The sequence below is a fragment of the Eumetopias jubatus genome, unplaced genomic scaffold, assembly GCF_037043125.1.
Source record: "Eumetopias jubatus isolate StellerSeaLion01/CBP00866 unplaced genomic scaffold, mEumJub1_p1.0 scaffold_1, whole genome shotgun sequence".
NCBI lineage: Eukaryota > Metazoa > Chordata > Mammalia > Carnivora > Otariidae > Eumetopias > Eumetopias jubatus.
Window position 1 is genome coordinate 1586049 of NW_028274807.1, and position 249588 is coordinate 1835636.

At 53.5% G+C, this 249588-nt stretch overlaps 2 protein-coding genes and 1 pseudogene across 6 annotated transcripts; 2 read left to right on the forward strand and 1 right to left on the reverse strand.

Moving 5' to 3' along the window:
• Positions 1–38473: 38473 nt before the first annotated feature.
• POFUT2 (protein O-fucosyltransferase 2) lies at positions 38474–48175 on the forward strand. Of its 3 annotated transcripts, XM_028126520.2 has the most exons (10): positions 38474–38637; positions 39343–39593; positions 41595–41739; positions 42265–42375; positions 43773–43839; positions 44806–44931; positions 45647–45827; positions 46074–46197; positions 46474–46517; positions 46947–48175. In XM_028126520.2, the coding sequence occupies exons 1-10, from the start codon at positions 38504–38506 to the stop codon at positions 47579–47581; spliced, it is 1818 nt and encodes a 605-aa protein (XP_027982321.1). In that variant the 5' UTR covers positions 38474–38503; the 3' UTR covers positions 47582–48175. The 3 variants fall into 3 exon arrangements, with proteins under 3 accessions (XP_027982321.1, XP_027982322.1, XP_027982324.1); XM_028126521.2 differs by lacking the exon at positions 46474–46517 and having other exon boundaries at positions 46947–47192; XM_028126523.2 differs by lacking the exons at positions 38474–38637; positions 39343–39593; positions 41595–41739; positions 42265–42375 and adding exons at positions 42384–42762; positions 42966–43321.
• A 32243-nt stretch (positions 48176–80418) lies between these two features.
• Positions 80419–226635, reverse strand: ADARB1 (adenosine deaminase RNA specific B1). 3 transcript variants are annotated; one of them, XM_028126524.2, is made up of 12 exons: positions 226560–226635; positions 195916–196079; positions 169426–169578; positions 132911–132985; positions 128591–129525; positions 124875–124989; positions 122549–122717; positions 121775–121923; positions 120594–120762; positions 109546–109727; positions 81508–81686; positions 80419–80671 (listed from the first exon to the last, which is right to left on the reverse strand). In XM_028126524.2, exons 3-12 carry the CDS (start codon positions 169508–169510, stop codon positions 80492–80494), a joined length of 2238 nt encoding a protein of 745 aa, XP_027982325.1. In that variant the 5' UTR covers positions 169511–169578; positions 195916–196079; positions 226560–226635; the 3' UTR covers positions 80419–80491. The 3 variants fall into 3 exon arrangements, with proteins under 3 accessions (XP_027982325.1, XP_027982326.1, XP_027982329.1); XM_028126528.2 differs by having other exon boundaries at positions 80552–80671; positions 81552–81686; XM_028126525.2 differs by lacking the exon at positions 195916–196079.
• On the forward strand, positions 95101–96165 carry LOC114226436 (L-lactate dehydrogenase A chain pseudogene; annotated as a pseudogene).
• Positions 226636–249588: the final 22953 nt, after the last annotated feature.

Genomic DNA, 249588 nt, shown 5'->3' on the forward strand with positions numbered 1-249588 from the left:
GTCCCCTGTTATCAGGAGCCCGTGAGAAGCCACGAGTCCAGCTCCAGGCTCAGGGCCCTTGCCCACCCTCCATCTCCTAACAGGGCAAGAGATGGACACACACACACGCAAACACAGAGAGACACACAAACACAGGTGCATGCATGCTGCAGGCACACACATCTACACCTGCCTGGCGGCAAATTTTAAGGGGAAAGACGCCAAATATCTCAGTCATCAAAACAAGCCATATTTTAACACAATATATTAAAAAGCAAAATTAGGGGCTCCTGGGTGGCTCAGTCGGTTAAGTATGATTCTTGATCATGGCTCAGGTCATGATCTCACTGTTGTGAGTTCGAGCCCCACATTGGGTTCCACACTGGGTGTGGTGCCTACTTACAAAAATAACAAAAATTTAAATTAATGCAAAAAATCAAAATTAAAAAAAGACATTCTTCTTTTTAAATTTTTTATTTAAATTCAATTTAGTTAACATATACCACATTATTAGTTTCAGAGGCAGTCAGTGACCCATCAGTTGCATAGAACACACATGCCCACCTTCATGCCCATCACCCAGTTACCCCACCCCCCACCCACCTCCCATCCAACTGCCTTCAGTTTGTTTCCTAGAGGTAAGAGTCTGTTAGGGTTTGTCTCCCTCTCTGACTGTGTCTTGTTTTATTTTTTCCTTTCTCCCCCTATGATCCTCTGCCTTGTTTCTTAAATTCCCCACATCAGTGAAATCATATAATTGGCTTTCTCTGATTGACTTATTTCACTCAGCATAACACCCTCCAGTTCCATCCACGTCGTTGCAAATGGCAAGATCTCATTCCTTTTGATGGCTGCATAATATTCCATTGTGTATATATACCACTGCTTCTTTATCCATTCGTCTGTCGATGGGCATCTTGGCTCTTTCCGCAGTTTGGCTACTGTGGACATTGCTGCTATAAACGTTGGGGTGCACGTACCCCTTCGGATCCCTACATTTGTATCTTTGGGGTAAATACCCAGTAGTGCAATTGCTGGATCGAATGGTAGCTCTAATTTCAACTGTTTGAGGAACCTCCATACTGTTTTCCAGAGGGGTTGCACCAGCTTGCATTCCCACCAACAGTGTAGGAGGGTTCCCCTTTCTCCACATCCCTGCCAACATCTGTCGTTCCCTGACTTGTTAATTCTAGCCATTCTGACGGGTGTGAGGTGGTATCTCATGGAGGTTTTGATTTGGATTTCCCTGATGCCGAGCGATGTGGAGCACTTTTTCATGTGTCTGTTGGCCATTTGGATGTCTTCTTTGGAAAAATGTCTGCTCATGTCTTCTGCCCATTTCTTGATTGATTATTTGTTCTTTGGGTGTTGAGTTTGATAAGTTCTTTATAGATTTTGGGTACTAGCCCTTTATCTGTTATGTCATTTGCAAATATCTTCTCCCATTCTGTCGGTTGTCTTTTGGTTTTGTGGACTGTTTCTTTTGCTGTGCAGAAGATTTTTATCTTGATGAAATCTCAATAGTTCATTTTTGCCCTTGCTTCCTGTGCCTTTGGCGATATTTCTAGGAGGAAGTTGCTGCGGCTGAGGTCGAAGAGGTTGCTGCCTGTGTTCTCCTTTAGGATTTTGATGGACTCCTGTCTCACGTTTAGGTCTTTCATCCATTTTGAGTCTATTTTTGTGTGTGGTGTAAGGAGATGGCCCAGCTTCATCCTTCTGCCTGTGGCTGTCCAGTTTTCCCAACACCATTTGTTGAAGAGACTACCTTCTTTCTAAAAGAAAAGTTGTTTTCTCCAAGTCTTGCCCGCTGTGGCCCACCCCCTCTGCTCCTGTGCCTCTGTCGTGACCGGACACTCAGGGAAGAGCGAGGTCAGAGGCACGTCCTCAGGCTGCACCTTCAACCAGGCGTCCACAGTAACAGCAGCCATGGGCCCAGCCATAACCAGCCCCTCCCGAGCCCCCCACCCCCTGCCCTTGCTTTCCTTTGTGGTTACGCTGTCATGTTGAGCCATCTGCCCCCTGGACACGGAGCCACCGAAAGGGGCCTGGGTCTCTGTCCTGCCTCAGGGGAGCACTTCCTTTCAGTTAGTAGTGCCCCTGTGTGTGGAAGAGAACCGAGGGGCACGGGTGTGTTCAGCGTCCACCCAGCTGGTCCCTTTGGGCACAGGGATGGTGCCGGAGAGAAGGTGGGCCCGTCCTCTGGAGCTTGGGCCTGGAAGGAGCCCCAAGGCATGTGGACATCTGGACATGTGCCTTCTACTGATCGGAGGAGGGGGGACCCTGAACGAACTGGGGGAGCCCGGGCACTGGGAACCTGGTCTCGGGGGCAGCCTCCCTGAGTGCTCCTGCAGCCCTCCCCTCCTCAGTGGGCTCCATGAGACGGCCGAGGGGACGCGACGGTCTGTGGACGGAAGCCTTGTACCACAGTGAAGGGTCTGCTCTGCAAGGAAGGCTGGGCTTCCCCATGAGGTCCCTGTTATGGGCCCCACGTCCCCCAGCCCTACTGCCCCTCAGTCCCAGGCCTCCCCCGACCCCCACCCTCGGTGCTCCCAGGACCCTGGGACAGAAGGCTTCCCAACTGCCCTCTGGCCAGTGTGGGGTCGTGGAGGGCCCCTGCAGCCAGTGTGGGGGGGTCTCTGAGGGCTCCTGCGGCCAGTGTGGGGTCTCCAAGGGCCCCTGTGGCCAGTGTGGGGTGGCAGAGGGCTCTGGCCGGACTGGGACCCATCACAGCCTCAGCACCCAGCCTGGCCTGGCTACCCAGGGCCAACGAAGGCTCTTAAAGAAGTGTGGGCTGGAAACAGTGGGGGCAGGGCAGCTAGCCAGGCCCAGCCACGGTGGAGTTAAGGGAACCAGAAGGTGCAGAGTGTCTCCTCAGGGGCCCTCAGTCCACAATGCATGTGCCTTTTCAGTCCTGGGCCATTTGTATCTGGGGCCGGAGGATGGATCACAGCAGAGCCCTCCAGCCCCACTGAGGAAGCTTCGCTCCCACCTGGACAAGGAAAAAGCTGGACACACTGCAAAGTTAAAGCTTTTTGAGCCCATCGAAGTGCCTGAAGTTTGGAGTCAGGCCCCGAGGGAGGACCTGAGCAGGGGCTGTGGGATGCCACCCCTGGTGGTAGGAAGCATCAGCTAGAGACTGTCAGTCGACAGCCAAGGCCTGGGCGGGGTACGCTGAGGAAGGCATGCTCACCCCGGGGCACATGCCCACAGGGAAGATGGGGAGGGTCCTGGAGAGCTTTCCCTGCGGTGCTGGCCGGGGAGGGACACCCAGACCACCTCCCACAGCCTCCAAGGAGCCCACTGAGGCAGGGGAGGGCCGCGGGGGGCAGGAGTGCTGGGGGAGGCTGCACCCACGGCCAGGTTCCCAGTGCCCAAGGCTGGGGCCCTGGGACATCAGAGAATGTCCGCTGACCCCCTGGCTGTAGCCGTGAGAGGCGGACGCCCTCCTGGGAGGGGCCCCACAGATCAGCAGAGCAAATGCAGGTGTGGCCGGAGGAATTTGGAGCTGGGTCCCGACGGGATGCCCAGGACAGCGGCACTTGCAAGCCTGAGACCCATGTGCCTCCAAAACTGGCTCCTCCGCTAGGCCTGGGGGCACGTGGGGGGGTGTGGGGGCGCGTGGGGGGCGTGGGGGGACTTGGGGGCGTGGGGGGACGTGGGGGCGCGTGGGGGGACTTGGGGGCGTGGGGGGACGTGGGGGGCGTGGGGGGACTTGGGGGCGTGGGGGGACTTGGGGGCATGGGGGGACTTGGGGGGCGTGGGGGGACATGGGGGGCGTGGGGGGGCGTGGGGGTGGGGGGACGTGGGGGCGCGTGGGGGGGCGTGGGGGTGGGGGAACGTGGGGGCACGTGGGGGCACGTGGGGGGGATGTGGGGCTCACGTGGGGGGCACGTGGGGGTGTGGGGGACGTGGGGGCATGTGGGGGCATGTGGGGGGCACATGGGGGGATGTGGGGGGACATGGGGACACATGGAGACACGTGGGGGTGGGGGGCATGTGGGGGGCACGGTGGGGGCCACGTTGGGGGGGAAGTGGGTGGGGCAGCCCCTCGGGCAGACCGTTCTGCGGTTTCTTATAAAACCAGACACACAACTACCGTACAGCTCCAGGATTGCACCCCCGGGATTTGTGCCAGAGAGGTGAAGACCAGGGTCCACACAAAACAACCTGGGCTAGGACCCTAGAGCCACTTTATTTGGAATAGCAGTGAGCTGGAAACCACCCAGAGCCATTCCACAGCGAGGGGCCGAAGTAGCCTCGGCCGCCCACAGCGCGGATGCCACTTGGTGGTAAGGTGTGGGAGCCGGCGATCCCAACTACAGTCACATCCGGGAAAAGTCGAATCACAGGGAGGAAGACGGACCAGGGGTTACAGGGTCGGTGGGGAGCGCGTTGGGGTGCACGGAGCGGGATCCTGGGTGTGGTGGTCATGCAAACCTGTGCGTGTGCCAACTTTCGCAGAACGCCTGGAGAAAAACTGACCATTCATCGATCAAGCAGACACGGCGTCTCGAAGACCACGGGGAGCATCTTTTTCCAGGGACTTTGGGGAAGGAATCCGCAAATGAGCAGAAAGCACAAATTCTCCTTCCTTACAGAAGCACTGGGTGCAGGGTTGGTGGGAGCAACGGGCTGGTTGCACAGCCTGAAAATGTCTCTCCCAAATATTTATTAATCACTTTTTTGGTTTTAACGTGTAACATACGTTTCTTGAGACTCCTCTGGGCAGCTGGGGCCCGAGGCCTGCGCGTGCGTGTGGCTGACCAGGTCGCTGGCTTCTGATGGAGAATGTGGGGGGATGGGGCAGACTCACTGTCGGGGGCGGTCAGCGTCCCGGCACACGGCTGGAGTGACACCTGAGCCCCAGCTGCAGGTGACGCGAGGGCACCCCGCTGGGCACTGTGCTCGCCAGAGTCCGCGAGGGACGCAGGAAGCTCCACAGTGGACAGTTCTGCAGACGCCTGACCAGAGCCCCTCAAACATGTGGAGCTGAGAGGCGAGGAAGGACAGGGATCCCGGGGGGCCGGAGACAGGTGCCCTGCGGGATCCGGGCACAGCAGGGCCTCAGGGGAAGGAATCCTCATGGAGGCAACGGCTCTCCAGCACTGAGGGCCCCGTGGTCATGAGGGAGCCGCTGAGGGGCACACAGGACCCCCCCCAACTTTGCCGCCCACCTGGAAGGCTCACGTTATTTTGGAACCAAAAGAGTCACAGAATCTTTCCAACAACACACGTTTAGGAAAATGATCTCTGTTGGTGGGGAGTTAGCTTGTTCTTGCTAAATTGGGACAGTAACTTTGAAGTGAAACCCGCAGACTGAGGCAATTTACAACAGATCCAAGAGGACTTCATATTTCAAAGAGCCGCAAGCCATAATTTGGCCAATTGTACCTGAAAATATTTCCTACTCCCTGGCATTTCGTAACAATGAAATGATTATTCTTCACTGCTGAAAAAGCCCTGGGTCTTAAAACAATTTTTTTCTCTAATATCAGGAATGTCCTTCCAGGAGCAAAATGCCTCACTGGGTCTTCCACGTTGCCACAGAATCTTTATATCAAAGGGGTCTTTGTATTTTGGCAAGACATGGTTTTCTTCACTTCCCGTTCCCCGAAGATGCACCATCTCCCCCAGATTTGACCCTTCTTGACCCTGCCCCCCCACCGGCAGTCTGCACTGCCCGCCCTGTCTGCGTGCCCAGCGCCCACCTGGAAGGGAGCCTCGCTGAGCTGGCGGCTCAGAGACGCGTGGGGCCCTCGGGCTCGGCGCCGACGCGGAGAGAACCTGCCACGGCCATGCCGGGCTTCCGGGCCTGTGCACGGGGTCAGGGACGACGGCGGAACTGGGGTTCAGCTCATGCCATGAGCCCACATGCCCCAGGGCTTTCAGAAACTGTTCCTCCTTTAATTACACCTCCGTTAAAGGACCAGAACATCGAGCATTATTCCCTTCATTTCACAGATGAAGAAACCCAGACTTGGGGCCGGGGATTTCCTGCGTGTTTGGGACCCCAGGACCTCATGAACTCACCCCCTTCCCGTGGGCCGAGGGTTTCCCTGTGCCCTTCCGCAGCCTGGGCCCCATAAAGCCCCAGGCTCAGAGGGCAGCTCGGCCTAGACGCTCCACGGGACCTGCATAAAACAAATGCCCCATCTTTCCCTGGACCCTCTTCCCCGAGGCTCCTGGATTCCCAGAGCCAGAGGCCCCAGGCGTGCCAGACACCCCCCTCCTTCCCTTGCATTAACTTTGCCTGTAGCTCAGGCTCCAAGCCCCTCCGTCCACCACTTGGTCCAAACCCCACTTGCCCGGGCGTTGGCAGCAACCCCACCTGAACCCAGTACCCTCTTACCCCCCATTAGGCCTCCACCAGCATCCGAGTGCCCAGGGCCTCCCAGGGCTCCCTGCCCTGCTGAGGACACACCCCGGGGCCTCTGGCCTCTCCTCCAGGCTTTCACAGACCCCCTTCCTCCCACAGTCCCTCCTTCCTGCCTCAGGACATTTGCACGTGCGGTCCCTCCCACACCCGTTCTTCCCCTGGACCTCCGCCCCCAGGTCTTACCTGGACATCCTCTCCCGCTGACCCATCACCTGCTCACGCACTGCGTCCGCCTCCCACAATGCCCTGCCCTGCCTCGACCTGCAGGAAGTAACTGTCTGGGTCCCTCCCTGGGCTGCATCCGGCCCAGTGCATGTTCCGCGGGGGCAGCTCCGTGCTTCTCCCCATACACTCCATCCTCAGCATTTAGCACAGCGCCTGCCACAGTGGGTGCTTCACATATTGGGTGAAAATGGTGCAGCAGAGCTTGACTCTAAACCCACGATCTTCCGTTGCACCTGGAGGGAAAGATTCATTTGCCCCAGGCAGTCAGGAGGCTTCCCGGGATCGCTGACCCACGACCTGGGGTTTGAAGGCTGAGTTTATCTCCATCGCCGGCAAGGGTGAGGAGCTGCTCTGGGGTGGACACTTGCAGAATGTACCTGCTGCCAACTAGCCAGGGGAGGGTGGAGGGCCGGGAGGAGAGGGGGCAGGCTGTGTCAGAGGGGCCGGCAGTGACTGGGTCCTGGCCCCGGGGGGGGGGGGGTGGCTGTCCAGCAGCAGGGGGCGTCTTCAGAGATGGTCTTGGGGGAAGGGGTTCTGAATAATACCAGTGGGGGGGCTGGGGAAGGGGGTTGGGTCAGGGGGTCCTGGGGCCCTGAACGTGGCCGCTGGAGCATCTCTGGGACCCAAAGAGCAGGGCCCGCCTGCTAAGGCTTTAGCATCGTGTTCATTGCAAAGCACAGTGCGTGTCTGTCTTGAAGAAAAATGAGAAAATGCTGAGATCTAGGAAGGAAAAGTGACCGGTAAAGAAATCAGAACGCTGGTCCTTCCACCAGGGTGCGGCGGCCGATGCCAGCCGTCCCGCGAGGGTTCGGGGCCCTGCACGTCCTGGCGCGCCTCAGCCGTGGGCGGGGGCAGGGGTCAGAAGGGCACGGCCGCGCGGCTGGGCTCTGGGCAAGGGGAGAGGTGGGCAGACGCTTGGGCAGTCACTTTGGGAGGGGCCCCGTCTGCCTGCATCATGGCCCGGAGAGTCCCGTCCCGTCCCCCAGACATCCCGCAGGTCCCCAGCTGAAGGAGGGGTCTTCCGGGGCCTGGGCTGGAGAACAAAGCCCCTGTGTGCTGTGTTCTGGGGCCGAGGTCCCCGCGGAGGACAGAGCCCCTTTCAACACCAGCCCCGCTCTTTCCACCGTTCAAGGCCAACGTGGCCCCCTGGCTCCTGGGGGCAGGCCGGCTTGGTTGACGCAAGCGAATGATTCAGAAATAGCCCACAAGGACAGCCACGGCCACTGGGCATCTTTGGAGCATGGCTTTATCTAATTTTAGCTCTGCCTTGAGGCAATCGCCAGAGCAGGCCTCTCAGGCGGGCTTCTCGGAGACCCCAGAGGGCGAGGGCTGCGCCAGCTCTGTGGCAAGGTGTCTCGGGGCAGGAATGCTCTGGAGGGCTTGGGCTACAGGGCCTGCAGGACCAAGGGAGGCAGCAGTCCAGACCAAGCCTGTGGGAGGGCACCGTGGGACCATAGTCCAGGGGGGACCACAGCCTACAGAGACCACAGCCCACAGGGACCACAGCCCATGGGGGGGACCACAGCCCATGGGGGGGACCACCACAGTTCATGGGGCCCAGAGTTCATGGGGGACTACAGCCCACATAGCCTGTGGGAACCACAGCCAGTTGGGATCACTGTACCCACACCCCAGCCTCCCTCGTCCCTCCACCCATACCCCAGCAATCCATCGGTAAATCATGATGCTGGATCTCCCAGTCCTTCCGAATATGACACCCTAGTCCATGCCCCCAGCACCTTTCTCCTGAGCCATGCCTTGACCCTTCCAGTCCCTCCCTTGTTCCTGTTCCACTAAGTAAGTAGATACTCAAGCCCTCAGAAGGTGCCCCTCCCCATTCAGAAGAAATCCGCCAAGCCATTGTCTTCTGACTCCCGGAGACCCGAAACTCAGGGAACCTAGCCCTGGGATCTGAGCTTTTCTTGTCCAGTGCCAGGCCGACTCCCAAACGCGGATGTTAGTGCCCTTGGCTACCTGTGATTGTCTGAACCCCGCCGGCAGACCCCCTGGTTATGCCGTCTTTGGCGAGGGGCTGCCCAGGGGCAGACGGTGCCAACCCGGGAGCCACATCACCCTGGAGACTGGCCAGGTAGAGTGGGTGAGAGAAATGCAGCCCAACACCACAACCCAACCCTATAGCCATGGGAAAGAACGTGTGGAATGTTCCAACCAAAGCAGGTGAGAAGGCACCGCGGACCCCAGAGACCCCGGCCAACACTGGGAATGTGCGTGGGCAGCCTGTGACCCTGGGTCCCTGCCATGGCCCTGCCGGGACCCCTTCAGCAGCTTGGGGAGGGGATCCTCTAACTGAGACCCCCTCGCTGCAGGTGGGGGTGGGGTCTCCCTGATGCTCGGGGCTTCTCACACTGTGTTCCCCATCAGCGGTCGTCCCAGAGAGATCGAACAGGTGCACGGCCAGCTTCTCACCCAGGGTGGCCTCTATATGGCTCCCACTGAAATTCTTGCTGAGCACCTACTGTATGCCTGGCTCCAGGACGGCAGGGAGGGATCCTGCCATGGGGAGCGGCAGGCTGAGGGGCTCCTTGGGGGGCAGGGCTGTGGTTGAGTCTGCTCACATTACAAAGCAGTGGTTAAAAGGGCATCGCCAATGGTAAGATTTCATTCTTTCTGATGACTAAGTAACATTCCATTGTGTCTATATACCACATCTTCTTTATCCATTCATCTGTCGATGGACATCTGGGCTCTTTCCACAGTTTGGCTATTGTGGACATTGCTGCTATGAACATCGGGGTGCACGTAACCCTTCAGATCCCAAATTGGTATCTTTGGGGTAAATACCCAGTAGTGCAATTGCTGGGTCGTAGGGTAGCTCTATTTTCAACTGTTTGAGGAACCTCCATACTGTTTTCCAGAGTGGTTGCACCAGCTTGCATTCGCACCAACAGTGTAGGAGGGTTCCCCTTTCTCCACATCCCCGCCAACATCTGTCGTTTCCTGACTTGTTAATTTTAGCCATTCTGACGGGTGTGAGGTGGTATCTCATGGAGGTTTTGATTTGGATTTCCCTGATGCCGGGTGATGTTGAGCACTTTTTCATGTGTCTGTTGGCCATCTGTATTATCATATGATTTCACTCATATGTGGAATTTAAGAAACAAAACAGAGGAGCACAGAGGAAGGGAGGGAAAAATAAAACAAGATGAAACCAGAGAGGGAGACAAACCATGAGAGACTCTTAATCACAGGAAACAAACTGAGGGTTGCTGGAGGGGAGGGGGCTGGTGGGAGGGGGTAACTGGATGACGGGCATTAAGGGGGGCACGTGACGTAATGAGCACTGGGTGTTCAATAAGACTGATGAATCACTGACCTCTACCTCTGAAACTAATAATACACTGTATGTTAATTACTTGAATTTAAATAAAATTTTTTTAAGAAGAGCATCTCAAAAGAACAGTATGGATTAAGCTGAGGGGCTTGGACCACATGGATGCAGAGGGGAGCCGAGTCTCTGGTTACCTTCCCTCGCCATCTGGGCTAAGGTGGGAGGGACAGGGTCCAGGCACTGAGCCTGCATGAAGGAAGCCTGGTTCTTGTTGGAGCACAAAGCTTTCAGGACAATTTGCATCTTAGAGAGGCCTGGAGAGCGAGTCACAGTGCCGCAGGGGAGGGTGGGCACCCAGAACCCCCAAACGCGGCCCCAAGCAGTCAGTACCCCATCCCCGACGGTGGCATTCAGCCCAGGTGAGGTTCGTGTTCACGGGCACCTCCAGGGTGGAGCCACGAGGCACGTCTTCCTGGTGTGATATTTGCACGAGGGGCAAGAGATGCTTGGAGAGGGTGCATCCTCACAAGCTCCTGGTGGTGCCAAGGACGCTGGGCCAGGGACCACCGCAGGAGCCCAGGGACTCCGCCCGAAGTTGCAAGGATGCAGGCTTTCCTCGCTTACCTCCCGTGGTGTCCTGGGCCTGCCCCATGCAGCGGGCAAGGGAACTGGCGTGGCGGTCAAGTCCTGTGCCTGGGCAGTGAGCAGCCTGCCTGCCCCTCGGCCACGGCAGAACCCCACTGGACTCCACCACCTGCGACACGGGCCAGCCTCCGCGCTGGGCTCCGAAGACAGCCAGCTGGCTCAAGCGCTCACTGCTTCATTTGCTCATCTGACACCAAGTGCCGTCCGTGCTGAGTGCCGGGGGTCCAACCACAAGCCCTCTCAGGAGAAGTCAGTGAAAATCTGGTCCTGGTCTCACATTTCCAGCATCTACTCGTTCTCCCGATTCCCTCTGAAGGGAGAGCAGAAAACACAGGTGGCCCCGTGCAGGTGTGTCTTGGGGGACACATCGGGAGAGGGCCAGGTCCATGCAGTGGCTGGACAGCTGGGCGAGGAGGAAACAGGCCCGTTATAGCCTCAGGAAACATCTTGCTGGGCATTGTCTCCCCAGTGGATGACTTGCTATAAAGTCATATTTTTGAACTATTAAAATACATGCATTTTTGGGCCCAACCCAGGTGTTCCGGTAAGGGTGTCTAAAAATAAGCCAGAATCCCTGGCTCCCATGGCTGAGTCCCGAAACACCAGTGACTCAGCCCGGACCAGGAGCTTCATCATATAAGGATGTGGAGAGCCAGCTCTGCCCCCCACTTCTCTCCCAGGAACCCCAAGGCCAAGAAGTGGGTGAAATTCGTTGAAATCTTGGGAGAGCATCACTGGAGACGGGGAAACTGGACCCCAGGGAGAAGTGGGCTCAGGGCAGGGGCCTCTGCACCCTGGGTGTGGCGGCCGGCTGGGGTGGCGGGGTGGACCCCGGGGTCAGACGGCAGCGCGCTGCTGGAGGGAGCCTTATAAGGAGCTCCCGGGCCCTGGCACGCACTCCCAGAATAGCCTCCCCTCTTGGCCCTGGGACGGGCCGGCGCCAGGGTCCCGAGGAGAGCGCCAGGGCAGCCAGGGCAGAGCTGGGCAGGCCCACACTCAGGCCAGCTTCCTTCCTCCCGCCAGCCAGGCCCCGGTGGCTGCAGGAGGGGAGGGGTGGGAGGGGACAGCACTGCCTCCCACCGCCCACCGCCCACCGCCCACCGCCAGACTGCGGCTTCCCCAGCTCTCTCTGCCCCTCAGCCTCTCCGGCAGCCTGGGAAGGCCTGTTTGCTCTCAACGCGGATTTCAAGGTGCAAAGTGAAACACCGAGAATGAGAAGCCGATTGTATTGACACACGGGAAGGAAGTACTCTCATGGGTCGCGGGCATGCGGTGCTGCTCGGCGGAGGCATTAAGTAGCAACGCCCCTGTGCCTGGGCCAGGTCAGCGTTTGGCGCCCTCTGACCTGGGCCTGACTCTGCAGTGAGTCGCCCAGGGAAGGCGGCCCGGTGCCTGGGCTCCGCGGGGTGTCTGCCCCCCAACGCCGTCCAGATGGCCATGCAGGCCGGGGGGCAGCAACATGACCTAGAGGCCAGGAGGGACCCCAAATTCTGGAGCCACGCCCAGGAGACCGTCAGGTGCACACAGACCCTGAAAGGGTCCCAGGGCCTGTGTAGTGCCAAAGATGCAGGGAGAGGGCTGGGGGGGCAGGGGTGAGGCCTGAGGGGGGAGGGATGCGGAAGGAGTGGCAGGGGTGAGGCCTGAGGGGGCGGGGCTGAGGGCCTGAGGGGGGAGCAGAGGTGAGGATGGGAGGGGGCCTGAAAACCAGCCGCCCTGGCCCCGCCTACCCTCCTTTGAAACCCCTCTGGCTGACCCAGGCCTTGACCCAGAAGGGAGCCTTGCCAGCCCCGCTGGTCCTCCTCATTGGTCCTCCCCACTGGTCCTCCCTGCTGGTCCTCCCTGCTGGTCCTCCCTGCTGGTCCTCCTCACCGGTCCTCCCCACTGGTCCTCCCCACTGGTCCTCCCTGCTGGTCCTCCCCGCCGGTCCTCCTCATCGGTCCTCCTCACCGGTCCTCCCCGCTGGTCCTCCTCATCGGTCCTCCCCACCGGTCCTCCCCACTGGTCCTCCCCGCTGGTCCTCGCTGGTCCTCCCCACTAGTCCTCCTCACCGATCCTCCCCACTGATCCTCCCCAGTGGTCCTCCTCACTGGTCCTCCTCATCGGTCCTCCCCACTGGTCCTCCCCACCGGTCCTCCTCACCGGTCCTCCCCGCTGGTCCTCCTCACCGGTCCTCCTCACTGGTCCTCCTCCTCACTGGTCCTCCCCGCTGGTCCTCCTCGCTGGTCCTCCCCGCTGGTCCTCCCCGCTGGTCCTCCCCGCTGGTCCTCCCCACCGGTCCTCCTCACCGGTCCTCCCCACTGGTCCTCCTCACTGGTCCTCCTCACTGGTCCTCCCCGCTGGTCCTCCTCACTGGTCCTCCCCGCTGGTCCTCCCCACTGGTCCTCCTCACCGGTCCTCCCCGCTGGTCCTCCTCATCGGTCCTCCTCACCGGTCCTCCCCGCTGGTCCTCCCCGCTGGTCCTCCTCACCGGTCCTCCCCGCTGGTCCTCCTCACCGGTCCTCCCCGCTGGTCCTCCCCACTGGTCCTCCCCGCTAGTCCTCCCCACTGGTCCTCCTCACTGGTCCTCCTCATCGGTCCTCCTCACCGGTCCTCCCCGCTGGTCCTCCCCGCTGGTCCTCCTCACCGGTCCTCCCCGCTGGTCCTCCCCGCTGGTCCTCCTCACCGGTCCTCCCCGCTGGTCCTCCCCGCTGGTCCTCCTCACCGGTCCTCCCCGCTGGTCCTCCCCACCGGGCCTCCACCCTTCGGTAGGGGCGTGTGCTGGCTGTGCGCAGGGAAGGCCGCTTGGGACCAGGGTGGGGTTCAGGGAGGAGGTGCAGGGGCTGCCCCCAGGGTGAAGCCCCTTCGAGCCCCCGAGCCGGCCAGAGCACAGCTGTGACTGCCCCCCTCCCACGGACGTGCCAGAAGCAGGAGGCAGTCACCCAGACTGGGGTGCCCTGGGGCCCACGGGATGCAGTCACTCTGTGCGGGGATCCTGGTGTGAGGCTAGACCACGTGAGCAAAGGCAGGTGCTGGGGGGCCCCGGGTGCCCAAGTACAAGAGCTGCGTCCCCGAGAGACCTGGGCAGCCAGGACAGGCCCCCAGCCCCACCCAGCAACCGTGGCGGGTGACGAGAGAGCTCCCCCGGATCAAGGGGTCCACCCTGGCCTTGGGAAGATGTCTGGGGGCGTGGGAGGTGTCCCCTGGGCTGGGGGAGCAGCTGCCGCCACCTCAAAGTTGAGAAATATTCAACTGTATGCAAGGGCCTTGGAGCTCGTAATGGTGGGAAGAGGCACTGTGGCCCCCCAGGGGGCTGTCCACGGGGCTTTACCAACATGTTCCCAGCCTGATGGGGTGGGGCTGAACCTACAAAACCAGCCCAGTGACAGCACCCGAGTGGGCTGGCATCCTCTGGGGGGCCGTAGGGACCCCCGTGCCCACCCCTGCCGCCTCTGGGACTGGCCCCTGCAGTGGCCCCCTCTCCAGCTGGGGGACCCAGGAGGCCCGCGGTAGATGGTCTGGCCTGGGGACACAGCCAGCCACCGCGGGTCCTGCTGGGAAGAGGAGAGTCCCACCGAGAGCCCAGAAGTGGGATCCAGGCTGAGCCACCCTCCTGGACCCACAGAAACGCCCACCCGTGCAGCAGGGCGAGCTCCCAGACAGGAACGGCGGCTGTGGGTCTCTGTGGCCCGACCTCCCTCTTCCACGATTGTTTCCCACTCCCTTCTCCCCAAAATTAGGTTCTTGGGGTCCAAGGACGCGTCCCCCTGCCGAGCCACAAGCATTTCCACTCCCAGCCGCGTGCCGCGCACGTGACCTGCTAGAGAAGACAGTGCTCGGGGGGCGGGGATTTAAGGCACCAAACCTCAGACGGCTGTCCCCTGGAGCAAGCCGGGGCGTCCTGTGGGCACCGGGGGTGGACTGCAGCCTCCTGGCCCCAGGCCTGCCGAGTCGGCACTGGCCCCGGGTTCCAGCATGCCGCGGTGGACTCTGGGGGGTCCACGGACATGCCTGCATGCGTGCCTGCATTTTCCCAGGACTGCCTGTTCAGACGCGAGCCGGAACCCAGCGGGTGCGGCAACCCTGCAGTAGCAGCACCCCCCGCCCCGCCCCGGCCTGGCTCCAGGCAGCTTGAGGGCCACGGCCGACTCCTCCCAGGCCTCGGGGCCTGCTCCATTTGCACCCCAGAGCTAAGCATATGCTTTTACGTTCAAAATCACAAGGACCAGGGGCGCCTGGGTGGCTCATCGGTTGAGCGTCTGCCCCTTGGTTTCGGCTCGGGTGATGGTCTCAGGGTGGTGGGGTCGGGCTCTGCGCTCAGTGCAGAGTCTGCTTGGGATTCTCTCTCCCTCTGCCCCTCCCACTTGGCTCTCCCTCTGTCTCTCTCTCTAAAATAAATAAATAAAAATCTTTGAAAGTAATAATAAAAATAAAATCATGAGGAGCGGGGCGGGCTGAGAGCTTGCAGAGGCTGTATGCCGTGAAGCCTAGAAGACCCCACTCCGGGCAGCAGAGAAACGAGGGGAGGCCTGGAGGTCTGCGGTGGCTGGTGACCCACGGACTCCGTGGGGTCACATTTCCACTCTGCGGGAAGTTCCCCAGGCTGAGGCAGGCGGGGGTCCTTACTGCTGACTGTCCTTCCGTCTGTCACCTGTCGTTTGACCAGGGATGAGGTCTGTTATCATCAAAAGTTTAACTCTTCCTGCTTCCGATTTTTCTCCCTGCTCCTCTGTGTCCGTGTGGCCGTGTCCCGGCTGTTCAGCGTCCAAACCAAGCCTTCCATCTTCCCTCCTGCTGGGCTCACGCTTTTGTTCTTCTGTTTGTGGGTGAAGGCAGGAGTGGGTCTGACCCCACGTGCGTTCCCCCCACCCCTCCCTCCTCCCTCCGCATCTCAGATGCCCCCCGACGCTGAGAACAGTCCCCACCGCGCCTCACCTCTGCTCCCTGATGTATTTCTCTATTCCTGCAGCCAGAAAACCTTGTTTTATTTACTCAGGTTTTCTTATGTGTCCACGTGCCTATTAAGGCAACTTTTCCTTCTCAGTTTTGTTTAGACGGGGGCAGATGGAGGGAGAGAGAGAATCTCCGGCAGACTCCCCAATAAGCGCTGAGCCTGAGGTAGGGCTCAATCTCACGACCCTGAGACCATGACCTGAGCCGAAATCAAGAGTCAGACCCTTAACTGACTGAGCCCTCGACGTCCCCTTAGTTATGTTTTTAATAGATTATTGTTTAGAGCAGTGCTAGGTTCACAGCAGAGCTGAGGGGAAGTACAGAGGTTCCCCCCCCACAACCTCCCCTGGGTCCCTCTGCCCCAGAGTGGTGTGTGTGTTACGCTGGGTAAGGCTGCACTCACACGTCATTACCACCCAGATGGCGATGCCGTATGTTCGTGGCTTTGCACAAACGTATGGCAGCATGGATCCACCATTCCAGGGTCATACGGCTTGTTTTCACGGCCCTAAAACCGTGGTCTACTCGTTCATCCCCCCGCCCCTGCAACCACGGACCCGTCACCGCCACCACGGTTGTGCCTTCGCCAGAGAGCCCTGTGGCTGGAATCGCGCAGGACGCAGCCTTCTCAGACCGGCTTCTGTCACTCAGTGATCCGCGCTCACGGTCCCTCCGTGTCTTCTCATGGCGTGATGGCTCGTTTCCTCTTAGCGCTGAATACTCCCCCATTGGCTGGTTGGGCGGTTCCCGTATCCACCCACCCGCTGCAGAGCAGCTCTGCAGGAAGGGTCCCAAGGGTTGGCAGTGACGCATAAAGCTGTCTCGAACATCGTGTGCAGGGTTTTGTGTGGACGTGTGTTCTCACCTCCTCTGGGGAAACATCAGGGAGCGTGATTGCTGGGTCGTATGGGAGGAGCACGGTTCGTTTTGTGAGAGACCACCAGACTGCCTTGCAGGGTGGCTGCCCCATCTGCTTCCCCAGCAGCCGTGAACGAGCGCGCCGGTCGCTCCACGTCCTCCCCAGCGCTCGCCGGTGTCCGTGTTCTGGATGGTGGCCATTCTCGTAGGTGCGCAGCCGAGTTCATCTCCCCGAGAACCTACGACGTGGAGCAGCTTTACTTATTGGCCAACTGTGTGTCTCTCTGTTCAGGTCTTTTGTCCATTTTTAAAAGATTGTTTGTGTTTTAGTGTTGAGTTTTGAGGGTTCTTTATATAATCATTGATAACTGTCCTTTATCAGATGTGTCTTTTGCAAATGTTTCCTCCCAGTCTGTGGCTTGTCCTCTCACTCTCCAGACATGGTCTTTCACAGAACAGAGGTTTTACATTTTAACAAAGTCCAGCTTATCAGTTCTTTTTTCTTGGATTGTACCTTTGGTGCTGTATCTAAAAAGTCATGCTCCTATCCAGGCTCCCCTAGGATTTCTCCTGTGGTGTCTTCTAGAAGTTTTATAGTTTTGCATTCAACGTTTAGTCTGTGATCCATTGTGAGTTAATTGTGAAGAGTGTAAGGTCTGCGTTGGATTCACTTTTTGTGTGTGGACGTTCCGTTGTTCCAGCCCTACTTGTTGAAGAGACGATCTTTGCTCCGTGGATCACCTTGCTCCTTTGACAAGGATCTGTCAACGGTGTTTGTGTGGCTCTATTTCTCTTCCATTGATCCATTTGTCTGTTCCTTCTCCAATACCACACTGTCTTGATCACTGTTGCTTTATAGTGACTCCTGAAGTTGGATAGTGTCGGTCCTCCAACTTTGTTATTCTCCCTCAATATTATATTGGCGTTCTTAATGATTTTTGAAAAGTGTTTTTGTTTCTTCTTATTTACTTACTATTTCTAATAGTCAGGTTCCATCAAAAATCTTTGGGAATTTGGTTAAGATTGCTTTTTAAAGATTTTATTTATTTATTTAAAGAGAGAGAGCGCGAGCACGAGCAAGGGGAGCTGCAGAGGCAGAGGGAGAAGCAGACTCCCCGCTGTGCAGGGAGCCCGATGCGGGACTCGATGCCAGGACTCTGGGATCATGACCTGAGCTGAAGGCAGACGCTTAACGACTGAGCCACCCGGGCGCCCCTAAGATTGCCCTTTACATCTGTATCTGCATGGGGAGAACTAATTCTTTGAAGTTCTGAGTCTCTGCTCCTGCCTCGCCGGCCCCATCAAAGGAAAGCACGTGGAGGGGTTAATGCAGAACCATCTCTAGGGGGCCTCACATGGCCAGTGTTCTGAGTGGACAGGGTGAGGCCCGCAGGGTGGTTGGGGACCCCCCAGTTGCAGATTGGTTGGGAATGGCAGGGTGCGTGTTGGGGGACGACGTGCTCTGTTCCTGCGTGCAGCTGGGGTATGGGGGGAGCTGGTGGCAGGGCCTCTGATGCAGTCCAGACCCCGAGGCCAGGGTCTACGTACCCACTGGAGCATGTGCAGATGGGAGTGTGAGCTGGGGCTAGGACGGTGTGCAAGCCCTCCCCACCGCTCTCTGGCAACCCCAAGGCTCTGGGTGGCTTGTGCTGGTGAGCATCCCAACCCACCCTCCGTTTTGTAGCTTCACCTCTGTGTCTGCCACAAACCAGGGTTTCTATGGCCGGCCAAGCAGTTGATAGACATCTATTTATTTTGGCAGAAAGGATTTTTCAGGAAATGAGAAGTGGACAGAATTGTTTAGTCTTCTGTCCTTCTGCTGGCTCTGGGAAAGGCAGGGTGCCCAGCCGTGAATGAGGGGCAAGTGGACTGCTGGGGAGGTGCCTGGGAATGCTCGCCCCGTGCACGATTCAGCCCCTCTCCTCTGGAGCACTCACCTAGCTCCACGTCAGCGGGCTGCGCCCAGGAAGGCAGAGGTCTGGCCAACGACAGTGACCCTGGGCATCCTGGCCGAGCGCACGCCAGCCCCCATCCGCCCAGCTGTCCCCGGCACCCCTGTGGTTTTGTCCTCACTCAGCCTGGAACGGCCTTCCCACTCACCTCCACCTCCTGTGAACATGCTGATGTGTGTTTGTGTGTGCAGGGGTCTACATGCAAGTGCACATGCGTGCATCAGCATGTGTCCACGTGTGTTCACACATGTGCAGGTGTGTGCAGGTGTCTACATGCAGGTGCATGTGTGTACGTTATCATGGTCCATGCATGTATTCACACAGGTGCAGGCATCTACGTGCAAATACACATGTGTTCATCGGCACGTGTCCAGGTGTGTGCACAGATGTGCATGTGTGTTCCTGGAGTACCTCCATTACCCAACACAGTGCTTGACTTGGGCGCACAGCCCCACATCCAGCTGGGACAGCCCCCGCCGTCCCTGCCCACGGCTGGTGTCACTGCAGGCATAGGCCTTTCTGGAAGTCCGGGAGTCCTGAGCACTCAGAGGGCAGGACAGCCTGGTGCATGGGAGGTGGCTGGGTTCCCCAGAGTGGCTGTTTGACCTCAGCCAGTTTAATGACCCTCTTGGGACCTGTTTTCTCTCCTGTTCGAGGCCAAGTGGGTACAGGGCAGGGTGCTGGTCAGGGCAGGGATTCAGACAGCTACCCTGAGTTTACAATGAGGCGGGGTCCAGGGCTGGCCCCCCAGACCTAGAAGGCCCAACCACAGAAGTCAGGTGGGTGTCACAGGGTCAGTGTTGGGGCCTGGACTGAGCTCCCGATTCTGGGATCTCCTCCAGCACTGGCCTAAGCAAAGCAGACACTGGGGGCCTGGCTCCTCACGCATAGTCGTTTTGTTTTAATTTCCTGGTCAGTGCAGGGAGAACTGAAAGTCCAGGAAAACCAGGTATTTTGGGAAAGGAGCTCATGCTGTGGCTGAGACAAAGGGAGCGACTCCCCGGGGCCTGGAGGCCAGGAGCGTCCAGGGAGGCTGCCCCTGCCTCTCCCAGCCTCCTGCACCTGTGGCCAGTGGCCACGGCCCTCTCCCTGTGCCTGCCCTCCACTCTTCCCTCTTATGAGAACGCTTGCGATGGGGTGGGGCCCACCAGGGACCCCTGGACCATCCCCTCGTTCAAGAGCCTAACTCATCCAGATCTGCACACATACTTTTTCCTTAAAAGGTCACAGTCCCAGGTCCCGGGGATTGAACATGGATGGGAGCTGCATTTCTCGGCCCCCCACAGGCAGAGGACAAGAAGGAACTCCCCCGAACACCCTGCTGCCGGCAGGTCACGGCCCCCGCAGCAGACGGAAGGGAGGGCAGTCAGGAGGGGAGGGCGCTGGGCGAGTGGGTGGGGGCTGCTGGGGGGCCATCGCTCAAGGACCTCAGGAGGGAGCAGGACCCGACCCGGGCCGTCCCTGCCCTCCAGCCTAGTCTCTGTTACCTCGCCAAGCCAGGCGGTGGCCAGAGTTCTCAGCAGGTGACCGCAGGGCCGCGAGGTCCTAGAACCACGCCCCTGCAGAGCCCCCGGGCCCTCGCACATCCTGTGAGGCCCCACCCTACACTTTGGATGCTGCAAAGCTCAATTTTGCAATTCTCCTGCAATGTTTACAAGAGCCTCTTTCCGTTTCCTGGGGCACGCTGTAAACATGCAGGCCTGGCTCTCGGTGGGCTGCGTAACTGTGGTTTTGGTGGACAGTTCCAACAATGTGCTCCAGGCCCCACGGTTATCCGGGACGGCGTCAGAATCCGCACCGGGGGAAGATTGGCAGTTCATGGAACTCCTCTCCGCCTCGTCCTGGCAGCTGGGAGACATTCCATCCTGCTGGCCTGATAGCATCTCGGATCCCAGTCCTGAGAACAGGGACGGACTCCAGCCCCTCTGCACCCCAGCACGGAGCAGGATCGTGGGGAAGTCAGTGTTGGGAGGGAGGGACTGGGTGACATCACGCCTCCTGATTGCACTGAGATTGCAGCTCTGCTGGGGCAGGTTGGGCCGTGTGTGTGTGTGTGTGTGTGTGTGTGCGCGCGCACGCGTGCGCAAATATCCTTAGGGATTGTGTACCCCTCACCACTCCATACAGAATACTCCATCTTTGTGTGTATCCGTGCATATGTTCCTGCCATGTGTTCATGCACATCTGTGCAAATGTGTTATTGTGTGCCAGCATGTGCGCATGTATGTGCACACGTGTGCTGCCGTGTGTCTGTGCACGTGTGTGCATGCTTTGTGTACTTGTTACCCAGCTCCATCTCTCCTCTCTGATCCCCACCCCAGACCAGGTCGTTCGTTCTGAACTGGAAGGTGATGAAAACAAGGCCGAGCTATGGCCTGTGCGCAGGTCAGCAGGGGCATCAGGACTGCCTGCTCCTGAACCGTCTGCAGGGAGGCTGGGGGGAGGGCTGGGGAGGGCCCCCTTGGTCCAGACGCCTCCTCCGGAATGAATGGCAAATGTCAAATGCAGCCCCAAGGGAAATAGTTCCCACACCTAATCATGTCCCGAGAGAGGTCGGGAGTGGGGCCCGGGAGCACGTGACGGGCAAGAACAAGGCCCCTTTGTGCGCCGGGGCAGCTGTGGCTACACCGCACGGCTCAATGGACCGGCTGTCTGGCCGCCGGGCCAGCCCCGGGGACAAGAGCTCCCCTGCTTGTCACAGCAGCGCCTGGGGCCTCCCATCACACAGGGGAGCAGGGGACGCTGGTGGTGGCAAAGGCCACTTGCAGCCTGGGATCCCTGTGGGCATCCTGATGGCCTCATGGAGCTGGGCCTGCAGCCACTCCCTGCAGCCCCCAGAGTGGGGTAGCTCCCCAGCCTCCCTCCCCTGTTGCTGGCCTGAGAGCCGACCAGGGGACGGCCCAGGACAAGCAGGACACACCAGGGGTACGTGAGCACCCCACCTTTGAGGGCTCTCGTCCTTGGGTCCCCAGGACCTCCTTATTCTCAGAGAGAGGAGCGCCGTCCCTTCTTCCCACACAGCAGGGAGGGGTCCAGGGGGTGTCAGCGCGCTGGGAGGGGGGTGGGGCGGCTCTGGCTGGGGGCAGGAAGACAGCCTGAGGGGAGGGGGCCGGCCGACAGGGCAACGGGCAACGGGGCATCCGCGCAGAGGAGACGAGGCCCGCGGGAGGGGGTGCTGCTGAGCAAATACAAATGAATGGAGGCTACAGAGCTCAGCCTGAGGGGCTGGGGGCAGGCAAGGAGGGGGCTTAACAGCAGGTGCACGTGGAAACGATACAGAAATGGGCCTGGGGAGCTCCCACCGGACAGGTTCGAGCATTAGAATGAAGTCAGTAAGGACAAGATGATAGTCCACTGCATGAAAAGGGGAGCAACGAGTCGCCATTGACGTAAATATATTAATTCATAAATGGGGGAAAGCTCTTCCTTACGGTAGAATTCCAGCCAGTAAAGGGTGGAATTAGAAAATCACTATTTGAGGGGCGCCTGGGTGGCTCCGTCGGTTGAGCGTCCGAGTCTTGGTTTTGGCTCGGGTCCTGATCTCAGGGTCGTGGGATCGAGCCCCACAAGGGGCTCCCCGCTCAGCGGGGGTCTGCCTTTCTCTCCCTCTGTCCCTCCCCCCACTCAAGTGTTTTCTCTCTCTCCGAAAGAAATAAATAAAATCTTTTACAAAAAGAAACTGTTGTGGAATAAAGATAATAGTTTTAGAAAGGCAGCTCCTTGTGCCGCTGGTTTCCGTGCTCACCCTCCAGCCGCGGCTGTCCGGACGTTCTCACACCTGCCTGTCTTCACACAGCGCAGAGCCACAGGGTCCCGAGGGAGGCTGAGACCCCGCTCCGGGCCTCCGCAGACAGGGGCAGGAGCGGGGGAGCTGTTCCCCTGGCACAGGAGGGAGAGCTGGGGGCCTCTGAGCTGGCAGCACCTGCCACGCTGCCCTTGCACAGGGGGGAGCTGACCGAGTCTGTCCCAACCATGACGCCCCCCTGCTCCCTCCCACTGATGAAGCCGGCCGTGAACACCCACCTGGGGGCCTGGTGCTGGTCGTCCAGGACTGACACCGCGCCCTGCGGCTGGAGGCCCTCCCACCTACCCGAAGGGCCAGGTTCTGGCTCCCGGGACCACTCCACAGAGGCCAAGCAGGTTACATGTGTCACGGTCCATAGTGCACACGAGACCAGACGGCAGAGGGGACTCAGGGCCACCCCCCCCAAGCCCCTGATAGACCCAACAGCTCCTGGGCTGGACTGGGGGTTGGCCTTGGAGTCCCAGAAGGAGCCCCTAACCCACCAGTAACTGGGCTTCCCGTTCCCTAGTGGTCAGACCCCCCGAGGGTTTCTTAAAAACCCACATTCCCAGGCCCTGACCCACAAATTTGGCATGGGGTTGGGGGCAGGAGGCCATGTGGACTCCCACTGGGGGGGTGGAGGCCGTGTGGTTGCTGTCTCCTCCTCTCCGCACGGGACATTCTGGGTGCTCATCTGTTGCGTCCACCTGCGCTAGGCCCAGTCCGCCTGCCCACCACCTGCACCACGGCCACCACGCCGAGCAGAGCCCAACCGGCCAGTGCCCCACCGTCCCCGGGCCTCCCACTCAGGACCCCAGCCCCGGAGGCTGGTTTCTCCCGGCCGAGCCCCTCGCAGGACTCCCCACCACCCATCGGCCCCAAGCCGCCCTGCTCCTGAGTCTGCACCTCCTGCAGCCCGTCCCGGCGGCCGCTCGTGCCAGCCTCCGGGGTCAGGAATAATGCCTGATGGCACCCTCCCCCTTCCCTGCCCTGCTGCCCGGTCGGCCGGGGGCCCCACGTCTCTCCCAGGACCCCAGGCTGTCACCGCCGCTCCGGAGCAGAGATGCCGGCTCACCGTTCACGAACATATGGTACAAGGGATTCCCGTCTCTGCCAATAACCGAATCAATTCCACATGGAGTCCAAAGTGTGGCATTTTTCAGTCAGATCGCAGTGGTAATTGTGACGGGGTGTGCGATTGGGTGTGTGGGCCGTGGCCCCGGGGACACAGTCAGGAGCCACCAAGCTGCACCTGCGTGGTCTCCTTGGAGGAGTCTTCCCAGCAGAGGCCGAGAACAGGCTGCTGGGCAACCCCCCCGACCCCCAGTCCCTCTGCCCCTTGGGAAAGGCATGGCTAGGGGCAAGGGCTCCGTGGGCGGGCTCCCTGGAGATGACCCGGGGTTGAGATTCATGCCCCAGCCCTCGAGGATGGCTAACACCCAAGCCGAGTCCATGACTCGGGCTCCCGGTGGGACAGTGCCGTCTGACAGGTGACCCCTCGGTCGGTGTCCTGAGCACCTGGCCTGAGTCTCTCCAGGGGAATCTAGGAGCCGGTGCAATGGGTGCCCACCAGCGAGTGCAGGTTTGTGTTCTAGACGGGATGTGCACTCCCCGGGGACAGATGTCCCGAAACAAGCATCTTGAATTAACCACAGGACTAACAGTGACCGGAAAGTTCCACATCCTGGCCCTCGTTTTCAAACTGCAACATGAGAAAAATGGTCCTCTTGGAGCAACGCTCAAGGAGCAGTGAAGTACAAAAATAAAGATGCTTTTTAACGACACCCATGGGTCCCATGTACCTGACACATGACGGAAATAAACTATCAGTGAACCCTCTTTGAGGCGGAAAACTGTCTCTAAGCTTAAGGCCAAAAAGGAAACCAAAAAGTCATACGGCTGACTTTGTACAAATAAAGTGTCACTATATCAAAAATAACGATAAATGGAATTTATAGGCAAATCTGTTCAAATTCTCACACTGGATTTTAATTATAACATACCGGCCATGAATCCAATCAACATCACTAGAAGCTTAAGGGCCTCGTTTTTAATTTTTAAAAAGTGGGAAACTGTGGAAACGTAATTGCAAGATACAGAAAAGCAAGAGCTCTTACAGATCACCGAGAGAGAAAGGCCCTCCCTAGAAAGACGGGGGCTCGGGGAGATGTGGCCCGCCCACGTGACAGGACCGGACGTGCGAGGAGCCATCGCTGGGTACGTTCACCACAGGGACATAGAGCACTAGGTGCAGACATGGCCACACACGGGCACACGCACACACGTGTGCACACGGGCACACACCTGCACACACGTGCAGTGCACACATGTACGCACACATAAACACATGCACGTGCACACCTACATGGACGCAGATGCACACAAGCCTGGAGAGATGTACCCAAACTGCCACTGCCATCTCTGGGGTGTGGATTGTCTGTGGTTTTGATTTTCCATGTGCTGCTTATTGGAGTTTTCTAAAATGAATACGTATTCTGTGATCAAAATACCCAAATAATATTTTTCAAAAAAGAAAAAGAAAGAAAAGAAAGCAAACGATCACGTAACAGGGCACTCTCAACCTCTCAAATGTTTGTTGAAAACACAATCTTGGTCAATTTTGGTGCTCTCCCCAAGAAAGTTCAAAACTTAAAACATCCTGTGCAGGATTTTCAATCTCTGGCCACCGTGCCCTGGCCGACCTTCCTCCCTGACCTCAGACGGGGCGCTCTGGGGGAGGCCGTGGGGTGGAGGGACCGGGCAGAAGTGGTGCAGCCCCCCCCAAAGCCAAGGAGAGGCTGGGATGGACAGGACCTGAAACGCATCCATCCTGTTGAGGAGAAGCAAGGCTGCGGCTGGCTCGTGGCTCGGGAGCCCCCTGCGTCCACCGAGCTGCCATGAGCTGGTGACGGGCAAGACCCAGAAAAGTTAAGTTTTTAACTGGAAGTGTGCATAAGCAACGCCCACGTGTACTCACACACATAATTTGTAAAGCTGCATGGATCTGCCCACGTCCATGCTCTTCCCTAAGCCATCCGCCCCCCATCCTCGCTGGGGTACAGAGCAGTGCGGCCGGGGCGCCGTGGAGAGGCGGGAGCCCCGCGGCCCCAGGAGCACGGAGGGGGTGCAGCTAGAAAGGTCTGGAGCTCAGTTTGGACCTGATCCTGCAGGTGAGGCTGAGCACGGAGACTGCGTCTGCTCTGGTTGGGTTTGGGGCGACGTGGGAGGGGATTGCCCGCATGGAATCCGCATGGGGCTGTGGCTGATGTGGGCCCATTCCACCGTCCACGCCGCATGCTGTGGACGTCTGCTCAGCGCCACGGACCCCTCAGGCTCTGCATGACCCGTGAGTGACACTGACAGCCTTTCAAGGCTGTCCAGGGGCAGCAGGGGAACGGCCCCTTCCACGGGAGTCTGGAGCCCCGATCACGCTTCTCTGCGTGAGGCAGCCACCCACTGCACACGCGGGTGTCATGGGCCCTCCCCTGCCCCTGTGGGGTAGCAGGGAACAGCGTAGAACAATGACTCCCTGGTTGCCGTCCCAGCCATGCCTAATAAACTGTCCTTTGCCTCCGACCCAGCCGTCCGGTGTCTTCCACCAGCCCCCAGAAGGTGGGGCAGGTCAACGGTCAGCAGCGGGGTGGGGGGTGATGCCGCATGGTCACAGTTCCGGACGCAGAGGTCCCTGGACACCCACGCAGAAGGTTCCAGTGGAGCACGGGGACACTCGGGGACCAACGTGTCTGGGAGGGTGAGTGAAACCATCCAGCCAAGCTGGGCCAGCAGCAAGGGAACCCCCCTCCCTTCCACAGACAGACACTGACATTGACCACGGCGTGTGCGTCCGCCACGGGGGAGGCAGCAGCTAGAACAGGTGCACCGTCTGCAGAGCTCCCCGCGCACGGGAGAGTCCACGGGCCTGCTGTGCAGGGTCAGGAGGAGGAGGTCGTGAGGACCGGCCGGGAGTGACTGGGCGCTGGGAACCAGGCCCCCCGAGGAGAGAGATGGCCCCCGGATTTGGGGGTCCCCCAATGTTCTCAACACACCACATTCGGGTGAGCTCAATGGCGGCTTCCCGCTAGAAAGCAGGGTCCCCAGCCTCCTCGTCGAGGTGGGCCCGGAAGTCCTCTCTGGCCGCAAGGGAAGGTCCTGGGCCACATGGGCCACAGTGGTGTCCAGGCATCAGAAGCACCATCACGGAGGGCAGACGGTGACCCCGCCGGGCCGGGAAGGCTGTGGGAGGCCTGCTGGGGGGCCTGGCGGAGGGGGAGCTGGGGCCACGTCCCACAAGCCCCACCCCTGCCTGAAAGGCCACCAGGACTGTTCACACACGGTAACCGACTTCACAGATCCTCAGATTCCATCACCCAGACGGTAATTTGGCGATAGATTTATTTATTCAGGCTTTACTTCAACAAATATTTCCTAGCACCTTTGGCTAAGTGGAGCCAGATCGCCGGATTGGCTTTACCACTTGGATGACCTAACATCTCTGCCTGCCTCAGTTTCCCGCCCGCAGCGTGCAGGACGAGGCTCGGACGGACGATGAAATGGGTGAGTACACGTCAGTTTCTCAGACCTGCGCCACCGGAGGTTGTTAGAGCTTCAGAGGGAAACCAGGGCGAGAGCCCAGCACTTGTCATGGCCCCTGGTGGGCCCCATGGCAGGACAGGTGCCCAGGAGCCCCTTCGACGTGGCTGCACACAATTTTTGGCTGAATGTTCAGTGGCCGAGGGTCAAGGTCAACACTTAGCAAAACCAAATATGACATCTGTGCTGGTCAGCTTGGGCGGCCGTAACAGGAAGCCCGGACCCGGTGTCTCAAACAGCGGCACTGTTCCTCACGGCCCTGAAGGCTGGACGGCCCACACGGCGGAGCCGGCAGGGGTCACCGATGCCCTCTCCTCCCCAAGGGGCCCCTCTGTGCCCGTCTGTGTCCTGATCTCCCCTTCCCACATGGACGCTGTCGGGCTGGGCAAGGCTCACACCAATGATCTCATCTGATTTAATCACCTCTTTAAAGACCATACTTCCAAAAACAGCCACGTTCTTCGGTGCGGGGGTCAGGGTTTCAACATGTGCCCTCCGCACACAGACCTAGGGAAAACCTGGGATCCTCCGACACCCTGCCTGGAGGGCTGTCGTTCGACATTGCTTCGCCTGCGCAGGCCCGCTCCCAAGCCCCACCACCCCGGGTCTTGCCGCACGGTGCTGCCCTGGTGGGGCTGGGTGGCTCTGGGGTGACGTGTTGCTTCAGACGGGCGCTGCCCCCTTGCCCCTTGCTGCTCCCCAGCTGCCACAGCCTTCCTGGGACCCAACAACGGGCAGATATTTGCAGGGGCTCCGGGATGCCAGAAACACGGAGGAAGGGAGCACTCGAGATTCGGCCTTCCCAGGCTGGACGCCAACGTGGGACCTCTGTGTGCCCCTAAATGCCAGAGTCTGTGGGGGCGCCCCATGACTTCATGCCCACTCCCCGAGAACACCACGAGGGAGGCACCACTGCCTCCTCCCACTTCGGGGATGAGAAGCCCTGGGGCCCCGAGAAGTTGGGTGACACGGGCCCCCACCATGGCAACGGGCAGAGTCACAGTCACACCCGGACGTGTGGCTCTGGACTGAGCCCATCGCTCCACGCCCTGTTGCCCACGGTGCCACCAGCTGTTTGCAGGTCAGGCCGTGGCAGGCTGGGCCCGGCCCTCTCCGTGCGCCCGTTCATGGGAGCTTGTGGAGCTGGCCTGCGGCTGGGCACAGAGTGCTGGGCAGACAGCCGCCGGCCTCCCCCACGTCCGCTGGCCAGGCCCAGGGACATGAGCTCTTTGGGGGATGCTTCGGGATTACAGGAATGTCAGGAAAAGCCATCTAGCCTCTGGACTCTGCGCAGCAGATGCTGATGGATTCCCCACTCGCCTCTGGACGGCAGAGGATACATCTGGCTCTGGCCAGGCAGGCCCCGCTCCGTCTGCTCATCTCTGATTAGGGTGATAACTGTTTCCCTCGAGACGGGCCGGAGGGGCCTGTCCACGCTCCAGGGTGTGAGGCCAGCATTCGGGGACAGTCCCCATAGTCCCATCACGGCGCCTGGCTGAGGCTCAGCCACTTCTCTGCGTGGGAGGGTGGATGCTCTGGCACAGATTTGGAATCAAAGCACCTGGAAACACTTTCTCAGTCCGTCCTGCCGTGTGCACGGCTGGTGTGAGGCTGGACTTTAAAACTTCCGCACAGCCAAGTAAATACTGAGTTGGCTGCTAGGCTTCATTAGCATTCCTGGAGAAATCCCAAATCCCCACCTTTGCCCCCACTCCCTCCGGGGTCAGCCGCATCCCCTCCCCCGTCCCCGAGCACGTGCCTCCTCTCCTTGGCCCCAGACGGCACAGGTACACCCAGTGGCCGGAACGGGAGCCGGGCGCTGCTAGGCCGTGACTTCTTTGGCGGGTCTGAGCTGCCCAGCCACGCAGGGTCACAGCTCTGGGGCCGCTGAGAGGAGCCTGGCTCCTCGGGCCAAGCGAGCACCGCGGCCCCTGGGTGCTTGGCTGACCCTGTGACTCGGAGTGTCGGGGCCAGCCCCGGGCAGCGCTCACACCACGTCCTGACGGCACTAACGGCCACTCGGGGCCAGCAGGTCCCAGAGAAGAGTAGACAGAGCCTGTCCCTGGAGCTGGGGCAGCGCGTCCCCAAGGCCCACAGGCGGACAGGGAGCAGGGCGCAGTCCCACCAACCCCATCCGCAGCCCCAGGCTGGGGCCTGCCGGCTAGGTCCAACCTCCTGGCATCGGGGAAGGAGAACTCTTCCTGGAAAAGGGGTACAACTTGCCGAAAGCTGCGCAGAGAGGCGGGTCAGGACGGGACCTCACCTCTGGCTCTCGGTCCCCGTGGGAGCCGAGCCTCCCAGGACCCAGGGAAAGCCGTACGTTAGGTCAGCGTTTGCCCCGAAGATGCAGACGCTGCGGTCTGGGAGGCTGGGCGTGGGGGCCCCGGGCGGCCGGCGAGTGCAGTGGGCCCAGGACCAGGGCTGAGCAAGGGTCTCATCCTGCAGGCGGGTCCCAGGTGGCTGTGAGCTGTGCACTGGGCCGGGGAAGGGGCCCCGTGTGAGGGACCCCGCCCCCAAGTCAAACAGAACCTAACACGTTTGGGGTGGATGACCTCACAGGAGATGGAGGTGGCCACTGACTGTCCAGGGCAGGCGCGGTGGGGTTGGGAGCGGGCTGGAGAGCAGGAGGGACAGCCAGGGCCGGGTGGGGGGCGGAGGGGAGGGGGCAAAGCGCCTTCTTGCTATTCACCAGCCTCAGGATGAGAAGCGACTGGAGTGTGCGCGAGCGAGTGTGCGCGAGCGAGTGTGCGCGAGCGAGTGTGCGCGAGCTAGCGGGGCCAACAGCAGAGAGGGGGCAGCAAATGAGGGACCCAAGCAGGGGGCACTGGGGTGTCTGGGACGGGGCGGGGGGCTCAGTGGCCCCAGGCGGGCCCTCGCTCTCCTCGCCAGCTGTCCTGAGATTCTCTAGGGCCATCAGCTGCAAGATGGGGGTGGGGGGCATTCAGGGCCAGAGGCTCCCTGGGGAGGGGGTGAGGAGGTGAGGACAGTAGCCGGGGCGGGAGGTGGGGGGGGGGGAACCGGGCCTGACAGAGAGGGAAGGGCCAGCAAGAGGGGCTGACGGCAGAGTCTCAAGGGGCCCCTCTGGGGAAACGGGGGCAGGTTAGATGCTGGGGGTGGGGGCGAATTCCAGGCCAGAGAAGGTTCCCAGGGTGCTGACCATCCCCCAGCGCCTGTGAGCTTTCAGAGGGGGTTTTTCTGAGGTTCTCATGCTCCATCTCCCAATTCCGTGAGATGTAGATAGGAAGTTGTGGTTTGCAGACACTGTCCTGCTAGATGGTGGACATTCCAGCCCTGCAGGCTTCATGGGATTATTCTCAAATGGCTCCAGGGATTTGGATGGGCTGGCCAGCTGTGGGAACTCTCTCCCAGATCCAGTCTGTCCTCATTCTGAGGGGCTGTGAGGCCCAGGAAGGTCAGTGGGTGGCAACGGAGTTAGTAAAAAGCCTGGATCCAGGCCTCTGAGGAGTCTGGGGTCCACACTTTGACCTCCGGAAACTTCTTATAGTCAGAAAACATGCACCTTTCTCTGCAGCCTGGAGCATGAGGCCCTGGACTGGGGTGGGTACTCGAGATGGAGACAGAGGGAGGAAGGGGACAGACAGACAGAGAACCTGAGGATGAGAGCATGGGGGGACCCCAGATCTCATTTGTCGCCCCCACACTGGCTGTTTGCCTCTGAAATCCAGAAGCAGTCTTGGGGTTGCAGCCCAGGGAGCCCCCAACATGTGGAGGCGGGTGCCCACCTCCAAGGGGTCTGAAGAGGCTCCGAAGAGCCACCACAGCTGCCCAGCTGGGCACTCAGCAAGCCTCCACACACCTTGGCTTGACTTGCTGCGTATTCGATATTCCACACTTGACACAAACTCCATTACTTGTGAAATCACCCCAGCAACCCATCCATGTCCTCAGGTGCTATTTGGGGCTCTGACTCTAAGCCCCTCTGGAAATATTTGCCCAGACATGACTATGGGGTGTAGAAAGTTCCCACTGAGAAGCACTCAGATTACGGCCCCACCTCCCTCCGCGGTGCCCACAGCTCCTTTGGGAAGCATTGGTATCCTTCAGCAGGAAGCGGCCCACAGGGCAGGGCTGCACACCGCATCCGCCTCAGGCACTCTGCCCGTGGACCGCAGGCCCCACTTCCATCCCCGGAGACCTTGTTCACCACCCACCGAACAAGATGTTCCCAGATTTTGAGCTGGTGTTAGGATGTAACTTTGTTATGTGCCTCTGGTGACAAGCACCTTCCCCAGCTCACTCCCAGCAACTAACGAAACTCAGAGAAGGGGACGTTTCATGGAACTGTAGATGGATTATTCTCGAAAATGCATCTGTGTCCTCACCCTGCGGTGGTCAGTAACTGTGCCGATGGTCTTCTGTGCCGTCCGACACAGTCTCGATCGGCTGTGTGACAACCAAGCTCTGAGCGAATCCCTGGGATACCGGCAACGTGATTAAGGTCCCACAGAGCGCCGTGCCTGCAGCTCCGCCCCCGCCCCCCCTGCATTCCTGCTCGGCCAGAGGAGGGGCAGAGGGCCACACCAGGGGCACAGACTGTCCCCCAGAACAAAGGGAGGAGCAAAGAGAAGGAGAGGATCTTTAAAGTCACGAAACGATCATGTTCCAGTTCGTAGCAATACATTTTAAAAGCTAGATTACATGGATGATTTCCTCGGGAAATAAATTTTCCAAGTATAAAGCGACTCAGGTAGAAATAGGAGATCTAATTAGTCCAATGGCCCGGGAGCAGGAAAAAAATAGCCAAAGGTTTATCCTTAAAGAGGCCCCACGTGCAGGCAGTTTTGTGGTAAATCCACGAACTTTAAGGAATAACCTGCACTTAGAAACGTGGGCTCGGGAGTCCAGCTGCTGAGTTCAAATCCTGTCTTCCCTTCTCACCGACAGGGTGTGACCTCGGGCGGGTGACTCACACGCTCGGTGCCTGGGCTTCCTCATCTGTCCAATGAACATGAAAACAGTACCTAATTCACAGGGTTGGTTTGTAGGTTTAGACTTGACTCACATGAAATAGATACAACTGTTTGCTTAGAAAGAACTGGACACACTTGAATTGTTACCAAGAGTCACTTGCTCAGAAGCACAGGAAGACAAGAGCATCACAATTCCGTCCATATAGTTAGTCAAAAACCAGTGGTGGGATCACACACACACACACACACACACACACACACACACACTGATAGGGACATCTTATTTATATTAGGGACACATGATTTATAATAGGTGCACAACGCCCTAAATAAAAGCACCAACAAACAGAATCCAATACACCAGGGGCAAGTTCATCTCAGGAATGCAACATGAGTCAACATCACAAAATCCGTTAGTACGATGCATTACATTAAGAGATTAAAGAGGCAAATCCTTCATCATCTCAAAAATGGTCAGTTCCCGCAAAAACCATGTGGTAGAAGTGAATATCCATTACTGAATTTCGAGCACATGCAACCATGAGATCTTTAGGGAGCAAAGAATAGTGGGAAAAGTCCCCAACCCTAACACTCGTTGAACTAATACTAGAGTTGGGGTCAGCAAACTTGCATGAAAGATCACATAGCAAATCTTCGAGGATTTCACCACCAGTGTCGTGGCCTGAACGCAGCCATTACACTCTACGTAAATGACAGGAGTGGCTGCGTGCCGGCAGAACTTTATTAAGGAAAAGAGGCCATGTGGGCTGGATCTGACCCCCGAGCCAAAGCTGGCAGACCCTGCACTGGAACCATTCACATTAAAGTCAGAAACAAGAGAAAGGGGCGCCTGGGCGGCTTGGTCCATTGAGCGCCTGACTCTCGATTTCGGCTCAGGCCCTGATCTCAGGGTCATGGAAGCGAGCCTCACGTCCGGCTCCGTGCTCAGAGCGCGGTCTGCTTGCCCTTCTTCCTCTGCCTCCCCTCACTCGTGCTCTTGCTCTCTCTCTCTTCTTATCTCTGAAACAAATGAATAAGTAAATAAATAAAATCTTAAAAAAGAAAAGAAACAAAAGGAAGATGCCTGATTTTTTATCTGACTCCTAACAAATGTAATAATATAAGGAAATATATGATTTGCAAATACTAAACACAGAGATAAACTACAATTAATTGCATACTGATAGGACTATTTGACTAGGAAAATCCAAACTGGAAAATCAATGGCAAACCACTAGAATTACAAGTGGCCAATTTTAAGGTCAATCTATAAAAATAATAATATTCATTAAAACAATATATAATCATAACATTTATGAGGAAAAGCGTGCCATTTGTGACAGCAGTAAAACCCAGGAATAAACCAAGGATGAACAGATCTGACATAAAAGGAAACTAGAAAACTTCCCCAAAGTTCTAAGTAAGTTGAGAGACCCACTCCTGAGCAGGGCTCCGTGTCACGTCAATGGCAATGTTCCCGATTGTGCCTGTGCACTCAGTGCAATCCCTGTAAGACTCCCAACAGGACAGGTCTGTTACCACTGCTCTGAACGTCATATGAAAGAGAAAATGTGCAGGACCAGCTGACAGGTGCATTTAAAAGGATGCAGAAGGGCCTTGCGGTAAAGCCATCCTAATGAATGAACTGTGGCCTGGGCAGAAATGGGCAAAAGGAGGTCTGCGGGTCAGGACCCAAAGGCCAGAGACAGAACCATACACTTGCGGGAACTTAACAGATGACGACGGGAGCATCTCATGGCAGTGGAGACAGGAGCCCTTGCTCAGGGATGATGCTGCGTCCTTCAGCTGTGCCTCCGGCAAGGACGACGTCACAGCCCACCAGCCTCCGTGCACTCGCTGGCTCTGCCTTCCACGGAGCCAGGCGATGCGTGGGTCGCTCCCACCTTGGTGGTGTGTTTCTTACCACTTGGCTGAGCAACAGGAGCCTGGACCTTCCAAAAGGGGCAGAGAGGAGGCCGGGGAGCGGAGACACCCCCTGACTGAGGAGGAAAGCTCACAGGAGGGGACACACTAGAGGGTATGGCGTGCTCACTGGGGCGCAGAGGGGACAGCATCAGCCACACCCCCTGGGCTGAGGGGTCCAGCGAGGGCAGGAGCGGGCACAGCAGCGGGGACGAGCCCGAGTCCATGGCCCCCTGGGGGCTGGGGGTGCTGACGGAGCCCGGGATAAAGGACACCCCACCCCGTCCCAGGTTCTCCTGCGCTGGATCCAATCGCAGCCCCCACGTCCACTCTCTGCAGGTCTGGAACTCGCTGGAAGAATTCACAGCCATGGCCAGATCCAGAGCTCCAGACCAAGAAGGCAGGGGTCACGCAGACTTGTCACCCCGGAGCTCCATGGGTGGGGTCCCCCTGCAGCCGGCACGAATTCCTGCTCTGCACTGCATTCCGAGGAGGAGCCTCCAGACCCCCACCATCTGTGTGTGTTTCCGTTGACGCTATCATCTGAGAAGGGCCAAGATGAGTCCTTGAAACAGGCCTTCCAAACATAAATAAGCAGCCTGTTTCAGTAAAACAAATTACGCACTTTTTGACATTTGCCAGTGTTTTGATTCCAGAAAGGCTGTGGGCCATTCCCACAGTCCTGGCCCCCCACCCGTGGCCCTGCCCCCTGCCTCCCGCCCCGGCTCACACTCACGCATCTTCCCACAGCCTCCGGGGACCCGGCTCGCAGAGGAGGGCAGATGCTTGCCAGGCTCACCCCCAGCAGAAAACCCACCCCTGAAGGCACAGACAAGGAGCCACAAATTAGGGACCCAGAGCACTTTTAAAGGACATTCTGAGTCACCTGCCCTGGGGCAGGCCAAGTTTTGTTTTCCTGAACTGTGGACCCCACTGGCCTCGTGGGAGCTAACATTTTACTGTAAGTCTAGCTTCCCCTCAATCCTCGGAGAGGAGCAAGGCCCTTACACCCCACGCACAGGTCAGCCTGGGACCCCCCACACTGGGGAGCTTTCAGGCCCCAGGGTCCAGCATCCCCACGCGCGCCCCCACCCTAGGGCTTCCACACCCCACACGACCTAGTTGTGAGGAGATCGGTGGTTTCCCCCACATGAGGCTGTAGGGATGTGTCCTGGACAGCAGGACCAGAGTCAGGGACCCTGTGCACCCCTAGGGGAAAGGCTGTGGTGCTGCCGCAGGGAAGGTGGCCCGCATGGTCATAGGGACCACAAAGCGCTGTCACTGTGGACCCCTGGGACTCCCCAGCCTGGCCCTTCTGTAGGTCCTGGTCAGCCACCACCCGAGATGGTGGGTCCCACTGTGGGCAGGGCACATGGGGAAGCTGGACCCGCGTGCTGACCGCAGGAATCAGCATGCCTTCGTGTCTTGGTCACTTGGTGGCCTGGGTCCCAAGAGCACTTGGGCCGTCCCTTGAGGGCAGACAGCCCCCAGATGCTCCTGTTAAAAAGTCCATGTGGCTGATGGCCTAAGCGGAAGTCCCCTGCTTCTCACTCGAGGTGACCCACTTAGCAGTCAGCTCCCCTGTGCATTTCTGGGGACAAAAGCAGGACGTTGTGGCCAGGGCATGTGACGAGCAAGGCGGCAGAGCTCTGCACTAGTCCAGAAGCTTCTTGCACACGGATCCTGGTAATTCACTCCGCACGCTGAAAAGCAGGGCGCCCAGAGTGTGAGAACTGCGTGAACTGGGGTGTCTGTGCCCCCCAGGAGAACCACTCCTCAGCGTGCTTCTCGCCCCGTCCACACCCACACCCACTTCCACCAACGTCTCCCCAGCCCGTGTGCCACCAACATCTCCAGGTGAAGGGTTCGGAGGGGTCTCAGCTGGTGTCCCCCTGCCTGCCCGCCCCAGGTTGTTTCTGCTGATCCAAGGTGGGTCCAGGTGGCCCTAAAGCTGCCCCTTCCCCCCACTCCTTCCCTGGCTCGGGCAGGGCCTCCCCCTGGAATCCCAGCTTCCAGAAGAATCTCTAGGTTCTTCTTCAGAGACTCCTGGCCTCCGCGTCTGAGACCTGTGGGAGAGATGAGACCCCGGGACTTGCACACCACACCTGCTGGACCCCAGGCCAAAGGGCTTCCTTCTCCTTCTCCCCCCTCAGGGGTGGCTCCTGGGGCTCATCCTTGGGGGGGAGCTGGAGGGGCCTTGGGTGGGAGTAGCTCTCGGCTCTTGGGGCAGGAGAGATACGGCCTGGCCATGTGTGCTCCAGGTTTGCCCTTCCCCAGCCCCTTCCCTCTGCCCCCGGCTTCCATCCCTGCTGTCAAAGGCCTCTCTTGCCCTCTTGTGGCAAAGCCCCTCCAGTGGACTCTGTTGGGGTGGGGGACGGTGTGAGTGGTTCTGACCTCACACTGAGGCAGGAAACCTTAAGTATGATTCCCGTTGTGCGAGGGAAGAAGGAATCTGGTTATTTATTTATTTATTTTTTGCAAAGATTTCTTTTTTCTCTGAATGAAAGACTCAAACCTCTCCTGGGCCATTCCTGGTTGCAGGGGTTAATCAGCAAAGGCAGGAGGGGAGAGGGGAGGGGAGGAAGGAGGGGAGGAAAAGGGAGGGGAGACAGGGAGGGGAGGGGAGAGGAAAGGAGGGAGGGGGAAGGGGGGTGGGCCTGCCGGGTGTCCCGGTGACCAATTAAGACCAGGAGCCTGTGGCGGTTAATTTTATGTGTCAGCTTGCTGGGGCTAAGGGTGCCCGCAGAGCTAGTAAAACATCCATTTCTGGGTGTGTCTGTGAGGAAGCTTGTAGAAGACGTTAGCATTCGAACTGGTAGACAGAATAAAGAAGATCACCCTCCCCAAGGTGGTTGGGCCTCACCCAACACACTGAGGGCCCAGATAGAACAAAACGGAGGAAGAAGAGTGAATCCTCTCCCCCTTCCTGAGCTGGGACATCCGTCTTGTCCTGCACTCAGACAACGGAGCTCTGGTTCTCGGGCCTTTGGACTTGGCCTGACTACCACCACCCGCTTTCCTGGGCCTCCAGCTTGCAGACAGGGGTCCTGGGGCCTCAGGCCTCCACATCCCACTGAGCCAAACCCTGTAATCCACCTCCTCATAGATACCAATAGGTGTTCTATTGTTCAGTTTCCCTGGAGAACCCTGATCCTGATTCGAGCAAATCTGTTATAATATAGGGCATTCTGAAACAACCGGGGCCCCATGCATGTGGACAGTGTACTTGATGATGTTATAGCATAATTAGTCCATTTTTAGGTGAATTAATGATATTGTGGCTGTGTGAGAAAATGTGCTATTTCTCAGAGATACATATGGAAATATTTCAAATACAACAAGTTGATGTCATTGTCAAAGTCATTTACTCCAATATAGTACAGACAACACAAGAACAGGAGGGGTGCGGTAGGCGTGTGGTAGGAGGTGATGCGGTAGGCGTGATAAGAGGTGATGCGGTAGGCGTGGTAGGAGGTGATGCGGTAGGCGTGGTAGGAGGGGGTGCGGTAGGCGTGTGGTAGGAGGTGATGCGGTAGGCGTGGTAGGAGGGGGTGCGGTAGGCGTGGTAAGAGGTGGTGCGGTAGGCGTGGTAGGAGGTGCCAGTGTTGAATCTGGGGGTGGCAGATGGCCCCACTTCACGCTTTCTGTTTCTGGGACTGAAAACTCATGACACACACTCTTAGGAATATGTTTCGGGATGGCTTTACTAGGAGACATGAAAGAGCAAGAATCCGAGCCCAGGCCCAAGGGCTGAAGGGTAGGTCCAGAGGACACAGGGTCCGTGCTGCGGGCCCCTCCTGGAGCAGAGCAGGACCTGGAGGTGACGGCGTGCGCTCTGCATGCCGAGGGAGAGCCGGCAAACACACCGGGTCTAGACACCTCCAGCTCCAAGTGGCTTGAACAATAAAGACACTAACTGCATGCGAGGAGAAGCGTGCAGACCGGCGGTCCCAGAACAGGAGCCGTGGCGTGGACGTCTCCAGCACTCCGTCTTCCCTCACTGCCCGCCTCGGGGTCCCTTCGCTGCTGGGCACAGGCTGCGGCCCGCCCTCCCCCTGGGCAGGCGAGGGTGCACTTCAAGCCAGGAACTGGTGACTCCACTCACCCAAACGGTCCCCCTAGGGCAGGAGCCCCCAGGAGTCAAGCACCTCTAACAGAGTGCCACGAGCGAGGAGCTCCTGGGGCGGTGCTGGGGAAGGAAGGGGTGGCAGCGAGGGGCAGGGAAGCAAGGCCCCTCCCACTGGACTGAGCTTCCTGAGGGGACCCCTGTCGCCTCCGCCGCAGAGCCTGACACGGGGAGGGAGGTGCAGACCTGGGCTGCACAGGGGTTGGGCACAGGACCTGCTCACCCCCGGACCCGAAGTCCCAGCTCCTCAAATTCAGCTTCCACCCCATCCCCTCCAATGTCCTGTGCCCCTCGGGCACAGGGGACGCCCTCGCACTGCGGTCTTCCACAGTGACACCCCCCCCCCCGTAGGAGACACCTTGTCTTCTCGGAAACTGCTCTGCCGGTCACCGGGCCTGGCGGGTCCACCCGGCGCGGCCCCAGCCCCCAGCCCCCAGGCCAGCCCCGCCCCCGGCCCGCCCCGCGCAGTCCACGGGCCCCGCCCCCAGGCCAGCCCCGCCCCCGGCCCGCCCCGCGCAGTCCACGGGCCCCGCCCAGTCCACGGGCCCCGCCCCCAGGCCGGCCCCGCCCCGCCCCGCGCAGCCCACAGGCCCCGCCCCCAAGTCCGGCCCCGCCCCGGCCCTCTGGCTCCGCCCCCAGACCAGTCCCGCCCCCAGGCCAGCCCCGCCCCCAGGCCCGGCACCTGCCCGGCCTCCACCCCGCGCGGCTCACAAGAGAGGGGACGTCCGCGCTCCGGACGCGCCTGCCAGCGCCTTCGGCCGGGTGGACGCCCGGCCTCGCAATGACGCAAGACGCATGGCTGGCGTTGCCGTGGCTTCAGGAGACGCGCCCCGGGGGGCGGGCGGGCGCTTCCGGGGCGGAGCGCGGTCGCCGGAAGTGCGTGGCCGCCCGGGGCCATGGCGGCGCTCGGCGTCTTCTTCCTGGTGCTGCTCCCAGCGGCGTGCTGGCCGCCGGCCTCGGCCTGGGGCGAGGAGTTCTGGCCCGGCCAGTCGGCGGCCGACATCCTGTCGGGGGCGGCGTCCCGCAGACGGTAAAGGGGCGTCCGCGCCTTGGGCGGGGCTCCCGCGGGGCGCACCCGGGGTCGGGCGCGGGAGCGCGGCAGTCTGGCCCGGGGACGTGCCCGCGCTCCCGCCGGCGCTCCGGCCTGCGCCGCGAGCCGGGCTCGGCCTGGGCGGCTGCGGCCGGCGCCCCCGGAGGGGCTGGCTGTGGGGTCCGCCTGGAGGGGCAGGCCCGGGGCCCTGTTAGGCGACGCTCGGAGAGGGTCCTGGGAAGGCCCAGCCTAGTGTGTCCGCACGGGGTCCTTCGGGCCGCGTGCGGCTGGGGCACGTCCGCTAGACGAGCCCCGGGCGGGAATCGGGCGTCTGCCGTGCGGCCGTCCCGAGGGTCTGGCGCAGAGCGACCCCGCGCCGAGCGCCGGCGGGGCGGGCCGGCGCCCGGGGGTGGGGGCCGTCCGAGCTGTGGTAGCACAGCGCGTGGGATGCGGAAGCGGGCGTGAAAAGAGGAGTTCCAGAAGCTACAAACATTGCCATTCTTCTGTTTTTGTTTAGAAAAGCTTACTTATTTTTCATTTAAAAATGTTCAGAGCAATACCACGTAATGGCTTCTTACTGGTATTTTAAGTGAGTTTTTACAGAGAACTACCAACCCCTGGAAAGCCCAGGGTCTGCACCATAAGCATCGGCGGCGCCTCCGCGCTGAAGAACCGCTCTCCTGCCCCCCCCCCGCCCCCCGCCAGGTATCTCCTGTATGACGTCAACCCCCCCGAGGGCTTCAACCTCCGCAGGGATGTCTACATCCGCGTCGCCTCCCTCCTGAAGACGCTGCTTAAGACGGAGGAGTGGGTGCTGGTGCTGCCGCCGTGGGGCCGCCTCTATCACTGGCAGAGCCCTGACATTCACCAGGTCCGGATCCCCTGGGCCGACTTTTTTGACCTTCCGAGTCTCAACAGAAACATCCCGGTCGTTGAGTACGAGCAGTTCATTGCAGGTGAGGCAGTGGTGGCGGCTGTCTGTGTCAGCCCCGTCGTGCTGGCACTTGATCGGTGTGGGGGCCCCGCTTCTGTTTCCCACTTCCAGCTCCCAGTGAACTGAGTTGTGTGAGCCGTGGGCCCCCTTGCCTCTGAAATCTGGGGCAGCTGGTGAGAGCCAGCGCAGGGTGCTCGCAGCTGTGGTGGGAAGGCTGCTGGTGCAGAGGCCGGGCCTGCTCCCGGCAGGATGTGCTCTTGTGCAGAGAAGGCCTCCTGTCTCCGAGGGAGGGCACCCTGCCCGCTTGGTGCCGACCTCACGATGCCTCACTCAGTGCTGGCCAAGACTCGTCATAGTGCACCCCGTCCCACTCAGTCCTGCTCTATTTAATTTTTTTAAAGAGAGAAGTTGAAGATTTTCTTAGAACAAGGGTGTTCAGAGTTTAGCATTGCTTTCTTTAGAAGACATAAGCTTAAAAGGCAGGGACACACTTTTGCCGCCCCATCAGCCTGGAAGAGGGAGGCGCCGACGCGATGCTGAGCTCCGGCCGCGTGAGGATCCGCAGAGCTCAGGACTGCAGCTGCCACGTCTTCGTTTTTCATGTTCTGCTCTCGCTGCGCCTTAGTCCCTGTCACTTTGGGACGTTTCTGTGGCGGGGCAGGCCTGTAAACGCTGCGGGGAGGGCACGATATAGGTATCTCCTGGTGTCTTCGTTCATGGGAAGAAGCAAACTCTGAGACCTGTAAAAAACAGTCTTGGAATGCATCCTTCTGTGACCCAGGACAAGGGGTGTCGCTGGGTGCTTAGTCTGATTTAGTCTGGGAATCAGCCTCAGCCTTGGTCTGAACCACGGGTCCTGGAGCCTCCCAGAGAAACTGCCCCTCACCTCCGTGCAGCTTTCCTGACAGACAGACACAGGACGGGACTGAGCCTCAGCCATGTGAGGGGTGCTCAGTGGGGGCACTGGGTGTGCTGGGTGGGGGGCTGCTCCTCTCCTGCTCTTGAAGCCTCGAGCCTGTAGCCACCAGCAGGGCCAGTGGGGGCAGGAAGATGGGGCATCCTGGGTGACATGCTGCGGGGCAGGCGGGGCAGGCAGACCCGCTTTGCCTCCACCTGCCCAGCCATCCTCGACTTTGCTCAGCTGTCTCCCCCTGCAGAGGGGGAGAGGGAAGGGTGCCTGTCCTGGGACGGGCTTCCAGGACGTGTGCAGCAGGGCGCCAGGCATCTCACCGTCCCTGTCAGAAGGCCTCTGGAGCTCTGGGACCAGGCCCCACCAGCAGTGCAGCCCCTGAGCGGGGCGGGGGGCGGGGAATGTGGAAAAGACACCAGACTTGCACTTGATGCGGCTCTCTTGTGACTGGACTCTCTTGGAACGCGTCTTTGTTAAGCACTGTGGATGTGGCCGGCAGGTTCTAGGTGGGGTGGGTGCAGTGGGTAGGACGGACACAGACTTCTGGTCTCCTGGAGCTCCTGTGGGGAGCAGGGAGGCAGAAACCAAGTGACAGAAGTACCCAGAAGGGGAGGGGTGGCACGGAGAAAATGAGAGTGAGAAGGGCTATGGGCTGTTGGGGGTGGGAGGCTGTGGCCAGGCAAGTGTCTGGGGAGGTGCGGTTTGGATGGCCTCACAGGGGTCAGGGGTGAGCCCTGAAGGGAGCAGTCCCTGCGAGGCTGGTCCATGCAGGGAAGGGGGCATGTGCTTGTGGGGCAGCGGGGAAGACAGCGTGTGTGGGGCCTGTGACTGTCGTGAGGACTGGGGGGCCCAGGGCAGGGCAGCTGCTGGAAGAGGGGAGTGGGGAGCCCCTGGGAGCGGCAGGGCCCGGACGAGCTCCAGCCCCCCCAGGCAGTCTCTCTCTGCCGTTCAGGGCCTCGTGCCCTGATGCCACTTGTTCTGTCCTGTGTCTGCTCCCGTGAGCTCTCTGCAGTCCCGCAGGGAGGAGGGTGGCATTAAACGAAGTAATGATTTCTCTGTGCCTGTGCATCAGCTTCTGAGTCTTGTCACACGGTCGTTCTTGGCCTCTTCCAGAATCGGGCGGGCCCTTCATCGACCAGGTTTATGTCCTGCAGAGTTATGCGGAGGGGTGGAAAGAGGGGGCCTGGGAGGAGAAGGTCGACGAGCGGCCGTGCCTCGACCCGCTGCTGTACTCCCCAGACAAGCACGAGTACTACAGGTGCGGCCGCGGCGGGAGGCCTGGGGGGGGGGGGGGGCAGCGGGAGCGCGGGCCACACGGACACGGCTACGGTGCGTTTGCACGTGGCGGTCTGGTCGCCCAGACTAGTTGCCGTCGGAAGACCTCCCCGTGGAGGGGCTGTCCCCTCAGCCGCCCCCGTGGACAAAGCACCAGAATAAGTGGGTTCGGGGAGCTCGTTGGAGGGCCACGGCCGTTTTCGGGGCCGTTTTACTGTCCGCGCTCTAGCGCGGAGGCTCGTTTCTCTCCTGTCCTCCGCACTGCCCGGCTCTGCCCTCACTACTGCCCGGAGTCCCCAGAGCAGCTCCAGGGTCCCACCAAATCAGATGAGATCGTGGTTTCTTTCCGAGTTCTCACGAGAACCCACTACCCGGCATCACGAGCAGTAGGTTTTCCCTGAGAGAAGTAGCTGCCTTGTCAAACGAAGCCATACGCCTGTGCGTCTGGGTTTACTTGTTGCGTGTGTGAAACAGGCTTAACGGAGGCGCTGGGGCTCTTGTTTTCCAGAGGATGGTTTTGGGGTTATGAAGAAACGAGAGCTTTAAACGTCTCCTGTTTGTCCGTTCAAGGATCAGCTTCCATCATGGCACCTGTACTGCTGAGAAACACGTCGGCGAGGTGAGTGCCCAGCAGGTCCGCTCGGTGACCGGCCAGTGAAGGAGCATGTGCGCGCGTGCGCGCTGGCCTGGCATCGGAACCCTCCTTGCTGGGGCCTATGTGGGGGGCACAGGAGAGGTAGACCTCGTCCCCACCCCACACCTGCGCCACAGTGAGGCGGGACTGGGAGAGAGCAGGAGGCCACGTGTCTGGGGAGAGCCCGGGTTTAGGGCGGCTGTCCCCATGCTCGGGGGTCTGGGCAGCGAGTGCAGCTTCACGCGGAGCTGCTCAGCCACCGCCGGGCAGGAACTCGTCGGCCCTGCTCTCTCATCCCGCTGCTGGTGGGCGGAGGAGTCTGGTTCACACCTGGATAGCCCCGGGGCCCCGTCCGAGGTGATGGCGCTGCAGGTGTGTGCGGTCCTGGGGGCAGGAGGGCAGTGAGGGCACAGGCCAGACTGGAAGGGAGCGCCAGCCTGATCTTCTTAGGTCACCTGCTGGGGTGATGGCCCAGGTGGGGCTGAAGCAGGGTGAGGGCAGGCCCGGGAGGGTATGGAGGTGGCCCACCACAACCCCCAGCCCGTCCCGGGTCCCACCTGCGCTCACCTCTGCAGGTAGCCCTCGTGCTCCGCCTCCTCGAAGCTGGACCTCGGAGTGGCCAGAGGGGCAGCTGTGACCTCCTGCCTGAGCCCTCCCCTCCCTGGCACCGCGTCCCACTCAGGACATGGGGACGGGGACAGAGTAGGAGGCCGTGCGCCTCCCCCAGACTGGTGCCCCTGTACCCTCCTGGCCTGAATGGACATGGCCCCTGCTGGGCTGTCCTCTCTGCATGCTCTGATGCTTCGGGCTGCTTGATCGCCCCGGGAGGGGGCTTGTCTTGGCCCTCACTTTGCAGGGAAGGAGTTCTGTGCTCTCTGAAGGAGGTGCGAGCTTGAGCCTTGAGAAACGCAGACATGCTAAGTTCGTTCAGGTGATTGTTTGCAAATGGGATCGAGGTGTCCCTTCTGGTGTGGTTTTGCCCTTGAGCTGTGAGTCCACAAAGTCACAGATCTTCCAGAACTGGACCATGTCTGTGCTCTGGGAGCTCCATCTGGGGCTTTCTCCGTATGCTGCTGGGGCCATCTTACTCGTTTGCTTCATTTTGTCTATTTTCCTAATTGCATCAGTAGTCGTGGGGGACTTGGTGACTCCAGCTCAGTGGCTGGGACAGGAGAGACCGCCCCACCGATGCTGAGAGTCCCTTAGGAACTGTCAGCCCCCCCTCGGGAGTGTGTGCGGAGACTGGCAGCCGCCTCCCCGAGGGGCCCCGGCACCGGGCCCACGTGCACCCGGGCGGCTCTCAGCTTCATTCGCAATGTGCCCTGGAGCAGGCCGATAGAAGCACTTCACGATTAAATGCTTTCTGTCTTGTTTGGAAACAGGTCGGTGATGTTGGACAGAGCCGAGAACCTCCTGCACGACCACTATGGGGGGAAGGAGTACTGGAACGTGAGTGCCCCTCCCCCGAGGTCCCTGCGGCGCTGCTCGGGGCGCATCTGTGAACGTCTGTTAGGCGGCGCTTGCTGACCGCCAGCGTGGGGGGAGTGCAGCGGGGTGGGGGGAGCTGGGGGGGTGGCGGGAACCACAGCTCTGCACTTCGGGGCAGCCCCAGGGCAGCAGCGCGGGCCCCACGTGGTTGGCATGTTTGCGTGTCAGGCGATAGGTTTGTTATTTATGGGAGCTGATTATTGAAAGAAAAAGAGTTTTTTACTTTCAAAAACATGCAGTTTGTATCTTGTGAGCTCCAGCCCCATGCTGCTGGTTAGCGGTACGTTAGCCAGCTTGTCTGCGTCCCAGGGGCGAGCGCACATCTGGCGCTGTGGGTCAAGCAGGAGCCTGAGGAATGGGCCTCACGCCCCCTCTGCAGCCGTCACTGCTTTGGGGGGTCTGCCCTGTCCGAAGGCTGTGGAGCTCCCGTGGGCAGAGCTGAGGCACCTGTCGGGAGGACCCGGGAGAGACCGCTGCTCCCTGGACACCTGACCCGGGTGTCTCCTGAGTGGGTCATTCCCGAAGCACAGAGGGGCCTTGTCATCACCGCCCACGTGGCTCTCCGCCTCTCGCCGGCACCATGCCCCCCCCCGCCAGCTGGGAGGACGGTGACTCCCTCCTGCTAGCCACGGGCTCTTGGGCAGAGCCGGGTTCCTCCAGCAAGGGGCCGCCCCAGCATCGCAAGCTCCACGTGTGGGGACGGTGCTCCTAGATCGCTGCGCACCGTCTGGCCTCGTGCGGGTCGAGGGCCCCTCACTACCAGACTCTCAGGAGCCCACCCTCATCTGACCTCCGAGAGTGCCGGGTCGCGACCTCGGCGTCCCCGTCGGAGTGTCGGGCTGCTCTGGGGAGGCGGGCGGGGCTCCGGGCCACCTGCTTGGGGGGCGGGGCGGGGCGCTCAGCAACGCGGCTTTCTGCACCCCGCAGACCCGGCGGAGCATGGTGTTCGCCAAGCACCTGCGGGCCGTGGGAGACGAGTTCAGAAGCAAGTACCTGAACTCCACGGACGAGGCCGACAGGATCCCCTTCGAGGAGGACTGGACCAAGATGAAGGTAGCGCCCCCCACTTGTTCTCAGGGACGCGCATGCACCCCCCTCAGATGCAGTCGCCAAGCCCGTCCCGGGGCAGCTGCGGACGCCCATCAGGAGAGTCCCCCTGTCCCCCCGCAAGCTCAGGGCGACAGCTCGGGTCCGTTTCCTCCTCGGCGAGCCGGGAGACCGTGGCGGGTTCCAGCGGCAGCCGCCAGTCTGAGAGTAAAAGGGCGGCAGACCTGGACTCTCTTGTTGGCGCTGTCTGCCCTGTGGCACGGGAGCTGCAGAGAGCTTCTTCTAAAGGGTTTGGTTTTCATATAACTTAATTTTCAACTAAGAATACGCTGCTTTCCCCGTGGGCATTGTTTCTCGGGCTTTCCGGTACAATGGGGCGGCACAGCGATCCCCCGGGCGCTTGTCTGCTGGGCACCTTCCAGCAGAGCTGCGACATCCCAGCCCCGGGCTTTTAGGGCATTTGGAGAGTGTTTTCTGGGAAAATGCAGTTAATGGGTGGTTTTTTTTAATGTAACGTGCATGTTTTTTCCAGGGTTATATTAACTTGAATTCACTCAGATAAAGGGTCTGTGTGATTAGCAAGTTCACGGTCTTAGAAAGACATCCGGCCCCAGAGTCCCAAAGAGTCCCCGAGACAGGCCCGTGGGTGGGGCACTGCCATGTGGGGGCCCATGTCCCCCGGTGTCCCGAGTGCCAGTGGCTCCCGGTCCTCCTTTGCCAGGTCACGCTGGGCTCCTCGCTGGGGGGCCCGTACCTCGCAGTTCACCTGAGGAGAAAGGATTTCATCTGGGGCCACAGAGAGGACGTGCCCAGTCTGGATGGGGCCGTGAGGAAGATCCGCAGCCTCATGAAGACCCACCAGCTGGACACGGTGTTCGTGGCCACGGACGCCGTCAGGACGGGTACGCGGCTCCGGCTCTGCCTCCATCTGCCGACCCGTCCCCCGACCCCTGTCACGTCCTGGGCGGGCCCAGGTGCACCTGCGAGCCCGCGGTGTGGCCGGGAGGCAGCACCGGATCCTGTGTCCGTGCCCCTGACCTTAGCCGTTGAGCCCGCAGAGCCGGCGCGCGGCTGAGCGCGCGTGTCCCGTGGACGGTGCTGGCTGCACGTACGCAGCCCCCGGTCACCGGCTCTCCTTCGCTTTGCAGAGCATGCGGAGCTGAGGAAGCTGTTGCCTGAGATGGTGAGGTTCGAGCCCACGTGGGAGGAGCTGGAGCTCTACAGGGACGGCGGCGTGGCCATCATCGACCAGTGGATCTGCGCGCACGCCAGGTGCCTCTGCCGGCCGGCCGTGCACACCCCGCACCACTGCCCGCCGTCGGCTCTGCCGTTTTCTGTCTGCCTCCGTGGCGGTTGGTCCGCGTTGGCTAGGCTGACACGGAGCGCCGTTTCAACAGTCCGCTCCTCGCCTGTAGGCATATACTCCCCGGTACCGCCGTCAGACTTGGTCCGGGCTCCCCTTTCCCTCCCCGTGTCGGGGGAGGGACCCCACCCAGGGTCTCGCTCCCCTGGGCCTGGCGACAGCCTCCATCTCGCATTTCCCCGCAGAACATGCCCAGGGTCTCCTGAAAGCTGGTCAGCGCGAGCTCTGTGTGCGTCATTGTCTCGGGAGGCACACCCACCCCAGAGGAGAGCAGGGGAACCAGGGCTGGGAGGAGGCCAGCACGCTTCAAGTGGGGTGGAAGCTAAGAGGAGAGTTGCCGGTTTCCCCACCTCTGCAGGATCCCCAGAACCACTGGGCCCGTGCGTGCAGGCTGTAGGGTGGCGGCCCTCTCCTCTGAGCATGTGGGGTGGGGGTGATCTCTCTGCCCTGGGACCTCAGCCTGGCTCTCAGCAACCGCCCCCCCCGAGCCCTAAACAGCTGGAGTCCGGCAGTGTTCTCGAGTCACTGCCGTGCAGGACCTGCGGCCACTACCTCCCCTCCCCCCACCTGGCTGCAGGGGTGCGGGGCGAGAGGTCAGGCAGGGGTCGGGTGCTGGGCTCCTTCCAGCGGCTCTTGTGACGTCTGGTTTGCTTGTTAGGTTCTTCATCGGTACCTCGGTCTCTACGTTTTCTTTCCGGATCCACGAGGAGAGAGAGATCCTTGGGCTCGACCCCCGGACGACGTACAACCGCTTCTGCGGGGACCGGGAGGTGGCGTGTGAGCAGCCCACACACTGGAGGGTCGCCTACTGAGCTGGCTGGCCCCTTGTGGGCCCCGCGCCCTGGACACTCTACACACACGGGCTCGTGGTCTTCCTCTGGGCACACGTGTGGCCTCGGGGTCGCGCCTGCCCTGCTGGTGGGCAGGGCCGCCCCACCCTCACTCTTTAGGGTCACAGTCACAGCCCACGGCCACGTGAGCCACGGCATGTGTCCGTTCTCAGTGTTTCCCCCACCGTCGGCTGCCTGGGACTCTGGCTATGTGTCACGTGGGGTCAGCCTGGGCCTCCACTGCTGGCAAGGTCGGTGTGACATGAGGTGCGGGGCTCGTTTCACTGGCTGGGTCTGGAGGGTGCCCGGCAGCGAGGGCCATGCCCGTGGACCTGCTGCGGTTTCAGCCTGTTGGTACTGCTCCTTCTGCCCTTTGACCTGCGTGAGGCCCCCAACAAGTTGGCAGGAAGGCAGACTGCCGCCGCCTTGCAGACCTGGGGCTGAGGCTCGTGGGGGCCAGTGAAGTGCTCTCTCTCCTCCCCGGCTCAGATGCCAGAAGGTTCCCCAGCAGGTTTTCAGGGTTTGCCGGGTTCGCACGGAGAGGAGCCCGTGTGGCCAGCTGAGGTGCTGTGGGCTGGCCGCCGGTGAGCGCCGTGGCGCTTCTGGGCCCCGAGGCAGGTGGGGGCGGGACCCCTTGGAGGGACTGAGCGGAGAAGGGGGCGGACAGCCTGGTTGCGCCTGCCTCGCAGTGGGCTGGGGGCCGAGGGGGCGAGGAGCACGGTCACCCCAGCCTCTGAAGGGTTTGGAGTGCGCTGCCAATCTCGGGGCTCGTGTCACTGCCCGGAAACCCCTTCTGGGCCTCGGGCATGGCCATCACCCATCCCCTCTAACCGGGAGCCCCAACTTCCCACAGACACCCCAGGGTGAGCCGCCGAGGCCGCGGCCCAAAGCCCGGGGGCTGCTTCTGTGTCTTCTTCCTGAGCTTTGAAAACCCACCCCAAACACGCGCTAGGGTCCCGTGGCGTCACTTACGGCTGTGCAGGGGAAACAATGAAGTATTTATTCTTTGCCCATTTGTACCTTCAAATACTATTAATAAAATACATTTTCTAGAAAACTGGAATCCTAGAAACTTTTTCACACCCTTGAATTTTTTTCCACTTGAAAACTACGAACAGTCCAGACTGTGACCTTCATTTTCTGTTTCGAGGAAAACAATTGTTTCGTTCTACTTGGTGTGCCGTCTCCCTCAGGCCGTGGTGGCAGAGACGGGGAGAGCGCCATCTCCCGTCCACCCGCTGCTCGGCTTTGCTGGGAAGAGCTGGGCACTTGGAGAGCTGTGGGTCAGGCACCGGGAGCCCAGTCGTCCTGGGTCCGTTCTCGGGAAGGAGCAGCCCGCCTGCCCCGTCCGTGTTAGCGGGCAGCACGGGGGTGGGGGGCGGGGGCGGGGGCTGCAGGCAGGGGCGGCCGGCCTGGCGAAGCTGCTGTAACCGCAGCCCAGCCCGGCACCGGGAGGACAGTTGCGGGGAGGGGCGGAGGGTGTCTCCTGGGCCCCCGAGGCGGGTGGGGGCGGGACCCCCTGGAGGCACTGAGCAGAGAAGGGGGGCGGACAGCCTGCAGGCCGGGGTCCGGGTGAGACTGGGTTGGGGGCCGTCAGGGAGGGTGGGACCCCAGGGGGACGCGGCCGCTGCAGCACTTCATGGGGGGCTGGGGGGGCAGGCGGGGCACCGGGCGGACTCTTCAGGTGGAAAGCCTGGCGCCTCAGTGGGTCCTGAGATGGTGAGGTTCGAGCCCACGTGGGAGCAGCCCCTGACAGGGCAGCTCGGCACCACGGGAGGGCCCCCGGGGGGCTGCTCCACGGGGCAGCGGCCGGTGCGTGGCGCGGACTGCCGTTCGCAGACTCGTGTGCCGTTGTGCGTTGGTGCCGCTCAGACATGAGAGTGGGGGATGCCGGCAGACGTGACCCTCGCGATGATCGGTCCTCCCGCCCCGAAGCCCCGATGGGCCTCCAGAGGCCTGCGTTTCCGCAGACAACCTTCCTTCCAGCAGAAGGTGAGTGAAAACCATTCTTTTGTTGAATAATGGTTATTCATTTTCCTTTGCTTCCTGCGGGCTGTGGGCTCCTGTCAGGCGGGAGTAATCGATTACGGGCCCTGGCTGTTTGTGCGGCGTCTGGTGGGGGGTGCCACCCGCACGCAGGTCTTCCGAGGACAACGGGGGGGGCAGTGGTGAGGTCCAGGGGAGGGCAAAGCTTACCGTCCCGGCCTCGAGCAGAGCCTCGAGCGGAAGGACCAGAAGGGCTCGGGTTGGAGGCCCCCTGACCACTGGCACGTGGTGAGCACGTGGAAAGCACCTGCTGACTCAGTTCGGGCTGCATGGCCAGCTCCCGGGTGCCCCCCCCCTTCTGTCCCACGTGCCTGGCGGCCGGGGCACTGGCTGCTGGGACCAGGTGCCCTTTGTGGTGCGCTGGGCAGGACGGGGCTCAGGCCTCGGAATGGAGCTCTGCTTCCAGCCCGGCGGGATCCCCGCTGGCTCGGGAGGCGTGGGGCTGCCCTCTCTGAATCTCAGCCCCAGTTCTTTCCTCCAACAAGGGAGCCCCAGGGACACCAGCAGGCCCCCACTCCTACACACCTCCCAGCTTTCTTTGTGTGTTTGCACAAGACCGTCCCCTCTGAGCAGGACTCAGCAGGAGAAAACGTGTGCTCGCGGATGGTTTCCTGCAGCACATCCAACTCACGGGCAGGGCCCTGGGCGCTGGGGGGTCGCCGAGGGCCCGAGGGGTGGTGGGCGGGGAGACCACCACCTCCCTGCCTGCGCTGCTGGGTCCTGGGTGCCTCAGGTGGGGCAGGGCACTTGAGGAGGCTGCCGCTGGGCCTGGGGGTCTGGGCTGACGTCGCCTCCAACCCCAGCCTGGAGATCCAGCAGCTTCCACGCACCACGGAGCCACAAACAGCCGTGCCAGATGGGCTGGGGACGTGCGGTCCACTCTGAGGCCAAGGGCTGGGCAGTGAGCAAGAGCAGGGGGTCCAGGTCCCCTGGCGACCCCAGGCAGGCCCCCCACCCTGGCCACAGACCCTGTGGGCCAGAGAACCTGACTCCTGGCGGCCTCAGGCCTGACTCCACGTGCCCAGCTGCCTGACTGGGCACCCAGCTGACCTGCCACACTGGACCTGGGGCCTTCCACACTTCGCCCCTTGGCGAACTTGGCAGGTGCCCCTTTTATCATCCCTCTATATCCCCCAGCGAGCCAGGCTGTCCATGGAAAGTGGCAGAACAGTGTGGGCCATGGAGTATGTCTCCACACTTTCACCTTCTCCCCCATTTACAGATGGGGAAACTGAGGCCATTCAGGGCAAAACGATGGCCAAAGCCACTGTGGGAGCGGAAGCCTGAACCAGATCAAGGTCTCTGTGACCCCTCCTCCGTGTGGGTCCTGCCTCAGGGGCCAGGGAGGGGGTGACAGAGCGCCTGGGTGGGGTACTTCGTGGGTCCCCCCCAGCCAACTCTCCTGAGGGGACCTTGCCCCCCGCCCTCTGCCCCCCAGGCCGGGGCTCGGGCGATCGACCTGGGGAAACCCTGCACCCACAGGGGCGTTCGGCCCTGGGCCCTGAGCCGGGGACATGGCGCCTCGCCAAGCCGGGCCTCCCTCAGACCCCAGGGCCCGCCAGCCTCCTGCACCACTGACCTCCGTGGGCAGGAGTCACCGTCCGTGCGCCCCTCATCCAGCTGCCTGGCGCACTTGCTCTTTCCCCCTCTCGGCTCGGCGGGTGGAGACCGTCTCACCTTGGCTGCAGGGTTGCCGGCCCCAGCTGAAATCTCATTAGTGCAGGACAAACTCAGTCATCAGAAGCTCCCTGGTGGGCAAAGCTCGTGGGTGTGCCCTGCAAAGTCCCTGCCATGGAGCGTTCCCGTCACAGGGTTTTCTGCCGCGGCTCCCAGCAGTGAAGCCATGCAGCCCCCAGAAGGTCTACATGGTCTGAGCTGGACGCTGGCCGGGACAGCATCCGGCGACCTGAGTGCGGACAGAGCCCTGCGCCCCAGCCGCCGGCTCAGCAAGACCACAGAGCAGAGTGTCACCGGGCCCCACGGCCGGGCGCCCACCGCACCTCGCTGCCCAGCTCCTTCTGCTGGGGACATCATTCCCTCAGATACCTTATTTGGTGGACCCCATTCCAAGCCTGAGCCCCAGGGAGGAACAGAGTGTGCCCTTGGCAGACGCAGCTCCGTGACACATGCACGTCCAAGGGCAGGTCACGCCACGGGCCGCCACTGCAGGGCATGCAGACATGGCCACAAAGTGTGTTTTCAGCTTGCCAGTTTCCAGACCACTGTGGACTCACACGCAGTCACAAGAAATAATAGTGCTCCCTTCAGTCGTGTTGCCACTGGTGAGCCCTGCTCAGCCTGAGCACCCGCGGTGATGGGGCCACAGACCTGCCACCTGCACCAGTGTGTGTGTGTGTGTGTGTGTGTGTGTCTGCACGTGTGTGTGCACGTGGGGGGGGTGAGCCCGTGCACGTGTGGGCACGTGTGTGCATGCCTGTGTGCACGTGTGCCCGTGCATGTCTTCACAAGTGTGCGCGTGTGTGTGAGTCTCCACAGTCAAGACGGCCCCCTCCCATGACCCCTGTGCCGCCACCACCCACAGCTGGTGGCCACCCCTCTGTCCCTGTGGCTGCACTTTTGTCATCTCGAGAGTGTAACGTAAGTGAATTGTGCAGTCCGTAGGCTTTGGAGGTTGGCTTTGCTTCCTCAGCAATCTTGACTTCTTCGTGTTAGGGGTGTTATCATAACTTAATCAGGGGAGAAGTGACGGAACGTTCCCGCTCACGCAGCTTCTGCGGGGACCAGTGTCTCTGGGTGGTGTGCGTGTTGATTCACACCGGGGCTACTGCATAAAACCAGCTTGTATTTCTATGCAGACAAGGTGCACCGTGTTGAGCCCGAGATGCCCTCTGGGCTGCAGGGCGACCCCTCATTCACCCTCTTCTGCACCCTGCAACAGCATCCCGTCTGGGCTCCCCAGCCCACACCCGTGACCCCGAGCCCCGGAGTGGGCCGTGGGCGGGGCTGGGCCTGGGATGACCTCTAGGAGCAGGCGTTCTGACGGAGCGGACCCCCAAGAACGCCGTTAAACAGAATCGAGAGCCTGGGGTCTTCTGTGCTGAAGGGAGGAAAAGGGGTGTGAGAGCCACCCTGTAACAGATTAACGGATGGTCAGGGAGGGGCGCTCAGGCGGGCAGGACCACTAAGACCTGAAGGGCTGCGAGCAAAACGAACTCAGAGGCACCTGCACCGGGAGGTCTGAATGCCAGGGGACAGCTGGGCCCCTGCCGGTGGAAGAGCACCAGAGGAGGGGGGGCCAGTGCAAAGGCCCTGAGGTACGCCCAAGTCTGACTTGTTTGAGAAACAGAAAGCGGGTCCCAGCCCCCAGTATGGTGGTGCCAGGGCGTGGCACGGGGCAGGAAGGCAGAACCCCGCAGTCATGGAGCCCCTGAGGCCAGCAGCAAGGGGCCTGGGGTAGGAAGCTCTGTGCTCTGGTTTCCGGCTTTGGAGAGCGTTCCGGCTGCAGCAGGAAGGGGCTGGGAAGGAGCCCCCGCAGTTGGCTGGCTAGGAGCACGGAGAGCGGCAGAACCTGGGGCCCGTTGGTCCCTGGTTGGATGATGGGCGAAGTCCAGAGCCAGGAAGTACGATGGGGACGTGATCAGAGCTGGACGGCCGCCCCGAGATGCCTTGGCCGGGCGTCCCTCCTCCTGGGGGGCCCTGGAGGCTGTACCTTGCAAATGAGGAGAGGTGTCCCCGGAGCAAAGCCCTTCCCCGGAGGACAGCGCCTTCTCCAGCTACTTCTGATAAACACAGCAACTGTTCGTGCTTCACCTTTCCCATTTCATCCCGAAGCCAGAGGCGGACAGTGAATGCGGGTACGGGAATGCGCAAGGACTCATGTCCCCCACCCTCCCCCTGCACTGGAGCTGCTGCTGGGACCAGAGAGAGCATCCAGAGAAGGTCACGGAGAGGACGTGCAAACCACGTCCACACACGCCGGGCTCCTCTCCGTGAGCCCCCAGAGGGTCACGTGGTCCTTCACAACCGGAAGGTTTGCATCAACCCCCCTGGGCGTCCGTGGACGTGGTTTGCACTGACCCCTGGAGGGTCACGGGGAGGAGCCGGGCGTGCGTGGACGTGGGCCCTGGAGGCACGAGGCGTGACCTGTGCGCTCTGTGAACATCCGCCGCTCTGCTGGGCCAGCCACACCTCCCTGCCCACTCTCTGTGGGCCCTGGTTCCAGAGGCGGTGCCATGGCCCAAGGACGCTCGCTGCCCTGCGGCGGGTGCTGGAAAAGCCCTGGACAGTCCGTGGTCCTTCACAACCAGAAGGGAAGGTAAATGATAAGATAAAGGTGTTATTTCAAGACAGATTTTCGGAAATCTTCTCTTGTTGCTTGTGCACATCTTTCTGGCCATGGGCCCCCTGGTGTCAACACTGCTGATGTTTGTGGTGATTTCGGGAAAGTAGGCACCTCCTCCATGCTGGACACAGGGCTCAGGAGAGGAAACTCCCGACCAAGGGTCCAAGGTCTGACCCCCGGAGGCCTCCCGGAAGAGATGGGTGTAAGTGTCGGAAGGGGTCTGAGCTGCTCCCTGGAGGACCAGCCCTCTGCTGCAGGTGAGTCCTGGCCTGGAAGAGCCCCCAGCGGTGGTGGGACAGCTGTTGGTCCTGGGCTGTGGCAGCTGTCCCTGACCCTCTCCAGCGGGGCTCCTTCTTGGGGTCGTGTATCCATCCGGACAGCAGAGACCCCGCCAAGCTGCTCCACAGTCAACAAGCACGACTGCACACTCAGAAGGCCAGGAGGGGCCGCCTTCGGGCACAGCTGGATCCAGGGGCACCCAAGGGCCCAGCCCCAGGTGTGGGAGCCCCTCCCAGGCCAGGCAGGAGTGGGGGCAGGGGGCGCCAGCGCCCTCTACCTGAGCACAGCCACTCTGCCCCTCAGGACTCGGCGCCCACTCACATGGTAATCGGGGAAACCCTTGTCCGCACCCCCCATGCACATTCGGGCACTAAACAGCCTGGGGAGACTTCAGGGCAGAAGTCACGTCTTACGCCCCATTTCCTTCCTCCTAAGGCCACCTCCTTCTCATTTTATCCTTTTACACCTGTGTCTCAGCACCTGAGCCTCCAACAGAAGAAGCGAGCTGGCCTCCCCCGCCTGACTCATCGGCTCTGCTCTGGGTGTCTGGGGGGGGGACACGCCCCCCCCAGCAGACGGCACTGGCCCAAGCCCTTTGGGAGGCCGCCGCGTGCCTCTCCCCAGGGCCCCCCCTCCCCACGGCCGTTTGCTGCAGCCACCCACTGCTGCCCCAGGGGCAAGCCATCCTGCGCTGGGACGGGGCCAGCTGTGGGGCTCCCGCCACGCACTGGGTCTTGCCCTGGGGTGTGAGATACCCCGGCCGAGGCACATATCCGATTTTGCCACGGGAGTTTACACCCCCGCCATCTGAGGAGTGGGTCTGCCTCCCAGGGTGCAGGGAGGGAAGCCAGGCTGAGAAGCCAGTCAGAAGATGCAAGCGCATCTCAGTAGGGGGACAGGTGACAATGACTTCCTGAGCGCCCAGCCTCAGGGTAGCCTCTGTTGGGGTGACAGCAGGCCCTCCCTGACCTTCCCGAGTGCAAGAAAGCAAAAGGAGAGACACAGGGGAGCCACACACCTGAGCCCTTCCCCAGGGCACCCTGAGCCCTTCCCCAGGAGCCCTTGAGCCCTTCCCCCAGGCACACCTGAGCCCTTCCCCCAGGCGCACCTGAGCCCTTCCCCCAGGCACACCTGAGCCCTCCCCCAGGAGCCCTCCCCCAGGAGCCCTCCCCCAGGAGCCCTCCCCCAGGCGCACCTGAGCCCTTCCCCCAGGCACACCTGAGCCCTCCCCCAGGCACACCTGAGCCCTCCCCCAGGCACACCTGAGCCCTCCCCCAGAAGCCCTCCCCCAGGAGCCCTCCCCCAGGAGCCCTCCCCCAGGCGCACCTGAGCCCTCCCCCAGGCGCACCTGAGCCCTTCCCCCAGGCACACCTGAGCCCTCCCCCAGGCACACTTGAGCCCTCCCCCAGGCACACCTGAGCCCTCCCCCAGGCACACCTGAGCCCTCCCCCAGGAGCCCTCCCCCAGGCACACCTGAGCCCTCCCCCAGGAGCCCTCCCCCAGGCACACCTGAGCCCTCCCCCAGGAGCCCTCCCCCAGGCACACCTGAGCTCTTGCCTGAGGCTCCTAGGCCAGTGTGGCAGAGGAAGAAACCCTGGATCCTCAGACGACAGGGTGCCCACGGCAGAGCCCCTCCTCTAGTGGCCTGGGCCAGGCTGAGTCCATCACAGAGTGGGGGTCAGTGGCCACCTTTCTGTGGCCCACAAGACACCCTTGAAACCCGAATTGCCCGCCTGCTCCTTCGGCCACCCAGCACTGCAGAGACGGCCCTATGTCGTCCACCCTGTCGTCCTGCCCAGGGCTCTTGCCAGGACAGCCCAGTGGACTTGGAAACCCAGGCCCCAGCCCCAGGTGTCCGGGAACTCTAAGACAGCAGGCCGAGGAGCCAGGCAGGGGCCAGGAAAGTGGCCTGGCTCCTGCTGTCCTGCCCGGGTGCGTCCCTGCCAGGCCCCCCCAGGCCCCACCCCTTGCCCTGACCAGCCCCCGATGCTGGTTACCTCTGCTCTCTGGCTGAGCCCCGGCATCTGCCCAGCGGGGGGCACACTGAGGAGGGGGCCCATGCACTGCTTGACCCTGGCCCACCCTCTGACACCCTCACACCTCTGCAGACCTTGTCAGGGGCTTTGAGCTCACCAGGTGCCCAGCCCCATCCCCACCTCCTCTCTGGGCACCCGTGGGGTGACATCACCACAGGCCCCTCTCTCCCCAGGAGTTCCTGCACGCCCACCTGCTGCTCCCTTGGGCGGCCAGAGCCCCCCAGGTTCCCTTGTTCTCAGGGACCCGCCCTGCACCCCTGCAGAGACCCCCCCCCCCAGCCTACTTCTCTTCCTCTAGCCTGCCTCCCTTCACCCTTTGCCCAAATTCCCTCTGCCTGCGCCGTGTTTGTTCTCATAAGCTGCTGCAAATCCTTCCCAGTGAGGCAGAAGACCAACAAGCTTCCCGGTCTTGACCTTCCCTTCCACCTTGTGTTTGCGCCGGGTCCTGAGTTTCGTGCTGGGGCTCTGCTTGGTCGTCCCGCTGCTGGGATGGGGACTCCCCGCCTCTCGGCCCCCAGCCCCGGGCCATGGGGACAGTTCTCGCCTGACCCACTCTCCTGTTTGGGACCCGGGGCTGTGCACACCCCGGTTGCAGGCAGCCCCTCCACGGCCCACGCGGGATGGAAGACTTCGAGCCAGTCCAGCCCCGTCCTTCCAGGGCTGACCGCTGGCCAGCCTTGGACTTCTGTCTCTGCAGTTGCTGGCCGTTCAGACATGTGCCCTCCACCCGGCCATCCATCTGTCCGGCCATCCATCTGTCCGGCCCTCGGTCCTGCGGGTCTGACTTGTTCCGCATTTCACGTCAGAGAATCCAGCGGCAGGGAGCGTGCTCCGGCCACAGAGCAAAGCCCATTATGCACCGAGGGTCTTCCCAGGCTCCCACGAGGCCACAGCTGCCACGCCTCCTGTCCCCACCCTGGCCAGCGAGCGGGGAACCCTTGCCTCTGGCATCTGCTCGGCCCCCTGGGCACGGCGGTGCTCCCTCCTCCAGCGGAGCTGCTGCCCGACGGCCGTCTCCCCACCAAGTCCTAGGGGTGAGCACCAGCCTCAGGGGGCGCTGCAAGGGGTGGGAGCGAGAGCCCCACATGCCATCATCTTCATCGTCTTCAGACTCTTGACCCCTGACCTCTGACCTCGGGCTGACCACCCCATCATGGGCACCTCTGCCCGGCGCTCCTCCTCTCTCTAAAGCCGTCCCAGGCCTTGCGTCTGGGCCCGAGCCCATCCACCCTGGTGGCACGGTGGCCGGGGAGCCCCCAGGACCGGAACCCAGTAGGACAAGTGGCTTCCCTCAGCCCGGGATTCCATGCCGCCTTGTGCTGGGGACCACGCCTGCCCCGTGGCCGGAGCCGGGGTCTCCCAGCTCAGTCCGGTCCTCACCCTGGGGCGTCCCGGCTCCGCCTCGACTTTGACACGGGCCATTCAGCACCCACTGCCCCCAGATGGTGGAGCAGAAGCAGGGCCCTGAGCAGCTGAGTGGGTGTCAGGGGGCCCCCGGGAGACCGCAAACTCAGACTCCAAAATTGCAAAGGGATTCAGCTGTTTTCCTGGCGAGGCCCCAGGAAGGGTGGAGGAGGTGAGAGACCTCTGGGGGTCCAAGCAGCACTGAGGTGCCCCTGGGGAGGGTCTGGCCCCAGCCCGGGGACCCCGGGGCCCCAGCCTTGGCCCAGGGCCACCATTCAGAGGCTGGAAATGCCATTGGGCGGGTTGTCCCATTCTGGTGCGAAATGGGGCCACAGGGGTCCTCCAGACCCAAGGGGCTGCAGGGCCTCCTACAGACCCAGCTCCCCAGAGGGGAAGGAGATTCCAGTGTGTCCAAGCCCTGTCCCCTGGGCTGGGCCAAGGCCACTTTCCAGCGTTGGAACTCCGGATCTGCCCCTGCACCAGCAGCCCTCACTAGGCCCTGCCAGGACCCTGGGGTGCAGCTCAGGCTCTAGGATGGGGGGGCCTAGCTGTCTGCTCTGGGGATGCCCAAGGGTGAGTGGTCCCGGTGCCCCCACGCAGCTGCGCTCATGGAGGGCTGGCGGGGAGTAGCAAAGCAGCACAGCACCCAGTGAGCAGGGAGCCCCCCACCCGTAGGGACTGGACCAACCCGCCCACAAGGAGGCAAGTGACAGGAGGCAGCCCTGGCGGTGGGCAAGGTAGGCCTGAGAGGGGTCAAGCCAAGAGCCCAAGGTCACCAGAGGGCCCCAGAGACACTGGCCGAGGGTCTCGAGTACATTCTACTGCCTCCCCAGCGCTCCCTCTGGTTCCGACCACGGGGCTCCTTTGGGGCTGGGGAAGGACCCTCCCCACCTCCTCCAGCTGCCCAGGGCTGTGGCCCCTCACCTCAGTCTCTGTCTCCGCGGCCACACCGCCTGTCCCCTATGCCGCCTGACCTCACCCGCACCCACCACCGCCTCCCTCTTATAAGGGCCCCATGGAGGCATTAGGGCCCACTGGAGAAGCTACCTCTACACCCCTAACTTCCGTCTGCAAAGACCCTTTTCCTTATAAGGTCACATTCTCAGGTTCCAGGGATTGGGACCTGACATTTCAGGGCCATTTTTAACCTGCCGCAAACTCCAGGTCAAGACTGTCGGTCGGGTGAAGAGCAACCAGTAAGGCACCCGAGCTGTCTCCCAGGGAGGGCGCACTGTCCACGCAGGGACCGGACTGCCCAGGGCAGAGGGGACATTGCGGTGCCAGAGGGTGGCCAGTGCCCCCGGGGCCGGAGTGTCACCAGGCTGCAGCCAGGGGCCATTTCACCAACAACCGCCAGGGACACGGCAGCCCTACCGGGGCACACCTCTCCCTGCAGGAACTAATGGAGAGGGAGCCGTGTCCGCAAGGAGGCTGGAAGGTGGGCGCCTCTCTGCCACTGGCAGCCACACGCTGGGCCACAGATGGGCTCCAGGGACCCTCCGAGGGCTGGCGTCCTGGGTCCAGGAGGGAGGCGGCTGTGTGGCGGGCGGCGGCCTGGGTCCCACCCGGCCTCCCCGGGGCCGCCCGCTCTCGGCCCCACACACGGGCTTCTGAAGCCTCGGGTTTGACGGCAAGGCCTCCGAATCTTACAAAGTCCAGTTTCCAGAACAGAAAGTCAGAATCGCAGATGCTGACCCGGACACCTGAGGGCCCAGGCGGCCGGCCGGCCCCTCGGGGCTGCGACTCCCCAGGCCCGCGACCCCCACCCCTCCGGCCTGGGGCAGCCTTCGTTAGGTGAGGGAAGAATCCCTACATTTCCTTTTGTTGAATTCAATTCAAATCCAATCTAAAATTTACATTCAAGTAAAATTTACCAGCAGGTATCATCTAAGAAAAAAGCAAGACAGGGCGTACCCACGCCTGTTCTCACGCGCTGCGGCGGGTTGAGTCATGCTCCCCAAATTCCTGTGCCTCCTCCTGGGACCGCAGAATGTGACTTTATGTGTAAAAATGTCCTTACAGGTGGGCCTAAATTATGGACCATCCCGGAGCCCCACCTCCAGCCCGGGTGTCCCCACAGGGAGGAGAGCCCAGGAGCCACGGGGCGGGGCCAGGCCACAGACAGGCAGAGCCCACAGAGACGCGGCCGCAGCCAAGGGCCGCCGGAGCCGCCAGAAGCGGGAAGAGGAAGGAGCCCGCGGAGGGGGGCCCAGCATCTCCCAGACTTGTCACAAGCCCAGAGGGTGGCCGCAGACCAGCCCCTCCGCTTTCGGGCCGTTTGCCCCCTGCCCCACCTGCTGCTTTTAAACCAGGCCCCATTGTTGGGGTCCTTACTGATGAGTCTGTCCTGAGCCTGGCTTGTTCCCCTTTGGCCCCATACAGTGCCTGGGGTGGCCGGACACCGCGGCAGGGACACTCCCGAAGCGTGATTCTAGCACTCACTGGCCCTCTGGGCAGGACACCATCCCCAGGCGGGGTCCCCTGTCCCAGGAGGTGGGCCGTGGGCCCAGGCCTTGGTCCCGCAGAGACGGGCCAGGCCTTTGACCAGCGCGCCACCCACAGCTTCTGAGGCCCAGCTCCCTGGCCAGGCCCAACGCAGTCTCCCCACTTGGGCAGCCCCTCCTCCCTCCTTCCCGCATACTCACCAGCCCCTCCCAAGCCCCTGGGAACGAAGGCAGGAAACATCCAGGCTTCCGAGGGGCTTGCAACCTTGGCTTTCACGTCTGAGAAGGGATCGGTTGCTCTGGGCCACAGATCAATAACCCGTGCACCTGAACAATCGGCCTCACTTGGTTTGATTCTAGAGCGCTCCAGAAATCTCCCGACCCGTGCCCGAGCCACAGTGTCTCCACGTCAGGCACGGTTCAGCTGCTGCCATCAGCTAATGATTAGAAGGGGTGCACAGCACCGAAGGGGCGGGCAGCCAAGAGCAGTGAGTTGGGTCCCGATGTCTCCAGGCTGAGATACTAGAGGGACGTGCACACACCTGGGAGCAGACAATGGAAAGAAAAGCCTGACTTGTCAGCGCAGTAAGATCCCAGGCGACCTTGTTTTCCTTTCCTTTTTATTTCTGATAATGTGCGTGCCCCCCCATCTCTCTCTCGCCGTCTCTCCCTCCTGTCTCCCTCGGTCTCTGTGTCTCTCTGTCCCTCCCCTGCCCTCTCTCCCCTGCTCACTCAGGAGCCGCCCCCCACCCACCACACCCAGTTCACCCCGGAGAGGCACCCAGGGTGGGGCCTGCCCGCACAGCGTCCTGCCGCGGACCAGAATCCCGCCAACACCTACTGAGAGATCCTGAAATCAGATCCAGCTCAGAGGGACCCCCAAGAAGACACAACCCCGGCCCAGCGGACACCCCGCTCCCAACCCACAGACTCTGGGATGACAAAGGTTGGCGTGGCTGCTAAGTTTTGGGGTAATTTGCTGTGTAGCAGCTGATAACTAACACACGTGCTCTCATTGCGAGACAAGAACACAGAGGATATTTGAACAGAAGCATGGACATCACAGGTGACCGCCCCGGTCACTCCAGGGTTCAGACCCTCAGGCACGTGGCCCGGGCAGCTGGCTTCCAACCTCTTCTTCGGCCCTGGCCTGGGGCTTCGGTGGCCTTGGCTCTACTCCCGGAGCTGATCGTGTGACGTGGGGCCTACATCCTGAACCGAACGGCCATCTCCCGGCCCTCCCAGAAAACACGAGGCCAGTGAAGAGTCAAGCTCACTGGAGATGAACATCCTTCTAGTTGTGGTGACGGGAGGTTGCCCATTTTGCAGGGCAGTGTCCTCTGCCCCAAGGCCCAGAACGTTCTTGGCAGCCCTCCCAACATGGGCAGCCGCAAGTCCCCAGAAGCGCCCGCCGGCCCCTCGTGGCCACGCAAACAGAGCCAGCGGCCTGCCTGCCTGTGGGTCCTGTGTCCCCAGCAGTAGCCAGACCCCGGCTCCTGGAGCCTGATGGGTGACCGGGACCCCCCACAGGGAGCAGAACTTGCAGGAGGAGGTGGGGGGGTGGGTAGGGAGGAGGCCGGGGGAGGCGTCTGCGTCCGGAGCCCAGGTTGGGCCGCAGGGAGGGCGGCTGGAGCCGGGATGTGGGGGCTCACTACCCCGGTGCTAGCAGGGAGTCAGGCGCGACACATCGTCCTCTGGGCTCCTGGAGCCGTCTGTCTCCATGGCCACATCCCGGGGCCCTCGCCGCCACATTAGCCAACTAATGAGGGCTGGACGCCCCACGAAACAGCCTGTCACAGACTCAGTCTCTTGTTTCTATTAAAAGGCCTTTTCAGGACAAACTAGGGCAGCTCCATGTCCCCTGGGCCACTTTCCTCCCGGCTGCCCGCGCTGTGGACGAGCCCGTGGGGTGCCACGATATCATCAGTGTGTGTCCCTCAACAAGCAGGACCAAGGCCCTCCGCCTCCCCCGCCCGTGCCCCCCGCCTGCGAACATTCCTGCGCACAAGCCGGCCTGCAGGGCGGGGGCCCTCCTCACGGCTGCTTCAGCCCTGCCCCAGCCGGCCGGCCCCTCGCCACTGCCCCCGACCCGCTGGGGGCCAGCCCTGGGCTACGAGGGCCCCTCCTTTGCCCTCGCAGGCCCTCAGCCTCCTGGGGGGGGGGGGGCGGAGGTCGAGGACGAAGACGCAAGGCTCCGGGTGGCCGCGTGACAGTGACATGAGACTAAGGGTCTCGGAGAGAGCAGCTCTGTGAACAGGTGATGCTCTGCTGCTGGGATGAGCATGTGAAGGACAGCCTGGGCGAGCGGGGGAGCCTCACGGCCGGCTGGCGGGGGCACCGGAAGCCGGAGAGAAGAGGGAGGGCCAGAAGGAAAGGCCTGGCCACTCTGTGGCATGCCGTGGCTCCCGCCAGGCCGGGCTGGAGAGGGTTTTCATGCAATGCTTGGGGGATCTGGAGGGTCGGGCCGGGGGTGTTTCCAGCCACAGGGTGGGGGCAAGATGCAGGAGGGACCCTCCCAGCAGTGAGCTTCTCGAGCCTGAAAATGCCCAACAAACAGCTTTGGAAACTGTTTTGTTGGGTACACGGCTGAGCTGAGGGGACGATAAGAGGACCCCCCCAAAGGTCAGAGGCCATGAGAAGTGTGGACCCTGAACCCTGCTGAGCAGGATCCCGGGCTTGCGCGAAGCCCAGACAAGTGGCAGGGAGGCACGTGTGGGATCTCTGCAGGGCAGGACAACAGAACAGAAATCCTGTATTAAGCCAGGAGCCCCAGAAGGAGTGAGCCGGGTGCCCCCCTGGTCACGGGACAGCAGTGCGGACGGTGGCTGTGTGAGCTCCAGCTCCGGGTGGAGGAGCAAAGAAGAGGAAGTCTCCCCGATCATTTCTAACCACAAGCCAGCCTCACCCAGGCTTAGAACCTGAAGTGCCCACGCGTGTGCACTCACATGCACACACACGCAAAGGCTTTCCGGGTGGGCTGCCCGGGGTCCTGGCAGAGGCAAACACACCCCCACACCTCCAAGGTTCCCGCGTCCACGAACACGATTTCGCAGCACAAGCTCACCAGACGCCGAAGGAAGCATCCCACCACATGCCAGGGTCAGGGAGACCGCGGGGCCCCACCGGACGCCGTGGGGGAACCACCCGACGGTGGATGAGGGGCTGTGATGACGTGTTTACGGGAGTAAAAGAGAGCACAGACTCCACACGCAACGGGGCGGGAGGGCTCGTGCCACGCGGGTGCTGCATGACGGCTTCCCAGACCCCCGTGGGCGAACCCTGAGCCCCAGAGAAGCCCGACAGGTAAAGCCAGAGCTGGAGAGCGCTGTGCCCACGAGCCCTGGGAGCCGAGGTGACACGGGACAGGGCAAGAGCCTTCAGTGTCCACAGCACCCGCAGAGGACCGTCAGCCTGCGTTTGTGTTCCCAGCAAAACTGTCTTTCAAGAACCAGAGCAAATACAGATTATTTCCAGACAAAGAAACACCATAAAGGGACCTCCCCGAAGGAGCTTCTGAACATTATAGAGAAACCAAAGATGGGAAATAGTCCCAGAGGAAAGCTGAAGATGCGCAGAGGGGACTGGAAGCAAGGAGACCGTGGCCATGAGCGCAGCCAAGAGAGGGGCCTCTGCGAGCCTCCAGCCGCGGTGGCGCCCACTCCGCGGGCTTGGAGTGCATGACAGAGCCCACAGCATGGGGAGGGGGACGGGGTGGGGGCGAGAATCAAGGGAGAGCGGGTCGCCGCGGACTTCGCGGGTAAAGAGCCGATTACAGGTGCTGGACCCCGGGCAGAGGGAGAGAAAGGGCAATGCTTCCCCCCCGTAGTTTTCAGGGAGAAAGTTGACCTCGAAAAAGAATCACACTGAAAGACAGCAAGAAAGGAGAAAAGGGGGAGAACAAATTAGAAAGCACAATACAGAAAAGACGCCCCTCTCCTCGGTGGCCGGGGTCTCAGCTGCAGGCGGCTGACTCGGGAAGCAGGGGTGCAGGGTCGGTGCCCAAGTGCAGGGGTGAGCTCCGCCCTGCGAGGGAGCCCCTTGCGCCCGTGGAAAAGGACTCCGGACCCCTGTCCGACAGGGGGGCGTGGGCTCATTCCCGGCGGGCTGAGGGGTCACACCGTCGGGGTGGCAGATGGCAGGAGCACCGCCCGCAGGGACCCGCCGGCCTGGAACTGCCGCCGTGTGGCTCTGGAAGCCCAGCTTCCACACCTGAAATAAAGCAGGCCCCTGGCGCGTGCTGTGTCCCGAGGATCCAGCGTGAGAGCTCATGTAAGGGCTTCGTCGGGCGGCCGGAACCTCAAACACAATTCCAACACGTGTCGCGAACCTTCCGAAATTAAGCTTTTTTTAATGAATCACCTGTGGCTAAAAGGCATTACGGTAACTAGCGAATGACGTACCCCACGCATATTTGTTTCTTGTAGACAGTCTGTGAGTTGTCTGCACAGCGGGGTGCATTTACTTTACAGATTCTGGACGGCCTGAAACTGCTGATTCTTTCGGAACCTACTGGCACACAACTGTCTGCAAATAGTCCTTGATCGTGTATTATTAGACCATTATACTGTCATCCTGCAAAAGCACTAACTACATGTGCAAGGCCTGACCAGCCATCCTGCTGGTGGGGATCCTGCTTCAGAACATGCCTCACGTGACCTGAAACCTCCCTGAAGATGTTCACTGCAGCATCATCTCGATGAAAAGATCATTCTGACAAATGTGATATGACAGGGACACAGACGAGCAACACTGAAAAGTACAGCAAAATTACGAGGCATTTGGACCGCATTGGATTTGAAGGGAAGGGAGACCATCTGAATAGCAGAAGTGCCGTCTGTAAGACTCAGGGTAAAGTGAGCCGCACGTCAGTTTGGGTCTGCGTGGGTTCTGGTCACTAGCTGATTTTTGAGCTTGTCTGGTGTTCCTGGTGACACTGCCATTGCGACTGGAGGCCACCCCATCCGTGGCAGGGCGCTCTTCTCAGCACTGAGCGGCCGGTGGGTCCCCTCCCCCATAACTGAAAAGCCACCTTCAGCTGGAAGGACGTGGACTCCCGTGGCCACGACCGTGAGCCCCCACAGCCCCCCGGGGCTCATCCACCAAAGACCTGTGCAGGCACAGGGGTCTCTTGAGGCCCCAGCTGCCGCAGCCGTGGCCGCCCGGTCCCCCTGCTGAGCAGAGGAGCACTCAGGACGACCCATGGCAGCGGGGGCCCTACCGAGGCAGGAAGGCGGAAACACCGCCACCCACAGCGCCACACGATTAACTCCGGCACCGGGGAGAAATACGCCGTCCTGCCCGCGCCATTACCCCCATTAGGACACGGCTGCGCATCCAAAGTCCCTGAAATAACAGATTCCTGTTGGAAGAAGATTCGCCGCCGTTAACTCGCTCGGCACTACCTTGCCTGCTGGTTGATTGCCCATAAGCCTCTGCTCATCAGCAGCCAGGACACCGGGGGCCCAGCTCACCCCTGACCTGCCGCCCGCTAAATGCCCCTGCCTGGGGGTCAGCGGCGGACGGGGGGGGGAGGGGGCTTGCTTGCTCCAGTTTCTGCTCCTCCTCTCATCCCCCTTGCCCGTCTTATCCTCGCCTGAAGGTCATGCGGGGCCAGCGAGGGGCACAGTCTGGCCGTGCTGCCCAAACTCATGTCCACAGGAGGCTTGTTCCACGGTTAAGTGTGAGTCAGAGCCACGGCCTCGAGCACAGCATGTGGGTGCCACAGGGTCCTCTCCTCCCACGGAACCCTGACCGATGTGCTACAGCATTTGTGACCCCATCCTGAGGAGGTTCCTGCAGGACTTGGAAGGTTCGTGGGACTTCCTTACAGGCAGGGAAGGAGGTGGACACGGGCTTTGGAGTTTTGCCCTGGAAGGACTGGGGTGTCAGAGAGGGTCTGAAAACCAGTGGACACCGATAATGCCGGCCTGTGGACCGGTGCTAACCTGTCACCAAGACCAGCTTCCCACTGTTTCCCCAAATTGAACTAAGCCATCAGATCACAGGCTGGAGGCTGGAGGCCCCCACCCATAGGGTCGGAGCACATCAGCCCCCCTCCCCCATGAACTGCACCCAGAGCATTGAGTGACTTTACCCTGGGCTGACCAGGGCCAGGGCAGGGGTGATGGGCTGAAGATTTCACGAGCTGTGGGGGCAAGGCGGTTGGAAACATGATCGGTTCACCCTGCTTCTGAAAATCCACACCCTGTTATGGACACCTTGGCCCGGCCGGTGTGGTCTGGAAGCACGCATCTCCGGCTGTGTGGGCCCACCTGCCACCCAGCCTGGAAGGTGCAGAGCTCCTCCCCTACCTCAGCCACCCTGGAGCATCCAGAAGACCAGCACCTGACGCCGCCCCGTCCCACCCCAGCTGGCCCTGAGTGAGCCCCACGGAGGACGCGGTGGCCAGGCCAGATGTGCAGAGGCTGGGAGGCAGGGACCGCTAATTTCCTGCGGGACAACTCTGGCCAATGGGAGGGGGGCACCAGGAGGGACCCAGGCAGACTCACTGTCTCCCCCCCAGGGCCCCCAGGGCCATCACCTCCATGAAGCCTGTCCCAAGAAGCCCCACTTGCCAAGGAAATGGAGCTGCTGAGTGGGGCCGTCACGGCTCTGGCTGAAGCACAGACTGGCTGGGCCAGGCTCCATTTGCTGCGAGCACATCCCTCCCCCCGCCCCTGCTCCTCACTCTCACTGCCCTGAATTTATGCCTCCCCATTAAAGCATCCTTGCATCCATCTGTGTTTTAGGGAATCCCAGCTAAGACAGATCCATACCAAAGGGACACAGAGAGGGAAGAACAGCCGTGGGGACTCCTGTTTCTTTGTACGGCAGGTCAGACGCCCTGAAGGACCCTTCTGGAGAAGATGATTAGTTGGCCAAATTAAAATAAAACTTTCATGAAAACAAAGAAATTGCAAGATGCCAAACAGGGAAGTCAGGAAGCCCAGGAGACAAGCCGGGTCAAACCCACTTCCACATCTGGGGTTTCCCCAATGCCTGGCAGACCTGGGGCAGTGCTGACAAGCACACGGGCTGGGCGAGAGGCTCTCCCGAGGTGGGTACACGGACAGGGACCCTTTGTGAAGCCAGGACTTCATGGGGCGAATAAAAGCATGCCTGCAGAAACACACAGATGCACCAACAATGCTTCCATCTCAGCCCCGACACCAAGGAAGGACAGAACTCCCCTGAGCACTCAGAGACTCCAGTCAGACCTCAGTGGGGTGGGAGGTCTAAACTCACGTGGACTCCGTGTCCACGTTTCAAGCTGATTATTTACAAACACAGTCCCAGTGGGGGCATCTCCCAGGTGCCAGAAGCAAACACAAATCTTCTGGGGGGACAATTAAGTCAAGGACTCAAAGGATTTCAACCAAATATACTCCCGAATCAAATAAGAAGTTGATAATCAAAAGTCGTAAGAACAAAGGAAACAAATCACCATACCATTCAACGTCTAAACAACAGATTAGATGCAGCTGAAGAGAGGAATGGTGAACTGGAAAACAGACCCAACGGAGTTACAGCAGAGCTCTGTCCAGAGGATTTTTTGAAGAAAATGATGGAATGGAGGAGAGGCAGTATTTCAAGAGATAATAGCTGAGGAGTTTTCAGATAGTTTACAGATACCTGAAAGATTCAGTAAGCTCAATAAATCCAAAGGAGAATGAATTAAAAAAAAACGTATCTAAATATGTAATATGAAAATTCAGAAACCGAGGAAAAAGAGAAGGTATTTAAGAACAGGCAAAAATGTAGATTTTTTGCAAATGAACGATAATTAGATTGTTGACTTCTCATCAGTGTCAGCAGAAGCCAGAAAATGGTATAATAATGTCTTCAGTGTACCAAGAGAAAGTATTCTACCCCTTGGCAGAATTGTAGAAATTCAGAATTGTAGGAACTACCTTCCTATAATGAGGGTAGGTTTTTTCCCAACAAAAAGGAAATGTGAGTTTACTATCAAAAATACTATTCACAGTGAAAGTATACTTTCTGCATTGTCCAATATTGTGGCCCTTAGTTGCACACGGCTCTTTAAATTTAAATTTACATTTAAATTTAAATTTAAATTTAAATTTAAATTAAATAAAAGTTCAGCTCATCCCCCGGGTGTGTGGTTTCAGTGGCACGCGAGGGTGGCGGTGTTGCTGGGCTTCTCCACAGAAGAAAGGGGAGAGGGGTGCAGCCACGCCATGTGGCCCACCAGGGCCTGTTGTTCTGTCCCCGAGGTGCCTCGGACGGTCTCCAGTCGGGGGTGTGCAGGACAGCCTGCTGGAGCTGCAAGCTGCAAGCCCTCCAGGGCCGGCCCTGGCTCAGCACCCGCATTCTTACAGTTTCTCCATCGGAGCTCCTCCCACGGTACAGGTTGGTCCTGGTGCCCGTCCCCCGCCGGCACCCTCTCTTCCAGATCCCAGGCTCCTGGCTGCCCCACGACCGCAGCATCCTGAGGGGCCTGGGGAGAGTTGGCTGGGACTTCAGGGCAGGGGGTCTCCAGCTTGTCTCTGTCCACTGTTGCTGGTCGGGTCCTTACTCATGTTACATGTGTGTTTGAAAGTCAGAGGCTCTGCTTCAGCTGCCCTGTCGTCTCCTCAACGTCGCTAAGATGCACATTTGCCGTGGCTCCCTCCCAGCTTCTGGAGAAACCTCGGGCCCGTGGCAGCGCCCCCGGCCCCATGCCCCACTGTCCGCGCCTGGATTTGTGACTCCAGACTGCATCTTCCACATCCCTGGGCTCGTCGGTCTTGCTCCAGTGCTCTTGGAAACTCAGGAGGTCTTGATGCCTAAGTCTCCAAGGCTTTATGTTTCTGAAACTGTGTTTAGGTATTTGTCCACTTTTTTTCTTATTCTGTCCTTCCATTTTTAAAAAACACTGTCTCATCCCCTTGCTGCTTTATTTATTTATTGTTTTTTTTAAAGGTTTTATTTATTTATCTGAGAGAGAGAGAGAATGAGAGACAGAGAGCATGAGAAGGAGGTGGGGCAGAGGGAGAAGCAGACTCCCCACGGAGCAGGGAGCCCGGCGCAGGGCTCGATCCCAGGACCCTGGGATCATGACCTGAGCTGAAGGCAGACACTTAACAACTGAGCCCCCCAGGCGCCCCTGGTTTTGGTAAAACCTGTGAATGGTCTCCTACCAGGTGCTCCCTGCTCTTTGAAGGGGGTCATTTCCGCGGTTCCTGGGAACAGTGTGAGACGCAGGGGCCTCCTCCCACCTCGGCCTCCCCGCTGGGCGCCCCCGCCCCAGCTCAGCCCTCCCGTCCAGGAAGGGGACCCGCCAGCCGAGCACCTGAGGGGCCCTGAGCCGCCACCCCCCCCCACCGCCCCCTGCACGGCCGCATTCTGCCATGCCCTCCAGCCAATGGGAGGTGCTGGCCAAGCCACTGCCCCTGTTTACCCAAGAGCAGACTGACAGACAGGCTCCTGGGACCAGAGGTTCGACCCGAGTCCCTTGATCCCAGACCAGGTCCCTCTAGCACCACCTGTTTCCCCTGCTACGGGGTCCCTTTAGAAGGTCCCTCCCATCCGACCACATTGTCCCCTTCCCTGAAGCTCTCTCCAGAGGCCCGGGTCCTGGTGGTGTCCCCCCACCCTGCTTGTCTGGGCAGGGGCTTGCCCCAAGGGATGCGGGAAGTCACCTGGACCCCCAAGGACGGGCGGCGGGAGAGATGGTGACAAGCAGGGAGAACGGGGTGGCCCCTTGTGGCTACAGACATGCCCGCCGGTCACTCCACACTCGAGTGTTTTATGACCACGTCACCCAGAGAATTTTGATCTGGGTTTAAAGAATGCCTCTGTAACAGCCTGGCCCACCTACCGTGCCTTCCTTGAACCCCCACTTCCTTTCCCCCTGGGTTTGTTGTGGGAGGGGCATGGAAGCAAGAGCAGCAAACGGGTGACAATAATGAATTTGGAAACGCAGCCTTGTCCCTTTTATTGTCAGGAGCCAGGTCACCTCTTTGTCACCAGGAATCGGCCAGTTTCAACAGATAGGTAATCCTACAGAGCTCACCTTCTCCTGCCTCATGCGGCCCTGATGCCGGCCGCCAACAGGAAGCCACTCACTGACCCCAGACGGCTGATGGCAGGGACAGGGTTGGCAGCTCTCTGCCCAGCGGGTGACAATATTCAGGCTGCAGTCAGCATTTCTGCCCGAGAATAATTAGGAATAAAGCAATTTGACAAACTCCAGGAAAGAGACCCTCTCTGCTTTGCCCCTTTAATGACGGAGCATGAGCTGTCTGTGGCAGAAGCTCTGGGATAAACTATGGCTCTGCTGGGGAAATGGCGCTTTCCTTTTGCAAAAGGTAAACCCTGAATGCAATGGGTCCTGGTCTCCCGGGGTCGCTCAGGCATCCATGCTAAGCTGATTAGTTCTGGGCAAAAGGAGAAAGACAAACACAGGTTTGAAGGTCGCCCTCCTCTGACTTTGCTAAAAAATATTCCAGCTCCAGATAAGCCCTTTTCTTTCACGCTCTGTTCAAACGCTCAAACGAGGGTTCAGGACACACAGCAGGACACCCTGCTGACCCCAACCCCAACCCCAACCCCTGCCCCAGGGCAGCCCAGGGAGGGGCCTACAGGCCTGGGGACGGAGGAGCATCAGGCTGTTCTCGAAGTTGACCCTGGGTACTCGGGTGTGGGGTGGCCAACCTCTCTGCAGACAAAGCCTGAGCAAAGGGCACCCAGAACGCAAGGTGAGCTGGGGCTGGCAGAGAACCCCCGAAGCCTTGGGTTTGCTCCCAGTCTCGGAAAACCTACACCCTTTTAATTACTTTTACTTCACAGCTTACTCTTTTGATTCTAGGTTTTTACAAAAGGTGATTTCTGGCCTGTTGTAAAATATTAAAGTGTTAAAGTGTTAAAGTAAACCCTTCCATCCTCCTTCACATGTAGGCCCTTGTAACAAGCGACCTGGGCTCCAGCCCAGCTATGCACCCGGGTCGTGCGCCCCTGTGCTCACGTACCCCCCACCCCTGTGTCCCTGCTGCACCCCGACCCCAGAGCCTCCTGAATCCTGCTCCAGCAGACAGGCGCATCCGGTCACCGGCTACCTGGGTCCTCTACTCCCCTGTTCCCTCTCCTGCCTGAAAACCCCAGAGACAGCAAGACCCTCAACAGGTGAGGACCAAGACCCAGGACGCACATTTAATGTCCATTAACATTCCACCATTAACCATCCACCTTCACCGTCACCTCTGCCTCCACCTTCCACCTCCACCTTCCACCTTCACCTTCACCATCACATCCACATTCACCTTCCACCTTCAGCTCCATCTTCACTTCCACCTTCACCTTCACCTCCACCTCCACCTCCACCCCCACCTTCACCATCACCTTCACCTTCTACCTTCCACCTTCACTTTCCACCTTCTACTTTCCACATCCATCTTCACCTCCACCTTCCACCTTCACCATCACCTCCACCTCCACCTTCTACCTTCCACCTTCACCTTCACCTCCACCTCCACCTTCTACCTTCCACCTTCACCTTCACCTCCACCTCCACCTTCTACCTTCACTTTCACCATCACCTTCACCTTCCACCTTCACCTTCCACCTTCACCTTCACCTTCACCTCCACCTCCACCTTCTACCTTCACTTTCACCATCACCTTCACCTTCCACCTTCACCTTCCACCTTCACCTTCACCTTCACCTCCACCTCCACCTTCTACCTTCACTTTCACCATCACCTTCCACCTCCACCTTCACCTCCACCTTCCACCTTCACCTTCACCTCCACCTCCACCTTCTACCTTCACTTTCACCATCACCTTCCACCTCCACCTTCACCTTCCACCTTCACCTTCACCTCCACCTCCACCTTCTACCTTCACTTTCACCATCACCTTCCACCTCCACCTTCACCTTCCACCTTCACCTTCACCTCCACCTCCACCTTCCTCTATTCCCCTCCACCCTCCACTATCCACCAGATACTCTCCATGTTTTATCTTCCACATTCCACCTTCCACTCCTACATAACATTTCCAAAATCAGAAGGTTGTCTGGAAAAAAAAATTTATAGAAATTATATAATTTATCAACTGTCAATTCAACTAGGCTTTTGTCGCAGTGTTTTGAAAGCAAAGGGTATAAACCACCTGACCTATGAAAGTAGTTATCTTGTCATTGTCAATTCTGGGACATTGACAGGCTTTCCCTACACATGTCAAGGGACTGTCATCATCCATGGTTCTCTGTCACCTCGTAGTACCCTGTTTCTTTCATCTTAGACATGCCAAGGGGGACTGGGGACATTGAAGTGTTGATTTCATTGCTTTTATGCCAACTCAACATTTTAAAGTAAAAGTCTTTTATCATTCCATTATCTTAAATGTATTTTCATCCAAACTTGGAGCTGCAGATTTAGTTCTTTCTATTTATGGCCAGTGTCCTCCATGTGATCTCATTCTTTTTGTCAAACCATTGAACCAAATTAGACTTATTTTCTGTCAAGAAAGGTCTGACCCATTATTTTCAATTGAAATAAGAGTATTAATATACTTTCCCAGGGATATTCCAAAAGAAAAACACTGAGAAATAAAATGGTAGAAAACACCCTATGAAATAAATTACTGGAGGCAGTAAACATTGAAAACATGTAGATTTAATATAATTGACCCACTTTATAATATGCTATTAAAAGAAAATGAGTCTATATGCTGCTTTCTTTTGTAAGAAACTTACATATTTAATGAAATACATAGGTAAATGCTCAGGATATTTACTGAGTGAGGAGAATGATATATTTTTGTATATGTGTATATTGACTATTACCCTCAGGAGCTAAAGATTAAATAAGAATTAAGTATAAAAATCATTTTAAAAAAGTCCCTCCTTCATTAATTCTATTAAGCATCATGATCTACGTTTCCTTTATGTTTAATGAAAAAGAAACACGTATATGGCTAAAAGTTAATTAGTCTGGGAGCTGGTGCATTGCAATGTGTGTTTGCAGTATTATTTAGGAGTATCCAACTCATCTGTAAAAAATTCGTAATGAGTAGAGGAGCAAGTAGCTCATCTGACACGTGAAATTAGATAAGCACGTCAGCAGAACGTGGAGGGGGAGGGAGGAAACTCGAGGCTCCTGAGTCCCTGGATATTGAGGAGTCCCTCCATACTCAGAGACGCTTGGTATTCAGGAGCTCTTACTCTTTTCTGCCTGAAACAAGCAGATAAAAGGCCAAAAGCATTTGAGCCAGTCGAGTGAGTCAAATTCTCAATGGAATGTATTTTAACATCTTATTATTTCCCTTATTAGCTAGAATTAAATACAATCTTTGACACATGTTCATTATAAGAACAGTGGATGTTTGGAATCCGCCCCCAAAAGACAGACCCTAAAGAGAGTCTCATGTCCTATAGGGTTCCCATCACTCCAGCCTTTGTCACGTTGCGATTACCCAGACTTTGTGTTCTCTTGCGGGCCAAGCTTATCACCACAAACTGACCGATGTGCTGATCACTTTTCCTTCATAAACCTCTTGTGAGGGTCCTGAAATTCTGTCTCTCCCTTTCAGTATGTCACTGAAACTGCCTTCAGTGTAGATCTGCATGGTGAGGCTCCGAGGCCGCGCGTTTGTACTGATTCATGCACGTTCCAGGGTCTACATCACGGAAGGCTTGTGCAAGTGTGCCAGGGACAGCCACGAAGAAACCCGTGCCTCTGGCCGCACAGTGTCCCCATTTCAAGGGGGACCAATGAACAAATGATAAGCGCTAGGAAGAGAGACCAAGCGGGATGAGCTGTAAGTGGAGATTCAGCTGACGGTAAGGTACCTCTCCCATGAAGACGTGTTTCAGAAGGTTCTAAGGAAGTAAGTGATTGCGCTTTATAAACCTTCTTGGGGCGCCTGGCCCTCGGTGGAGCCTGTGACTCGATCTCGGGGTCATGAGTTCGAGGCCCAAGTTGGACATAGAGATTACTTAAAAAACAATCCTTGTTGATAGTTCCTTATGTTTTTTTAAACTTGGAAAATTTACATTTTACAGCATATGTTTTTTCTGTGTACATTACCTGTGTTGATATTAAAAAAAACCATGAGCACTGAGAATACCATAAAAATTGTATTTTTAAAAGTCCATGCTCAGACTTAAAATGCCTTCTGAATCCAACACAGGAAAGCAGAGAGATTAGGACCTGAGCTCCCGTATGCTGGCTCCAACAATTATCTACGTTGGCCAACGTGGTTTCGCCTAGACCTTTTCTTCTCTATTTATGGAGTTTTGTTCCTTGTTTTCCTTTTAAGAAAGTCCCAGCCCGGGCGCCCGGGTGGCTCAGTCAGTGAGGCGTCTGCCTGCGGCTCAGGTCACGGTCCCAGGGTCCTGGGATCGAGCCCCGCGTCGGGCTCCCTGCTCAGGGGGAGCCTGCTTCTCCCTCTGCCTCTGCTGCTCCCCCGGCTTGTGCTCTTTCTCTCTGTCAAATTAATAAATAAAATCCTAAGAAAAGGAAGTCCCAGCCCTACGTCACCTGCTGCAGCTTGGCTGTAAGAGCGTCACCTGCGCAGCTTGGTCGCCCCCTCAGCCTGGCGTCAGCCCTTGCCCTCAGCACCCAGATGTCTCAGGAGGTCTTTGTCCTTGTCCCTTGCTTTTTCCCGGCTGCCCCCCCCCCCCCGTAAACTCATTATTTAGCTCATCTACTGTGTTCACGGTTTCTAATTCTGCGTGGTTCTCTTGTTTTCTTATCCTTTTTATAATTTGTATTAAGTTCATTTTAAAATCAGGGACTGTCTGCTCTAAACTATGAGAATGCCTTCTCACGGAGTCTCTAAGTCAATACGAACCACTTTGGTTTTCGTAGTTGTGCTTTTCAAATGTCTCATTTCCCGGAGGGGGTTTGTTACCTGCTCGGATGGTGTGTGTGGGGAAGTTGGGACCTGGGTGCGGCCCCGGGGTGCCGAGGGGCAGGAAGAGGGGGGGAGCCCAGGGGGGCGGGCCCAGACTCTGTCACCCCCCGCCCGCCGGTCCGCTGTCACCCCCGGCACCTGCAGGAGGAGGCTGTGGCTCACCAGCCCCGGGGCGGGGCGGGGGCAGGCAGGGCGGGGAAGCGCGGGGCCTCTGCCCTGCCTGTGCTGCGGCGGACCCCGGGACCTCGCGGAGCGCGGGTCGTGCTCGGCCCGGGCCCCAGCCCCGCAGCGCGAGCGTGGGTGCGTGGGTGCTGGCGCGCGCCCTGCTGCATACGCGGTAGTAGGACAGTCCCGACCGGCCCCACGCAAGGCCCTGGTGGGTTTCCGCTGGACCTCTGCGCCCGCGGCCCGCACCGGGCGGCGGCCCTCCGCGCTCCACGAGCGCCGGCCGCCAGGGAAGCCGCGGAGGTGCGGGCCTCGGCCGGCCGGTGGGGGCCTCCGGGCTCCGGCGTGGGGTCGCCTCCAGACGCCGCCGAGCTCGGGCAGCCACGCTCTAGCGTGACCTGCCCTTTCCGCACCACTGTCCGGGGCCAGCGGTCCCCGTGGGGGCGCCCGGCCGACGTGCTGCGGGGGCGGCTCCGGCGCCGCGGCCCCGGGCTCACGAGGCAGCAAGAGCGGCGGAGCGATGAGCAAGCGGCGCGGTCTGAGCGTTCAGGACCTGCGTCTTGGGCATCACCGGCTCTGAGCTCGCACGGCGTGCTGCCCCGAGAGCGCGCAAGCCCGGTTCCCTCAGTCGAGGACCTCCCGCCTTTGGTGCCAGAACGCCCAACCTGCGAGCTCACTGGGGCTGTCCCCTCGGCTCCCACTAAACAGCGTATTCACCGTAATTATTCCAACCCTTAATTATGTGACTAAGATCAACGCTTATCAAATAACTGCTTGTCCTGGCAGCGGGGCCCGGCCCGGCCTGCCCTCCGACCACCCCCTTCCCTCGCCGCTTCACTTCTGGTGGCGGCGCCCAGCGCCCGCATTTCTACCGTCCTTCCCCAGGGGGAGCCCCGAGGGCGCGGCGGCCTCTGTCGTGCTCGCGGATCTGCCCCCGCACTCGGGGCTCCCGGTGACACGGTGACACCCCCTGGGCCTCATCACCCCCGAGTGAGCACCTTGAGGCACATCCAACGGGCAGCATCCGCGGGGATGAACTGGCAGAGGGCATGCTGTCCCCATCCTTTCTCAGAAGCTTAATGTGTCTTACGTTACATATGTTCATTTTATTTTTTTTTTAAGACTTAGCTCTTTGAGGGGGGAGGGGCAGAGGGCGCGGGCGAGAATCTCCAGCAGACTCCCTGCTGAGCACGGAGCCGAGGCGGGGCTCGATCTCACGACCCTGAGATCAGGACCTGAGCCGAAACCAGGAGTCAGAGACAACCGACTGAGCCACCAGGCGCCTCACATATTTTCACTTTAATGTTGCTTTTACTGTGGGAAAAGAACAGAATCAAAACTGATGCAAAAGAGAGCAAAGTATTTGTTAACGGTGCTTTTTATTTGTATGGGGATTTTTACTTTTAAAAACATTTTCCTCTTTATTTTTCATTTAATTGTAGAAACATCAGACAAATGGGTAAGCTTTAAAAAAGCAAAATTAAACTAAAATCACCCCGAACGCTCATTCACAGGCGACCAGACTCAGCCCTCTCCAGGCTGTCCCACGTGTGCTTTTACAGAAAACGTCCACATTTCTTTACCACTAAATGCAAATAGTGATAAAGCAGTGCAGCCATTAGCAAATGGCGGGTTTTGAGCATTAACTACCTGCTACCTACTCCATTAATTACCAGTCTCTGGGAACTGGTCTCTGCAGCCAGTTTTCCACTTGGTTTATTATGAACGTCCTTCAGAAACATTAGCCCCCAATCATAAAGCCCGCCTTCTCACTAGCAGCTGCACTGTCTCCCTGCACCCGACAGCCCAGACCACCTGGCCAGCGGCCCGTCGGCGTCCAGGCTCTTCCTGTGTCTTCCTGCTCATGCCGCCCTCACCCAGCCCAGCAGGTCAGTGGGGGCTACACCATCGTCCCTTCTCCGCGCGGGATCTCAAGCAGGGCCGCTGCGTCATTGTCCTCTGCACAACTTCCACGTGGGAGTGGGTGCGGCGTGAGCTCAGGAAGACGGTGAGGGACCCACGGATCCCAGGGGCTCAGAGGAGCTGTCCTGAGTTGGGTGAATGTGCCGAGCGCTGGGGCAGCGCACAGGGGACAAGACCAGCGGGCAGCTCTCAGCTGGTGAGTACGCACCCCTCCAAATTTTGCTCATTGGAACAGACCCCAGACCTTTGAGGGGGCCAAGGGGAGAACTAGAAAGGAGAGAAAACCCAGCCACACTGCAGTGGTGGAACACCGTGTCTTTTATTGAGAACATCTCCAATCCTTTGTCTATAGACAGCGTCTCATGCTTGGTTCCAGCTGGTCCCGGTGCGAGGGGTGGCTCATGCAGATTGTAACGTGTGGTATATACATCAACAAACATACAGAGGACACTGGGGAGCGGATCTGAGCGATAGGGTTCTTGGCTGAATTACATTCATATAAAGTGTCCAAATTCTAAAATAAAATAAAATAAAAGCACATAACCCAGTATCTGGAGAAGCAAACTGCTTCTGGGCTCATTCTACAAACATTCCACAGACTGCCTTTAAACATTCATGGTCGTGTCCAGAAGGACGGGCGTCGGCTCCTGATGTACCATCAGCCCACGGCGTGGCCAAGCTAAGTGTTTTTGGGGCTGGGGGCTCACCCCTGCAAACAGGGAACAAGTGCACACAGCAGCTCCAGAGGACAGGTACGTGTCAGGTTCGAGCCAGACCCCGTCCTGGCCGGCCCTGAGGACGTGACTGGCCACATGGCTGGAGAGAGGGTCACAGGACACGCCAGGGGACCAGGGCAGACAACACCGGACATGCGTGCGCACGCAGTCACAAATACTCTGCCCTTTCCACTTACATAGTTGGGGGGTGATAACGGAATCTCTTGAGAGGTTCTCTAATTTCATAGATTTGAGAGACAGGAAAGCCAGCTGATTTTCTCTTGCTACATCAAATTGACGGTCGGGGTAGACCCTATATTTTAGTGTAGAATGTTTCAGAAATAAAGACCTGTCTGATTTGGTTTTGTGTTTTGATAAAAAGGGGCGGGGCGTGCAGTCCTCCGCCGCAGTATTCACTGACCCCACCCTCAGGTCTGCCCCCCTCGTGGAGCCTGAGAGCTGCCCCCTCCCCAGCGTCACTATGTGAAATTACAAGAAACACTGTCTTTCCAAAGAAAGCAGTGATTCTGTCGTCTGGGTATCAGGGAAATCATGTGAATAAAAATACATTCCAGAGAAATGAATGGCTGGTGAGATGTTGCACATTTTAAAATAAAATAACTGTTTCTGATTAAATGAGTCAATCAAACTCTGATTCAGAATCAGAATTGCGCCCCGTGGCATCCCTGGCCTGGGAAGAGGGGACGCCCGGTACCGGGCTGACGCGGCTGCAGGGACAGCCCCTGACCCCGGCGGAGGCACCCCTGTGACTCAGGCCTTCCACTAGTGGGAGAGATGCCCGCCAGCCGGTGTCTTCGTGGAATTAATAGGTTTAGCGAGCAAAACAGAAGGGAACCCTCCCAACCCCCAATGGTCAAAATGTCCTCAAAATTGAAGATTTTTCTCAAAAAATCAAGTTCTTGGTTGTGTCAAATTTTCTAAGTCTCTACAATCCTGATTAGGGGCACTGTACGCAAAGTAACGCCTGGGGGAAATGGGGTGCGGTGCACAGAGCCTCAGAAGGGACCGTTTCAAGTGCTGAGTGTCCTGACCCGTCTCCTGGAGGTCACGTTTCTGTCTCTGTTCTGCTCCAGGGGTCCGTCCTGGGAGCTGTGCGGGCCCCACAGGTGGACGGGGCTCGCTCCTGACCCACCTGCGGGGCCTGGACACTCGCGGGCCGTCCTGCGCCTGCACAGCTCGGGGTCCGCTGGGGACCGGCGCACAGGACAGCTGTCCTCACTTGGGGGGGAGGTGGTGCTCACCTCCCTTGTTAGCCGACAGAGGGAGGAAGTCAGACATACTGGGTAGTGTGTGTATACGCAATATATTCCCACTCAACTTTTAATCAAAATCCACATATTTTTTTTAAAAACTAAGTCCATCTCCCAATCCCCATTAGAAAAAATACCATTTATCGAGAGAATAAAAACACAGGGGCTCACAGATGTTCTGTGTGTGGGAGCACCTGCTTGGGGAGGGCGGCGACACCAGCTGACACCCTTCCTGCTTCAGGCGGAAAGAAGGCGCAGCCCATTGAGCCAAACCACACCCCTCCGCACAACGGGGGGCCTGCCTGAGCTCTACCTACCGGGGTCCCTGCAGCCAGCCCCGCCCCCTGCCCCTGCGCCCCAAGTAACCGCTGCTGGAGCGGGGGAGGGGGGACACAGCGCTTCTGGTCTGAGTCTCCTGCTCCTGCACGTGGGGTCCGGGCCAGGTGACAGCCGAGGCTCTGCTCCTGTTCTGCGTTTTCAGAGTCCGTCAGGTGGGGCAGGGTCTCCCGACTGCCTACAGCCACCACAAGACCCCCCCTTCCATGAAGACAGCCCTGAACCAGCCGGGGGAGGAAGCACTTCCTCGAGCTCCTGTCTGATCCTGAGTGGAAGCAACAAGGCAATCGGTGCAAATCTCTGAGCTCAGGTCTGGGTGCCCCCCGGGGCCCTTGCCCGCACTCCGGACCGTCTGCTGGCTCAGCCCGGGACCACCCCGGGGGCCATGGGGTGTGGAGCAGCACCCCTGGGCCACCCCGCGCACCAGCAGCACCCCTTCCCTGCCGTGACAATCAACGTCCAGACCCTGGTGGGCACGAGGCCCGCGGCACACTGCCTCACCAGCTTCCAGCCTGAATACTGACTTTCAAACATGTCTTTGATAAAGCTGGAAAGAATAATTTAAAACTATGCCTTAGTGGCATTTTCTAAGAACGAGTCTATCTACTTAATTAATTCTATTTCCTTCCTGTGAAGATGTCTGGAGAGTCATCCACATCCATGAGATTCAGAGCAAGGAAGACAGGGAGTTGTAGGCTGACTCTTGTGCAGTAGCCCCTACGGATTCCTCCTAGTCCCTAAAAGATAAATACTGTAGAAAACCTCAAATGAATGGCCAGGATCACTGCCCGTGTTTTATCTCTGATTACTGAGAAGTGAACCAACACGCGTGTTCCATGATGTGATTCTAGGAGGAGTGAAGAAGCTTCCAGGCAGGGCTGAAGGCTGCAGAGATCTGGGCCGTGCCCTCACGGACGCACACCGTCACTGCACCGGGGACTTGGGGGGATGCGTGCGAGTGCAGGGCCGGGCCCCTCCTGTGGGGTCTCCCCCCGGGGCTGTGAGGACCCGCTGAGGGAGGCCAGCTGGCCCGGGGGACACACCTGCAGCACAGCTGTGACTTCAGGCTTCTTCCCACCTCAACTTTCTCACCTTCTCTACAGATAAGTGCTCTTCTGCATTAAAATAACGTGGCCTAAGAGTGACTTAATTACTTTATAAACCACGTTCCTAACGCTGAATAAATTATTTATTCAAAAATTTCACACAAAGTAATTTCTATTTCCCTAAACTTAAGGAAGCCCTACTCAGTAGAACTCAATTTCTAAACGTAAACAGAGATAGAAAGCAGTCACTGGGTAATTCCAAGGGGTAACGCTGCTGCAGAGGGACACTGGGTGGTGATGCTGGACCCCATGCCCTCCCTGCCCTCCCCAAAGTGCACCCCTGCCCCCAGCTGAGACGTGAGGCTCCGCAGACTGCGCCGGACGCCCAGCACCCCGCGTCCCCACCCCTGCCCCCAGCTGAGACGTGAGGCTCCGCAGACTGCGCCGGACGCCCTGCACCCCGCGTCCCCACCCCTGCCCCCAGTTCAGACGTGAGGCTCCGGAGACCGCGCTGGACGCGGACAGCCTCCGCGCCACGCCCCCCGGTCAGGGTGTGAGCGAGAACTGATCCTGCTCCGTGGGCTTCTCCACCCAGGCGCCCAGCCCTGCCTTGATGAACGCTTTGAACAGACACGCCTTGGCGGCCTGGTACTCCTTTGCTACCAGTTTCGATTCATGGTACATGTTGGGCTTAGTGATCTTGGAACGTAGTAAGTTGGAGGGAACCTGTAAAAAGTTAAAACACAAGGACAAGTGTTGAAGCAGTCACGGTGGAAAACAAAACTCAGTAAGACATTCAAAATTTGGTGTTTCATCCTGTGCTGGCTTCTGGGGGGAAAGCCACCAGCCAGAAGGCGCCTTCCCCCGAGGGGCTGTGACACAGGGGCGAGGTGTGAGCCCCTTGATAGTCCGTGCGCCCTCCCCACGCAGGCTCCAGGCCAAACAGGCAGTTTCAGACCCCAGGCTCCAAAGAGGTGCTTCTAAACCCACAAGCAGTTGATTCCAATTTCAATGTGAATATTTTCAGCTATTTAAAAACACAGCACCTCTGATGTTATGGACACTTCATCACACGGAAGGACTCAGAGGCACTGCCTCCCGTGGCTGCCTGGCTCATTTTGTGCAGATCTTGAGGATAAATACGGTGCAAGACCACCAGCCCAGGGGCTCGTCCTGCCATGGGCCAAGGGCCCCGAACTCGGCGGCTTCTGTCCAAACCGCCACCTGCCACGGCTGATAAAGGAAAACTAGGAAAATGCCAATTGACCAGAGGAGAATTTATCCAGGGAAAGGACTCTGCCACTACTGCAGAAAACAGGCCTCGAGCCTTCTGAGGGCTGCATGGGCCCCGGCTCTCCTTCCTCTGGGTGGGATGGAGCGGAGGGGTTCCCAGCGGGAAGCCGGGGCGGGGCAGGAGGAGCTGCCTGAGGCTGCTTCACGTGGGAAGATCAGGGCCACACTTCAAGATGGAAACAGCCAGGAGAAACAGAAAGGTTGGGGAGCGACTGTGTGGACGGTGCGGGGCTTTAGTGGGATGGGCTATGGGGAGGTGGGGCCGGTACCTTGCCGTGCACACGCATCCAGCGACAGTACAAGGCGTGCTTACACAGGCGGGACGCACGGCCCAGCTCGTCCTTCCCTGTCGTGGCGTTGATGACCTCGATGGCCGCGTCACCCACCGTCCAGTTGACGCTGAAGTTGGGTGCCTTCCCCGGCTGCCGTGCTTCCGCGTTGCTGATGCCTGGAACGGAGAGACATGAGAGGTGATGCGGAGCCCAGCACGGTGCTCGGCGCAGCTGAGGACGTGCCTGAGGGGTGTGCACGGCCCAGGTGTGCTCACACCTGTCCAGTGCCACCTCGTGCTGCCCAGAAACAGCCATGACTGTGCCCAGGAGGTGGGCAGGTGTCCACAGAAACCTGGAGCCTGTGAGACATCACAGCACCTCTGAGCTCTCTCGGGGTTAACAGAGCTGGAGGTCTGGGTGTGTGAGCCACTTCTGGGGTTAATTCAGGTCCCGTAGGGTTGTGCCAGTGAGGACTGCCCTCATGCATCACACCTAGGCCTGGCGCTCATGCTCTGCACGCCCTGAATGCCCTGCACACCCCGCACGCCAGGGGCAGGCATGGTCAAGCTACCCCACCCTGCACGCACTACGCCCAAGATACAAGAAACCTGACTTAACAAGCATGGATACATTTTCTTACCACATTGAGATGGTTTTGTCTTAACTAACCAAGTCTCACTTGGTGGGGCTGAGAGATTTTTAAAGGACACTCAGATAACTGGGAGCTGAGTGCTCACCTCCCCCCATCGGTGCCTTGAGCGCGATCATCCACACCTCAGGGAGGACACGGGCCACCCTGACTCAGGGTGTGTCTTCAGAACACACCCACAATGGGAGCTGGCCGGTGCTTGGTCCCCAGAGGAGGAGCCCAGCCCACCCCCCCAACCGCCCCCAAAGGCAGCCTGCCGCTCCCTGATGGCCAGGGGTGCTCCCTGACCGAGCTCTGGGGGGGCTCCCACCCCAGGCCCTTGCTCCGCATCTGCTCTGGGTGACTGTGACCCCCTCCTTGAACAGAAAGCCAAGACTGACAGGTGGGCCAGCAGGCTGGTTCAGAGTGCGGAAGATCTAATAGGAAGCTCCATCATGGAGGAGACCCCAGTTCTTCAGGCAAAGCAGCCACCCACCTCAAAGTAGGGTGAAAATTCATATTTATATGTCACCCATGTCTGGGATATTTATTTAAAGGGAAAAGAAGGTGTTTTCCTTTGTTAAGTCCCTGCCCTTGTGAGCGGACAGAGCTCCCATCCCGCAGAGGGCACTTGGGGCCAGAGGCCAAGCACCCACTTGTGGCCGCACTCAGGACGGCCCCGGCCCTCTGCTTCAGGCTCCAGACTCATCGTCTGCCTTCCCACTGTGTCCACCCGATGCCTGCAGGCGTCTCTGCTCCTCACTGCAGGGCCAGCCACTCACTGGTGCTGCTTCGTGCCCCCCACACTCCCTGGGAGCTCCTCTGCAGTCCCTGCGACGCCCCAGGGGCTGTCCTCGGTACCTGCCGGCCCCCAGCAAGACCCCTCACTCTGGGGAAGAAGTCAGGATTCTGCTGATCACTCTTTCATTCCAACACATGAGCAGTGAATTATTCTACTTCACATAGACCTTTTCACTGACACATCACAAAGCATGAAGTGAGCACACCCATCACCAGTGTCCCAGCAGCTGGTCACCAACCACAGCCCACCGGTTTGGGAGCCCGCCCACATCCATGGCCACCCCTGCCCCACGTGGGTCATCATGGCACCGGCCCCACCATGCTGACCAGGGTTGCCCGCTTTGAGCCTTACATCTGTGGGGCTATTTACACAACGGACTCCCATGTGCCTTCACCCTTCACTCGAGGTCACGTGTGTGAGAGTCACACGCATCACGCACAGAGCTGCGCCCTGCCCAAACTTCTTGCCGCAGGGGACCCCGCTGGGGGACGTGCCACTAGAGGCTTTGTTGTGTTTTCTAGCACCTGGCTATTCTGAAGAGTGTGTGTGTGAGCATTCCTGAGCACAGGTTTGGTGACACATGGACATATTTCTGATGGATACACACTAGGCAACAGCTGGGGATGTATATACAATGTCACACGGAAGCACTGAAAATACCAGGCAAACCAGGTCAAGTTGGCTAGAAATGTTTTCTATTTAATCACGTATAAATGTTATATGAACCATAAAACAAACAGCACTAGATGTCTGGTGATAAGCAGGGAATAATTAACCAATTAGCTAACTCACCACATAGTTCAAGAAGCCACTTAAAACACAGGAAGATCAGGGGCACCTGGGTGGCTCAGTTGGTTAAGCGACTGCCTTCGGCTCAGGTCATGATCCTGGGGTCCCTGGATCGAGTCCCGCATCTGGCTCCCTGCTCAGCGGGGAGTCTGCTTCTCCCTCTGACCCTCCCCCTCTCATGCTCTCTCTCTCTCAAATAAAATAAAATAAAATTAAAAAAACACAGGAAAATCAAACTGAAGTTACAAACCAATTCAACGAAATTGCCTTCCTAAAAAGAAATCCCATTGGCTGGGACCGCCCCTGAAGTTTAGCATAGTGACGACTCACACTGCGGAACGCGCTCATGAACCATGCGGCTGCATGGGCCACTGGCGCCATCACGTGGCCCGCGCTGCTCAGGTAGCCCCTGATACATATGGCACATGTTTCTTCTTCCATTTGTTGAGATAAAACACAATTTTAAAGGATCTGGGTAGGATATCACTCACGGCTTTTGGTTAAATTTTGATAAAACTGTCCTGTCAATAAGCAAAGCGCAACAAGAAGATCTAGTTAAGTCCACCAGAGAGGCCAGAGCTGACCAGGTTAAGGGGAACTGTGGCTCGAGGGCATCGGGAGTGACACATGGCCCACCTACAGCTCCATTTCCCAACACAAAAAGAATCAGGAAGACAGGGCCATCACATATTTTTTTTTAAAAGATTTTATTTATTTATTTGAGAAGGAGAGAATGAGAGACAGAGAGCACAAGAGGGAAGAGGGTCAGAGGGAGAAGCAGACTCCCTGCCGAGCAGGGAGCCCAATGCGGGACTCGATCTCGGGACTCCAGGATCATGACCTGAGCCGAAGGCAGTCGCTTAACCAACTGAGCCACCCAGGCGCCCCCATCACATATTTTTTAAAGGTTTTAAATCTTCATTTAATGCTGATCTTGCCGAAACAGACAATGAGATGTCTGTGGCCACTCCTCCCGGGACGGGTCAGCGGCAGGGCTCAACCCGACACCCTGGTCACACCCACTCCATCAAGTGGCTGTGGCTCTCCATACACAAGCCCCTCGGCCCCCCACCCCTCCAGCAGGCGGAGTGACGGACGGTGGACACCAGTGTTCTGGTGTGTCACACAGCCCACAGGCCCCCAGTCAGGGCTCGCAGTGGGGAGCAGTCCTCTGTGGGTACAGACATGCGGTAGTTTCTCCTGCAGTCAAAGCCACCTTTCCTGTCAGACTTTCCTTCTCATCTATTCTGCTGCTCTGAGTTCACGCTTGCCAAATAAAGCACCTTAAATTCTCTCCTCAGTCTCTGCTGTCTAGGGAACACAGACCAAGACGTGGGGCTGTCATCCCAACTTCCAACCACAACCAATCCTGAACAACCAGCTGGCTTGGATGACAGGTGCACAATCAGGTCCAGATTGCAAAAGCATCTGTTTTGGAGGGTGACACACAGGGGACAAGCGTTTAAGAATGGGCATTCTGTGATTTTAAAAATAAGTTCAGATTTTGTTTCTGGGTGAGATGGAGTAACAGCCACTGGATGTACCCTCCCTCCTTAACTAAAATAGTAGTAAACCAGACAAAATACATCAAACACTAGCCTTTAAGTGCCTGGATATCAAGCAAGGAAGGGCAGTGGTTTCTGAGAGACAGGAGACATATGAGGTGAGTACCACGAGTGCCCCAGGCAGCCGTCCTGGGGGCGTCCAGGCAGCAGCGTGGAGAGAAGGAACCCAGGCACAGCCTGCAGACTCCCTGAACTGAGAGCTCGGGAAACTAAGGTGGCCAGAGTCCATAGGATGGTGTGCAGAGGCAAAAGAGCTGCAGAGGGTCCCCTGAGCATCAGCAGAGGGCTGATCAGAGCACACACACTGCTTGAGACTGGGCAAGAACCACCTGAAAGGGTCAGAGAACATGCCCAATGCTCACACAGAGATGTGAAGAGTTTACATACACACTTGATGGCATCAACCACAGCACAGAAAGGTCTAGAATAGAAGATCAGTGAACTTAAAGACACAATTAACAGAAACGATTCAAATGAGACACACAGGAAAGAGACTGGAAAAAAAAAAAAAAGAAAACCCAGCAAATCAGTGAGTTGTCAGACAAAGCCATCAGCCTGACACACATGTGACTGGGTTCCTGACAGAGGGGAGAGAGAAGGAGGTACAGAAAACACAAATAAAAACTCAACAGATTTTTATGAGATCAATAAACGCACAGATCTAAGAACTTCAATGAAGCCCAAGCATGAGAAATGTGCAGAAAACTACACCAAAGCACGTCCCGACAAACTGCTCCATGCCAATATAAAGAGAAAACGTCAAGCCCAGCAGAGGAGAAGAACCACATACGGAAGAACAAAGATGAGATGGCAGATTTCTTACTGCAAATAGTGCACACAGTACAACAGGGGGCAACATCTTCAAAGTGCTAAAAGAAGAAAACACTGCCATTTCAGCAAAACCGTATTTGCCCAGAAATATATGTTTTATTTATTTTTTATTTTTTTTAAGATTTTATTTATTTATTTGACAGAGAGAGACAGAAAGCAGACGCTTAAAGACTGAGCCACCCAGGCGCCCCAGAAATATATGTTTTAAAAAGGAATGCAAACTAAAGGCTTTTCCAGACATACCGAAGCTGAAAGAATTCATCACCAGAAGACTTGAACCACAAAGAATGTAAAAGGAAGTCCTTCAGGCAGAAGGACACAGTAACAGACAGAAATGAGGAGCTACTTACAGGAATGAAGAGCACCAGAAGTGGCAAATCTCTTTTTTTTTTTTTTTAATGATTTTATTTATTTATTTGAGAAAGCATGAGAGCTAGAGAGGGAGAGCACACACAGAAGGAGAGGGAGAGGGAGAAGTAAGCTCCCCGCTCGGGAGCCCGACACGGGGCTCGATCCCAGGACCTGGGATCATGACCTGAGCCAAAGGCAGACACCTAATGCCTGAGCCACTCAGGCGCCACAAAGTGGCCAATCTCTTTAAAAGCTAATTGGCTGTCAATATATCACATTCAACTGTACTGGAATTAAAATAAAAAGCTTAATTCAAAAGAAAGCTAACTGACTGTTGAAACAAAAGTAATAGTACAATATGGGATTTTTACCATATGCAAATGTTAAATGTACCACAACATATCCCAAAGGCCAGGAGAGAAGAAATGGAAGATTCTTATACTATACATAAGTGGTATAATATCGCTTCTTGAGGGCAGACTGTGATAAGTTAAGCATGTATACTATAAAACCCTAAAACAACCACTAAATTAATAAAAAGTTATAGCTAAAAGTCAAGAAGGAACTAAAATGGAATCATAAGACATAATTAACGCAAAGAAAGAAAAAGAGAAAGGGGGGAACAAAGACAATATAGAACAAATAAAAAATAAGGACCAAGATGACAGATTTAAACCTCACCACATCAATATCACAATAAATGTAAATGTCCTAAGCACCCTAATGAAAAGGCAGAGATTGTCAGTTGGGGGGGCGGAAAAAGTAGGTCCAAATATGCTGACTACAAGAAACATACTTTAAATATAAAATAATGTAAAACAATTTAAAATAAAAGGATGGAAAAGATACACTATGCTAGCATTAATCAAAAGAAAGGAAGAGAGGATCCACTAATGCGAGACAAAACAGATTTCAGAATGAAGAATAGTAACAGAGATAAAAAAGATCATTTTATAATGACAAAGGAGGCCAAGTTATTGAAAGAAATCCACAATCCTAATTACAGAACTACAAAATACATGAAGTAAAAACTAAAAAAAAAATTGGAAGGAAAAATAGACAAAAGCACAATTACAGTCAAGAGATTTTCAATATTCTTCTCTCAAAAACTGATAAACTAAGCAGAAGATAAGTAAAGACATAAAAGACACGCACAACACAATCAACCAACTCACAGACCATTCTACCCAACAAGTAGCAGGGATACATTCTTTTCAAGTTTTTATGGAACGCTGAGAAACACCATATCCTGGTCTGTAAAACAAACATAAATTTAAAGGATTCAAGTTAGAAAATGAAACTAAATTAAAATTAACAACAGAATCATCTCTGCAAAATCCCCTAATATTTTGAAACTGAATAGCAGGCTTTTAAGTAGCACATGGGACAAAGTATTTTGAAAGGAGTGAAAGTGATAACACAACAAGTCAAAATTTGTGCAATGCTGTGAAAGCAATAAAGAAAGGTCTCAAAACAATGGCATCAGCTAGTACCCTAAAAACTAAAAAAAGAAGAGCAACTGAAACAAAGTAAGCAGACAAAAATAATATCAGAGCAGAAATTATTTTTTTAAAAAAGCCAGAAAACTGGGGTGGGGGAAACAAACCCAAAAACCCACAAAACCAAAAGTTGGTTCTCTAGAGAAAAATCCATAAAACTGACAGACCTCTAGGTAGACGGATGAGGAAAGAGAAGACACAGAGCATCAGTATCAGGAATGAAAGGCCTGGCATCACTAGAGACGCTCAGATGTCACAAGGATAATAAAGGAATGTCATGAACACTTTCAAGCCAATAAATCTGACAGCTCCGGTGAAACAGACAAATGTTCCTGAGAGACATGAATTACGGAAGTTCACTCAAAAAAAAAAAAACAAAAACCAGGTAGGAGAGAGGCGGAGCAAGATGGCGGAGGAGTAGGAGACCTGGATTTCGTCTGGTCTCAGGAATTCAGCTGGATAGGGATCAAACCATTGTGAACACCTACGAACTCAACAGGAGATCGAAGAAGAGAGTAGCAACAACTCTCTGAACAGAGAAGCGACCCCTTTCTGGAAGGTAGGACGTGCGGAGAAGTGAATCCGAGGCGATATTCGGGAGGAGAGACGGCGGGGGAGGGGGCCTCCGTCGGCCGCTTCTGGCAAGTGCTAGAGCCGCGGAGCACAAAATCGGACCTTTGAGAAGCCGGCTCCGCTGAGGGATGTCGCTCCAGTGGCTGAGCGGGGGGTGGGACCCTCGCGGGACAGTGTGGTCTCAGGACCCTCGGGGTCACAGAAAGACCGGGGGAGCCTGAGTGCGGCAGAGCTCCCAGGGATCGGAGCGGGGAAGCCGGCTGCAGAGACGGAGCCGAGGCGCGGGCTCCCAGCTCGGGGTGGCCATAAACTGTGATCCGCGGCCCAGTCGGGCCACTGCGCCTCCAGCAGGGACCCAACAAGCGGCAGAGCCGGGGAGACTCCCCTTCCTCCCCCGGGAGGAGCGGCGCGGGAGCGCACCGCAGGGATCTGCTGGGTTTGGAGACTCCACACGGGGTCGGGTGCCAGAGATAGAAACGCTCGGTCACAGGCCGGGTGAGCGCGGAGTGCGGCCAGAGACCGGGGACACGGGAGTGACTGCTTTTCTCTGGGGGCGCACTGAGGAGCGGGGCCCCGAGTTCTCGGCTCCTCCGGGTGGAGATTGGGAGGCCACCATTTTCACTCTCGTCCTACAAAGGTGTACGGAGAGCTTACAAGGAAAAAAAGCTCCCGAGAGCAAACCTGAGCAGCTTGCTTAGCCCGGACCCGGCAACGGCTGGGCAATTCTGCCTCCAGCAAAGACATTTGGGAACCAGGGCAACAGGCCCCTCCCCCAGAAGATCAGCACGAACAGCCAGCAAGCCAAGACCAAGTTTACTGATCAATGAGAACGGGAGAACTCCAGCGCTAGGGGAATACACAGAATTCATGGCTTTTTTACCATGATTCATTAGTCTTTCAAAGTTAATTTTTTTTTAACTTCTCCTTTTTGAATTTTTCTTTTTCCCTTTTTCAACCAACATCTTATCAATCCCTTTTTAAAAAAAAATTTTTATTTTTCATTTTTAGAGGCATATTCTATCCCTTTATAGTAGTTACCCTTATTTTTTGGCATATATATACAAGTTGTTCTCTCTCTAAAATTTTGAGATACAGTTTCTTCTAACAGATCAAAATATACCCTAAATCACTAGTGTATGGCCTTGTTCTAGTCTCCTGGCTGATCACATTCTCTCCCCTTTTTTTTCTTTCTTTTTTTTTAATCCTCTTCTTTCTTTTTTCAAGCACCTTATCAATTCCTTTTTAAAAATTTTTTATAATTTTAATCTTTACAATCATATTCCATCCCTTCATTGTATCAACCCTTATTTTGTACATATATAAGTCTTTCTTTCCTTAAAATTTTAGGAGGCACTTTCTTCTAACAGACCAAAATACACCCAAAATCTAGTGTGTGGCACGGATCTATGCACCAGCCTGATCATATCTGATGATATTCTGGTTTTTGTTTTGTTGTTTTTGTTTGTTTTTCTCTTTTTCTTTTTTTTTTTTCTTTCTTTCCCTTTCTTTTCCCCTGGTTTCAGGTCTTTTCTGATTTGTTTAGAGTATATTTGCTGGGGACATTGTTAACCTGTTAGCATTTTGTTCTCTCATTCATCTATTCTCCTCTGGACAAAATGACAAGATGAAAAAAATCACCTCAACAAAAAGAACAAGAGGTAGTACCGTCTGCCAGGGACCTACTCAATACGGACATTAGTACGATGTCAGACCTAGATTTCAGAATCATGATTTTAAAGATACTAGCTGGGCTTGAAAAAAGCATGGAAGTTATTAGAGAAACCCTTCCTGGAGAAATAAAAGAACTAAAATCTAACCAAGTTGAAATCAAAAAGGCTATTAATGAGGTGCAATCAAAAATGGGGGCACTGGGCGCCTTGGTGGCTCAGTCCTTAAGCGTCTGCCTTCGGCTCAGGTCATGATCCCAGGGTCCTGGGATCGAGTCCCACATCGGGCTGTCTGATGGGGAGCTCTGTGGGGAGCCTGCTTCTCCCTCTCCCACTCCCCCTGCTTGTGTTCCTGCTCTCACTGTCTCTCTCTCTGTCAAATAAATAAATAAAATCTTAAAAAAAAAAAAAGAATCATACAGTATGTAACTTAAAAAAAAAATGGGGGCACTAACTGCTAGGATAAATGAGGCAGAAGAGAGAATTAGCGATATAGAAGACCAAATGATGGAAAATAAGAAGCTGAGAAAAAGAGACATAAACAACTACTGGATCACGAGGGCAGAATTCGAGAGATAAGAGATATGATAAGACGAAACAACATTGGAATAATTGGGATCCCAGAGGAAGAAGAAAGAGAGAGAGGGGCAGAAGGTATATTGGAGCAAATTATAGCAGAGAACTTCCCTAATGTGGGGAAGGAAACAGGCATCAAAATCCAGGAGGCACAGAGAACCCCTCTCAAAATCAATAAAAATAGGTCAACACCCCGACATGTAATAGTAAAACTTACGAGTCTCAGAGACAAAGAGAAAATCTTGAAAGCAGCTCGGGAGAAGAGATATGTAACCTACAATGGTAGAAACATTAGATTGGCAACAGACCTATCCACAGAGACCTGGCAGGCCAGAAAGGACTGGCATGATATCTTCAGAGCACTAAATGAGAAAAATATGCAGCCAAGAATACTATATCCAGCTAGGCTGTCATTGAAAATGGAAGGAGAGATAAGAAGCTTCCAGGACAAACAAAAAGTAAAGGAATTTGCAAACACAAAACCAGCCCTCCAAGAAATACTGAAAGGGTCCTCTAAGCAAAGAGAGAGCCTCAAAGCAGCATAGACCAGAAAGGAACACAGACAATATACAGTAACAGTCACCTTACAGGCAATACAGTGGCACTAAATTCATATCTTTCAATAGTTACCCTGAATGTAAATGGGCTAAATGCCTCAATCAAAAGACACAGGCTATCAGACTGGATTAAAAAACAAGACCCATCGATAGGCTGTCTGCAAGAGACTCATTTTAGACCCAAAGACACCCCCACATTGAAAGTGAGGGGGTGGAAAACCATTTACCATGCTAATGGACACCAAAAGACAGCTGGGGTGGCAATCCTTATATCAGACAAACTAGATTTTAAAACAAAGACTGTAATAAGAGATGAGGAAGGACACTATATCCTACTTAAAGGGTCTATCCAACAAGAAGATCTAACAATTGTAAATATCTATGCCCCTAACATGGGAGCAGCCAATTATATAAGGCAATTAATAACAAAAGCAAAGAAACACATTGACAACAATACAGTAATAGTGGGGGACTTTAACACCCCCCCCTTGACTGAAATGGACAGATCATCTAAGCAAAACATCAACAAGGAAATAAAGACTTTAAATGAAACACTGGACCAAATGGACTTCAGAACATTCCATCCCAAAGCAATGGAATACACATTCTTCTCTAGTGCCCATGGAACATTCTCCAGAACAGATCACATCCTAGCTCACAAATCAGGTCTCAACCGGTACCAAAAGATTGGGATTATTCCCTGCATATTTTCAGACCACAATGCTTTGAAACTACAACTCAATCACAAGAGGAAAGTCGGAAAGAACTCAAATACATAGAGGCTAAAGAGCATCCTACTAAAGAATGAATGGGTCAACGAGGAAATTAAAGAAGAATTAAAAAAATTCTTGGAAACCAATGAAAATGAAAACACAACTGTTCAAAATCTTTGGGATGCAGCAAAGGCAGTCCTGAGAGGAAAGTATATAGCAATACAAGCCTTTCTCAGGAAACAAGAAAGGTCTCAAATACACAACCTAACCCTACACCTAAAGGAGCTGGAGAAAGAACAGCAAATAAAGCCTAAAACCAGCAGAAGAGAAACAGTAAAGATCAGAGCAGAAATCAATGAAATAGAAACCAAAAAACCCCGTAGAACAGATCAGTGAAACTAGGAGCTGGTTCTTTGAAAGAATTAACAAGATTGATAAACCCCTGGCCAGACTGATCAAAAAGAAAAGAGAAATGACCCAAATCAACAAAATCATGAATGAAAGAGGAGAGATCACAACCAACACCAAAGAAATACAAACAATTATAAGAACATATTATGAGCAACTGTATGCGAGCAAATTAGATAACCTGGAAGAAATGGATGTATTCCTAGAGATGTATCAACTACCAAAATTGAACCAGGAAGAAACAGAAAACCTGAACAGACCTATAACCATTAAGGAAATTGAAGCAGTCATCAAAAATCTCCCAACAAACAAAAGCCCAGGGGGCCAGATGGCTTCCCAGGGGAATTCTATCAAACATTTAAAGAATAATTAATACCTATTCTCCTGAAACTGTTCCAAAAAATAGAAATGGAAGGAAAACTTCCAAACTCATTTTATGAGGCCACCATTACCTTGATCCCAAAACCAGACAAAGACACCATCAAAAAGGAGAATTACAGACCAATATCCTTGATGAACATGGATGCAAAAATTCTCACCAAAATACTAGCCAATAGGATCCAACAGTACATTAAAAGGATTATTCACCACGACCAAGTGGGATTTATCCCTGGGCTGCAAGGCTGGTTCAACATCCGCAAAGCAATCAACGTGATACAATATATTAACAAAAGAAAAAACAAGAATCATAGGATCCTCTCGATAGATGCAGAAAAAGCATTTGACAAAGTACAGCATCCTTTCTTGATCAAAACTCTTCAGAGTATAGGGATAGAGAGTACATACCTCAATATCATAAAAGCCATCTATGAAAAACCTACAGTGAATATCATTCTCAATGGGGAAAAGCTGAGAGCTTTCCCCCTAAGGTCAGGAACGCGGCAGGGATGTCCACTATCACCACTGCTATTCAACATAGTATTAGAAGTCCTAGCCACAGCAATCAGACAACAAAAAGAAATCAAAGGCATCCAAATCGGCAGAGAGAAAGTCAAACTCTCACTCTGTAGATGATATGATATTTTATGTGGAAAACCCAAAAGACTCCACCCCAAAACTGCTAGAACTCATAAAGGAATTCAGTAAAGTGGCAGGATATAAAATCAATGCACAGAAATCAGTGGCATTCCTATACACCAACAACAAGATAGAAGAGAGACAAATTAAGGAGTCGATCCCATTTACAATTGCACCCAAAACCATAAGATACCTAGGAATAATTCTAACCAAAGAAGCAAAGGATCTGTACTCAGAAAACTATAAAATACTCATGAAAGAAATTGAGGAAGACACAAAGAAATGGAAAAACGTTCCATGCTCATGGATTGGAAGAACAAACATTGTGAAGATGTCAATGCTACCTAGAGCAATCTACACATTCAGTGCAATTCCCATCAAAACACCATCCACTTTTTTCAAAGAAATGGAACAAATAATCCTAAAATGTGTATGGAACCAGAGGAGACCCCAAATAGCCAGAGGAATGTTGAAAAAGGAAATCAAAGCTGGCGGCATCACAATTCCGGACTTCCAGCTCTACTACAAAGCTGTCATCATCAAGACAGTATGGTACCGGCACAAAAACAGACACATAGATCAATGGAACAGAATCGAGAGCCCAGAAATGGACCCTCAACTCTATGGTCAACTAATCTTTTGACAAAGCAGGAAAGAATGTCCAATGGAATAAAGACAGTCTCTTCAACAAATGGTGTTGGGAAAATTGGACAGCCACATGCAGAAGAATGAAACTGGACCATTTCGTTACACCACACACAAAAATAGACCCCAAATGGTTGAAAGACCTACATGTGAGACAGGAGTCCATCAAAATCCTAAAGGAGAACACAGGCAGCAACCTCTTCGACCTCAGCCGCAGCAACTTCTTCCTAGAAACATCGCCAAAGGCAAGGGAAGCAAGGGCAAAAATGAACTATTGCGATTTCATCAAGATAAAAAGCTTTTGCACAGCAAAAGAAACAGTCCACAAAACCAAAAGACAAGCGACAGAATGGGAGAAGATATTTGCAAATGACAGATCAGATAAAGGGCTAGTATCCAAAATCTATAAAGAACTTATCAAACTCAACACCCAAAGAACAAATAATCCAATCAAGAAATGGGCAGAAGACATGAACAGACATTTTTCCAAAGAAGACATCCAAATGGCCAACAGACACACGAAAAAGTGCTCCACATCGCTCGGCATCAGGGAAATCCAAATCAAAACCTCAATGAGACACCACCTCACACCCGTCAGAATGGCTAGAATTAACAAGTCAGGAAACGACAGATGTTGGCGGGGTTGCGGAGCAAGGGGAACCCTCCTACACTGTTGGTGGGAATGCAAGCTGGTGCGACCACTCTGGAAAACAGTATGGAGGTTCCTCAAACAGTTGAAAATAGAGCTACCATACGATCCAGCAATTGCACTACTGGGTATTTACCCCAAAGATACCAATTTGGGATCCGAAGGGGTACGTGCACCCCGATGTTTATAGCAGCAATGTCCACAATAGCCAAACTGTGGAAAGAGCCAAGATGTCCATCGACAGATGAATGGATAAAGAGGACGTGGTATAGTCGGAGCCGCTGCCACCGAGTCCGGATTCAACCTCACGCGCCGCTGACGCCCGCCCGCCCGACGTGCACTCCCGATTCCTTTTGGTTCTAAGTCCAAAATGGCAACTCTCAAAGATCAGCTGATTCAGAATCTTCTTAAGGAAGAACATACCCCCCAGAATAAGATCACAGTTGTTGGGGTTGGTGCTGTTGGCATGGTTTGTGCCATCAGTATCTTAATGAAGGACTTGGCAGATGAACTTGCTCTTGTTGATGTCATGGAAGACAAACCAAAGGGAGAGATGATGGATCTCCAGCACGGCAGCCTTTTCCTTAGAACACCAAAAATTGTCTCTGGCAAAGATTATAATGTGACTGCAAACTCCAAGCTGGTTATTATCACAGCTGGGGCACGTCAGCAAGAGGGAGAAAGCCGTCTTAGTTTGGTCCAGCGTAACGTGAACATCTTTAAGTTCATCATTCCTAATATCGTAAAATATAGCCCAAACTGCAAGTTGCTTGTCGTTTCCAATCCAGTGGACATCTTGACCTGTGTGGCTTGGAAGATAAGTGGCTTTCCCAAAAACCGTGTTATTGGAAGTGGTTGCAATCTGGATTCAGCCCGGTTCCGTTACCTAATGGGGGAAAGACTGGGAAGTTCACCCATTAAGCTGTCACGGCTGGGTCCTTGGGGAGCATGGAGACTCCAGTGTGCCTGTATGGAGTGGAGTGAACGTTGCTGGTGTCTCTCTGAAGAATCTGCACCCTGACTTAGGCACTGATGCTGATAAGGAACAGTGGAAAGAGGTTCACAAACAGGTGGTTGACAGTGCCTATGAGGTGATCAAACTGAAAGGCTACACCTCCTGGGCCATTGGACTGTCTGTGGCAGATCTGGCCGAAAGTATAATGAAGAATCTTAGGCGGGTGCATCCAATTTCCACCATGATTAAGGGTCTCTATGGAATTAAAGATGATGTCTTCCTTAGTGTCCCTTGCATCTTGGGACAGAATGGAATTTCAGATGCTGTGAAGGTGACTCTGACTTCTGAGGAGGAGGCCCGTTTGAAGAAGAGTGCAGATACACTTTGGGGGATCCAAAAGGAGCCGCAGTTTTAAAGTTTTCTAATGTACCACTTCACTGTCTAGACTATAGCAGGATTTTAGTAGGAGGTTGTGTATATTGTCCTTATTATCTGATCTGTTACTCAAGTAATATTAAAATGGCCTAAGAAAAAACGTCAGTTTCCTAAAGCTCCAAATAGGAATGGTTCACCAAACCCTGCAGCTGTATCCTGGTACTGGATGATACCTGTCTTTGTAGCCCTAAATTGGTTAACGTAAGTTAGCCCCACCATCTCAGAGGCTCCACTGCCAGAACTGAGGTTGCTCTGCACAACAGATGTGTGTTTCCTGTGTGTTCTGTCACTTCGGGTTCCTTCCCCCAACACCCGACATGCCTAGTCCATCTTTTCCAGTCAGTCACGTTCTGGGATCCAATGTATAAATTCAATATTGCGTGTATTGTGCATAACTGTCCTAAAGGATCTTACTTTGTGTACCATGTATGTCAGAATATAGTGTACATGGCCATATAACGTAAAAAGACAATGCAGCCAACTAAGTGTCATACCAACTAAAATACCAAATAAATTTTGAACGGTGACTCTTTTTTGAACAACAACAACAAAAAAAGATGTGGTATATATACACAATGGAATATTATGCAGCCATCAAAAGGAATGAGATCTTGCCATTTGCAACAACGTGGATGGAACTGGAGGGTGTTATGCTGAGTGAAATAAGTCAATCAGAGAAAGACATGTATCCTATGACCGCACTGATATGAGGAATTCTTAATCTCAGGAAACAAACTGAGGGTTGCTGGAGTGGTGGGGGGTGGGAGGGATGGGGTGGCTGGGTGATAGACATTGGGGAGGGTATGTGCTATGGTGAGCGCTGTGAATTGTGCAAGACTGTTGAATCACAGATCTGTACTTCTGAAACAAATAATGCAATATATGTTAAGAAAAAAAAGAAGAAGAAGAAGAAGATAGCAGGAGGGAAAAATGAAGGGGAGTAAATCAGAGGGGAAGGCGAACCATGAGAGACGATGGACTCTGAGAAAGAAACTGAAGGTTCTAGAGGGGAGCGGGGTGGGGGGATGGGTTAGCCTGGTGATGGGTATTAAAGAGGGCACGTTCTGCGTGGAGCACTGGGTGTTATGCACAAACAATGAATCATGGAACACTACATCAAAAACCAATGATGTAATGTATGGTGATTACCATAACAATAAAAAATTTAAAGGAAAAAAAAAATCCAGGTAACACAAATAGCCTGTATCTATTCTGTTATAGATCATGAACATGTAGCTAGTTTCTCATAGAGAAAACCTCAGGCCCAGATGTCTTCACTGGTGAGTTCTACTAATGTTTAAGAAAAAATTGGTATCAAATCTAAACCAATTCTTCCAGAAAACTGAAGAGAAGGAAATGGTTCTCCACTCACTTTATGAGGCCAGTATTACCTTGATGCCAAAACCTGACAAAGATACTCAGACAACTACAGACCAATATCACTATAGGCCAGTGTATCACAGGTACAAACGTTCTAAGCAAAATATTAGCTTTATCAAATCCAACGACATTTAAAAAGAATAATACATAATGACTATACAAGGTTTGTCCCAGGAACACAAGGTTGGTTTAATATTTAAAGAACTCAATCAATGTCACCATATTCCATGTTAACAAACTAAAAAAAGAACCAAATTATCAAGCTCTATTGAGAGTAGAAAAAAATGTCTGACAAAATCCAACATTCATTCCTGATTAAAGACTCCTTAGCAAACTAGAAATAGAAGGTCCCTTAAACTGAGAGAGGCATCTGTGACACCCCACAGCTAGCCACACTTAGTGGTGAAAGACTGACTGCTCTCCCCGCGACTGCACCTGAGACAAGGATGTGTGTGCTCAGCCCTTGTGCCCTTGTGCTTCCACATTCTACTGGAGGGCCCGTCTGGGTGCTGTGGGGGAAGGAAGAAATCAAAGGCATCTGGACTATAAGGAAGAACTAAAACATAAACAACTGGACCATCTATAAAGAAAATTCAATGAAATTTATAAAAGCTATTAGAACTAATATCTCTCTATATCAGCAAGGAACACTTGGAGACTGAAACAGAAATATAACATTTAAAGCAGCATCAAAAATACAAAACACTTAAAGATAAACCTGACAAAAGATGTGTAAGATATGCTCACTGTAAAGTGCAGAGCACGGCTGAGAAAAATGAGAGCCTGAAGAAGTGGGCAGGCGTCTGTGCTCGTCCCCCGGGAGGTTCAAAGTCCTTAAGACGTCAGTTCTCCCCCAAATCGATCGACATATTCCATGCAAACTTAGTCAACACCCAAACAGGGTTTTATGTAGAAGTTGATACACTGATTATAAAATTGCTCTGGGGGCGCCTGGGGGGGCACAGTCAGTTAGCATTCGACTCTTGATTTCAGCTCAGGTCATGGTCTCAGGGTATCAAGCCCCGTGTCGGGCTCCGTGCTCAGCACCAAGCAGAGTCTGCTTGTTCCTCTCCCTCTGCTCCTCACCTCACTCATGCTCTCTCTCGCTCTCTCAAATAAAATCTTTAAAATTGCTGTGAAATGCAAAAAGGACGTATGTAGCCAAAACAACTTTGAGAAAGAAGTACAAAGTTGGAGGACTAATTCCACCTGATTTCAAAACTTATAAGACCAGTAATCATGACAGTGTGATACTGGCATCAAGACAAACAGCATGGAGTTTCCTCAAAAAGTTAAAAATAGACCTACACTACAATCCAGCAATTGCACTACTGGGTATTTACCCCAAAGATACAAATGTAGGGATCCAAAGGGGTACGTGCACCCCAATGTTCATAGCAGCAATGTCCACAATAGCCAAACTGTGGAAAGAGCCTAGATGTCCATCGACAGATGAATGGATAAAGAAGATGTGGTCCATATATACAATGGAATACTACTTAGCCATCAAAAAATAAATAAATTTTGCCATGTGCAAGGACGTGGATGAACTAGAAGGTATTACGCTAAGCAAATAAGTCAGTCAGAGAAAGACAAATACCATATATTTCACACATATGTGGAATTTAAGAAACAAAACAGAATCATAGGGGAAGGAAGGGGAAAATTAAAATAAGATGAAATCAAAGAGGGAGACAAACCATAAGACAAACCTGTTACCTCTAGGAAACAAACTGAGGGTCGCTGGAGGGGAGGAGGGTGGGGGGATGGGGTAACTGGGTGATGGGCATGAAGGAGGGCACGTGCTGTAGTGAGCACTGGGTGTTATACACAACTGATGAATCACTGACCTCTACCTCTGAAACTAATAATATACTATATCTTAATTAATTGAACTGAAATAAAATAGAATAAAATTTTTTAAAAAAGACAGTAGTGGATCCTGGCTGCCTTCAGCTCAGGTCACGATCCTAAGGTCCCGAGATCGACTCCCACATCGGGCTCCTTGCTCAGCGGGGAGCCTGCTTCTCCCGCTGCCTGCCATTCCCCCTGTTTGTGCTCACTCTCTCTCTCTCTCTGATTAAAAAGAAAAAAAAAAAGGACTGACAAAAAGATCAATGGAAGACACTAGCAACCAGAAACAGACCTCCACGTATACATGCAAACTGATTTTTAATAAAGGTGCAAAAGAACTCAGTGGAGAAAGGATGAATTTTTCAATAGATGGTGCTGGGTCAATTGGATAAGTTATATGTTAAAAAAAAAAAAAAGAACTTCAATTCATACCACACATCCTACACAAAAATTAGCTCAAAATGGAATATAGTGCAAAATTTAAACACTGGAACTGTAAATTTTTTAAGAATACAACACAGGAGAAAATCTTTGTGACACTGACCTAGGCAAACATTTTTTAGATATAACATCAAAACCATGACTTAACAGAAAAGTTGGTAAATATGATTTTATCAAAACTAGAATTATTTGGTCTCTGAAAGACATAAGGTTAAGAGAATGGAAAGAAAAACATTTTCAAATCATATATCTGATAAAGATCTTATAACCAGAATACATAAGTAACTCTCAAACTCAGTAAGAAATTAAACAACTTGCTAAGAAATGAGAAAAGTTTTGAACAGTTTATTGAAGAAGACATACAGATAACAAAATAGCACATGAAAAGATGCTCAACTTCCTTGGTCATCGGGGAAATGCAAATTAAAACCACAAGGAAACACCCTACACACCTGTCAGAAAGCTTAGCATGGCTCCGTACTCAGTGCTGGCAAGGATGAGGGGGAACGGGCGCCTCACGCAGCACCAGTGGGGGTGTAAAGGGGCAAACCGCCTTGGAAAGGTGTGACAGGGTTCTGAAAAATACAACCTGCGCCTGTCTTAAGACCCACCCTTTATACCCCTAGGTATTTACCTAAGAGAAATAGAAGGGAATGTCCATACAAAGGCTTGTACATGAATGTTCTCAGCAGCTTCCTTTGTAGCAGTAAAAGACTGGAAACAACCCAAGCGCCATCAACAGTTGGACGGACACACAAGTTGTGGTTTATCCACACAACCCATTACTACTTAGCCATGAAAAGGAATGACCTACTGATAAACTCAACAAACACGGATGAATCTCAAAATAGTTACGCTGAATGAAATAAGCTAGACAAAAAAGTACATATCTTATGATTTTTGTAAAATCCTAGAAACCCATAGCAGCAGCGCGTATCAGTGGTTGCCTGAGGGTGGGATAGGGGAAGGGCTTCGGGGGGGGGGGGGAGCTGGGATTACGAAGGGCACCAGGAAACGGGGAGGGCGGTGGGCAGGCTCATTACCCTCCCTGTGGTGAGAGCTGTGCGCACGTAAATGGAGCTCAAAACTTACCAAACTGTATTTTTTAAATATGCAGTTTATGCCAATTATACCTCAATGAAACTCTGGAAAAACACTGCAAGGTAATTTAAAAAGAAAAAATATTGTTCTCATTAAAAAGTAACACTTGCTCATTGTGGGAAATTCCAAAAATTCACACAAAGCTCAGAAGAAATTACAGGTAGGACGACACACAGAGAGAGACACTGTAATAGTTCTGGGGGCTCTCAAGCAGATGGAAGCTTCCCGACTACGAAGCTTTAAGCAAGAAGCACACTTGCATCCCACCTCTGAGATCCTGACTTAGGGTAGGTTTTGTGGGTGGGTGGCCCTGGCTGGTGTCTCTAAACAAAAACAGAAACAAACACCCTTCACCAGTAACTCTTGAAGACTCTCTAGAGATTCTTAAATCCCACCCCCCCCCCCCCCGAAGAGTTCTTCCTTCTCAGATGAGAATCGCCATTTTAATCCTTGTCCTTCTGGCAAACGCACACCTCAGCGTGCTTGAGAGCATGCGCGCACGTTCTGTATGCTGACTTCTGCACTGATCCTTGATCCTCTCTTACAGTCTGTTCACAGATGTGCATTACTAATAGCTACAAAACTAAGCTATACTCAGATTTCTGGGTATATTGTTAAACTTGATTTTCTAGGACTTCATTTAGGAGTTTTGCATTTTTAGTCATAGGTGATGCTGTCTGCGGTTTTCTTTTTATTTGTGCCTCTCTGTCCAGTTTTGGAATTAGGTCAACTGCTCTTTCCTATGACCTGGAACGTTTACATAAGAGGCGGAATTATGTTCTTTGGCAGACTGATTAAAATCTGCGAACTTGTTGGAAGGTAATTTGTTGATAATATTTTCAATGTCTTTGCTGGAAATTTCCTTTGCCAGATTTTTGTATTTCTGTTGGGGTGAATTTTGGCAATTTACATCTTGCTTGTCCTTTTGTTGTTGTTGAGATTTTCAAATTTATCAGTATTAGAGCTGAATAAAGAATTCTCTTAAAATTCTGATGCCTGCCTCCGTATCCACAGATACACCAATTCCTACCGTTAATTTTGTTTTATCTGACATTATGTTTTTACCCGATGGTAGTAGATCTCTTTCATTGTTCTTTCAAATCAACACGTTTTAGTTTTGTTGATGGCCTATAATCTTACTCCGTGTTCCGTCCCTCCCTCGTGCTTTCTGTCTCTGATTTTCTTCCTTCTTCCTGTAGTCAGCTTCTTATTTAGCTCTACTGCAGTTTTCCTTCTCAATTCTGAATCAAATGCTTAGCTCATTGTTTTTGATTCATTCATTCAGGGCCATGCATGATTCTGCCAAGTGCAACTGTGGCTCTATCCCATCATTTTTGATATGTGTATTCTAGGAGTCCAGTTTAAGAATACTTGCTGAAGAGAGTCTAACCTCCAAGTGGCTGAGGACTTTTGGTCTTAATTTCAGCTCTTTATAGCTGGCTTTAAGTTTTAGGGTCTGCAGTAAGAGAAAGCAACCTGTACAGTTAATGAGTCTGGATTTAATTACCTATGACCGTGACCGTGTGATGCACTGCAGAGCTGAGTGGTGTGACAGACTTGAGAGGACAGTGTTAATCCTGTTATTAAGTCCAAGCTACTTGAAGGAGACCATTTCTAGCATCAGCTTCAAGTGGATTCTCTGTCCTATCTCACACCAGTTCCTCAAAACCATACCTAGTATTAGGTGAAAAGCTGGCAGTGCTGTTCAGCCTGAGTCCAAAGGCCTGACAACCAGGGCAGCTGGGGTAAATCCTAGTCCAACTGTAGAAGGTGGGGTCGGGTGTCCCGGCTTAATCAGTGAGGCAGGAAAAAAGAGGTAAATTCCTTGTTCCTCCCCTTTTTGTTCTCCACTCTGTGTTCCTCAACAGGTTAAAAGATGCCCACCCACACTGGGGAGGGCAATTTGCTTTACTGAGTCTACTGATTCAAATGCTAATCTCGTTCTGCAAAACCCTCACAGACGGAAATAATGTCTAATTTGGGTGCCGGTGGCCACTCCATTTGACACATAATATTAGCCATCACAGTACATTAGTTTACCCTTCCTTTCCCAAATAGCTTTTTGTGTTTCCTGGAGTTTCCATATTCCTTTTTTTTTTTTAATTGTTCACAAAGAAACATTTACTTTCACATTATCATAAGACCATTTAGTTTCTCAGGCTATTTGTTAAAATGCATTCATTTTTTTCTGAAAACCATTCTTTTTAGAGCTCTCTGATATGATTCTCTATTTTAACTTGGAATTGTTACATTTTAGTCTTGCTGGTAAGTTATCTTTTTCATTGTATTCTTGGATTTACAAAGTATTTTTCTTGGATTCCATATTTTTCTCTTTCTTAGATGTCTTTTTCATTTTGCTACAGTAGCCTCACTATTTTTCCTCAAAAAAAATATATATTGGAAAGAAACCCTCTGAATCCTTGAACACCTGAAAATTATCACTTTGTCCTAATGCTTAATATTTGGTTAAATAAGAAATTCTACAAAAACCATTTTCTCTTCAGCTCTGGCTTCCAGTGTCCCTGAGAAGTGTTACATAAATCTGATAACTTATTGTAGTTAATTTAGAAGCTTTCAGCATCTTCTCTTTACACCTTTGCTGTTCTGAAATTCATAAGGATGTGCTAGGAATGGATTTGTTTAAAAAATTCTGCTCACTACCCAGTGCATTCTTTCCATTGCAGTACTCATGGTTTTCTTCAGTACCCCAAAATTTTCTTCTATCATCTCTTCCTCTGTTTCCTATTTCTGAAATGCTACCAGATAGACATCAGATTAACTTTCTACATCTCCTAACTCTTCACATTTTATACTTTTCGGCTCTGAGTTGTCAGAGATATATTTGATATACCTTCCTCTCCCCTCACAAGAATTACTCTACAAGGGAGAGTTTTGTTCTGCTCACTACTCATCCCAACATCCAGAACAGTGCCTATTATATACCTAACTGGTGTTTGTTGAATGAATGCTTTCTAGACCTTCAAACTGATATTTGCTTTCCACATTGACAAAATACTCTACGTATACTGGTAAGGTTTGTTATTTATATTCTCTTCTGTTCCCTGAATTAGGTTTATTTTCTCTTAGTTGTTCTATTTTATCATATAGATCATTCACTTCTGTGCTATTTATTTTCCTCAAATGATAATGGTTGTTCATTCATGTTTGTGAATAAAAATCTTGGTTGATTAATTTGGGTAGCTGGCATAGTTTCTTCTATGTGTTTCCTGGCTGTGTATACGATTCCAGGGAGAACCTAGAGGGAAAGCCACGTCCAGCCAGGACCCACATCGCCTTCTAGACCAAGAGTCCGGAGGTCCAGCCCAGTCCTTGCTTGGCTGTCAGGATGGTCAGGGGACCCTAACCACTTGGAGAGTAGCCCCACCATGGGTGAGACTCCCTCAGAGGAAATAGCTGGCCTCTCCCTAGACGTCAAAAGGCCACGGGACACCAAGGTACTGTTAGGAGTTAAACATAGTCCTGATACCACCTTTTTCTCATTTTACTGATTCTCTGCTATTAAGAACTCGTACCTTATGCTCTGGAGTTCTATCAGGGTACTTGGGTCTTTGGTAGTATTACTAGCACACCTGTTCTATTTCTGACACCTGCTTGGCATGCAGGTTCCTTCAGGTCACTGAGCTCATTCAAGGGCATGGCCTTTCAAGTAGACAGAATCAGGGAGGGTTTCTTGAGGGTCTGGAGTGGAGGTGGGGACCTGTTTAGAACAATTGGTGGGGAATCTCTGACCATAATGGAATTGACTCTTCCATGAATAAATGGATAATACTTGTGCTTTCTTCCTTTGCAATTCTATTGCTTCTTTACAATAAAGTCAAAATAGAGGATTATTTTTGAATACTTAAACCTTAGAATTACAACATTTTGCATATTAGAACTAGAAAGAGTTAACTGAGAAAATAAGACCTTAAAGTACAAATCGTTTTTATATTTTAAGCTAAATAAAGTGCCATCTTTAGCAAGAATGGAGAAAATGAGGCAAAAAGAAATAGCTAGCCTGAAGTTTCAATGCAAACCATATGCTTTTTCTGGGGCAGAAAGCCCCCAAATGGTCACAAGAGTGTATATATGTCTATGAGTCCCTGGGGCCAACACCACCATGGGGACGGGCACCAATGAGGAGCTTATCTTTCTGGGGCCACAAAGCGAGAACTAGGGTAATGAGTCAATCACAGGCCGTGGTGCAGAAACCAACAGAATCGGGTGCAGCTTGGCTGGCAATAAGAGTCCCTCAGCTGCTGTAAATTAAGTGTGCTGGATCCGGACTTCTGGAGCGAAACTACAAACTGTGAGCTGGCCTGATGACGGTCACAGTGAACAACTGAGAACACCAGCTGGCACTGGCACTGCTTAGTCCCCTTCCTAAATCTATTGTCTATGGTTTCTCCTATGTTAATGGGTAATCAAAAGTGAATTATGTATATAACGGTCAGTAACAGATATTTAGGGTCACTAGAGGTTCCTGTTACAGAAACTGTCAGCCATTTGTTAGCTGACCAGAAAAATGTGTAATTTGCAATCTCGATGAAGGTGGCCTCTGTTCTGCAAATAATGCAAGACCTGGGTAGGAGTCCATCCAGAAACCAAGTGTGCGGCCACCAGCAGTGATGACACCTGGGCCTGAGCCTATGTCGCAGACCACGAGGGTCCAAAAGGCTGCCTTTTCACTGGGAGCAGAGCACCCGTGAGACTGCCATTCTGATTTTTGTTAAAGACGATGACTCCTGAGCTGACAGGGGAGTGAATGAAGCCAGCAGGGCAGCAAGGCGCAGGCTCTTCCTGGCCTGGGCCCCACCTCGTCCTCCTGTGTGGCCACTAACCCCAGCCAGGTCCCTTCACACCGGCGCCTCTGGCCAAAAGACTTCCTTCTTGGAACTCGACCTTGGGGTTTTACAACACCGACTTTGGGGAAGAGCCTGAGCACTCTAGTCCAGAGTGACGAGTGTGATGCTGGCAGCCTGGCCTAAGGGAGCACCCATCACGCAGACCCAGGGATGCAGGCAGGATTCTCACCCAGACTCTGCATTCCTGAGGCAATATGGGGCTGGGTGTATTGAGTTTTATAGTTTCCACCCCACCAACAGGCCGTGGGGGTGACAGGAGAAGGGTCTCTGACTTGACTTTGGATGCAGGAGGGAGGAGGCCAAGCAAGGTGGGGACACACGCCCAGCCAGCAGCGCAGATGACTCTGTTCTGCGCGTGCTCAGCGTGGGGTGGTGCAGGGGCTGCAGCTCGCCCCACTGTGAGGGAGGGGGCGTGTGTATGCCCAGGACGTGGATTGAGAACAACACTCCATCAAGCATAACAACTTATTTCTGAAAAATATTCAACAATGTCAATAAGTAGCTACTTCTCCACTAAAGATCCCCACAGAGAGAATTTCTAAAAAACAACAAGCAAACCGCGTCCACGGAACTAAGGAGTTTAGAAGGCACTTCCAGGTCGCCCGGGTGGCCTCCCACCAGAAGCTGCCGTGTCCACGGCAGGCACTGGCGTCACGCTGGTGTGAGCGCTTCCTGCACCTTCCTGTGAGGAAACTCTTCCCAAGGCCGTTCCGGGCCTCGGGCCCTCCTCACCCACTCCCTCACACCTACCCTCTCTCGTGCGCTTAAGGGCAAGAGGCAGACGTCAGCTCCTCCCACCACGACGAGCAGGTATGTGGCTTTCCACGGGTGGAAGGTGCACGGGTCTCGCCTGGCAGGCCAGCAGCACCCCTGCTTTCTTTCGGCCACACGCTCAGCCGCTGCCTTCCCAGGGGCCCCGCACTGACTGGACTCACGAGAACCCACTCGCTCCCTTGGCACTGCCCTGGCGGTCACACTCTGTGTCCACGCTGGCAGCCCGGCCAGCCATGACCCTGGGGCCCTGGGAAGGTTCAGACTGCAGCCTTTCTTCCTGAGGTCTCGGCATGCACCTGGATGGCAGCCCGGCCAGCACAGAAGCCCAGACTCAGGGGCAGACAGATGTGAATCAGAAGCCAGAACTATTCTGAAGCTTGCAGGTGTCAGATCGGAAACTAATCGGGAAAGAAGATACAAGAGTTCAAGAGGCTTCCACGTCCGAAATACCAGGGAAGGGCGTCAAGCATGTGCTCTTGGCCCCACGGAGGCAGCTCACCACTGACCAGTTCTTTCTTCTCGTAAAAATCTACTTCCTATGCTGGAAGGAAAATGACATCCTTCTCATCTGTCCTTGGCACGAAAGAAGCCAGCCCAGCACGACACCTGCTGCTGAAGTCCACCTGGGTCTGTTCTGGTCTTTGCTTAACGGGCTGTTCCCTGCACGGCCCAGCTGGCTACCCCTGTTCCTCCCTGGGGATGCTGCACACCTGGGTGCTGCCGCGCTCTCATTCTCCCTGAACGCAGGAACCACCTGTGATAAAATGGGAGGTGAAAGGGCAGGACCAACACCATGAACTGTAGAAAAATACGTGTGCACCACAAATGCACGTGACCCGAAGGAGACAACCTTCGATGTGCCGGTTGTCCCACTGTCCAGGTCCCTTGTTAAATGGAAGACTTCCCTCCCAAGAAAGTTTGAAGGGCTTTGCCGTGGGGCCCATTTTACAGGAGTGTGACCTCCCAAACGTGAGATGTAAGACGTCAATACTCTCTGCTCTAGACTCCCCCTGCTTGAGTCCCTCTGTCCGTGATAATACCCGCCATATCATCCGCCTTAGACTGTAATGTGGCGGAGCGGCATCCACGCCTCCTCCCTGCTGGTGCCCGTGGCTCCCCCAGCATGCGCTGCACCACCCCGGCTGACCGCCACAGACCAAAGACATCTCCAAAGCTGCTTGCCGCAAGGACTTGAGCTCTCTGCAAGGAAAAACACCACCACAGTTTCTAAAATAAAGCATCATCCAAAGTAAAATATCTCGAATAGTTTGCATTTTGAAACAGACTTTGCTGGCAGAGTGATGCTGTCCAGTGGCTCAGCATTCGAGAACTACTCTGTGTCCTGAAACCCCGGTGCTGCCCCGTATTTCACAGAATTCCCGCACACTTGTCCAGAATGATCGTGCAGGGCACCGGCCCGGCCCCGTCACGGGGAAGACCGGGAATCCGGGCTGTCAAAGCCACAAGACCACCCGGCTCCTCGGCAGGCCCTCGGCACCCACAGGCACGCATCCACCAAAATCGCACGGCAGTGGAAGTGATGCTGGGGAGAGGGGAACGAAGAGCAGGCTGTGTTACTCTGCGACGGACTTGGTCTTCATAACAAATACACAGAGGACGACTTCAGGGTCTCTACCTCGCAAACGCTGTTTTTGCTATCTTTTCATAGGTGTATGCACACTCATCTACACACCCTACGACAAAAGCGCACCTGACTTGTATAAGTGAGCTTCCCTTTCAAAATTGTACAACGTTCCCCCAGCGACATGACCTGTCTTTGCACGCGTTAGCCCTGGACGCAACGCGAGCCAGCACGGCGCTGGTCCGGCGACATCGGAGCGCCTCTCATGCGCCAGGCACGAGACAGCTAGCAGCTGCAACGGAACAGACCATGGGGGCCACGCAGGGAACACTGTTTTCTGCATCATGGGAAGTTCATGTTCTAACCTTACAGGATACTTACGCTATCTCCTCTCTCCCAGTGGAGGCGCCATGCCTGTGGACGCTCGGCGGCAATACTATCAAGTTTTAGCAGAGTCAGTATTTTTCGTAAAAAATAATGCTTAAAGTTAGGGAGCTGTAAAATGTGATCAGAAACAACCACTGGCTTTCTCCGTTTTGCATAATTTCTGTGCTCTAACAGACATGCCTTCACCTAAGATGCCACGCTGCTCTTCCCCAGGTAAAGGCGGGCTAGCAGCCAAGCACCACAGACAGGGCAGTGCGCACACACACACCAAAAAAACACATGCTTTAGTTTGGATTATGGTTTTAGTTCTGAGCTTTAAAAAAGTGAGTAAAATGATATTTTCAAAAGGATAAAAATACCTTCACTGTGTCCTTTAAAGAGGGGTGAACTGAGAAGTTAGGACCCTTGCATTCAAGAGTTCTTGCTCCCTCACTGGTCAGCACTGAGATGCTAAAGGGGACACAGCAAACGAACCAGTGACCACAGACACTCCGGGCCGGCGCAAGGCACCACCACCGCATCACTGACCCATCCCAGGTGTGCAAAACTCCATCCCCAACCTCCCTCTGAGGTGGCAGCCCAGCACCGAGATGACCAGCCCCACTCCATCTTGGACAGCTGACGCCCGCATATTTTCCATGGCATCTGTGAGTCTCTCCCACTGACACAGGACTTGAAAACATATATACAAGGGAAAGAAAAACAGGCAGGTGCCAAGTCTGGGCAGTAAACTCATCTATAAAAGGCAAGGTTTTTGATCAGTAAAGAGAGGAACTGTATGAGGACCCACTTAAGCGGCCCAGAGGCCCTGCAACACGGCCTCCTGCCCTCTGCTCTGACAGACAGCAGCTTCCCTATGGCGTTTCCACGTGTGAGACTCTGATATGACCCAGCAGGGTTATCTGAACACCGAGTGCAAGGCCCCAACACGGCCCAGCGAGGTCATGAGGTCATGTGAACACTGACACAGCCATGCTGCAGGGGTACTTGCCGCTGAGCAGAGGCTTGTTGAGCATGTACAGCGGGGGCAGGTCTTCTATGTTGGAGATCCGCTGGTACATGGCCCTGGAGAGGTGGTCGCCATGGTAGAGGCTGCCCAGGATGATGCTCGAGAAGTAGATTGGCTCCACGAAGATGCTGAGCAGGGACCCCTGCACGCCCACCACGTTCCACCTGCAGGCAGAGGGAACACACTCTTGAGTGGAAGACGGGGTGTCACGCAGAGGGTGCCAACCCAGCACACCACACAGCTGCCTGGCCCACAGACATACTTGATGGTGAACAAATGTCAACAACTAGGAAAAGGCAGCACTTAAATGGAACCGACACAGAGGGAATGCTACTGAACGATTCTTCGAAACTGGGGAACGATCTCCTGTGACACATCACTGAGGCCTAGTGCTGGAAAGCGTCCACGAGCCACATTTCTTGGGAGAAAAATCAAAGAAGCAAGTACATTTTTATTATTTCCAGTAAAAATAACTGCAGAGGTGCCTGGGTGGCTCAGTCGTTAAGCGTCTGCCTTCGGCTCAGGTCCATGATCCCAGGGTCCTGGGATCAAGCCCCGCGTCGGGCTCCCTGCTCCGTGGGGGGCCTGCTTCTCCCTCTCCCACTCCCCCTGCTTGTGTTCCCTCTCTCGCTGTGTCTCTGTCAAATAAATAAAATCTTAAAAAAAAAAAAAAACTGCAAAAGAGACTTTGAAAACCTCAAACTTGCTCCTTGCCGACAATCTGAGCCAAGCTTGGTTTGATACGTGGAGGGAGGCTCAGTTGGGAGGGGAGGGCGAGCTCCCAGCTGCCCTGGGTCACTAGTCACAGCACTGTTCCCGTCACGGGCAGCCTAGGCTTTCTGCTCCAGCGCACCTACCCTCTCACCACGCGCCCCTGCCCCCTTCCTGAGTTCACAGACAGCAGGAGCCCATGGTGCCAAGGCCACAGGGCTGGGAAGGCACAGCCCACATGTTCCTGGGGCCAGGGGGCTGTCTGGACAAAGAGCAAGCAGTAACAAGGCAAACACACGATCAAGAGCACAAACAGAAGTGAAATCAACTGGAGAGGAAGCAGGATTCCAAGAAAAGGGAAAGTGGGTGCCGACTTCAGGGAAGGCTCCCAAGGGTGACCCTGACACTCAGCCCCAGGGGCCGCCTTGGCTGCAACACAGGTCAGAAGTGAGCAGGGACAGGACGGGAGGCCCGTCTTAGAAAGACCTGGGCTTGGGTTCAGGGGCTGCAGGGTCTGGACAGGCTGGGGGGTGGGGCTGGGGTGGGGTGCAGAGCCCCTCCCTGCCCCCCCTGCACCGCCCCCACCGCGAGGCTGCCCGTGCCATCTCGGCCGCACCCACGTTTGTACGTTGGGCCCAAGCCCAGCAGCCCCCTCGGCCCTCGTGGAGACAGAGGGCAGTGCCCAGTGGGTCAATGGTGGCACAGGGTCCACTGCCCAAACTCCTGACCTGTCCAGCTCCATGCTCTATGCTGGAGCCAAACCCGCAGAGTCACGGGCGGGTGGCTCGCAGAGCTGGGGACCTCCTGTCAGAACAGACCGAGGAGGTACCATTTGGCCATTGCCCCTGCTGGACCACAGGTCCCCACCTGCTTCATCGCTGTCTCCCACGGTGACCACGGCCCCCACGCCCAGTGGCCCATCCCAGGAGAGCCACCGTGGGACCCTGTGAACACAGGCCAGGCCAGGACACCCCTGTGCACAAAATCTTCCAACACGCCCATCTTTTCCCTAGAAATCACCATCGATCCAAAGGCCCCTCTAGGCCCATCTGGCCTGGCTGTCCCTCCCCCACCATCCCCCTCCCATGCTTGGGCCACCAGGGGCAAGGGGGCTTCTGGCCACTCCTCCCAGGCCCTCTGGCCTGGAACCCGTCCCCAGCAGCCTCCTGGCCACAGCGCCCCCACCTCTCTGTGGGGCCTCCCACCCACCGCCTGCATGCTCTCCTGTGCTGACTTCCTACATCCTCTGAGGGTCTACTTGTCCTTATTTGTCTCCACTCCCACCTCCCAGCACGCAAGCTCCATGGGGGAGGGGCTTCTGTTTTCCTCACCGAGACAGCCACAGATCAATAAATACTCGCTGAAGGGATGAGTCCCCAGTCCTGCATGTTCCTCCCACCCTCTGAAAAGTTCAAACACAGATTCTCCTATCTTACAAGAAAAAGCATGAACTGGCTCCATGCTTACAAAAACCACAGGGCACCCCTTCTTATGTAAATTTGAGCCTGTATAGGGGTTTAGACCATCTCTAAGGGGAATTCAGCCTCCCAGGGCAAACTAAAACAGTGATCTTGCAGAGCCCTGTATTTGTGCCGAGTCATTAATTCTGAACACATACTTCGTGAAAGAATTCTAGCAGCCACAATTGCTCTGTGGAGGCCCTGGGTGGGAACGCGTGGGTCGCCAGGCACTTCTGCAGCCGGGCTCCTGCCAGTGCACCTTACAGAGCACAGGGAGGGCTGGGAGGCTGGATGCAGCCAGGCTCCGGGCACCCGACGTCCCCAAGCAAACCTCTGCAAAGACGTGGGCCAGGTGTGCACACCCACCTCCACCTTGGTGCCTGGCTCAACCCCCCTCATGAGGGCGCAGGGGTCCGCAGCTGGGTGATGGGTGATACTAGTAAGAACCAAGTAGGTACCCAGGTGCAACGGCCTCTCTCTCCCCTCCCCAGGTGATTTCTGGGAGGCCAGGGCTCAGAGCAGGGTTGCCCAGCTGGGTCCCCTGGTGCAGCTTCTCCGTGCCCACCCACAGCCTCCAGGGAAGCACACGGGGGCCCCTCTCCTCCCCACTGCCCTGCTCCCCCTTCTGGGCTGCCTCTGAGTCTGCTACACAGGAAGAGTGGAGGGCGGCAGCCCCTCCCCTCCCCTCAGGTAGGAGGTCCCTGCTTCCTCCCTCCCTCCCTCCCTCCACGCAGCTGAGGGCACAGGGGCTGTGGTCATCGGAACCGAGACCCCCGCTCCTTCTCGACAGGACGCTCTGTGCGTCGCCCCGTGGCTCACTCTCATCACTGGCCCCCACCAAACAGATGGCACCTGCGGGCCCCCAGCTGTAGGACTGCTCCTCCCTCCCAAAGTCCAGCCTGCCCACTGCCCCGATCCTGTGCTCTCCCATCCGATGGGGACGTCTGTGGAACATGGCTGTGCCCCTCTGTAAGGGATAATACGGGCGGCCTCGCCTTCCAGGGGGGCCGCCCAGGATGCTCTCACTCGCTCGGGCCAGGGACAGGACAGCAGCCAGCTGGCAGCATCCTGGTCACCACAGCATTTCTGGACCTTAGCCCCCCCCCCCCCCCCCCGGCCACGGCTGGTGTGACAGTAACAACCCCTCCCAAGCATACCTGAGCCTATGCTACTGAGTGACTCCAGGAGGATGGGGGCTGGTCCAGGGGACTGGAGGGCCGGCCCATTCAGCCCAACCCCCCCAGCCCCACTTCCAGGGAGGGCAGAGGGTGGAGGCTGGTCACCAGGGACCAGGGACTTACGCCCAGTAATGGAAATCTGCACAACGGCCCCCCCAGCGGAGGGGCTCACAGCCAGGTGCTGAGGGGAGGTGTGCGGGACAGCAGGGATGCGCCCCAGCCCCAAACCCTTCTCCTGTGCGTCTCTTTCACCTGGCTGTTCCCCAGCTGTGTTCTTTCTAATAAACTGGTAAGTGCTAAGTAAATTGTCTTCCCTGCATTCTGCGAGCTCTCTTAGCAATTTACTGAACCCAACGAGGGGGTCCTCGAAACCCCTGATGCGTGGCCGAGTCAGACAGCATGTGGGTACCCTGGCACCCAGTTCCTACAACTGGCGTCTGGAGGAAGCAGTCCCGTGAGGCTGAGCCCGTACTCCCCAGGGGGGCTAAGGTCCAGAAATGCTGTGGTGACCAGGATGCTGCCAGCTGGCTGCTGTCCTGTCTGCGTGAGCTCCAGGAGGTGTCGCAGAGTCCTGGAGAAGTGTGTGGGGGGAGCCTGACGCTCACGTGTGTAACCCCCATCTCAACAAGACCCAGAACGTTCACATCTCCCCAGCAGAGACCCCCAGCCAGTGCCTCTGTATTACTGAGTTGTAGGAACTTTATCAGCTGAGTTCTCACCAGAAGTCAGAATCCTGTTTCCCCTTTGTGGCTTTTTCTTTCCACTATACCTAAGGGGGTTTTGGTAAGTAAGTTTTAAATTTCTAATTTAGTCAAATTTATTCATGTTTTTCTTTTTAATTTGGGCTTTCTATGCCTTGATTATGAAACCTGCTTCAGCAGAGGCCACAAAACTTAGCAGCCACTCTTCACGTTCAGCTCCTTCATCTAGCTGGAATGCGCTTCTGGGTGCCGAGTCAAGGGCCTGCTTTTCTTTGTGCATAAACACACTCCATAGGTCCAGGACTGTTTGCAGACCACAGATCCCACATGCAGCAGAGACTGCGGTGGCAAGGCCCACGTTCCTTCCCTCCCTCCCGAGAGCCCCAGCTTCCTGCGCAGCAAGACGTGGCCCTGGACCGGGTTCTGGATGATGAAACGCAGCTGTCTAATGTGACCCGGCCAGTGGCCCTGGAGGCGTGGCCCAGGAGGCACGCTGAGCTGGCCCTCCTGCCTGCCCTCCCTGCTGCTTCGGAAGCTCAGAGCAGCTACAGGGGATCTGGTGAGCACTGCAGAACCTTGAGGACAGAAGGTACCTCCTGGATGCAGCAGGAAGGCTGAATCTGGACGACCCACCTACTGTTGGACCTGACTCTCTCTGAGACAGAAATAAACTTCTGTATCGTTTGCATTTCCTCTAAACACAGGCGACCCTGACCGCCCGTCACCAGCAGTCTTACACCTGCCATCTGAGGGTTTTCAAGGGCCATGAAAAAATGATGACATTTAAATAAAATTGCATTAAAGTTACAGCTTTGTAAGAAACTGACCAGACCGTTAAAAGTGCACTCCTGGATTTGGTGTGTATATGTGTGTTTTCCTGACAGGACAGCCTGTCACTGTGCTTCTCTTTACCAGCCTTGCTGGTTTGGGGATGAAGGTGGTGATGATCCCACAAAGTGAACCGGGGCTCTTTCCCTAGTTTTCTGATCCCTAAAATGGGATTCCTGGCTCTGCGAGCACGCAGAGCACTCAAGGACAAGCCGTCCAGGACAGCAGTTCCCCTTCTCCACGGGGAAATCCCTTTCTTCGAGTTTCTTCAGCTGATTTCCCCCTGGCTGACTCCCCGCCCTGGGCGTGGCGGGTGGAGTATATGTAACAGCTCCAGATTCGGTTAATGTCCTCCACCCATGCCAACGTTAGGAATGGACGCTTCTCTAAAAGGTTTGTGTAACTCCGTGTCATCCTGGTGATGAAGTTGCCTGCAATCCCGCACACAACTCCCTACAGCATGTTTTAGCGTCAGCCGTGTCCCGAACTGTCCCCTCTTCCATCCCCAGCAGAGCTGGGCCAGGCTCTCTGTTCTTGTCAGTTTTGCCAGCTCTGTTCATGTCATCATCCTTTCGAAAGAACTTACACGGGGGTTTGTTACTACCTACTGTTTATTGTCTTTCAAAATAATTTCTGCTCTTTACTGTTTCCTTCTTTCTAAATATTTATTTGGATTTGTTCTCTTTGTAACTCCGTAGCTCTGGGGCTTTTTGTGATTTACTTACAATCATTTTCTAATTTCCACTGTAATTTCTTCTTCTGGAAGTTACTGAGGTGTGGCTGACACGCACCACATGGCGCGTATTAAGGCTCACACAGTGGTAAGAGGTGTGTGTTTGCTTGTTTTCAAGCAGGCTCCATGCCCAGTGCAGAGCCCAGCGCAGGGCTTGAACTCATGACCCTGAGATCAAGACCTGAGCTGAGATCGAGTCGGACACTTAACCAAGACTGAGCCTCCCAGGGGCCCTAAGAGGTGACTTCTGTGTGTGCCCTTGAGACCATCAGCCCCAAAGTCCTCTCAGACCTTGTCCCATATGCCCGCTCGGCTGCCCCTCCTCCTCTGGCCCCTCCCTGAGCAACCACCAGCCTGCTTTCTATCACTGGAGCTTAGTGTACATTCCCTAGGATTTCTGTAAACGGCACCACCCAGCAAGCACTCCTGTTTGTCTGGTTTCTCTTACTTTGCATCATCATTTTGAGATTTACCCATGGTACACTGGGTATCACTGTTCATTCTTTTTTCCCCCCAAGGAGTATCCCACTGTATGGACACACTGCCACGTATTCATCTACTTCCCCACAGTCGGCCATTTGGTTTGTTTCCACTTTCTGACTACTACAAAGACACCTGCTAGGCACACTCGAGTGTGAGTCTGGACACGGGCTAGGCACATCTTTAACTTTTTAAGACACCGCCGAACTCTTCACAAGTGGTTGTGCCGTCTGCATGCCCGCCCTCGGTGGCCAAGGGCACTGGTTCCCCGCATCACTGTCCACACCTCATACGCTCAGTGTTCTGATGGGTGTGCTTTTGTGCTTCACGTGCATTTCCCAGTGAGGACGGTGTTGAGCGTCTCGTCATGTGCTTCTTTGACATCTTTTTTGATGAAGTGTCCATTCAGATATTTTGCCCATTTTAAAATTGCTTTTCCCCTGTGTTGAGTTTCGAGGGTCTAAATTTTAATATTGTGTACAGGCCCTTTATCAGATACCTGATTTGTGAATATTTTCTCCCAGTCGGTGACTTTATTTCTCATCCTTTTAGTGGTGTGTTTAAAAGAGAAGTAATTTTAATCTGATGGCGTTGAGTGTCTCTGGTGTTTCATCTGAGAAGGTGCCTACCACAACTGCTAGCATCTTCCCTTGCTTTCTTCTACAACTTTTACACATTTCAGTCTATGATCCATTTTGAGTTAACTTTTGTATATTATACAAAATATGAAGTTCATTTGTTTGTTTTTACATAGAGATGTCCAATTGTCCCAGCACCACTTGTTAAAAAGACTTTTTCCCACTGAATTACCATTGCACCTTGGTCAAAAGTCAGTGTGGCTAATATGGAGCAAGTGGAATTCGAAATTATAAAACATAACATCATTTACATTAATGACTCCAAAAATTAAATACTTAGGTATAAATCTAACAAAATACATACAAAATCAATACGAGGAAACTACGAAACTCTGAAAAAAGAATCAAAGAAATAAATAGGAGAGATATTCCATGTTCATGGATAGGAACACTCAATATTGTCAGGATATCAGCTCTTCCCACCTTCATCGAGATTCAATGAGTCTTAGTCAAAATCCCAGCAAGGTATTCTGCAGGTACTGACAAACGGATTCTCAAGTTCAAATGGAGGCAAAAGACCCAGAATAACCAATACAACACTGGAGGAGAACAATGTTGAAAGACTGACACTGTGTGGCTTCAAGACTGACTATAAAGCTACAGTAATTGTGATATTGTGATTTATAAGAACTGTATTTTGGCCTTATATATATTTGGTCTTCATCCATGGTTCCTGGCTCATGGCTCCTAGAACCCTTGGAATTTCCTGAGTGATGAGAGCCTCATATGTGTCTTTCGCTATGTTAACGAGGTGACTTTTAGAAAGCATCTAAGGATGAGGGTTGGTTTAGAAGGGTGGAACTTCCAGACCCATTCCCCTCTCCTGTCTCTAAGGAGGGGAAAGGGGCTAGAGATTGAGTTAATCACCAATGGCCAATGATTTGGGGCGCCTGGCTGGTTCAGTTGGTACAGGATGAGACTCTTGATCTTGGGGTCATGAGTTTGAACCCAACTCTGGGTGTAGAGATTACTTAAGAAATTTTAAAAATTTTTAAAAAATCACCAGTGGCCAATGATTTAATGAATTGTGTCTATGTAATGAAGTTTCCATAAAAACCCCAAAGGACAGGGTTTGAAGCTTCCGGGTTGGCGGACATGTGGATGTGAGGAGAGCAACGCACCTGGAGAGGGCTTGTAAGCTCCTTGACCCTCTCCCCATGACCCACCCTCTGCATCTCTTCATCTGCTGTTACTGAGTTACATCCTTTTCTAATAAGCTGGCGATTTAGTGAGTGAAAGGTTTCTCTGAGATCTATGAGCTGCTCTAGCAAATTAATTGAACCCAAGGAGGAGGTCCTTGAGACCTCCAGTTTATAGCGGGTTGGTCAGAAGCACAGGCGAGTTGTAGGACACCCAGCTGGTGCCAGGATTCCTTGTTAGATGTGTGAGGGACCAATCCCTCCTACACACACACACAATGGAACTGGATTCAAAATCCAAATGGTAATCAAGACAGTGTAGTACTGGCGAAACAACAGACAAACAGATCAAGGCAATAGAAAAGAGAGCCCAAAAATAGATCCACATAGATGTAGTTAACAGATCTTTGATAAAGAAACAAAGGCAACACAAGGGAGCAACCAGAGTCTCTTCAACAGGTGGGGCTGGAAAAACAGGATGTCCACATGCAAAAAAATGACTCTAGACACAGACCTTACACCCTTCACGAAAACTAACTCACAGTGGATCACGGACCCAAATGTAGAATGCAAAACTATAAAGCTCTTAGAAAACAGCACAGGAGAAAATCTAGATGACCCTAGGTTTGGTGATGACTTTTTCCAAGCACAATCCATGAAAGAAATATTGACAGGTTGGACTGCATTAAAATTTAAAACTTTTGCTTGGCTAAAAACAATATCCGCAGAATGAGAAGACAAGCCACAGACTGGGAGAAAATTTTGCAGAAGATATGTCTGACAAAGGACTGTTATCTAAAATATACCAAAAAAACTCTTAAAACCCAAAAAGAAAACAAAACAAACTACCCTATTAAAAAATGGGTGAAAGATCTTAACAGACACCTCACCATGCTTTTTAGCTCTTGTGAGCTAAAAGTGACCATGAGTGAGCATGGGTGAACAAGTATCTCTTGGAGACTCTGCTTTCAGTTCATTGGGGCAAATACCCAGAAGTGGAATTGCTGGATCATATGGTAATTATATGTTTAACTTTTTAAGGAGCCAATATTCACGGATGGACTGATTTAACTTTATGTTAATTTTTTCCATTTCCATCCACAATTTCACAAGTCCATATAAAATCTGAGCAAAACATCTGGTGACACTTGAGCTGATTCTAAAATATGTACAGAAGAATAGAGGTACATAAAAAGCTACCTTTAAACATGTTGAAAGGTCAGAAGTGTAAAAACTGTGTGATCTGTACAATTACATCTGATTATGAGCTAATGGTGATTTGAGAGGCTCAGAACAGACCCATCTTTGTAAGAGAGTTCATTATGTAATAGAGATGCCTTCACAGATCAACGAGGAAAATGTCAATTATTTAGTAGATGGTACCTGGAAAACTGATTCACTGTATTAAAATAATAAAGCCAAATTATTACTTACAAATACAAATGTGTTAAAGGCCTAAATTTGAAAGTAAACTGATAAAAATCTTAGAAAAAGGTATGGGAGAATATTTTTATGTCCTTAATTTGAGAAGGAATTTCTTAAATAAGATCCTGGAAGTGCAAACCACAGGGTGAAAAATTAATGGATCAGGTAATAACAAAACGAAGGTTTGGCATGGACCAAGTGAAGACATGGGTTTGGACTGGAGAAGACAAGGAACTTCTGAAACCATCAAGGACTGCAGTGCAAACTATATGAGGAACGTCTGCAGACCAAGATGAAAAAACCATGAGATCCCAAAGACAAGTGGACAGAGGGTGTCAACAGGCACTTCTGATGAGAAAGATGAACGACGAATGGCTGCCCCACACAGCTGTGTGCCAGTTTTCAAATGAGGCGGAAACTAGCATCACACACTGTTGGTGTAAGTGCAAACCGTGTGAGCGTTCTGGGGCACATCTGCTATCATCTGTGAAGTTCTACATGTGTACAGCAGAGATCCTGGATGGCGAAGGTCTACAATGAGTTACGCTCATGGAAACTCAAGGCTGAACCATAGAGGAGAGATAGGGTAGACCCAAGTCTTGACCACGAGGGAACGGACATGGTGCAGTCCATGACTATGACAGGGTCTTTGCAGAACGGAGAAGTAAGCAATCTGCTATTTATTACAGCATCAGGGACAGTTCCCAAACACTGGGTTGAATGAAACTATGAGATGCTGAATAGCATTTAAAACATAATCCCATCTCCATAAATTAACAATATATGCATAAATACCCCAAAATGACACCACTGTGTATTTTTCAAGGCTACACACACAGAGACATAAAAGTGAATGGAGAGTGGACAGGAAGGACACATAATAAGCAAATGAGTCAAGGTGGGCACAGTGAGTACCTGTGCTTGGGGGAGGGCGGATGGGGCATGCATGAGGAATCAAGTTCTGTGTACTTGAGGTTCCCTGACAAGGTCCATTCAAGAAAATCAACACGAAAGGCTTACAGAAAACCGAACAGGGTCCTGTGCACACATGCACGTGGCTGTGACTGCTCTGGAAGGGCAGTCTGGAACGCGCTCATGGTGGGTGGCTCTGAAGACGGAGGAGAACTTTGTTTTACAGGCTCTGTACCGCTGAACTTTTTGTCATCTACCTATGTTACTTTTTTTTCAAGTAGACATTTGTTAAAAAATAAAAACAAAGAGCTAATGGAACTAACGCTAGCATCCGAAGAAATGAGGCTTTTTTAAAAGTCTGGCCTGGACACATCTGTTTCTGAAAAAACATCTGTCACGTGAAGGCAAACGGGTGTATGTGCTCCAGGCTCCAACCCCAGGCTCGCCAGCAGCCACCACCCGGCACGGGACGCTAGGGACACTGCTCTCACAATAACCCAAACTGGTACCTCAGCCACGAGCAGGACCCGTAAGGTGGCATCCACTAGGAATAAGGACACTCTTCCTTTTTGCTGGGGGGCAAACTGTTTTAAAACGTCACTGTCTGGCACACAGACTCACTAGAAGCCCATACGTGCAAACACAGAAGCAAAGCAGTGTGAGCGGCCCAGAGCCTCCTGTGTGGAGGCCCCAGCTCAAACCCTGCAAGGTGGCCCCCAAAGGCACCGCACAGAGCCTCAGTCCTGCAGAGAACGCGGGCAACACTGGAACCGGAACGCGGACGAACCACGTGCCTGCGGGGAGCCCGCGGGCGGGAGGCCTTACCGCGCCATCTTGTCGCTGCAGGACATGGTGAGCAGCCTCTCACCCTGCAGCACCCCGTCCCACGTCTGGAGGCTGGCATTGGATCGCACGGGGATTGTGCCTTCTCCAGACTCTATTTTTGTCCGCAGCTGTCCTCTGGCTTTGCGGTTCGGATGTCTGTCCGCTGGTTCTAGGAGAGGGAGGCCAGATGAGAGTCCCGCGGGCAGCAGCCCTAGACATCTAACGTCAGTTCACAGGCCCGTGCACACCTGCCTGTTCTCTCTCTCTCTCTAAGACAGATGTACAACATGGTGGAGAAAACTGGGCAGGAGAGGATGTAATACAAACCATATTCATGAAAGTGGTCTCCTCCAGGGGCTGGGGAAAAAGGACTTCCATTTTAACCAAAATGATTTCTATCATTCAAAATGAGCTGAAGCAAACAGGACAAAATGCTAACATTTGTTAATTCCAGATGATGGATATGTGAGGGTTATATATTTTCCCTGCATTTTTAAATGTTCCAAAATTAAATTACAGGAATGCTGAAATAAATGCAGAGGAAACATGCATGCACAAACAAACATCTAAAGTGAGTATCTCTGGGTTGCATGAGCATGCGCGATTAAAATTTTTTCTTATATTTTAAAAAATATGGAGCAATTTTCCACAGTGCATGTATATTGCTTTTGGAATCAAGGAAAATAATGCACTCAGATGCTGTATTTGAGTTGCTTCAGCTTAGAAGAAGAGACGAGGACACGAATTACTATACAACAGAAGCGCGGGCCTCACGTGATGGTGCGCCAGGGCCCCCTTCTCACTATGTGTGCCTGCTTCTGAAATGCCCGCCACACCTCGCAGGTACACACGCATCAAATCACGGCCTGTCCAAAGCCCAGATGCAGAAATACAGGCTGTCTAAATTTAAATGCAAGTCTGATTTAATACCCTTACTTCTACTCTAATTCCTTAGTGTACTTAGTGCATCAGAGTCAACACGTTTCATTCAGCCAGGTCTCCTCATCAAATTATTCATTGAAAAGAGAAACCCCATGCTTCTCTATATTCCTATCAGATCCACTTTCAAAAGCTGAAATTTTCAAGAAAAAGAAGAAAAGGATATTAACGTAGGTCTACTCTTTGGTCTGTCACTACGTAACCCCGAGTCTCCTCGAGACACTGCCGGCTGAGTCCCATACCTTCCAGGATCGGCTCGTGCGGTGAGAAGATCCTGGCGTCCCCACAGGGAGACGTGCTGATGTACAGATGGAACTGAACACTCTCCTTCAGCTTAAACCCTCCCCGCTCGGACTTCTGAAAGATGGACCGTTTTTGATCGTCTTTGTTACTAGAAGGAAAAGGGTTGCAAAAATGATCTTTCAAGCTGTATACAGTCAAAACTTAAGTCTGTCGTAATTAATAATGACTTTCAGAGGCCACTACTTTCAACAAGGTACAGATGAGCTTGAACTGGGATGTTGACGTGTTGATGATAATTAACACAGTTAATGACTGAGTCCACTCAATAAAGAACAAGTCATCGGAACGTGAATGACCTTCCCTTCTTCTCATTTAGGACTTCGACACAGACAGATGACATGTAAGAAATGCCTTGGTAAACAAAAGCAGCTCAGACAGGTGACTAGAATGAATGGCCCTGGTCCCCAGGTGGCTCGGTTCTGTTCAGGTTCATGCCGCGCCCGCCAGAAGCACACGGGCCTGAGCACAGACCTCAAATTGATGGCCGCACGAGCCACAAGTACATGTGTGCATGCCTGTGTAGTATTCGCCCAACTGGATTTTGTAGCTTGAGCATCGTGGGAAAACAGGACCCAATCTCATCATTGCCAATAAAGTCACTATTTTAAGAATTTTTCAGAGATTACAGACAATGAAGGTTTTGCAATACATTCTGACAGGAAGGAATGTTATTTAAAAACTGCCTCCTTTAGCTATTTACTTACTAAACTTACTTTAAGTAAAGCTCAAGTTGTGTATAAAGAAATCTAAGCAAGGATCTCCGAGCTATAATTTCTGCATGGCAGTCATTTAATGCAAGGCCACGGTCACTCATGTACTCGCCATTGATGCACTTTGTCCCCGTGGAAATACTGATCACCTTGGCGTCTTTCACATCTGTGCCTGAAAAACAAACGAGAAATTACTCCTCGTGGCTCGCTGTGCTCCCAGGGTCTGCCGTGCGTTCTCAGTGACTTCACTTTTGGGGTGTGATATGCACCCCTGCCCCCAATTTGTACCTGGGCAGACTCAGCCTCTGCAAATGGCCTCCCCCTGAGGACTCACGGAGCAATGTTTCTGGGAAGTGAACCTCCCTCGCTCTTTAGTCTACAGATTCAAACCTAAGGAAGGTATTTCCTCCAGATGCAACCAAGTCTTTTCTTGAATGTTTCCCAGCGGATACAGGGAGGAAGCCCCAGGTAGAAGCAGACTAAACGGTTGATGAAAGCACCAGTGAGGCTATGAGGAAGGGCGTATAGCCACCCGAGGGACCAGAGGGGAAGGGAGGAAGCGACCCGCGGTGTGCTGATAACGGCCCTGGAAGCACCGCCGGGGAAGGGAGGAGGCGACCCGCGGTGTGCTGGTAACGGCCCTGGAAGCACCACCGGGGAAGGGAGGAGGCGACCCGCGGTGTGCTGGTAACAGCCCTGGAAGCACCGCCGGGGAAGGAGGAGGCGACCCGCGGTGTGCTGGTAACGGCCCTGGAAGCACTGCCAGTCTGACGGACATGTGCTGACAGACCACGTACTCCAGACACGGGGCAAGACGTGCACACTGCCCAACAGCAAACCTCACTCGCCCGCAGCTACACGGACCGTGTGCGCCCCGAGCGGCAGGTGCAGGGCCAGGCCTGTTAGGTAAGGGTTTCCACCTCATTCCCACGATGTGCTCTGAGGGGTACATATACCAGTCTCCATTTTGCAGATGACGACCCTCAGAGGTCAAAAGGCCTGCCCAAGGTCATTCAACCAGCGGGAGCCCAAGCTGAACCCGGCCATCTGACGTCAGGGCCCCGTGCCACGGGCTGTGTGGCACTACCTGCAGGGGTACACCGTGGCCCTGAGCAAAAGGTCGCAAGTGAGATGCACAGCAAGGTGCAACACGCCCCGGCAGCTGGTGTGCCCCCTCTGGCCGCATGGAAGGACCCGGCAGCCGCTCACTCCTGCCGCGGCTGAAGGCACAGAGCCTCACCCAGGGGACACTTCACTCCAGGGGCTGAAGCGTTCACCTTTCGTCATGTGAAAAAAAGCAGCAAAGAGAGGGGCGGGGAGAACACAGGCATCACCACCAGAATCACCCCGAAACCCAGGGTGACGTCCAGAGGACTTCCTCCTACCGCAGGCATACCCTCTGCTGCACCAAAGTAAGACATCGTGCAAGAAAAAGCTGTCATTAAAACAGCACTCAGGTTTCCTCAGCCATCAAGCGGTGGGCCAACGCTGAGGAAATCACGTCCTGCCCACGATGCGACAGAGCTACCTCAGGAGAAAAGGACAGTGCGTTCGCCCACACGGAGGACTGGGGTTTTCTCCCTGGTTGGCAGGTGTAGACACATAAAGCGTTCCCAGCTTGCTCGCTTGCTCTCCGGCCCTAAGGGGCTTTCTGCACATGGACGTCCAGGCTCAGACAGCCAGTGGGGGGCTGAGAGGTTGCCCCAGGGCAGAAGGCCCCACAGGAGCAGGGATCCAGGCCTGGGCCACCACTGCGGTCTCCTGTTCCTGGGAGTGGTCCATGGGCAGATGCTGCTCAGCACCCTCACCGCTGGAGTGCGGGAAAGGACTCAGGGGGGTTCCTTGCGCTGGTGGGAACTTCTGTGTAAATTAAATAGGGCTCCTTCTGCCATCCCAAAGTGTGCTTTTTACCTGTGCATTTTCTGCTCTTGCTAGAGCTGCCTGTCTCCCACATAAAAGTCCCACAGAAACTAGCCGGTAGCGTCCCCACTGGTTAAGCCAAATGCGTCCCACTCGCAAATGAAGCAGGAAGGGGGAGGTGCCATTTTGCTGGATTTTTCCAGAGTCGATCAAAACCATTCATAGGTGTGATTATAGAAATCAGATTATTAATACAGTATGCTTTCTCCAAATAAGAAAACCTAGGTTAAAGAAACAAACATGTAGGGGAAAATATAAGTGCAGTTCCTACGTTTGCACATGCCAGGGATTCTGAAGGATTAGGAAAACAGCCCCATCAGTGTCACAGAGGTGGTCCCAGCCTGAGAGCACGTCCCCTCTCTGTTAGGCAGGAAGCAAGGCAGGCTGACATGCAACACCAACGTTTTACCTGTTGTCATGACGATGCCAGCAAGAACTTTCCTGCGTGCGTGAGGAGAGGAGAAGTTGTCCGTCAGATCGCCAAACTTATCCAGCACCAGGCGGGCCACAGCATCAGCTAACACCTGAGGACCACAGCAGGGAGTCAGCGGTGCGGCCTGCACCCACCCCGTGCCCACCAACAAGGCCGTCCCTTGAGAGTGGCCTTTCAGACGGCTTCTCCTCTGGAAAACCACACAGGCAAAACTGGCAAACGGGCACGCATGTGTGTGTGCTTGCTTTTTTTTTCCTCCAAAACATTCCTTGAAAACAGAGGCCCCAGGAGCACTGGAGGCTCTTGCTGGAATCCTTCGAGAGTCTCATGGAGAGGGATAGTCCAGAGCCCGTGCCACCCCTCTGGTCCTCCCAATACCCCAGCCCTCCCCCTGGATGAGGAAGCCGAGGCAGAGACCAGCCAGAGTGGCTTCTCTGGGCCACCTGCCTCACACCCTCCATGACTGCACCCAGCTCTGCACCCGGCTCTCCCAGCCTCCAAGGAGCCCTGGAGCAACAGGGCTTTTGAAGAAGTCAAAGTGCTCCTTTTCTGACCACAGGAGGGGTGGCCGTCCACTCAGGGACTGGCCGGGCCAGGGAACATGCCCTTGAGTGTGCCCCACAACATCAGGGCAAGAGAAGGAGCAGCGTGAAGAACAACCTGGTGAAGGCCACACAGCTGTGCTCAGCCACGGCCCGGGGCACCTGCCGCACGTGGCTCAGCCACCACCCGGGAAGCCGCGCCAACGAGAGCCTGCAAGGGCATCTGCCGTAGACCCAGCCCACGCCAGACAGCACTGACGGCCACGCTCTCTGGGGAAGGGGTTAAGTGTGGCTGGTACATGGCCAGACCAGACAGCCTGCACTGGAGGGAGCCCTTCCCAGGAGCAAACACATCTGTCCCGTCTTATTTTCATAGCTTATAATTTATCTTGGATCCTAGTGTTTTTGGGAAATGATGCCTGATGGGGGATGTGTGTGAAGAGCTGCGTCCCCCCAATCTCACACTTGACGATCAAACAGCTACATCCAGTGTCCCCAGTTTGGCCCATAATAAAACACTCCCCAAATGGACAGAAACGTCCCTCATCCTAAATGATGACTTATTTTGAAAAGAACACAAGTCACCAGGATTTCCTCCTCCTGCCGTTGCCCCAATAAGTACCAAGGAGCCCCAGAAGACTGCGCTCAAGCTGGGGGCGGGGAGTGTGGACAGAAGATGTGGGGTGGCAGGCCCCCCTGCACCCAGGGCAGAGAATCAGTGCCACACACGTGGGTGCAGGCGACACGGTGGGGAGGGGATCAAAGATGAAGAACCACGTGTTCCAATTTACGTAAGAGAAAAAATCTTAAGAGAGGTTAAGAATAAGCCACAGAAAAGAAAAGCTTCCATTTCATGGAAGGTTAGGCCTATCTCCAAACCCCAGAGCTCAGAGACACTCAGATGGAGGTCAGGCCCTTACGTGGACACTCACTGGTCAGAGGCAGACATTTTCGGCACCGACACAGTCCCTCCGACCCCTCACAGAGATTACAATCTCCTTCCTTAGGGTAAGGAAGCAACTCTCTCTCTATGTGTTGGGTGCAGATGTAACAACAAGAGTCACACCCATGCCCCTATAGCCCCAGGCGGCACCCCTTCCCTGCAACGGCGCCTAGGACTGAGAAGCCCCGGCTCAAAGCTGAGCTCGGGGCTGATGCCCGATTCTGCCGCTCTCACAGAATCCACTACTGAGCGAGGGCTCTGCACGCCTCACATGGCCCACGACGTCTGGGTTTAAACCCTGGAACGCCCTATGAACACGATAAAGGCAAGAAGTTCCAAGACCAGGGACTCAAGGGCTACTCCAGGCCAACAGTGAGGATGCTCACCACTCCAGAAGGCACACTGGAAACTTCCAATGCAAAGATTCCAGAAATCAAGCTGCCAGGGCTGATTCTGCGCAGGCCACCCCAGGTCCTCCAAGGAAAGTGTGGTCATGTCCTGAGCTCCCGTGGGGCTCCAGAGACACCACGGTGGGGGCACAGGGAGCAGACACGGGGACACGCAGCTCCACACCAGCGCCGGGCACTCGCAGAACTTGAGCAAGCGGCCTGGGGCACAGCTGAGATGACCCCTGCCCGTCTACCTCTCTCCTTTAGACCGGACTCCCAGAAGCCCCTCCAGGTGAGGCCCCCACATGGCCCCCAACAGGGCTCTGGTCTCAGCTCCCACAGAAGTACAGGCCCAGGCCGGGACCGCCACGTGACTCCCCACCACAGTGTGACCCCTCCACCCTGCCAAACCCAGGCACCAGGGGTTCCCACATTTGATGGGATATTCCAATCGTCTCACACGTGACTCTGCTGAGGTCAAGGGCAGTCAGGTGGCACCAGACACTGGTGTGAACTCAAGCGGGAAGATACTGCAGCAAACAGGAAACCTAAAAATAAAAGTCCCAGGAAACCAGTACCACTGACGTGTGAAATGATAAATGGACTACTATTCTTCTGAAAAAATGTGCGTAAGAGGTTAATTATGGGATGTGATTATTTGGTTCATTAAATACCAGTAGGATATTTTAAATACGCTACTTTATATTGATGCTGTATTTGGTTGCTTTAGGCAAAATAAAATGAAGTTTCTTCTTCTAAAACCTAGAAGTACTGGTCGCCTCAGGCAACGGCACAGAGAGGTTACCCTACTTGTGTTCAAAGGTACCAGAGAAGCTGTGACGCTTGGAGTCTTCTAGGAGAGATATAAGCTGTCCCATCTAGCAACCTGGAGTCCCTTCATTTTTTCTGATCAAACCAGTACATAATTTATCTTCAACATCAGTAATATTTTGACAAAAAGGAATAAAGAAGGGTGGTCAGATTTTCTCTCTAAAAGGGTAATTTTTACACTAGAAACCTGGATTTCCAAAAAGAGAAGCAATACATAATCAAAGAGTTCTAGGATTTAGAGATGCCAGCTACACGCGTATCTCCCCGTTCACACAAGCCATGAGCCCACCCTGAAATCCCCCCCATCTTCACCCTGGTCTTATGGAGGAGGGCCGTCCAAAACCAAACAAGAGTGGCCGCCTACCTCCGGCCGAGCAGCAGGGAGACCCACATGGACCCCACCAAGGACATTCCAGGTACAGATTCCTGGGCAGCTTGAGTGCCGCTGAAGGTCCCCTTCTGTCCCTTGCCCCTCCAAGAGGCTCACGCCTGTTGTGGGGTGTCCTCGGCCCAGCTGGCCCCTCAGCCCTCAGTCCTGCTGGAGCTGCAAGACACCCACCCGTACCCACACTAGGGTTTCAGCTACTGGCCAGCCGGCCTCCCTTCTGTGCGTGGGATTCCCTGGTGAGACTTTGCGGGAAACACCACTGAGCTGCTCCTGTCACAGGCTGCAGCGGGACGTGAGTCCCCACAAGGGTGGACTGTGTGGGGAGGGAGCCACGGGTTGCCGTGGGGCACGGGGCAGGGCTCGGCCTGGAGGCCACTGAAAGCACTGCTCTGGTGGACGGGGCTTCATGTGTCCCGCCCGCACGTGAGGGCCCTGGACAGGCTGCCCAGCATGACCCGCTCGGCAGGGCAAGACCGCGCGGAGCCAGACTTACCAGGGACGTTCAGATGGGACCTCAACAGCAACCAGGAGAATGAAGCCCTGTCTGAAAGCACTGTCAAGACATGGCCACCGTTTCCGGCAGCGGCATGTTTCCTCACCTGTGGTAAATGTAACTGAAGGCCCTCGCTGGGGATGGGCTGGCGAGACGGTGTTTGATCCAAGTGCAAATTAAAAATGGTTGCCAGTGCGGACTGCGCAGCCCGGGCCTTGGCGAGCTTTTTGTTCCTGCCCGAGCCCTCGAAGAACTGGCCATCCACCACCACAGACATGACGAAGCTCTTGGCATGGCTCTCCCCGCTCTCCGACAAGAAGTCGTACTTGAGCCCCGGCCGCAGCTCATTCAGGATCATCACGGGGTTCTTCCCGCTCGGTGGTGGGAACGGTGGAGGGCCGGGGAGAGGAGGCTGCGCAAGGCTCGCGGGTGCCGGGGACGCCGCCAAGCTGAGGTCCCCACTGGAGCTGAAGGAGTCATCCCCATTGGAGCCCAGGTAGAAGGGTATTTCCGACCTGTCTGGGGTCTCGAAGCCATTGAAGAGCGTGTCGGGGAAGTCAGCCTGGTCGGACGTGAAGTCCGTGTTGGCGGACAGGGTCCTCCCCATGGCCAGATGCGCCTCGGAGGCGTTGGGGAACTGCACGAAAGACCGTAGGGCCTTCTCGGCGGCGTGCAGCTTGGCCTTCTTCTTGGTGGGGCCGGAGCCCTCGAACACCTGCCCGTTAACTTCAACGGACATGACGAACAGGGGCGCATGCACCGGCCCCGTCTGGGACAGCAGTGCATACTGCAGGCCAGGCTTGATCTCGTTCAGCTGCATCAGGGCGTTCTTCGGCAGCGCGGGCCCGGGCGGCCGCCGCCTCTTCTTCAGGCGGAACTTGGCGTGGCCGTTGCTGCCCTCCTCCAGGGGCCGCTTCCGGCTGGCACCACCGCCACCCCCGTTGGAGAGCGGGGCGCCCTCGCCAGGCCCGGGGGCACTGCCGTCCTTGGGGGGCACGCTGTCCAGACTGCAGCTTTCCTTAACATCTGTGCTGCTCGAACCTGTGGTGCCCAGAAAGAGTAACTTACAACGCCTTCGTTGCAGGATCTTGTAAATGCAAAATTTATAGATTCCTTTATCTCTCTTTGTAACTGGTTAAGTGATGTGTGCTTACACACTCTGTTCCTTGTTGTGTGTGCAGAAAGCTGCCACTCCACCCAGGAACCAGCCCCTAGACACCACTCCTAGCTAGCGTCACCAACTGCTCTTGCATTAAAAGCTGAATCTTTCAAGTACTTATTTCCTACAAGAACATTCTGAGGCATCTGGAGATGCTCTATTCAAGCTTATCAAAATGTGGGATGCTAAACTGATCCTGAAAACTCTCCTGTCAGTGCTGACACATTGCCCCTCCTCTCCGATGTCCCTGCTCTCGGGCTCCCGGGCTCTGGACAGCAGCCTCTCCCAGAAGAGGAAACAGGGTTTAAAACAGGCATTCACAAGCTAACCAGCTTTCAGATCAATGTGTGCGGTTACTTGACCTAGTGCATGAATCGATCTCAGAGAACGCCTGGTAAATCCTGGGAAGTGCTCCGGACTAGTGGAGATTTCTGAAGGATGCAGCTTCGCTTCTAGTACATGCTTACCCTGGTTCCATGCTACGTGGGGACTGATTTACCTCCGAACCCTTACGACATTCTGTGATAGGGAAAAAAATACGTTAAAAAAAAAAAAAGACATAAAATTGAAGCTGCAAACAGCCTACAGCTTCCTAACTTTGTTAAGTAAAGCCAGCAATTTTTATCTTTTTTAAAATAAACATTTGATGGATTTACAGAATAATTTGGTTATCCCACCTTTTAAAGGTAGTTTCTATTTACAATTAATAAGGATAATTTTAAAACTCTAAAAGTTCATGGCAAAATAAGTATGATTTTGGTTTCAAAAAGGGGAATAAAAAAGTATTCCTTCTTCCCTGTAAGTTTATCAAGCTTTTTAAAAAAAGAGAAAAAAATTCCTGGTTTTCCTGGTTGATTTTCACAGGCCACCTGCCGCATGAAGCGCAGGAGTGGTAAGCGCGGGGCTCTGAGGCACTGTCTGTGGGACCTGCCACGAGCTATCAGAGATCTACGGTAAGTAACCACAGCAGCTTCTGCAGGTGTAAGCGGTCCCAGATGTGGTGGCCCTAGGGTCCTTCTGCTATGTCATCTACATGTAGCTTCTCATGATGCTGAGCAAGCAGACAGCTCTGTGGACACTGGGACAGAAAGTCTGTGCTGATGGCTACCAATCCCCAAAGTTCAAGTTCTCGAGCTTTTGGGGCTGAGGTGTAAGGACTAACCCCCGGGAAACAGCTTCCATGCCGAGGCAGAGATGAGGGGACTGGAGACGGCTCTCTGCTGACGGCAAATACTCCCCAGGGCTCCCGACACACACACCACTTCTCCCAGTTGACAAAGCTGACGGAATGGACACTAAATTTTCATTTATAACATCCTCCAGCAAAAGCTCAATAGGTTACTCCTTTCGGTGCTCAAAAGAAACAAAGGTTAAAAAGGGCAGAGCGAGACAGAATTTAGATTAACAAGTGAGCAAGAGCGGTACACGCTACATGAGCGCTTACATCCCGACGCTGGTGCCTGGGGGGGGGGTCACTGGCAGGGGGTCGGGCCACGTCAGCATGTGCACACGTGCACTCAATCACGCACAGCCTCTGACACAAAGGCTGGCCTTTAGAAATAAAAATAACCAGGGCTAGGGTGACAGATAATCTTGAGACTGTAAGAAAAACACGCCTCCCATAATACACTTTACACAAATTCCAAGTTGTTATCTGCTCCCGGAGCGCTCAGATCCTGCTCAGCTCCCATCTAATGAGACGTGCTACTACGCAGAGGAAACCAATATTAGAATTAGGGAAGAGGCTCCACTGTCACAGCCCTTAAACACACACGTGCTGCTTTATTCCACAAATGTGAATGCGGCCGTGATAAGATCTTTCGTTGCCTCTGAAACGGCAGGACATTTAGGACTTCCTGCCACTTCCAGCTCCGGAACCGCGTTCATCTTTCCCGCACAATCACTCAGAAGATTCCTTTATCTTGGCGAGTTACCACATGGTCTACACACCACGAAGTTTCCACCCCAACTCAGTGACTGCCGCCGTGGACGACAGCCCCCGGTCCCCAAAAAAGGAGGGTTGGTGCACAGGTGCTCACGCAGTCCCCACGTGGGGGAATGCAGGGGGAAAAGTGGCCATGGCCAGCAGGACAGACCCCCAAGGAGGCTCTGATGGGGACGGCAGCTCACAGAGCTGTGGTCTTGCTGCTGAAAACAGCAACCGCTCATGCCTTCTCACGCCCCCGACCGCCAAGAGAACACCTCCCACGGTTTGTGTGACAAAGGCCCAGCCCACTGCGTCCCCCGCAGCGGGGCCCGTGGGGCAGCCAGGCTCTGCCAGGTGAGCTGCTGGGTGTTCGGCGGCAGACTAGCCCAAGGGCAAGGCCTCCGCTGCTCAGTTTTGGGGGAAGTCACAGGGAGGTGCACTGAACTCTGTTCTAGTCACGTGACCACTCTCAATAAGCTGTCACTCATCATTTACACCTGCATGTTCTTCCTTGAGCACCACCGAACACAGACAAGTGAGATTACACATACACGTATTTCAGAAAGATGGTGCTTCGCTGTAATTTCCCTACTAAAAGCTCCCAACTTCGGTGGGAGCCTTTAAATCTTACTCAAATGCATGGCTATCTGGGGTTAAAGATAAAATAGAGGACAGGTGTTCAGGGACCTTCTTTTCGCAGAGAACACTGCTGCGGGAGGGAAGCTGTGAGCCCTGAGGCTCACCAGCCTGCACCCCAGAGAGGACAGTGTGGGGCACGGAACAGGCCCAGCAGGGAGCTCGGGTCCACAGCAGCCCACAGGCTCACTGACATCTTGCAAACAAAATCAGCAGCCTCATGGGAGCCCCCTTCCCTCAAAGCACAGGGAGAATCCATCGTATTTACAGGGCAAAATTTAGGTAGTGTTATCCCAAATGACCAAGTACTTAAATCAATCTCAAAGGGTATTTTAGATTTGCACAGATGAAAATCTGGCCACCAGTAGAAGACCAGGCTGTGACATCGCATGAAACCATGCAGCTCTGCGGCAAACGCATCTGGAGGCACGTGTTCGCCTGCAGGTACACACACGGTGGCCCCAGAGGGACGGACGGTCCAGACACGCGGCTTTAGGAAAATGCCCACAGCAAGTACCACAAGTACCAACACCACTGTAGAGAATACATCAGAAATTTAAAACATGCCATTGTTAATGATGTAGGAAATACTGTAGGAAAAAAATCACTTTCCCCAAATTAGTCTCATTAGAAAGATTGACAAGAACACTAAAGTTTTAATGGAGAGTTAGCTACTTGGTGCTACATGATAGGCCAGGTCTTACTCATGTTTTCTTCATCTTCTGTATCCATGGCCAAGGACTTCTGAGGGCTTCTTGACTGGCGGAGATGGCTTCTGTCTGAAAGACAGCAAGAAAATAATGTTCAGCGTGGCCATCACATGGGCAGATGAGGTCAGCCTGCCCCGAGGGAACGGGTATGACATTACTGCAAACTCAAGACGAAAGGCACGAAACAAGGACGGTAGGTCTGCTGTCAGGGACCGAGCATCTGCACGGCCCAGGACACCAAAGGACCGCCAGCCAGGGCTGCGCTGTCAGGACGGATGGCACGTGTGGAAAGGGACCACCCCGCGATCAAGCGCCACTCCGAGCAGGGCGGCCCTACAGCAGGGGCTGGGCCTCGGGGGGGGACAGTGAGGACAAGGGTGTCTCAGAGAGAGCCCTCGCACAGATGGGACGAAGGCGCACCAGGTCATCGCAGAAGATGACGGAGCCACAGCCCTGCCAGCCCACCTGCCGTTGGGCCACTGCGCTCGGGACCCTGGTCTGGGTTGCAAACTAAAGATGCAGAGCAAAAACACCCAGGGCTTCACCTTGCTGCTCTTCTTCATCCCGAACAGCATCTCGTGTGCATGCAACTAAAGAGCACACGACTATTCAAATCGGATCTAATTCCTTAGCAATGTACAACTTCTTATTTTGTTGACAGGAGAAACCACAGGAAATCCTCAAAGAACAGTTACTCCAATGATCTAATTATTAACAAGTTTAATGGCCTCTTCTTCCTAAGTACTGCGGCCATTCTCTGTACTAACCATAATCTGTGATAAAGGACCCATCACACTGAAAGCAAGGAGAAGATTGCAAATGTCGTAGCCACATTGGCTCCGTATACAAACAAAAGTTATATTATATGTCACTGAAAGGCAAATCCAGTGTTTTTAGGAAAATAGTAACTAAAATGTGCTAAATCATGCGTATGTTATAAATCTCTCTCATCTATCTAAAATGCATATAGTTTTCATGGCAATCATTTGTTAACAATGTTGAATCCCAAAGTATACGTGGCAAATTCGTTGCTAAAAGTTAAATGAGTTTCTACCTAGAATCCTTTATTCGGGGTCCCCTGGGTGGCTCAGTCATTAAGTGTCTGGCTCTTGGTTTTGGCTCAGGTCATGGTCTCAGGGTCATGAGATGGAGCCCCGTAGCGGGCTCTGCGCTCAGTGGGGAGTCTGCCGGAGAGTCTCTCTCTCCCTCTGCCCCCTCCCACTGCACTTGCGCCTGCTCTCTCTCCCTCTCAAATAAATAAATATTTAAAAAAAATAAGTATCATCTGAATAGCTGATTATATTAAGGAATTATTAGTCATTTTAGATGTGGAAATAGTACTTAAATTTTAGTGACATACTGAAGTGTCTAAAGATGAAATGATAACATCTGGGGTTTATTCTTATAAACTAACATGGCATGGTGGGGGAGAAAGCAGATGCTGTCTGGACGAAACAGGGGTCGAGGCTGGTATGCTCATGCCGGCTGCTGGGCATGTAGGGGTTCATTTGCAATTCTGTATTTGCATGTGTTTTAATATTCCCATTATGGCAAGTTTTAATAAAAAAGTAACTTCCTGGGGCGCCTGGGTGGCTCAGTCATTAAGCGTCTGCCTTCGGCTCAGGTCATGATCCCAGGGTCCTGGGATCGGGCCCTGCGTCGGTCTCCCTGCTCTGCCCTGTCCCTCTCCCTCTGCCCACTGCTCTGCCTACTTGTGCTCTCTCTGTCTCTGTCAAATAAATTTAAACAACAAAAAAAGTAACTTCCTGAGGTCCAGAGTGGGAGGGAAGATGTGGTCGTGAGTGCAGAAGTAGCACACGCCCTCGGAGTGACATGGGTGCTCTGAGGAGTCCCTCAGCAGGACAACGGGTGCACGGGTGCTAACTGGAGGCTGGAGGGCGGGCCAGCTGGGGCGCACCCTGAGGATGGGACTCCGGCGGCACAGAGGAAAGCACAGAGCTGGTGTGAGACAGGCCATCACAAAGCACTTCAGAGAAGCCCAGACTATGACACATAAAGCAAACATCAGAAGGGCTCTGAAGCGTGGAGGGAAGAAGCAGACCAGCCGGGGACCAAGGAGCGCACGGCAGGGAGTGCCCTGCATCTGCTTTTGCATTACTACCCTAGCCTGGGAGCTGAAGAGGCCTGGGAACAACAACGGGAATGGACACAGACAAAAACAAACAAAACGAGGACGGCTCTTTCGGCCAAAGGTCCAAGAGAGGGAGCTGCCAGCTACACGGGGCAACGGACGGAGGGGAAAGGCCCCACCCCAGCCAGACGCCACCCTCCCAGCTGCAGCGCAGAGTCAGGAGGACACTCGGGGGGCCTGTCTGAGGTGCCCATCTCAGCCCCATCGGGGCTGCCAGGAGACCACGGAAGAGGAGCAAGCCTGCGAGCTGTCGGCAGTGGCCTGGCGGGAACCTGGACCCTACCAGGGAGAGCGAGTGGTGCCAGGGACAGCTACAGGACGGCTTTGGGACGCGAGGTCTAAGTAACGTTCAGCGTCTTGTAACACAGTATGTTCAGGTTTCAGTAAAAAATCATTCATCGTACCGAGAGCCACGAAGATCCCAAACTGAATGAAAACATCAACCAGGAGATGCCACCCAGAGATGTCAGAATCACTGGGAGAAGATTTCCAAGCAGCCATCATAAAGTACTTACTAAACAGCTTTAGTCATCAGGACGGTGTGGAATTAGCGAGGGGCAGACAAGCAGGTCACAGCTGAGCAGAAGGAAGGACCTACAGAGAGGCTCTCGCCAACACACCCGGCCGATCGTGGACAATGGTGCCAAAGCCGGTCAGCGCAGAAGGACAGACAGCCCTGTCAACAAAGTATGCTGGAGCAGTGCGACACCCGAGTCTACACCCTACACAAAAATCCACCTGAAATGGACATGGAGCTTCAAGGTAAAGCACAAAACTATAACACCTTTAGGAAATTCATAGGAGAAAACCCTCAGGATCTATAGGCAAAGAGTTTGCAGACTCTTCTGCAGATCAAAAGCACCATCTATGAAAGGAAAAACTGGTAAACTGGACCTCATCAAAATCAAACACTTCTGCTTAAGACCCTACTGAGAAGATGAAAAGACAAGCTACAGACAGGGAGAAAATCTTTGAAAGCCACGTATCCAACAAATAGAATACACAAGAAATTCTCAAAACTAAACAATAAAACAATCCAATTAGAAAATGGGTGAAAAATATGGTTATTTCACCAAAGAAGATATATCTGTAGATGGCAAATGAGCACGTGAGAAGGTGTTTGATGTCATCAGCCCTTAGGGAGATGCGCCTTGAAACCACACGGGATACCACCACACACCTGTGAGAATGGCTACAGTAAAAGAGTGGCCGCCCCAAACGCTGGCGAGGATGCAGACAAGCGGGTCACTCACACGGCTGGCGGGAACGTAACAGGTGCAGCCGCCCCAGAAACCACCCTCGTGGTTTCTTAAACACTAAACATGTGCATTCATTCCGGAGAAATGAAGACACGTTCACATAAAAAATGGGCACATGGGGGCACCTGGCTGGTTCAATGGAGCACGTGACTCTTGACCTCGGGGTTGTGAGTTCAAGCCCCAAGTTGGGGGGAGAGATTACTTAAAATTATAGACACATGAATGTTTATAGCAACTTTATTCACAATAACCCAGAACAGGTGAGTGAGTAACTAAAATGTGGTCCATCCATGCCATGGAATACCATGTGGCAATAAAAAGGGACCAGCTATTGACATACACAACGTTTATTGATACACACACCCATTCTCTGGATGGATTTCCAGAGAATTAGAATGAGTGAAAAAACCCAGTCTCAGGGTCCACTGATACATAACAGTGTGGAAATGAGAAAACTGTAGACACGGAGAACAGGTCAGGGGCCACCAGGGCTGGGGGAAGATGTGGGCTATGAAAAAGGGCAGTGGGAGGGCCGTGTGGCCAGAACGTTCTGGATCTGGGCTGTACGGAGGTCACCACCTTCATGGTAACCGTGCGCTGTGTCAGGTGAGCATGGTTCTCGTGTTATTAGCTGCGTGTGAATTAACATGATCCCAAAATAAAAAGTTAAGCTAAAGTCGACAGAAAGCACACTCGATAATTAACCAATAACCGGTAGGCTGAGAAGGCTGGCTTCTCTGGAGGTCCAGCACGAGGAAGAACACACTTGCAGTGCTGATGATGGTAAGTCTGAGCCACAGGAGGTGCTCGGCTCTGGTGGAGTTCACCTGACCTGTAGCGCTCACCGTGTTTACCTGCTCTTACATATGAAAATTCTAAAAAAGGACACGGAAAATGTCTCACAGTAGAAAATAATCAGGCTGTGCACCGTGGCATGTGGGTACATGCATATTAAGAACAGAAGCCAGAAATCTCTTGCAGAGCAGAAGCCAACATTTTCAGCTTCTACAAATGCCAACTCTGGTACCAAAGGTTATAAAACAAAGCAAAATAATAAATACAAGCACTCTAGAGCATTTCACATACCCATTTTTCTTTCATTCTGAAAAGCACTTCTTCTGGTCTGAACTATAAACAAGCAAGAATTAAAACCCCATAAAAAAAAATCCCGTATCGAACAAAATTCCAGGAATGGCCAATTAAAGAAAAGCTTTCTTTGACAGCAATATTCAAATAATTTCCCTAATGCAGTAGGAAGTGAGCTAAACTTGGGGGCACTGAAGTGTGAAAAGACCATTCAAGTTGGCATCAAAAGACTTGTATTTAAGTTTAAATTGGTTCCAGTTACAATTCCAACTTTCCTTTGTTTAGTAGAGCTAGGCAAGCTGGTTGGGAAGTTTATGTGGAGACATGAACAGTTTGAACAGGGCTAGCCCTCCCAGATTGGACACGATGGAGTGCCAACACCCAAAACAGGGTGTGTGGTTCACAGACTGACCGTCAATGTGATGGCTATGAACTTGGAGTTAATAGCAAGCGCACTCAGAAGTCCGAGTCAGGGACGTGTACTTCTTAAAAAACCGGACTGGACACTGAGGGACCGCATGCAAGAACTGATTTCAAATAACACAATTCAACTGGCAATGTTTTCATTTTTAAGTGGATGGTGGTTATTGTTCGTACGTTTGTAGATGTTTGTGTTGGACAAGAACATAACATGGGCAGTACCCCTCTCCCCACCATGGAGAGGCTGCACACCTTCCTACCCTTCACGCCCTCCCCTCCCTTAGTGAAAAAAGATATTCTGGAATGAAATGTAAAGAACATGACTTACTTATATTAAAGATGTGTCAGAACTCGAGTATTTTCTATTGTGCTGCTGAAAATTCTATCATTAGGAAGTCACTAAAAAGGTATAGATTAAAAAGTGCTTAAGACAAGCAGTAAACTTGATTAAAATTACTAGCAATTATTACTTGTATTTATCCATTTTATTCTCAAAACAGAATGGTTTTAAGAGAAGTTTCACATATTATTTGTGGCTGCTACGGGTTTTATTTTTAACAGCCATACACTGCAAATTTTTAAAAAGAGAAGTGTTAAGATGGAGATTATTTGTGTTGATACTTTACTATAAATCAAGCAACTTGTTGAAGTCCAGATTAATTTTACAACCATAGAAAAAATACCAAATGATGATTTGATTATTTAACAAAAATAACTGAAATATAAAATTCTTATATCATTTGAAGGAAAATAATCTGAAATTCAACAACTTAATCCAGCACTTTTAGAGAATAAACCTCATGACTTGTATTTTACTTTCATTATTATATAAACAAAATATCCTTGGAGAAGAAACGAACAGATCAATGGAAGAGAAACAGAGCCACACAAACACCGTTGACAGATCCTTGTCAAAGGAGCAAGGTGATCCACGGAGCAAAGATCGTCTCTTCAACAAGTAGGGCTGGAACAACGGAACGTCCACACACAAAAAGTGAATCCAACGCAGACCTTACACTCTTCACAATTAACTCACAATGGATCACAGACTAAACGTTGAATGCAAAACTATAAAACTTCTAGAAGACACCACAGGAGAAATCCTAGGGGACCCTGGATAGGAGCATGACTTTTTAGGTACAGCACCAAAGGTACAATCCAAGAAAAAAGAACTGATAAGCTGGACTTTGTTAAAATGTAAAACCTCTGTTCTGTGAAAGACCATGTCTGGAGAGTGAGAAGACAAGCCACAGACTGGGAGGAAACATTTGCAAAAGACACATCTGATAAAGGACAGTTATCAATGATTATATAAAGAACCCTCAAAACTCAACACTAAAACACAAACAATCTTTTAAAAATGGACAAAAGACCTGAACAGAGAGACACACAGTTGGCCAATAAGTAAAGCTGCTCCACGTCGTAGGTTCTCGGGGAGAAGAACTTGGCTGCGCACCTACGAGAATGGCCACCATCCAGAACATGGACACCGGCGAGCGCTGGGGAGGACGTGGAGCGACCGGCGCGCTCGTTCACGGCTGCTGGGGAAGCAGATGGGGCAGCCACCCTGCAAGGCAGTCTGGTGGTCTCTCACAAAACGAACCGTGCTCCTCCCATACGACCCAGCAATCACGCTCCCTGATGTTTCCCCAGAGGAGATGAGAACACACGTCCACACAAAACCCTGCACACGATGTTCGAGACAGCTTTATGCGTCACTGCCAACCCTTGGGACCCTTCATGCAGAGCTGCTCTTCAGCGGGTGGGTGGATATGGGAACCGCCCAACCAGCCAATGGGGGAGTATTCAGCGCTAAGAGGAAACGAGCCATCACGCCATGAGAAGACACGGAGGGACCGTGAGCGCGGATCACTGAGTGACAGAAGCCGGTCTGAGAAGGCTGCGTCCTGCACGATTCCAGCGACAGGGCTCTCTGGCGAAGGCACAACCGTGGTGGCGGTGACGGGTCCGTGGTTGCAGGGGCGGGGGGATGAACGAGTAGACCACGGTTTTAGGGCCGTGAAAACAAGCCGTATGACCCTGGAATGGTGGATCCATGCTGCCATACGTTTGTGCAAAGCCACGAACATACGGCATCGCCATCTGGGTGGTAATGACGTGTGAGTGCAGCCTTACCCAGCGTAACACACACACCACTCTGGGGCAGAGGGACCCAGGGGAGGTTGTGGGGGGGGAACCTCTGTACTTCCCCTCAGCTCTGCTGTGAACCTAGCACTGCTCTAAAACATGAAGTCCTCATTTTTTTAAAAAAGCAGAGCAATGCACAGTGACATTCATTATGTTAACTGGGAAATACTGATGAGAAGGGGAATCTACAGGATCAGAAGAGGAAAATGTCGGCAGCAAGCAGACACACAGAGTTAGAGGGTTTAGTGTACGTGTACGGGTCACCAACACCTGGTGGACAAACCAGGAGGAGCAAACACCACAGACAATTTATCCTCTACCATCAGACAAGTGAAGGGAACTGGCCACATTGTCGAGTTGTGGGTCTGGGTCCCCCCTCATGATGGAGCCGCAGGCTGAAGGCAGGGGTACCCGGAAGCTCAGCTTGCAGAGGGCACCCCAGCAGGGACAGCGCTGGGGAGGAGGCAGGGCAAGGGTGGCCCCACAAGGCCTGGCTCACAGGGGACCTGCTTGGGGCCCCTGGCATCTTCCAGATGGGCTGCAGGTCTGGTAGTGATCATACCAACGTAAGTGTGTGTGGATTTGTCACCTCGCCAGTCCTACCTGCCCCGCATGCATGCAGCAGGAGCTCAAACCCACCAGCCTCCCCGCCTCTGTGCTGCCATGCACACCAGGCACCTGGGGCCAGGGCCCCTGCGCATCCTGCTATGACGTGGCCATCCGATGTCGCCCCCACACAGGAGCCGGCGTCTTATCCAGGTGACCAGGAAGTCCTCCAGCGCGCGAGCTCTGCACTTGGAACCACACCCACAGGCCTCCCCCCCCAGCCACCAGCTGCCCGGAGGCCACTTCTCCCCACACAGGGGACCTCCCTAGCCCCTCCTTCACTATGCCCGACCCAGGGGCTTCCTCAGTGCCCTGCCAACTGCTTTTCCGCACGGGTCACCGGGCCTGCCGTGCTGTGCTCTCCCCCCAGGTCACTGCAGCCTGCCCCTCCTCACAGCCCACCTCCTGGGAGAGGTCCTGCCACTGTCCTACGCAGGGCGTCCCCTCCGCCTCCCTCCACTCACCGAAGCCTACGATCTGCAGCCTGCCCCCTGCTTGTCACCGGTCTCTCCCCCCCCCCCCACCGGGCATACGGACCTCCTTGCCTCTGGTCGCCCAGCACCTGCCCATGCCTGCGAGGACAGGCCCGACAGGTGAGCCTGAACTCTCCCAGCTCCACTTCTTCTCCAAAGCCCTGCACCTGTGCTAGACACAGGGCTCGCCTCTGCTCAGATGACCTGGACAAGCCCCCAGCTGCTCAGGAGGTGCCCCGCCTCAGCTGCTGCCCGATCCCAGAGTCTTTACCTGCAGCCACAGCTGTTTTCCCAAAACAAGTTGTACTGGCTCTGAGAACCACGCACACCCAAGACCCCCACCCGCCTACGAGATGGGAGCACGATGTGCTGGCTGATTTCGGGTTCCTTTCCCTTCAGTGTTTGCTGCTCTAATTAGGGCATGTGTTGGTCTTTGCCAGAAGGAAAGACAGGATTTTATCAATTTTTCCTAATTTATGATTTTTACTGAAATGTGCCAACTAGATGTCAACTTGTGCAAAAACAGACGAGCTACTGTTAACAACCAGACCTTATTAGAGGACACAAAGCCCCGAGCCGCTGAGCCGGGCCCAATTCAGCACAGCAGCATCAGGAGACGGCTGTCTAAGGAGTTCCCACACCCGGGTGCCCTGTGCCAGCAGGCCCAAACCAGACGTTAAGCGCGGACACAGCCATGGCCAAGATCAGAGTCCCAAACTTCCAACATGCTTCCATTTATTCACTTCCACTCACCAAAAAATACCCACTATCTCGGGCTTTCCTGACATGGCCCAGAGAGTGCCCCCGCACGTGTGACTTCTCCTCCCAGATAGAGCTCTTCCCCACCACGGTGGCACGTGATCCCCGTGGTGGCATGCTCCCAGGCTCATGACAGCTGGAGCTGGGGTGCCACGGTCCCGGGAGGCCCTGGCCAGTGCTGTGGCTGCCCACCCCACAATGAGGCTGGCACCTCCCGCAGAGTGAGGCCCAGCCTCCCAGCCCCCCGAGCACTCCTCTCTGGCCAGACCACCCTGCCTTTCCCACCAGGCCTCAGAGCTAATCGTCTGTGTTTGTGACACTCAGTCGGGCAGCGCTCAGCAAATTGTCCGTGCTTGCTGTGGAGGACAGGGGCCCCACCCGGAGCGTCCCCAGCTAGCTGATCACATCTTGACTACTTCTGTATCTTTATTAGCAGCTTTCTCGGAAACACATCTGAACTTAAAAATGTACTCACTTACCCCTTGAGTCCTTAAATCAGACACAGCTGTAAGCAAAGCACCTGTAATGTGGTTACTACGGATGTGAGAGGTTATCTCCTGAATACAATTCGTGATGAAGAAATGTCTTCCCAGCAGCCACTACATGGCTCTCAGATGGGCTATAAATGCCTTGCGGGAGGCCACACTCCACCAGAATCCACTTGCTCGTGGCCTGCAGGATGTCTACCAAGCGGGGCAACGATCCCAGTGAGCCTGTTTCAAGTTCAGCTGTGTGGCCTCAGGCAAGGTTCTGTCTGGTCAGTAGCTCTCACAGCCTGTGGCCAGGGAGGGGGCGCCCAGCCTGGGGCCTGCGTGCAGGGAGCCCTGTGGGCGCTACTGTTATCCGGATGGCGGCGGCGCCCAGCAGGGCCAGCACAGCGAGGGCCTCACACTCACGCTTCTCCATGTGCCATCACCTGAGGCTGCTTTTGATGACTCAGATCCCCAGGCTCGCTCCACACAACATGAGACAGACACTGAAACACTACATCTTGTGACAAGAGCAGACAAATGCAGGGGGTTAATTCTGTCCCCGCTACAAGTCCCACGGCAGATAAGAGAAACCTCGGTTATCGATACTGTCTGGGGAATTAAAGTGATCAATCAAGAAATGCACTTTCCAAGTCATGCCTCAACCTAACCTCCTTAACCTCAACTTAAGCTTCCAGGAGCAATCTCTGAACTCTGAGCCTGACGCCATGAGGACTACAACACCAGGGGGAGGAGACCCGTCAGGCCAACATCGACCCCAACCAAGCAATCAGGCAGCCAACAAAACCCGATCTTACATATGATAAAAGCCCATAACACTGTGAGTTAAAGTCCTATTCAGAAAGATTTCCAGTACACCAGAGTTCTAGACAGATGAACTCTAGACTCTCCGCTTCCAGGTAACCAATTCACTAGGCTGAGCACTGGGCTAGCCGCACAGAGCAGAGCGGCCAGGACTGTCTACAGCTCGCAGTCAGCAAGCCCGCACCGCCTAGGGGCAACCACGAAGGCACAAGGCCCAGCGCCACGTCGGAGGAAGCGAATGGGTAGACTCTTGGGCCCGCAAACACAAAACACCAAGGCAACTTGCTTTGGGGCTCAAACAGCCTGAGCCCCGGTCCCCTCCCCCAGCCGCTAAACACTCCCCACAGGCGGTGGATGTGACGGCCGGCTCCAGTGGGGGCGTGTCTCCAGGAAAAGCTGACTTCTTCCATCGGCTCTTACCAAGTCCCCTGGACACATGGCTGTGCACCTCCCTGCACATCCAGGGACTCAGAGTCCACCGTGTCAGAAGGCAGCACCTTCTAGATGACCATGGCCTGAGGAGCCAGTGAGCTCCCTGTGCCAATCTACCTGAAAATAAGAACCGTGTCTCCTCAGGCAATCACTCTTTTTTTTTTTAATTTTATTTATTTGAGAGAGAGGGATGACGAGAGAGAGAGAACTGAGCGGGGAGGAGAGGGAGAAGCAGGCTCCCCACAAGCAGGGAGCCCGATGCGGGACTCGATCCCAGGACCCTGGGATCATGACCTGAGCCGAAGGCAGACGCTCAACCGACTGAGCCACCCAGGCGCCCCGGCAATCTTTCAATAGCCTACTATGTCAATAATATAAGGGCAAATACCTAATTTAAAAATAGGTACACAAACAGGAACAAAACTTAGAATAAATGTAGATGGGCTTTGATAAGCTTTTTAGTTTCAACTCATTTGTTGTAAGAACAGAAAGATGTCAGCTGTCAAACTGTCAGGGAGCATGAAAGTCACAGCTGGCTGAGGAACAGGGAAGGGGTCCCCGTACAGTGAACAGAAACCAGCGGCCCCCATGAAGGCCAAGGCAATGCCTCCTGCAGGAGCACCTGCCCTGACTGGCCTTCTCCATGTCGGTGTCCGGAGAGCAGAACGATCCCAGGATTCATCAGGGACTAGGCAGGAGGGAGCTAGGGGCTGTAAAAAGTGCTCAGGCAAAGGGTTCTGAGCAATGAGCACCGGAGTGGGGAGGGGGGCTCGGAGTGTGCTCACCTCCCCAGGGGATGCTGGGAGGGCCCAAGGCACAAGTAGGCATCACTGGGCTCCCATCATAACAAAACGACACAAAGACTCAGCTGCCATGAACCTGCAGACTCTGAACCCAGTTCTAACAAGTGGATGAAACTATTAAGACTGCTTATATTCAAAGATTTAGTTACAAGAATTATCACCTTGGCTTTTCTATAAGGTTTATTTTGTGTCTGTATTTCCTGATTCTTACAATAAACATTGCTTCCATAATGAGAAAAGCGGAATTTTTATGCTAAGCCACCCTCCTATATACACACACACACCCCCCTTGCTCTACAGGCCCTGAAACTGGGCTGGGAAGTAGCAGACCCCCCTCTGAACCCAGCGGGCTCTGTCTCTGCAGCCCCATCCACTGTCGACAGAGACAAAACCATACCCTTCCTGCTGGTGTTAAGGCAAATACCAGACACCCTGCGGACTTCAGCATAATGTCAGAGCTCAGAGAGACGGTGCAACTAGCCAAACTATGAGCAGAACTAAAACCTGCTCGGCAGAGGACAAGCTGATGGGCTGTGGAACCGCTGGGGAAGCAGTGACCACTCTGGATACCTGGGGGCACAGTCGGGGAGGGCTGCACAGTGACCCTGGGCAGGCCCCCCAGCTCACCAGGAGCCTCCATAAAACAATGTCATGTACAAGGGGACCACAGATTCTAAACCCTGAACATTATACATCCAAGGCACTCATTCCATTCAATTATCACCATTACACACACTATTCTAAACATGTCTATTTTCTACCTAGCAAATATATAGAAACAAGTTTCCCAAGATTAAATTTTGTGGTTTATGAGGCCCCCAGCAAACCATTCACATGGTTGCCAGCTCTCTCCTACCTGCCTTAGCCCACCTCAGGTGGGCTCTAGAGGACAGGCAAGAACCCCCAGATGGAGCCAGTGGTTGGGAGAGCAACGACCCCCCCAGAAGACGTGGGGTGTAAATAAGATGCCCACCCTGGGGCGGAGCCCGGCGACTTCATCAGCAGCATGTGGCTCACAGGCTACCAGCCCAGGGCGAGCCACATGAAGTAGCGGGCAAAGACTCAGGTTTACCTCCCTGGGGAGGTGCTGCATTCTTCGTGGTGTGCACCATGCTTCCAGGCCCGGCCACACAGCCTCCTGCATGCTTCCTTGTATTCCCGCCCACCTTCCTCTGCTGGATCGGGGTGGGGGCGACCCCCGGGGTGACTCCAGAACCGTTTGTCAAAGAAGGAAAGAAGCCTGAGTCCTTGAGTGACCTCCAGGGCCAGCTGTGTCAGAGCACTGGGCTGGCTTGTCACGTGGTCCGTGCCCTCCAGCCCCACCCCTCACCTGCGTGTGCGTGTGTGTGCATGCTCACACACACGGACCTCCGTGCTCTCCCTCTCCTTTATGGCCTCTCCTGCTCCTCAGCAGGGCAGGCCTGAGCAACAGCAACCTCTGCGAATGCAAACACATTGCTGAAGCCTGCTTCCAGAACAACAAAGTAACGTCACCAGCTCAGAACCAACCATAGTAGAAGAAAAACCTTCACAAAGCATTGCTTTTAAACCATACTTTGTCCTTCAAAATGGACACACAGTAACAATGCACTTGCAATACTGTCTCTATTTGCTCTATTTAACACAGCCTAACTAAAATGCCATTTATTTGAAAAATATACTGTATTTTCTGGAATCAAAGGAAAAGAAGACAATAAGGTAAACTGTATTTTCAATATGAACAGTAATAATGACACTAAGAATAGGCACTGTTGAGATCTGATCCAATTTCCATAGAATTTTGAGAACAACCTCACAAATCTTACCCTAGGGTTTGCTTTACAATTTCAACCATCAGCCTCGAGTGGCTCTATCTCTGAAATGTCTCCTCTAGCTGAAGGAGCTCCTTCAAGTGAGCGGGGCCCCTCTTTTGCTATGAAGCCCTCAGCACGAATGCCATGAAAGGCACCCATAAACATCTGTCACAACAGGTTCTAGAAAACCTGGGCCTCCTATCCATTACTGCTGGTATTCACTGGTGGGGGGCGGGGTTCAGCAACTGTCCCTACTTGTGCCCGTCTCCTGGTAGACATGGTGACTTCCATTCTTGCCACAGTTTGGGGACTATCCATCCTTTCCTCCCTGATACACATAGCAGAGCAGCAATGCATCATTACAAACCCACCCTCGTCACGGTAGCCCATTCCAGAGCAAATCCTAAGCCTTAAAGCTGGGGCTGTCCTTCTGCCACTGCTATCCTAGCACCTACGCCTGCCCTGTGTATGCCGAAATCCCTGGTGCCAGCACACAAAAGGCGCTAATGGGTACTGGCCGGATGGATGGATAGATGGGTGGGTGGGTGGATGGACAGAAGGAAGGAAAGTTGGATAGATAGATGGATGGATGCATGGAAAGATGACGGGAATGGGAAAGTAGATGAGTGGATCAAGAGATGGATGAATAAATGGGTTGATGGATGGCAGATGGATGGGTAGATGGATGGATGACGGATGGATAAATGGGTGGAAGGATGGATGGATGAGTAGATGGATGGATGATGGGTGGGTAGGTGGATGAATGAATGGGTGGATGAATGGATGGGTGGATGGATGATGGATGGACAGATGATGAATGGATGGATAAATGAACAGATGGGTAAATGGATGGATAGGTGGATGGGTGGATGGATGAATAGATGGGATGATGGATGGGTAGATAAAGATGAATGGGTAGATGGTAAGTAGATGTGTTGATAGATGGCTAGATGGATGAATGGATGGGTGGATGGATGATGGATGAGTAGATGGATGGGTGATGGATGGGCAGATAAATGATGAATGGGTAGATGGGTAGATGGATAAGTAGATGCGTTGATAGATGGGTAGATGGATGAATGGATGGGTGGATGACCGAACAGATGGGAGGATGGGTGGATATGAATGAATAGACGGGTAGATGGATGGATGATAGACGGAGAGATGGATGAATGAATGAGTATATGAGTAGACTGGTGGATGGGTGGATGGTGAACAGATGGGTATATGGATGGATGATGGATGGGTAGATGGATAAATAGATGAGTTGATGGATGGGTGGGTGGCTGGCTGGATGGGTGAACAGATGGGTAGATGGATGAATAAATGCCATCCCACCCTATATCTCAAGCTGTCATAGTGCTTTGCACCTTACAAAGAGGTACTCTCTCAGCAAGGTGAAACCAGGGCTGAAACGAGGAAAGAAGCCTGGCATGCTCCCTCAGGTGCTGCCCGCATCACCCCACAACCTGCTACATCTCCTCACTCTATGAAGACTTGATGGCAGGGAGTCTTCAGTGCCCTGTTCTCCAGCAGTACTCAGAGGAAGTACACCTCTATGGGTCTGGGTCTCCATTCTTCTTCTTCTTCTTCTTCTTCTTCTTCTTCTTCTTCTTAAGATTTTATTTATTTATTTGAGAGAGAGAGAGAGAGCACGAGAGGGGGGAGGGTCAGAGGGAGAAGCAGACTCCCCACTGAGCAGGGAGCCCAATGTGGGACTCGATCCTGGGACTCCAGGATCATGACCTGAGCCGAAGGCAGTCGCTTAACCAACTGAGCCACCCAGGCGTCCCTCTGGGTCTCCATTTCTACAAAAGGTCCCCATTCTCTTTTCCATCCTAGAAACGTAGGGGAGCCCAGCCTCTGACTGCAGCACAGGGTAGAGCTGTTGCCCATGTGACACTGGTTGTCAGATGGCATGCAGAATGACTGGGCCCAGGTAAAGTGTTCTCACACTTGAGACAAGTACTCACTGCGAAAGCCTTTAATCTGGAATACAGAGGCTTATTCACACAATGGGGGTCAAGGGGTTCTGTGTGTTCCCCCACCCCCACCCCCACCTAACATTTCTTTACTCAGCAGCTGTGTTAGGAGTGGAAAGAAGGCAACAGATGCAGTCACCTGGACTGGCCAGGGCCTAGGGAAGGCTGGTGTGGGGGCCTAACTGTCCCAGCAGCATCTGCTTTATGGAGGTCCTGGTCAATATTTAAGTTGCACATTATTCCCTTTAAACCATAATTTTCTGATGACTCATCTAATCCATCTGAGCCTCACACAGTCTATTGACTGACCAATGACCTGCCCTATAGAAGGTAGTAACTACGTGGATCATTGAGAAGCCATGAAAAATCACTGAAATCATATCGTTTCTGAAGCCAACAAGTACCCTGCTATTGTTGTCAAAAAAATAATTCAATTTGAAAAAGCTGGGGTGGAGCCTGCTTGAGATTCTCTCTCTGCCTGGCCCCCTGCCCCTCTCTCCCACCTCTCTAAAAAAAAATATTGAAAAAGCTCATATACCAGTCTTAGGAAAAATTCAACACACATGATTTGAGCACCTTAAAATTATATAATACTAAGAGACTATGTTGCACATCTTGTAAAACTTTGCTTATTTGGTATAAGTGGAATGGCCAACCTTAATACCGATAATTTTTATTTTTATTTTTTTAAAGATTACTCATTTATTTTGAGAGGGAAAGAGAGAGAGCAAGCACATGCGAGCAGGAGGAAGGGCAGAGGGAGACGGAGAGAGAGAATCTCCAGCAGATTCAGATTCCCCGCCAGGCGCAAAGCCTGAAGCCAGGCTCGGTCTCGTGACCTGGAGATCATGACCTGAGCTGAGCTGAAACTAAGAGTCCGAGGCTCAACTGACTGAGCCACCCAGGTGCCCTGAGACTGATAATCTTTAAAGGCAGAAGGGGTACTAACACGTAATATATGCTGCTTAATACCAGTCACAGTGTATTTACACACACGGGAGTGCCCAGTGAACACAATTCATTTGATACAGGGGCTCAAGTGCTACATCTTGTGATGCTCTCAATCTCTCAAGATGCTGGCCCAAAAATGCAGCCTATTTGAGAATGGTTTTCCCATGGAAGAAAAAGATTCTAGAATGCATGAAGAAGACATTTTGACATTCGTCCCCATACAATGGGACTAATACAAACCATTTGAATTACAGCAAGTTCCCAGAAAAAAATTATTCTTGTAGCTTTCAATATTTTCCCCAACTTAAATGTTTAGTGATGAGGGGCCATGGAAAAAATAGTGGCAATCCTAAATTTAGGGTATTTGACCAAAATTTCTTACAGTGTCTGCTTTTGCCATTGTCTTACTTTTCCACTGCTTATCTTAAGGACATCCTGCTTCTTAATGCTGAACTAGGGAACAAAGACAGCCTGAGGCGAGGGTCTGTCACAGCAGCGCTGAAGACGCGCATCCCCTAGGGACGGTGCTGTTTGTCCCGGATGCACACAGAGGCACAGTGCCCCTGAAGCCGACACATCACGATGCCCTCGCTGCTCACAGACACAGAGCTCTGTGGGGCACAAGCATCTTTGTAGACTCAGCAAGATGCCGTCATCCTAAGACTGATATTCCAAAACTGGTTTCTTCTTTTCTTGGGGAGGCCACACTGAGAACTGGCATTCCCGGATGGGCTGATGGACCCTGGCCACAGAATATCCCAAGGATGCTAGGGTAGTGACAACCGGGTCCTGGTCCTACCAGTGGGTGGGCAGGAAGGGGACGCCCAGAGAGAGAGGCGCCCTGGACAGCAGGCGAGCCCCCTTGCCAGAAGCATCTTTGCATCGAAGACACATTCTATTAGGTAACTTACACCATACGAGGATGGCATGTTCTCAACACCCTTTATAGCAGTAATGCACCCCAAAGCCAGTAGTCTGTGATTTTTACAGTCACAGACAACTTTTAAGTCTGGCATTAAGAAAAAAACATAGATTTTAATGTATTAAAACATCAAGTTGAATTGGAGGCTGAAATTACCTGGTATTGAATGCAAAGAAGTTGTTCTCCATGTTTTTAAAAGCAATTTTAACAATGGCTGCCACAGCCTTACTTTCTATAGCTTGAAGAGTAGTTTTAAGGTTAGAAAAGTTATGAATGAAGAATGGCAGCAAAGGAGAAGTCATCATAAGGCATCTGTCTCAGGAGGAAAGATCTTTGATACCCAAAGCTACAAACTTCTAAGGCTTCATAAATGTCTTCCTAAAAATATACTTGAAACACTGAAGCTGAAATGACTTCTGTATAGGTCTTTTAAAACCTACCTGTTTAAACTAGCCCCCAAATCTGTAAGATGCCAACATACAAAGCAGAGGCACTTCAGAAGGGTTGCTGGGAAGCAGCATCAACCAGACCAGCTCCTGAAGCCGTCTGCCCCAGAAAAGCGTCTCCGCATCGCATGTGAGGTCCAGCACTTCACACTTGAGAGTAAAAGCGAAACGAGTTACCTTTCCTTTCAGAGCGTTTCCTGCGCCTCCTTTTACGCCGACGCCCCGCGATGCTGAAGAAGGTCCCCGTGGTCAAAGTCCCAGCAATGAGCGAGGCCATGCAGACGAGCGAGGCCAGCCCCGGCCAGCCCCAGCCCCTTCCAGGCCCCCGAGCATCCCGGCCCCCAGCCGACTCGGGGAGGCAGCCCGTCCTCTGTCCCGGGCTCATTTTGCTCAAACCGCAGAATCAGGGCTTTGTCAACACCACAATGCCTTCAGAGCACACCACCCAGCAGTGACGTGTGACAGTTAACCCTCCGCAAACTCCCGGACACAAGCCCATGGGAAGGAACGAAAGACGTGCTGTGACTCCTCCCAGCGGAATGGGAATCCCCACAGAAACATACCAAGTCCTGCCTTAAAAAGGCTTCTGTCACCTTTAAAATATTTTGACAGAGCTCCCACAACGAGGTGAAATATCAGGAAAAGAGCACAGTGTACAAAAAAAAAGCTGTGGAAAGCCGGGGGCTACCCTAGCACACAATGCAGAGGCTCCGCAGGCGAGCCGCCACTGGGACTGCACGGAAGTGCCCGTGAACCATGCAGGCGCCCAGAGGAGCCCCGAGACGCGGAGCGCACCACCTGCCCCCCGTCAGGGGCTGCGCCTCCTCCCTCCTAGCACGCCAGACGGCCCACGTGCTGCTGTCTCCTCCACTGGGGTACAGCTCGCCACCCCCACCCCATGTGCTCAGCACCCCAGGCGGGCAGACGCTGAGCCTTCACGGTGTCCCCCGAGCCCAGGGGACTGTGTCTGGGACCCAGCATTTACGGCTGACACAGCACAACCCACAGCCCTCAACCTCCTCCTGTCTGACACACACGGATCAGGCCCCGGGGGGACACTATCCCAGATCCCGGCTCTGCGTCCTTGGAACAAAAGAACAGCATCCAAAAGCCCTGCCAATCAGGGGCTGTCCCGGGAGGAACCAGGATGGGGGAAGGACATCGGTGGAAGAGCGCACTGGGTGAAAGAAAAGACAATTAAGTCACCCAACCCTTCTCTCGATGTGAAGCAATCGTATCTTGTAGAACAAAGTCCCTTCCAGTAACGCCCAGCACCTGCCGGCCTGCAGTTTCCTCCAAAGGCACACACGCTAACACGGGGCCCAGCACAGGGGCACAGGGGCACAGGGCACCCGAGGAGTGTTCTCCCCCGCGAAGCAGTTCCTGTGTCCCCTGCGTTTGTGGGAGTGTGCGCCCAGACGCTCTCGGTGTGACTCACGAGCTATGCCGGCAACCAGAATCCCCACGGGTTCTGCTCTTTACAAAATTATTCATATGATTTAACTAAATTTTCAAAGTATTAAATTAAAAATTCAGCTTTCTTTAAATAATTTGGACTAAAACATTCGGTATTAACTGTAATTTATGTCACTTACTTTTAATAGATAATTTTGAAAAGACATTTTCTGACAACATGAAAAAATTAGTGTTTTGCTTTGTTGTTTAGTAAAATTTGCATTTTTGACAGAAATATATTCAAATTTCATATATTTTAAACCTAATTATGTATTTTATTTTTAATCCTTTGGTCAAGGACCAGATAATAAGTATTTCAGACTCTGTGGCCATTTGTCTCTGTGGCCTACAAACTCATGGAGGTGGTCACGGCCTTGGGGTGGGGGCCAGGAGAGAAGCTTCTGGCAAACGGTGTCCCCCGCGCATGGGGCAGATTCTTCCGGGAAGCAGAGAACTCCTTCACTCCCACAGCCACCTCGGCTTGTGAGCTGGGTTTGGGTGGCACTGCACGGCGGCAGGCCGGCCTCCAGGCGGCCAGCACTCAGGGAGGAAGGGGAAGGTGCAGCCGCAGAGTGGAGACACTGGAAGGAAGCTGCGAGCAGCACAAAGAAAGGGCAGCCTGCAATCTGGGGAGGGGACCTGGGACAGCAGGTCTGGGCACTGTCCGCGGTCACACGCTGTCGGTTCCCACGGTGAGTGCGCAGGACCAGTGCATGGCTGGTGGGGCTGCTGTGGCTGCCAGGCGGGACATGCCCCTCACTGCCCCTGTGCATTTCTCGTGCCCACAAAGCCTGGCCTAACATATCCACGACAGCCTATTTTGGAAAAGGCAGCACTTGGACAACATCAAACAACCCCCCTCTCTCCAGTCAGACATCACATGCTCACAACTTCAGGTGACAAGCGGCCTGGGAGAAAACCTCTGTCGGCACCATGGCCCTGGCCGGCACTCCTGCCGGCTGCCACTCAGGGCTGGGGCTTGGAACCTCTGCTGAGTTCAGATGCACAGTATATCCCCAACAGAGGAATTCAAGAGCAACCCAGGGGAATGAGAACCAAGAAACCACAGAGGAAACCCTGAAGGAAGACATAAACATTCTTCAATTATTTTAAACAAGAAATAAGAAAATTTCTTTGGACCTATTTTATAATATAAAGTTACTTATTGTATATAAATCTGTTTGGGTATTTCCATGGGTTTCTTTATTAATTATTCCCTTGCCACACATCGAGACAAGTTAGGTACCTAACCCTGAAAATGGCCACGCACCGAGATTAACCAGACCGGAGATGCTGAGGATGAGCCAGAAGCTCAAACCCCAGAGCACATGAATGGACGCGTCTGAGAGGAGCGGAGAGAATGTCGCAGCCTCCCGCCCCTCTGAGGACACACGGGCACAGGCGGGACTCCATGGCCTGGCCCCAGGGGTCTCCTAATGGGGACCGAACCCAAGGAAGCAACAATTTGAGAACAGAGCCAGAACTTGTGGAACTCTCTTATCCAGGAGAAAGAGCTTAATACTGCCAGAATCTTGAGCAGTCCAGATCAAATCAAACACAGGTTTGTTTTTTTTTAAAGGTGAATGATAAAAAGCTGTCTGGATACTAGATTCCTTATGATGAGAATATCTGGGGAAATAATGCTCAAGGAAGTCAGGTAAAAACAAGGAGCATCTCCCCAGCTATTAGAGACACTCACATTTTTAATGTTTTCTCTCTCTGCATTACAGTTTTCCTTTGAATTTGGTCTCTCCAGAAGCAGAGCTCAGTGGTGGGCCCCACCCTGCCCCATGCACGGGCACAGCCCTGGTGAGGCCACCTCGGGGCCAGAACAAACCTGCACAGGCTTCCTCTCTGTGCTCTGGAAATGAGAAAATTTTAATTTCTCCATCTCCATCATAACCCTGACCTAAAAGAGACAAAACATTTTATATCACGACACACAATTCATAAAAACTATATTCATAAAAAGAAAAACCTGCCTATACCCCTATATCTAAAGTTCCTGCAGTACCAATCAGAGAGATCTGAAACCATAAAGCCGTGAAGCCGAGGGCTAGTGTGAAGGGCTGCCTGCACCGATCCGAAGCCTCCCGGCAAGCGCGGCACCAGAAAGGCACTGTGCGGGTGCACGTCCAGGCTCCACGGCACGACCACCGAAAACCTAATCCACGTGTAGCTTCTCGGGAACCTAGCCAAGTGGAAATACACCAAAACCACAATCCAAGCGATATGCAATCATTAAAAATTAATTTGGAAATTACAGTTAACATGGTGAAAAACAAAGAGGTGAGTTTGCCAGGAAACCCTCTGCTGGTTTCAATTCCGCACACAAACCTGTCTGTGTGTCCTAGTACCCTGCTGTCCTGGGTTAGGTGCGCCACGTTCTGACTTTCTCAGAGGCTGTATTTGTCTATTTGGCACACATTCATTACTGGGAAAATCATATTAACTAGATTTTGTTTTTCCTGCTGCTCTGGCATATGGGGGACTTACAGACCCCGGGGAGACTGCCCCTCCCAGGGCTCAGCCAGGAGTGTACCCTTCTTATGCAAACAACCTCTCACTTGCTCTTGTAACTCTCACATCAAGCCCCTGTCGCCCTGGCTCTAAATCATCCCAGGGCAGCCAGAAACCAAGACAGCCCAGAGCCTGCCATAGTTACTCAAACTGCCGATCCTAAGCTGCTTCCCTGCCCTGCCTTGCCCTTGCTCTGGAAACCCAAAGAAGGCTCTGGCCTACCAAGGCCTTCCCATTGCTCCTTTCTGCCTCCAGACCAAGACCCGTGCTCCCCGCGTGGCCCTGCGTGGCACAGCGTGGCTCCTCTAGGGAAATGTGAGTAGTCAAGTCTTCTCAATGGCACGGGCCTCCCTCCCCATGATGTCATAAACTACCATCCTATGGGGACAAGTGAGACAGCAGTACTGTTCTCAAGACTGGCTTGGTTGGACAATACCAAGTCTACTTAATTTCCGTTTAACTAAAGGGCATGTATAGGCTATAAAACAAAAGGCCAGCTCATTTCTTGACCACCGCGTAGTGCGGCCTTATCTGATGTCTGCTCTGCGCTCATATAAAATGCTGGATAAAACGGCAGTTACCTACACTCTCCCACCACCTCACACACTCATCATCATTCCCTCATCACAGGGCACAACCCAGGGCACAGCAGATCTTCCTGACATGATAAGTGCTGTATCTTCTGCTTTCTTGAAAGTCAGAGAAGCTGAGAATTGAGAATCCATAAGCATGACGAGGCACACGGCAGCCCAGAGGCGGGGGTCCTGTGCCACCACCTGAAGACAAGCCCCCTCGGGATGCTCCCGGAGTCAACATGAGGTCCCAGCTCTGCGCCTCTCACTTGTTTCTTCCTTCTTCCCAATTCTTTCTACCTTTAGGATCATTTAAGAAAAGCATAAATACCGGGAAATCGGAGGGGGAGATGAACCATGAGAGACTATGGACTCTGAGAAACAAACTGAGGGTTCTAGAGGGGAGGGAGGGGGGGGATGGGTTAGCCTGGTGATGGGTATTAAAAAGGGCACGTTCTGCATGGAGCACTGGGTGTTATATGCAAACAATGGATCATGGAACACTACATCAAAAACTAATGATGTAAAGTATGGTGACTACCATAATAAAATTAAAAAAAGAAAAGAAAAGCATAAAAATAGAATGCCCGCGTTCATGAGAATCAAGAAATTCACAGTAGAACGGCAATGATTTAGTGCACCACGTAATGGTCTCTGCAACGATTAAACTGACAGTTTATAATTTAAAGAAATACTTTGAAGATCTTTTCTCCAACTTTAAAAGTACATCCATCTCTGACTTCAGCTGCCACATCTTTGCAAGTTGATAGCTACTGAATTCTAGGAGAAATGTCATAAATAGCCATACACCACTTAGGATCTGACATTCCTGGTACCTCATTAATTTTATTTTTATCTATGTCCTCAGAGTAAAGACTCCAAAATTTAATGTTCCTAGAATATTAATTTATGAAAAAAACTCTTAAAATCTATTTTTCTCTTATAAGAAAAAAGTTTATTCCATTGAGTCCATTATTAATTATTATGTAGAATCAACACATGGGAAATTGTAGCACTATTTAATATTAAAGTGCCTCAGAATGACCTGTTAATAAGAAAAACAGCAAATATTCATTCATTCATTCATTCACTCAACTAATAGTGAGCACCTGCTCAGTGAGGGCCAGGACTGAGCCAGTGCGCTGGGGATACACCAGGGAAGAGAAGGAGCTTCTGCTCTACGGAGGGCAAGAGAGACAGGCCATCGAACGGCCTCGTATGTCAGAGGAAGGTGGGTGTTCCCCCAGAAGGTGACTGGGGGCAGGAGGGCGGCAGTAGGCGTGCTTTCGGGTCTTGAGGAAGATGACAGTGAAGCACACATGAAGGCACCGAGGAACCAGGATGAGGCACCTGGAACAGAGTGTCTGAGAAACACAGGCAAAGACTCTGTGGTAGCGCCCGGCATGGCCCAGAACGGCCAGGAGGCCGGGCTGGCAGAGGTGAAAGCCAGGAGATCCAGAGGCCAGCTCGGGGGACCCTGGGCCAGCGCAAGGACCTGGCAGTCCTTCTGCCCAGGAGTTTTAGCCTTGTCCAGGCCTCTGGCCGCTGGTGAAGAACAGATGTGGGGCGAGGGCCAATGCAGGGGCCCAGTCAGGAGACTGGTGCAGACACACTCGACGGCTCAGGGCACGTGACGGCAGAGGTAGGAAACAACCAACCTGGATGCGCACTAAGGGACAGCAGAAAGGAGGCCAGAGGGGGACAGAAGACACTGGACGGCCACGGCTTGTGGCCTGAGAGCCTGGAGAGATAGGAAGACTGCGGCTGGGGTCAGGAACCAGGGGTCCAGCTTGCCGTCTCAAGTCAGAGACACTGCAGATGCCCAGGAGGAGACGCTGGGCAGACCCAGGGTCTGAGGCCAACAGAGGGGCACGTGGGGAAGACCCCAAGTCAGGAGTATAGATAGAGTCCAGGAGAAGCCAGCACTGAGCCAGGAAGGGCAGCGCTGCTGGCAGCTGATGGGACGGGAGCTTGCGAGGGAGCAGCGACCAGGACAGAGTGTGTTGGATGAGTTTACCAATCAACTGTCACCTGTCAGACACCACATGTGGACCAGCTCACTTACAGCTCACCAAACGTCAGCCTCCGAAATGACTGCACAAGACGCAGCCTGGAAATGGCCACCATTTGTTTTACAACCATCAAGGATGTCCCTCAAGTCTTTGGGAGTGGAATTGTGCAGTGTACAACCCATCCAGCTGTACAGTGTGGCCATGATTACAGCACAGGGGGAACCAGCACAAAGCCCAAAGCAGGTCTCTCTGGTCAAAGGCCCACCCTACCTCCCACTAGCCAGGGAACCTTGGGCAAGTTCTTACCCTCGTGGTGCCTCAGATTCCCCAGTACAACACAGAAGGCAGTGATGGCCCCAGCCTCACTGGGGGGAGTCAAGCGAAGACAGGGTGCAGGAAACGGTGCCCACCTGGGCTCTAGCTGCTATCATATCATCAGCACCACTGCTTTATGAAAAGGAGCCCTCCAGCCACAGGGGCAGAGCAGCTGATCCAAGGTCACACGCTGGGTAAAGCGGCAGAACGCAGTTCAGAATCCAGGACACTCGGAACTTGGGGCCCGAGCTCTTCACTCCTCTACAGTGCTGCCCAGTTAAAGCAAAACCATGACCGCTCAATTTTACTGTTTTATATGTTATGATTCCTCATAATTTTAAGTCAAAAGAACATACACATATTTCCTTAAATTAACACATCTCTATTTCCTATATGAAGATGGGTTCATCAACAGATGGGGATAAGTGTAGTTTATGTCTACTTGCAAAATTCCTCCACTCAATTAAGATCATAAATTCAATTAAGCTTTTTCCATTTTCTTTTAAGGTAACTCTATCAAGGAATTTTAAATTAAAATCAAAATCTACATTACTCAAATAAGTATAGCAGATGTTGGACTTGGCAGGGGGGAAAAAAGGCACATAAATTGAAGGCCCTAAAATTAGCTCCAAAAGCCTAAAGCTAAGGAAGCAGCCACAGATGGTGGCCCGTGGGTGGCCCGGGTGGCCTGTGGATGGATGCTGGCAACAGGGAACTCAAATCCAGTAGGCCCAGGGCTACCAGGGAGAGCTCTGAACTCTTGCTACCTACCGAAGAAAAGTGTGAAAGAAATGCCATGACCAAGTCTAAACATAAATTTGAAACTAAACTGGGGTATGCAATTGATAGCCATGGTTTAAATAGATATTTCTTTAAACATGAGTTTTTGAAGCACCCTTTAAAAATAATGCTTATTATTACCAAATATTAACAAAACACAAACCTTTTGAAATAAAAAGTAAAACTGGTAAAGTGACTTTACTCAATCTGGAATAGAAAACCTCTGGCCAACTTCATGTATTTATAAATGATGTCAGGCTGTTTTTAACTTGGATATGTGTAGATGAAAGAAGCAACATAAACTTAAGTATGGACAAGGAATGTACAATATGGACACAAGTGTTCGGTCTGACTGAAAACTCAAACAAGAGTAAATGGAGAAGAAGAAAACAGTTACAAGGGGATTAGAGACAGGATGGCCTGGGCCCACGGAGCGCAGAGCCAAAGGCACACAACCTGTGGGTCCAAAGACCGGAACACCCAAACCAGGAAAACACTCGTTATGATGGAAGAAAACATCCCAGAAATAAAAGTCCAGATCAGCCACTGGATAGACACCCACATGCATGGAAAAGGTGATAAAAAGCAAAGAAAACTCACATTTTTCTTAGCAATACTCCTGAAATCCATGAATAAAGAATTCTAAGGGAATCTAGACCAACACAACTTAATTACTGAGGAGATAAAGTCAGGCTAGAGGACAGTAATGGAGTATTTCCAGCTTCTACAAAAGGACAGTGTGACCTCGAAGTTGAGTTTCCATCAAGATGCTGTTCAACTACAACAGCTGGGGTGGGGGTCTTAGGAGACCCTGAGGTGTGTCATCAGCACCTCCACTACCAAGTACAGGATCCTGGTGCAGGCGGCCCACAGGCCTCACGTCCTGTCTGTACGAACCCAGGGGCACATGGCCCTTGAGGACTCACTCCCACCTCCAATCTGCCAGAGGCCCATGGTGGGCAGGAAGGGGGCCCGTCACCCTGAGCCTGAAGAGTGGGGTGCCGCCCTGGGCCAACACTAAGGGGGGGGTCCATAGCAGTCTCCCCCAACCCCTGTCCAGAGGCAACCCTACTCACTGAAGCCTCCCTTCGGCCTGGAATTCCAGAATTCTGTGCCTTGTGGGCAGAATGTGAGCCAGGACTTTTCGTCCCTGGATGACATCACGGATGCTAGCCGCGGCCTGGCCAGGCCAGCCCCCAGGACCCTGCCCCCACTGCTGCCGGAGAAGAGCAAGCAAGTGCAGAAGGACAGGGCACCAGAGGGGGAATGTGGCTAACCCGGCCAGTAAAGGTCAAGCAGATGCAAGACAAGGGTTCACGGAAGGGAGACTTTAAAACTTAAATATTGACATTACTCCTTCAGTGCACAATGGCAAATCTTCACTAAAGATCAAAGACACACATACACAAACTTTGGTTAACTTATTATCTTATTAAAATTGGCAATCTGTCAGCACTACTAGGAACAAGACAACAGGCCCCAAAATGAACTCGCTTAGCACGAGCTCCGGGTCACCAAACCGAGACTTAACCTAATTACATCTACGGCCTCTCCCGGAAACGGGAGCTCAGCGTCCCTCAGGAGTCCCCTGGTCGGCATGAGCAAGCTCGTCTGTCCGGCAGACCCCACGGTCCCCTGAAGGAGAGTGACCCTGCCCAACTAACCCGCGTCCTCCCGGGATCAGGTCCCCGTCCCGCTCCCTCCTGCCCATGAACGTCTCTCATCTGGGCGGCTTCCCGGGGCTCCTCTCTGCCCGCTAGGCTGCAGGCGGCCGGGTTCAGGGGTCACCGGAGAAAGCCAACCAGACCTTCAAAATTTACTCTGTTGGATTTTAACACCACACATTCAGAACTTGATGGTATAGGATATTTAGTTTTTGCATTTTATCTGAACTACTCTAAAATAGTAGAATCATAAAACTATGTTACACATAAACGGTATAGACAAAGTAATCATTTTTAAAACACTGGAACAGGAACGCCTGGGTGGCTCAGTCGTTAAGCGTCTGCCTTCGGCTCAGGTCATGATCCCAGGGTCCTGGGATCGAGCCCCGCATCGGGCTCCCTGCCCAACGGGAAGCCTGCTTCTCCCTCTGCCTCTGCCCCTGCTTGTGTTCCCTCTCTCACTGTGTCTCTCTCTGTCAAATAAATAAATATCTTTAAAATAAAATAAAATAAAATACTGGAACAGATGTATGAAATTGTATCTTCCAATTCTACAACACAGTGAAGGCCCCTCCACAGACTCAATTAATTACTGTTAAATTGATAAAATTTAATTTACAAATCATATCACTCACTGAACCAAATCAGTTATAAATGTTCCATACCCCTACCTCATGGGTTCTTTAAAATGGTTCAAACAAAGCCAGTAAACAGACACTTTTCTGAAGGAAACCGGCATCTGGGTTCACAGAGGAAATGCATGGACAACTGGATTCCTGACAAGAAAATGAAGTTTTCCGTCAGTAGAGGAGGCTGGGGGTCTTGGAGCGATCCCACAGCACCACCTGGTGTTGAGTCGCCCGCACAAGGGGCCCCCGAGACAGCGGGATGCGGAGCGCTCTCTGCATCCTGTCACACGGAAACCAGGTCCCGGGATGCCAACATCAGACCAGCCGCGCTGGGGCCATGAAGGAACAAGACCCCCGGGTGGGCAGGAGGGGGGAATAGGGGGCTCCACGTCTTGACTGCAGTGGGGGGCGTACTCACCATACACTTGTCAGAACATATCAAACTGAACACTTTTTAAAAGAGGTGATTTTTTTTGTATGTAAATCATCCCTCAATAAATCCAGCTTAAGAACACAAAAATAACGGTCTCTATTGAGAAAAAATAGAAAACACACAGATTTGAGGAAGGAATGAATGTATTCCAACAAACAGAATGAACAAGACTGAGAGTGAAGTGAGCATGTCGTTCCTCTCCCAACAAGGAAACAACACGAAGCTCCACGGCCGGCAGCCACGCCCAGACTGGCCCGTCGGCGCCCGTGGCCACCGTGGCCACCCCCGCTGCACAGAGCGGAGACTGCGCAGGGAGGCCGAGCACGGTGCCCAGGGACACAGAGCCGCCACAGGGAGCGCCACGCCCCTCCCCGCTCTGCTCCACCCGCCCAGCCAACGTGCGCATCGGGAGAAGGAAACACGGGACAGAAAAGGCATGATCCGACTACCAGCTAAGTTAAGAGGGGCACCACCGTGAGTAGAATGAGCTAAAAGAGGAGTCATTTTCACATTTTCCTGTGTGTACGCGGCAGTGAGGGCACGGGGATGGCAGAGAGGGCACGGGGGCGGCAGAGAGGGAAGTACGATCATACACATTTTACTTGGCTCTGTAATGAACATTCACTCACTGTAATGATCGAAACACCCCTGACCCATGGTTATAGAACAGAAAATAAAGTCTCCTGCGTTGATTAAGTAAAAGAAGGAAAGAAGGAGAGAACCAGACCTGCCAGAAGCTGAGCAGCAGAGTGAGGAGGTGACAAGCAGGGCAGGTGTCTGCACGCGGCCTGACATGGTGGGCCGCCAGGAGACCGCCCGAGCTCCAGGGGAAAGAAGTGCTTCCTAAGGTAACCAGCAGAAGAGCATGGCTGCCAGTGCCCCTCGCCTTTGCCGGGGGTGCGACACAAGTCAGACCCTCATGTTCTCGGTGTCCCTTGTGACGACAGCTGGCCACATGACAGTCCCAGACAATGAGATACAAACGGAAGTATGACGGAGGCTTCTGGAATGCCCTGATGAACAGGACAGACATGCCTGACCCTTTCCAGTTATTCCTGCTTGAATACAGATGCGATGGCTGGAACTGCAGCAACCACACTACAACCGTGAGGGAAAGGTTAGGAGAAGCGCTGAGACACAGACCCAGACCTCTGACATGGTTGTGCCCTCAACCAACTCTAGCAAAACCCTACCTTCGCATTCCTTACTATGAAATAAATGAATAAATCCCCACTAGTTGAAGCCAATGTAGGTCATTCTGGGACTTTCAGCCAAAAGCACTCCTAAACAACACAAGAAGGAAAGGCCAAAAAAGTGTGAAGTGAACTCAAGCTGCTGCTATCTGAACTGAACATCAACAGATAACGTCTAAAATATATAAATCACAAACCAGCATAGTTATTATTCAGAAACTAAAGTACAGCAGGGACTGCCATCTTCACCTCAACACCCACTCCTCCCGTCCTCTGTGAGGCAGAGCACCCACGTGGCCAGCCACCAAGAAAGACATTCCCAGCCCCCTTGTGCCTGGTTGTGTCCACTGGGATGAACACAGAAGTGTCACACGAAGCTTCTGGGAACCTCCTCAAGAAACGGCACACACACACTTCGCCGCAGTGTCTCCATATCCCAGGCCCCAGCAGCGGGTGAGCTCGCGGGTGACAGGCCACGGCTAGAGCAGAGTTGGGTCTAGACGGCTAGGACCTCGTTCCAGCCCTGTCTGCCTGGGGAGCCCCTTGCACTGCATCTCTGTCACGGGGAGCAGGTCCTAACACCGGCCAACCCAGAAATACAAATATCTACAACTTTTTAAAAACATCAGCGCTGCCTCAGAGGAAGGTGAAGGCTACAGATGACTGATTTTCATCAAAAGCCTAAATTAGGTGACCCGCCTACGAAGGCACCACTTGGATAAAAACTGAAATAAAACACAGGTCTGGCCTCGCCCCTGCTGGACAGGCATCCACCCATGCCCGGCCCTGCCCCTCCACACTCCTACCCTCTCCCACCCCTCTACTCCCCCCACCACGCCCCCTCCCACAGTCGCAGACCCTCAGCACACCCACACCACGGGGCTGCTGGAGTCGCCCCGACCACACCCCTGCTCAGCAGCGCCCCACCCCGTGCCCACTGCCCTGTACCTTTCCAGAGTCAGTTCCATCCCCCATCCTGGGCCCTCCGAAGCAGCTCTGCAGTGAGCGTGAGAACGCTGCCCCCTCCTCGAGGCGCCCAGAAGGGAAGCCGCCCTCTGTCCTCCCCTGCAAGAGCACACCCGAGCTCCAGCCCCCAGATCCCAGAACCAGGAGGGAGGCCTGAGGTGCCCGGGTGTTTGTTTTTTTTTTAATTTTTTATTGTTATGTTAATCACCATACATTACATCATTAGTTTTTGATGTAGTGTTCCATGATTCATTGTTTGTGCATAACACCCAGTGCTCCACGCAGAACGTGCCCTCCTCAATACCCATCACCAGGCTAACCCATCCCCCCACCCCCCTCCCCTCTAGAACCCTCAGTTTGTTTTTCAGAGTCCATCGTCTCTCATGGTTCGTCTCCCCCTCCGATTTCCCCCCTTCATTCTTCCCCTCCTGCTATCTTCTTCTTTTTCTTTTTTCTTAACATATGTTGCGTTGTTTCAGAGGTACAGATCTGTGATTCAACAGTCTTGCACAATTCACAGCGCTCACCATAGCACACACCCTCCCCAATGTCTGTCACCCAGCCACCCCATCCCTCCCACCCCCCCACCACTCCAGCAACCCTCAGTTTGTTTCCTGAGATTAAGAATTCCTCATATCAGTGAGGTCATGTGATACATGTCTTTCTCTGATTGACTTATTTCACTCAGCATAACACCCTCCAGTTCCATCCACGTCGTTGCAAATGGCAAGATCTCATTCCTTTTGATGGCTGCATAATATTCCATTGTGTATATATACCACCTCTTCTTTATCCATTCATCTGTCGATGGACATCTTGGCTCTTTCCACACTTTGGCTATTGTGGACATTGCTGCGATAAACATCGGGGTGCACGTACCCCTTCGGATCCCAAATTGGTATCTTTGGGGTAAATACCCAGTAGTGCAATTGCTGGATCGTAGGGTAGCTCTATGTTTAACTGTTTGAGGAACCTCCATACTGTTTTCCAGAGTGGTTGCGCCAGCTTGCATTCCCACCAACAGTGTAGGAGGGTTCCCCTTTCTCCACATCCCCGCCAACATCTGTCGTTTCCTGACTTGTTCATTTTAGCCATTCTGACGGGTGTGAGGTGGTATCTCATTGAGGTTTTGATATGGATTTCCCTGATGCCGAGCAATGTGGAGCACTTTTTCATGTGTCTGTTGGCCATCTGGATGGCTTCTTTGGAAAAATGTCTGTTCATGTCTTCTGCCCATTTCTTGATTGGATTATTTGTTCTTTGGGTGTTGAGTTTGATAAGTTCTTTATAGATTTTGGATACTAGCCCTTTATCTGATATGTCATTTGCAGATATTTTCTCCCATTCTGTCGGTTGTCTTTTGGTTTTGTGGACTGTTTCTTTTGCTGTGCAAAAGCTTTTTATCTTGATGAAATCGCAATAGTTCATTTTTGCCCTTGCTTCCCTTGCCTTTGGCGATGCTTCTAGGAAGAAGTTGCTGCGGCTGAGGTCGAAGAGGTTGCTGCCTGTGTTCTCCTTTAGGATTCTGATGGACTCCTGTCTCACGTTTAGGTCTTTCAACCACTTGGAGTCTATTTTTGTGTGTGGTGTAAGGAAATGGTCCAGTTTCATTCTTCTGCATGTGGGTGCCCGGGTTTCTGTGCAGAGCTGCACTGGGGGCGCCCGGCACCTACCAGAACCTCCACATGGGAGCAGGGCTGGCATGGGGCCCAGAGCCCATCAACTTGCCTTCCCTCCACAGAGCGGCAGCCGCCCACAGGGTGCTGGTTCTTCTACAAGTCCCACCCTGGGAAAGCCTTTGCAGAAAACAGAAGGAAATCACGGGAGAGGACCAGACCTTCCTGCATCTACAAATGAATCTCCGCTGAGCTCTTTTACGTATATATCACTGTTAAGTACCTGGATCCACAATTTCCTATCAGTCACACCCAGAGCACACAACAGTGAGAAGAAAATTACGAGCTGACTTTGAACCACTAGAGGGATCTATGGTTTTCCACCCAACAATGTGCAGGCAATTGAACTTCCATCTTTTCAAGCCATACTTTTGCGGTTAATGATGTATTTTTTTGGTCCAGTTGGAAATTTAAATCCACGGCACATAATAACTGGGAATACAACCACTTTTTAGAAATTTTTTCAAACTCGATACCATTTAAACCAAGTTTTACTCAGATTTTTCTACTTTTCGGATGGAAAACAGTCCAGAATCACGACTCCCTGCTCCACCCCATCTAGTAGCTCCTGCAGCCCCAGGGTGAGCTGGCCTCGCCTGCACCTGCAGGCCTGCTGCTGCCCGAGGGGTCTGGAGAAAAGAAGCCCGGGGAGGGCCGCGCCTCACTGTGGCGCGCTGGCCCCCCGCGGGCTCCACACTCAGATGCCACCCCCCGGAGGGCCGCCTCCCCTCTCCCGGGCGTCCCTCCCCAGCGCCGTCTGCTCCCACCAGGTGTCAGCGCCGAGGGGGCCATCTAACCCTGTCCCACCGTCACCCCAAGGGCCTCAGTCAGCATCTGCCTGAACATGTTTGTTGGCGAAACGAAGTGAGCGCCCAGGGTACGACGCAGATCGGTCTCTAACACTGCTGGGGGTTCCATAAACTACAGCTCCTAGACCAACAAACCCCAGAGCTCTGGGACTCATTGCTGCAAACACTGACCCATCTAGCCGCACCTTCCTACATCACTTCCCCTGAGACTGGGTTGCCTGTAGCTTTGACTGGGATTCTCTGTGCCTCAGCTTGGGCTGAGGAGAGAGAGGTGGCCACCTTATGCAGAACACCCAGAGCCTGGGAAACCTGCTCACACGTGGGAGCAGGTGCCAGCACAGGGACCAGCAGGAGGCACCACAGAGCCCCCGAGAGTCCCGTGGGCCCTGCACCTCCCGGCAACTCTGCCTCGCCCACTCCATCCGCCAGCTGCTGGGGCGGGCTGGTCTTACTCCCCCTGCTGGGCACCAGCCCGTATCAAGGGCAGCTGCAGAATGGACAGCGGCAAGGCTGTCGTGCATGGCCTGCTGTGTGTGGGCAGATGTCCCTCAACCTAGTCCCCTCCGGCTGCTGGTCTTGAACGTCAAGGCATCTTCGAGAGGAGCACGCTGCTCCCAGGACCCCTGTGGAATGTGAGGGTATGGCAGTGGAGTGGGGATGTCACCCAAGGCCCCCAACTCATGCCCCCACTGTCACCTGCACTGTCACCGGTGTCTTCACCGGTCGAGCAGACTCACGTCACGCTCGGCATGCCATGCTTCTTCCAACCTGACAAAACAGCCCTTCTGGTCTTGGCCACTGCCCTACGGCCTCACTGTGAGTCGGGTTTCGCCAGCTTCTGTGTCCCACCCAGCCTTTTGCCTCCTCGGAGTCACTTTTCCTAGTTGGTCCCATATGGTCTTTTCCCCTAAGTCACTGCTTCCTGTAGGTCACCTGCACTTCTCTGCCTTTTTATGGCGCTAGGGTCCCAGGACCCTGGCACGCTGTCAGGAGCGCTCTCCGTGAGCCAAACCTTGGAGCCGGGGCATGGCGAGGCACTGAGGACAGGTGGCCCCGCTCTCTGGCTCCCACACATCCTGGCCGAGGCACTGTGTCTGAAGACACGGCCACGGTGCAGTCTTCCTGGGGCCGATGAGTGCCGGCTGAAGTGGAGCCCAGGCAAGGGAGCCCATGCAGGGCCCCCATGCAGCAAGCTCACCCCTTCCAGCAAGTCTGCAAACCTTTCTGTAAAGAGCCAGATGGCAGATATTTCAGTCTCTGTGCCCACATACAGTCACTGTTGCATATTCTGTTTCTGCTTGCTTGGTTTACAATTCCTGAAAGATGCAAAAGCCATTCTTTGCTTCAGACTCAGACTTAGAATCCACCTGGCCACCTGCAGGGGAAGCCTCTGCCCCTTCAGAGCACACGGCTGCTACCCACGGGCCTGGGGCTCAGCTCTTTGGCATGTTGCCTGCAGGCACCAGGCGGGCCTTGAGGACAAAGATGCCAACTTAATCCTCACCTTCACGTGTCCATCACAGGGTGATGGGCTCCGGCCTCTGGTAGGCTGCCCACACTTGCCAAATGAATGAGCACATTTTACACGTTTATTAGCCATGCAGACTGCATCTTCTGTGAAAAAACTGTGCACGTGTTTTGCACCTAATTCCACTGCACTGTCTTGTCCTTATTGACTTGTGGGAACCTTCATGTATTATAGACTCTGGAAACAAAGCCAGGCCTCTGTCAACTAAGCGTCCCCGTCAGGTAGGCACCCCCAGTCAGGGACGCTACTCCATCATGTACGCACCCCCGTCAGGTACCCCTGCAGCAAATTCTTTTCCCAGTCTGCGTGGAACTGGCACCCCACCCTCTGGTGTCTACACCCTGTATAATAACCCCCCTCGACAGAGGGTGGAGCTATGAGTCTGATGAATACAATGCAATATAAAGCAAAGGTGAAGAGATTTTCCAAGACAAAATAAGGTCCCCAATCAGCTGAATTTGAGTCCCGGGTGGACCTGTACTAATCATATAAGCCCTTAAAGGACAGAAGAAGAAGAGACACTCCCACAGCCTGGCAGAGGCCAACTGCATGTTGTGGAGAGGACCACTCAGGAGCACCCCCCAGCTGCCCATCCGCAGCAGACATTCTCACGTGCTAAGACACAAGATACAGGGGCGCCTGGGCGGCTCAGTCGGTGAAGAGTCTGCCTCCAGCTCAGGTCGTGATCCCAGGGTCCTGGGATCGAGCCCCGCATCAGGCTCCGTGCTCCGCGGGAAGCCTGCTGCTCCCTCTGCCTGCCGATCACCCTGCTTGTGCTCTCTCTCTCTCTCTGTGTCAAATAAATAAATGAATAATCTTTTTAAAAAATTAAAAAAAGAAAAGACAGAAGAAACAACTTCATCTCTTTAAGGAAGGCAACAGCAGCGAGCATGCGTGGAACTAAACGTGAAGCAGCACGCTGCAGGGCCGCCACCGGGGCCCAGGAGGGCTCTAGAGGACCGGCAGGGCAGAGCGCGGCCGTGGGCGGGGGGTGCTCCCCAGCAAAGGCTCGTTTCAGCCAAAAGCTGTAGCTTTCGTGCTTTTCTTTTCCAACCCACCCTGAAAAAGGAAAGTTATTAAACATCAGACTATTTGTTGCAAAAATTAGCTTTCATTTTATGAAAAAAATACAAAATTTCTACTCTGCAGCTAGAACATCTACTGAGGGAGAACCCGTGGAAGGAGAGGTCGTTCCCCCTGTTGCTGTGTTGGTAACGGCCAGGCCTTTAATTTTGCTCTCCCGGCATGTGCTTTGGACCTCATTATTGTTTGCATGCCTTTAAGGAGAATTTATTTCTACAAAGGATTATAAATAATTCACTTCCCCAGTGCACACTTGTGTGAAATAAAAATACTTGCCATTTCACGTACAGGGCAAATGAACACAGGGGCTCAAGGCCATGGCACGAGACGCAGGTGGTCACAGACCGCATGGCACCAGCAACGCAAACGGACAGTGTTTCTCGCAGACTCAGCTGGCTCTGCGCCGCTCACTACCTTTCAATACACTCGAGTTACAGAGACACTGGTTTCATACCACTAATCCGGCTAACAGAAGAGCCAGGGCTGAAGGAAACCCCACCCCACCGGCACGGCAAAGGTAAGTAACCTTAATTTCACCCTTTCCATACTCTCAGGGCTCCTGTGCTAGAAGGGGGGGGGGGCATCAGTTAAAGATCGAGCAAACCCTCCTTTACGGGTCTCCCTGGGAGCTGGTCTCCTTACGTTCCTGACACGTACAGACTGGGAAATGGCGGGCAGATGTGGGCGTGCCTGTACTCCCCAGAGATGGTGGGCACCCCTCTCCCCACCGTGAGCTCCGCACCTGCTCCTTCTGTGGTTGCCCAAGACCCTGGGCACTTGTCAGCCTCTACAGAATGGGTGAACGAGCACACAGGCGCACCCAGCAGCCCTCTGCTGACGCGTCCGGACACTCCTTCCCCACAGGACTTCCTTGAATTAGTCACTCCACAGGCCATAAATTAACCTTACACAGTACTAACTCTACCGGGACTTTAGTTTGCCTCGACTTCTCTCAAAAGCAGATGCTGAATCATGTAACAGTCACCAAACAGTTAAGTACTAAGTAAATTTTCTTTTAATCACCTCAAAAGAACTAATGTACAGTAGAAAGCTTCACAGCAAGTCTAGCTCCGTGCCCAGCACGTGGAGGAGACGGGAAGCAGGGCAGCTCTGGGCTACACGGCCGCTGGGGGGCAGCACCGCACCAACCTGGAGCCGCAGCGGGGCCTGCACGTAGTCTGGGCCCCATGAGATTGAGAGAATTAACAGCAACAAACAATCTATGCCGGAAGTTACTAATAAAACACACTTGAAAAGGCAAACAGCCTTAATTAATCAGTTTACATCAAGCAAAAGGTATTTTTAATCAGTCAAATGTTAGCAGGTTTTTGCAGGTTTTTACCTTACCTTTAGATTTGTTTAGTGTCTGTTTGCTCGGACCCTGGGCAGAGCTTCCCTGGGTGCAGGCAGGGCTGAGTGACCCCGAGAGCATGGGCACACTCAGCACGTCTCCTTCAGTCACTCCCTAAGCTCGCCATGCCCAGCTGGAGAGACTTCACTCTGTGTAACAGAAAGATCCAATTACTTTGCCTTTTCAACACTTCAGATGTGAATTCTAATAATACTGTTAATCAAAAATCCTCTTTCTAAATACAAGCTTAAGTCACTTTTAATGTACTCTTATGCTTTTCTAAAGCAGATACACAATAATGAGTCACACCTTCACCCCCACGGTCACAAGAGGCAGGTGCACACACACTCAACCACCTCTGCTCACCAACATACGAATGCAAACACGCACCAACCCACATGCTGAGGAATGAGGCCTCCAGTGAACCCCGTGTGTACCTATCATCTTCGGTAAGATAAAATGCCACATGCACACGTGTGGCACGCGCCCATGCATGTGTACAGACAGACATCAGAAATGCACGGATGCAGGCCTCCCCTGCCCTCCCTCCCAGGCTTAGAAGATACAGGCCATGCACGTCTGCAGGCAGAGCGTGTGAAACATCTCCATGCCACTTCCTTTCAGCATAAAAATGTTTTCTACTCACAACTCATTAAAGAGAGTATTTCAACATGCTTATATACTGACAAAACCTAAATATGCAATGTTAACATTTTCTTTTAGAAAAACAAACCAATATCCACATGAAGGGAAAGTTTAGAGTGGGGCTTCTCGAGTGAAGAGCTGCCTGCTAGCACCTACAAGGAAGAATGAGCAGGCCCCAGAAGACTGGCAGCGAGTATAGACAGGTGCATCTCTGAACACGGAGGGGCCCTAACTGTGCAGACTCAGTCCAGTCACGACGAACCTCCTTGGGGCCACCTGGCCCAGCTGCAGGTCCTCGAGGGTTAAGAGTGACCAGTCTCTAAGCCCCTCCACATCTCAGCTGTGACTCACTTTAATTCATATGTAACGTGTGTCAGCACGCCTGCGAGGACAGGTCTAAGACATGGTCCCCATGTCCTATGAGGCTGTCACCTGGTCTAACGGGGACTGATGACAATGACCTATTAGTCTGGGATTACAGGTCACACAGCCATCCCGTCCAGGACAGAGGCTTCTGGGCCACACACACAGGTCTGTGCACACTGTCACTGGCCCCACTAGCGCCCCACCAGTCCTACCTCCACACCCAGCTGAGGAGAATAAAGAAGTGGCACTGCCGTGGCCCCCCCATTCCTCAACGCCGCCCCCACCTGATCAGTAATCTTGCCGGCAGTTCCTGCCCTGGTTGTAGGGTGTGCAGGAGACAGAGCGAGCCCCCTTGACAAAGAACAAAGAACAGGACCCCGAGCCTCCTGCAATCCAAGGAGGAAGGACAATGTGTGAAAGAGGTCAAATGTCACTGTACCAACCACAGACTGTACCGTCCACAGACGGCACCGAGAAAGGGCCACAGACGGCACCGAGAAAGGGCCACAGACGGCACCGAGAAAGGGCCACAGATGGCACCGAGAAAGGGCCACACACGGCACCAAGAAAGGGCCACAGATGGCACCGAGAAAGCACAACAGCAGGAAGAACACGACCACGACTCACAGAACCAGGTTCTAGTGCCCACGCGGTGACCCGCTGGCCCAGAGAGAGGGCGGAAGTCTGAGCCCTGACATCTGCTGGAGGGAACACGCCCAGGACAGCCCCGTGCAGCTGCCCCAGGGGAGCCAGAATCGTGGGGGATCAGGTTCTGCAAACTCTGAACAGGAAGAACCAGATGGGGTGATGGGAGCTGCCGCATACCCAGGGGACCGTCGGGCTGTGCGTGCAGATGGCAAGAGGGGGTCCTGGGATGCCGCCTGGCTCTAGCTGCACGGCCAAGCGCCTCCAGCAGTGGTGCGGCCTCCAGGTCCTGCACAGCCACGCGGAGGACAGGTGCCACGTGTGGCACCACGAGGACTGGAGTCGCAGACGCAGAGAGCTTGGCCCAGTGACAGTGAAAGGGGGAGTGTGACAGGAAGTGGGCAAAGACGGAGAAGGCTGTGGTCACTCACGGGGGCAGTAGACGACAGCAGCTGATGGACAGCAGGGAGCAGCATCGTGGACACACGGCACACACGGAAGCCTCTGCCCCTAACGGATGCACCCCAGGGGTGTTCAGGCCAAAGGGTAACTAGAAAAGTCTCTGTATGTTTGGAAGTTGGGCAGTATTCCTCTAAGTTATCCACAGATAAAAGGAAATAATCACAGTAGAAACTAGAAAATATTTAAACTTAAAAGCAAGAGAGATTACATAGGGAAATGTGCGGCATGCAGGTAAGGCAGTACACCAGAGGTAAATGTGTAGCCTCACGCTCACACTTTTAGAAAACGGGGGGAAAAATATCAATGAATCCCCACCTCAGTAAGTCAGTACAAGGAGAACAAAATAAGCCCAAAGAAAATGGGAGGGGGAAAAAAGGAAGAAATTAAATCTGCATTAATCACACATACTAGCTGGCACACAAAGACAGACACTGGCCAGACTAATCCCAACAAACAGAGAAGAGAGAAAAGGACCACATCAGCCTGCACTGGAAACAGGGCAGTGGAGAGCCGGGTGCCCACCTTTATGTGACACCCCTGCCATTGAGTGATGTGGGCCTTTCAGGGCATCCCTGAGAGTCTCAGCAAGCTCTGGGACCACTATGATGGGTCGGGTGGAAGCAGAAGAGTCGCTGCGTGCGGGGCCCACGCCTTCGGGGGCTGCCGGCTCGAAAGACTCTGCAGGAAGCCAGTTTCATGGCTGAGACCATCCAGCTGTGAGTCCACGCAGAGAGACAGAGCCCGGGTCAGCCCCAGGCAGGTGCCCGCCATGTCGCTCAGGAAGCACCCTCAGACAAGATGTACAAGATGCTGACAAGAACTAGGAACCCCAGCTGACCGCTGGGACCAACGCTGCAGACACATGATCACCTCCAGTCACCTGAGGGACCCTGCAGAGGTCCCAGTCCCACGGAGCACAGACAAACTGTCCCCTTTACACCCTGCTCCAATCCCTGCCCCACAAGGTCACCTGCAAAACCAAACGGTGGTTGTTCCAGGCCACTAAGTTGTGCCTTATTTGGGGGGGCGGGGGGTATGTTAGGCAACAAGAGATACCAGAACAGAATTATCACTCCAAATTCTCACAACATAAAAATATAATAAGAGGATATTAGGAACTTCATTTCAAAAATTTTGTAAACTTAGGTACAACGAGCAAATTCTAAGAAAAATAAAATTTATCAAAACTGACTCAGGAAGAAATAGAAAATCTGACTAAACTACAAAGAACAAGAATCAGGAAACAAAAATCATGTACAAACTATCAGCCAAACTGACCGACCCATCGATGTAGATGTAAAAATCCTAAAGAAAATGTCAGCAAATTCAATCGAACAATCTTTTTAAAAGATATATGACCCAGTTGGATTTACTCCGGGAATGTAAAAATGAATCATGTATGGAAATCGACCACACTAATAAACCCAGAGAGCCGTGACGCCGCTGACACGAAGTTCAGCCACAGGTGACACGGAGTCTGATTCTGTTGGGACATGCACTTCCACGGCCGGACAGGGGAGGCTCTGACTTACAATGTCTGTTCTGTCTATGCTCCTGGATGACGGTGAGGAACATGTAAGGAAAATCGTCCTCTCGCACACGCACTCTTCTGTAGGAACATGATACAACTCACAACAAACATGTACTAGGGAACACCGGGCAACGGGACCCAGAAACGGCCAACAGTGGCCACCATTTTTACAGAGGATGGTCCAGCATGGTGGAACCAAGCAGTGGCTACGCTGTTGCCGACGTGCAACAAGGGACTGACTGACGCCACCACTAGCCAGCTGTCTGCAGCAGGAAAGGAGGGAGCTTCTGCACCAGCAGTGCCAACCCCTGAAGCCTGGGGCAGGACCAGGTGAGGCAGCCTAGAGCTCTCACGTTTCTCGCAGAAATGAAGAGAGAAACCCAGGACGGAGGAGCTTTCCAGGCCAGGAGCGAGTTAGCAAAGCAGGGCTGAGTTCCAATCAGCCCCATTCTCAATCTGCCAGGAGCCACCCCCAGAAACAGGCGGGGCCTGGGGTGACCCGAGAACCTGGACGGGGCATGCAGGCAGTGTGGGACCCCCACCGCGGCGGCTCTGGGGCCTCCATCTCCGGCCACACTCAAGGGCAGCGGCCCAGCTCAGCCCACACCACCAGCTTTCTGGAGCCTTCTCCCAGTGACTGCTCCTGGGCTTCCCTGAAAACAGGGTGAACCAGAATTAGCTGAGCTGGAGGGTCTCTACAATGGGCATGTGTCCAACTACCTGCTAACACAACTCAAACACCATGGCGATGCTAAGGAAACGGGGCTCATATAGGGCTTACGTGCCCAGTGCCAATAGCAGGTACACGACTAGCCCTATTAAAATACACGTATCACTCAGCACTCAATGGGTTTGCTGTGGCAGTAACAATGGTACTGACTAAATAAAACCATTGTATTTCCTTTTAAAGTGATATTTACCATCATAATTTAATTAGACCGTGGAAATTAGGGCTTTGCTCTACCAAAAGATAAGCACTCTCATTTTCTACCTTGTAGATACGTAACATGAGTATACAGTTAAACAGAGATGTTCACCTGAGTAGATTCTCTTATGTTTAGAGACACCCATTATTTCAAGATACAAAGGCTTGATATGCTCAAGACAAGTGAAGTAAATAAGCAGTCAATGGAAGGGTGCTAAGACAAAGAAGCATTCTTCCTAATTTTTGATAGCATCTTCCATTTTAAGTGCTTAGTCAGTCCTAAGAATTGTTACCCCCAAGAGAAGAACTGGAAGCCGGTGGGAATGGAGAGCAGGGCCACAAGCAGGGCCCGAGTCATGGGCCCGGTGGCTCCAGAAGGACACAGCAACACTCCTCAGCTGAGATGAGCCCACAGAAGGCCTGTCAAGATGCTTCTGGTAAGGAGGGTGGGAGGCGCCTCAGCAGAAGGCCCTGAACGCTGGTAAGAGCGGTCCGATCCGTCTTCAGAAGGATGGCTCTGCCGGCTCTGTGGACCACGGCTGGACGGCTGAGCCTGGAGGCTAGGAGGACAGCCAGGGACAGAGGGATGACAATGGGGCGAGCACCACCAGCGGGTGACTCTAGGGATCCTGACTCTGTCAAAGGGGTGGATGGAATTTTCAATAAACAACATGAGAAAATCGAAAGAGGAAATTTTAGAAGATAGGTGTTTTTCAATTGTCCTCAACTATAAAAACCTTCAAAGTATATGAATTATAGTCATTGATACTTCATCATCAACAATGACCAAACCAGCCCTGGCTACCTGATGTTTCAGAAGGATAAAGTCAATTCTATGTTAGGAACTACCACAGGGAGAGGTAAGATCTTTACGTGGTAAAGTGGTAACAGACATTGAAGAGGCAAGGACACTGCCGTAGGAGACTAAATCCGCAGAGCGGCGCACTGGCCATGAGCGCACCGTCAGGAACTCAGCACTTAATAAAGAGGCTGGGAGGAGGGCGCAGGCCCCCCTTTCATTTGCTGCTTCTAGGAAGGAAGAGAAATGCAAGAGGAAATAGCGCTCTAGTCCAGAGGTCCTGGTTTAATTTAAAAATTTTTTATATTATTTAAATTCCAATTAGGAAGTGGTTTGCAGAGCACATTCTGTTCTGTGACACTGGAGAACCACAACCTCTTCCCTGCTCCTGAGCAGGGTCCAGCTCAATTGGAGGAAATGCGCTCTACCCCGGTGCAGAGCATGGGATCCACCCCAGTCTGGAAGCCTCGACTCAACACTGGGACCACCACTTAGACCATGAAGCTTCTGCGCTCTTCATTCTATTTCCCCAGCATTTTGGTCTTAACAGAACAACCAAAATGGACTTTGTCACTCTTCTACTTACTAAATTCAATATATTCCATTTTCTTAGCAAGTAAGAATAATATATTTTGCCTCATTAGAAAGATTACTTTAGAATAAACCACGATAGATATAGCGCAGATGAGTGTCTACGTAATAACGGTGAGTGAAACAAGCCACGCCAAAAAAGCGCCTACTGTCTGACCCTATCTATATAGAACTCTAGAAGATGCAAAGGGACCTCTCATGACAGCAAGGAGAGGGGTGGCTGTCAGGGGTGGGGGAGGAGGGGGGACAGGGGACTTTCAAAGGCGATGGGCACGGTCACCATCTTCACTGTGGCAACGATCTCACCGGTGTCTCAAAACTTACTAAGTGGCACATGTTAAAATATGTGCCGTGTTTTGGCAGGTCAGTTATACCTCAAGAAAGCTGGCTTTAAAAAAGACTACTTTGTTTTATATTTTAAAACCCCTCATCTTATTTTTTGAAGTGAATTAGTAAACATTATTGAAAATATTTTTGTGACCTGAGAGAAAACATTACTTTTTTAAACTGAATAATTTCATGTTTTATGGGAAATTAAAGCTTGCTGCCCACATTAAAACAACTCATTACGTAGGCCAGGGAGCTCTCCCCAACCAGCCGCACTTTACTGTTGTACAATCGTTCCCAGAGGGACCCAATGCTCCTAGCAGCGGGCATGCGCTCTGCGTCTCCACAGAGAGAAGGCCCTGGGGGGGGGGGGGGGACAGCGGGAGGAGGGGCAAGCACTCAGGTCGAGCGGGGTGTGTGACCCTGGGTCCAGCAGGTGGCACCTGCATCGTCCCAGCCCAGAAGAGGCATGTCTCAGTTCGCGGCACGGAGGGGACCGCCTCAGTCAGCAGGATGGCAGACGGCGAAGGCAGGCATGAAGGATGTGGGAGAGGCCCTGAGCCCTCCCTGCCCTCGGCACCTGCTCCCTTCAGGACAACGGTCCACCCTGTGGCCACACACGTCCGAACAACCCGGAAAGGCCAACAGGCCAGCAGAGGCACCCCGGCCACGGGGAGCACGCGGGCAGCAGCGCCTCCCGACAGGGCGTCCTTGGCCTCCCCACTGCAGGGGGACCTGGGTACTCAGGCAGCGGGAAGTGGAGGTCTGCCTCCCAGGCGCTGACACCTCTTTTTTGTTTTTTTAAATAATACACTGTGTATTATTAGGAATCAACATCTCGTACAAGCGGGACTTGAGGTCTGTCTCCCATGATTAACGGGGTTACTTGTGCCAGAGATCTGCACTAAAAGAGATGATCAGCCACATTGTTTTTATTATGACTTCCCCCCTTGTTTTATGGAGTGATTTTTCATAAAAATGAGGACGAATTTCACCCAATCATTGCTAGCAAACAAATAAGACCAACAGAAAAGCATTTCAGGCCCCAAACCCCAGTGGAGCCCAAGAGCCACGAGCCTGCGGCTCGGCCCTGTGCCCACAGCACACACGCAGATGCAGGGAACACAAAGCCCACAGAGGCGCTGGTCAACCCACCTTCTCCCATAAGAAACTCACACTGGATTACACCAAGAACAAATCAAGGAAAACAAAAGTCTCTCCACAGACTAAAAGACAAAGCCAAGTAAGAAAAGGAGAGTGATGGGGCACCTGGGTGGCTCAGTCGTTGGGCATCTGCCTTCGGCTCAGGTTATGATCCTGGGTCCTGGGTTGTGGGATCCAGCCGGGAGGCCTGCTTCTCCCTCTCCCACTCCCCCTGCCTGTGTTCCCTCTCTCGCTGTCTCTCTCTCTGTCAAATAAATAAATAAAATCTTAAAAAAAAAAAAAAGAAAGAAAGAAAAAGAAAAGCAGAGTGAAAAGAAAGATTATTTTGAGAGACTTACTCAGGCAGAGCGTGAAGGACTGCACAGGCAGCCCCCGGCAGGTGGGCAGCTCCAAGCCCCAAGAGACTTCAAGGTCTAGAAAGATCCGTTAAGCCTTAAGCTTCCTGAAGGACCCTGTAACTAACAGACACAGCCACCAGCCTCTTCGATCGTCACGCACCTATACGTTAAATAAACCTGCAATGTTCTCAACTCCTTTCATCAGATTCGTATCGAACTAACACATTTCCAGAAGTTCTTAACTCCAAGTCAAACAAATGTGATGTCTGTATTTAAGAAACATCACAATTTTATTTTTTTTTATTTTTTTTTTAAAGATTTCATTTATTTATTTGAGAGAGAGAGAGAATGAGAGATAGGAAGCATGAGAGGGAAGAGGGTCAGAGGGAGAAGCAGACTCCCTGCTGAGCAGGGAGCCCGATGCGGGACTCGATCCCGGGACTCCAGCATCATGACCTGAGCCGAAGGCAGTCGCTTAACCAACTGAGCCACCCAGGCGCCCGAAACATCACAATTTTAAAAGTACTCAGTGAGGTATTTATCAAACACTAAAAGTTAGTATAATATTACCCATTGCAAGGAGATGAACTGTTTAAATAAAAAAACTTTTAGTATTTTTTATAGAAATCTCTCAAATTGATCTTCTTGCTCTCTTATTTAAGGCATAATAAATGTAAGTTTTTAACCAGAAGATGCCGACTACTATTCTCTTTGGTGAACAAAGCAAGAAACAAAAGGTCCCTGGTAAGGTGTTGCCATAAGCCAATCTCCCAAGCCCCAAATCACACCACCCAGATGCTCCAAGATGTATCCACAAGGACTTGGGGAAAAAGTTTTCCTGAACTAGTGGTACACAGACACTTGACAGAAGCAAAAGAAAATCCTCTCTGGAAAAAATGCACCATCATCTGAGGCCTCAAAGAATTCATACAAGTTGTTTTCCAAGGAAAATGAGCGGCTCTCAGTAAAAAAGATAATCCCGCAAGGAAGCAAGCACTGAAGGATAAGCAACATAAACAGGAGACAAAAAAAACAGACATTCAGATGTGACAGACCTGTCAAGCACACCATATATAAAATAACTGGTTAAGTAATAAAAATAGAACGGGGGGTGGGGCGCCTGGGTGGCGTAGTCGGTTAAACGGCTGACTCTTGATTTCTACTCAGGTCATGATCTGAGGGTCATAGGATCAAGCCCCGTGTCATCAGGCTCCGTGCTCAGCAGGGAGTCTGCTGGAGAGTCTCTCCCTCTGCCTCTGCCTCTGCCCCGCCCCGTTCATGCTCGCATGTGTGTTCTCTCTCTAAAAACAAAAATAGATGGGAAGCAGGAAAACAAAGAATAACCAATCAGACTTGGAAAAGAATAAACTCTCTATAAATAAGAAATATTAAAGACTAAAATTACTAAAATTAAAAACTCGACCGTGGGTTTTACCACCCTACTTGACAAAGGAAAAGATGAGTAAACCAGGACAGAAAGCTGAAGAAGTGACCAGATGGCAGCCTGGGGAGAAGGGGGGCAGAGGAAGGGGCAGATCCAAGAGGCCCAACCAACCCCATGCGGAGGAAGCCAACAGACCCGTCGCCCAGACCCGTGAGGAGTGGCAGGCCGGCAGAGCCAGCTCCCCAGACAGCCGGGAAGGAGGGCGGAAGCTCTCAGCGGGACGCAGAGAAAAGCTGAGCCTGAAACTACAGACCCACCTAACATCTTTTCAGAATGAGAAGAAATGAAGATGTTTCCCCAGCAAATCGTACCCGAGATGGCTGGCCACCAGCTGACCCTTGTTTGGAACAGAAACCCTAAAGGATACGTTTCAGAAGAAGGGAAGTGATCCTGGAGAGGAAATAAGGAACAAAAAAGAATGAAGATAAAAGCAAGTGGCACATGGAACATGACATTTCTGTTCAGGAGTGCTTTCATGTTAACTTTCTGGAATTTAAGTAAAAGGTTTTTTTTCTTTTTAAAGAGTGCTTTAATTTAGAGTCTTCAATAATCCAAATTGGTATTTTCCTAAATTTCCCTTCATACAACGAACCTGACACTTTTCTAAAAAAATATGATCTGACTGTGAAGAAACTGGAAACAGAAAAAAATAAAGAAGCTGATAAAATGAAAACTTTTTTTTTTTTTTTGCCAATCATGAAAATAGCCCAAGTACGCAGATGTCCCTATCCATTCCTTCCCTTGGGAGGAGCGAGGGCGACAGCTGGGGACGGTGTCCTTGAAGGCCCGCACGCGCCCTCCTGCAGTTACCGTGAGCAGAGACCAAGAGCTCAGCGGAGAGGTGCGACCCAGCCGCGCAGCCTTTGCTAGACCTTCACGTACGGGCCGCTGCCTGGGTGAGTGCCCCAGGCAGAGAACGGCTGCTTCACACGTGTGTCTAGAGCAAGGACTCCTCGAGGCTTCACGTCCCTGAGAAAGGCAAAACTGTGTACAAAATGGTGCGTTTCTAAGCCCACGTACATCTTTCTAACGACGACATCCACAGCTTTAATCGGGTGCTCAGAAGGACCTCTGGCAGACAAAGTCACCCTTCCTGGAGGACCCTGAACTGACCCAAACCCCGTCCTCTCTTGGGCACTTAACCAACAACACTTCACGTCCCTTTTTTTTTCAATACAACTATGGCTCGTCAGTGGTAACCTAAAAAGTGAAGTGTTAGGGGCACTAACCGTGGAATTCATAACCTAAACCAGAAGCGTTACTAGCGCTCACAGGGCTCTAATTCAGTTCCGAGGCGTGTGGCTCCTGTGCAGAGGGCCACTGGCCCACAGTCCAGAGGGCAGTCGCCATCCATGACAGCCCTAATTTATCAAGCCCTGCAACTACGACCATTCTTGTTTCTATCACTATAATGTTAATTTTGTTTTATCGTTTCACATCGGTTTAACACGGGCTATTTGTGCACACAGTGAAGAAAATTTCATCAGGTTTTTTAATCACAATTTTTCAATAACTAAACTTACCAATATCATGAATCATCTCCAACCTCGTTACCCCCGCTCCAATTCCGATAAGGCAGTGATAGTTCATTTACTGGCAACCTTCTGACTCAGAGTGTGAACTCTGACTTGCCACACACACAAGGTAAGTGTGACCCGGTTACCCAGCCATGCTGAAGTGCAAGGACTGCTGTCTTACGTGACATAAAACGATAGGTAAAAAGTATAACGTATCTCATAACGAATTTATACACGCTGCTGACAAATTTACTGGAGCTGACTCATTCAATCTCTCCCCAATTCTTTGACAATGTTGAGCAATTTTTCCACTAGAAAGAACCACCACTGTTAAAGATATTCAAGGTATGGAATCTTGCCATTAAGAGTGACCTAAAAAGGTTTTTTGGGGCGCCTGCGTGGCTCAGCCAGTTAAGCATCCGACTCTTGATTTCAGCTCAGGTCATGGTCTTGGGGTCATGAGATGGAGCCCCTCGTGCTGAGTATGGAGTCTGCTTGGGATTCTCTCCCTCTGCTCTTCCCCCCCACTCCCTCTCTTAAAAAAAAAAAAAAGATTAAAAGGCTTTTTATTGAAAATGGTGAGAAAATACGTATCTTCTTTCCTCTCTTCCCAAACCGCATCAAAATGGCAGAAAAGGTACTTCTTGGCAATGAACCATAATAGGACTGAACATTACGAAGCGGACTCAGCAGCAGACAAGGGAACTCAAGGAAGGGGTTAAGGCATCAAGCATGTGAAATCAGACTGACCCGAAGGAGTAGCCGGAAGTACAGTGCAAGACAACTGGGGAGGAATCTCCCAAGAGGGAGGAGCCACGGGGCAGTCCTCGCACTTCTAGGCTGAGCCTGAGAATTCCCCTCCAAAGACGGTCTGGGGCTTTCCAAAAGGGGGGAATCCAAACGTGGCCACTTGGTCTTGGAAGAGAAGCAGATCAGAGCACAGGGCGATTCTACACCAAATCATCAGCACTAGAGGTACAGGGGAGAGTAGAAGACACTGACCTGTGAAGAACGAGAATCAAGCTGACACCCGACTTCTCTTCAGCAACACCAGACTGCGGAAAATAACAGGAAATGCTCTCTGAGTTTAAAGGGAAGATTATTATAAGAACCTGGAATTCTGGACCTGCCAAAGGACCCATCAAGCGTGGGAACACAGTAACTGCATGCAAGAACCCAACAAGTCTCTCAGCCACGCACTCCATAAAGAAACGGATTAAGGACACACTCCAGCAAAACCAAAGCAGAATCCAAGAAACAAACGGGATGGGACACGCGAGGCCACGGCACCTGATGCAGCTCAGAAATGTGAAAAGAAACCAGAGGTTCCAGTCAAACACGCTCTTTTCCTGGGCAGGAGTCCTGGGGTACAGATTACGTTTTCTGCTTCTCCAGTCAGAGCGCTTGGCTCTGCGTAAAATACGTACCGTTACAACCCTACAAACGTTGTCTTCCTTGTGTTACCATGTTTAGACTAAAGCCACAGAAGAAACACAGAAAGCCTAACCATAGATGAGAAAGACTACAAATCCAAAACTGTAATTCACGAACACCAAGACCTAGGGAGGCCTGTGCAGGGTGCCCTGCGGGAGCTAACAAACACAAGTGGGGCCAGAAGAGTGGAGAGCCGCAGACCATAAACTGTTCACCCCTGGGAAGAGGGGACGGAAAGGAGCAATCTTTAACTGAACTGGCATGCATTAACAGGTGGGAATATGTTCTAACACCATATGCTGGTATTATTTCAAGATTTTTTTAAAAAACAGTTCAATTGAAGGGGCACCTGGGTGGCTCAGTCGTTGAGCGTCTGCCTTCGGCTCAGGTCATGGTCCCAGGGTCCTGGGATCGAGCCCCACATCGGGCTCCCTGCTCCGCGGGAAGCCTGCCTCTCCCTCTCCCACTCCCCCTGTTTGTGTTCCCTCTCTCGCTGTGTCTCTGTCTGTCAAATAAATAAAATCTTTTAAAAAAACAGTTCAATTAAAAGGGCACCCTCATCAATCAGGGACTTATGAAAACACTGCAGTGCATCTATAGAACAGAATAGTATGTACTCACTGTATTAAGTGAAGCAGTTATGAGCATTATATTAGTTATATAAAATCAGAATTTTTTTTTTTGAGAGAGAGGAGCAGAGAAGGAGAGCAAGCATCTCAAGCAGGCTCTATGCCCAGCACAGAGCCCGACAGGGGACTCAGTCCCACAACCCTCAGATCACAACCTGAGCTGAAATTAGGAGTCGAACACTCAACCGACTAAGCCACCCTGGCGCCCCTAAAATAGGAATTTTTTTAAAAACTATTTTTTACTCTGCAAGAAAATAGATAAAATGCATCAGTCCTATGAAGAGGGAGGTACCATTGTGCTAACATGTCCATGGTGTAATGAAAAAGGTGCATTACAGAGTGAGGTAAACCCATGTATAACAGAAATCCCATATATATCAGAAGTCCTATGTATATAACAGGAATCCCACATACATAATAGAGAAGTTCTATATACACACACAACAGGACTCCCATATGTACCACAAATCCCATACACACGGCTGGAATCCCATACACACGGCAGAAGCCAGCATTAACACGCACCACGGGCATGCGCCCTGCCGGGTTTTTCCCATGTACCCTATGCACAGCACCTTCATGTGCCCAAACAGCTGGCCTAGCGCTGAACACAGGGTGGCGAGGACAAGCCAGCATGCTGGAAGGCCACCCCCGTGGGAGCTGGGAGGGGCAGGCACAGGCTGCTGCAGAGAAGAACGTGGGACGGACGGCGCTCCGACAGAGCTGCATCCTCTACCTCTGTCCCTAGAGGAAGAAAGCCAAGAAACACAGCAGCACTGCGAGTTCGCACGGTGTCCTCACAGCCCAGACAGAACATGTGCCGGACAATCTCTGTTTATGCAGCGAAAGGGAAAATATAAACCATTTGTCCATGTGCCAGCTGTTAGTCTATGTCCATCTGTGCCATGTCCCATTCCAGTGACCTGAAGAGGCCTGCAGAAACACACAGAGGGACGCCATCTATCAGCTGTGCTCTGGGGATAAATTACGTATTTGCCCGGGAAAACAGATGCAAACAGACTCACATATGAAACGTTACCAGTGTCTGCTGTGGGGCAGTGGGGCTCACAGAGCCTCCTTCTTCCAGTTTTGCATCTCTGCAAAGTACGCACGGTTCACAATGAGCATGTTTTGTTTTCAAATAAAATGTAGAATCTCTTAAAAGAAACTCAGAAACGCAAGAAGTGTTCTTCAAAGACACCACCAGAGAGCGCAGGCTCAGGTCTGGCCTGGAGCTCGTCCTCCCCTCGTCCAGGGCTGCTTCCCAGTCTGGTCCTGTTTATTAGATGCAACTAGGTAGGCCCAGGGAAGTTCTCCCCGAGGACACGGGGACGTGGGGACACATGGCCAGCCAGGGCCATCTGACTCCACGTCCCAGAAAGCACTGTCCCTCCCCCAGGGCCCACCCTCAGGCAAAGGTCTCTGTCTCCACGGTAAAAACGCAGCACACAGTTCCTGACACAGAGGCAATCCAGGCCATCAGTTAGTTAGCAAATATGTAGCTCTTCAGTTTTTGATTCTGCAGAAAAGAGTGTAATAAAGCGCCCTACAGCACAAGTCCTTGTCCCTGACACTTAATTTGGTGGTCATCCTTGGCCCAGATCTTGGGTGAGACGCTGGACCCCCTGAGCAAGGCCAGGGCTCTTGGGCTCGCCGCCACAACGCCATGGGCTACGTGACACACTGCAGACTGCACAGCAGGGTTTGAGAGCCAAGAGCCACCCCTCAGACATGTTACAGACAGGAGGAGAAAGAGCCTGTGACTCCTACAAGAACAGGAGGGTTTAACTGATAGAAATAAAAACAGAATCTCCACTCTTAAACTTACATAGTGAACACGTAAAGTTCAAAACCCAAGGATGCCGAAAGAGGGGTAGACTCAGCTTGACGTCAAAGACGTGTGCCCACAGGAAGTCACAACCGTAACACCATGACACAGAGGTGAACAGCATGGGGGGATGTCCAACCCCTGTGAACTCTGCATGGGCCCCAGGGCTCGCTCTGCCTGGAGGAGGTGGGTCACCCAGAGCCATCACAGAAGCTGTCCACTACCCTGGCGCCCCTGTGCCCAACGAGGACGCCAGCGTGCCGCAAATCTTCCTATGTGACCACGGGCCCCCAAGAACCACTCTGTGACCAACAGCCAGACAGCAAGACTAAAGTGGGTCACCTCCTCCTGACCACGAACAGGTGCGATCAAACATCCAAAAACATGTATTTTTGCATTTCTGGGAGGAGGGAACAGAACTAAGTTCACAATACCGTCTATCCCCAGACGACTGGCCACTTGGACTCCCCCTGGGCCTTCACCAAGCGTGTCCACAAGCGGGTTCGAGGCTGTGCAGCAGAAAGAAGTGTCTCGCAAAGACCACCCTGCTTCACAGCTGCTGTCCCGAGGGAGAGCTCCAGGCCCCATTCCCCGGCGAGCCCCGGCCTCGGTACACAACAGTAGGACCCGCGTGCCCAGAGTGAGGAGCAGAGTGGAGAGCCTGTCTGTTCGAGAACCCAGCTCCCCAGCCCCGGGCGCCTCGCATTTTCCCTCCCAGAAACCAGGGTTAGCGGCAGTGCCTACCGCACGCAGCACAGCCAAGGACTGAATAAAATGATCAGTCTGAGCTGCCCAGACACGCTCCCAATCAACAAAAATTAAGGGACGGTCAACAGTTTTCATGTCTGTTTCAGGGCAGCCCCACCTCCTCCGTGAAGACCCTGCAAACGCAAAGCTCTCCCAGTGAGTGAGGAGCTCTCCCAGTGACTGTGGCACGGGGACACACGGGACTCCCCCCACTGGCCACACTGCCCCTCTGCCCACGGAAGGGCACACGCCCTCGCGCCTCTGTGACTGATCCCAGCGCCACCCTGACACGCACCCTGGGGCTGCACAGGCTCCGTGGAAAAGGCTGTCATGGCGGATCTGCCAGGCCCGCCACAGGCGCAGCAAGGGCCCTGCGTCCTCCTGACATCCCTGACAAACTCCACTTCCTTCCGCTACTGCCCACACTGGTCTGTGTGCTCTGGCCTAACAGCTACAAGCCTTGTAAGGAGGAACAGGACGGCCTCCCCGCACCCTCAGGCCCGAGCCACGGGCGAGCAAGTGCTTGTTCTGCAGGTAGTAACCTGACTGGTACGCGGGGTAGGTCTACTAATCCTAACGTTCATTAAATAGAAACTTCATGCCACAACCGTGTTAGATCACATGGTTTTCCTCAATTTATAAAAGAGTCCTAGTCCTTTAGCAGCTGTTTAAAAGTACTTTTAACTAACTAAACATTCACCTTCTCATCTCTGACATGTATACACGACCAATCATAACAGTGGATTGCTTATAAAAGTAAAAGCCAATTGTGGACTTCCAATGTGAAATCTCTGAAAAATTTACAAAGGGGCTAAGCTAAACTGACCTTTGCACTTGGCAAGGAAGAGCTGACGGGTCTGCAACCGTGGCGGCGCGAGGAGCTCGTTCACACAGTGACGAATGGTGAAGACCTCTCAATAAGTCAGGCACGTGCCAGGCGGGCAGGAGCCACGGAGGCGACCCTGCGGGCCACCCCTCCCCCCAGCACCCAGGGGTGCATTCCGCTGTCCCAGGTACCTCCCTTGGCAGAATTAAGGACACCGGTTGTAAGAGAGCAAGTTCTAGGGGCACTTCCTTTCAAGACCGGTTAAAAATAGACAGGAGTGGATGTGAGGGCGATCTGGCTGCGACATCTGTCGCCCCATTGATCGCCAGGGTTGATTCGGCTGATCTGACTGGCTAGGCGGGTGTCCCCTTCCTCCCTCACCGCTCCATGTGCGTCCCTCCCGAAGCTGCGCGCTCGGTCGAAGAGGACGACCTTCCCCGATGGAGGAGAGGACCGTTCTTCGGTCAAGGGTGTACGAGTAGCTGCGCCCCCTGCTAGGACCTCCAAACAAGCTCTCAAAAATAGACAGGAGTGAAAAAAAAAATAGACAGGAGTGGGGGCGCCTGGGTGGCTCAGTCATTAAGTGTCTGCGTTCGGCTCAAGTCATGATCCCGGGGTCCTGGGATCGAGTCCCACGTCGGGCTCTCTGCTCCTCAGGAAGCCTGCCTCTCCCTCTCCCATTCCCCTGCTTGCGTTCCCTCTCTCGCTGTGTCTCTCTCTGTCAAATAAATAAATGAAATCTTTAAAAAAAAATAGGAGTTGAAGACAAAATGAATAATTAACATTTTACAAAATATTTTTAAGTTTTATTATCACATCTTCATTTCCCCAACTAGCCCTAGGGAAGGGATTAAAGCAAGGCAAGTAGATTCCCTTTTTCATGAACAAATAAAACCAAACATTAAAAGATGATGTGAGAAATACTTAGACATTCTGTCTCCAACTCCAGATCTTCCCATGACCCCTGTAGGCACCATCTGGCTGTGGTTCAGAAGATACACGGCATCCCCGGGCCTCCCCCCTGGACTGTGGCACGGGGAACACACAGGACCCCTGAGCGTCCCCCCTGGGCTGTGGCACGGGGACACACGGGGACACACTGTGGCACGGGGACACACAGGACCCCCGAGCGTACCCTCCAGGCTGTGGCACAGGGACACACAGAACCCCTTACAACTCACGGTTCATCTTTCAACCTCCTGGTGATCCTCTGGGCCTTTGGGATGGCAATTCTGGGATCATCACCCCGTGGGCACAGGACATCCAGTTCACCATGCCATCTGCGGGAATTCCTAACCGCAGGCCCTTGGCTCTCAAAAGTGTCCCCATCTGAGCAGTAAACTGCCTGGCCACCTACTTTAACACAAGCCTGTGTCCCCAGACCAGAGGGGAAAGTGAGGGTCTACAGAGCACTGCTGGCGACCCAACTCCCCACCTCACCCCAGGAGGACCAACCAAGAGATATTCGGGGACCCAGGTCCCCTCACCTCTTATTTCCACCCAGCTGCACTTACAACAGAAGGAGTATCTCCCGGAGCAGCTGTGCTTGGAGATAAACTTGAGATCAGGGCTTGCGAGCTGGTCCTGGCCTGCGCCCAGACGGCCCAGGGAGTAAGAAGAGAGCACTAGACGGAGCCCCAGAAGCACAGAGGAGGCAAGGCTCTGCCAGAAGCTTCCGTGTATCTCCAGGGAACTGGCCACGCACATATAGTAAGGCTATCAAGTATTCATGCCTTTCTTAAAACTAAAACTGGCAACTCCAGAAAAGACACCTGAGACAGAACTCAGAAAGGATGAGCCAGGGGTGCCTGGGTGGCTCAGTCGCTAAGCGTCTGCCTTCGGCTCAGGTCATGATCCCAGGGTCCTGGGATGGAGCCCCGCATTGGGCTCCCTGCTCCGCGGGAAGCCTGCTTCTCCCTCTCCCACTCCCCCTGCTTGTGTTCCCTCTCTCGCTGTGTCTCTCTCTGTCAAATAAATAAAATCTTTAAAAAGAAAAAAAAAAAAAGAAATGATGAGCCAATTTCTTTAAGTGACAAGGGAAACAAAGGTTTGCTTGTTTTTAAGAAAAGATGTAGGTGTGACAAGAGCTGTGGCAGAGAGCCCTGACCCCCACCCCCATTTTCTTCCCTGGGGACAGAAGTGTGAGCTGCGCACTTTAACTGGCAATCAAAAGAAAGTCCAGGGGCACCCGGATGGCTCATGTCAGTTAGACACCCGATTCTTGGTTTGGGCTCAGGTCATGATCTCAGGGTCGTGGGATCGAACCCGTGTCAGGCTGAGTGCTCAGTGAAGAGTCTGCTTGAGATTCTCCCTCTGCCCCTCCTGCTCATTCTGTCTCTCTCAAATAAATAAAATCTTAAGAAAAAAAAAAGAAGAAGAAGAAGAAGAAGAAGGAAGGGAGGGAGAGAGGGAGGAAAGAAAGTCCAAATGATTACACTAAACACAGGAAAGAAGTCCTCGATGTCATCAGCCATCGGGGGATGAAAATTGAAACCGCGGGGAAATACCACAGAGCACCTTTGAGAATAGTAAAGATTAAAAAGGCAGAAATGATGACGACTGCCCATGCCCCGAGGGGGGGGTGTGGAGAGAGCGGAACACCCACGGATGTTCAAGTATGTCCACCTAGGGCCCAAGCCCAGGAAGACTGGTGCTTCTCCATCAAAACGTGTACCAGAATGGTCACCGTGGTTTTACTCACAACGCCCCGGATGATAAACAGCCGCCATCAGAAGGATGAGTTGAACGGACGATGCGGACAAACAGGGACTATTTTACACAACACTAAAAACCCCCACACCAGACCGAGCCTCTCAGATACAATCCTGAACAAAAGAGAAGACACACAAAGATGCTTTCCTTGTATTTATACAAAAAAGTTAAAACCAACAAGCAGGCCAGCAGGCCTACCACCCAGAGCTGCAGGTCAGGTGCTCGGGTGACGCACCTGTCACCTAGACGCCAGGCCGGCGGGAGGGTCTGGGCGCTGGCTGCACCCCGCGGTTTGTCCTGGGCGGGAAGTTCCACAGAAGCATGCTCTGGGACAACTCACTGAGGGTGAGGGCACATCTGAGCTCCGTGCGATGCTCCTTGGTGGTAGTTACACCACCGAGTGCTGTCTGAGCCACCGCCACTGGGCAGGAAGCATGGGAAGCAGTGGGTGTCCCAGGTGCCAGATGCAGAAACAGAGATCTCAGCAGTGCACACACCAGCATCCACTGGAGAATACAGGCAGATGCACAGCTCGCATTTATGAAGCCTGAGAGGAATCTGTTTTGAAACACTTTATATGAGATTTAATATGTTTCTTTATTACCTTTTAAAAACAATGGCTTATTCAGAGTAAATAAGCACAGGTCCCGAGGAGTGGTGTGCGGGGCCCACCTCTCTCCCCCTTGCAAGTTTCCTGGGCGGGGCCTTCTGTTATTAAATTGTATGCTTTACTTATTCAAAATAAAATGAATCCTGACAACAAGTGGAGCTAGAAATACTAAAGGCACAATCAGTGCTGGCAACCCCCTGACTCCCGGAACTTCTAAAGGGATGCTCGTGGGCTTAGGCATACTAGGATTAGTCCTGAAGCTGCTACAGGTGAAGAGTTTAATCTCCTAGGAATTCAAATAGGTTCCCATCAGTGACAAGTATTTAGTTCAATTCTTGAAGGAAAAAGATGAATAAAAACCAAATAGTGAACAAATTCTCTGCACTCCTGCCTCACCTGGTTCTCGGACAAAACGACCTCCACACACACCCCACCCCAGCCCCCTCGGTCTTGAAAACCTGCCAGACTGGCTGGAAACACAACCGTTACTTGGGATACACCTGTACCATTTTCCAAATTAGTTGAAAAAGAAATTAATAATTATTTCATAAACAGATTAACATTTGAAAGTTTGTTTCATGAATGGAAAATGCCGGACATGCTACCCTGGGGTTAACTTCACCACCTTCAGAAGAAAATTATGCAGGGAAAAGAATCTCACACTTTCTTCTCAAAATTTAGAAGTGAAAAGGTCAAGTAAAAAATAAATACAAAGCAAACTAATTTGAGCTCCTCTTCTCCCTGCTAACAGAGCAGAAAGCTAAAGTTAAAAATAAAGGAAGTGTGAGCTTCTTGGAGGAAGGGCTGTGGGGTAAAAGTATATGCTCACATCTGATTTTCAGCTGAGACAGGACTAGGTGGCAGGCCTCCCCAGCTACACTCTGCTTTCCCCAAATACCCTAATAAAGACATAACAAAAAAGAGAGAAAAACTCCTCACAGGAGAGCTGAGAACCACGTATTGACAATCTCATTCCCGCAATGATCTACTGTGGAAATCCAAAGGTAAGTTTCAGGAGTAAACACAGTACTTTTACTTAAAACTAGTTTGTGTTGGCTTTTCTATCACGTGCAGCGAAAACGTTAGCAAACCTGGAAACACCCAAAAGGTGCACGACGGGGTTGAAAACACTGTGGTCAGGCGCTCACCCTTCACGGACTGTCAGGGACGCGCCCGGAGGGCGCCCACGGCCAGGAGCGGAGGGAGGGGTGCCGTGGACGGCGCGATGCCCGCACCGTGAGAACACCGAGTCCAGAGGGAAGCCCCTGAAGCGGCTCCCCAGACAGGGACATGCCCACACGCATGCACATGGCCCTGCCCACGCTCGCGGGAGGCAGCTGGGCAGCCTAGGGGCTCACACGTGAACTCCAGAGCTCCAGGGACTGACCGGGCACGCGCGCCGCCAGGACAGCCGCGCCTCTTGGGCAGCAGCTTCGTCTGTGGCCTCGGTTCCTCATCTGTTCCGCGAGCGGGCCAGCAGCGCTCACTCCCCGGGGCCGCAGAGAACAGACAGCAAGCGCCCGGGGCGACTGCAGGAGCGCACGTACGTACACACGGGAAGGCACCACCCAGCGTGCTTACGGAGGTTATCCGAGTGGGGAGACGACTGCTTTCATCACTTTTTCTTGTCTCTTTCGTCTGAATGTCCTGTGGCAAGCACACCATTTGTCCCAGAAGAACACGCCCAGGGAAGGCGCACGGGGAGAGAAGGTGGGCCACACGCACCACTCCCTGGGACCTGTGCTCAGTCAGCTGCTACCCGAGCTGCCCCTGCTTGGACCAGTGCCGCTGAGCGAGTGAACCTGCGTTTCTATCTAATTTAAATGTAAAAAGCCGCATGTGGCTAGTGGCACCGCTTTATTTTAGTTTAATTCAATTAGTACATCATTAGTTTCAGATGTAGAGTTCAGTTGTCTGTAACTCCCAGTGCTCACTCCATCACGTGCCCTCCTTCATGCCCATGACCCGGCTACCCCAGCCCCCAGCCCCTCCCCTCCAGCAACCCTGTTTGTTTCCTAGAGGTAAGAGTCTCTTAGGGTTTGCCTCCCTCTCTGATTTCTTCCCAGTTTTTTTCCCTTCCTCTATGATCCTCTGTTTTGTTTCTTAAATTCCACATGTCAGTCGGATCATATACAATAATTGTCTTTCTCTGACTGACTTGTTTCACTCAGCATAACACCCTCTAGTTCCATCCATGTCAGTGCAAATGGCAAGACTTCATCCTTTCTGATGGCTGCATAATATCCCATTGTATATATGGACCACATCTTCTTTATCCATTCATCTGTCAATGGACAGCTGGGCTCTTTCCACACTTTGGCTATTGTGGACATTGCTGCTATAAACATCGGGGTGCACGTACCCCTTCGGATCACTATGATTGTATCTTCGGGGTAAATACCTAGTAGTGCAGTTGCTGGATTGTAGGGCAGCTCTATTTTCAACTTTTTGAGGAACCTCCATACTGTTTTCCAGACATCACTCTAAATGTGAATTTAATTCTTAAAGCAGCTCGGGGAAGTGGGTGGGGTCTCAAGGGCACAAGTAAGGGTCTCCAAGTATCCCCTCTACAGGGCCACTTGATGTCTAGTCGGTCCCCCAAACTAAACGAAGCCTGAAGCCCTTACACAAAGAGCAGGAAGATGGCAGTCAGTGGGAGCACAACCTGCTGACCAGCTTTGACAGAGGGCATCTGAGCGGCTCGTGCCAGCACAGCCTCGAAGGGATGGGGCTGCAGGTGCTGAGCAGCCCGGCCCTGTAGGTCTACATGACCAGACCGAGGCCATCCAGCCAGCGCACGGCTCAGGGTACCACAGCCATCATGGGGGGGCCGCCCGTGGCAACAGGCTGAGTATGAAACAGGCAGAGCGAGAACTCAGGTACAGACTCTTCTCTGAAAGGCTTTGTTGTACGTAAGAGCCACAGTGGAGGATGGAGAGGCACGTTCTCTCCAGCCAGCCCCCTAATGCACCTAAATTAGTTCAGATGTAATACAGAAAGAAAATGCCTTTCTCCTATGCACAAATACATCCTCCAAAACGGGACGTGGTCAGCAGAGGAGGGGGCTCGCGGCAATCAGGGAAGGGGACAGCAGGGGATCCTGGTAGTCAGAGTGAGCAAACCCAGAGCGGGCTCTGTGGAAGGGGCCAGAGAAGCATCAGGCTCCATACCACATGGCGGCCCCGTCGCCCTCTCCCTGACCGCTCCTGCACCTGGCGCAGTCTCATTATGCAGGGTGGCTGCTATCCCATGGCTGAGACCTGCCTGAGGCAAAGCTATTCCCCAACCCAAGTGAGAACCAGCGCCTCAGGAGCCCCCAGCAGCCAGCAGGGCTGACACGGGCCCTCCTGCCCACCCACCACGGAGTGAGTGAGCACTTCCCGGCCCGGAGGGGCCTTGGCCTGGGACCCACCGCTCCCGCCCCGCTGGGTACACGAGGACCGGAAGCAGAACTGGCGCTCGGTCTGCGTCATCACCCTTGAAGGCACCAAGCAGAGGAAAGACCGTGTGGCCTTAGACCCACACTGGGAACTACACAATTAGGTCTTCAATCAAAACAACAGTTCGGCCTTTAACAAAACCCAGGGGCGGAGAATGCAGTCTCCTGTCAACAGAGGGTGTTTGTTGTGACACGGTGCTGGGAGGGCCGGGCCTGTGGTTCCGGAACGGAAGGTGCCAGCACAGCCCAAAGCAGAGGTTCTGCCCTCTGGGGAGCTCTGCTGGTCTCCAAGTCCCTCTGCATGTCTTTCCTCTTCTCCCTCTGACCTCTTCAGCTCAGATCCCCAAGACAGACTCGAGCCTCACGACGCCAACATTCTCAGCGCCGTGAGCCCAGAGCTCGTCCAGGACCGAAGGGTGGGCTCCACCGAGTTACCCAGCTGTGCTGGCACGGGGGTCCACAGCCACACAGCCCGCAGACGAGGCGCCGCCCCCTCCCCGGGCGCTCCCCTCTGTCTCAGACCCCTTCCAGGCAAACTGGGTCTGAACACAGACACACCACAAGAAAAATGGCAGCCAAGCAGACACCCGCACGCCGAACAATCCCTAAGTGTGGGGACGAGGCGTGCGGCTTGGAGGAAAGGACAACAGCCCAGAGTAACCACAGGGCCCGGAGACGGAGCTAAAAGGGCATCCGGCAGGTTCCCAAAAACCCACCGACTAGATGCGCTTAGTCGCCACAACCTAGAGGCAGAGTTGCCGCGTTGTTCTCAAGTCCATTTCAAAGTATACCGCTGAGAGCAAGCTCAGAAGCGAACCACGGGCAGCTTCCACGCTCTGCAGAACTGCTTGGTCTACCTCACCACGCCAGTAACGTACGGACACTGCTGACAGCTCACTTCCGCCGAGGCGAGAGGTGACGAGCGAAGCCAGCACCCCGTGAAGCTGAAGCACCATCGCTGCGTGTGTGAATGTGCACGGGGTGACGTACACCTGCCTTCCCCTACTTTCCTATAGGATTTTGGTCTTTTTCTTCTCCACGGTTTTTAAATATTTATGATATATGTTGCAAAGATTCTTCTCTTTGAGAAAGTTGATCCTTCTGTCTTCTGACTTTACTCACATTATTTTGTTGTTTTGTTTCACTCAGGCAGGTTTCGACTGTTGACGGTATTTTTTTAATGGAGTCCATCTCGACCATCTTTTCTTCTGTTGAACCTGAGTTTTGAGTTCTACTTTGACAAGCCTTGCCCAACACTTAGGTTATATTCAGCTGTGTTTCTGTCTCACACTTGAATAGTTTCACCTTCCACATTTAGCTCTCTGATCCATTTGGAGCTTATTCTTGCACATGGTGTAAGGCAGAAATCCAATACTGTCTTTCGCACAATGGTGCTCAACTGTCCCCAAATCACTTCTTCAGAAGTCCCTCATGACCCGGCAATCTGAAATACCACCCTAATCACAGACGACACGTCCGTCCGGATTTGGGCTTCTTTCTGAGCCTCCCACGGCACTGGTCACGTCATGACCACGCGATTTCACACGGAGAAGCTCTCTGGTGCGTTTTAATGTCTGGTAGGCTATGCGCCTTTTCCCAGCCCCTTCTCTTCTGAGTTTCTAGGTCTCCATACATGCTTGTTTTTCTGTGTCAGTTTTAGAATCGATATGTCCATCCCAAGGGAAACTAATGACTCTTGTTGCATTCATATTTTTACTGGAATCTCATGAACTCTGCACATCAGCCCCGCGGAGAACTGCCAAAGTAATGATGCTGTGACACCCTAACCACGAACAGCGCATGCCCTTCCATCTGCTCGAGGCTACTTCTGTGTCTGTCTCAAGAGTTTTTAGAACGGTCTTCACTTGGGTTTTGAACCTTTCTGACCACATTCATTCCTGACTATGGGATCTTTTTTGTAGCTACTCTGAATGGGCCACCTCCTCTATAGTATCCTCTGTGAATACTAAGTTACTAAGGATGTTTGTATGTTACATGTTTATTTCTGCTGCCTTGGCGAATTTTTATGATTTGGGTTTTTTAAATCACCGATTCTGAGGCTGTGCCCTCCCACACGGTGGCTACTGTATGGGCCAGCATACCGCCACAGAAGGGGTTCCCTGAGGATCCTGCAAACAGATCATTTTACCTATTCTATTCCAAGTTTTATGCCTGTGTTTTCTCTTGCCCTGTCCTCAACCTGGCTGGTAAGAACATTAGGATCCCCCTTAAAATCTTTAATGAAGCTGCACATCTGTGTTTTGTGCAACTTCGGCATCTCCCTCCCCTGGGGCCCATGCGGCCAGCACCTCATCCTGCTGTGAGGAGGACAGATTAGCACCAGAATTTACTCTGTCGGCTTCATCTTCAAATACATCTTCTTCACCCTTCTGGCTCATGTTTAAACCTTGGATAAGACTTTTTCATTGAGAAAAACAGAACTTCCATCTAAAACAAACTGAATGACACTTGTGGGTCCTGAAAAAGAGATTTTTGGATTTCTAAATGTTACTTTTTTATTAAAACTTGAAATAAATAGGAAATACACATCCAACTCCTATTTCATTACTTCAGTCCCCAGCAGTCGTGTGTCGTATCTACTGCGTCTTCAGCCACGTCCTCTCACTCGCAAGGGATGCCTTCCATCCTGCTCCTCCCTGGCTTGGCGTACCTTCCACCAGAAGGACCCTAACCGATTTCAGACAGCACTAAACAGGCTTTGTATAAGTAGAGCACGCTAAACTTTTCTTACGTTGCTGGGAAAATTCATTTTTTATTAATTTGTTGTTTTGACTAATTCCTAACTCACTTTTAGGAGAATAAGAGAAAAGGGGGACAGCAAACACACCCGAGGCCTGTGGCTTCCCCCGGCTCTCCCTGGCTTTACCATGGAGACTCACATCTGGGAAACTCAATCCAGGTATCATGGTACGCACATCTACGCACACTTGTCTCTGGCCACATGGTTAGGACGGTTTGGGAACAACAATGAACACATTTAGAATGATTAGTTACTGACAAACTCTATTTCTATTAGTCTAGGCTGCAACAATGAACATGACCACAACCCGCACTGCACACAGAGAGCCTGGTTAAATGTCATAAAAAGGCTTTAAAAGCAGCAGGCATCCTAGGCAAATGAAGAAAGGGACCTACCAAAAAACCAAGGAATGTAGTTAAGAGGCCACCATCACAGGAAAACAACTGCCCTAAAGACAAAGGAGTCCGCGCCACTGTGGAAAAGAAAGAAACAAAAGCAAACAGCTCTGAAAGCTTGAAATCCTATTGATAACACTTGAGAATCTAAGATAACACTTCATCAACATGAAATGACAGCAAGGTAGCTCTTTCCTCACAAAAGAATTTCCATGCCAGATTGTTGATCTTTGTCCACAGTTGTTTCACAGAACAAAGACACAGGATCACAAGCAAACCAGACCAAACACCAAAGAGGCTGATCTCAGCCAGAATTCCTAGATACGGGCACACTGTAGACAGAAAACTCACCTCACGAGTTCAAAAGCCTGGACGTGGTGGGTTTCTTGGCACTTGGCGGACAGGCGAGCCAGGATTTCAGGTCCCACACCTTCCCAGGGCGCCATACGCTTGCTCAAAGCCCAGTTCTTGAAACACGCCTATGACCCACGTGTGCACGCTCGTGCGAAGTAAGTCTATGAGCAAGCACAGGAACAACACACTGTCAGCATGCTTTTACCTGCATGTTCAAAACAACTCCACATTTTCTTATGCCTAACTCTTAGGGGTTGTCTCATTCAAAATATGTTCAGTTAATTGTGACCTGAGAACCACTGTGGCTTCAAGGGGGCATCTCAAGAAAATGGAGAAACCATGCCATCTATCTCTTTTATCATACTTAAAAGCCCAAAATGAAACCAGATCTCCTCTAAAAAAATCACAAGTGACAAAGTCAAATATCAAAAAAGCGAAGGATCAAAGATGCACCTAAAACATAACAGAAAATCCCTTCAGAACTGAACCCAGCACCCCGCATCACCTCTCTTTGTTTCCACGCTAACCTTGTTACCCAACCCAGCACTCAGAAGGTGCGGACTTCATCCAGGAATATTTCCCCCAAGGAAAAATGCCAACTTTGCATTAATGCCATAAACACCACGACCCCTTGCGGCCAGCCGTCACCTCAAGAGGACTTGCAGGTCTTAAGGGAAAGGCTCTCAGCTTTTCCCCATTGAGGATGATATTCGCTGTGATATTCGTAGTGAAAAGAAGGGCCATATGCGCCCCAATGTTCACAGCAGCAACGTCCACAATAGCCCAACTGTGGAAAGAGCCGAGATGCCCTTCAACAGACAAATGGATAAAGAAGATGTGGTCCATATATACAAGGGAAGATTACTCAGCCATCAGAAAGGATGAATACCCAACTTTTACACCCACATGGATGGGACTGGAGGAGATGATGCTAAGTGAACTAAGTCAAGCAGAGAAAGTCAATTATCATATGGTTTCACTTATTTGTGGAACATAAGGAATAACATGGAGGACATCAGGAGAAGGAAGGGAAGAATGGGGGGGGGAATCGGAGGGAGAGATGAACCGTGAGAGACGATGGACTCTGAGAAACAAACTGAGGGTTCTAGAGGGGAGGGGGGTGGGGATGGGTTAGCCCGGTGATGGGTATTAAGGAGGGCACGTACTGCATGGAGCACTGGGCGTTATATGAAAACAATGGACCGTGGATCACCACATCAAAAACTAATGATGTAATGTATGGTGACTAACATAACATAATAAAATTTAAAAAAAACCCAAAAAACAAGAAGACTTGCAGGACGGGTATGGAGCAGCATGCTGAGCCAGGACCCCCAGGCTGGCTGTTGCGAGCTCACTAGGACAGCAGGTGGCACTTCCAACCCCATGGGCTGCCCACCACTGCAAGGCAGGGGCCCTGCTCCCAAAATCCCCACTTGCCACTCCTGATACTTCCTCTGCTTCAAGACCCTTTCAGTGTCCCCTGCAACACTGTGTCTGTCCACCTGCGCCAAACAGACCATCTCAACTTTGCTGGAGCTGGCTGCTAGCCAGCTGGACAGGAGTTTCATCTCAAAGCTCTTTGAGAACCCCCTCCCTGAGAACACCTCCATTCCTGGCCCATGCTCCCACCCCCACTCCTGTCTCCCAGCAGCAGTTGGGGCTGGCCCCTGCCCTATCTTCCCTCTTCTTTCTGGAGTCTAACTCTCCCCCAGAGGTCCCAAGGTAAACAGGTGCAGTGGGCAATGGCCCCCTCTCCTCTGGCCCTGCTCCTTTACGCGCCCCCCGCATGGGACGACTACAGAATCCAAGCTTACCGCACCCAGGCAGCACCTAAGTCTTCCCAGAAGGCTTATATATATACACACCCACATATATGTATCCCACTAAACCCAAACTAAATGCAGCCCAATGTGACTTCCTCTCAGCCAGCTCACAAAGAAGCCCAAGGCCATCCAAGGCCTCCTGGGACAGGGGATGTGCAAGAGAGAAGCGGGGGGCGAGGAGGCGAGAGTCCTGGTGACTCGAGTTAAACGATCTCCCTCTTGAGAGATGTAAAACGTGTGAAGACGCCGGCCAGGAGGGACCTCTGCCAGTGAAGTCCCCGGACATCCACATCACGAGGACCCCAGCCGCACCCAGGGGCCTCCCTGGCAATATGACCCTTTCCTGCTGAGTGGAGTTCGTGCTGGCAAAACCAAAGGATATGCTGTTGAGAATAACGGAAGTGATAAATCTACAAAGAAAACCAAGGAAACAACACAAAAGTCAATGATACTTAGAGCAGAGGATGAGAACACAAAAGGAGCTTCTAAGGAATTATTAGCTTCTTAAAAAACATTATTTTTTAAAAATAGACTTTATTTTTTAAAACCATTGTAGATTTAAAGAAAAAGTGAGATGACAGTAAAGAGGTTTCCCACATACTCACAGAGTTTCCACTTTATAAGCATCTCACATCGGTATGGTCCATTTGTTACAATTAACAAACCAATAATAACACGTTATTATTAAGCGTTCAGATTTCCTCAGTTTCCCCTAACGTCCCCCTTCTGTCCCAGGATCCCGTCCAGGACACCACGTGACACCGGTCATGTCCCATTACATCTCCTCTTGGCCGTGACAGTTTCTCTGATGACCCTGACCGTTGGGAGGAGGGCCAGTCAGGCGTTTGGGGTGTTGCCCCTCGTTGGGAGGAGGGCCAGTCAGGCGTTTGGGGTGTTGCCCCTCGTTGGGATTAGCATGATGTGGTTTCTCATGAGTGGACTGGGGTCAGGGGTTGTCGGGGGGAAGACCACACAGGGAGGTGTCCGTCTCATCCCATCCGGCCCAGGTGCCTGCCGTCAACATGACTTGTCACTGCTCATGTTGGCCGTGGTCACCCGGCAGAGGTGTGTCTCCCCGGTGTCCCCACCCCACGTGGCTCCTTCCCTTTCCTGCTCTGTCCCCTGGGGAAGGGAGTCGCCACGCTCAGCCCACACCTAAGGAGTGGGGAGGTGCGCTGTGCTCCCCGAGGACGGAGCGGCTGTGCAGACACTGGGATTCTCCTTCGGAGGAGGAGATAAGTACCGTTTCCGTGTCAGCGCATGAGTGACTCATTATGGATGTCCGAATGGACTCGTGGATATTTATTTTATACTGTGGCTATAATCCGACAGGACTTCACTCTGTTGCAGGGACTGGTCCAGCTCTGGCCACCGGGAGCCCCTTCAGGTGGCTTCTGTGTCCCTCTGATGCCCATCAGGGTGGGGGCTGTGCTCTGCTTTTGAGCACCTCCTTCCTTTCTGGCTCGACCTGGTGCTCCAGGCCCACCCTGGGCACATCCTGCCCGGCCCTAGAAAGGAGCCCTCGCTTTTTATTTTTCATATGCTCTTTTATGAAGCATAGTTAGTTACACATTTGAAAAATATCCTTATGAAAGAAGCTAGTTTAATCTAGCTTTTCACCACCCTATACCCATCTTCCTACTGCTGATACAGCACCAAATTTGTTCTAAGGAAATGGGCTTCCCCTGGCTACTGACCGAGTGGTCTTATGGAAGGGGCTACCTGTAGTGATGGGGATGGGGGAGGAAGCCTAAACCTTTCACTTTAAAGTGCTTACATACTTATTTCCAAAGATATGCATACTTTTATAATTTAAAAATACATAGAATTATTTTAAACCCTTGCATTGATTGCATGTAGAGGCCAAATCCAAGTAAGGAAGATATACTAACAATTCTTTAGAATAGAAATAAGCAAAAAGCATGCTCAGTCTGTGCTTAGAAATAAATAAGCCAGGTCGAGCAAAGCCTACATGGGCTGCGAGGACCCTCCCCACAGTGTCTCCAGTGGTTCCTCCTGCACAACCATCAGCAAAGACTCTGGTTCACAAGGGCATTCAAAACACTCAGAGGTCTGGGGGCGCCTGCTGGCTCAGTTGGTCGAGCATGTGACTCTTGATCTTGGGGTCATAAGCTCGAGCCCCACATTGGGTGGAAAGTTATTAAAAAGGATAAATAAAACAAATAAAATTTAAAAATTCAAATGTCTATATATTAAGTATATAGAATTTGGAAATTTTCACAAGAGTTCTGCTTGGGGAGAAAATTTTACATCTCTGAAGATGGCTGAGTTCATAACTTCCAAAATCAAAAGGGTCCCTGGTTTACTTGAGAAATAAGTTATCCTTTCAAACTGCAGTCCAGGAAGTAAACGTTGTACATGAGTCAAACTCTGGAGAAGCATTAACAAAAAAAAAAAAAAAATGTTTTTGCTACAACACAGGCATATTTAAGAAAAAGATACCATAATCTCAAGGTTTTTAACACAAAAGCTCCATGTGCATACTGCAGGAGGTAAGGTTTCCGAAGTCCCCGGAAACCCCTAAACCCAGGGGTTTGCAGAATGGTGGTAACATGCCACCGGCGTGCCCGGAGCCCCTGCTTAGCAGCTCTGTGGCCGGGCTAGGCGCCGCCTGGGGCCGAGCGTACGGGGCACCGCGCGGAGGGGGCACGGGCGCACCAGGCACCGCGCGGCGGTGCGCGCTGGGCAGGTTCGGCGGCGCGCGGGCGTGATGGCGCGCGGGGCGGGATCCCGGGAGCCGACCGTTAACCGCCAGCAGCGGACCAGACCTCACGGGACAGGACCCTGAGAGGACCGCGCAGAGTAGATCTGCCAGGCGGCAACCAGCACCGACAAGGAGACGCGCCCCGAGCGCTCGAGTATGGCGACCCAGCCCGCGCCCACGCTACTCCTGCTGCTGCTGGTGACCCTGCTCCTGTCTGCGCACACCCGCATGGAGCCCACGGACACCGCGCCCACCCCGACCCCAGCCCCAGCCCCGACCCCGGCCCCGGCCCCGACCCGGGACGGCAACTCGTCGGCAGGCCAGCCCCTGCCGGGCATTGAGCTCAAGGCTGCAGCCCGCGCCCCGCGCCCGGCGCCCAGCCTGCCCGCCCTGCTGGCCCCGCTCATCCCGCTCAACCTGCGGCTGGTGCTCGGGTAGGGCGCCCGTCCGGCGTGGCCGGCACTGCCCAGCGTGGACACAGAGCGCCAGGGCTCACCAGCCTCCACTCCTTCACTTGGCTCGTAGAAATGGATCTAGAAAAGAGAGAATCCCACCGTGACTGCTTTGCAGGGTGTGGACACACAAAGGTCACACCTCCTGCGATTCCACAGCAGACTTAAAGAAGCTGATGACATCCTACTGAGTTCAAGATGGGGTTCAGGAACTTCGGGTACCTGCAGCTCTACCTTGGGAATTAAAAGATATGTTGCCTTTACTTTGATTCCTTAAATTTATAGTCAAAAAACGATTGGGTAGTATGCCAAGTGTTTCTCCGAATTGTGGGTGATGGGTTGTGACCAGGCCCGGCACCAGCCGCAGCTCTCTTGGGAGCTGGTGGCTGCATCTGACTTGGGGACAGTAAGTGACGGGGGCCAGCATGATGACAGCAGACCATCCCCACATCCAGCGTGTGTACTCTGCTGCCCTCCACACCCCACGCAGGCAAGAACTCCACAGTACCACTGTTAACCTAATGCCTAAGAGCAGTATAGAACCTCACATCTTCAAATGCTGCTTTATTTCTATATATGTTGAGTAATTTCTACAGTTTAAAGGTGACTTGTAATACATATCTTTTAAATCTTGAACACAAGGTTTGGAGTTACATTACATTCACCTGAGTCATAGTCACACTTTTTAATGTTTTTATCTTTATAACCACATTTGAAATCTTTCCTTTCAATATTTTTAGACAGTACCTGGGACAAAGCCTAAAGTAGTTTCTGGAAGTTAATCTAATCCAACCATCAACACACACACACACCCTCTGCTTCACGGTCTCACACGGACACTCCATTATTGAGCAGGCTACGGGGCCTTCAGAACCAAAGACATGCCAGCCTCAGAGAGCATTCCAGAAACACCCAGAGCAAGAACAGCATGTGTGAACAAACACTGCATGTTCTGGAGTGCACACTGTGTGTAGTGATTAAGCTTCGATTTATATAAAGTGATACAGTACTGACTTGCATTGAACACAAATGGCAAATTATTTTTTTTAAGGCTTAAGGAGCAATCTAAAGAAAAATCCTAATTTAACAGGTTTTACTCTATGCATTAAAGGATGGCCAATTATAGCTTTCTTTGACATAAAGAATAATGGAAGGATTGCGCTCCCATAGGAAATTACACTTTCTTGGTCACCAATCCTACCCCTTCTCTCTCGCAGTAATGTTGAATTAACAACCCCTAACAGCCGACATTGAAATTCCTATCAGATGAGCCAAGGTTTCATTCCAATCCCAGGCATCTATCAGATTTTATCTCCATTTCCAGCTCTACCTGCCTGCTGGTGACACAACTCAGGTTCATGTTTTGTGGGGGGAAATGTCCCTATATTGGGGATCAGTCCTTTCTGCCCCACAGGGAAGATACCCAGTCGGGCCTAAAACACCAAGAATAACCCGGCTGTGTCCCTGAGGCTCAAGGAGAAGGTGCGCAGCTCCTGACTTGCCGCACACCTGCCCTTGCTGGGGGAGCTTGGCCAGGGACCCGGGGCGGTGCTCACCCAGCTGCTGCTAGTGTCCACAGACACTGTTGAAAACGGTTCACACAATCACTCCATCCTCACAGTCACGAGGGAGGTATTAGTATCCCCGGTTTGCAGACGAGGAAACCAAGGCCCAGAAGGTCAAATAACATGTCAAGGTCACACAGTGAGAGGTGGGATTGGGACGCGGCCGAAACCCAACAGCCTGGTTCCAAAGGCCAGAAAAATAAGGACTTCCCTCCGCGGCATCTCACCTGGAAACGATGGGAGCCTCCACAGACGGGGCAGGTCGGGGGGGGGGGGGGGGGCCGGGGGCACCCGGGGGAGTCTGGTGGGGGGAGGGGAGGGGGCCGGGGGCACCCCCGGGAGTGCGGTGGGGGGAGGGGAGGGGGCCGGGGGCACCCCCGGGAGTGCGGTGGGGGGAGGGGAGGGGGCCCGGGGCACCCGGGGGAGTGCGGTGGGGGGAGGGGGGCCGGGGGCACCCAGGGCACCCAGGGGAGTGCGGTGGGGGGAGGGGAGGGGGCCGGGGGCACCCGGGGGAGTGTGGTGGGGGGAGGGGAGGGGCCCGGGGGCACCCGGGGGAGTGCGGTGGGGGGCGGGGAGGGGCCCGTGGGCGGAGCACCCAGAGCAGCGCGGTCGGGGGAGGGTGGAGGCCCGGGGCAGCGGGGCCGAGCCAGGTGCTGGGAGGTAAGGAGTGAGTTAGTTTTACTGCAGCCCCGAGGGTCAGCCACGAGGGGACTGTCCGCGCAGGCAGGGAAGCCGGGAAGGGAGAGCGCTCCGGCAGCTGCAGGAAGGGGGCTGGGAGCATGAGGGGAAATTGAGGGCCCAGTCTGGAGGCTTCTGTTGGGGGGCAGAGGAGAGACGGTGGTGGCCTGTGGGCCACTGGGCTGGGGGGCGGGGGGACATGGAGAAGCGCACATCCCGGGTGGAGGGTTTAAGGGGACAGCAGGCCCAAGGCGTGCTGGGGACTCCAGGCGACCACCAGGAGAAGCGGCCCGGTTTCCGGCGACGTTCACCGTGAAGAGGAAAGGGTGGGAAATGGACGAAAATAAGGAGGTTGGTTCCAGATGTTCGGGAACACCTGTGGGGCAGCAGCTGGAGAGGGCGGTGCGATGCCCTACCTGGCAGGCCTGGGGCCCAGGGCCCGCAGGGAACTGGAGATGGAAAAGCAGGGCCAGGCGGCTCCACCCAACTGCCTGCCTGTCAAAGTCAGGGCACCCAGACCCCAGCGGCCGCGGCGCCCCCCACCACCTCCTTCCCCACAAAGCGGGCCCCTGTTCCGCGCTGCGGCAGGCGCCTCAGGTCTCTGCCTGCCCCAACCCTTCACATCTGGCCAGGACGGGGCCTCGCCACCCCAGCCACACCGGTTCTGCCAGCACCATGGAGAGCCTTCCAGACCACAGCTCTGACCTCACGCCCCTGCCCCCGGGCCACCCTGGCTCAGAGTAAGACTCAATGACCAGCCACTGGCCCACCGGCCCCTGTCTGCCCACGTCTGCCTACCAGACTCCCAGCAAAGCTCACAAGCTCACCTTAACTCTTCCAGCAGAGCTTCACTCTGGTTCCCAATTAACCAAGAGACGGCACTGGGACCACCTCCCAGTGGAAAAGAGTCTGTAAGGAACCGGAGGGGCTGACCTCCTGTTCTTCCTGACCTGCAGCCACTGCGGAGGAGGCAAATCCATGCCCACGTCCAATCCCTGCCAAAAACACAGGGCGCGGGCAGGGAGCAGCTGAACTTGAAGAGGCAGCTGTGTGGGCCACACTTAACATGTGGGGAAGGTCCCTCCCAAGCCCCGGACAGGCTCCCCAGGCTCCCTTGGCTCCCATGAGCTGTTCTGGATGTGCCCTTGGGGGGTTCTGTACAGGAGTCGACCTCAGACACTATGCCAGAAGACTGCAAAGAAGTGGGGTGAAGACAGAAGCAGGAGCACCTGCCCCTTCCCTGCCTCCTGGGGGCTGTGAGGAAGGGGCTGCAGCCGCCATCCCCGGGGCGCACGGCTGGGTGGTGGCCTGGCCCAAGACGGCCCTTCCTCCAGACTCCTTCCACAGACACCACAGCAAAAACCATGTGGGGGTTAGGGGGCCCACACTCTTTGCAGAGAACCCAGTGGCCCCTCTTTGCGGAGGGGGGCATGGTTACTGGCGCAGGCCCGCACAGCTAGGCTGGGCCCACCACAGCAGCCACGCACTTAGGCCACTCACTGCGCAGAAGGGGCCCATCCCTACCCGGGGCACCCCGCACCCATCCCCAGCCATTCTCATCACCAGGTAGGTCAGTCCATCCAGTTTGGCGTAAAAGACTAACAAGGCCACCTGGCCACAGACAGCCCCATTCTCCAACATCGACTCCCCACTCACCCGTCTCTGGTGTGGGGGACTCTCCCAACTGGTCCAGAACTAGAGAGGTAAGAAATGGAACTAAGTGCAGAACCCCGCAGCACTGGAAGCCTCTGACGGTCAGGTACTAGGACTCCTACAGACAGGGCTGTGGGGCACTGCCCACTGTCCCTCTTACTCCTCCTCACAGAGCCCGATTTTGGTATGCACAGACGCTGCCGCGGACCCTAGTGACCAGAGGCGGCGTGCAGCACTCTTGCGGACAACGAGATGGAGACTGGGGGTTTCCTGAAATGCCTTCCCGATAGAGACACCGCCCCTTCCTGCTTCCCCTCCTTCCTGCTGGGACATCAGGCTGCAGTCAGAAGTCACCGCTAAGCACGAGGATGAAAGAGCAGACGGAAGAGACACAAAGGCCCAGAAAGCACGGTTCCAGACTGCACACTTCTTGGTACGAGGGGCCCAGGAGCTGAAAGCCACACCAGCCAGGTTCTCTGCTCCATGCTGCCACACCAACCTGACCCAAACGCAGGCCAAGGACTCTGCCTGGGCACAGGGACTACGACCAGGCCTACTAGAGACCCGGACCCACAGCAGTGACCATGAGCTCATGTTGCAGGGCAGAGGGAGAGACCACATGCATACCAGGCAGCGAACAGGGCGACTTCAAGTGCTCATCAAGCAGGGTGACGTGGACGAGAACAGCATGGGGCGGGGGGGCAGAGGGGGACAGCCTCGCCAGGGAGACACCATGTGAGCTGAGGGCAGGACGGCAGGCGGGCGGCAGCCTTATAAACACCTGGGGGATGACTGTCCCCGCAGGAGGCACGACACACAAGACCTGGGGCGGGGGACTCCACTTGTGCAGATCCGGGTCAGGGAAAATGGAGGGACAGCAGCAAGGGAAAAGGCCTGTGAACTTTTTCCTAAGGGAACTTACTTTCCCCATGGTGAGGGGAAGTCACTGGAAGGGGTCAAGACAGGGTCAGCTGCTGGGATGTGCCCCTAGAAGGGGGACTGCAGTGACCCCATGAGGGTGGACTGCACAGGAGCAAGTCTAGACCCAGGAGAGCCAAAGGAGACAGCAACAGACCTTGAGGAGCTGGACAGTGAGCAAGGCGGGGAGAAAGGAAGAAGAATGACCCCCACCCCTGTGGGAGGGATGGGGATGATGGGAGATGCGCCCTGTACCACTTCTGGAGGGTGGCACAAGATACACAGGCTAGGGAGGCATCGGCACCCGGGGCAGGCGGGGAGCGTGGCCCTCGGGCCGAGGGCAGGCAGGGGCTGGGGAATCGGGCAGCTCAGGCAGCTGTCAGACGCTGCTGAGGGCCTAAGCAGGACAGTGGCCACTGACCTTGACAAAGACAGGTCACTAGCGACTCGGACAAGCCATTTCAGAAGGACAGAGAGGCCAAAAGCCAAGCAGAACAGTGAAGAAGGTCATGACAGTGGGGACAGGCATCCAAGCTGGGAGGCCCCAGCATGAAGGCCAACGGCCTGCCATCCCCCACGCCGAGGCCCCAGCTCAGTCTGTTCTTGGATCACCTTTCTGCGCAGGACAGCTTGAGACATACAGGTCTGCGCGAGCACACACCTCCCTGCCTGGTTCGCTCGGTGCCTGTCACAGAGGCCCGCATGCCGGGGGCACTCAGAAAACTGGCTGGCAAGAGGTGAGAAGAGCTGTGTGAACGGAGAGCCCCCCAGGACAAGGTCCTGAGGGCCCTGGGGTTCACGTGGACACAAGGGTGCAGAGAACCGGCAGGTGTGGAGCTGAGACACAGCCGGATACAAGCCCTCGGATGCTGCTTCCCTGTGTAGAGACCACGTCCCCCCCCCCGGTGACCACACCAGCCGCAAAACACGAGAAATACACTTTTCACCAAACCCACAACTCAAAAACATCCTGGGGAATTAATCAAAACTTTCCAGAACTTTACTTCAGGATTCCCAACGTAAAGGTAACTTCAGACAACAAACTAACACTGGGTCCAAAATGGGCTCACAGCACCTGCGCTCTGCCCACAGCAGAAGTCAGGACAGGCCGCCTGACGGAAGCTGATCTCATGGGTCCTTAACGAGGCTCAAAATACATTCTGAATGCTGCGCTTCAAATCCGGCTACTCGGGGAGTTATAAAAAATGTTTCTAATTCAATATATTTTATTTCTCAAAAGAGCCTCCATTTATAAACACAACATCACCAGAAACCCATCTTATGAAAGAGCACATTGTACGTACATCAAAATCGAGAAACCACCTCTTAAAGTTCTGTGGCTCCAACAGGCTACGATCACGCACAGCCACACAACAAATGAGGTGAGTCACGAGTGGTGAGGACCAACAGATCACCAGCAAAAATGAAGTGCCATAAATAAAGCAAGTTATTTAACTTGATTTTATCAAACATTTTCTCTGCACCCAGCGTGTGACGGCTGTTCAGGGACGGGGAGCCAAAACCAAAGATACTTCTCAGGGCAGATAAGAGATTCATGCCCAGAGTTACAGCCAGGAAGACAAGAATAATTAAGTTCTGGCCTGTCATTTAAGAATCCAGAAGGCTGGGGCACCTGGGTGGCTCAGTCGGTGGAGCGTCTGACTCTTGATCTCCGCTCAGGTCTTGATCTCAGGGTCGTGAGATTGAGCCCCATGTTGGGGTCCATGCTGGCCATGGAGCCTACTCAAAAAAAAAAAAAAGATAAAAACCCAGAAGGCCCTGACTGGCAGCATCCACCTCCAGGACCTCGACACCCTGCCAGAGATTCCTGGGGCTGCAGCAGACCCATCTGCCATATCCCCCAGAGGCTGCTGCCTGGCCTCCTCCAGGCCCCACGTACAAGGGCCTCTTCCCAAGAGAAGACAGTGCAGGAGGCTGAGGCCGGGCCAGGAGACAGGGAGGTCTTCTCAGACACTACTGCGGACACAAAATGACAGATCGCAACCACCTGGACCCTCGCCACACAGGACTAGGTCCAGAACCACAGAATAAAATGCAAGCAGCAGCAAGAAGACACCCCCGGGTCAGAGCAGCAGCGGTATGGCTAGCCCACAGAATGCCCGCTTCTCTCTGCCGATGGCCAGGGAGACCCGCTAAGGGGAGCGTAAGCAGGCAGCCACAGCTGGTGCACCTGGCCTGCAGCTGCCCGGGACCTTCCTGGGACCTGGAGCCACCTGGCACAGCATGCCAATTGCTCAGCACCCCAGCGCCCCCGGCCATGGTCACCCCCGGTTCCTCTGTGGCCCAAGCCCCGTGAAGGTGACTGTGTGGCCCCCACGTCATGGCAGGAGCCATGCTGCTTCCTTCCTCCTTCCTCTGGAGCCTCTGCTTATCTCAGAGCCCGGGCTTCCTGGTTTTCATTGTTTACTGTGTAAATATTGGGGGCGGGGGTGGACTGCAAGGAAGATATGGGACTCATCAAAAGATTTCAATAGCCTAGTAACAGATTACCCGGTTGGCTCTGAAAACAGATAAAGACTTCCTTGGTTTTAGAAAACTAAACACGATGGGGCTGCTGGGTGGCTCAGTCGGTTAAGCATCTGCCTTCAACTCAGGTCATGATCTCAGGGTCCTGGGATCGAGCCCCACATCAGGCTCCCGGCTCAGCGGGGAGCCTGCTTCTCCCTCTGCTGCTCCCCCTGCTTGTGTGCTCTCTCTCCCTCTCAAATAAATAAATAAAATCTTAAAAAAAAAAAAAAAGAACAGAAAACTAAACATGATGCTAGTTTTGACATCTCTAGGACCTAAGATCTACCTTCAAGAAAGAGAAGTAAAAAATACAAAAATGTATGATGATGAATTATTACTCATATTGTAGAGACTTGAGAGGCTCTATTTATTAAAACAATTTTTTAAGTAATTATTCAGGCAAAGTTAGATTTAAGCTAATCAGAGCTTCTGTGATTTCCTCCATCTCACCTGCTGTGTTTTTGTACAACCCCAATTTGATGATTAATTTAATACTTATAGAAAAATATTTTGCTTTTCCATGACATTATTATCAATGTATCGGTCTGGCTTATAAATTTAAGTACAGATAAATAAGATGTACCCATTTTTTAAAACCCAACATGTGCACAACAATGGAAAAATTACTTTTGATGAGGGCTCTTGAATTCTGATTCCAAGAATTAAAGGTTATCTATAAGGGTTCAACCATCATACTAAGACTTAGTCCCCATAATTATTATTTTCTTTTTTTTTTAAAGATTTTTATTTATTTATTTGAGAGAGAGAGAATGAGAGACAGAGAACACGAGAGGGAAGAGGGTCAGAGGGAGAAGCAGACTCCCCGCTGAGCAGGGAGCCCGATGCGGGACTCGATCCCGGGACTCCAGGATCATGACCTGAGCCGAAGGCAGTCGCTTAACCAACTGAGCCACCCAGGCGCCCCATCATAATTATTATTTTCAAAGATTAGATTCCAAGGTGCAACTATACTGGAAAAAAAGATAATATTCACTTCCACGAAAATGCTTTTCTTTGATGTCCATCTTTCTGATCCGTCTTGGCAGCCGGCCGCAATATGGTAGAAAGAGTGTGGGGGGGGGGGGGGTCAGCTCAGTTGGTCACTTCCAAGAGGCCGAAGTAAGCTGATAAACAAAGGATGGGCTTCGGAGGTTGCCTCCAGCCTCGACAGACATCCCCGGCTGGTAAGGAGGGGTGTCGTGCAAGACCAGGGCAAGGAAAGGGAGTATGTTTTTGGCTCTGGATCTCAGCTGGGCCAGGCGACACCTTCTACACCAATGGGCCCTGCAGGTCAAAGGTTCTTCTCTGCAGACAGGATGTTCGGGGGGGCCAGGAGCCAACACCCATCCAGACTGTGCTTTTCTCACTCTGTGTCTCAATACCTCCCCAAGGAATGAGAAAAGTTGATCTTTAAGGGCTTTTAAATTGTCTGAATAAGTAAAACAGAACTACTTTCTCTTATTAAAATGGGCGAATGGGTTTCTGAGGTCCACTGGCCTGCACCCAGCCTCCCTACCCGCCATAACAGCTAAGCTCACGGCGGGGGGGGTGGGGGTGGGGGGGTGGTCTCTCGATCTTTTCCCCAGGCAAACCCATCAGTCTCCCTGGGCTGAGGCCCCCTGGAGAATGGGGACTTGCATCCTGATCTCCTCTACCCCACCTGACCTCAGAGTGGGTAGCAAATGCACAACAGTGCCGTATGCTCCTTGGGAGCCAGGCTCCCATCCCTCGGAGCTGCCAAGCTACCAGAAGCACAGCCCTACATGTACCCTGATGCCTTTGGGAGCCAGACAGAGACCATGCTGGTAGGGAATCAGCCTGCTGGCGTCCAGAGGGCTGCGGAAGGTGATGATGATGATGACGAGCTCACCCACGGCTCCTCCTCAGATGACAGTCCACCAACCACACAGTGTCACTTCACTCATTCTTCCAAGCACTCTACCATCACAACCCTTGAAAAAATGAACCTTTCCTAACGTAAAACCACCAGATCCAATTCCTTTGTCTTTTCATCATGAGAATTTAGTAAAAGCAGAAATAATTATATAAGTAATAAAACTAAACAACATCAACTAATATTGAAGCAGGGAATTTTGAAATTAAGCAGTGGAAGAAACTGGATTAACTGCAGGTTGATTTAAGTAATACCAGGGGCAAAGACAAGCAGATGTCTGAGTAAGAAGAAGACTGGCAAGGCCAGGCAAACCAGAAAAACATGCAGCTTAAAGGGATATCAGAACCTCTGCTCCATGAGAAAAGAGACAGGTTATTCTGTTCACTGCCTTACCTCTGGCATCCCAAGTGGCTGACACATAATAGGTGCTCAAGAAATACTTGTCAAATGATTGCACGGATAACTGAAAAGAGGTTCAATTTACACAAGGGAAGATAAAAAGCTACATGAACACAAGATGCTAGCAACCCCTCAGATTAGACGACATTTATTATCGTGGAACCTACCTTGTCTTTCCAATAAAGTTAGTGCTACAGTAGTAATAATGATAGGTCAGATGCTCAGTTTTCCAACAGAAGTCACTGTAAGCCCTACATTTTACTAGCTAGTTCTGAGAGGAAAATACAGAGCTGTAAATGCAGAGAATAGGAAACAAGAAGGAGCAAGGACACAGGATGGGGACCAAGGTCAGACCAGCAGCTACTGGAGGGAGGCAGGAGTGCTGACCTGGACGGGCATGAGGAGCCTCAGGGTGGGCCTCAGAGACGGTCACCAGGCTGCACACCAGCTCCTACCGGCTCAGGAGAGAGGACTTTCTGAAATTCTGTGAACCAGCTGACAGCTCATCGGTAGCGTGAAACAATGGTGAAAATATTTATGCCACAGAAATTGGCAAATGCTACACATCAGGGCTCTTTCCACCCCCCTCCCTCCAAAAACACCGGCCGTTAAAAATTTACCAGCACGGCGCTATGCGCCTTACAGTATATAAACTATGCTCCACAGAAGTAAAACAATGGGGGGGGGGCGGTGAGGGGAGAGGGGAAGGGCTTATTTTGAAAAAGGAAAAGGTATTAAGATAAATAGCAAATTTAATTTTCAACGTGTTGGAAGTAAAGAAGGAAAAAATGCTGAACATCAGGAAATCTTTTAATGAAATTTACTGCATTAACAAATTGGAGAGGAAAAACCATACAACCATCTCAACAGATGCAGAAAAAGCATACAAAATTCTACTGCTAGTCATGATGAGGTTTATTTAAAAGCCTCTCAGCAACTTGCTTCACTGGATAAAAGGGTCTGTACGAAACGCCTTTGGTCAGCACCATGCCTGGTGCTGAAGCCTGAGCAAGAGGAGCACCTCGGACCACGGCCACCATGTGAACAGTGCATGTGGGGTGGCACCAGACACCCAGCCAGCGAATGCAGGGAAAGTACAAAGATTAGCAGGAAAGAGCATTATTTGCACAATTTCACCCTCTATCTAGAAAACACGAGACGCAGTGACAAACTGCACAGAAGCAGCCCGTGAGCCCGCGAGCCCGCGAGCCCGAGAGCCTTCCTGTACAGCAGGAACCCGCGACCGGGAAACCGCTCCATGGGGCAATGGCGGCGGTTCTCATCCCTGCGCACAGGGCAGACCTCTCAGCGATCGGTGGGCAGCCGGCTGGCCACCGGGAGAAAGATCAGATCTCACTTCAAACTGTATAAAAGCAAATTTCACACAGATTAATAAGCTAAGTGTGGAAAACAGACTATAAAACTGCCAGAAGAAATGAAAGAGCAAAGACTCCTAAGGCAGGAAAATGTTCTCAGATGGGACTCAAAACCCAAGTCATAAAGGAAAAGTCCAATAAAGTTTAATATATAAACATTTAAAATCTGTCTTTGGGGAAAAAAAAATAATAAAATCAAAAGACCAAGGTCAACCTAGGAGAACACCTGTAGCCATGTGACAGGTCCCCGATAAGGGCCTCTGGCATCCCCATCAGCTGGGGCCCCAACTGCCTCCTCCCACTGGAGCCCGGCAATCCCAAGGCCCCCACCCCATCGCTCCAGAATGCTCCGCACGGGGAGCGAGGGCACCAGAGGTCCCAGTGGGAAGGCAGGAGAGGATTTCTCACCCAACACAATTCTGAATCGTCGATGGCAGCAGGGACAGATGGGAGGACCCCATCCTCACCCTGAGCTCTACGGTGTCCTGTCACGTTCCATCATGGGCTTTCTTCTTCAGCTTCCTATTTTGAAATGACAGACCTACAGGAAAGTTGAAAACAGTAGAGAGCTCCCCTATATCCTGCACCCAGCCTCTCCTCACCCTACAGAATCGCTGATAAATTACAAAATTAGGAAATCAACTCAAGCACAATACACAAGCTGTATCTGCATTCACCAGTTTTCCTACTAAGACCCCCCCGTGCCAGGACCCCATCCAGAAGCCGTGCTGCGTTTCGCCATCGCGTCCCCTCCAGAAGCTTGTCCTTGGGCACCTGGGCGCTCAAGGAGCGCAGGTCAGGTGTCGCGCTGAGTCTGTCTACTGTCCCCCAGAGACAGCGCCGTGACTGTGCATCTGGGGCAGGAATGCGAGAGACGTGATGTGCCCACGTGCGACCGGGGGTAGGTGGAGGTGACCGGTCTTATCACAGGACATGGTAACTTGCGTCACCCAGGGAAGGTGGTGTCTGCTGGCTTTCTCCACTCTAAAGTTACCATTTTTCCTTTTTTAATAAATAAATAAGTTGGGGAAGAGATGCTTTGAGTCTAGGCCAATATCCTGTTACTCCTCAAGCTTTCACCCGTGCAGCTGGGCCCCGGTGCCCGAGCCCCACCCGAAGCGCCGCTGTGTCGCCTGCCTCACGCGGATGCTCCACGGCCTCCTCCTTTCCACACTGATTAGGTCAGACCCTTCTGTCGAGAAGAGCTGCCCCCCCGCCCCCCAAGTATTGACTTATTTATTCAACCATGTGTTCATATCAGTACGGACTGGCGGGTCGTCATTCTAGTCTGGGGATTATAAACGGATACTATCATCACGTATTTCCCTGCTCAGCCGGACTCAGCTGTGGCCCTCTGTGCTCCTCCAGGGCGGCCCCCGCGCCCCCCGGACACGCCCCGCCCTTTCGGAGCGCGTCCCTCTTTGCGCACCGCCAGCCGCCCTCCTTCAAGGAGCGCTGTGTGTTCCTACTGGAGAAGGGTGCCTGGGCACACTCACATTGCTGGGCCTTGCCGGGGGGCAGAGCTAGGACACGTGCATTCACGTGTATCTCTGTGTCTCCGTCCCTGCCCACCCCTGTGTGCACGTGTTAGACACCATGGGTTTACATGGTGACCGGGTCCCAGCCCAGCAGCACCGGGCCCTTCAGCCTTCCTCCTGGCTCCGGGAACCGAGCACAGATTCACTGTCTGCTCTGTCCTGTGAGCTCACACTGCTGACCTGACCCCTGTGAGAAACCAAGGCACCACCGGACTCCAGCCCCACAGAATCTATGGCTTTCCAGAACCAGGCTAACACTTTCTTCCCACCCCCTCTTCTGTGGCTCCATCACTGTTTGTCCTACAGGGGGGCTTGTTTCTGTTTGTAGTCACGCTCAGTCCCCCCACACCCTGGCTGAAGTTAGCTTATTTCATTCTGGGGCCTGCGGTTCCAAGAGTTGGGCTGAACTGACACGTCCCGTGTCCCCACACCTGCAGCTGAGTCTTCTCCCCTTCCTTCCTACCCACCCCCCCACCTTGGTGGCACCGCCTTCGGCTCTGGCTTGTCCTGCCCCACGTGCCTTGGGCACGAACGTGTGGTGGAGGACAGCGCACTAGACGCTCTTTGGCGCTGTGTCCCCCTCGCCTTCGGCATGTTCTGGAAATCACCTTGAATCAGTTCACAGAGACTGTCCTCCACACAGCACTCTGTGGACGGTCAACACACGTGCATGGATAATTAGGTTATCTCCCTAGAGCTGGGGGTGTCCCCTCAAGCTAGACCCCTAGAAGTGCAACTGCAGGGTCAAAGCACTTGGCACACGGAGTTCTGTAGGCTGAACAGCAGCTCTGATCTCCTCCTCGGATGGAGAGAGAAGAGATCAAATGTTGGGAAGGAGTTCGCCGGTGGGGCCCTATCAGTGGACACCACACACGGGGCCATCATCGCACCCTAGTAGCCAGTGCGGCACTATGCCCAGGACGCTTCATCCTGGAAGCAAAAGGTTCACACGATTCAAGAAGCTCAGTGCACTTCACAGAGACCCTAATGAGCAAACCACCTCAAGTCTAACAGGCGGTTTTTACCACCATGATCAACAACAATGAAGTGCTTTTATCCGAAACCCCACTGCACAGCCCACACCCACACAAGCACATGCACACACAAAGCTGGTTTGCCAATGTTCAGAGCAGCGTTATTCACAAACACTCCAAACGCCCAGCCCCAGTGAAGGGATAAAACAGATGTGCCGCACCCGTGCGGTGCAGTACTCGGCGGCAACTAACCGAACAAGCCACGGAGCCATTCCCCAACACGGGCGAACCCCAAAGCCCTTGTGGAATGAAGGAAGCCTGACACAGGAGACGCCACACCGCGTGATTCCATGTAAGCACAATGTCTAGAAGAGGCAAATTTGTAGACACAGAGAGGTCAGTGGTTGCCAGGGCCTGCAGGTGGGATGAAAATCAACACAAACACCAGAACATTCTGGGGGTGATGCAGGCGTGGTAATGGCTGCACAGCTCAGACATGTGTGAAAATCACTGAACTGTCCGCTTGCAGAGGGCATATCTCACGGCAGCCACTGAGCACAAAACAAAACCTCCTTACGGCACCTCCCCCACCTTTGGGCTCCTCGTGCGTCTTCCTAGAGCACCGGGCCCACGGCTGGATCACACGTGCCCCCCGCAGCACTCCCTCCCGCAACCCGCGCGACCAGGAAACACCGGTGGTCCTCGCACGCCATCGCGCACAGCCTGCCCGCTCCTGGCTCCACCACTCACTGCGGACGTCCCGCCTCGACGCCTGGGTTCACGAACAGAAGAAACCTCCCTTTCCCACAGCAAGGGCTTTTGAGAGAACCACCTGATCTCCTCAAGCACTCCTCACCTACCCTGCCGAGCCAACGGAGGGCTGCTCCACATGGGGAGTTTTAGGGGGCTGGGCGGGACAAGGGGCACCCCACACGGGCTCTCTGCTCCCCGCCCCCACCCCTCACCCCCGCATCACATCCGGCCGGTTTGGGCGATACCTGCTTTTTCTACGGAAATATCAATCCCTCACCGTTCTGTCAAAGGAAGAAAATTAAAGGAGAGGAAGCTTCATAGTAAAATGATCAACTATGTCACTCATTCATGTGCTCGTGGGTGAAAGCCCTCTACTATGTGACACAAAGAGCAAAGAGAGAAAGAACCCAAGAGTAGCAGTGAGGAGAGGTAAATGTGACCGTGATCTGCACGCGGCGATCTGCACCACAGATCCGCGGCTGGACACGGAGCCGGCAGTCCTGAGACTGGGCTCTCCCTCTCACCACTTCCAGAAAGCAGACCAAACCCGACAGGACTGATCTTCCACAGGGTTTCAGTGATGGTCAAATCTGGGTTGAACTCTATGACCCCAAATTATCCCGGCTCTCAAGTCCCATGATTCACTCCTACGAATTCCACATCGTCCTGGATTAAGATTTTCCAGCAACTCCCAAACCAGCTTCTACCTGAAGCAACAAGTCCTCAGTCCACTGCACCTGCCGCTCCCCCCCTCCCCGGGACTTTATTACATGAGGTTCTTTAAACGCTTCGGTAACTCTGAATGAAAATAAAGTTTTGCCATATTAACAACAACAAAAACGGCAACCGTCTGAAGCAGCCCGCCAACAATGCGGGGTTACGACAGCAACACACCGTCAAACCCAGCGCACATGACCGGTCAAGGGGGATCCCTCTGTCTGACTGTTATTTTGGGCAGATTCCTGTTCTGAAAACAATCGAGACTAATGAGCCTGCACTTCCACTAACTGATCTCACTGGTCGCCAGGACGGGGCAGGTGCGACCCCTCTAACCACTGCTCTGTCAGCTGCGGCCCGAGCACAGAGCCCCTGAAACCACAGCCCGTGAAGCCCCTGCACCAAGGGTCCGTGCCGTCCACGGTTCTTCAGCGGCGAGCGCCTCGCACAGCACGCACGGCTCCCCTTCTCTCCGTGGGGACACCCCCTCCCTGAGGTAGAAGCCCTGCCCGGTGCGGCGGGAGCTCGGGTAAGAAGCAGGCTGCACGAAGCCTTGCCTCCACAGAGAGGAACCTGCGAAAGTAGGCGCCTGGCAGAACCCATTCACCGAAAGAGAAGACAAGGAGATGAAGGAGCCGCAGGTGCGGGGTGAGGACGGGAGCGTGGGCAGAGGGGAACCTGGTATCACGACCCACTCAGCCTCGCGCAGATGATAAGAAGCTACCTTACGTCCTTGAGTGAATGCCTCTTCTCCAGAAAACCAACTCGCGGGGAGTCAGAGAACCAGTGCATCCCGTCAGCAGCCGAAACAGGAAGAGAAGCCGATCTATACGCGCTGCCCGCACACAAAGGCACAGACTACGGTGCACCTCCCAAACCTACCGCCTCCATTTCTAACTCTATAGTGTTACAAGAGAGGGCTAATTAAATATCACCTGCTACGGAATTATCTTTAGTCAGCTGTGATGAGCTTTAGACTTTCACACCTGGAAAAACAATCCTTGCTCAATTTAATGCCTGACAACCAACATACACTAGTCCCCTAAGGCGAAGAACATGGAGAAGGGCCCGTCTGGAGTCCCCTGGAGCCAGAACCCATGACTGCACCCCCAGATCCTCCCTTCCCACACCTCGCCTCCTTCAGCAGGGCTGAGGTGACAGGACACTCTGTGCCAGGTGCGAGCCTCTGGTGGGTCCTAGCAGCCGAGAAGGGACAAGGCATTGCCTACTTTCGACACAGGACTGCACACAGGTTCCAGGACAAATATTTGTGCAACTGCTGACTGAGTGACCCTTGAAACACTTAGACTCCTGCATACAACAGTCTTCCAGAAGTGGAACAAAGCTTGGAAATCACCCACCCGGCCGGCCTTGTTTTACCCTCGGGGAACCTGCGGCAGGATGCTGAAGGGAACGGCCCCCAAGTTCAGAGGCTGGGCAGGGATTGGACACCCAGCTTCCTAAATTCCAGCACACTCTCTTGCTTCCTCTCTTCCTCCTCCACCGAGCACCGTGCCAGCCACCTTCTCTCCAGGTTGTCGATCCTTGAAGCCTCCACCGTTGAATCTGGTATGTTCCATTTTACTTGGCTGCTTTTCCGAAACCTCCCAGAATTCCTCACGTTCTCATTTTTGTCCCAATGTAGTGATAACCATTACGTCTCTAACTGTTAGCATGCAGGAGAACATGTCTCAGCTGTGCGTCGCCCTAAGGGGTTCAAATGGTGGCAGCAGGACACAGCCGCTCTTGTAGGCTGAGGACTCCCTGTTTTCAACAGACTAAATTACGATATTGTACTTCAGGGTTTTACAACAACTTTGAATGTTTTGTAAATGTTTCTCCTCTACAAAGAAAAGCACAAAAATCTGGAGATAACACAGACATACGGGGCATAAATAGACGACTGATTCACCAAGTACGGCAGGAGCAGGGGAGGGGTGCTGGGGGGCTCTGCCATTTACCACCTGCACAGGAAGTAAGAAAACATTAGTCACTGTTGCACAGACCCTGATGACCGCCCGCTCTCGGCCACGTGCCGCTCTGAGCCCCGAAGATGGAGGCAGAGCAAGAGCCCTTCCTCCCTGAGGTTTCCGCTTGCTCACTCGCTCGCTCGCTCGGAGGGCAGCCTGATGGGAGGCAGAGGGGAGTGGGTACAGAGAGTCAGAGAAACAGAAGGGACAGCAGGACACACGGTGGGTGAGGAGGTGAGGGTGCCGTGGGGTGAAGCCCAGAGATGGCTGGGGGCAAGGCCCCAGGGCTGGAGGAGGGACGGGGGTACGGCAGACCCCTGGGAGGGCTCTGAGATGGGGGAAGTGGCAGGGCTCTGGGCAGGAGACGGATGGATCCATCCTCCCCACCGAAGGCCGTGACCCGGCTACGGGTCAGGAACAGGCGGAAGGAGACCTGGGGGGTAGGATACTGAGGGAGGCAGGCAGGAGTGTCCGGAGCAGTCCGAGGCTGATGATGGTGCCACATAAGGAAGAGCTCCTCAGAGCTGCACGAGCAGCAGGCCAGATTAAACTGCCTCCACCAGGCCTGACACACAGTAAGAGCTTCCTGAATGTTAGCCAAATGTTACCCAGCTTTCCCAGAACGTACTGAACCGAACCTCTTAACATCTGATCCCCATCTGAAAAATGGGTGTATGCCCCGGAGGAATAACTGACTGAAGTACAAGGACTCCTAGTTCCTGCCAGTTCTGCCACACAAAGCTGGTTTGGGGGGAGAGGGAGAGGGGCAGAGGGAGAGAGAGAATCTCAGGCAGACTCCCTGCTGAGCACATAGCCCAAGGCAGGGCTGGATCCCATGACCCCGAAACCATGATGACCCCGAGACCATGCCTCGAGCCGAAACCAAGAGTCGGATGCCCAGCCGACTGAGTTACCCAGGCGCCCCTGCTGCGCCTGTCTGTGTCTTACAAACATTATGGTATACACGTTCCAGATCTCACACTCACGTATGCTCACATTCGGCACGTGACACACCAAGGGACAAGTGATTTGCAGATTCAAAGAGAGTCTAATGTAAAGTGATGCCCGTAACTGAAGGATCTTCATCTCAGGTCCTTCTGAGCATCATCACAACTCAAAGAGTTCTAAGGGCCCTTCCTGACACCTCCTGTTTCCTCAGCCCCTAGGCTCCATCGCTGCTCAGCCTGGCACCCCATCACCCCCAGCCTCGAACTCTGCATGCACAGCTCACCTCTGCCGCAGTCTCCATCAACGACGGACCCCCAGCTGCTCCAACAAGCAGGGTTCCGGCAGGTGTCCCTTCCACTGGGAATGTCCTTGTCCCCCCTCTGGGCAGGAAGAGCCCGTCTCCCCTGAACGTCAGTTGGGCATCCCTGTTAAGAGAGGCCCGACCTGCCCAGCAGGGCTCGGGGAGGAGCCGCCCTCTGACGCCATCTCCCTCAGCCCTTGTCTCCTCAGAGTCCCCTCCAGACAAAGGAGCTTTGCGGCAGCGCGTCCGCCCTGGTGGCTGGCTTAGTCTCCCCGCTGGAATGTTGGCCCGGGGAGGCAGAGGCCTTCTCCTTCAGAGTGCGTCCTTCCATGATGACTCACACAGAACCTGTCACTGCGGGAAAGAGTGCCCAGAGCAGTGGAAACCAGTTTTCCCCTGGCACAGACCACGGGCACACGCAGGGAGTCGGTGAAGGCTTCTTCACACTTCAGCCCATTGGTGGAACTACTGAGACGGAGACTTCAAGGCTCCGAACCCACCGCAGACAACCCAAACCAGCGAGGAGAGGTCGTACCGCCTGAACAGGCAGCCTTCAGCAAGCGCTGCTACCCCGGGGGCCACCAAGCGTCACTGGGCCGGAGGCAACACCCGTCCCCCCAGGGCTGGGGGAGCCGTCCTAGATGCAAAGCTGCCATCCTTCTGGATAGCTTAAGACAAATGAAGCACAAAGCAGGAGGCCAATCTTGCTAGTCCTCAAGAACAGTACCAACTTCAGTGAGGAAAGGTGCCAACGTCTAGTTAAGTTAATGACACTTTTAGAGATAAGAGAACTATTTTGATAAAGTAAAATGCCATTTCCACATGTATCTTTCTATAAGGATGCCCCAAGGCATGTCTAACACCAGGAGCTAATAAGAAACTGGATCCTAAGTCCTAGGGCACAATCCCCAAGTTTCTGGGACTGAGCACAAAATTCTAGTTCATTTTATATCTTCCTTTCAAAAGGGCAGCATGTCTTTTAGAAATATTCGTGAAGTAAGTCAAGGTTCCCACACACAGAGCTCCTGCTCCTCCAGCCCTGCCTCGCACCTTCTCAAGGACTTGGCTCCTGCAATTACCCTTTGCCCAGCACAGTACAAAGTGGTCCTCCTCACTGGATCGCTCTTACTAACCCATAAACACACCGTCATCATTTCCATTTAAAAAATAAAAGTCATCCCCGGAGCCCATGACCCCTCCAGCTGCTGGCCCACACTCTGGAGGACCCTCCATATGTGACACTCCCTCAGCGCCCTTGGCCACCGCATGGCCCACTCCCTCAGCCTAGATCCCGGGCCACCAGACCCCTCTGGTTTCCTCCTCCAACAGACCCCTTTACAGAGGGTATTGCCGACCTTCCTCCTCCCGTGGACCCCTTACCGGAAGACCCCAGACTCCACCCTGTCTATACCCACCACACAGCCTATGGTTTCAAACACCAGCAACAGCCAATGACTCCCAAATTTACATATTTGGCCCCAACCTCTTCTTGAGCCCAACCTTGAATTTCCACTTGTATCCAAACATCTCCACTTGGATGACTAATCACAAAAATAACAAGAAAAGTAAACCCTCTTTAGTACTGTTAGAGGTACTATTTTAGGCACTTTACGTTAGCTCCGTTTATTGACCCAACAACCGTAGGATAAAGGTTGCCACTGCTCTTCCTAATTTATGGATCAGAAAACTGAAGCAGAGGAAGATTAAACAGCTCGAGATCACACATCTGAAATGCGGCGACAGAGATCTACGCAGCGGCACGCTCCAGGCCCAGTCTGTGGGCGGACCTGCTGGGGCCCCACAGGGCCAGTCCCCAGCGCCTGCTCTCTGCCCCACACACTCACGCTTCCCCAGCTCCTCCATCTCATCGCCAGCGCCAGCCAGCAGCCCTGGGATCGTTCTGGGATGTTCCAATCCCGGCAGTCTTGCCTACAAAACATGCCCCAGTTCACCGGTCCTCAGGCATGCGTCTTCCCACGTCTGAATACTCCGAAATCGGAGGTGCCCCGCATGGGTGGTGTCCCACGATGACAGGAGACAGGACAACATAGCCCATCAACAGGTCGGTCAACAAAGGACCGGAAACCTTTCCTTGGCACCCGCCAATAAGATCAAGAAAGCACCCAAACGGCCAGAGCAGGCATCAGCTGCTGGGAAGACGCCCCCAGATAGCAGGGATGAGGTCCCCAGGAGAGCCGGCACCGGGAACAGTGGAGGGGCAGCTCGGAGCACATCAATGCTCAAAGGCTGACTGGGAAGAATCAGATTTTAAACGGAAAGAAATTTTACAATTACTGTATTTTATTTCACTTCTGTTGTCCTTTTTTTTTGGAAGGCACAATGGTATGATTTTAAAAGTCTATGCTTCAAGTCCAAGAGCACTTTGAATGGGTAGAAGTGAGGCCTAAGTGGTACGAAGGCACCATATCCCAGTGTAACTGGCAACGTTTTCCCGCTAATAGTACAGAGCCTGACAGATAGCCTGCCGGATCCAATGTCACCGCCTGTGCCCTGGCCCCGAGCCCATGGTGATCGAGCCACGTGCCCTTGCGGCGCACCCCCTGCCTGCAGCAGGGATGGTAGGAAGAGCCCCTGCAGTCCAGGGGCTCAGGGCAGTCCTGGCTTTGCCCCTTACGTGTGCCCTCACTGGAACATGGGAAGACACGTAACAGGGCCCACCTTTTGGACTCTGCCGAGATTTAAGTCAATAGATGGAAGGTGCTCCAGAAGCCTGGCTTGTCCCGCTAACGCTGAGGTCACCTAGGAAGGATGGGAGGGAGGAGCCTGCCTTCTGAAGGCTCCCCATCACACTGTGATGACAATCCAAATTCCTTAGGGCAGCCTCAGCCCTCCAGCCTCCCTCCCTCTCACTGGCCCCCCCACGCTTCCAAGCACAGGGCAAGGAAGCTCCTCTAGGGTTCCCCCTGCCTGCCTGGCAGTACCCAGCTCCCTCCGTCCTCTGAGCCACCACCCAGCACCCGCCCCCCCCCCCAGACACCCTCGATTTTATTTTATTTGCACTTCCTGGCACTTAACACTTCAGCTGGGGGTTACCATCCCCTCCTCCCCCATAATGTGAATCACAGGAGTGCAGGAACCACCCTTACTGTGCTCACACCCATGTCTTCAGCACCTAGAACTGTACCTGGCACAGGACGAACACCTGCTGGCGATCCTCTGGGAGAAACAAACCGACCTAAAGGCAAGCAGAACTTCCCTGCACTTCCAGTAAAAATTCCAGGTACCTCCGGGCCACCACACCCTCCCCACGCCATCTTCATTTCAACCTATCACAAAGATTCCAAACTGAAAACCAAAGTCCTTTTTCTCTGTGCACTCCCAAAGCATCTTGCACACGAGAGTGGAGGACAGCAGCAAAGCAGTGTGAATCAGAGCACCGTTTACAACGTCATAATTCGGCACTAATGGTCTGGGCCCCATAGCCGTCCAGCTCTGCGGTAAGGCCACGGGAAGACCTCTCCCGGCCACTGCATCTTTCGTGGCCACACCCCAAATGAAACACGAAAAGTCCCTCAAGGAATAAGGACATTTTAATTGCTTCAATGTACAATTTTTATTATTTTTTTTAAGTAAGACCTATACCCAATGTGAGCTCAAACTCATGACCCCAAAATCAAGAGCCACAGCTCCACTGACTGAGCGGCCAGAGGCCCCCAATGTACAATTTTTAAATGAAATTCTCATTATTTACCTTTTCTACCACATATATTATGAATATATTTTTACAGGGTTGTTTTTTTTAACACCACTGTTTCCGTCACACCAAATTATAAATTTGGAAATTCACATTTTAGAAAGCTGACACACAAAAAATTAAGTTTTTAAATAAAATTGGAACTCTCTAAGCTTTTCAGTTTCACACTAAGATTGACAATTTTTCTTAAACAAAATTTTAAAGGCTGGTAAGTATATAATTTCACCTATTAATCTCCAAAGTATACTTTCCAACCATGTCCTATTAAGTAACAGTCCTTGTTCCTAAGTTTAGAACTAAGGGATTGTGGGGACCAGTAAAACACAGTCGGTTTCACCTGCACCCACGTATAAAAACTATTCACAGCCAGCCCTGTTACAGCAAATATTAAAAACTGTATTGAAACATACGTACAACCGCGCCTGCATTCTGACCGCGGCTTGGAGATGGGACACAATCAGCTGGCCACAGAGGGGAGAGGAAATGGAGTGGAATGAGCTTTAACTCTTTGTACCTGCTGAATGCACTGTTACATTTTTACATCTATACATAAAAATGTTTATGCTATACATCTTCAAGTTTTATAACTGAAGTCACGCGTCTTAATTTTTAAGACGTAATGCCATAAAGCGATTACTACAACTGCCAGCATTTGAACTTTTCTGAACTCTCTCTTGCTCAGCACTGTACCCCCAGCCCTGTAACAGGGAGGGCCCACCACACAGCAAGCCACAGATGTATCTGTCAACTGAATTAAGTCCGCTTTACAAACCATTCACCAAATATGTTTAAAGAATTTTCTAATTCCAAAATCTGAAAGCAACTGAAATGCTTTCACAATGGGTCAATTCACAAAGGAGTGCATTTGCCTGTGAACCAAGAAGTTGTTTGCCGATGACGTTATTAGCTAATTCTCCTCTCCTTGCCTCCCAGTACTGACTTTATGAGCACACTGCACCGCGAGACACATGTGTCATCAATTTCTCAGAGCTGGACCAATTTTCTTTTCACCACTGCCCCCTGCAGAAAGGCCTCCTTTTTCCCCTTCCAACGATAGCTTCCAATTTTGAAGATGTAGCTGAATATATTCAGTCTCAGGAACCCTCAGACATCTAACAGGGCATTACTCACAGATGATGCATTTCTTTCAAAGCCCTTGTGAGTCCCCTGCCTCGCCCTCTGCCCTCTGGCAGGGTCTCCGAACCCAGCTCAGCAGGTCTCATCAAATATTTATCAAGCCCCTGTTGTGGGTGTGCACTCGGAGAGGATCTGCCCACTGGAGGAGCTGTGCAGGCGAGGACAGCTAATTCTCCTATGCAAGGTGGAGCAGTCCCACCCAGCCTGCCTTCTCCCTTCCTCCCCCGGGAAACCGTGGGCAGGCAGAGGGTAGTCTCTGCCCCAAAGAAAAGATGGTCATTAAAAGACATTTCCCAGGAACAAGACAAGACAACCCACTGTTCTAGAAAATGCAGCTCTGGTGGTACCTTCAAAGGAATAAAAATATACAGGTAAATTTAAGAGGAAACAATGAGGATTAAATCAGTATTTCTATTCCTGAAGTTACTGATCTATCATCTTAATTAGGACACTAAGTAAAGTAGCAAGTTTGATATCAAGCCACTTTTCATTATACTTGAAGAGTGGAATGCTAACCATTATGGTTTCTCTAATAAGGAAACAAAATGTCCTTATCAGAAGTAACTAGCAAAACCTGGTGGCTAAAAATATTAACTGCGAAACACACACAAGGGTGCCCGGACTCTCACAAATACCGGGGCCAGAGCACGTTTCTCGGGTCTGTAAACGCGGACTCCAACACTTTCAGCGTCCACAGCTCAATGTGACACCTTCCCTCGGACCCATCCACAACCCGGTAATTTTCCTACTGCCAATGTGAACACGTCAGAATTCACCTCGGGCCCCCAACCGCCCCAGATTGTGCCGGATCGCTCCGGACGCCCGCCACCCGCCGCCCGCCACCCGCCGCGGGAACTTCCCCGCCCCGGGCCGCCCGAGGCGCAGAGCATCCCACGCGGACACAGCGCCCTCGGGAGGGGACTCGGGGCCGTCCGGGGTGCAGCCTTATCCTGGGGGACCCAGCCTCCCCTCCTCGGGGGCGCAGCCTCATCCCAAGGGCGCACTCTCCCCTCCCCGCAGCGCAGAGCTTCCCGCGCGGACGCCGTGCCCTCCAGAAGGGGACGCGGGGCCGTCCCGGGCGCAGCCATCCCTCCCTGGGGCAGAGAGCATCGAGCAGACGCGGCACTCCTGGGGAGGAGAGGGGGCTGCCCTGGTGCAGTCTCCCGTCCCCAGGGGCTCATCTCCACTCCGGGGTGCAGCGAGAGTCCCCTTATCCCGGGGCTCAGCCTCACCCCGGGCGCAGTGTCCCTTCCACTGAGATGCAGCCTTATCCCGGGGCGCAGTCTCCCCTTCATCCCGGGACTCAGCCTACTCTCCCCGGGGCGCAGCCTCCCCTCCCAGGAGTGCAGTCTCTCCTTCATCCCAGGAGCAGTCTACCCGCCCCCAACACACACACTAGTGCAGCTTCATTCCAGGGGCGCGGCCTCCCCTTCATCCCAGGGCGCAGCACCCTCCCACCACCGGCGCAGCTTCACCCCGGGGCGCAGTGCCCCCACCAGGCGCAGCTTCATCGCGGGGAGCAGTCCACTCCCCCACCGGGCGCAGGTTCATCGCGGGGCGCAGTCCACTCCCCCACCGCGCGCAGCTTCATCGCGGGGCGCAGTCCACTCCCCCACCGCGCGCAGCTTCATCGCGGGGCGCAGTCCACTCCCCCACCGCGCGCAGCTTCACCCCGGGGCGCAGTGCACCCCCTCCACCCGGCGCAGCTTCTTCCCGGGGCGCAGTGCCCCCACCAGGCTCAGTTTCACCTCGGGGCGCAGTCCACCCCCTCCACCCGGCGCAGCTTCACCCCGGGGCGCAGTGCCCCCACCAGGCTCAGCTTCACCCCGGGGCGCAGTCCACCCCCTCCACCCGGCGCAGCTTCATCTCGGGGCGCAGTGCCCCCACCAGGCTCAGTTTCACCTCGGGGCGCAGTCCACCCCCTCCACCCGGCGCAGCTTCACCCCGGGGCGCAGTGCCCCCACCAGGCTCAGCTTCACCCCGGGGCGCAGTGCACCCCCTCCACCCGGCGCAGCTTCTTCCCGGGGCGCAGTGCCCCCACCAGGCTCAGCTTCACCCCGGGGCGCAGTCCACCCCCTCCACCCGGCGCAGCTTCACCCCGGGGCGCAGTGCCCCCACCAGGCTCAGCTTCACCCCGGGGCGCAGTGCACCCCCTCCACCCGGCGCAGCTTCTTCCCGGGGCGCAGTGCCCCCACCGGGCTCAGCTTCATCGCGGGGCGCAGCCTCCCTCTCCCGCGGCGCAGAGCATCCCGCGCAGACGCGGCGCCCCCGGGAGGAGACGCGGGGCCGTCCCGGGCACAGCCTCCCCTCCCCGGCCGGCCCGCACCCCGCCGGGCAGCCCCCCGGACACCTCCGCCCGGCAGCCCCTCGGGACCCCCGCCCCGGGCAGCACTGGGGTCCCGCTTGCGGCGCACGCCCGGCCCGGCCTCACCACCTGCTCGGCGGCGCTTACATAAACGCGGCCCCGGCGGCGGTGCCCGGCCCCGGGGTCCGAGCCCCCGCCCTCGCCTCGCCTGGCCTCCCCTCGCCTCGCCTGGCCTCGCCTCGCCTGGCCTCCCCTCGCCTCGCCTCACCTCGGCCGCGGGCCGCCCCGCTCCGCACGCCGCGCCCAGGGTCGGACCGCGAGGCCGCCCGGGCTCCACTCGGCCGCCGGCGCTGCGGCGCGCTGGCCGTGGCCTGGCGCGGCCCCGAGCGCGTCCCCGAGCACGGCCCGACCCGGCCGCCTCCGCCGCCGCCGCCGCCGCCGCCGCCGCCGCCTCAGCCTCCGCCTCAGCCTCCGCCCTCCGCCCTCGGCCCTCGGCTCCGGCTCCGCCTCCCCGCCGCCCCCGCCGCCGGCCGCGCGCACGCCGGAGGGGGGGAGGGGGCGCCGCGGCGCAGGACGTGCGCGCGCCCGCACGCCGCGCGAGCCCTCCCGCGGTCCGGGGCTGCGGGTTCGCGCGCCTCCGCCGGGGCCCTGGTGCGCGATGCGGCGCGTGCTCAGAGCAGGTGGGGTCCGGGTGGGTCCCCAGGCTCCGGAGGTGGCCCCCTGCCCCTCTGCGCAGAGCTCCCGCGGAGGTCAGAAGCAGGTCCAGCTTGTCAAAGTTAAGGTGGTGGTTGGGTGCTTGGTGGTTTGTGTACAGTAAAGGCGTTTGAAAGCTTTTTTACGGCGCGTGCAGTAAACTTACTCCTCTCTCCGTACTGACCGACTTTTCCACCACTGCACACATGACGATAAGCACGTGTAGAAATGCCACATTTCCGAAGGCCAGACTAACCGACTCCAGGCTGCGTTCTATTCAGAACAGAAAATCAACTAAGGCTTAATCAGGAAAAATCCACCGTTTGTGAACGCAGGTGCTGAGACCTGAGCAGTGAGTGCAGAGGGTGGTCCGAGCCTGGCAGGCCCGGGGCTCCTGAGCCCGCCGAGCAGGCCGAGCGCGGTGGGCACCGCGGAGGCTAGCCCCCAGAGCCAAGCTCAGCTGCTGCTTCTCACATGTCGAGCTCAGGCACCTCTCGGGACTTCCGCGCCCGCCTCCTGCAGTGTCGAAGGGGCAGGAGAAGGCGCAACCCGGTGAGGAGCCCAGTCCAGAGCCTGGTGGGCAGGAAGCGCTCCAGCCGCGCCGCTCTTCCCACTGAACATCCCCGAGCAGCGCAGTGCCCCGTAGCATGAATTAACCACAGGGAAGCGCTGCAGCAGGCCAGGTACCTGCTTCTGGCTATTCTGGAAAGGAAACACTTCCCTCTGGGGCCAGCCAGCTAACAGGCAAGCCCATCACCCAGCCTGAGGGCTAAGTGCCAGGTGCAGTGTCCAGAGGAGCACTTGTGGACAACCGAGGAAAAATCAAGACTCCCGGATGCCCTCCAGGGATTCCACCTTAATAAACAAATACATGCATGAGGACTTGAGATCTCTTTCTGTGAAACAGACTACCCCAAAACCAAGCGGCTTAATTTCTCACGATCCTGTGGCCAGTAGCTCACACAGCTCAAGTCTGCTTCATGGGGTGTGGGCTGGACCCACCCGGACGGACCACTGGCAGGGACCACAGGAGGAACCAGGCTGTGTGTCACCTGCGGTCAGCAGGCTGGCCAGGGCTGCTTCTCGTGGTGTATGACTCCCGCCTGCAGCAAGAAGGAAGGCAAAGCTCAGTGCATGGGGCATTTCCAGCCTAAAGTCCCATTGGCCAAAGTCAGAGGGCCAAGTGGGTGGGTGTGAGAGGGGCTTGTGCAGGGCAAGGTGAAGGGACGTGTGACTCACTGGAGGGCACATCTCCACAGCTGTCTTCCACAAGCAAGCCTTTGTTTGGTGCAGCCGGACTGAGACCTTCACGTTCACGCTGCTGTGGACACAGACCCAGCGAGGAGCCCGGGATTGCTGGTGGAGCCAGACTTGGGGCATTCCTCCTGACTTGGAACCATGGCACGCAGAACATGCCTCTTTATGCTGATGTGGGGAAAGCAATTTCCAGCCACTGGAGCCAAGACGTGGGACGTTACCACACCCACGCAGCACCTGTGAGGTCCAGTGCCTTGATGAGGGATCCTACAGGCTGCAGAGGAAGGCCCTTCGGCCCCCTGCTTACCGTCAGTGTCAGATGCCGGGGCGCTGGGGATGGCCCCTCAGTCTCCCCAGAGGTACTGGCAGCTGAACCACGCAGGGGCTACCACCGACAGCTCTTCAATGTGGCCCCACCCTGCCCCCCAGACACTCGGTCTGTTGTTTACCTCACTCATGCAAATTGTGAAAATAAAATATCACTTTGGTGTCCTGAAAAACAAACCTGATGCTCAAATGCTTGCCTGGGGATTCCAGCTGCCCCCACCCCCACCCATCTGCCTCAGTGACAAGGTGTTAGGTTTTCTGGAGGTGCATGGACCTGTCAGGTGCTGGGGGCACGGTCCATACAACACAGAAGGCCACCTTAGCCACTTTTCCCTCTCACTGACATGGCCACATAGCTGGATCCCACAAGCAGAATTAGAAATTACTCTGGACACCCCAGGCGCCTCCAGGACAGCACTACAGGACTTGTGACCCCGAGACCCTGGCCTCCAGCAGACTCTGGAGATAGCGTGTGACCTGGAGAGCCCACTCGGGAACCGTGGTTAGGAGAAAGGAGGTGCCCAGCCTGACCACAGTGGAGCTGCTTGCCTTCGTTCACATCCTGGGCTTCCAGAAAGACTTTCAGCCGAAGGAAGTATTCCCGGCCCACAGGCAACCACTCCTGTGTTCAGGTCCCCGGCAGAGTGGCAGCCAGAGGGCTGAACCACATGACCTGTGCGCAGAGGGGTGCTGGCGGCTCTGGGCAGCCTAGCTGGCCCGGCCCGGCTTTCTGCCCCTCCTTTCCAGGCCTCGGGCCCACCACACCTTCTGCTCACACACGGTGACCATGTGGTCCCCCGCACTGCCTCTCCGTGGTGGTCCCATTCCCGAAGTGTCCTGGGGAGGCTACGCCCTGGTCTTAGTCATGGTTGATGCAGGCTGATGATCCATGTGCCTTGAGTGTGGGTCTCAATCATTCAACTCCAAGGACAACCTTCTTGGTGTTCTTTTGAAGTCAGTTCCACCGTGGTCCCCGTGCCCAGTCATAAATGTGTCTGAGAAAATGTGTGTTTCTTTGTTTTATTTAATTCTACCCAATGTGCTCCAGAGAAGACACCCATGGGTACTTTAAAAGTAGGCTATTGATTACTTGGTTTCTAAAAAAGTCAGGAAGATAAAACTGTTAATAAGAGATAGCCAGTATACTGTGATATGTTTATTTGAGACAAAATATTTTTTTTGTCCCATGTTTATAAAAAGCATGACACTGGAATGACAAAAACCAGATGGTGCGAAGCCTTCAATCAGCTCTTCACAGGAGCAAGCACCGTGCATGGAGTCTGCCCAGCTCACAATGCACCTCTTTCCCTGGCCCCCCCCCCCCGCAACTGCCAGTGAGCCCGCCCCCGTCATGGGATGGACCCAGGGAAGCCTTGTTTGTACAGTGGTTGGAACACATGCACTCCTCCCGCTCCCCAGCTCCAGGACCAGAGGTGGAGTTCTGACTCAGTGTGACTTCACTTGGAAGCTGGGACTGGCGTGGAGACAACCCTAAGTCTGTGCCTAGACCTGCAGTGTGGAACCCCAGAGTGGTTAGAATGGCCTTCATCCTTTGCCAGGCAGGGGGAGCGGGCCCGTGGTGAGAGTTAGGCAGCAGGCAGGCAAAGACAGGGCACTGAGAACAAGCTGGAGGCCCTCGGATGCCTTGCACCGTGCATCACGTGCACTGGTGAGCACGGATGAGTAAGACTATGGATTTGCTTCGGAGTTGGGAGCAGGGCGGTGAGACAGGGTAAAGGTGGCCTGCGGGATGGCAGGGAGACAGGCCAGGGTGAGGAGCACAGGCATGGAGGGGGACAGGACCCAGACTCTGCTCCACCACACATTAGCTGAGCAACCGGCCTCTCTGAGCCTGTTCTTCATCCACAAAAGTCACCCCACCACACAGGCGCCCGTGGTGAAGACCATGGGTGCTGTAATGAAGAGCTGTGTGCGTCCCTGGAGCTGCATCCGGCCCTGCTCCAAGACATGGAGCAAGCTTCTAGAAGCCCTGGCTTTGAGCTAAGCCTTACAGATGAGTGGGCTGGTGGTGAGGGTGCCCCGAGGCAGAGGGAAGAGCATTTCCACTTGACAGGAATTCAAACAAGACAGGACTTCATCAGCCTGTCAATCAAGGGCAGCATCCTGACCGGGCTAGGCCCCGTGGATCTTCCTCCTTCAACCACCATCAGGATGGAAGGTGCAAAGACACAGATGTAGTGAAAAGAAGGGCCAGATGCACCCCAACGTTCACAGCAGCAATGTCCGCAATAGCCAAACTGTGGAAAGAGCTGAGATGCCCCTCAACAGACGAATGGATAAAGATGTGGTCCATATATACAATGGAAGATTACTCAGCCATCAGAAAGGATGAATACCCAACTTTTACATCAGCATGGATGGGACTGGAGGAGATGATGCTAAGTGAACTAAGTCAAGCAGAGAAAGTCAATTATCATATGGTTTCACTTATTTGTGGAACATAAGGAATAGCTTGGAGGACATCAGGAGAAGGAAGAAAAAATGAAGGGGGGGAATCGGAGGGAGAGATGAACCGTGAGAGACTATGGACTCTGAGAAACAAACTGAGGGTTCTAGAGGGGAGGGGGGGATGGGTGAGCCCGGTGATGGGTATTAAGGAGGGCAGGTGCTGCATGGAGCACTGGGTGTTATACGGAAACAGTGAATCGTGGATCACCACATCAATAACTAATGATGTATTGTATGGTGACTAACATAACATAATAAAATAAAATTAAAAAAAAAAAAGATGGAAGGTGCCTGGGTGGTGAACCCTGAGGCGTGAAGAGCAGCAGTGAGCGCATTAAGGCCTGTGGTCTGTTTTGTCCAGTCTACATGCTCAGAATGAATTGCACCTTTATAACAGATTGCGGGAAAGAAAGAGAGTGAGACAGACATGTATGTGGCCCATAAAGCCTAAAATATTCACCATCAGGCCATTTACAGAAGAAGTGTGCTGACTCCTGGTTGAAGCCAAGCTCCACCCGGACACTGGGAGTTTGACCGGACCCATCAAAGTGCATAAATTGTCTTGGGGAGGGAAGGAAACACAATCCAAAACCAGGGTGCCACTGGGGTGGCCATGGTGGCTCTTGAGGCTCCCAGGGCTGTGCCTGAGGCTAGTGCCCACCCAGGTGGGATGCCAGGCGCTTCCGTCAGACGGGAGCAGTGCAGGTGGAGAGTTCAGATGTTTCTGGAAGCAGACTGGGTAAGACTTGGTGGTGGATCGGGTGAAGGGATGCGGAGCAGGAAGGATCTGGCTGTAGCCCGTGCTGGAGGGGAGGGCGGCGCCATGCACTGAGATGAGGCAGAGCTGGGAAGAAGCCACAAGGGCCTTTTGTGCAGTTTGCGAGGCCTCAGAGGTCCAAGTGGTGAATACAGAGGAGAGCGCCAGGAGCCCCACAGGGAGCCTCTCCAGAAGGAAAGCTAAGTAGGTACTGCGGTGAGTCCAAACACAGCGAGAAAGACACAGAGGTTGTGCCGACTTTGAAAACTCTGGTGGGGGGCTGGGGACAGAACTGGCTAGAGAGAAAGGACACTCCCTGTCTCCAATGAGGAACCTGACGTCGTTTTGACTCTGGAACCTAAGAAGAACAGCCCCGAAGAGACGATGAACCAACCTCATCTGTAAACTAAATAAATACCCACGGACCCAGAACAAACACACGGCAAGCCCAAGTCCTAGAATAGGTAAAATGAGAACAAGGGCATTACGACCGAGCTGGGCTTACCCAGGAATATGACGTGGGCTTAACACTTAAAAATCTATCATGCCAATCCCCCATCAGGAGGTCAAAGGTGAATACCGGTAGGACCATCTCAGCGGATGCAGGGAGGCTCTCAGTAACAGCCAGCACCCCCCATGGTTGGAAACACAAACTCTCAGAAACTGGGAATAACAGGGCATTTCCTTAACCTGATAAAGGGGGCCCACAGGCTCCTAAAACAGGCATGAAACATACGGTGAAATGTGAGACACAGTCTCCTAAAATCAGGAACAAACCAAGGACACCAGCCCTTTCCACCGTTGTTCAGCATTGTGAGAGCCCGAGGACAGAGCCCCACGCAGCGGAGGGAGGCGGGTGTAGATAATCACGGGTGACATGATGACAGACGCAGAAAACAAAAAATAATCTGCAGCTAGATTATTCAATTTAATAAAATCCAGCAAGATTACTGAGTACAAAGCCAACACACACACACACACACACACACACCAATTTCTGTGCATGAGCAACAAACAACAGGTAATTTAGAAAAACAATCCCGTTTACAATTGCATACGAAAGTGTGAGTTAAAAATTAAATCTAACAGAAGAGGTGTGTGATCTTTAAGGAGGAAAAAGTATTTCTAAAAAGTTACTGAAAGAGCAAGCAAATGTAGAGACACACTATTTTAATAGATAAGAGGACCCCAGGGTCATAAATGTGTCACCTCTCCCACAAATTACCTATAGAGTCAGTCGGATTCCATAAATAGTCCAACAGGGATTTTCATGCAACCGGACTGATTCTAAAATAGATCACAGGAAGGAAGGGGAGCTAGAATCGCCAGGGCGCTCCTAAGGAAGACGAAGGGAGGGGATTTGCTCCAGCAACTGTGAAGACCACTCGCGACCGGCCCCAGGATGGACAAAATGAGCGACAAAGCAGAACAGAGTCCCCAGAGCAGACCCACTTACATTTTCACCTTCAACAGAAGAGCTACCATAGATCAGTGGGGAAAGAAATGACTTCACTACGTGATGCTGGGGCATTTTTTGTCCGTTTAGGGAAAAAATGGATTTAGGTATATTCCCACACTCTACCCGAAACTCAGCTCCAGATAAATTAAGGAGGAAAAAAAAACTTTTAAAACAGAGGTAAATATCTTTATGATCTTGGGGAGGGAAGAATGTCTTAAGGTACGAAAGGTGCCAGTCATAAAAGGTAGGATTGATAAATCTGACTCTGTTGAAATCAAGAATGCTCATTAAAAGAGGCAATAAAGTAAAAACAATGCACCCAGTAGGGAGAGGACATCTGCAAAGTGTATAATCAACAGAGGATTTGCATCCAGGACGTATAAAGAACTACAAACCCAACAGAAGAACGTAAATGACAATAAAAATGGACAAAAGGCACGAACAGAAGAGAAAGGCTGTGTGGGCAATAAGCACACGAAGAGATGCTCAGCTTCATCACTAGCAGGGAAGGTGCAGATCCTGCTCACAGTAATGCTGTTACACCCGCCACACTGGCAACACTCTGAAAGACTGACAGCATCGAGCGTTGGAGAGGATGCGGATCACCAGCGTTCTTAAACATTGCGGTGGGAGTATAATTCACAACCACTCTGGAAAACACCCGTCTCATCAGAATGAACGTTTGTGTCCCCCAGGAGCCAGCGATCTCACTCCTGAGTACGTATGCAGGAAAAATCCCTGCACACATGGTCGGAGACAGGTGACAGCAGGTGCGTCTAGGCCATGCCCACGGTAGCCCACTGTCCGTTCCCTAGGAAAGACGAAATCCATCAGGGTAAATCCACACAGCGTGCATACGCCCAGGATGGCATGACGACACAGCTGCTGGATGAGTCAACCCAGCAACAACCAACATGGGTGAATCTTGCAGATAAAATGTTCGCTGAAACACATGCTGTTCTAGAGAGCCTGAAAACAAGGAGAACCGAGCCCGAGAGGGGCTGGCAGGCGCACACACAACGTTCCTGTGTTTACCTACCATACCGCGTGTACATATATGTTATTATGTGTGCACGTGCATATATGCACACACGCGTGTGTGCACACACATGTACGCGTGTATGTACACATGACACATTTACCAGCAAGAGGGGGATAAGCACAAAGTTTCAGGAGCCGACAGCCTCCAGCAGGAAGGCCACCAGGAACAGCTTCTAGGAAGAGCATGTAGATGGACGTTACTGGAAATGGTCTCAGTCTGGGATGTGTGGTGATGCACGAGGGGTCATGGATGATGCTTTATAACTTACATGTATTTTACATATAACACTTTGGTAAATCAAGTTACATATTAAGTATATTTGATTTAATTTATTTTTTGCATATTAGGTGTATTTAAAATGAAAATTTTAATGACTTTTTTTGAGAGGGGGACAGGGGATGGGCTAGGGAGAGGGAGAGGGAGAGGGAGAGAGGGGATCTTAAGCAGGCTCAATCTCAGGACCCTGAAACCAGGACCTGAGCTGAAATCAAGAGTCAGATGCTTAACGGACGGAGCCACCCAGGCGCCCCTTCAGTGTAAATTTTAAAGGGAGAAGAAGGATGGTCAAGACGGGGGAATCAGCAGGGAGAAGTCCCTCACCAGGTATCAAGACGGATCGAGCGATAGTCTGGGCACAAGAACTAAACAGTGTGCACGGGGGAACAGAAAGATAAACCACTTGGGAAAGCAACTTGGAATTTTCATGCAAAAAGATGTACATCCCCTACAAATCCACAGTCCCTCTCCTAAGCATACACCCTAAAGAGGCTCCTACGTGTTTCCCAGGAGACCTGTCCCCGCGGTGCTCATAAACTCAGAATCGTGGCAGACGTTGCATGCCCTCCACAGAGGGAGGGGTTCCGTGAGGGTCCCATGGGACAGTGTGTGCAGAACAGTTAGTGAGGGAGATTCAGTGGTGCGATGGGGGGGTAGCAACACCACACACGATTTAGAGGATTACATAAGGTAAACTACTTTGTAAACTATAAAGGATCATCACTATTAGGAATTCATATTGCCAAATACCTCAAAATTCTTTGTGGGATAAGTTAAATATTAAAAAAATATAAAACCAACCAAAATTAGCGGCTTCACCAACTTCTTTTGAATGGTGGTAGATTTTTTTTTATAAATCAGATTCAAAACCAGTATGGCAGCTGGTAACGCACTACCCTAAAATACTGAGCTAGAACCAGTAAAAGCAGCTTTCCTTTTTTCGTTTTTGCTGAGTTATCTCTTAATTACTATGTGAAGCGGTCTTTCTGGAGACACTGAAAGGCAGTTAGGAACCGAGGCTGGGCAAGGGAGAGAGGAGGGTGTGGAAAGGGGGGGTCCAGGCCCCTCCTCCTAGGCTCCAGGCACCCTTCCAGAGAGGGCTGGAGGCTGAACAGGCACCTCATCAGAGTCTGGTTAATGACAAAGGAGATGGCTCACGTGGTTATTTAAAGCCTTCTGGGGGGGAGGGGAGGGCTTCGACTACCATACAGTGCAGCTAGAATTTATAGTGTTCAGCTAGAATTCTCAGGGCTCCAGCCGCCTGTCACGAGTTACTCCAGAATTCAGGAGCTCTGAGTGGTGCCCTGGAAAGGGACCCTCTTACGCATATTGCTCAACATCTCTGTTGAGGCATAACATGTACAGAGAAGTACCCACATCAGAAGCGTGCCGCTCGGTGCATTACCCCACAGTGCACACGTGTGAAATGTCCGCCTGGGGCAGAGGGTAGAACATTGCCTGCCACCCAGAGCCTTCTTCCCCATCTCGGCTCCCTCCAGGCTCTGCAGGGAGAACTCTGCCCTGACCGCCCACACCGTGGATCAGTCACGCCTGTGTTTATCCACATGCACGGAATCCTGCAGCGCTACGCTCTCTGGTCTTGCTTCTTTCACTGGTACCAGGTTTGTGAGATCCGCTGTCTCAGCCACACTAACTCATGCATCTTTCTTGCAACAGAGGGTCCAGAGTATTAACATTCCACAATATATTCACTCGTCCTACCGCTGACGGGTACTCCAGGTGTTCCCTATTTTTTGCTGCATGAACAATGCTTCAGTGAACGTTGTCCAGTGTGTCTTTCATGATACACACGCACCATTCCTGTCAGGTGTAAACCAAATCAAGGGCACACGTATGTCCCACCACAGCCAATTCTCCAAAGTGTCGACCCACTTTCGGTCCCCCCAGCAGTCTGGGTGCATTCCAGTTGCTCCTCGTCTTTACCGTCACGGGGCGTTAACGATCATCTTCACTTGGGCCATTCTGGAGGGTGTGATGGCAGCTCCCTGTGGTTTTCACTGATGACCGAGGTGGTTGGGTATCCATGTCCGCCCTCATTGCCCACCTGTGTATCCCTTCCCATGAAGTCGTTGCTCGGCTTTTCCCATTTATTTGTAGAAGTTCTTTGTATATTGTGAACACGAACTCTCTAGTCGCTTGTGTGCAGGTACCTTCTCCTGCTCAGCAGCTGGCCTTTCCCGAATCCTAATGGTGTCTTTTAATGAACAGTTCTTAATTTCACTGTGATCCAATGTATCAACATTTCCCCATGGTTAGTGCTTTTTGTGGCCCATTTAGAAAACCTGGACCAGCCCATAGTCATGAAGATAAGCTCCTAACCCCCGCCCCAGGGCTGATTGTTCTGATTTTCAGATTTAGAGCAACAATCCATCTGGAACCGCTGTGTCTGTATGGCGTGAGGTAGGGTCCAGATTCACTTGCTGTTGTCATCACTTGTGTTTGGCATCCAGTTGGCCCAGAGCTGTTTATTGAAAAGACTCTGCCCATTTCCCCTTTGCTTTCAGGAGCTACCTTTGCTTTCACACTGGACTCACTACTTTGTTAAGTGCTATGTCTTTTCTTGTTATCTGGCTCTCTCTCTCAAATAAATAAATAAAGTCTTTTTTAAAAATAAAAAAAATGTTCTCTCTTTTTATTTTATTATCACTGGTTTCTGGTTTATTTAGAATAGAGCTGGTTTTTATATATTGACCTTTTATCCAGGAATCTTTCTAGATGTACTTAATAATTTTAATATTTTTTGTAGGTTCTATTGGATTTTCTATATACACAGTCATTTTGTCTTTGAATATCAACTTTTTTATTTATTCCTCTCAATCATTTTATCCTGTATTGCTTTTCTCTGGCTTGCTTCTCTTGCTGGTGCTGACTGAAGTGTCAGTAGTGAACATCCTTATCTTATTCCTGACTTCAGAGGGAAAGAATTCCACATTCCATGTAATATTTGTTATAGGGACATTTTTTAAAAGATTTTATTTTATTTATTTGACAGAGAGAGACACAGTGAGAGAGGGAACACAAGCAGGGAGAGTGGCAGAGAGAGAGGGAGTAGCAGGCTCTCTGCTCAGCAGGGAGCCCAATGTAGGGCTCGATCCCCAGACTCTGGGATCGTGACCTGAGCCAAAGGCAGACGCTCAACTAACTGGAGACACCCAGGCGCCCCAGGCACATTTTTTATATAGATGCCCTCTATCAGATTAAGAAAGTTCCCTTCTATCCCTATTTTACTAAGACTTTCTTTTCACGGACGCATGTTGAGTCTTATCAAATGTTTCCTTTTGTGCCTATTGAGATGATAGCATGATTTTTCTGTTTGGTTCTATTAATATGATGAACTGGGTTTGTTGCCCGGTGAACTGGGAACACCCCAGGCCCTGAGGCCTCAACCCAGCCCATCCCAAAGATGTCACCAAAGGTTCTTGGTCTCATCACAAGAAAGAATTCAAAGACCGACACACGACAGAGTGGACAAGCGACACAAGCGGAAAGTTTATTAAAGCAAAAGTACGCTCTTGAGATGTGAGAGTGGGCAAGCTCGAGAGAGGGAGCTGCACGCCCTGGGGTTGGGTTTCTGTCCTTTATGGATAGTTGTTAACTAGGGGGAGGAACATTCATTATTTAGGGTGGCGACTTCTTGGGAGCAGGGATTGGACCTTTTCTTCCTTATTTGGTCAGGGGTTTCCTGTCATGGCACCCACCATTGGGCCTCTCTGGTTTGATCCAGCTTCTTGAGGAGTGCTGCCCAAGGCTGGCCATGATTCCTCGTGGCTGGCCTCCAGGTATCCTGTTAGAACCTAACTAACTGATTGAGCTAACAAATTGATCGAAGTTCAAGTGTTAAACTAACCTTGCTTTTCCCGAATAAGCCTAACTAGGTCATGATATCCTTTTGGTATAGAACTAGATTTGGTTCACTAAGATATGGTCAGGGCCTCGGTATTTATGTTTATGAGAGAGATCGGCTATAATTTTCCTTTCTTGCAGTGTCCTTTTCAGGCTTTAGTATCAAGGTTATATTGAACTTCATTAAATGAGTGGGGAAGTGTTCCCCTTCTCTGCTATTCTCTGGAAGAGTATAGTGTTAATTCTGGTGTTAATTCTTCCTTAAGTTTTGTTGAATTCAGAAGCCTTCTAAGTCTGGAGCTTGCTTTGTAAGACAGTTTTTAATTATAGATTCAATTTTTTTTTTTTTTTTTTACCGGGCATAGGACTATTAAGATTTTCTATTTCTTCTTATTTGGGCAAGAGTCAAACTCTGGTCTTGCTAAACCCAATCTCCACTGGACCAGAGAAGACTGGTGGGGGGAGGGAGGGGCACTTGGGCTGGCTGCCTGCCTTGGCATGATGTTGCCTTCAGAAGAAATACCAGTCTGACACACAAAAAGAGTTGAAAAGCAATTCAAATCTTCATGCCAGTTGATCAGAGAATGCCAAAGCAGAGAGGGTATTTATATTCCTACACACAGTGCAACTTCCTGCAGCACTTCCTCTGTTCCATCTCCCCTAGGAACCCTCGTCATGGCATGGCGGCTGCCCCAGTCTCTCTCCTAAATTCCAGAAGCTCCCTCTTGCTCAGCTGCTTTCTCCATCCATTGTGCTCGCTTCTGGGAGGATCTGCTTGGCTCTGTCCTTGTGATTTAATTAAGCCAGTCTCAATCTCCTTATTTCCCCTGTTTGCACCCATTACTCAATGGGGTTTGGTTAGCAGACTGAGGATGGAAGGAGAAGCTCCGAATATGTCCTCATGAATGGTCCTCTTGCCTGCTACAAATGCATGAGTCAGCCGAGTTTTCTGGCTCCTGTGGCCTGCAGAGCAGTTATGTCACCGTCACCTGGCTCTTCCACACAGATGCGCACCCTGGACCCCCAGGCCAACTGTATCAGACCCTGTGGGAAGCCTCTGGGAGCCCGTTCTCAGCAGGAAGTGAGAGGGGTTGGGCATCACTGAGCGAATGCTGTTCGCTGTCTTGGGCTGCTTGGCCAAAGCCCCTGTATTCCACCTTCTCTTCATCAAAGACCCAGAGACACACTTGGCAAGGCCCCGTGCCCAGATGGGGAGTGCTGGGACCTGGCTTATTTTCAGGGCAGAACTTTCTGGAGACGTGGTGCCCAAACCACCACCCCGCAGCCCCGCAACACCCCACTCCCTGTACCTCTGTGGTGTATGTGCCTGGTGCTTCCTGGGGTCCCCAGCTGGTAGCCCTTCTGGTAGCCCTCTCTGCTCTGCCCTCACACACGGTCTTACTCAAGGACAAGCAGTGGAAGGAACAGGAGAATTTGTGTACACGCTCAGCCTCCCAGCCTCCAGCTGGCCTGCTTGCCTGCCTGTCGGCAGCTCAGTCTCACAACCTGGACCACGCCTGGAGGAAGAGAGGCTCGGGCCTCGCCTCCCGTCCAGAGACAGAGGCCAGTGTGAGGACAGACCCGGGAGAGCTGCTGGGTCTCTGGGCTTCGATGTCCTCCTCAAAAAAATTGTGAGTCATGTATCGTCCAAGAATACAGGCCAAATCATGTTAGAGCAAAGTAGGTAAAAACAAAATATAAGTTCAGCATATAAAATACCGTACAAAGTGTCCATTCAGATGTAAGTCACTGCTTCTGCCTGCAGTGAGGTCCATCCAGAGACCCTCCTCCCAACATGGGATGTGGCACTCGCTATTCTAACACAACCTAGGGTCCTAAAGGGCAAGTGTCTCCACCTGTCTAATGCCCCCACCGAGGGGGACTTGTGACCCAGTCACCAGTCAGCCGTTCAAAAGTGTCTTTTCAGGGAGAAGGGTCGAGTGACTAAAAGTCGCAGGACAGGATTTCATACTTGTCACTGTCACCGTTGGGGGCAGAGGCAAGGAGTGCACCCCTGTGAGTGGAGCGGGACCCCTGCAGCTCCACGTGGAGTGGGTCCAGCAGGGGAAGAACGGGGTCTGGAGAGGGCCCCGGAACAGGTCCCCACTGCCTGCTGTCCTGGCTGGTCCACGGGCTTGTGGCAGCGTGGGCACACATTCCAGAAAGATGAGAGAGCATCTGTAGTCTTCGTGGATTCCTTTGAATTGCATATATGTATAAGCCCACCTATTTTTGCTTTCTAGAATTCCACTTCTATTTTTGGTAGGATATAAAAGCTTTGACTATTTCCCAAAATGGAAAAACACATTTTTCCCCTGACTGTCTTATAATATCTTGGTCGCCCACTAAGTAAGGGCATTTAGTCTGTAGGGTTGCTCCGTGAGCCCTTGTCCCGATACCCCGAGGAAGAGCTAGCTGTGTGCGCCACAGACAGCTTTCCCGAGCTCTACTTTCATCTTACTTTGGTTTTTAACGCTCGGGATTTAACACATATGCCAATAGGTAGGCTTGGGCGATGATGTCAGACGTGCCCCCCCCACCCCGTTCTGCAATGGGACCCAGGCCTGCCTCCTGGGGGGAGGGGGAGCACTGGAGGACCTGCCCTCTCTCACTGCACTGCCCTCAGGATGTGTGTGGGCGCTGCGCACTCTTGCTATTTCAGGAAGCCCCCAGCCGTCATCAGGCTGGCATGATGGACCAGCTTGGCGCACCCACTCCAGTGCACCAACCTCCCTCAGAACCAGTTGATTGGCAGGAGGAGTTGAGCTTAATGATTAAAAACGTTTCTAGAAAGTAACAGAAACTTGTTAACACATTTGTTAAAACAGCAATTACTCTATGACCCAAAAGAGCCTGCGGTAAGTTTACCATCTCCAGTCTATCCATCAGTAAGGTCTGGGGGGCGTCTTGCCCCCAGTCCCATCAGACCCTGTCATATTAACTAACCCACTGCACTGACAGACCAGGAGGGCTTGGGACAGATCTACACTCGCTGGGACCAGAACCCCGGTCACACTACAGCAACCACCCCCCCAGAGTCCCTGTCAGGTCAGCCCAAGAGGAAGCCAGTCTCAGCATTTCTGGCCTGCGGCGGGTCTGTTTCTGGACTCCATTCTGTTCATCGGTCTCTTTGATGTCTTCATTGCCGCCATGTTGCCTTGATTCCTGTACCTTTATAGCAGGTGGAGCCGCTGTCCAGCCCCCAGGCTCTTTGTCAGAAGTGGTGGGGCTACTCAGAGTCCTTTGCATTTCCATTACACTTTTAGAATAAGCTCCTCAATTTCTATGCAAAAGCCTGCTGGGATTTTAATGAGGGCAGTATTGATCAGTAGGCCATTTCGAGGAGAATGGACTGGCTGAATGATGCTGCATCTCCCATCCATGGGCATGGTATGTATCTCCATTTATTTAGTTGCTTTCCTTTTGCTCAGTAGCACTTTGGAGTTTTCACTGTAGAGGTCCTGCATATTTTTTGTTAAATTCGTTCCCAACAGTTTCCTGGGTTTTGCTACAACTGTAAATCATACTTTTAAATTTAATTTCCTGTTGTTTCTTATTAGCGTATAGAGACAAAAATGATTGTCTTATTTGTTTTAGAAGATTTTATTTTTTTTATTTATTTGACAGAGAGAGACAGCAAGAGAGGGAACACAAGCAGGGGGAGTGGGAGAGGGAGAAGCAGGCTTCCCGCTGAGCAGGGAGCCCGATGTGGGGCTCGATCCCAGGACCCCGGGATCATGACCTGAGCCGAAGGCAGATGCTTAATGACTGAGCCACCCAGAGCCCCCAAAAATGATTTTCTATAATGACGCTGTATCCTCTAGCCTTGCTGTGTTCACTTACTGATTCCAGTACTTTTTATAGGTTCTTTAGGATTTTCTATATCCACATCTACAATCATGTTGTCTATGAATAGACACAGTTTTGCTTCCTCCTGTCCGATCTGTGCAGCTCCTATTTCTTTTTCTTGCCTAAGTGCACTGGCCAGGGCCTGTGATACAGTGTTGCAAATGGTGCTCACTGGGCCCACATGACTGAGTTAATGGGGTGGGGACATAAGATGGTTCAGAGGTCCCAGGGAATCACAAGAGGAAGCGCAATCATGATTTTCCTTTGAGGGTTTTGCTGCCTTCTCCATTTTCAGTAAAGAGCAAACCCTGACGGGATATCTCATATTTGTATAATATTTGAAAGCCGGGCCAGCTATGGAATTTTCAGGGCCCTGTGAAAAATGAAAATGTGGGTCACCTTGTTCAAAGAAGTTCTTTCCTTTCCTTTGAAGTCTGTGTCTGTCTGTACTTCTCTCTCTCTCCCTCTCTTTGTCTCCTCTCTCTCTCTATTTCTGTCTCTCCCCTGATCATGGTGTTTTGATTTGCCATTCAGTGTCATGCTCCCTCAGACATGGGAATACTTACAGGGCAAATATAGACCCTCCCACCCAGGCACTAGGGGCCCCACCCCACCACTCAGTGCCCTTATCCACCTCTTCCCTTATTGTTTATTTAACAATGAAATTATTAACATTTCAAAACAGCAACCACGGAGCATTAAAACTGCAAATAGTGGGCGCCTGGGTGGCTCAGTTGGTTAATCAACTGCCTTCGGCTCAGGTCATGATCCTAGAGTCCCAGAATCGAGTCCCACATCGGGCTCCCTGCTCAGCAGGGAGTCTGCTTCTCCCTCTGACCCTCCCTCCTCTCATGCTCTCTCTCTCTCTCTCATGCTCTCTCTCTCTCTCATGCTCTCTCTCAAGTAAAGGAATAAAATCTTTAAAAAAAAAAAAAACTGCAAATAGTGTCCTCCCAGGAGAGCTTGCTTGAGCATGGACCCTCCTGAGCAGGGTGCTGCATGACTGCTCAGCTCGCACGCCCACGAAGCTGTGCTTGAGTGTTTATAATTGAGATTCATTATCCCACCTAATGGTAGGCCCTGTGTATCATGTAAAGGGGCCCTTTTTCTTATTTTTACAGCACTCACCCTCTCTGATGACAATAGTATAAATCTATTAAAGTCATTTTGGTGAATATTTATTGAGGGCCACCATATGAGCAACACCACGTAAATCACTTCACTGGGGACACAGATGAATAAAATCATCCGCCTACATCCCACACACCAGACACAGGCCACCACAGCCTGACATTGTGCTCAAAGATCTAGAACCTTCCCACTGTCCAGGACCCAGCCTCTTACAATGACAGAGCACTTGCTATGGGCCAGATGTCCTAGAGATAAAACTGAAGCCCAGAGAGCCTCCGCAACTCACCCTGGGTCATGTGCCTGGGAGAAGATAGTGCCACGGTTGGAACACAGCAGTATGAACTAGCCATCTCCCCTTCCTAACTGACCAGCCTAGGGTGACAAATCTGTGCCATGGGCACACAGGTGACCACACTGATACTTGTGCTTGATTGGGTCAGAGATGACTTCTTGAGTGAGGCGACATTTGAGCTGAGTCTTAAAGAACTAAAGGCATTCACCAGGTCCCTGAGAGGCCTGGGAATAGCAAGTGCAAAGGTACTGTGGCCAGAGCACACTTCTCTTTGGGGAACTTGGAAGCAAAGGTGAGAGGGAAGTGCATGGTATGCCAAAGTAGCAGAGCAGGGATAGGACTTGGGTTGCCTAGAGATAGCCCAGGGAGTGCCTTCTGCTCCAGGGGTAATCAAGGGCTTCCTGGAAGAGGCACAGGTGTGGTAGGGCCCACCAATGGCAGAAGAGGGCTGAGGAAGGGAGGAGAGGAAGGCAGCTATGGCTAGACCGCAGGGTCCTGGAGGCTGCTTCCAATCTCACCTCCCTCCCATCCGCCAGACTGCTGAATCCTGCATGCTCTAATTAGCCTTGACAGAAAGCCTGCCCCCCTGCCTCATCTATCTGGCACTGCCCCCTCCCAGTGTCGCCCTGCCCCCAACACCCATGCTGCCCCTCTGTGCCCTCCTTCTGCCTTCTCATGGGGAGATACTCTTCTGTAGATAGTTTTTTGCGCTTGGCTTTGTTCACATATCACTATGTCCCAGAATCACTCCAGATCCACCTTGTGCACTGGTATTTTTGTTTTGTTGGAGGCATCTTCAGGGTAGATTCCTGGAGGTGGGATGCTGGGTGCAAATGTAAGTGTGTATATAGTTGCTAGGTGTTGCCAGTCTCCTCTGGAAGGTGCACCAGGTTGCATTCCCACCAGCAGAGTATGGAAGCCGGCAGGAACCACATCCACGAACTCACACTACTTGTCACACCTGCGAGTTTTGCCGATCTGATAGAAGAGAAATAGCATCTCAGCACGGTCTACATTTGCATCCCCCGGTCACAAGTGAACGAAAGGTTCTTGGGTGTTTAAGACTCACTTGAACGTCTTTTTTCATGAATTGTCTCTATATGTTCTTTGCCCAGGTTCTACCTGGTTTTTGGCCCTTTGTCAATTCCTAAGAGTTCTTCATGTGTCCACAATATTGTTCCGTCGTGCGTATTGTATAATGCACAGGTTTTCTCCTTCAATTGTCTTTGCCTTTGTTCACAGTGGTTTTTTGCTGTGCAAACATTTTCTTTTTTGTACTCTTATTTGCTGGTCTTTTCCTTACACCATCCTAGGAGGCTTCCCCCTGTCCGGGTGAGAGAGGACCTCCCCTCCTCATCTTCCAGTATGCATATGGCTTCCAGTCTCCCAGCAGCCCCACCTCCCATGGAAATCCATCCCTGAGTGTGCTGGGGGGGGGGGTGGTACTACTGTAACCCCCCTTCTAAGGGCTGCCCATTTAAAAGTCCAGTTTTGCCCCAGGGATTTTATCATCACCTACTTCCCAGTGTCCTTCATCCGGCTTCCGGCTCCTCTTCTATCCCAGGTCTGGTTGTCTACTCCTGCGCCAGACCCAATGTTGTGCAGTAAGGAGGGCTGGTCCCAACCCAGAGCCTTTTTAAGGGTATGATGGCTCTCTTTCAGGGATTGCCCAGAAATTAATTCTTATGACAAAGATTAACTTACGTGAAGTTCAGCAGTCCTCAATTTCACTCAACCTCCTCTTCTGCTAAATTCAAGGAAAATCCTTCCTCCCCTTACCCCTGCCCATTCACCCAGTGAACCAAGTGGTCAGTCTTTCGGTGGTCTGCACATGGCCTGCCCCACTCGACGTGAATGAGGCCCTATTTCTGGCCCTGGAATTGGCAGTGAGTTTTTTGGTTTGTTATTGCTTTCTCTTTTGTAACTTTTGGAATTGTTTGACTCTTTACAATGTGCATGCATCCTTCCTATAAAAGAGCAAACCAAGTCATTATTCTAAAAAAGAATTTTGGGAGGAAGGAGCCACTCCGGTGGCTTTGGGTGGGAGAGGGGAAGAAGTAAGTAGCAGTTTGCAAATTAGTGCTTAGTGCATTAATATTTCCTAAAAATATCTCTAATTTACATCTCCAATAAGTCATTGTTTTATGGGAAAACCATTTTTATTTCAGGATTTTTGGAGCAGCTGACGGCCCCACTCTGCCAAGACTGCCCATTTGTCCTGCGTTTCCTTCCATTCTGCCACAGGCAGCTCTGGCCTCCCACGAACAGAAGAAACGGAAAGGTGCAGGAAGAGAGATAAACGTCGGCAAACGGAGCAGTCCCTGCCCTGCGTATCAGCTTCAGGGTCTCGTCTTCCTCTTCATAATAAAGAAATGGTTTTCTGTTGTGTTTTTCTCGTGGCTAATTTGAGATCCTGGCTGTCTAAGGAGGCCAGAGATAGAAGCGGATGACTCAGGTCTGGGTTGGACAGGGCTTTCCTTCACAGGCCGCGAAGCGCGTGGGAGCGTAACACTCGCGCTGCCGTGTGCAGTGTGGGCTTTCATGCCTGGTTATGCTGATCCTGCTCAAGCCACTCGAGAGCCTAAAAATACTCTCCCCATCACAGCTGCTCTTGTTCGTAAAACCGACCGAGCCCGTAGGTTGACGGCACCGGGCTAAGAAAGGGCCGTCTCCTAAACCGCTGTGGCGTGGGGGCGGCGGGGCGAGGGAGCCCGAGGCGCCAGACACGGCCCTGCTGTGGGGCAGCAGCTTCTTCTGCCCACGCAGTCTGTCCCAGGGGGTCAGGGCCGCCTGGCACCGCCGCCCGCTCCAGCATTCTTCTTCGGGGGTGTCTCAGCTCTGCGGCAGCCCCCTTCCAGAGCCGCCCACGCGGCTGCGCTGGGCAGTCTCGAAGCTGCACCTCCCAGGGGCTCAGGACACCCACGTTGTTTAGAAGGACGCTCTGGGACAGTCCTGACAGGTGCGCGTTCCTGCCCAACCTGAGGGCTGACCTGGCCCACAGGGTGCGGATGAAGAAGGGAGAAACATGGCTTCACTCCTGCATGGCTGTTTCCATCAGCCTCCTTGGAGCTGACCCTCCTTGCCCTCCCATCCACCCACTTCTGTTCTGGGACATGAGGCCATCAGGCCTGACCGAGGCTCGGCTCAGCCCAAGTCCCTTGGCCTCACCTGCAAGCAGCAGTCTCTGCTCGTGGGAGCAGAGGACCCCGGGGAGCACACAGGCAGCAGGGCAGGAATTAGGAGGGCAGGTTCCAGCCCACGGCCCTTGGGCGCCCCCCGCCCCACCGCCAAGGACCACCCTGAGCTCGAACACCCCAGGACCAAATTCTGCCCTGCCAGCTCTGCATGGGCAGGTGCGTCCCGGAGGCAGACACGGGTCCCGCACCTCTGAAGGGCTCCATGTCTGACGACGTCCTGCGTTCTCATCACAGAGGTTTGTGGAGACGGCTCGGGTCAGCCTGCCCTCGGTTCCGCTCCCCGCTCTGCAGCAGGTACACGTCCCGGCCGTCAGCAGGGGCCTCTCAGGACCACCTCATCTGTCTCCCACCGCTCAGGGAGAGCTGTCCTTCCTTGTCCAGTGCTCCGTGTCTTGAGAACCATCGTTTGGTGTATTTTTAATCTCTTGGGGTTATTGGTTGCTCCAAGCAGGAGGGTAAATCCGTCTCAGCTGGAAGTGAATTCTCTGGTCCGAACTGTCCTATTTCCTCATTCTTTACTGTGGCGCTGCCTTCTCTGACCCAGAAGGTCCCCAGAGTCAAGTCTGTGCGTTGTCCTTGGCCCCACTGTGTCCTGGTGGATCCTGGTGGACTGTGATTCTCTGACGTAGGGCAGGGCATGGCCGGCGTGCTCGTCACGGAGCCCATCATCTTCGGGACGCAGCTGCGTCCTGGCTCGGCCCTGGGCCCGCTCCCTGCCCTTCTGCCTCCGTGCAAGAGCTCCGCGCTCGCAAGATTCAGAAGCTGGCTTTTCCTGGTTTAAATGGCTGCTGCTTTTTTTTTTTTTAATAGGGTATATTTTAAAATTTTATTTTTATTTAAATTCAATTAACGTATAGTGTATTATTAGTTTCAGAGGTAGAGGTCAGTGATTCATCAGTTGCATACAACACCCAGTGCTCATTCCATCACGTGCCCTCCTTCATGCCCATCACCCAGTTACCCCATCCCCCCAACGCCCTCCAGCACCCCTCAGTTTGTTTCCTAGAGTTGGAGTCTCTTAGGGTTTGCCTCCCTCTCTGATTTCATCTTATTTTATTTCCCCTCCCTTCCTCTATGCGCCTCTGTTTTGTTTCTTATATTCTGCATATGAGTGAGATCATAGGATATTTGTCTTTCTCTGATTGATTTATTTCACTCAGCATAATACCCTCTAGCTCCATCCACGTCGTTGCAAATGGCAAGATTTCAGGGTTTTTTGATGGCTGAGTTGTATTCCATGGTTTAGATGGCTTCTTGCTAACAGCTCCCCCCAGGCTGGGGAGGTCCCTCCCTTCTGCGCTCCTAAAGGGGCAGGTGGGGCTGCATTTCCTTCCGGCCAGGCCCTGCGCCGTGGGGCACACCGGCCCCTGAGCCCTCCACCGGCTCGTCCGTCCTCCCTTCAGCCTCCAGGCTGGTCCTGAAGCTCCCTAGGGAACCGGGGTTTGTGGCGGACTTTCTTAAGGAGTGCCTGCCCAAACATCTGGAGTGTGGGCTCGTCTTAATGTTTTTAATTAAAAATATTAATTAAATTTTCTGAAAGGTTGTAATTGGTTCAACCATCAAAAAGTATAACGTGATGGGTGTCCCGGCAGTCCTGCCCCACCTCCCCCAGGACCCTCCCAGAAAGGAAAACTGCAACTGTGCATTATTTCCCCTCCTTTCACACAGTAGTAGCAGTTTATAGTCGCTCTTCATCTTGCTTCCTTCCACCAATAAGACATTCAACAAATACGTGCTGAGCCAGCCGCGAGGGGTGTGCCGAGAGAGACAGACACAGACTGACACAGCACGCGTGCGGCCCGGGAGGTGCTGAGCGCTGCGCAGAGCGGGAAGCGGGAAGCGGGAAGCAAGATGGGAGCTGAAGGGGGGCGGGTGTGTGAATCCGGTGGTGCAGTCTTCAGGGAGGAGGTGCTGTTTGAACGAAGGTGCGGGGAGGTAGTTGAAAGCCTGCAAGCGCCCAGGGGGAGAGCAATCCTGGGCAGGAAAGGGGAGCAGGGGGCGGAGCAGGGCAGGGGCCTGCGGAGAGATGGGGGCGGACAGGCCCCCTCAGAGATGATGGGCACCTTGAGGACGGTGGCCGTCAACGTCGGCCTCCGCTGTTGAAGCCGAGGTGGGGAAAACACTGGAGGGTTTGAGGGAGGACTCCGTGATCTGACCTTTGCTTGCAGCTCAGGCAGCTCTGGCGTCACACTCGGGGTCCCGGGCTGCTGGAGGGTGGCCTCCGCCGGCAGGGGGCGGGGGACACTCCTCGGCCAGGCCTGGAGCAAGCATCCCTCTGCCGCCCACATCCCACGGGGACCCGGTACCGGGCCGGGAAGTGTGCCCTTTTGTTAAATCGGCTGCAGTCGTGCTCAGTGCCTGAGGGGAGTGGCTGCCAATGCACCGCTCACGACCGGGCTGCAGGCCGCCAATGGCCACCGATGGCCGCCATGCTAGATGAGGAGGAGCTGGGGGCGGGGGAGACAGCAAGAGGAAGCCAGATTCCGGGTATGTTTCCAAGGTAAACCAACAAGATGTGTTGAAGGATTGGATACTGGGTGTGTAGGAGAGAGGCGTGGGGAACGGGTCCCAGCCTCCCGCCTGAGGGAGGGGACCGTGGGATCACTCCTTCCGCTGATGGGCTTGATTCTGGACTCGTCTGTCTTGTGGTGCCAATGACCTTCTGGAGGGAAGTCTCTCGGGCA

Excerpts from the sequence above, each read along its gene's own strand:
- POFUT2 (XM_028126520.2), top strand. The coding sequence starts at position 38,504 with ATGGCGGCGCTCGGCGTCTTCTTCCTGGTGCTGCTCCCAGCGGCGTGC. Across the intron at positions 38,638-39,342 it reads GGGGCGGCGTCCCGCAGACG|GTATCTCCTGTATGACGTCA; the intron begins GTAAAGGGGCGT and ends GCCCCCCGCCAG. Across the intron at positions 43,840-44,805 it reads GGGGGAAGGAGTACTGGAAC|ACCCGGCGGAGCATGGTGTT; the intron begins GTGAGTGCCCCT and ends TGCACCCCGCAG.
- ADARB1 (XM_028126525.2), bottom strand. The coding sequence starts at position 169,510 with ATGCTCTCGGGGTCACTCAGCCCTGCCTGCACCCAGGGAAGCTCTGCC. Across the intron at positions 129,526-132,910 it reads AGAAGATGAAGAAAACATGA|GTTCGAGCAGCACAGATGTT; the intron begins GTAAGACCTGGC and ends TGGGCACCACAG. Across the intron at positions 122,718-124,874 it reads TGGCATCGTCATGACAACAG|GCACAGATGTGAAAGACGCC; the intron begins GTAAAACGTTGG and ends TTTGTTTTTCAG.